This window comes from Leopardus geoffroyi, chromosome C3, assembly GCF_018350155.1.
Source record: "Leopardus geoffroyi isolate Oge1 chromosome C3, O.geoffroyi_Oge1_pat1.0, whole genome shotgun sequence".
Lineage (NCBI taxonomy): Eukaryota > Metazoa > Chordata > Mammalia > Carnivora > Felidae > Leopardus > Leopardus geoffroyi.
In genome coordinates, this window is record NC_059338.1 from 105,615,550 (window position 1) to 105,847,499 (window position 231,950).

Sequence of the window (231,950 nt, forward strand, 5' to 3'; positions counted from 1 at the left end):
CAGTCTCAGAGATTAAAAAATCTACTTTAACAATTACATAACTAAAAATGGTTATATAATCATATTGTGAATATTATGAGAGGGTGCGCACGTGTGTGTGTGTATGTGTGTGTGTGTGTAGGGATAGAGGTTGTCATATATTAAAATCCTCATTTATCATAACAGGAAGGCAGAAGAGTCTCAAACTGATAAATCAAGAAGTAACAGTATAAGCACATTACTTAGAAATATGGGGATAGATAGCGGAAGGAAGATCCAGGTGACTGAAATGTTTACCTTCGTGGAGTGAGACTGTGGGTTTAATGTGGGTGAAGAAAGGTACTGTTATTTTTCAGTATAAGTCTTGAAGTGCTATTTTTTAAAACAATACTATGGGCTTGATAATATATATTTAAATGACAAATTTTTTCAAAACCACAGGAAAAAATATGCATTCATTAAAAAGCATGAGGCAGGGGCCTCTGGGTGGCTCAGTCGGTTAAGCATCCGACTTCAGCCCAAGTCATGAACTCACAGTTTGTGAGTTTAAGCCCCATGTCTGGCTCTGTTCTGACGGCTCGGAGCCTGGAGCCTGCTTCGGATTCTGTGTCTCCCTCACTCTCTTCTCCTCCCCCACTTGCACTCTGTCTCTCTCTCTCTCTCTCTCTCTCAAAAATAAATAAACATTAAAAAAATTTTTTAAGCATGAGGCAGATCTATGTAATAATGGCAGCTAACCCTTCTATAGTATTTGATGACTATCAGATATAGTCTAAAATTCTGGGTATATGTTAACTCAGTTAATCCATGTGAGTTTGTTTGCTAGAGCCACTGTAACAAAGTACAACAAACTAGGTGGCTGGAACAATGGCAATTTATTTTCTCACAATCCTGCAGGTGGAAGTCAGAAAGCAAGGTGTCTGCAGGGCCCTGCTCCCTCTGAAGCCTGTAGGGAAGGGTCCTTCCTATTCTCTTCCAGCTTCTGGTGGCCCCAGACAGTCCTTGGCTTTGGGCACGTCACTATCATCTTCACGTGGCCTTCTCTCTGTGTGCCTATCTGTGTCCAAATTTCCTCTTTTATAAGATCATCAGTCCTTTTAGAGTAAGGCCCACCCTCATGACCTCATTTTAACTTAATTAACCTCTCAAAATACCCTATTTCCCAATCAGGTCACATTCTGAGGTACTAAGGATTAGAACTTCAACATATCTTTTCTGGGGAGGCACAATTCAACCCATATCACCCATGCAAAACAACCCATAACACCATGCAAATGCCCATTTTGCAGATGAGGAAATGGGAGCATCGGGTGGTTAGGTAATTTGGTCAAGGGTACATGGCTAATTGATGGTAGTGCTAGAATTTAAACCCAGGAAATCTGGCTCCGCCACAAGGCCACACCCTCTATATGAAAGGCACAAAGCAAGGCAAGAGCAGCGTATGGTTCGTGCTGTCATTTATGTGAGCAAAATTGGGGATGACTGTTACAGACATGCTTACACATGCACAGGACATCTTCGGAAGGGTGCCCAAGAAACTGACAACAAGGTCACCTCTGCAGAGGAGAATTTGGGGGCAGGGAAACGAACCTTTTCTTCAATATATATATATTCAACGTATTTACATATATGTATGTATGTATACATATATTGCTGGGTGTTTGTTAGATTACCATATATTACCATATATAGGAATTAATTTAAAATATTTAAATTAAAAATGAAAGCAAGAAGAACGTCCTTTCACTATTGCCATCCTCCCACACTACGGGCGACTCAGGGAAGATGTTATGAAAGTGTGTGAGGAATCTGGGGAGAAGTGATCTAAGCATTGGTTCCCAGACAATCTCTTTAAGAAAGACCATTGCTTTAAAGGACTATTTTGGGGGCTGTAGAACATGGGGTAGAACTTTGGATTATGGAATACGGTGCAGCCATTACACTTTACATTTATGTAGCATTTTTTTAAATGATAATGAGACATATGTTTAAAATATTAAGTGAACTCGTATAGATAGATATTTGTCTCTCTTTAAAAACAAAAGTAGGGGCGCCTGGGTGGCTCAGTCAGTGGAGCGCCCAACTCTTGATTTCAGCTTAGGTCATGACCCAGCTAAGCAGGGAGCCTGCTTGAGATTTTCTCTCTCTCTCTGCCTCTCCCCACCCCCCCCCCCAAAAAAAGATGAAGTAAAATAACATTCCAAAAAAATAAAAATAAAAACAATGCTGAGTAGAAAAAACTGGAAAGAAATAGACCTAAATGTTAGCCACGGTTCTTTTGGGGGAGGGTGAAAGAATCATGGACAATGTCTATTTTCTTCTTTGCACCCTTTTGTGTTTCGTTTAAGCCTGAAGATAGAATTTAAAACAGTTCTTAAAATGTGCCAGCAGTGTTTCTGGTGAGCTGGAGTCATTCATTCCTACATCGACCGGCACCGACTGCCCTGAAAAGATCATAATGACAAAATGGAGTATGTCTGCCTCAGAGGTTTCTCTCCTTCAAAAGTCAGCCTAGAAACCTGTTTCCCCATGTAGGCACTTCCACTGAAACTGCCACTTTCCTAACTTGATTCCTCAAGTTAGAGAGGGTGTGAGGGTGTCCTGCAGGGCATCAGCTTTTATGCTTGGAACTCCATTGGAATTATTCTCTTTCAGCTGGCCACAGGATATCAGTTAGTCCTATGGGCCCAACCCCAGCTGACCAGTGTGGGTCGTCACTTAAGGCAGCAGCGCCGCCATGATGCAAGGTTTTGTGCACATAGATTGATGAGGATAGTGTGTCCTCATGTGGTGCATGGGAACAGTCCCCATCACTGCAATCTGCATGGCTTTCTGGAGAGGTTCGGACTTCTCTCAGCCGGTCACGTGTCACCGTACGGCTGAAATAACGTAACCCAGGCTACTCAGTTCAGCTTCGCCACCAACAGTATGTGTCTGCATGCTGGGCTTCCACTGTGCCAGCCGGCCACGTGACTCAGATGTCACTAAACCAGCCTCGGCCCAGAACCCACCCTAATTCCCCAGACAGCTGGGGTCAGGCTCTCACGCCCGAGTCGCTGGCCAGCAGCACGTCTGGGCTTGCATTCTAGGAAGAGTTTTTGTGGCATGCTCAGGGATGGCTACATTAAACATCAGACTAAAATAAAATCTGTGGGGCGCCTGGGTGGCTCAGTCGATTGGCAGCCAGCTCTTGATTTCTGCTCAGGTCATGGCCTCATGGTTCATGAGATCCACGCTGTCAGTGCAGAGCCTGCTTGGGATTCTCTCTCCCACTCGTGTGCGCGCGCGTGCGCTCTCTCTCTCTCAAAATAAATAAGTTTAAAAATAGTAGAAACTAAAAATAAAATAAAATCTGCCATGAAGCAAGGCATGAGTCCTTCAGGGACTGGAAGCATTCTGGTCTGGAGTCCCCCCCCCTTCTGACCAGGCCAGGAGGCTCCCATCCACTCTAACTGTTCTAATAACCAGAGGGATGTACATAATGTTGTGATGCCTATAAAGGGCGGCTGACATCCAGGTGATGTGATAGAGTGGAAAAAGTAAAATACAAGACTGTGTGCTTGATCCCATTTATGCCGTGATGACTGTAAATCAATATGATCCTAAATATATAAATATATAAAGAGATGTTTGGAGAAAGTTCACTTATATATTATCAGTGGTTGTCTCTGGATGGTAGAATTTGGTGCAAATTTTTTTTTTTAACTTTTAAAAATTGTAATTGTCAGTCTTGTAAGAACTTTACTTAAAAAAAATTGTAATGCTTTGTTTATTTTTGAGACACAGAGAGAACACAAGCAAGGGAGGAACAGAGAGAGAGGGAGACACAGAATCCAAAGCAGGCTCCAGGCTACGAGCTGTCAGCACAGAGCCCCATGTGGGGCTCCAACCTACAAACTGTGAGATTATGACCTGATCTGAAGTCGGCTGCTTAACTGACTGAGCCACCGAGACACCCCAAGAACTTTAAAAAAAAACATAGCATGCATCTTTTTTATGGATGAAAAACAAAAACATTCTTTTTCTAAAGAGCAATTATACATATCTCTTGATATGTGTATAACCTTAGTCAAGTTAGCTAGCCTCCCTGTGCCTCAGTTTCCTCCATTATAAAATGGAGATCATAATCGTTCCCATTGGATGAGACGGTAAGGGTGAAATGTGCTAATATTTGTAAAGTACCTAGAACAGTGCTTAAAATGTTGAAATGCTCAATGCTCTTATTATCTGGGTGGTGACGGTGGTTGGTGTTAGTTTTATTATTATAATCTCACATTATGCACCGATGTCTGCAGGACAGGAATTACCTAGAACAGAAAAGCCAAATTATTTTTGCAAGGCCACAAGATAGATTAGTTATGGTTGAAAAGAAGGACATACATAAGTGTGTGGCTATATTTCCACTGACAGCCAAGCAGTCTAATATATTAGTATAACTGACAATTAGTATGCTAGTAAAGCTAAATGTCAGGGGGTGAAAAAGCTTCAGTCTGGCAACTTTCTGAGCATAACTTTCCAGGAAAAATATAGTGATTTTTGGACGGATGAACTTCAAAGAAAATGTATGAAGGTCACAGTGAGACAGAAACTTCTATGTGAATGCCTTTACAACACAAACCACCTGCACAGGTTTTAGTCTGTTTCATCAACACAGAACCCTTAAGAATCTGGGAGGGATGGTGGGGCAGTGTTTGGGTATATTAACCCCTAAGATATTTTATTTTATTTTATTTTATTTTATTTTATTTTATTTTATTTTATTTTATTTTATATTTTTATTATTGTATTATTATTTTTTCTTGTAAATAACCTCTATACCCAACTTGAAGCTAAACTCACAACCCTGAGGTCAAGAGTCACATGCTCTACCGACTGAGCCAGCCAGGAGCCTCACAACCCCTTGGGTTTATATTTGCAGTGGGGGGAGGGGGGGGTCTCTGCTGGGCATGCATATGTAGTTGAAAGGCCCAGAAAGTTAGGTTTCTAAATGTGCACAGTTTAGGGCACCAGGCTCTCCACATGGTTGAGACCCTGGAGTCTGACCCTGAAATACTTTGAAGCTCTCCCTAATTCAACGTTTATTTATTTTTGGGACAGAGAGAGACAGAGCATGAACGGGGCGGGGGGCAGAGAGAGAGGGAGACACAGAATCGGAAACAGGCTCCAGGCTCTGAGCCATCAGCCCAGAGCCCGACGCGTGGCTCGAACTCCCGAACCGCGAGATCGTGACCTGGCTGAAGTCGGACGCTTAACCGACTGCGCCACCCAGGCGCCCCAAAGCTCTCCCTAATTCAATTCCTGGCTCCGATGCCTCTGGCTCCTGCTTTCTGGTGGTGAGGGCACCTAGACTTGAATCCCTAGTCCAGGTTCTTTTATCTGATGACAAACTGATAAAGGATGTGGCAGTAAATGTGTGTCATCATTCAAGCTGATTTGAACCAGAGACCCAGGTGAAGAAACCAGTGTGTGTCTTTGTCATTGCCAACGATAAACTCCTGAACAAAGCTGACACCTGCACATTAAGGGCGTACAAGAACAAAGACCCATTCTCATTCCACTTAGAGGAATTCTGTGCTTAAAATTCCACGGTAAATGTAAGCACTTTTCACTAGCAATGTCATGGCTGAAAAGAGGAATTACTGTCCGTGGCATAAATAGATAATGTTTATGAACCCAGCCTCAAGAAGGGCTTCCTTGTGGCAGATGAATTGCTTTGTCACCCAATGTCACCCCATGACAGAAGTAAGATATCAGAACCACTGGTGGAAAACAACAAATGCAGACTCTTTGAAAGGAGAAATAAAAACTATTTTCATATATATATACATTAGTTCTTATAAAGACTAAATACAAATATTTTGAAGTAATATTTAGCTTACTGGCCTGCGTGTTGTAGGCTCAATGTTGCTTTCTTTTGTTTATTTACACCATACCGAGGGTAGAAGTGATTACTTGGCAAATGATTTGGAGCCTGGTCTAATATAGACCATGGGAAAAAGCCTCAAGCCTCCACCTCCATAGAGGTACAGAAATTATTTTGACCTTGAAGGGTTTTAGAGAAGTTATACCAATGACCACCTGGGTCAATAAAAGAAAAATCTTTATTGATTTGAGACACACAGCTTCTTGGGGTGGTTTCCAAGATAAACAAGTTGCAAAATATTTGTTTGCTGCTATTTGTTGGCTACTGAGCTGAATCCCAAGAGTTTGGAATAAGATGGTCCTCTGAGAGCTAAACTATAAAATCAAAACATAGTGGATTGACAAGGAAATCTTCACTGAAGACAATGCTACCCGGAGGGGCTTGGCATGGAGGGAAATACAAGCATTGCCTGGCCACAAGGTACTGTGTAGGGCACTAAGAAGTCTTAGTCAACAGCTTTTGAATCTTGACTCTTTTTTTGCCTGTAAAGGCCATTTCCCATGTGGGGGTAGAAGCAGGAGATTGTCACCAGGTGGCCACAAATGTTCAAATTCCTGGACAAGGACCTTCCTAATGTGAGCTGAATGTATCATGCTGTGTGTGTGCCTGATACCATTAAATATTCAATGAATCCCACTTCTCTTGTTCTCTTTCCATGTTTATGAGCGATCTCTTGATTACTCTGGCTTCCCGTGTCAGTGTCCCTACAGAGGACTTTTGTAAGGAGAATATGGGCATTATGTATTCCCATCACAACAATTATCTTTGATGTGGTAAATGAATTTAATTGTTACGCAGTTGATGATTTGGCTTCCCACACAACTTGACTACAGGGAGAAAATGGGCTGCTCATGCCCACTTAGGTATTCCAGGCTACGGTCTCCATTATGTTTTGATTTCGTAGGCCAAAGTCTCAGTGGACACCTTCTTTTCGTGGTTCTTAGAAAATATCCTCTTTGTAGCCTCAAAGATATTGAAGCATGTATGGAACATGCCTTTCAGTACATCAGTGCATTGGTGTTTGGGTTTTATATCTAATCTCATATGCCTGGTGAAGGTAAGCGTAACAAAACTAGGTTCCTGAGCCTATAAAACCAAGGATCACCCAGCAGAGCATGGAAAATTGCCAAAGGTAACAGGTGTCACCTGAGGCCTCCTGAGAATCAGTCTGATCACCTTCCCTGGAAAAGCACACTCTCTTGTTTCTAGGTGGGCAGATCATGTCCCTCTTCCTTTTCTGCATAAATCTCAGACCATAAATGAGCTTGCTGGTTTTATGGAATTATCTGAGACAAACTGGTAAAAAGTTGAGGAATAGCTACTCAAAACAGTGAATTTGGCTTTTGAATAATTGACCTGCAGCTCTTTTTGGCACTAATTAGCCATTAGGACCAAATGACTGTTAAGGCCACCCTTAGATCGTGATAAATCTACATGTGTAGTCTGCATACAAGAGAATGTTTGTCTTTCTGTTCTCTGTAACAGGAAGTTAGGCGCATAGCTGACCCAAAAGTAGTAAAAATATTATTGTGATGTAGATTAAGTCTGAGGCTAAAGGAAGCGAGGCCTAAACAAATCCAGTTTTATCCCATTAGAGATTATGAACTGTTTTATCAAGAGACCTTTCCTACTCTGACTCTCAAGATGGTTTATAATGTAAGTTCTTACGAGCGTCACTGGTCAGGGGTCACACAACTTAGCCCAGACCCATTTGAGGGCCATAAAGTCACAGCCCAGGGAAAAGCCTGTTAAGAACCATCTTTTATGTTGTTGGCAGATTTCTCTTCCAGGTAGCAAAGAATCTAACAGTGGCTTATAGTGGAACAGTTACACCTGAAACCTCTGGTTCCTCATGTTAGGTAATGGCCTGCAAACCCAGACTTATATTTTATAACATAAAAACTGGCCGCTCTTTGCCTGGAACATCTGATAAGTTACTAGATCTGTAATCAGGCACGGAGAAGAGTTTTCCACCTTTTAAGTGAAACTTTTTGTTTTGAGATGGCTGTAGGATTCATGTGCCATGGTAAGAAATAACGTAGAGATTTTGTGTCCCTTTACCCAGTTTCCCCCCAAAGGTAACATGCTATAAGACTGCAGTACAAGATCACAACCTGGGTTTTGACATTGATGTGGTCAGGATATGAAACATTTCCATCACCGCAAAAATTATCATGAAGCCTTTTCATAGCCACACCCACTTCCCTCCCCCTCCCTTCTCTCCTTGACCCTTGGCAATTCCTAATCTAGTCTCCATTTCTAGAATTATGTCATTTCAAGGGTGTTATGTAAATGGACTCATACGGTATGTAACCTTTGGGGATTGGTTTCTTTCATTCAACATAATCTTCTGGAGATTCAGCTAGGCTATTGCATCTATCAATAGTTGGTTCCTTTTTATTGCTGAGAAGTACTCCACGGTATGGGTATACCCCAGTTTGTTTGACTGTTCATTCATTGAAGGACAAATGGATTGTTCCATTTGGGGGCTGTTATGAATAAAGCCATTATAAATATTTGTGTACAGGGTATTTATCAGGGGTAAATGCCCAGGAGTGCAATTGCTGGGCCATGTAGTAGTTGCATGCTTTGTTTTGTTTTGTTTTGTTTTTAATAAACTGCCAAAGTGTTTTCGAGAGTAGCTGTACCATTTTGCATTCCCAGCAGCAATATGTGAGCGATTACAGTTTCTCCACATCCTTGCCAGCATTTGGTATGGTCACTATTTAAAAAAAATTTTTTTTGATGTTTATTTATCTTTGAGAGAGATAGAGAGACAGAGCACAAGCAGGGGAGGGGCAGAGAGAGAGGTAGACACAGAACTTGAAGCAGGCTCTAGGCTCTGAGCTGTCAGCACAGAGCCTGATGTGGGACTCAAACCCACAAACCATGATATCATGACCCGAGCCAAAGTCAGACACTTAACCAACTGAGCCATCCAGGCACCCCTGGTCACTATTTTTTATTAGACATTTTGATAGGCATTAGCAATAGCTTACTGTGGTTTTAATTTGCATTTCTCTAATGGATAATGATGTTGAACATCTTTTCAGGTATTTATTTGCCATTTGTATATCTTTTTTTTAACTTTTTAAAACTTACATCCAAATTAGCATATACATCCAAATTAGCATAGCATAGTGCAACAATGATTTCAGGAGTAGATTCCTTAGTGCCCCTTACCCATTTAGCCCCCCCCCCCACAACCCCTCTGGTAACCCTCAGTTTGTTCTCCATATTTACGAGTCTCTTCTGTTTTGTCCCCCTCCCCGTTTTTATATTATTTTTGTTTCCCTTCCCTTATTTTTTTTAACTTTTTAAAAAAAGTTTATTTATTTATTTTGAGAGAGAGAGAGAGAGAGACAGAGTAGGGGAGGGGCAGAAAGAGAATCCCAAGCAAGCTCTGTATTGTCAGCACAGAGCCTGACATGGGGCCCATCTCACAAACCACGAGATCATGACCTGAGCTGAAACTGAGTTAGAAGCTTAGCCGAATGAGCTACCCAGGTGCCCCGTCATTTGTATATTGTTTTTAGTGACATGTCTCTTCATACCTTTAGCTCAGTTTCTGAATGGATTGTTTGGTTTTCTTTACTGTTGCATTTTGAATTCTTTATATATTCTAGATACTACTCTTCTGTCAAATAGGTGGTTTGCAAATATTTTCTCCCAGTCTGCAGCTTGTCTTTCCATCTTCTTAAAAAGGATATTTCATAGAGCAAAATGTCTAATTTTGTCAGCTCCGACTTAGCCACGGGAGATCACAAGGTAAACAACTAACACACTTATAACCATTCTGTACCCATACAACCATTCTGTTTTTTCCTTTCAGTATTCAATAAATTACATGAGATATTTAACTGTTAGGTGATTTATCTTTGTGTTAGATGATTTTGCCCAACTGTGGTCTAATGAATTTTGAGCACATTTAAGGTAGACTAGGCTATGATGTTCGACAGGTTAGATGTATTAATTGCATTTTCCACTTACGGTATTTTCAGCTTACGATGGGTTTACTGGGTCTACAACCCCACCATAAGTTGAGGAAGATCTCTACTGTTATATAAATGAGTCAAAGATGGCCTCTGTGTATTGGGCCCTCGGTTGTTTATTCTTCACTGCAGATTGAGACCCATTAGCTCAAAAGCACACTGGCATCAAACTCAAATTTTTATACAACTAACATGCAATTATTTAAAAATAGTACCAACAAGCAAATGTTTAGCCATGTAGGGCTTGCCTGTCTCACATACCCCACAAAATCTAATCCAGCATCTCCTGGTTTTTGATAAGATAGAGCCTTGTGGTTATAAGGTGCTGCCTTTCCAAGTTCTCTGACCCAGAGACTCCCCACCATGCTGCCAAGAGCAATCACCCAGACTTACATGTCTAGGGACATGTTAATCCTCTGGGGGTTCCCTTGCCCTCCTTCCCTTCTGGATGGTGGCCTTCTTGCCATAAGCCTCTGGATGGTCTCATACTGTGAAGGACTTCCATTCACATGCAGCACTGCCCACACACAGCCCAATGAAGCTTGCATGTTACTTCCTTTGTGGCTTTTTTTTTCTTGATCATCCCTTAAATCCTTCAAATCCCCTGTAGATATCAGGGTAATACTTAGCTTCATAAAATGAATTGGGAAGTGTTTTGTTTTTTGGAAGGGATTACGTAGAATTGATGTTAATTTTTCCTTAAGTGTCTGGTGGAATTCTCCAGTGAAAGTCCATCTGGGCCTGGAGATTTCTCTTTAAGATCGTTTAATAAAAAATTCAACTTCTGGGGCGCCTGGGTGGCTCAGTTGGTGAAGCGCCTGACTTTGGCTCAGGTCATGATCTCACAGTTCGTGAGTTCGAGCCCCTTGTCGGGCTCTGTGCCGACAGCTTAGTGCCTGGAGCCTGCTTCAGATTCTGTCTGTCTGTCTGTCTCTCTCTCTCTGCCCCTCCCCTGCTCACACTCTGTCTCTCTCTCAAAAATAAATAAATATGAATTTAAAAAAAATAAAAAATTCCATTTCCTTAATAGTTACAAGGCTATTCAAATGATCTATTTCATTCTCGGTATAGTTAGGTTGTTTTTGTTTTTCAAGAAATCCAGTACACTTTCAGTGCTATCCTCTTCCTCTTCTCCTTCTAGGAGTCTGATGATGGACATGTTAGGTCAGTTATTATAGTCCCACAGGTCTGAGGCTCCGTTGTTGTTGTTGTTGTTGTTGTTCTTTTGTTGTTGTTGTTTTCCAGTCTATTTTCTCTCTGTTATTCAGATTGGATAATTTCTGTTGCTCTGTCTTCAGCTTCACTGGTTTGTTCCTCTGTCTCCTCTGTTCCGTGATTGAGCCCATCCACTGAGTTTTTAATTTCTGCCGTTGTAGTTTTCAGTTCTAAAGGTTCTACTTGGTTCTGCTTTCTCTTTTCTATTCCTGTGCTGAGACTTTTCTGTTTCTTTGCGGGGTCTGTTTTGTTTTGTTTCAAGCCTGTTCTTAAGTGCTCAGTGAAGTTGCTTTTTAAGGCGGCTGCTTTAAAATCTTTGTTAGATGATTCTGACATCTCTGTCGTCTTGATGTTGGCGTCTCTTGATTATCTTTGCCCGTTCAGTTTGGGCTCTTCATGGATTTGGGCATGATGAGTGAGCTTTTATTTAATCCTGGAATTTGGGGTATCATGAGAATTTGGATTTTAGGAAAACCTGTTTTAGCTGGCCTTCTCTGACATTGTTCTTTTGGGGGGGAAAAGGGTGCTGCCTCATTGCCGCCAAGTAGGGGTTGAAATCCAGATTTCCCACTCATGTTTGTTGATACTGATTGGGGGGTAGCGGGTGCTCTTCATTACTACTTGGACGGGATGGGAGTGCCAGCTTTCCAACTGGCCTACATTGTACTTCTCTGGCTGGGAAAGTTGGGGGTGCCTTGATACTTCTCTGCATGGGGCCTCAACCAACACCACAGGGTGGGGTGTGGCCTTGTTACAGCTGGGCAGCGGTACAAGTCCTGACCCTCCACTAAGCCTCTCCTGGTATCACTCCAGTGGGAAGGAAAGGGGTGCCGCCTCACTGTGGGTAGTGGTGTAAGTCCAGGCTCCCCGCCCCCCCCCCCCAGGATATTATAACGGTCCGTTGCTGATGAAATTCTTGGCCCTCTATTCTGCCCTCTCTCACACCACCCTGGCTGCGAGTTTTACATTTTGCATTCACACTTGATGTTATAGCCTCATGAGGGTAGACATCTAGTCTCTCCACTCAACCTCTGCTAGCACTGGTATGGGTGGGGACATAGTTTTTTCTCTGGTGTTTGGCCACAGCAGAGCAGTTTCCAACTGAAAGTTTTCTGTTCTTGCTGGGCTGCCCTTTTTCTGTTCCTTTGGCTGGAGAGAGCAGGCTTTTGTTGGGGCTTTGCTTTTTTTTTTTTTTTTTTTTTTCTTAGCTTGTTGGCATTTCTAGGTTGCTGGCTTTTTTAGCTCCAAATCCGAGATATGCAAGGCAAACAGAACTCAAAGGACTCACAACTGTGCTGTTCCTCAGGCTTCAGTGTTCTAGCTGCTCTGCCTTCTCTCCATCTCTGAGTCGTCTTACATTTATTTTATATATAATGTTCAGGGCTTTTTGTTGTACTTAGTGGGAAGAATAAGGAAAAGCTCATCTATATTCTGTCCTCCCAGCCACATAAGTCTCTACATGCCTATTTTGAAAAATGGACAAAACCCACACCCTGGGTTATACCAGAGAGCAGCATACCCATGGGATTCATGAAGGTGGGCAGATTAATAATTACCTGAGCCAACTATTCCAAGCGATCCTTCAAGTAACTTTGGGGGGGGATGGAAATTTCCTCCAAGCATTTATTCAGCTTGAAGTTTTTCATCACCTATTTATTTTTGATCAACTATTTAAACAAAAAAAATTTTTTTAATGTGTATTTATTTTTGAGAGAGAGAGCAAGAGAGCATGAGCAGGGGAGGGGCAGAGAGAGAGGGAGACCCAGAATCTGAAGCAGGCTCCAGGCTCGTCAGCGCAGAGCCCGACGTGGCGCTCCAACTCACAAACTGCAAGATCGTGACCTGAACCGGAGTCGGAAATTCAACCAACTGAGCCACCCAGGCACTCCTTGATCACTATTTACAATGAGGTACAGTTACCAGGTTTCAGTCAGGGAAAGATCTGAGCAGTTGACCTTGTTTTGTAAATCAGCGAGAGTCACCCGCATCGCAAGCAGGATCTTTGGCTCCACGACCTTAGTCGTCAAGTTTTTATCTTTGCTAACTGTCCCTAGAATCTGCACCCATCACTGTGTCTGACAACCAGACTCTCAACCTCCCACTGGGATTCATATTTTCTATTTTTTTAGGTGATGAGAAATGTACAATAAGCTTCAAATATGATGATATTTTAATAACTTGTATATCCCCAATTTTCGTCAGTGCAGGTATTTAGAGAGTATCTACCACATTTACCAAAACACTCCTGTAGGTAGAACTGATTTGGGGTTATCAGTGGTTCATTAGTAAATGGTAAAAGTAGAAATTTCGCCTCGAAGGCAGAGTTTTAAATAGGTCTCAGCCAGTAAGAGGTCACCAATTGCCCTGAAAGACTTTAGATTTAACCTCCCCATTCCATTCTCATGTGCAGGTAGACTTTGCCTTAGAAAGAAAAAGAGGGGCACGTGAGAGGCTCAGTGGCTTAAGCACGTGACTCGTGATTTATGCTCAGGTCCTGATCCCAGGGTCATGGTATCGAGCCCCACATCAGGCTCCGCACTGACAGTGCAGGGCCTGCTTGGGATTCTCTCTCTCCCTCTCTCTCTGCCCCTCCCTCTCTCTCTCTCTCTCAAAATAAATAAACTTTTTTTTTTTTCAACATTTATTTATTTTTGGGACAGAGAGAGACAGAGCATGAACGGGGGAGGGGCAGAGAGAGAGAGAGACACAGAATCGGAAACAGGCTCCAGGCTCCGAGCCATCAGCCCAGAGCCCGACGCGGGGCTCGAACTCCCGGACCGCGAGATCGTGACCTGGCTGAAGTCGGACGCTTAACCGACTGCACCACCCAGGCGCCCCAAAAATAAATAAACTTTTTTAAGGAAGGAAGGAAGGAAGGAAGGAAGGAAGGAAGGAAGGAAGGGACTTTTTGCCTGATCCAGAATATTCATTCTAACCATGGAGACGTTATCAGGATTAGACTCAGCTGCCAGTGACACAAGAAATCACAGACAGACAGTAGCTTCAACAAGATAGCAATTTACTTCTCTTTTACGTAAAAGTCCGAAAGGGCAGTTCGTAGCTGGTGTGATGTCACTGAACTGAAGGGACCCATGTGCGTTTCATCTTCTCGCTTTCACATCATGGTTCAGAGAGAAGTAGGACACACCCTTTCCTACAGTGAGATGTCCTCAAAATCATGACTGTGCCTTCCCACTGGCCTGGCCTGGGTTACTGTAGCAGGATTCTCACACAGAGTCCTGACAGCGAGGCTTTTCTCTCCCAGAAGCAGCTTTATTCATGCCGGCACCGCTCAGTTGGGTTCGTACCCAAAGAACTGAGCCCCGAATGCCATGTGATGTAGTTTTTTATATATTTTTTACTTCTTTGTCTCTCTTACCTGGTAACACACAAACATGCAGTCTGATTATAACTGGTCTCATGTTACAAGGTCGTGAGGGATGTTGTCATGTATGCGTATAGTCAGGCTACCTTGAGGTGTTTTTCTTTCCTTAGGGAGGGGACCCTACCCCATTACAGGGTTACAGTTAATGGCAAGGGAGGCTAGGTAGGGTCGTGCTTATTCTGAGTAGCTTAGGACCCACATAACCATCCATTCTATTACGAGAAAGAAAGAAAGGGAGGATGAATATTGGGGGCAAATAACAATTTCTGACACTGGGACTGACAATAATGAAAATCTATAACGCTAACTATGACTGACCACTCAACCCCGATTTACCTTCCTATGCTCTCACTCCTAAGTATCTGAGGGTTTTTCCATCCCCAACTACATCTGTCTTTACGAGTAGGGTCCATAAGGAAGCAGCCCTCTTCTCCAGCAGCTCCAGATGAGTATGCTGTAACCCACCAGCCAGTTTAATATTCAGGTTTCAAGAATGATTATTTCTGCCATGGAGTCTGTGGAATAATACAGAATAAATATTATGGCAAAGAGATCGGAAGTCCAAGCAAATAGCATGCCCTTGGCAGGGGAAATACAAATGTTAAAAAAAAACAAATCACATCCAGTTTGCCAGAGAGCCAGATCAAAACTATAGGAAGCTCCGGTCTCTCTGAAGCTAGCAGAGATTTTAGTGACCAGTTCAGCTTTCTCTTAATCCCGCCCTCAAATTTGTGGAGAGACAAATCGGCAAGCGTGAGGAGATTCGTTCTAACGTCTGGCTCACTTTTAAGCAGATGATGTGAAAACCCACCTGCAAAACCAGTGTTAAAAGGTTTATAATTTGGGGGTGCCTGGGTGACTCAGCGGAGCGCCCAATTCTTGGTTTTGGCTCAGGTCGTGATCTCACGCTTTGTGAGTTCAAGACCTGAGTTGGGCTGCACACTGACAGCACAGAGACTGCTTGCGATTCTCTCTCTCTCTCTCTCTCTCTCTCTCCCTCCCTGCCCCTCCTCCCTCACATGTGCTCTCTGCCTTTTTCAAAATAAATAACTAAACTTAAAAAGCTTTAAAATGTAGGGTACCAGCTTGCTGTGGCACCCAGTGACTCAGAACTAAGTAACTGGATCTGGGGCGCCTGGGTGGCTCAGTCGGTTAAGCGTCCGACTTTGACTCAGGTCACTATCTCGCGACCCGTGAGATCGAGCCTCATGTCAGGCTCTGGGCTGATGGCTTGGAGCCTGGAGCCTGCTTCAGATTCTGTGTCTCCCTCTCTCTCTGCCCCTCCCCCGTTCATGCTCTGTCTCTCTCTGTCTCAAAAATAAAAAAATAAAAAATAAATAAAAAGAACTAAGTGACTGGATCTGAAATTGACTGAAATCAAAAATTATCTGCTGCTACTTCCCTACTTTAAGATAAAAATGTTACCTATTTACAAACTCTCACTTCTCTAAAGCTCAGCAATCTGCAGCCTCTCAGGAACACAGCTGAGAAACACGTCAATGAAAAAATAAAATAGATGTTAAAAGAACTCATGTATTTTTTTCCCCTAAGGAAGTCAAGACTGTCCACTGGGTCCTGACTCACAGTCCATGTCGTCTTGTACTACACACAATTCTAATAAGCATGTTACCTGGCTTCCAACTCCCAAGCATATTGGGACTATAGAAGCAGGAAGAGGGCTGTGCAAGATGGCATATGAACGGCAATAGGAAGTGCTGGTTATCAGCCGGCCAGCAGGGGAAGAGACAGAAATCTACAAACGATAGAAAGGAACTCCAGTAGGGGCACCTGGGTGGCTCAGTCGGTTGAGCGTCCGACTTTGGCTCAAGTCATGATCTCCTGGTTTGTGAGTTCCGGCCCCGCGTCCGGCTCTGTGCTGACAGCTCAGAGCCTGGAGCCTGCTTCGATTCTGTGTCTCCCTCTCTCTCTCTGCTCCTCCCCTGCTCGTGCTCTGTCTCTCTCTCTCAAAGATGAAAACTAAATTTTAAAAAATTGTTTTTAAATTAAAAAAAAAGAAAGGCACTCCAATACATCTGGTTTTGACAGACATGTGATAGAAGGACAAAGAGCCATGCATCTTGGCAAGCACTGGTTAAAATACCATGCCTTCACTCCAAGCATTCATGGAATACTTACCCTGTTACCCTTGCATCAGGACATGGGAATGAATTCTGGCCAGTGCACGTAGACAAAAGCGCTGGGGGCTATATTCAGGTATGGTTTTAAGATTTCTTGTAAAATATTTCAAACTCTCTGTCTTTATGTCCCCAAATTCAGAGGATGCAGGGGGGGAGTCTGAAGCCCTGGACTGTATTAAGGCCCCAGATAAAAGAGCCTGATTCCTGAATGACGGCCTGATGCAAAGCACCTCTGCTGACCCACACAGGACTGAGATGCCAGCTAGAAATATGTAGTTGGGTCAAGCCACTGACTTATGGGGTTGGTTGTTTGTTACGGCAACCAGAATTTCTCATCCCAACTGATACAGAAATGAGTACTGGAAAGTGCTTTTAAAAACAGCAATCTCAAAACTCATGGTATTATTCAGCAGGCGGCAAGAAAACACATATTGCAGACTGATGGCTAGAAATCTATGTAACACAGTGGCAAAAATTTGGTAACGTGTAATGCCCGAGGTCGCGAAACCCCCCACAAGAGACCACCAGAGTCGTTAAGTCAAAGCCAAGCGGCAAGGGTCGTTTATTGCAGGTTCGAACCTGGACCTCCGCGCACTCGTTGCCGGTGACGCTAAGAGGCCCCGATCAGGATTGGTACAGCGTTTTTATAGACAGAGACAAATAGCATAGGGGAGGTTTCAGATTATGAGGGGCCTGATTAGTTGATTTTAAAGTAAAGACATTTGTTGTTCTCTGATTGGGCGTCCTTTGTCCTTTGGCAGGAAGGCTTTGTCTGATACTTGTGGCAGGAGAAAAAGGGGGAAGGGGGAAGGGGGAAGGGGAGGAATGTGTTAAGCAAGCAAGATTACAGAAGCGAGAAAATGCTGGTTAGTAAGTATTTTTATAATCTTAGGGTATAGCAAACTAAGTCTAGAAAAATTTAACGGTGCTCACATCGAACAATAGGCAAGACATACAAAATTTTATTTTATTTTTTTTTCTTTTTATTTTTTTTTTAATTTTTTTTTTCAACGTTTATTTATTTTTTGGGACAGAGAGAGACAGAGCATGAACAGGGGAGGGGCAGAGAGAGAGGGAGACACAGAATCGGAAACAGGCTCCAGGCTTCGAGCCATCAGCCCAGAGCCCAACGCGGGGCTCGAACTCCCGGACCGCGAGATCGTGACCTGGCTGAAGTCAGACGCTTAACCGACTGCGCCACCCAGGCGCCCCAAGACATACAAAATTTTAAATGCATTCTCTACAAACGTTGTCACCTGTGATATTTTGGGTGCACACCACCTACCTGTTGAACTTGTAGCTCTGTGGGAAGAAATTAGAAAACAACACATCAGTAGTATATACTGGTTGTTACTGGCTGCATTTGACAGGCTACGAAAAGAAAGAGATGAGCAGGAAAAAATTGGCCAATTTGCAAGCAAAAGTAAAAGGAAATAGAGAAAAGTCCAGAAAGTCAGGGTCTCACAGGGTTGGAAGATCAAACTTTTGTTAGCCTTCAAACTGGAAGCTATAAGAACACATAAGGCTTTGGGCAACAAAGTCCCAAGAAAACTTTCTCAGTTGAACAAATTGGCTGAGCCTTGCATCAAAGATCAGATTGAAGGTGTGGCCCTTTTGACAGTTTGAAGGTTGGGGCGCCTGGGTGGCGCAGTCGGTTAAGCGTCCGACTTCAGCCAGGTCACAATCTCGCGGTCCGTGAGTTTGAGTCCCGCGTCGGGCTCTGCGCTGATGGCTCAGAGCCTGGAGCCTGTTTCCGATTCTGTGTCTCCCTCTCTCTCTGCCCCTCCCCCGTTCATGTTCTGTCTCTCTCTGTCCCCCCCAAAAAAAATAAACGTTGAAAAAAAAAATGAAGGTAGCTATCATTAAGCTGAAGAGGCATGTGGGAAGAGGGTGGTTGGGAACAAAAAATAAGGCAGGCTCAAAAACTGTGTCTAGGATGGATTTGGGGCGAGGTTACTGGGAAATGGAACTGGTTGGAAGTAAAGGAATGAGAAGCTCATAAAGATTTTTAATGCAGGAACCCAGACTGAAAACCTTTTGGCTATTCAAGGTTGAAGCCCCCAATCTTACTTCCAAGGAGGGCCTCCTCCCAAACACGCACCTCAGTTGTAACCAGAGAAAACGAGGTACAGCAAAGACCATGCCTGAGGGTAGATCCAGGAGTCGCAGAAAACAATGGAAGGTTCCTCCCAAAGAGCAGAATTAGGACCTCATCAAGGGTAAGAATGCCTAGAGGCTTTCAAATTTTTATTGCCCTACAACCGCTGTGTGTTTTCCATTTTGTCTTCCAAATGTGAGTGATTATGCGGCATTTCTGCATACTACCATTTTATATTACTATGTGCAGAAAGCAGGGTCAGGACCAAGGTGAGGCAAGTGAGTTGCTTAGAGAGCAAATTTGAGCTAAGTACTCACTCCCAGAGGGTGCAAGGGCTGACTTTGCACACATGGAGCCATATATAGCCTGAACAGGACAGCACATCAACGCATCATCTGCAGATCCTGTTTTTGAGCTGAATGTAGTAACTGACTGCGACTGAATTATTCCTCTCTGCAGGATGAAGGGGTGCGGGGGGCAGTGTTCTATGTGTGGAAGAAAGAATGAAAGAGACATTTGGTTACCAGAAGCGTGGACATTGGCAGAGACTAACAAAGCATTCCCAGTACCTATGCTGTCCCTTTGTTGGCACATCGGTAGCCCACATTTTCTTGTCCCTATTATCTGGGTGGGGCTATGTGACTATTTTGTCCAATAGGATGTGTGCTGCCCAACAGAATAGTATGAAATTTCAGGCCTGCTCCCTGAAACCTCTGATGCAATTATCACCTGCCACCATATGCAGACAAAGCAGTGAAGAGCTCCCAGGCTCTAGAAGGCAGCAGAACCTCAAGATAGAAAGAGCCCTTAAAATCCACCTCGTCAGCAGAACACACATTTTTCTCAAGCTCACATGGAACATTCACCAAGATAGACCACACTGAGGGCCATAAAACACATCTTAACAAATAAAAGAATAGAGGTGCCTGAGTGGCTCGGTTAGTTGGGCATCCGACTTCAGCTCAGGTCATGATCTCGTGGTTCATGAGTTCGAGCCCCCGTATTGGGCTCTCTGCTGACAGCTCAGATCCTGGAGCCTGCTTTGGATTCTGTGTCTCCTGCTCTCTCTCTCTCTCTCTCTCTGCCCCTTCCCCCACTCATTCTCTCTCTCTCTCTCTCAAATAAATAAACATTAAAAAATTTTAAAAATATATAAAAGAATAGAAATCATACCATGTGCGCTTTTAGACCACAATGGAATGAAAGTAAAAATCAATGACAGGAAGACAATGGGAAAATCCTTCAGTACATGAAGATTAAACAACACACTTCTAAGTAACGCGTGAGTCAAAGAAGAAATCTTAAGAGAAATTAAAATATATTTTGAGCAAAATGAAAATGAAACCACATCTTATAAAAATTTGTGGGATGTTGGGGCGCCTGGGTGGCGCAGTCGGTTGAGCGTCCGACTTCAGCCAGGTCACGATCTCGCGGTCGGTGAGTTCGAGCCCCGCGTCAGGCTCTGGGCTGATGGCTCAGAGCCTGGAGCCTGTTTCCGATTCTGTGTCTCCCTCTCTCTCTGCCCCTCCCCCGTTCATGCTCTGTCTCTCTCTGTCCCAAAAATAAATAAACGTTGAAAAAAAAAAATTTTTAAAAATTTGTGGGATGCTATGAAAGCAGTGCTTAGAGAGAAATTCATAGCGTTGTGGAGAAGAGGAAAGATCTAAAATCAGTCACCTAAGTTTCCATCCTAGGAAACCAGAGAAAGAAGAGCACGTTAAATGCAAAGTAAACACAAGAAAAGAAATATTAAGATTTCGAGAAGAAGCTTGTATGATATTATAGTGGTAGATATATGTCACCATAACCTTGTCCAAACCCATAGACTGTACAACTCACAGAGTGAACCCAAAGGTACCCTAAAGACTCTGGTTGATTATGATGTATTGATGTAGGTTCATCCTTGGCAACAGATCTACCCTTTGGTGCGTGACGTTGATAATGTGGGAGGCTGTGCCTGTGTGTGGGAAGAGAGTATATGGGAAATTTCTCATTTTTTCATAATGTTCATTTATTTATTTTTGAGGGGGGAAAGAATGTGCATTGGTGGGGGAGGGGCAGAGAGAGCGGGAGGGAGAGAATTTCAAGTAGGTTCCGCACTGTCAGTGCAGAGCCTGACGTGGGGCTTGAACCCACAAACTGTGAGATCATGACGTGAGGTGAGATCAAGAGTCAGATGCTGAGCTGAGTGAGCCAACCAGGCACCCCAATATGGGAAATTTAAGTACCTCCCCTCGATGTTTTTTGAACCATAAACTGCTTGGAAAAAAAAATGAAATCTTAAAAAAAAACTTAATGATTGGAAGTGATACATTTGTGAAAGGCAGTATTATAAAACATGTCTTGGATGGGCTGCTGGAGAGAGAACTAAGAAAAATACAAATCTTGCCATTGTCACAAATAGTAGTTTCTAATTTATTCTCTCAGCTGGGCAGGCCTGTGGTGCTGTGGAAGAAATCTTCATGTGAGCCAGTTGGTTTTCCAGTCCCAAGCTGTGGACAAATCCTGTCCATGCAGATCATGGGCTGAAAACTGTTGGACCATTAGCACTAAATGGTCTCTCCTACTATTAAAATACCTACTATTAAAATACCTCAAAGCACGTAACTATTGATGGTATATGGGTAGCAGTGCCTTCACGTAGGAATGACTTTTACATAATAAAGTTTTTTTTCAATGAACTGAAGCAATTTTTTATTGAACCTCCTTCAACAGCATCCAAGTCAGAAGTTCTTGGTCTTTGTCCACATAAAAAAATAAACCTTAAAATACTTTTCGTAAGTACGTGGTTGAAGTGTCTCTGTTCTTCACTCCTCAACTAAAAGTGCTTTGGAAAATGAATAGAGCTGGACATTGTATATGTCTTTTGTTTTCATCTAAAAGTTATCCTTAATGCTACTCACCCCTCTAAAAAAAAAAAAAAAAAAAGATGAAAGAAACCTGAGATCATCTAAACAAAATTGGACTCAGTTCCCCAACCACTTGTAAATGCCAAAACCAAGTATATGAAAATCCAGTTGCTAGGAGGGGAAATTAAATGAGGTTTGAAGTTGGGGAAAGAAAGGATGAATAGGTTCATGTGTTTCCACTTAAAGAGTTAAAAAAAAAAAATCAACCTTAATTGTTACTTAGATTTCTTTTTTAAAAAAAATTTTTTTTAACATTTATTTATTTTTGAGACAGAGAGAGAGAGAGAGAGAGAGAGAACATGAATGGGGGAGGGGCAGAGAGAGAGGGAGACACAGAATCTGAAACAGGCTCCAGGCTCCGAGCGGTCAGCACAGAGCCCGACGCAGGGCTCGAATTCACGGACCTCGAGATCATGACCTGAGCCGAAGTCGGCCGCCCAACTGATTGAGCCATCCAGGTGCCCCTAGATTTCAACAACTGGGTTTTCTAGTTATATCTATGGTTTCAAACATTTTTGGAATCATGGGCCACTCTGGGAATCTAATGAGAGCTATGGACTTCTCTCCCAGAAAAGTGCAGATATACACATACATAAAACTTTGCATGTAATTAATTATATTACCTTGGAGTAATATAATTTCCCCTTCTCTTAGAGAATTACAAAAAAGTTATGCTTTCCTAATTTGATTTTCAAGCAAAAACTAATAACCACTTCTTGAAAAAAAAAAAAAATTACAGGGGCACCTGGGTGGCTCAGTCAGTTAAGCATCCAACTTTGGCTCAGGTCATGATCTCATGGTTTGTGAGTTCAGGCCCCGCATCTGGCTCTATGCTGACATCTGGGAGCCTGGAACCTGCTTCAGATTCTGTGTCTCCCTCTCTCTCTGCCCCTCCCCCCACTTTTGTGCTCACGCACGCTCTCTCTCTCTCTCAAAAATAAATAAACATTAAAAAAATATTTTTTAATTACAGTAAGTAAAAAAAGTGCATATAAAGCAAAAATAAGTTAATTCTGCTCAAAGGTAATTTTAATGAAAAAGATGCTGCTGTTCCTTTGGTTTGTCTGTTTTGTTCTTTTGGAGCAGGAGGAGGAACCGTTTCCTTCTTATTTCAGGGTTTCTGTTGGTCTATGCACAGTAAAGCACAGGGTTTCAGAAGTCTATGCACAGTAAAGCTAAGAACCCTGCAGTTGTCATCTGAAGCTTAGGGTATCCTTCAAGGCCTATTCAGATGGTTAGCAGAATTCCAACGATAGGACTGAGATCTCCAAATTCTTGCTAGCTGTTGACTGGGGAGCACTCTCAGCTTCTGGGCGCTGCCCTAAGTTCTTTGCCACATGGCATCCATAGGCAACTCCTGGCATGGATATTTGCTCGCTTCCAGGCCAGCAGGAGAATGTGTGTCTGCCTTCTGAAGGGCTCAGTCCCTTTGAATCACTCACCTGATTAGGTCTGGCCCAGACAGATCATCTCCCTTTGGATGAACTCAAAGACAGCTGATTAGAAACCTAATCTCAAGAGGGCTATCCTATCATATTCACAGATTCTCCCCACCCTCAAGGTGAGGAGATGGTACAAACTGTGTCTACCAGGGGGTAGGATCCTTGGAAGCCATCTTAGAATTCTGCTTACCACAGCTACTTTTCCACAACTGCCTCCAGGGAGGCTCCTTTGGTAATATGAAGTTGTGTGGTTTTTGAAAAGGTGAGACAAACATCATTGCTATACAACTGACTTTAACAACTTTTTCTTTGATGGAAATGGGGTTGGTACCCAGACTCACTAAGGTCCGCGGTAGCAGATGGAATCAATGGCCAGTTAAGCATAGACTTGGATCAAGAACCCCAGGATTCTCTACAATTCTTCAAGTTGAATTCATGTTACTTCATTTCTTTTGTTCTCAAGTCAATGAAGTCATCTTTGGCAAGGTCTGCCTCACCGCTGCTATCTATGTCAACAAGGGAAGGATTACAGATTCACTTTCCACTTGAAGATTGAGCAGGACCGCTCAGAGGTATTCTGAGGGCTTTCGGGTTGCTATAGTTTTCTGACCGCAGAGAAAGCAAGAAATCTTCATCGTCCCTCTCAATTCCAGCCTGTAGAAGCATTTGCTTCAGTGATAGAAAGTTTGAAGCTTCTTCCGACCAAGTTACTCTTCCAAGTGTATAGGCTTGGCCCAAAGAGCTTGTAGTTTTGTTTCATTTTTTTCAGCAGAACTGCACCGATGATTCCAGGACCTTGAACTGAGGGATTTACCTCATTCAGGGTGACCAAAGCTATGTGCCTAATAATCTAAGCTGGGAGCAAACCCTTCCCAGTAGCATTGCCTGGGGGGATCATCTTTCCTTTTCCTTTTGTCTTAAGCACCCACACAAACTTCTGCTTCAAGGTCAATAAGCAGTTCATGACCTGCCTTATTCTGTGCACTTGATAATCTTCTTCTACTATTATTTGACAAAGTCTCTTAAAAAGATGGTGATTCAGGGGCGCCTGGGTGGCTCAGTCGGTTAAGCGGCTGACTTCGGCTCGGGTCATGATCTCGTGGTCCGTGAGTTCGAGCCCCGCATCGGGCTCTGTGCTGATAGCTCGGAGCCTGGAGCCTGTTTCAGATTCTGTGTCTCTCTCTCTCTGACCCTCCTCCGTTCATGCTCTGTCTCTCTCTGTCTCAAAAATAAATAGAAGTTAAAAAAAAAGAAATTAAAAAAAAAAAAAAGATGGTGATTCAAAGTCCTGGCCTGGGGGAAGATGAAGATATCCACTGCATAGACAAGACTGTCCATGGGGTCTATGGCACCGATGCCTGCTGACCAACATGCAGAGAGCTGCTTTCTTCTAGAAGACAGTGTGAGCACGCAGGCAGCTGAGCTTTTAGGGGGTGCCTCCTAGAACCTGAGCTAGGTGTTTTCTGTCCATCACAGTTTGCTTGGCGAAGACTTTTTTTTTTTTTTTAATTACAAAAACGTTTTTAAAGTTTTTATTTATTTATTTTGAGAGAGAGTGAGCACGAGTGGGGGAGGGGCAGAGAGCGAGGGAAAGACAGAGAATCCCAAGCAGGATCCACACTGTCAGCGTAGAGCCCAACGTGGGGCTCAAACCCATGAACCGGGAGGTCATGACCTGAGTTGAGATCGAGTCGGACACTGAATCCACTGAGCCACCCAGGCGCCCCAGGACTTCACATAGTTTTAAAGAAGTTAGTAGTATGGGGACACCTGGGTGGCTCAGTGGGTTGAGTGTTCGACTCGATCTCAACTCAGGTCACGACCTCCCGGTTCGTGGGTTCGAGCCCCACGCTGGGCTCTACACTGACAGTGTGGATCCTGCTTGGGATTCTCTCTCTCTGCCTCTCTCTGCCCCTCCCCCACTCATGCTCACTCTCTCTTTCTCAAAATAAATAAATACACTTTAAAAAAAGTTAGTGGTACGTATTTTTTCAAAAATGAAAACATGTTTTTTTTTTCCTCTGATGGCATTGGTCAGTATGCAGATAATGAACAAAACCCAGAAAGTCATGAGGAATGCTTATAGTTTCTTTCTTTTCCATGACAAAAAGAAACATTATCACTTTCAATTATTCAAAGATCTGCTTCAAAATATGAGAAAGGAATATTACATATTTTGGAGTGTCGACCGAGATATTCCACCTCAGCTTCAAGCCCCTTCATTGTCCAAGTTCAGGGTGTGTGGCTTTGCCAAGGTCTCTCCAATCACATGGAGACAAGCATTCTTTGCTTGGCAATAGGATGAGTAATCTTGTCAGATGCTTCCAAATAAGGTTCTTGATTTGAGATGAATCTATGTGATAAGATTCTGGTATTTCCCAAACAGGATCCTTCTTATGAATCCACACTGCCTGAGACAGATTTCAGGATGTAGAAGTGTCAAGGGCTCCTTTAGCTTCGTCGGTCTCAGATTCCCATCGGCAGATTCCTGCCTCATCCAGGGTACCGAGCTGTGGTATCTGATTGCATTCAGCAATGAAAGTAGACCCAAAAGCACAAAAATTTGGTCATGCTATGCTTTCTTTCCTTCAACATTTCCAATTTAAGACAGACCTAATAAAAGCAAAGGCAGATATTTGTATTCAAAGTGACAGAGCATATTTTATTCAATTCTCATCCATGGGAAATGATTTTAGAAATACTCAAATGGCAACAGGGACAATTGTGTGTTACCCACCACACACGTACTGAGCATGTGATAAAGACGATTTAAGCAAGAAGAAAGTCAAGTTTGGATTTATACCAGCAAATTGCTCCATTCACTAACTGTGTAATTAAAGAGCCAATTGCAAAAGCTTTTTGAATCTTCCGAAAATCTCTGGAAGTTCCCTACTCTTATGTACAGTCCAGTTCTGTAGGTTTAGAAAGAGTCACATAGCTTCCAGTGTGTCATACTTTCAACTGCATGTATAAATGTTTCTAGAAGCGCCTGGGTGGCTCGGTCGGTTAAGCGGCCGACTTCGGCTCAGGTCATGATCTCATAGTCCGTGAGTTCGAGCCCCGCGTCAGGCTCTGTGCTGACAGCTCGGAGCCTGGAGCCTGCTTCACATTCTGTGTCTCCCTCTCCCTCTGCCCCTCCCCATTCAGGCTCTGTCTCTCTCTGTCTCAAAAATAAGTAAAAACATTAAAAAGTTTAAAAAAAATAAATGTTTTTATATTGCCAATATTTTCACAGATGAGTGAGTAGTAGAAAACAAAGACAGTATTGAGAGACCTGTGACGTTCTTTCATTTCCCTGTAGACCTCATATGACTAATGTAGAGGATGACCATGACGTGGGTACGTGGGGAAATAATCTTGGCTTTTCTTACACTTCACAGAAACTCTTGGCTAACTTGCCGTACATGTTAGCAGCACTAAGGTAGACATAACCTTATTTTATTCATATTTGACTCTGATTTACTGCTAATAATCTTATAACTATGGAGAGCTAGTCTTGGCCATGCCTTTATCATCTAACTTTCTTTAAGTATAGAATTTGATGTTTTCTGTATCATCTTGCATAAATCAATAGTTGTGTTTTTTCTTTGAGCGATCAGTTTTTTGTAACATGGTACTGAATAAGCTGAGGGAAAGGATCCGTTTATCACATCCTGCAACTATCCTGTCCTTATCATTCCAATGATTATGAACTTATACATTTATAGAAATCAACTTATGAATGCTAAACATTGCTTTCATATACAAATGAAATAAACATTTAAAAGTATATGCTACTTCCCAAGAAAAGTGAAATATTTTCACCTAAGAATTTCAGATATATTTTAGTCTTCCAACTTGTCTTGAATGAGTGAAGGTGTAATCTATTATCAATGGTTTTACCACAAAAATCAATATCCATTCTCGAGTTGCAGTGTGTTCAAATACAGAAGTTTTTCATGCTCTCTGAAAATTGTCAGTGTTTCCTAAAAAATTTTCAAAGTTATTTTTCTTCAGCGATTCTTAATGACTCATTTTTTTAAGCGGGGGAGACCAATAGATATAAGTAATAGAAAATTGCATTCTTGGGGCACCTGGGTGGCGCAGTCGGTTAAGCGTCCGACTTCAGCCAGGTCACGATCTCACGGTCCGTGAGTTCGAGCCCCGCGTCGGGCTCTGGGCTGATGGCTCAGGGCCTGGAGCCTGTTTCCGATTCTGTGTCTCCCTCTCTCTCTGCCCCTCCCCCGTTCATGCTCTGTCTCTCTCTGTCCCAAAAATAAATAAACGTTGGAAAAAAAAAAAAGAAAATTGCATTCTTTGTTTCATGGAATATTGCATTCCAACCACTGAAACCATTTTCTTAAAGTTTGCAATTTACCTGGGATGTTTTGTAATCTTCAGGTAGATGTGTATTGATACTTCCTATCATGTAATTTCTTTTTTTTAATTTAATTTTTTATTTTTAAAATTTTACATCCAAATTAGTTAGCATATAGTGCAACAATGATTTCAGGAGTAGATTCCTTAGTGCCCCTTACCCATTTAGCCCATCCCCTCTCCCACCACCCCTCCAGTAACCCTCAGTTTGTTCTCCATATTTATGAGTCTCTTCTGTTTTGTCCCCCTCCCTGTTTTTATATTGTCTTTTTTCTTCCCTTATGTTCATCTGTTTTGTCTCTTAAAGTCCTCATATGAGTGAAGTCATATGATTTTTGTCTTTCTCTGACTAATTTCACTTAGCATAATACCCTCCAGTTCCATCCACGTAGTTGCAAATGGCAAGATTTCATTCTTTTTGATTGCCGAGTAATACTCCATCGTATATATATCCCACATTTTCTTTATCCATTCATCCATCGATGGACATTTGAGCTCTTTCCATACTTTGGCTATTGTCGATAGTGCTGCTATAAACATGGGGGTGCATGTGTCCCTTCGAAACAGCACACCTGTATCCGTGGATAAATGCCTAGTAGTGCAATTGCTGGGTCGTAGGGTAGTTCTATTTTTAGTGTTTTGAGGAGCCTCCATACTGTTTTCCAGAGTGGCTAGAGCACCAGCTTGCATTGCCACCAACAATGCAAAAGAGACCCTCTTTCTCCGCATCCACAACTCCGCAACAACATCTGTTGTTGCCTGAGTTGTTAATGTTAGCTGTTCTGACAGGTGTGAGGTGGTATCTCATTGTGGTTTTGATTTGTATTTCCCTGATGATGAGTGATGCTGAGCATTTTTTCATGTGTCGGTTGGCCATCTGGATGTCTTCTCCTATCATGTAATTTCACGAACGTCAAACTATATGCAGAATCCCAAGCGGAAGCTGAGTCACAGTCTCACCTATAGATGAACTGCTATCAGTTGTGGGTGATGATAAAGCCCTTCATTGCCTGTTACCATCTTTGACATCATTTTTCAATTTACCATGGAGTGTCAGCACACTTTGTAAATAATAATAAGAGACTTTTTTTCGTAATGTTTTAAAATAACTACTGTTCCCAAACAAGATCACACAGGTATACACAACCGACAACAACTGAAATATCACACTTCTAAAGAAGTTCAGCAACAAAACGCACATACCAAGCCTTGCAAAACTGTGTAATTGTTAGCAGGAAAAAACAAGTCCACACGAGGAGACAGGCAGAACACCCACTGCACAACGATGCCAGGACTCGCTCTCATTTTAGGTGAGATGCCCCATACTGTCCTTAGTGCATTTAGGCTACTATAACAAAAATACCACAGACTGGATGGCTTCTATGCAACAGAAATTCTGAAGGCTGGAAAGTCCTTTAGGTGCTGTTAGATTCAGTGTCTGGTGAGAATACACTTCCGGCTGACTTCTTGTCTCTACATGGTGGAGAGCTGAGCACGGAAGGAGGCTGTCTCATGAGTTATGAGGGCACTAACCCCATTCCTGAGGTCCCCAACCACACGACCCCATCTAATCTTAACTACCTCCCAAAGCCCCACCTCCTAATACCACTCCATTGGGAGGCAGAGTTTCAACATGTTAATTTTGCATGCACACAAACATTCCATCCATAGCAGGTCCCTAGTTTTTCTTGTTTTTATTTTTTTGTCTACATGAAAAATTGAATAATTTTACATCTTCACAAGACAAATAGAACCATGACTTACATTTTATAATTCTCCTGGCTGGTTTGAGAGATCTAATCATTGTTCCCTCCGGCATTTTGGGTAGGCCCAGGCCCACCACATCCCCATCTCCAACCCTACCTCATCGTCACCCTACCTTGACATTATATTTATGCAGTTCTTCCAGAAACCAAAGAATACCCACTTAGGCATAAGCCTGTTTTTTTAGTATATGATACTTTTTATAAAAGCTAAAGTACTTTTTTATTCCGTACTTGAGAAAGGGAGCCTGTGGTGTTCTCCTCTGAGGTCATTAACCAGTAAGATTGTAAAGTATGCTTTCAAGTACGTTTGACAATGATTTCAAAGAAGAAACGACAGGATTATAAAAGGAGCTAGAAAGAAAGGAAGTAAAGCTTAGTAGCAAGATATCGAGGGTCCTTATTTGCCAGAGATCTGCAAATAAGTGGCAGGGGTGTCACAGGGGTCCAGAGAATGGTTTCACAAGCACGTGAAGTACTCCTTGCAGAGTAAAGAACTTTCAAAGAGGACCTTAAGACAGCCTGAACCATTTCACATGCACATCAAGGACTTAAGGCCAAGGAAACTGACAGAGCTTTACCCCTCCCAGAAAAACTGAGAAATGACAATGTGACCAGCTTAGTGGGCCACTGCTATCTGCGAGTGACAGCTTTGTAAGTGAGGCTTGGGAGCACAGCAACATCCCCTAGGGCTTTGGTTCCCAGTTTCTGAGGAAGAACTCCACACTAAGTGGTATTCCTTGCTTCAGAAAGTCTCGGGGACCCTTTGGGCCAGGGCGTCCGTTTCTTGAACAAAAGTTGAGCTAAGTTTAACCAATAACTCATGTACATGGTAACCAAAATGAAGAGCAGAGATCTCATATACCGACTGGGGATTCATGTTAGTAAATGAGGATAAGTAAAAGAAACTATTTAAAAAGATGCAAAATAGGGGTGCCTGGCTGGCTTGGTGAGTGGAGTATGAAACGCCTGGTCTCAGGGTTGTGGGTTCAAGCCCCACGTTGGGCTTAGAGATTACTTAAAAGTAAAATCTTAAAAAAAAAAAAAAAAAAAGACGTAAAATAGAAAAAGAAGCAAGGTATTCTGTGAAATATAGTTAAAATCAATAAAAACATAATTAAAATACAATTTTTTTAATTTTAATTTTATTTTTTTAATTTACATTCAAATTAGCATGTAGTGCAACAATGATTTCAGGAGTAGATTCCTTAATGCCCCTTACCATTTTAGCCCCTCCCCCCCTCCTAAAACCCATCCAGTAACCTTCTGTCCTCCATATTTAAGAGTTTCTTACATTTTGTCCCCCTCCCTTTTTTTTATATTATTTTTGCTTCCCTTCCCTTATGATCATCTGTTCTGTATCTTAAAGTCCTCTTATGAGTGAAGTCATATGATATTTGTCTTTCTCTGACTGATTGATTTCGCTTAACATAATACCCTCTAGTTCCATCCATGTAGTTGCAAATAGCAAGATTTCATTCTTTTCGATTGCCGAGTAATACTCCATTATATATATATATATATATATACACACACATATGGAGTAATACTCCATTATATATATATATATATATATATATATATATATATATATATACACACACATATATATATATATACCACATCCTCTTTATCCATTTATTAGTCGATGGACATTTGGGCTCTTTCCATCCTTTGACTATTGTTGATAGCGCTGCTATAAACATGGGGGTGCATGTGTCCCTTTGAAACAGCACACCTGTATCCCTTGGATAAATACCTAGTAGTGCAATTGCTGGGTCCTAGGGTAGTTCTATTTTTAATTTTTTGAGGAACCTCCATTCCCACCAGCAGTGCAAAAGAGATCCTCTTTCTCTGCATCCTCGCCAACATCTGTTGTTGCCTGAGTTGTTAATGTCAGCCATTCTGACAGGTGTGAGGTGGTATCTCAATGTGGTTTTGATTTGTATTTCCCTTATGAAGAGTGATGTTGAGCATTTTTTCATGTGTCGGTTGGCCATCTGGATGCCTTCTTTGGAGAAGTGTCTATGCATGTCTTTTGCCCATTTCTTCACTGGATTATTTGTTTTTTGGGCATTGAGTTTGATACGTTCTTTATAGATTTTGGATACTAACCCTTTATCTGATATGTCATTTGCAAATATCTTCTCCCATTCCATCAGTTGCCTTTTAGTTTTGCCGATTGTTTCTTTCGCTGTACAGCTTTTTTATTTTGATGAGGTCCCAAGAGTTCATTTTTGCTTTTGTTTCCCTTGCCTCTGGAGACATGTTGAGTAAGAAGTTGCTGCGGCCAAGGTCAAAGAGGTTTTTGCCTGCTTTCTCCTTGAGGATTTTGATGGCTTCCTATCTTACATTTAGGTCTTTCATCCATTTTGAGTTTATTATTGTGCATGGTGTAAGAAAATGGTCCAGGTTCATTCTCCTGCATGTCGCTGTCCAGTTTTCCCAGCACCACTTGCTAAAGAGACTATCTTTATTCCATTGGATATTCTTTCCTGCTTTGTCAAAGATTAGTTGGTCATGTATTTGTGGGTCTATTTATGGGTTCTCTATTCTGTTCCATTGATCTGAGTGTCTGTTTGTGTGCCAGTACCAGACTGTCTTGATGATTACAGCTTTGCAATACAGTTTGAAGCCCGGGATTGTGATGCCTCCTGCTTTGGTCTTCTTTTTCAAGATCGCTTTGGCTGTTTGGGGTCTTTTCTGGTTCCACACACATTTTAGGACTCTTTGTTCTAGTTCTGTGAAGAATGCTGATGTTACTTTGATAGAGATTAAAATACAATTTTAAATGAATTTTAAATGTCTGTGGATTGTTATGGTTGTTTTTTGTTTGTTGCTGTGGCGTTTAGAAAAACCCCAAACATTCAAAACAAAGAAATTCCAAACATTCAAGTCATAGCTGGAACATTCCCAAATAAAATTCTTTACTTCCAAAGTACTCTCTGTGAAATCAGAATAGTGACTGTCCTGAAGGGTGGCAGTGCCTGCAAAGGGCAGGAGGAGTCTTCTGGGCTACTGGTAAAAGTCGGTTGTACCTGCAGCTTGTTGTATGGGTATGTCCCAGTGCTATGCTGGAGACCCTGCAAACAAGCCATGAGAACCAGTTATTTTCGTTTTCAGGAATTTGTGAGCCAGTTGTTAAACACAGACGTCATTACAAATTAAACAACATAATCTTACAATTAGAGTACACTAAAAACCTGCCAAGGATTTCACTACCTTTTATTATTATGCATGCTCTTGAGGTTATTTATGTGTGTTGTATCTGTCTGAAGGAAATATATAAGATTTATAGGTATATGTGTTACTGCCCATCTTTCCCAGCTCTGCATTCGGTGGTATCATGTTGGTAGTTTGAAATGGGTGGTGGTGGCCGATTTCATTTGCAGCACAGACATCAAAAATTCTACACATCAGGGCTTGAGTTTTGTTGATCTTCCAAACTTAGGAAAGTAGTGAAGAAAATGTTAAGGATGAAGATTCAACTGACAAGTACATCACATCTGTAGCGATTACATTGTAAATAGCACAGGAAAGTGAGGAATTATTCTTCCAATATTTGAAAACTATTATCCAATTCAGTGAAGTTGCTCACGTCATTGACAAATGAGTGAAGTGTTCAGACATACCTCTTAGTTCACTTTTGTGAACTCTTAAGTGTAAGGAAAAATGTAACCAAGATTCATGTTGGAATTGCATTCATTAGTCGTTTGCAACCTTAGATTGCCTATAGGTACAAGAACTCAGCAAAAATCCATTTTTCCCCATGATTTCTTCTTTTCCACCCCTTTGTTTCTGTTCTCTTTCTCTGTGATTCTAATTAATGAGGTATAGACCTCATTGCCCTTGTATTTTCCACCTTTATCTTCCAAGCCGGTTAATTAAAAAAAAATTTTTTTTTAATTTTTATTTATTTTTGAGAGAGAGAGACAGAGCGTGAGCACAGGAGGAGCGGAGAGAAAGGGAGACACAGGACCCGAAACAGGGTCCAGGCTCTGAGCTGTCAGCACAGAGCCAGATGCGGGGCTCAGACTCAAAAGCCTTGGGATCATGACCTGAGCTGAAGTTGGACGCTTAACCGACTGAGTCACCCAGTCACCCCTTTCTATTAAATTTTTAAAATTTGGCAATCATTTTAAATTTCCAAGAGTTCTTTCTTGTTCTCTAATTCTATTTTTACAGCATCCTTGCCTTGTTTTGAAAGTGCAATTCTTATTTCTCAATTATTTTTGAATATACATAAAAGTTTTTTGTCTTGTTTGTTATCTACTATTCTCCAAATTTCATATATCTTCTTGGAGCAGTTTCTCTGTTTCATTTGGTCCTTCTTTTTTTTAATGTTTATGTATTTATTTTGAGAGAAAGAGAGAGGAAGAGAGAGAATCCCAAGCAGGCCCCATGCTCAGTGTGGAGCCCGATGCACAGTTCAATCTTACCACCATGAGATCATGACCTGAGCCCAAATCAAGGGTTGGAAGCTCAACTGACTGAACCACCCAGGCGCCGTGGTCCTTCTTTTTCTTGATGCAGTCTTTTCTCCAATGTCTAGTGATACTTGGTTGCTCATGTATATTTAAAAATGAAGCAAGAGAAAAGTTCATTCATTGGGAGATTGGCTTTGTGGATGGCCCTGTTGAATGGCAGGCTTTGTTTTCAGATGATCAGTTGTGGATCAACCAATTGCTTGGGAACTTCAAAATGCCAAAATGCAGAGGTGCTGCACTGTCATCTAGTTGTCCTTATGATCAGTTTCCTTAGATAAGTACCTTCCTGTTCATCCTAACCTTGGGGGCAGCCTGATATTCTGTGGAAGGGACAGGAAAGATAACTGTTCCATAGGCAGACTCCAGTGTTATGCCCTCTTTTGGATCTGCCATTTTTGAATCTTTGTGTCCTGAACCAGAGTTTCTATAGGCAAATCAGCTTCCTTCTTGGTGGCGGGCCACATCTAGGTAATCCAAGAAAGTTTCCTACAGTCTGCTCCATCAGTTAACATTCCATTTTCAGCTTGCTTTCTCCAGAAATGTGTGGAAATTCTCAGCAGTTGATAGACTCCCCCCATAAGTTCACCATCTTGAAACAGGAGGCTCAACTGCTCAACTCATTTCTAACCTTGTTTGAAATGTACACTTCATAAACTGTAGTGTTTCCTTTGGGGTAGGAGTGAGAAGAGTTATGATAGGGATATAGGAGTACTATTGACATTGTTTTTTAAGACCTGAGCTAATATTCCTGTAATTATCAGTCCATGCAAGACCTCTCTCTTGTTTTGTTTTGTTTTTTTAAGTTTATTTATTTATTTTGAGAGAGGTGGGGAGAGAGAGAGAGATAAAATGTGAGAGTGGGGGAGGGGGAGAGAGAGAGGGAGAATCCCAAGCAGGCTCTGAGCCACCAGTGTAGAGCCCCACACGGGTCTCCAACTCACGAGATCTCCAACTGGAGATCATGACCTGAGTCGAAATCAAGAATCTGAGGCTTAACCAATTGAGCCACCCAGGCGCCCCTCCCTCATTCTTGTAAACGTATTCATCCCCTTTCCTCACTCCTCTCTCTCCTTCCACTAGGCAACCATTTTACTGTGGGCGATAAATATCCTTCTACTTGTATGTATGCCAGTAAAATATGTGTCATTATTCTTTGTGAACCTATTTTTAATCTACACAAATGACATTGTGCTGAAGATCTCATTCTCCTTTTTACTTTCTTCAACCAGCTCAAGCCTATCGATTACATTTTTCAGAAATACCCTCATCCCTATTATTTTTTTTTATCTGCTTGATCTGTCAGTTAAAATCTCCAGCTATAATTTTTGATTTGTCTGTTTCTCTCAGTTGTTTATTATATATTTGAGACTGTTTTATTAAGTACTTAATTTGAGACTGTTTTATTAAGTACATGATGGTTATGTCATGTTGTTTTTATTACCAGACTTGCTAACTTTTATGCTATTTTTTACTCGGATTGTATTTTGTCAGATACTAAGATTGCTACCTCAGCTTTCTTTTAATTTCTCATTTTTGCCTGGTATTTTTATTTCAATGCTTCTATTTCTAACTTTTCCATGTCTTTCTATTTTCAATGTGTATTTTACATGTAACATCTTTCCTTTAATCCAATATCAGCATCTCTGTTTTTTAACCAGTAACTGTGATGATTAATTTTATGTGTCACCTTGACTAGGCCACACGGTACCCAGATATTTAGTCAAACATTCTTCTGAGGGGGCCTGGGTAGCGTAGTCAGTTGAGAGTTAGGCTCTTGATTTTGGCTCAGGTCATGATTTCACTTCATGAGTTTGAGCCCCACGTCCGGCCCCGTGCTGACAGCTCAGAGCCTGGAGCCTGCTGTGGATTCTGTGTCTCCCTCTTTCTCTGCCTTTCCCTTTTCTCACATTCTGTTTCTCAAAAATAAATAAATGTTAAAAAAATTTTTTTATTAAAAAAAAAGATTCTCTCTCTCTTTCCCTCTGTCCCTCTCCCCCACTTGTGCGTGCTCTCTCTCTCTCTCAAATTAAAAAAGGGCACCTGGATGGCTCAGTTGGTTAAACGTCTAACTCTTGACTTTTTGCCTCAAGTCATGATCTCACAGTTCCTGAGATCAAGCCCCACATCCGGCTCTGTTCTGATATCGTGGTGCTTGCTTGAGGTTCTCTCTCTCTCTCTCTCTCTCTCTCTGTCTCTGTGCCCCTCCCCCATTCATTCCCTGCCCCCAAATAAATAAACATTTTTTTAAATTAAACATTATTCTGGGTATGTCTGTAAGAGCACCTTTAGATGAGATTAATATTTCACTTTGTAGACCGAATAAAACAGACCGTGCCTCCCAATGTGAGCAGGCCTCACATATTTCAGATGAAAGCCTAACTGGAATAAAAAGGCTGATCATCCAGCAAGTGGGAGGGGATTTCTTCCTGTGGGACTGTCTTGAGCAGGGATATTGGTCTTTTCCTGCCATTGGGCCTGAACTGCAACATCAGCTCTTCCTGGGTCTCAAGCCTACTAGCATTTGGACTAAAAATACATCATTGACATTCCTGGATCTCCAGCTTGCTGACTGCTAATCTTTGGATGTGTCAGCCTCCATAAACACATGGGCCAATTTTATATATTTATATGTCATTATACATATAATTATTTTTTTAAATATTTTTTTCACCCGTTTCACCCATCCTCCTACCCCCCACCTCCCTTCTGGTACCCATCAGTTTGTTCTCTGTAGTTAAGAGTCTGTTTTGTTGTTTGTCTCATTTTTCCTTTGTTCATTTGTGTTATTTCTTAAACTTCGCGTACAAGTGAAATCGTATATTTGTCTTTCTCTGACTGACGTCTTTCACTTAGCATCCTTAGGATCCCATAGATCCATCCATGTTGTTGCAAGTGACAGGACCTCATTCGTTTTTATGGCTGAGTAATATTCCATTGTGTATATATACCACATCTTCTTTATCCATTTATCTATTGATGGACACGGGCTGCTTCCATAATTTGACAACTGTAAATAGTGCTGCAAAAAACATAAGGATGCATATATCTTTTTGAATTAGCGTTTTTGTATTCTTTGGGTAACTACCCAGTAGTGGGATTACTGGGTAATATGGTAATTCTACTTTTAATTTTGGGGGGAACTTTCCATACTGTTTTTCACAGTGGCTGCACCAGTTTCCATTCCTATCAACAGTCATACAGTTCCTTTTTCTCTACATCCTTGCTGACACTTGTTTCTTGTGTTTTTGATTTAGCCATTCTGACATGTGTGAGGTGATATCTCATTGTAGTTTTGATTTATATTTCCCTGTTGATGAGTGATGTTGACCATCTTCTCATGTGCCTGTTAGTCATCTCCATGTCTTTGGAGAAATGTCTGCCCATTTTTAAATCACATTTTTTAGTACATTAAGAACAATTATGTTTTATTAATTAAAATATATTAAGTTTACATGTAGGCTAAGTTATGCATTTCAAATCCACTATGATCCTTGTTCAAAATACAGAATGCAAGCATTCAAGAAGCATTCTTGTGATATAATGATCTGGGAATAATGATTTCCATAATGTTCAGGACTGAGGTAGTTATTAAGAAACGTGGATAGAAGGCTGCCTGGGTGGCTCAGTCAGTTAAGCGTCTGACTCAATTTCTGCTCAGGTTATGATCTCATGGTTCTTGAGTCCGAGCCCCGCATCAGGCTCCATGCTGACAGTATGGTGGCTGCTTGGGATTCTCTCTCTCTCCCCCTCTCTCTGCCCCTCCCACGTGCTTGCTCTGTCTCAAAATAATTAAAATAAACTTTTAAAGAAATTATGAAGAAAAAGAAATGTGGTATACAATTGTATGCCCTATCAAGGAAGAGTTAGCTATCTTCTGGTATCTCTGAAGATTTCTTCATTTCAACCACATCCACTATTATTCTCTACTTCAAACTATTGCTATTATGAAGACATGTCAGTATTTTACTGGACTACCATCTCTTTTTCTTAAAGACCAATTGGCAAAACCTTTTACTTAATAAATTCAGAACATTCCTTAGTCTTACTAACCCAGAATAATGATGTTTGATCACCTATTTCATGGTAACTTACATCAATATCGTAAATCAACCACAAACATCATCTCCATTTAGATTTTCTTCATATATTGTGTATTGTATTTTGTTTTTAATTAATTTAACTAAAACTTTGTGTTAAATATACACTTTAGAGAACACTTTAGAGAATATATATAAAGTATAAATATATACTTTAGGTGCATAAAGTAACTTTGAAGATATAGAAATATAGAAAAGTATTTAAGTGAAAATCAAATGTAAATAATTATCACAGAACTCACAGTAGAAAGCAATAAGTCAGTAACTCTTTTCATTATTCTAACTCATTATTTTAAATCAGAGTATTTATTAAAGGAATAATCCACAGTTAAACCCTTAGATAATGTATTTGCTAATATGCTTCAAAAGATTAAGGGAATGGATTTTTGGACAGGTATAATTAATTTCAGCATATGCTTTTTTATATTGACCTTATTTGAGATTTGTGACCAGCATATATTAATGTATTTCTACTCTCAAATAACTCCATGCAAAACTTTTATTCCTAGTAAGTGTGTGAAATCATGTGGTTGATTATTGCTGCATCAAAGATATGAGATGCCCTTTTTCATTAGGTGGGATTCATGCATATCTCATTTTTCGTGAAAGATTAAGGGCAACATTATATACAATATGTGAAGAATAAAAAATGTATATATCCATGCCATTGGTTCTGTTTCTCTGGAATGCCCTAATATAGTAACTTTACCATTTACATTTATTTTAATTAATATTATGTTGGGATTTATTTCTTATTTGACATTTCTACATTTATTTTCATTTGTCCTTCTTTCCTGCTTTCCTTTTCTTTTCATGAAGAAAGTATTTCCTATAGAATGCCTTTCTAGTCAATGTTCTGTCAATAAAATGATTCTTAATTTTAATATCCAAATTTTTTAGGACATAAGTATATCATGATATAAGATTTTTTTGGCTGATGTTTATATAGGAAAAAAATTTGTTTGCACTCCCCAAACTCAATACAATATTTTTAACAATACAATGTGAAGGAAATCTCAAGTTACATTCCCAACAAAAGTGGTAAAATGTCCAAATCACACGTGGACATTTTGAAAAGTGCACTGTGAGACAAGCAAGGGGACATGTGTTTCAGATATTGTAGAAACAGAGACAGAGGAAACAAAAAATTTAAAGTCGTAAAGCATATGGCCAAGTGGTAGGACTGAGCAGGGAGGAGAGAGCCGAAGCCTAGATAACTCAAGCAAGAAACTCAACATGAACCAGCAGAACTCAAGCAATTGGCAGCATTGGGTCATTCTGAACACAGGGAAAAAGTGCGATCTGAAAACAATGGCAGAAAACATTTTAAAGTCTACATTCTGTACCACTGGCCCCATTCCCAAGCTTGGCTCTCACAGTACTAGAGGTTGGGCTTCTTCCTATCACCAGCTCCACCCCAGACTGAGTTCTAGAGGATTACCCTCCAGAGAAAGTGATCAGCCAACAAAGAAGAAATCTCAGACACTTTCATCTGGGAGGGTTGCCAAAAAGAGGCTGGGACCCCATCCAATACCCTTTAGAGAATGCCATCAGAACAATCCCCAACCACTCAGAGTTCCCAATCAGCATTTTTCAAGATGATCACATGGCTGTTCTTTCATCTGTTTCACTAGAATTGTGTCAACCGACTTACATTCATCTGATCAATACTCACCATCTCTTGGGGAAATACACTGACAAATGTTTACGCTATATTGCATGCTCACAGCTGGTAGGCTACTCCCCAGGATAATTACAGACTTCTGTTCCTCCGAACTGAGTTGTTGAGCTGTTGTTTGTGCCCAAATTGCTTTTGCCGCTTGTAATTCTTATTTTAAATATTTCATTTAATCAAATATTTCATAACGTGTAAAATATAAGTATAAAGCAAAAGAGCTGTTGATTCTATTTAGCGTAGGCAGAATTCTGAAGATTTTCTGGAAGATTCCCATCCCCTGGTTATTCAAACACTACTCTAGGTACTGATCTAAAGGATGGAATTAAGGTTATTAATCAGTTGACCTTAAAGTAAGGAAATTATCTTGGATGTTCTGGAAAGGTTCAAAGTCATCACATAAATGCAGAAGAAGTCAGGAGAGAGGAGGTAGAAGGAAAGATCAGAAATACTAGAGGTGCGAGGATTTACCCCAGCAGTGCTGGTTTTGAAGATTCAGGAAAAACACCAAGAGCCAGGGAATGTGGGTAGCCTCCAGAACATGAGCATGACCCCTGGCCAACAGCCCACCAGGAAACAGGGACCTCGGTCCTCCAACCTCATAGAATTCAATTCTGCCAACAACCCAAATGATTGTGGAAGGGATTCTCCCCTGAGAGCCTCCACGAAGGAATGAAGTTCTATCAACACATCTATTTCAGCCTTGTGGGACCCTAAGCAGAGCCCACTGAACTTCTGACCTACAGGCCTATGAGACAGTAAGTGGGGATTGTTTTAAGCAGCTAAGGTTGTGGTAATTTGTTCCAACAGCAATAGGAAAGTAATACACTATTGAAAACTAAATTTATTACTTCAAAAAGATTTGATGAGTTGCCGAAAAAGCCACTTTTGAGTTTGATGTGAACACCACAATTGTAAAAGATTGGAAAGAAGATTGGAAAGATCTGGTAGAAAAATATGTTCTGTTTGTTTCCCAAATGCCCTTAAGATTTTGCTCTGCTGTATTAGGACCCAAACTGGAAATCGAGGGCAATTCATAAGCCTATGTAGGAAAGACATATGCAGGAAAGGCAACTCAAGAGTTCCCTTGATCCATACTACAAGAAAGTAACTAAGCTCTACATTTAAAGACTGGTGTTTATGCGTTTTAAGTTAAAATAAGATATATAAGGTATCTGTTGTCTTTTTTTTTTTTTTTTTTTTTTAAGATTCTGTGCTCTAAGCAAGTTGTGCAATGAACAGACTATCAGTCCTGATTGTCTCTGATAAGAAAGCTTCTCAACCGTTTTCCTAAAATTCTGCACTCCTGCTGTTACTGGCTATGCTAGGTTTGTGCATTGCTGTTTTTCACTATAAGCTCTCTGCAAAATGACGCCTGTTATCCTGAGAAGGCTTTTCCTTTCTGGGCTGAACTGTGGCCCCCTCCCTCTGCAGCTGTCTATGTTGTAAATGTGAGACGGTTTCCTTGGTTATCATGAATTTTCAGAAGAATTTTCAGTTCCAAGTTGGGTAGGACCTGAAGTAGCCTGCCTCCCTGCTCCACAGAAGTCCTTGAATTGCCGAGGTGATATATTCCTGGCTTCAGCGATTCGGGTTTTTACTGTCTCAGGGGCTGCAAACTGAAATGCTTTCAGGGTGAGGCAGGTAACCTGAATGAGAAAAGCGGGAGAAAGGAGTCATGAGAGCTGGCATAAGCAACAGGGAGCGGTAAGTCCAGCGACTAACCAGAATGCCTGCCAAAAAAAAGAACAGAGTGCCTGTTAGTGACCAAGGATGCTAATTTCATGCCCATTACCAGCTGCGTTTTAGATCTTTTTTTTTACTTTTCATTTTTTAATGGCCCCTTTACCTGACCAAAAAAAAAAAAAAAAAAATGCACGATGTTGTGAATAACTGAAAGGTATATTAATTATGAGTAGTTGCCTAAAGTTGTATTTTGTAATACAGCACATCATTTTCCCCCACACTTTAGCGAATAACTGATAACACTTTTTGTCATTGTATTGTATTGTCAAACCATAAAAAGGAATCAGAAGGTGTGGGAGGAACGGTATACTTTTTGTGGAGAGAAAGTTGAGAAAAGAAGAAGGAAGAAAAATGAAAAAAAAAAAAGAGCAAAATAAGAATTTTGAGAGGCACTAGGTAAAGGCCCTTGAAATTTTTGATCACTAACTTGGAAAATAGAGTTTTCTAGATCGCAGGCACACAGCCTGCTCAAAAGTAAGTTCAATTGTATACCTTGACTTTTTAGATACTGCTTTATACCCTGCAGAAGTTCATAAAATATTTCTGTGTGCTTTTGAGGGAATCCTGACAGATTCTTCTCTGATCACTGGTGAGAAATTAATTCTAAATGACTTCTGAATCCCCTCGAGAAGTTGTGTATATTGTTTCCCACAGCTTCACTGCACTAGAACATTAGCACAGAGATTTTTGGCAGAGCAAAAATCTGGAGTATTTGGACTATTTAAGTGTTAAAAGTTTTAGGGCGAGGTTTCGTTTTGTTCTACAAAGTCTGCCAAACTCTGGCTAAAACAAAGCAAACAGGCCAGCAGCATAAATTCAGGCACCAGTCACATGTCTTTCTTCATGAAATCTATTGTAAGTAGATAACTATGTGAGAAAATTACGGAGTGGTAGTAGTGATAAGAAATGAAAAACTTTCTGAAAAGCGTCGGTGCCAAAGGCTCAGAAAGCTCTGCTTCATGGTTCAAGCAAACGATAATCAAAAGGTATAAAAGTTCATTCCCTTATTCTATTATATTTTGGAGAGCTATTGAAGTTGCTGAAGATTAAGCGTATTGAAACAATTATAATTTCAGAGGCTGTCTCGTGATGTTGTATAGTTTGAAGCAGGACATGATTAGGAGGTAATTTTTCACTAATAGAAAATAGGCAGGAATGTCTAGAAAGAAAATTTAGGATAATTGCACATTGACCACTTGTATAATTCATGGGTTAATTATGAATATGGAGGGTAAAAATATTTGATAGTGACACCTTGGTAACTAGGTGAAAATGAAATGTTACCCATAGTAGGGGACTTCAGTTTTTGACATTTTATCTCTTATGTGCACTTGAATAAGACTTTTACCGTAAGTATTGAGTTTTTATCTGAAGCAGTAAGCTAGGATAGGAATAAACGATTAAAGTAATGTCAAAGTCAAATGCCTACAAGAACCAAGCAGAGGACATGAGGGTGGCCCAGTGTGAGGACGAACTGGGAGTATGCATTCCATCTGAAGGGGGCAATTGTTGAATTGTGGGAATCTGGGTGAGGGTTATCTTCAAAAATATTTAAATGATTTTGGATATCTAGATTTATTTGACATCTCTGTTTTTCTTTAAATTTTTTTTAATGTTTATTTACTTTTGAGAGGGAGAGAGAGGCAGCGTGCGAGTGAGAGAGGAGCAGAGAGAGAAGGAGACACAGAACCCAAAGCAGGCTCCAGGCTCTGAGCTGTCAGCACAGAGCCCAACGCGGGGCTCGAACTCAACAGACCGGGAGATTATGACCTGACCTGAGCTACCCAGGCGCCCCATAACATCTCTTTATATTTAATTCAGTGAACAATTCAATTAAAAACAAAACCCTAGAAGACAAATAAAACTCATATACTCTCTGGATTCAGCTTGCAGACCATCCCTAGATTACCAGAATATGGATGACATTAATATTAACTGAGCACCTGTTCAGTGCCAGTTAATAGACATAAAATGAGTTTATTTATATCTCAATAACTCAGTGCAGTAGATGCAGTCATCTCCATAACGCAATTAAGAAATCGAGGCTTATCGAGATTAGCATATTATTGATAACCACTTCCCTGGTTAGCAATATGTTTAATAAGGAAGGTGAATAAATCAAGTGATAAACAGACCACAGATGACCTAGCATAGAAGAGTTGTTTAACAATAATGGGGGAAATCAACGATGAAACCGACATATTTAGCAAAACACACTAATGGAAGACTGTATGAATAAGACTATTTTTATTTAACCTTCCTTGGGGTTTAAACGTGAAAGGGCTTCTTGACATTTGTGATTCGATTTCCATTTCAGAATACTCAGTTTTACTGAGATGGCTCCATGCTCTTTCTCTGAGTTCTGATCCTGTTTTTCTGCATTTCCACTCACAGTAGAAGAGAAAGGAGTGGAACCCCCAAAATACTTCAGAGTTACGAGAGGAATCTCTTCTCTCGGTGCGTTTAAATAAACATTCCAGAAGGAGAGGTTTTCGGGACTTATGGCTGAGTTGCTGTAAAACCTGAAATGGTAGACATGCTCTAACCATATAATTGCATTAAGGATTTGAATTCTTCCTTGTATTCCCTGAATTTTACTTTTTAAAAAATTTTGTTATGTTTTATTTATTTTTGAGAGAGAAACAGGGTGGGAGTTGGGGAGGGGCAGAGAGAGGGAGACACAGAATCCAAAGCAGGCTCCAGGCTCCGAGCCGTCAGCACGGAGCCGGATGCACAAGATCATGACCTGAGCCAAAATAGGACACTTAACTGACTGAGCCACCCAGGCGCCCCTAGTCTCTGAATTTTAAATGTATATTATCTTAAAATCAGAAAGAAATGCTATTTTATGAAGTTTAATCAATACAGGAAACAGCATATAGCACATATACTTCAAGCATCAAGTATGTAAACATCTTAAAGAAACAACTTTCCTGGACAACTTGGCCACTAAATATTCACTCATGCCACCTTTAACCCCTGGGCTCAAATATCTGTGTCTGGATTCAGGCCTTTCCACCTCCCTAGAATTCCATGACCTTGGTCTCTTTGAAGACCACTCTGGATGCGTTGTTTCCTCTCATCTTGGCCTGGATTTCTCCGTGAGCACTAGACAGTGTGGGTAGGGAATTCCTTCCAGATCTTCCCCAGTGCGATTGCCTTTCTCCTCTCCGAGAACACCACCCATTTTCTTCTCTTCTGATGTAGGAGTCATTCATTCAGTTTCTATTATTTTCCTAGTTACCCTTAAATCTCCAAGTAAGCATGTGTAATTTGGCGAAGTTTAAGTTAGCCCATGTTGCCCCATCTTTGTCCTCTCTCAAACCAGACTAGGACTGTACAGGGACATTCGCCTTCCTCTAAACACACTTTTTGGTAGTCCCTTCAGTAAGGTTCTGTTGGTGGGGAGCTCTCATGTATGCCTGAAAATGTCTATTTTTCAGTTTTTCTAGCCTCAACAGTAAACGAGGCTGGCAGCTATTTTCTCTCAGCACTTTGAAAATATTATTCCATTAGTTTTTAGTTTCTAGTGTTGCTCTTGCTGTCAGCCTAAGTGTAGCTCTTACGTGGGTAACCTGTTCTGTCTCTCTCTCACTCTGTTTGGTGTTGTGAAATTGCCTGCAACATGTCAAGGTGTGACTTTAATTGTTATTTATTCTGCTTGGGACTTAGTGTGAATATTGAATTTTCTATTGTAATCTCATCTTCAGCAAGCTTTTACCAGAACAGTCCCTGAGCAACCTGGGTTGAAGGTACGCTTTTCAGAGGTGTGTGCAAGAGTGAAGGTGCGTGTCTGTGTGTTTGCTTCTGCTGGAGGGGCAGGAGAATCCTTGGCCTAGAACCACATTCCTGTGTTAGTATGTTAGCTTGAAGATCTGCATATCATAGAAGTGGAATACACCTGGGGCTCAGAACTCCTGTGAGGGTAAGTCATGGCAGGAAATAACTAGCTTTGGCTCTTTTTTATCTCCACCCAGAGCCTGGACTGAAACAGACATACTTCCTTGTTATCTCTCCATGCTGGTGGGCGGATCGTTTCTACTTCTTCCCTTCCCCAAGGACATAACCCTTCAAGGGGTGTAGCTATAGGCCCGGTTCTCAGTTCCAACTCTCTGCCTCCTCTACTGTCCCCTTGTGGCCACAAAATCCCAAGTGTCCTTCCTGATTACCTGGATGGAGGCAAATACCCCCATCCAAACAGATGCAGTAGCAACCTTGGCCCTTCTCTCTCTAGTCTTTGGTTCCATCTTTCATTTGGACTTTTGGATCTTGCTTGCTTTCTTAGGAGCTCAGCTACACAGGGTTATTTGCTGTGTTTTATCTAGCATTGAAAGGAGTTTGTGGAGGGAAGGATTTTATGTTCTCTAACCCCCGAGAGTTCTGGAAATGGAAGTCCATGCGGTTCCTCTACATTCCCTTCTTCTTTCTCTTCTTCCATTGAATCTCTCAGACCAGACAAAGACTCCTGCATCTAGAACGTGGACAGGAGTTCCAAACTTGGTTTAGCATTCTTCTTACACAATAAATCCCACCACAGTCTCCTGGATTAAATATTTTATTGCAGCTATAGTTCTTTATAGAGCACAAGAAGCTGCCCAGAGAGTAGATTCCAGGGAAGGAGCCAGGCCTTCTCTTTTTATTCTACTTTTTGCAGATTCATTTAGAATGGACAAAAAAAAAAAAATTTTTTTAAATTCAAAGGATGCCTATTCAGGTTAGATCTCATCCACATTTTTGAGATTCCCAGGAGTTGGGGAGGCAGCCCCTTTTATTGGGTGTATCAAAATGAGTGGGAGGGCTTAGTTCACAAAGCTTCTCTTTGACACACTGTTTTTTTCACTTTACATATATTTGGAATGAAATTCACTGTAACAGCCTGATAGTCTTGTCTTCTAGAGAGGATTTTTGTTGTTGTTGTTGTTGTTCAGGTCAAGAAACATTGCCTTAGGGTATGTTACTTTCATATAGATTGATTGGAATGATGTAGATGAACACCAAAGGAACTGGCAAGGAAAAAGATTAGGAGCTTTGGATTTGTAAAGTGAGGAAAGAAGGAAGAAAATGCAGGAGGATTTCTGTGAAGGGGCTGGAAAGTAAACAGGTTGAAACCTCAGGAGGAGCAAGCTTTGGGATGGGATAGTGGTTAGGGGTCTGCCTGAAGTCAACGGCACTCTTAAAAGACGATATGTAATAAAATGTAATGAAGGGACTATGTCGAAAAAGCACCAAGTGTTGGCGAAGCCCCTGGGGGAGAGTAGCCCCCAGATGCTCAGCCCAGTCTGAAGAAAGGGAAGGGAACCATAACTGGAACCTGGAGGGAGCCATAGGTGTAGGAGACAGCTGTGCCCTTCAGTCAGCAATGCTACCCCTCTGAAACCTTGGCCTATAGGGAGGGAGCTGGGGGGATAAATACCCATCATTCTCTGTCCTCCAACGCTTTGAACTCTCTTAGTGCTACCATAGACCTAAGACAAGTAGAGGCCAGAGGGCAAGGGAGCCCCCACTGATGCAGAAGTCAATGCGGAAGTCAGCCTCCTAGGACAAGAGCACTGTGAGGGGTGTGGAGGATCTGGAAAGGCAGACAGACTGTCCAGCAGAGGGGCGGGGGGTCTGCACCCTCGATCAGAGGGCATGTAGGTTAGCGTGGGTACAGGACAAACACATAAAGCATTAGCGCCGTTAGAATGCCTTCCTTTCATTTTTATAGTGTTGCTTTTTCACTGTTCCTAATGACTTTTCATGTCAAAATAGCACCTAAATAATTGCGAAGTGGTACCACTTTTGGAGACTGTCTTCAGATGGTGGAAATACTTTTCCTGTTCCCCACTTGCCCCTCCTAGCTACACTTTTCAGGGAAAGGTGACAAGAATCAAGCCCATATCCTGGCTGGTTTCAGCATCTTGGTAGCAGTCAGAATGGCAATGAACAACAGGAGCAGTGCTGAGTTACCCTCCTATGGATCAAAATATCAGGGCAAATCTAGAGCTCTAACAACCTTGTCATTTCCCCAATGGGATCCAGTCTCCCCAGGCCACCGGGTATGGTACGCCCTCGCCAATTTAGTCTCTCGTGTCTCCATGTAATCACTTATCTTTCTTCTTTGGGTAGCTATAGAAAAAGAGTAAAAAGAAAAGAGGAAGAAGTGAAGAAAAGATAGCATGTGGCCTTGTCTTCCTCCTCTCTTAGTCATTGAAATCATATACCACTGATTTTCCTGTGCATGGGGCCATGGGCACTTGAACCCGGTCAGGGGAGGGCTCCAGAGCCAACCTTTAATCATTTGTTGATTCAATAACCATGGCCTGTAATATTATTCTCAGCATCTGATGATGACATTACTCATAATGATTGCTCTCTTTGTACATGAACAGGGCTTGTAGACCAAGGCTAGGCTAATGTTTCTTTTAAGGCTGCGCTATAAAATCTATTTTCTAGTCTGTAGAAACAGCCACTAATTGAAGCATCTGGTGCCGTTTGTGAGCCTGCCTTTTTTGCCCTATGGCAGGTCACTTCCCTTCTGTAAAACTAGTCACCCCATTTCTGTTTACAAAATACAAGGTTGGGGGGCGCCTGGGTGGCTCAGTGGTTGAGCATCCGACTTCAGCTCGGGTCATGATCTCACAATTCGTGGGTTCGAGCCCCGTGTCGGGCTCTGGGCTGACACCTCAGAGCCTGGAGCCTGCTTTACATTGTCTGTCTCCCTCTCGCTCTCTGCCCCTCCCCTGCTCACGCTCTCTCTCTCTCTCTCTCAAAAATAAATAAACATTAAAAAAATTAAAAAAACAAAAAACAAAAAAACAAAATACGAGGTTGGTCTTTCTGCCCCTCTCATTTCTCAGATAATCACAAATAATGATGTCCCAATTCTTGTAACAGTGTACCAGGAGAATCAGGAGTGCAGAAAACATAGGCTTTGCCCACAGTAACCAGGACAGAATCTTACACATAGGTGCTCAAAAACGTCTGTTGAATGAATAAATGAATGTTCTTGAGAGTTGCATTTATGACTCTAAGATGAAAGGGTGTAATAATGAGACAGCTGGGAATTTAAAAGCGATATTGAGATAATTAAGAACAGTGTCTACCTGTAAGGGTTGTTGAAGATTAAATGAACTAATACATGTGAAAATAAAACTTTAAAGCCCTATACACACATGTTAAATATTATCATTATGTATGGATATTGTCAATAACTAGTCTCTCTGGAAAGAACATAAGATTTAGACTCAGAAGATACTTGCCTCCTTCACAGTCCTCAATTGTGTTGACTGTGGAAAGTTGCACAGCGTTGCTCTCTGAGACTTATTCTTCACATCTGTAAAGTGGGGATATTGATATTGTCATTTTCTTTCCATGTGAGACTCAGAGGGTTGTTGTGAAATGCTGTGAAAGTTGTAAAGCCCGGCGTAAACACTGATTTTGGTTTGTTTGTTTGGGTGATTAGTACCCTGTGACCCAGTGGACAGAGGGTCAATAGGGTGCACATGTTACTACTCCAGAATGACAATGAACGTGAAAATGTATACTTCTCAGAAGGTGTGCCTGTCTGGGGCCAAGACTGCATGATTGTTGAAGCTGTGGGCCCCTCGAGGGTGGATGCCACCACCATGCTGCCCAAGTGGATGCTCCAGGCAGCTGGGCTGAGAGAATTAAATGTGCGGGTAATTCCTACTCGTGGTATCAGGAAACCACTCTCCCATCCAGCTCTTTTCACCACTTCTCATGGATAGCAAAGTGGGAAACTTGCATTCCCTGATGGGCTTAACAGTAATGACAATGGACAGAGAATCAGAAGCCGGGTTCAAGACCCAATTGTTGTACTTTCTGGCTGTGTGATCACAGACAAGTCATTTATCATTGCTTAGCTGGGAGAGGAGAATAATGAAATCTATTCCACAAGACTGTTAGGAGGCTAAAGGAAGTTTATATATGTAATGTCATTCTGTAGCCTGCAAAGCACTAAACAAATGTAAGTATTAGTATTCTGCCCAGACACGGAGGGAGATGCTACCGAGCAGTAAAATTTCCTCACACATAAATGGCAGAAGTGGAGAGGAAGAAAAGCAAACGGGCTAGATAATTCACAGACTGGAATAACCGGCTCCTGAATCATATAGACTTGACTAGGCTGGGTCCAATATAGAGCCCTGGTAGCAACTTCAGTGGCTGGAAAATGGCGCTTAGGAGGATAAGCCAAAGGGCTTATTTCCTCAAAAGACAAGGTAGATGGGAAGGAACCTAGTGATCCGAGTACACGCAAAGCAAGCAGCCGTGTGCCATTCCACAGAAAACAGGACTCGCAGGTGGTCAGGATGAGGATCTGTTGGGTCAGTAGATGGGAGTTTTCTGTACGATAGAAAGATGGGGCAGGCCAAAGCCGGTGCCAGAGCTTTTGTGACCTGAGTATGTACCCAGCCAGACTGCCTCTCCTGACTTGGGGGGAAGACGCCGTCCAGGAGTTTCGTCATGTTGACCAACAGGGGCTGACCCCTAAGACAGAAAGGTTAATCTTTGTGAGATGGAGCTTAAAGGGGCCCATGGGACAGGAACTTATTTGGGCAGGTAGCTTACCCCAGACCTACCATGTACGTTCATCCCTGCATTAGTTACCTGGGACAACTTACTAAATACCTTCATAACCTTAAATACAAAACAAAATTTGGAGATAGCCATTGTCATTCACTCACGCATTCATTTTTGCCTCTTGAGCCAGTACTGGTGACAGCTTCTCGCTGGCAGAAAAACCCAGGTGCCCATGACATAGACATTTCCATGAGCAAGTGCACTGCATACAGAAAAGAGTTAAGCCCTTTCGTAATTGCTACAGTAGATGGCGAAAGGAGAAGTGTGAAGGGTGAAACTTAGATGTCCAGAGGAGGGAGCAGTCCCACCTGACAGTGGAGGTGAGGGATCACAACACGGAGAAAATGGCATTTGAACCAGGGAGTGAGGATAAGCAGCTTTTGGCAGGATGTTTGTGGCAATGGGTATTGCATGAGTTTTTGTGCAGAAGTATTTGATTTTTTACTCGTGGTTTTTTTTTTTTTTTTTTTTTTTTTTTAATTTTTTTTTTAACGTTTATTTATGTTTGGGACAGAGAGAGACAGAGCATGAACGGGGGAGGGGCAGAGAGAGAGGGAGACACAGAATCAGAAACAGGCTCCAGGCTCTGAGCCATCAGCCCAGAGCCTGACGCGGGGCTCGAACTCGCGGACCACGAGATCCTGACCTGGCTGAAGTTGGACGCTTAACCGACTGCGCCACCCAGGCGCCCCTACTCGTGGTTTTTATTGACGGTGTCTTTTTTTTTTTTTTTCCAAGGTTATTTATTTATTTATTTTGAGAGAGATGGAGACAGAGAGAATCCCAAGCAGACTCTGTGCCAGCACAGAGCCCGATGCGGGGCTCAATCCATGAACCGAAACCTGAGCCGAAACCAGAGCGGAAACCAAGAATTGGACACTCAACTGACTGAGCCCCCCTGGAGCCCCTCCTATTGATTGATGTCTGTAATCAAAGTGTAAATAACTTTGTTAAGAGTAGTGATTGTGCATTACACTTCTTTGACGTCTGTGCTGCTTCTACACATATCCAGAATGAATGTCCATTCTTTCCACAATTTCTCCTCAGAGACTCTTCTAACAAAACCCTTCCTCTAGGCTTTTATCCGTCATTCTTGTGGTCAAATCATATCCATCTTGTAAGACCACCTTCCCCTTTTTTTTCCTGGTGAGAAAGGACTCTACTGCTCTCTAATGCCTATTTATAAAGCTGAACCACAAGCAATTATTTCTGTAGATCAAAAATGGTCAAATATTGACAATTTTATATGGTTCAACCTAATATATTCTCTTCTACTGAATGCACTCACTTGGTCTCACTTTGTACTGCTTCCCATTATCAGAGTTTAAATTACCTTGTTTCTTTCTTTCTTGGCTTTCCCCCTGCCTACCCCCGACTCCCAGCAGATGTAAGCCCCATGGGAGTAAGAAAGGTAGTGTCTTATCTTCACTGTAACCCTATCTCCTAGCAAATGTAGGCGTTCAATATTTGTTTAATGAACAAATAAATGCCCCAGGGTTTGGACATTAAACAAATTTTATCCAGCCTTGGGATTGGGTGAGTCTTTCCAGGCCTCACTGAGCTCCAAAAGCTAAGTTGTTGGGTACATTAGGTCAGTGGTTCCCAAAGCTGGCCGCTCATGAGAGTGGCCTTCAGAAAGTGTTAAAAATACAGATTCCAAGGTCCACTCCAGACCAATAGAATCATGATAGTGAGGAGGGGTTAAAAGAAAACAGGTATTTTTGCCTCTGAAGATGACTCTTAGATAGTCACTGAAACAGGTGTCAGCTGTCAGCCTGCACTTGGGAGCTGCCGGACCCCCTGAAGTCATCGGGAGAGGACCATATCTGTCTTGCTTGCAACCTGTCACTGCCAGGTTCCCGATACATGGCACAATGGTTAGCACATGGCAAACAGCAATGATCAATTGTTGGCTGCATATTGAAGGGCTTTTCCATTTCTGAGGGGCATCTTAAGCTGCCAAGCCCCATTCGGTTATCCGAAAGGGGTCTTACGTGGATTGACCTTGAGAGTTTTTTAGGGTCAGGGTACCTGGGCAGTTCAGTTGGTTGAACATCCTACTGGGGCTCAGGTCATGATCTCACGGTTTGTGAGTTTAAGCCCCATGTCAAGCTCTCTTCTGTCAGCACAGAGCCTGCTTTGGATCCTCTGTTCCCCTCTCTCTCTGGCCCTCCTGGGCTCACGCCCTCTCTCAAAAATGAATAAACATTTTAAAAAATTATTTTAAATTTTTTTAATTTAAAAAAAGAGAGTTTTTTTAGGGTCTCCTTGGGCTCCCAAACTTGAGATGCTTATATATTTATGACAGTGTGTAATAAGCCACATGTCACTGGGCACTTTAACCTCTCTGAGCCTTAGACTCCTCTGTGAAATAAGGGTATTGGGTTCAAAAAGACCACTAGTGTCCTCTTGGACTTTACCTTGCTTTCCTTAATGACTCCCCTAGTTACTAACTATGTGACTCTGGGCAAGAGATTTATCTCTTGCTGAAGTTTCTGTAACCCCATCCTCTCACCCTCCACTGTAGGATTGTAAGCGTCCCCCTTCCCCCCCAAGAGCAGAGACCTTGCCTCTCCATTGCATCTACCCACAATACTTAGTGCTTGGCATACACTAGTCACTCAGTAAATCAGTCTTTGAATGAATGATAGAGACTTTTTAAAAATGCAATGAGAAGGTAATTAAAAACTGTACATATCAACCCGAATTCACTGCACTGCTAGAGGAAGTATACAGTGACACAACCACTTTTCTTTCCTTTTTTTGAATAATAAATTTATTAAGGTATAATTAATATATCATAAAGTTAACCGTTTTAAAGTGTAAATTCAGTGGTTTTTACTATTTCACAGAATTGGGCAACCAGCACTAATCTAATCCCAGAACATTTTCACCATTCCCACCCCCACCCCCCACCCCCGCCCAGTAACCCGGGGTCCATTAGTTGTCACTTTCCATTTTCTCCTCCTCCCAGGCCCTGGCAACCACTCGTCTACTTTCTGTCTTTGTGGATTTGCCTCTTCTGGACACGTCAAGTGAATAGAAATGTGCAATATTTGGTCTTTTGTGTCTTCTGGCTTCTTTCACTTATCACAGTGTTTTCAGGGTTCATTCTAGCTGTGGCAGGTATCAGTGTTTCATTCCTTTTTATAGCAAATAATATTCTATTCTGTTGATATGCCACATTTAACTTATCCATTTATCAGTTGATAGACATTTGAGTGGTTTCCACTTTTTCTCTATTAGGAATAATGGTACTATGAACATTTGTGTACAAGATTTTATGAGGACATAAGTTTGGGGACATACCTAGGAGTAGTCTTATGGTAACTGACTTTTTGAGTAACTGTCAAAACTGTCGAACTGTTTTCCAAAGTGACTGCTTCATTTTACAATCCTATCAACAATGCATGAGGGTTTCCATTTCTTCATGTCCTCTCCAATGTTCACGGTTGTTTGTCTTTTTTGTTTTCACCATCCCAGTGGAAGAGAAGTGTTATTTCAGTGCAGGTTTGATTTGCATGTCTCTAATGACTAAAGATGTTGAGCATCTTTTCATGTGCTTATTGGCCATTTGTATATATTCTTTGGAAAAACATTACTCACATCCTTTGCCTATTTTTTTTTTCCTCAAGATTTAAACATTTTTTATTTGCCAGTATGGTGTATGGTTTATCTGCGTCTGGAAGCTTGACTTCATTTAAGACAACTCAGTGCTCTCTGATAGTCTTTTTTTTTTTTTTAATCTTTTAGAGAGAGCATGAAGAGGGGGAGGAAGAGGAGAAGAGTGGGGGGAGAGAGGGGAAGAGAGAGAGAGAGAGAATCCCAAGCAGGGATAGCTGATAGCTATCAGCTGATAGCAAGGAGCACAAAGCAGGGCTCAATCCATGACCTTGAGTCATGACCTGAGCCAAAATCAAGAGTCAGATGCTCAACCGACTGAGCCACCCAGGTGCCCCCTCTTTGATAGTCTTCACTCCTAATCTGAGCTTTAATTGTTCAACCTTCAAAATCTTTTTTTTTTTTTTTTAATGTTTATTTATTGTTGAGAGACAGAGAGAGTGCAAGCAGGGGAGGGGCAGGGAGAGGGACACAGAATTCAAAGGAGTCTCCAGGCTCTGAACTGCCAGCACACAGCCCAACTCAGGGCTCAAACTCACTAGCCGTGAGATCATGACCTGAGCCAAAGTTGGATGATTAACTGACTGAGCCACCCAGGTGCCCCCGCCTTCAAAATCTTTATTTTCCTGTAGTTTCCAGACTCAGCTCTGTGATGGAACAATCAGGAGTAAAACACTCTGCCTTTTTCTGCTATGTGTTACCATTTCTACATCTTCACAAACCTGGCTTTATCCTTTCTCATTCTTCTTTCATAAACTGTAGCTCATTACAGCCTTTTCTTTCCCTTTATCCATTTGTAAATTGGATTTTGTCTTTTTATTGTTGAGTTGAAAGATTTTTTATATATTCTGGATGCTAGTCTCATATCAGATAAATGACTTGCAAACACTATCTCCCATTCCGTGGATTGACTTTCTACTTTCTTCATGGTGTCCTTTGGAGTACAAAAGTGTTAAATTTTAATGAAGTCTAATTTATCTACTTTAAAAATTGTATGTGCTTTTGTTGCTAAAAAACAATTGTCTTATTTGAGGTTACAAAGATGTACTCATATCTTTTCTGCTAAGAATCTTAAGGCTTTAGCTCTTACATTTAGGTCTATGTTCTATTTTGAGTTAATATTTCTGTATGGTGTGAGGTAGAGCCATTTTTCTTTTCTTTTTTTGTAGTTTAATGGTTTTATTAACACAAATGTGACGTGCACATAAGCTGTCTGTCTATTCATTTTCTTGCTGTGCAGCCTGGCATTGGGTTGGGTGACTCTGACAGCCAGCTGGGATGCTCTTTCCGCAATGGCTTTGTGGTTCTTGGAGGAGACACTGTGAACAATCTCTGCACAGTAAGATCTGTTACACGTCAGCAGCACTTAAACTCCTTGATATTGTGGACTAGGAACTTCCAGAAGACACTGGGAAGCATGTGCCTTGTTTTCTTGTTGCTACCATAACCAATGTTGGGCATCAAGATCTGGCCCTTGAATCTTTCGCACACCCTATCGTCAATGCCTCTGGGTTTCAGCCAGTTGCGCTTAAGTTTGACATATAGGTCTGACGTGCCAGATGAACTTCTTGGTCCTCTTTTTAACAATGTTGGGTTTCACCAGAGTCAGCCATGATGCAAAGTAATGGATGGCTGCCACCTCCACAGGCTGAGCCATTTTCTTTTTAAAAAATCTTCCTATAATGATATAGAAAAGTACACAAAATAAAAATGTATAGCTAAATAGATCACCATAAAATGAACATCCTGTAACCAATATCCAGGTCAGGAAATAGAACATGGTTAGCATTCCAGAAGGTCCTCTGGTGCTGCTTCCCAATCAATATCCTCCCTTCCCCATGAAGTATCTGCTACCGTTTAAAGTAATCTCTTGTTTGCTTTTCTTAGTTTTACTACCTCAGCATGCATCCCCAACAATACAGCTTGACTTTGCTTATTTTTGAAGCTCATATCAATGGAACTATACCATCTCTGACTTTTACTTAACATTTTTTTTTGAGATTTATTCAGGTTTTGCAAGTAACTGTAGCTCATTCATATTTATTGTTGTATGATGTTACTTTGCATGAACATACCATAATATTTTATTTTTTTAAGTTTGTTTATTTATTTTTAAGAGAGCCAGTAGGGGAGAGGCAGGGAGAAAGGGAGAGAGAAAGAATCCCAAGCAGGCTCTGCACTGTCAGAGTAGAGCCTGATGCAGGGCTTGAACTCATGAACCGTGAGATCATGATCTGAGCTGAAATCAAGAGTCAGACGCTTAACCAACTGAGCCACGCAGCTGCCCCATAGTATTCTATTTTTGATGGTCATTGAAATTGTTTATAGTTTGGAGCTTTTATAAATAGTGATGCTATGAACATTATTTTTCTTGTCTCTTGGTACACTGTGCATGAACATATATTGAATATATAGCTTAGAGTGGAATTATTAGACATGTGTATGCTTCACCCTCACAGAGAATGACAGTTTTACAAGGTGATTGTTATCAGTCAGTTAAAGCTCTCACTAGCTGTAAATAGAGTCCTTATTCCACACTGTCCCCCGACCAACACTTTTTATTACTGTGAACAGTTTATTTATTCATTTATTTTTTATTTAAATCCAAGTTAGTTAACATATAGTGTAAAAATGATTTCAGGAATAGAATATAGTAATTCATCACTTATATATAAACATCCAGTGCTCATTCCACCAAGTGTTCTCCTTAATGCCCCTCTCCCATTTAGCTCATCCCCCCACCCAACACCCCACCATCACCAACACTTTTTATTGTCTATTTGATTACAGTCATCCTGGAGGGTGTTTAGTAGTATTTCATTGTGTTTTAATTTGCTTTTCCCTCATGACCAATGAGGTTGAGCACCTTTTCATATGTTTATTGCTCATTTGAATAAGTGAGCCTTATTTGTATTTCTTCAGAAGAGTGCCTATTCTGGTCTTTTGCTCATTAAAATATTTTTTGGTACTCTCTGTTTTACTTTACTATGTAATTTCTAGGAATTTAAAAATATATTCTGGTTGTGAGTCCTCTGTTAGTAATATGTATGCAAATATCTTCTTTCATTCTGTGGCTTATTTTTTCAATTCTTTTTTTTTAATTTATTTTTTATTTTATTTTATTTTATTTTTTTTCAACGTTTATTTATTTTTGGGACAGAGAGAGACAGAGCATGAACGGGGGAGGGGCAGAGAGAGAGGGAGACACAGAATCGGAAACAGGCTCCAGGCTCTGAGCCATCAGCCCAGAGCCCGATGCGGGGCTCGAACTCACGGATCGCGAGATCGTGACCTGGCTGAAGTCGGACGCTTAACCGACTGCGCCACCCAGGTGCCCCTATTTTTTCAATTCTTAATGTTGTCTTTTTGATGAACAGAAATTCTTAATTATAGTATAGTCTAACATAATGATCTTTTTTCTTTATGATTAGAGCTTATATGTCCAGTTTAGGAAATCTTCCTCTATCCTAAGGTCATATATATATCCTTTTATATTCTTAGAGATTTTATTATTTGCCTTTTACATGCAGATCTACAGTCTACCTGGATTTTTGTGTATGATGTGGGTAGGGGGTTAAGTTTAATTTTTTCATTTTTTTTTTTTTTTAATTTTTGAGACAGAGAGAGACAGAGCATGAGCAGGGGATGGGCAGAGAGAGAGGGAAACACAGAATCTGAAACAGGCTCCAGGCTCTGAGCTGTCAGCACAGAGCCCGACACGGGGCTTGAACTAGCAAATCGCGAGATCATAACCTGAGCCGAAGTTGGACACTCAACTGACTGAGCCACCCAGGCGCCCCTAAGTTTAATTTTTTTAAAAATAATGATTTCCAATCATCCCAGCACAACTTATTGCATACTTTTCTTTCCAAACTTCTCTAAAGTGCCTATGGTGTTAAAGTCATGTGTTTATTAACCTTTGGTCAATGTCTGTGCTATTTATTATTTCATTGATTTCTTTGTTTCTCCTTACATTTCCATATAAGTTTGAAAAACAATTTGTGAAGTTCCACTGGGGTGGAGAAAAAAGTGTCAGAATTTTGAGATGATGCTAAAACTACAGATGAGGGAAGATTTACAACTTCGCCATGTTAGTTGTACTAGCCCATGAGCATGGTATATTCCTCCATTTATTTAGACCATCTTTGATTTCTTTCAAAAATATTTTAAAGTTTCTATGTAGAGGTTTTTACACATATCTTTTTGAATTTGTTCTTAGATACTAGATATTTTATAGTTTTTATATTAAATGTATTTACAAATTTTCATTTTCCTAATTCTTTTTGGTTTTTTGACATATAAAAACAGCTCAAGTTTTGTTGGACATTAACCTTATTTCTGATTATTTTGCTAAACCTGCTTATTCTAATTTTTTATATATTAAAATATGTCCTGTGAAAATAATGATGCTTTTATATCTTACTTTCTAAAACCTATATATATCCTTTAAGAGATGAACAGGTTTTATTGGGCTCAGATCAGAAGTCTGTGAGTCTTGAGGACCTCTGTTTATTTGCTGGTTTTCTTCCCTATGTTGTCCTTGGCCTGTTTGAGCTACTCCTTCTGTAGTGAACCTTGGCCTCACTGTACTTCTTCTTCTCCAGAGTGGCTGTCAACATTTGGTACTTCTGGTCAACCTCGTAAGTCAGGTGCCTCAAGTAGACAAACTTATGTGTGGGCTTCAGACACACAGATTTAAGGAAAAATAATCACTTGCTTTTTCTTGTCAAACATCTTGAGGTGTTCTAAAGTGGCCTGGAAATGCTCTATCTTGTGGGGCCACATGCATTGCACAATCTACCTAAAGATGTGCTTGGATATCCAGAAGTAGTAGGGACCATAGGATGGGTTGGTGTCTATGTGCTTGTGGAAGAAGTCCAAAGCCTGGTACCTCCCCCTAATTCTGTAGAAGTTGTCAGAAATGTTAATATTCTTATAGTGCATGACCACCACTTTCCAGTCCAGCACTACCTGCCTAGTCATTCTAGCCTCCAGGAGATCCTGTAGATGGTGTCAACCATTGATCACCAGCACTATCCCTCTGTTAACTTTGGCAGCTGCCTTGGAAAATTAATCCCTATAAAATTTTTTTCTTATCTTATTGCACTAGCTGGAACCCTAGTGCAATGTTAAAAAGGAGTGGTGAGAACAGACATTCTTGTTTCCAATGTTAGGGGGAAAACTCTCAACATTTCACCACTGTAGAAGATGTTTTCTGTAGGGTTTTTAGAAACATCCTTTATCAAATTAAAGATGTTTCCTTCTATTCATAGATTACTAAGGCATTTTCTTCATCAATAGTTATAAAATTTCAGCATTCTCTTTCTTTCTCTATTGAAATGATTTAATGATTTTTCTCCTTTCTGTTAATATGGTGAATCACATTTGTTGATTTCCATGTTAAATTATCCAACTTATTTATCATCCACTGTCCTTGCTATATATCCTGTTGAATTTGTTTTGCTGATATTTGTTTAAGATTTTTTCATAGACTTTATTTCTTAGAGCAGTTTTAGGATCTCAGCACAATTGAGAGGAAGGTACAGAATCTCCCATGTACTCACATGTATAGCTTTGTCTGTTATCAACATCCCCATACCACAGTAGTCTATTTGTTAAAACTGATGAATCTACACTGACATATTATTATCACCCAGAGTTCATACAGTACATTAGGATTCACTCTAGGTGTTGTACATTCTATCGGTTTAGACTGAAATTCTATTGGTTTAAAATGAAATGTATCCACCCTTAAGAGTATTATACAGAATAGTTTTACTACCTTAAAAATCCTTTGTTGCTTTACCTGTCCATCCCTCTCTCTACTAACCTCTGGTAACCACGGATCTTTTTACTGTCTCCACAGTTCTGCTTTTTCCAGAATGTCATATAGTTGGAATCATGGAGTATGTCACCTTTCAGATTGGCTACTTTCTCACTTAGTAGTATGCATTTACTATTCCTCCATATCTTTTCATGCTTGAAGACTCTTTTCTCTTTAGTGCTGAATAATACCCGTTGTGCAGATATACAACAGTTTACTATGCATTCACCTACTAAAAGACATCTTGGTTGCTTACAAGCCTTGGCAGTTTTGAATAAAGCTTCTATAAACACCTGTGTACAGATTTTTGTTTGGACATGAAATTTCAAGTCCTGTGGGTAAATAGCAAGGAGTATGATTACTGGGTCATATGTTAAGAGTATGTTAGTTTTGTACAAAACCACCAGACTGTCTTCTAAAATGGCTGTGCTATTTTGCATTCTCATTCTTGTTGCTCTACATTTTTGCCAGCATTTGGTATCAATGTTTTGGATTTTTAAGCCCCATTGTTTAACTCAGTCAACATTCATATACCTACATATTTTCTTCTCTTTTCATACTTTTTCATACCTTTATGCCTATCTGAGCTTACACTGGGGAATCATTTTCCTTTTGCTTAAACAATACTCTTTAATATGGATTGACTGCCAAAAATTTCTCACATTTCTTTTTCTTTCTTCCTCTCTCCTTTTTTGGAAATGTCTTTATTTTTCTTTCATTCTTTGGCCTTAGGAGTATGCTTTGCCCATGAGTGTGGAAGGCGTAAAGTGTCAGGGATTTAGCCCAGGAACAATCCTCAACCACTGAGGTATGGAGTTGATGGATAAATACCTCTAGCTTCCTCCCTACTCAGTGAGATAATTCTGAGATGTGTTGCCCCACTGTCTCTCAGATTGTCCCCAGTGGGATTGCATTCCTGTTGCCCACAGTGGTAAAACATGCATCAGCCCATCTTTCATTGAGCTTTCCCCCTTTCCTGTCTCATATCTCTGTTCATTTGTTTTGAAAAGGAAAATTAGTCCAAATTATTAGAAAAGAACCCTCCTCCCCCTGGTCTTCTTTTCTGGGTTGTATTGCACTTTGATGCTTCAAAGAGATTCTGCTTGAACCCTGCTTCTTGCCATTCTCTATCTGTATTCCCTCCTCCCCTAGGTGATGGGCTTGCAAAACTCCATGCCTTTATTCTTGTTTTTCTGTCTGCAAAGTGGGACCCACTAACGTGTTGGAGCTCTGCAAGAGGAAAATTTTCCCTAACATGCCAGCCTGGGATAACAAAAAGATTGCAATGCCAAGATGGTCATCGAAGACCAAATGTGCAGTTTCAATAAGTGAGAAAATTGGCCTTCACCCGTGAAAGTAAGTCTCAGAACTAGGAGACTAGGGGTGAGTAAATCAAGGAAACAGAGTAGAAGAACAATGAAAAGACGAAAAAAGACAGATTTGGAAGAAATAAGCAATGTGTGGGTGTGGTGTGGAGTTTGTTCAGGGGCAAATATAAAATGAGTGAGCTTAAGCTAGATATTTTATTTGCCCCGAACATTTTTGAAAGCTCAGCTTTAATGACTTTTCTTAATTGTCTTGGCTTGAATCACTTCCTCCGTTAACTTCCATAGCACTCTTATTGCATTTATCATATCACATTTTTCCTATGGCTTTGAATAATCTGTTCCTTTTAAATTATTAACTGGATGGCAGCTGTGGTATAGTGGCAAGAGCAATGTAATCGGAGTTAGATGACCTGGGTTTAAGTCTCAGCTTCAACACTTAACTGCACATCAGTGTTCTCATCTATATAATGGGGATATATTATTTACCCCACAGTGCGTTGAATATTAAAAGACGTAAGTATATAAAGTCATACATAGTGAACACTGTTGACTAATAAAAGCTTCCATTTGCTGAGCCTACCAAGTGTTATGAACTGCTCTAGGTGCTTGACAAACACTATCTTATCTAGACCTCATCACAACCCTATGTAGATCTGTTACTATGGGATATTTTACTGATGAGAAAAAAGACATTATGAGAGGCTAAATAATTTAAGCAAGGTCACATAGTTAAGTACCACAAACAGGACACAAATCCAGTTCTGTCTAGCTCTAAAACTAGCAGTGTCCGTTGGTCTACCCTGCTTCCCTTCTGCTTATGAGGACTAAATACCAGCCTTGAAATCACTTTTTAGTCTAAACTAATCTGGGCCAATTTTGAAGCTGGTGACCTACAAAACTGTTCCATTATCTGTCTCAAGGGGGTACCTACTCTATCCTGATTTATAAATAAATTTTCATATATTTTGCTCAAAAGAAATTCCTAAGCAAAACTGTGCAAATGCAATGCATTAACAGAAAAATAGGGATATTTTACCTTAAGAACTTTTCCCAGGACCCCCGATTTAATGAACATCTACACAAATTGCAGACGGAGCTTAATGTTTTTACTCTGCTTTGAAAGGGGTACTTGATTTTTTGAAGGTGCTATGGAAGCCTTTGAGAAGAAAGCTATGAACTGGTTCCTTAGAAAAAAGGAGTTCCCTAGAAAAAAAGATCCATTCAAGAATTTGCCGTATGACCCAAATGATCATGAATTGAAGAACACCTTTGTAGAAGAGGTATTTTTCATTAAACTCATGAATCATTTAAATCAGTAAATTAGTGGAAATTTCCATTTTGTTTTTGTGCGAGTGATGGTGTTGCTGGGGACATTGGGGAGACTAGGGTGATTAAAGAAGTTGCTGCAAAGTCAGTTCTCTGATCCTACGATAGGACCTTCTGGAAAGGTCCTTACATAACTACCTTACTTCTCCAATAAAAAGCTGTGCATTTCTCGCCCCTTAACTGATTTTGCACTTCCACTTTAAATGTAATTGCAGATGAAGGACTGGAAACAACAAAAACCCCCTAAAGGTCCGCAGAATAATTAGGGCTGCCCGAGGGAAATCAGAGCGAGAAACGCAGGAGCCCCTCTTCCTCCCACCTCCCCGGGGACGCACACTTAGCCTCCCTCCCAGACTTCTTCCCCGCCCCAGCGGGCTCCCCTCCGCCTCCTCCTTCCCTAACACGTGCTCTCCGGAACACTCACTCGGGAGCTATCCCACCCCCCAGAGGGCTGGGCTCGGGGCCGAACGGACCAATCCGCACGCGCCTTACAGCGCCGTGGCCCGACAACGTTGAGCCGCCCAATCGAAAGGGCCTTACCGCCCGTTTCCCGGAGCCCCGCCCCCTCGCAGCCGTGCCCCCGCCCGCCGGTCTCCTCCCTCCACCTCCTCCTCCTCCCGTTCGCCCCTCCCCCGCCGCTCGGGAGCGGAGCCTGCGAGACGGAGAAACTGGGGCAGAAGTGAAGATGGCGGCGGCGGTGCTGGCGGCGGTGGTGGCGGCGGCTTCTCGCCAGTGACGCGCGGTGCGGGCTCATCTCCTTCCCCACCTCCCTAGTCCGGACCCCGTCCGCCGCCGGGACCACACCGTCCCCGCAGCCCGCAGCCCGTCCCTCTCCTCCCTCCCCAGTCGCCCCCTCTCCCGACGCCCGGTCGCCGGCGGCGGCGGCGCGCCCGGGTCCCGGCCGCCGGCCTCGCACTCCAGCGCGCTGTCGCCGCGGGAGCGGGTGGCGTGTTGATCCGCCCCGCCGGACCGCCGGGCGGCGGACACACGCCCGGCAGGGAGGCGGCGGCGGCCCCTGCGCATTTGCTTCCCTCCATTTGGGGACTGGGAGGCGGCGGCGGCAGTGGGTATTGGGGAGGGGAAGGGGGTTGGGGGGGTGGGCGAGAGCGGGAGGGGGCCGTCCTCGGGAGGAGGACTAGAAGGAAGCACCATGACGTCCATCCATTTCGTGGTTCACCCGCTGCCGGGCACCGAGGACCAGCTCAATGACAGGTAATAGGGCCGGCGGGCTGGCGGGCGGGCGGGGGGAGGGGCGCCTCCCCGCCCTCCCCTCCCCCACGGGGCCGCGCCGCGGCGGGCGCCGGTATTTACGCGCAGGCCGGCCGGCTGGCGGGGGGGGTCTTCACTGCTCCCATCTAGGCCCCTTACGGGGCAAACTTCTGGTCCCGGGGGCTCGGGGTCGCGGGGGGAGCTCGGTGTGGACGGTGCCCGCGGTGTAGACGGGAAAAGCGCGCTGCAACCTTTTCCCTCCCCCCCCACCCCACCCCCCCGTCTCCCAACGAGGAGCCGCGTTTAACTCGGCGGAGATTGGTGGGGGGGGAATCCGGCTCCCGGGGGGGGGGCGGGCTGTAATTACCGCCCGGCCCAGGCCCGAGGAATCCATATTAGTCAAAGTTGAATTGAGACAGACAATGCGGATGGGGGATGGTGGAGGTAAAAAGAGAGGGAAGAGGAGAAGCGGGGCGAGGGGCCCCGGGGTAGACTGGGTTCGCCCGGGTCCCCGGGAACTGTGTCCGGTGGGGAGATCTGGACCTGCCAAGCCTAGAGATCCCGGGGGAGGGGGAGGCTGATTCCTGGCAGATCGCGGGGGTGGGGGTTGGGGGGGGGTAAGCGCCATGATTATTGTTATTATTATTAAATTTGAGCTCCTGCAGTGAGGTTTGCCCGCCCCGGGAGGGGATGAATTCAGGCGGGGGTGGGGAAGTGGATTGGATTCCCTTTGCTCTCCTTCTTCCGAAACGGGTCTGGTAAGCTCCTTCTCCCAGCCCCTATGGTGCGAGCTTTTTTGTTTCCTTTTTTATTCTAATGATAGTGTTTTCCGGAGTTGTAAATTTGACAGCTGAAAACCGTGCGTAGAGTCTAAGGAAAACTCTTACGTTTGCAGTTCGCAATGCTGCTTTCTTAAGCTGTAAATTTCTGGGATGGGTTGCTTTGGGTGGAGGAGGAATTATGATTTTTTTTTTTTTTTTGTCTTTAATAAGAGGGCTGTTTTGGCTGTGTGGATTCCTCCCTTTGCCTCCTCCACCGTTCCCTGCCAGTTTAGGATATTGAATTGCAGGGCCACATGCTCTCAGGGAACTAAGATAAAGCAGGAAAAGTTCCTTCACTGTTGCAAAACAGAGACTCGGAGAAGGTTGAGGGAGGCCTCCATTAAAGTAAGTCTTAGAATTTAGGACTCTGATCTGATGATGGGCTGATAAATATGGGGCCAGAAAGTGGGGCATTTTAAGCTTCCCTCTCCCCCGATAATATAAGTTGCTTTCTACTTCTTTTGAGTATAAAAGGCCATTTGGACCCGAGTTTAGAAGTTAGGTATGATTTTTGCTAAGTGACTGGGTGACATAAGTTGCGTGACGCCCTGTTTGTCGAGCGCTTCCCGGAGGGAGGAAGAGGCCTAACTTGCTAAGATACTGGCCTTGGTCTCCGAGTATCTATCCGCCTCAGGTGCGGGGGACAGCTTCTCATCGGCAAGCTGGCCACTCAGTTTGTGGCACTGGGTTCAGATTTGTCTAATCTTTGCTGTAGCTATATTGTATTAACACATTTGTGCAACTTTTGAAATCCTTTCTGAAAATATTAGCCATTTGGAGTTGTCACATAGTTCCTTTAAACACCGAAATAAGTTTTGCCATTTATTTTGACGTTTTATGTGATCCTTACTCTGATTTTATTTCATTAGAGATAGAGATCTTTTTTAAGATTTTAACATAAGATTTTTTGGTAAATTTTGGAACCAGGCTGGTAGTGAGGATAGCTCTACTGTCATTCATAGAACAAAGTTGATGGTGCTTGTAGTGTAACTTGGCTTGTGACTTAGAAAATTGAACCAAGCAGGAGAGAAGTAGGCCATGTTTTCTATATTAGTCCTGCTTTATATATACCAAGAATCCTGACTAGCTTACTCAGTTGACTGTGCATGCCAAAACCTATTTTGCAGTTGTCTTGGGCACTTTGATTCATTTTTGAGCATTCCTTTTGCTTCAGCTTGTCTGAGAAATTTCCAAGTAATGTATCCTTTTTAAAGCTACCTTTTTTTTTTTTTTTTTTCTTCCCATTTTTGGGGTAAACAAGTAGTCTTGTTTTTGATTCCTGTAATGTCAGTATACAATATTAAGAATATTTAGGTCATCTTGAGTTTTCATTTCATGAAATAGAAGTGGATTTGATTTAGTTTATAAAATGTGTGCATCGAGGTGGCAGATAATTTGACAAATAGGAAACTGTCATCCGTAAAATTTGGGGGACATAGTTGTGTCTGGTAGCAGTAAAGAATGGTTTGTTGAGATTTGTGAGGACAGCATTTGAGACAGGCATGCACTCTTGATGGAGCTGACTTAGGATGGAGCTGTTCTGTGTCTCCCCTTCTAAAGGAAGGATCCTTTTTGCTGCCTAGTTGCGGAGTAACAGGACCAGAATATTGCTGCATTGCTTGAGAAACATCTGTTTACAAAACAAACTGGCCTTCTGGAGTCTTTTAACTGGAATCAGAAGCTCAGGATGTTTTCATCTTTAGATAAAATCTTTACCAAGATTAAGTTTTGGTAGTAGAAAAGAGTGTACTACTCTAGCTTGACTTTTATATGAGAAATGTTGTCTGTAACAGCAATGAAGTGATAAATGATAGTTTAGGATGAAAAATAAGTAGACTTTATTCTGTATATGAAAAGCAGTAAGATTGGACAGGGAGTGTGATACTGCAAATAAATTGCTGAGTTAAAACATATGGGGCCTCAAAACATCAATATTTCCTTCTCCAAATAAGTTTTCTTTAGAAAATAGCCACATCCTGTTAAAAATAAAATATTCTGTTCAGTGTAATGGTGTGATGTATCAAATATCTAAAAGGTACTTAGCATAAAAAAAAAGTGTGCTTTTTTTCTTTGCCTTTTCAAAGTGCTGATTCTTTAATAGTCTTTGTATATCGGGTTAAAATCTTTGATTATTGCCCTGGGACACCAAATAATGAATGTAGTTGGTGAATATGGGTGGGGGTGGCTAGGGCGGAGAAGAGGAATTCAGAGAGCCTGGGATGTTGGTTGTGGTTTCCCAGAGTGATTACAAGGTTCCTGGTGCTGAGTGGCTGGCCCTATGCAAATATTCACTGTTGAATTGAAACCATCCCTGCTCATATACTTTTGTGACATTCTGATTTTCTCTCTAGTGAATTTCTTGAGTTAGTGCTATGTTCCTGCTTAAGTCATTGTTTCAGAGAAACAGCAAAAGGATACCAAGAACATGGTTCTGCTGTGGAGACCGAGGGAAGGGCTGGAAATGCCTGCTCACTAAGATCTCCCTAAGTGCCAAAAAAGTCCCATAGACTGGTCTTTCACTAATGAGTTGAGAAAACAGGCCCAGAGATTCACAGAATTTATCCAGGGGCACACAGTGGGCTACTGACAGATGAGGTCCACATGACGGGTCTTTTTTTTTTTTTTTTTTTTAAAGTCCAGATCTCTTTCCACTTTTCCACATAGCCTATATTCTGGGATATTCCTGCCTTCTGAGGTATTGCAGCCTTAGAACAGGCATCTGTCTTAGAGTTTTGATTTCCCCTTCCTCTCAAGTCCTCCTTTCACTTATGCCTTTTGTCAGGTGGCTGACCCTCTTAACCCTTTCCTAGAACTAGCCTAAGAGAGGCCTTTTTAAGGTGATGTGGGTATGCCATGACTTGTCCCTGTCCTGAATTAATCCTCAGGATGTAGGTTCGTTACGATAGGAACCAGTTCTCATTGTTTGTCTCTGCGGAATTTTCCTGTGAGCTTTGCTTTTTTGGCATTGTAATGTGTTGTGCAATCAAACAGTCTTGGTTGAGATTGTCATATCAAAAGGGTTTTTCTTTAAGGAGCTTCCCCTTCAGGGGCTGTAAGGCTGCCAGGTAAGATAATACAGAGAGGAGTCTGAAATGTGGAATTCTTAAATCTGGGTTTGTTTCAGCCAGGCTACTTAACATGGGTGGGTGAGTCATTTAACCACTTAGAACCTTACTCCCTTGTGTCTCCCTCTGCCGCCAGCACCTCAGTCTCTAAATCAGGCATAGTACCCATCTCAGGGTTGGTGAGAAACAGCTGAGATAGTGGGTAGGAAAACAATTATAATGTAGGTTCTGTGGAAAATATGAAGAGATGGTTACTTTTAACTGCTTCTGTGTGTCGTCTGAATTTCACATAGAAAAGCAGGAAATCAAAGGGATTGCTCTAGAATGTCCTTAGCATTGATACAAAATCCAGACCCTTAGTCTTAGATCGCTGTTTCTCAACTGGATGCTGTTTTGCCTCCCCGGGGTATATCTGGCAGTGTTTGGCGATACTTTTGATTGTCACCGCTGGGGCATTGCTACTGGCCTCTAGTGGGTAGAGGCCAGAGATGCTGCTAAACGTCGCGCAGTGCACAGTACAGCTCCCGCACCAAAGACTTACCCTGGCCCAAATTCTAGTTGTGCTGAGGTTAAGAAATTCTGTCCTCGATTATCTTGAATTTATGTAGAGGTAAAAATAAATAGAAATGACTTTTGTGAAGAAAAATCCCAGCATTGCAGTTGTTAGTCTTATAATGTGACTATTTACAATTAAAATGAAAAAGTCAGTTCCTTGGTAACACTAGCCAGATTTCAAGTGCTCTGTAACCACATGTAGCTAGTGGCCACCCTATAGGACAGTGCAGATACATATCCGTGCCTTTATCACTGAAAGTTGGCTTGGACAACAGTGAAGTAGAAAGTGCTTTTTTGCACAGGCCATTGGCATTTAGTAAGTGGTCCTGATTTTCATTAGGAACTGTTGGGTTTTAAAGACTCAGGGTATTCTTGCCCTCTCAGTAGGAGCTTGAAAATGTGCCAGGGGTTACATGGAGGTGAATGAAGGTTGTGATGGGCAGATGTCATAATGGTCGAAAGCTGTCTGAAATTTCAGTACGCTACACCAAAAAACACAAGTATTAGTCTGTGTGGGATAGAGCATCACATCACCAGACCAGAGGGGAAGCTCACTGTTTATTTATTGATCAATTATTGAGATTGTTACCCAGACACAGTAATACTAGAGGACTGTGCTGGGGAAGTACAGGCAAGTTTAACTGAAATGATTAAATGAAGTTGATTAAGGAAAAGTAAGATAAAGACAGTGTATGAAATAGCCAAACAAAGTATTGAAAATCAAAACATACAGTGGCAAACCAATTTTATAAATCAAGAAATCAGTGACTAAATCGCAGGCTTAGGAGTAAACAGACACATTTGTGAAGGAAATTACACAGTACACGGAAGTGCAACTGGGAGTAATGGGGTGAATTTTAAGAGAGATCAGGCTTTTTCCCTAGCAATTAGGTTATTTAGGAAATAGTTTCTGAAGGAAAGTTGAATCACTGAAGGCTGTGTCAGATTGCACTTCAGTAGGGGCGCCTGGCTGGCTCAGTCTGTAGAGTACGAGACTCTTGATCTCAGGGTTGTAAATTTGAGCCCCACGTTGGATGTAGCGATTACTTAAAACAATAAAATCTTAAAAAAAAAAATTACGCTTCAGTAGATACTATGGGGTGTATTGAAGGAAGCAGTTTTATATTGCAGGAGGATTTACTTATGTCTTCTTTCCCCCATTTTTATCATATCTACTTCTAATAAAGAAACTCCAGTTGTGGTCTGTATTTCTGTCATTTTGCCACCTTGGCATCCTAAGTAAATGAAAACGGCCTCTCCTAGCTCTGTGTGATTGTGAATTGTTGATTGATTATTATACTTGATTTTTAACTTTTACTCTGAAAATTATTTTTAATCTTCGTATTATGGAGAATTTCAAGCATATACAGAAGTAGAGGCAATAGGATGATGAACACACGTGTATAACAGTTATCACATAATCTTAGCACTTACCAAATCCGTGGCCAGTTTGGTTTCAACACTCTCCCCGTCAGATAATTTAATCGATAATATCTTCAGTATGAATCTCAAAGATGAAGGCTTTAAAATTTTTTTTAATGTTCATTTATTTTTGAGAGAGAGAGAGAGAGAGAGAGAGATAGAGCACAAGCAGGGAAGGGCAACAGCATCTGAAAGCAGGCTCCAGGCTCTGAGCTGTCCACACAGAGCCCCATGTGGGGCTTGAACTCAGGAGCCGTGAGATCATGACCTGAGCTGAAGTCGGAACCTTAACCACTGAGCCAGCCAGGTGCCCCTCAAAGATGAAGACTTTAAAAACACCCACACACCGAAAACAATTCCTTAATATTAAAATTCAATTTGTTTAGATTTTTCTATTGGCACATAAATGCTTCTTTTTCTTTTTTTAAAAGTTTATTCGTTTAGAGAGAGAGCACAAGTTGGGGAGGGTCAGAGAAAAGGGGAGACAGAATCCCAAGCATGCTCTGCAGCATTGGTGCAGAGCCCGATGTGGGGCTTGAACTCCCGAGCTCTGAGATCATGATCTGAGATCAAGAGTCCGATGTTTAACTGGGACTGCGCCACCCAGGTGCCCAAATGCTTGTTTTTCATTGACAGTTTTACACGATAAAACTAAATGGGTTGTAACAAGTTACAATATTTGACATTTTTTGTAAAGATTTTCTTTTTATTTTATTTATTTATTTATTTATTTTTAATTTTTTTTTTTTCAACGTTTATTTATTTTTGGGACAGAGAGAGACAGAGCATGAACGGGGGAGGGGCAGAGAGAGAGGGAGACACAGAATCGGAAACAGGCTCCAGGCTCTGAGCCATCAGCCCAGAGCCCGACGCGGGGCTCGAACTCACGGACCGCGAGATCGTGACCTGGCTGAAGTCGGACGCTTAACCGACTGCGCCACCCAGGCGCCCCAAAGATTTTATTTTTAATAAAATTTACTTAAATTTTTATTTAAGTACTTAAACTCGAACTCACAACCCCAAGATCAAGAGTCACATGCCCTACCGACTAAGCTAGCCATGCACTCCAAACTGACATTTTTAAGAATAAGACAATATTTGTGTGGATTGTGGCCTTAGAAGGAGGGGTAGTATCACGCTGGGAATCTTAAGGTTCCTTGTAGCTTGATGCTGGCACTTCATAAACTCCCGTGGTAGCATTGTATTAGCAGTCACTCGTAATGGTTATATAATGAGATTCTTGAAATTAAACTTGAGCGATTTTCTGCAGGGCACACTGAGGAATAATATTAAGTCATGTGGAACTTTGCAACGTTCTTCTAAGTTAATGTATAGAAGTGAGACTTAATAAGTTGAACTTGGCTATAAGAAATTATTGTTTCATATTTCATATTATTTCATATTTCTTGATTGAATCAATGTTGTGGTTATAAACCTCTTGAAAATGAGAATTATGGTGAGTTCTTAGATAACTGTTTTGTGACAGTCTCGTTTTTTCAGGATATTAAATAAGGTGTTAAATTTTAATGTTATTTTAAGGGTAAAGAAGACACAATTTTTCTTGCCTGTGTGGCAAAAGTAATGTTATTTGTTTAGTTTCTGATGTATCATTTACCTTAATGAAGTGCTTTCAACTTTCTCTACTTTTAACTTGTAAATTGGCTTTATTGAAGTATAACTGACATATACAGTATAACTCACCCATTTGAAATGTGCAGTTTGATGAGTTTCGACAAAGGTTTACAGCTGTGTAACCACCATAATCAAGAAAATGGAACATTCCATCACCCCAAAAAGTTCCCTAGTGACCCTTTGCATTCTTAGTCCCCTGTCTTGTTCCCACCCATGAAAAATGCTGTTCTGTATTCTCTAACTGTAATTTTGCCTTCTTTAGAATTTTGTAGAAATGGAATAGTGTGTGGCGTCTTCTGTTTAGCTCATGTAGCCTGTAGTAGTTTTTTTCCTTTTGTATTAGTGGTAGTATTTCATTGTTTGGATGTGCCACAGTTTCACAAATCTGTTTTTTTGCTGATGTAAATTTGGGTTGCTTTCAGTTTCTGCCTCTTCCTTAGTTTTTATTTATTTATTTTAAAAAATTGTTGTAAAAAACATTGTTGCAGAAGATAGGGAAAATATAGAAAATCAGTGTAAAAAGTCTAATAGTGGGGAGCCTGGATGGCTCAGTTGGTTAAGCGTCTGACTCTTGATTTTGGCTCATGTGGGGTTGAGCCCCGAGTTGGGTTCCATGCTATCAGTAGATAGCTATCAGCTATCCTTGCTTGGGATACTCTCTCTCTTGTCTCTCTTTCTTTGCATTGGTAGATCAATGGTGCTACCAGTGTTAATGTTTTGGTGGCTTTCTAGTCTCTTTTTCTGTACATAGAGATTTTTGTTTGTTTTTATAAAGTTGTAATCATCCTGGGTAAAAATTTTATGTACTTGAAGTTTTTTTGACTTTAGTATCTTAAAATGTTTTTCATACAAGAAAGCTAGTTATTGTAAGAAACTTACATCTCTTTTCTTTCTTTCTTTCTTTCTTTCTTTCTCCATCTTTCTTTCTTTTTTTCCATCTTTCTTTCTTTCTTTCTTTTCTTTCTTTTCTTTCTTTCTCTTTCTTTTTTTAAGTAGGCTTCATGCCCAGCATGGAGCCCAATATGGAGCTTGAACTCATGACCCTGAGATCAAGACCTGAGCTGAGATCAAGAGTCAGATGTTTAACTGACTGAGTCATCCAGGCACCCTGAAATCTACATTGTTCTTACAGCAAGTTTGTGTGTTAATTAAAAAAATACTTGTGTATATAAAGCGATGATATTTTAGAATCCATTAGTATTGATGGTATTCTAGATTGCATATAGAGCTATGACAGTGGGAGATAAGTCCAGTGTAGGGAGCATTGTGGATTGAATGAATAGATAGATTTTTATTTCCTTCCCTATCAGTTCAGGCTCCATTTTTTTGTGATTCAGAAGAAAAAGTATTGAGATCTACCATTTTAAAAAACTGGATTTGCTCCAGCATGAGTCTGCTGTTTCACAATTCAGGTGACAAGGTGTTCCAGATCTTTATGTGAACTCAGATACTAGATCTTCCTCACAGATGATCGAAACTCCAGAGATGGCCTGTGTGTGAGCAGCTCGAGACCTTACTTGTGGGCGTGGTGGAGATTCATTTAAGATGTTTTGTGACAGTCTGCTAGCTTTGATGTGAGAAGTGGGGGATGACTGATGTTTTAAGCCTTAAGAAAAGGCCAAATTTAAGATTAGGAAGTTAATAGGAAGACCATTAAGAAAGCAGAGACAGTATGGTAGGGTTATTTTAATACCTAAATTAGGAAAACAGAGTTCTCTGTGGGGCTTTGTGGGGAGAGGTATTGGGCTTTTGCAGCTCAATGTCTGTTTTCTTATTTTGTAAGAATGGCTTGTTTCTTGTCCAGAAGTAATTTGAACTAGTCCATATATTGCTCTGTATCATCATCTGCACGTAGGAAATCTACTTTGTCTTTAAAGGAAGCATCAAGTGATTGGTCTTAAATTGTAAACTAAGCAGGTTTAAACATTTTCTTAGCATGCTTGTGTTTCACCTGAAGTCTTCATCTCCTGTCAGAAATCCCGTAAGTGATTGTGTTTTCCTTCTTATCAGGTGTTCTGATTATTATGTGTAGATGGGGAGTAAGGGAGGGGCAGTGATGCTGTGGACAGCGTGCTCTTTCCTTTCCGCGGTTCCTCTTCGGGGAGGAAGTATAGGAACTACTTTTTCTTTGCCTCCTGCAGTCACCAGCAAGGGATGAATCCAAATTACGGCCACATGTTCCTCCTGATTCCTTGTTAGGTTTCTGTCACTTCTGAAGGGACGCAAAACCAGGACCGGGTGTCTTCCCCTGGGCAGGTTGGCAACCCAAGGTCTATCGGTCAGAGATGACGTGTGGGCTGATTTTCTTGGCAACAGCTGCTCATCTTTCTGCCACTCCAGAGAGCTGGAGGCTACTGAAGAATGCACACAGCACCTGCATCCAGACACAGAAGTCGTATGTGCTTAGCAGTCACCCCATATCATTCCAGAATGTTTCTGGTTTCACAAAACTCTTTTGAGTGGAGGGGCTAGGGTATTTTTTTCTTTTTCTTTTTCTTTTTCTTTTTCTTTTTCTTTTTCTTTTTCTTTTTCTTTTTCTTTTTCTTTTTCTTTTTCTTTTTCTTTTTCTTTTTTCCTCTAGGACCTCTTGACTCCTTAGGAGTCTTCTCCTTCCAAGAGAAGACTCTTTGGAAATGTAAAAAGCTTTTTCAGTTTTCATGAAGATTTGATCATTTGATGAATTCTGGGACATTCTTGAGGGGTGATAGCATGTGTTTTTTGGGTGTGGTGTTTTTTTTAATGATTTTTTTTTTTTTGAGATGGAGATTTTCTGACAACATTGAATTTTTATAAGAGTAACATAACCAAATTGTAGTAAAAACATTTGTGGCTTTTCTGAGTAAGTAGTGTTTTTCATGGTGTCTAAGTGGACCACCATCATCAGGAGCACAAAAGCTTAAGGATTACTGTATGAAAGGCTCCTGCTCACATTCCTTTGTATTTAAATTAAAATAACTGATGACAGCCGACAGAGCTCTGCTTGCCTAGCCCTTACTGCCTGCAGCCTTCCTTTCCCCCTCCGACTACTGCTGCTATAGCTATTGCTTGAGAGTAAGGTATTATCCTGCTCAACATTAGAGTAAATTGGTTTTTTTTTCTACAAATGAAATTTTAAAAAAGTTTGAGTACAGTTATACACATATTAGGTCCTCCCTACAACTATAAGACACCTGAGAGGGTAGCTTTAGGAAAACAAAAACACATGTCAATACTCATAGGGTTACAGTTCAGTGCGGAGAGTGAACCTGGTCCGGACCACTAGCAGACTTGGAAAGACTGGTAGGAGAGGTAGTCGAAGTTTAGCCTGTGCAAATATTTGCCCTGTGCTGCCAGCACAGAGTTTGACCATGGTGTTAGATTGGTCTTCCTTGTTCCGTAAATGTTTATGTGCTTCTCACCTTCAAACATTGTGCTAACCAAGGAGTAGGTTTCCCTTGGTGCAACAACTGTGATTTATTTGTTGCACCGACCCTTTTTGGAACTTTTGGGATGAGAGGCAGTTGGAACATTTTCTGGCTTATTGGGCAAGTTTGGAGAATAGTGAGGTGATAGATGAGTGGGCCCAGGGAGTGGCATCAGGTGACTGCCATGTATTTTTTTTTTTAACTGTTTACTTTGAAATAATTATAGACTCACAAGTAGTTGCAAAAATAGTGCAGAGGGCCTGTGTCCCCATAACCTGGCTTACCCGAATGGTAACATCTTGATCATATCAAGTATTTTTGACATCCTTGCAAACTATTAGAGATTTAAAGGAGCATTTTCCTCAAATTTTTGAAAATTGCTTATTTCTCTGCTAAGATAGCATAGATTAGAAGACATAAATTTAGAGAAGATTTGGTATTCTTAGTTGATTTTGAATTGATGAGATATATTCTAGGTAGTGATTAAGTTTTTAGTCAGTCTTTGACATGATGGTGAGTGGAATATAAATTGGTAGTCAGTGGTCAGGGATTTGTTTTTGTTTTGTGTCTGACACTAATTGGCAGTGTGACCATGAATCAGTGATACAGCTTTTTTTTTTTTTTTGTAAAGTGAGTGGATTGGGCCAGATCATGTAGATTTTCTCCACTCAGTGTCTGTGCTCTTAGGATGTGGTAGGGAAAAGGGTTTTTGTATTGTAGAAAGGCTAAGAGGGAGAAGGAAGTGTGTCTATGGTTGTCTATGATTTCTTTCTCTTAAATTTCATTGATGAATGGAAAAATGAACAAAGAAAGTGGGAAAATAGGGTTTACACTTTTACTTAATTTGTCAACTAAATTATATACATTGGGATACAAAGATGATGGCCTCTACCCTCATGGGGCATTCATTTTATAGGAGAGGCAAACATGTAATGGAGAATTCAGTGCTACTGGATGGTATAAATGACAGGGAAGAAGGACCTGATGATTAAACCTGATGCTTACAAATGGCTTTGAAATTGCTTTGAAGGCAAAGTTGCAGGGTGTGGACCCTGGTTCATCCTCTTATTTCTGTTTTCTTGAGCCTAATGAATTTTCTTTTAGAGACATGGAAGATACTGTCAGTAGCCAGGGTTCATCATAGGTGCCTGTATTTGATATTGATCGAGTTTTAATAGTAGTTCAGAACTCTTTTGCTGTGTGAGAGTAGTTTACATATAGACAGTGGCTTTTTCCTTTGCTTTTGGTTTGTAAAAGATACTGTCCAGGGGTAAGATAAGAAGATGTGATTCAGGGGTGTGTGAAAACATGTTGCTTTGTTGGAGTTGACTAGGAGGGGAGGGGACATACTTGAACAGCTCACATGGAGGGTCTGTACTCCTTTGTGCTCATCCATGGTGCACAGGTTGAGATTGACCCTGTGACCACCTTGAAAACTGCCAGGAGAGCAGTGTCATAGCACAGAGACCCTTAAATGTGAGACTGAGTGTCCTCAGATTCCTTGATTGTTATTGTCTTCATTTAAAATACCCAATTTCAGGGGCGCCTGAGTGGTTTAGTCGGTTGAGTGTCCGACTTAGGCTCAGGTCATGATCTCGCTGGTCCCGAGTTCAAGCCCCAGGTTGGGCTCTGTGCTGACAGCTCAGAGCCTGGAGCCTGTTTCAGATTCTGTGTCTCCCTCTCTCTCTCTGCCCCTCCCCCACTCATGCTCTGTCCCTCTCTCAAAAATAAAAACATTTAAAAAATAAAATACCCAATTTCATATAGTGCTCTGCCAATGAATATGCCAGGATTATTTATGGTTATAGATATTCATGGGATAGAACTATTTTAATGGATATGGAATTTCATATCTGATTTAAGACCCCAAGATGAGACAAAATAGTCAAAAATACATATCTAGGAAAAAAAAAAACCAAAAATACATATCTAGGGGCTGGCTGGGTCAGTAGAGTATCCAACTCTTGATCTCGGGGTCATGAGTTCAAGCCCCATGTTGGGTATGGAGATTACTTAAATAGAATTGCATATCTGAATTTATTTTTAAATATTTATTTTTGAGAGAGACAGCGTGAGTGGGGGAGGGTCAGAGAGAAAGAGGGATGGAGGAAGGGAGACATAGAATCCTAAGCAGGTTCCAGGCTCTGAGCTGTCAGCATAGAGCCTGATGTGGGGCTTGAACTCATGAACTGTGAGATCATGACCTGAACTGGAGTCAGACACTTAATCCATTGAGCCACCCAGGTGCCCCTTACATATCTGAATTTAGATGTATGTGTTTAATTCTTTAAGTTTTGTACTAAGTTTTTATCTTCAGAAGGTTTGTTCTGTGATACTGACATTCATTATCATGTATTCAAATTCGTACAGAATTTGAGTGTTACTGTGTACCTGAAAGACTTTGTGTACCATAGATGGGTCCTGATGGGACAGTTGTGAGAACTAAAAAGCCACTAGACTCAGTGTTAGGAGGCTTGGTCCTTCTGCTAACCAGTTGTGTAATCTTGGGCAAGTCATTTCCCTGCAGTGAGGCTTAGTTTACTCATTCGTAAGATGGGGGGATGTGTTTGATGTCTGAAGGTTCATTTCACCTCTGAATCTGTGGGACTGTAGGCCTGTGGATACTGTTTTATGAGCCATAATTGATGTATATTGCTCAGCTTTGCCACTTTAAGATTTGATTTTTATTTCCTGCCGCAGACCTCATGTGCCCTTTTGTCCTCATTCTAATAAGTATGTAAAAGCAGTGGACATTCTAAACCCAGCCCAACTCTTCTGAGTCTTTTTAAAAAATTTTAAATTGCCAGGGTCAATGTATTTAACTTGATGTGAATGAATTTAGTGCAGTTATATTATCTTTTAATTATACTTCCCGTATAAACTTAATGGGGAAGTTTACATGTGTGGCAAAAACTTACTTGAAATGAGGTATGATAAAGCAAAAGTGCATTACAGTGTAACACCCCCTGGGGTTGGGAGTGTGTGCTCGCCTTTGATTTCCAGTGAAATGAGACTGTTCTCTTTGCAAGGCTATTTAGTAGGTTCTAGTACTGTCAGGTGCTTGTCGGGGATTCATGTTCTGTGTTTTAGGATGCCTATTGTCATTCTGTATATTAGGCTATAATAGTTGATCCTAGCTTTTTAGCTCTAGTAACCTTAAGTGTACTTGACATTGTTGAAATGTTCAAAATTTTATATCAAGGAGTATTTTAGAATTTTCGTATTTTATAGCTGAGGAAATTGAGGGCTGGAGTGCCCACGTGATGAGTTAAGTGGCAAAGACTAAACTCTGCATTAATTCAGTTTTATTTCTTTTTTCTTTTTGGGATGTGCGTGGGAAGTTACTTGCTTTTCTCATACGTATTTACTACTATATATAAGTGCAATTAAATATTAATATACACACTTTGTTTACACACACGTGCCATTAAGACAGCAAATTTGGGGGTCTTGTGCTACTTTTCAGTTCTAGTCTTGGTGCTACAGTGGTGGAGCTTAGTCTGTGGGAAAGGCCATTACAGGGCAGTGTGAGAAAGAGGTTTGGGCTTCTTTACCATAGGCACATAGCGTGATCTTGTGAAGAAGGAAAGCTTGCCAGAAGAAGTGGTTAAAGGGAAGATCAGGATTTTGAACAATAGGAGGTAGGCTGAGAGGCTGGTGCTGAGGGCATGATGCAGGGCCGGATGTTGAGGACTGGAAGAGCTTCGTAGGCAGAAAGAACTACATGTGTGAAGACCCAGCAGTGAGAGAGGGCAGTACATTGGAGGAACTGTAGGAAGCCCAGAATGCTTCGAGCAGTGAGTACATGGGGTTTCATATCATTTGAGTAGTTTTCTTGTAGAAAGGGATGCAGTGTTAACTGTCTTCAAAAATGAGGTTGGTATTATCATGAAAAACATATTTGATTGTGCTAGGTCATATGCTGGCTGTGACTTGTTAATTTAGCAGGTTAGGGTTAGCAACTGAACCAGTGAAATGAAGGGTGTGAATTTTCCATCCCAGTTTAGGCCAGTTACTTGATTTCATGACTACAAATAGCATCCTTCACCTGTGTCCAGCCTAGTTGTTGGTATTTGTTATTGTTAATGAGGAGAAGCCAGCTTAGATGATGGTTCAGTTCAAATGCTTCTTTGCTGTTGGGAAAACCCTGCAAATTCTACAGATGGGTTAGTAGTATCAGTTAGATGAGTAATAATGCATTTTTCTAAGAGAGGAAACAGTCTATGGTCTTAACCATGTTAAGAACAAAAGTTTCATAAGAAGTGCTGAAAGAAAATGACAGTGCACTTGTCTTTAGGTTATGGGTGATTACTTTTGATGTCTCAGTGTGATTTAGCATTTTATATGCTTCCATATGATATGTTTTTTAAAGACTAGAAACAGAATAAGTCCCTAGTGTAGTGTTTTCGTTTAGTTAACTGTTCATCTAAAATAAGAACATGGAAAGCATTGAATAAAGAATACTTATTTAATTTCATTTTTTTTCTCTAGAAACCTCTTATATGAAATACAATTCTTTGTGTAAAAGTAATTGAAGGATGATTCTGTACATAAATTTATTATTGTAAAAATTTTATTTTGAGCTTTTATATAGAACAAAAGCCCATTAGGATTAGATATTTGGGCATAATTTTTGATTTGTGCTTACAAAAATTTGTTCGCAGCCCTGCCCAAAGGAATGGTGTGTAATGAAAGTCTGTTGGATTTTGGACAAGAATTTATCATTTCCATTTTGCACACATAGTTCACCCAGGAAGAAGACAGCTTGTAAAAAAACATTGTGGTAAAATTTAAGCACTTATTTTTTCTAGTAAAGTGACAAAATTTTCATTATAACATAAATATAAATGAACACTCTGGAGAAAGCATTTAAAAGAATGTGGCCTAAAGTTTGTTTGTTTGTTTGTTTCATTCATTCATTCTTAGTCAACAAATATTTATTGAGGGCTTATTTTGGGCCAGACTCTTGGGCTACAGCAGTGAACAAAAGAGGCAAAAATTCCTGCCCTTGTGGAGTTTTCGTTGTAGTGACATGCTTTTTGTTATTGATTATGAAACACTTCTTTAGAGATGTGAGGTGTTTAATTTCCGTGTTCCATCTATGTGAAATGTATTTTTATTAAAAATTGCCATCACTTAGAAATGATGGGAAAGCCCACTGAATTAACTGTTCTTTGTAATATCTCTAAGTGGTTTATTAAACATTTTCATCACTGTGCGGGGCCACTCTTTACAACTTGCTCTTCCTTCAGTTTGAGGCTGTGAGCACCATCTGGGAATGCTGAGAGAAGGCCTCTTTGAAGACAGGCTTATTGTGTGTGGTCTTTGCATTCCAGTATCGCTTTTCCTAGACCTCATGAAATCTTGCATCTTTTGCAGTTTCACTTTGCACATATTTTGCATTGGATTACATTGTCTTGTCAGAAAACATCCTATGATCAGCAACAGCTTGACTCCAAAAGATGTGGAAATGATAGGCCGGGTTGTGCAGGGATGTTTGGAGACCCTTTTAAGAAGAGATAAGTGGTTGGTGAAGGTTTTAGCCTTGTCAGTTTTTGTTTCCTTATGCACTCTCCTGACTGCAGGGATGAGGAAATGATAACATTCTATCAGTATATATTTCCTGGTGTGATTGACAGGAGAGCTGTCCTGTCGGTATTCTGTTAGTTACTAGGGAATACGGAAGTGTAGGGTTTTGTTGATGTTACATAAACGTTGGTTTTTATTTTGAGATAAGATTTACTACTCAGTTAAATAGATTTGGAAATAATCTGCTGGAAAGAAGTGTTTAAAGGAGTTCACAGGTGTAGATAGTATAAACTACTGTTTTGTTTTTAAGTTTAGCCCATTGGAAAGGAAACTGGTAAGAAAGATATCAAAGATGAAGCATAAATGAAGCTTTATTTATATACCACTGGAACTAGGACCGAAGAAAATGGGGAAGTTTTCTTTGATCCTCATTCTGGTTTTTTATTGCTCTGTAATAAACCACTCCAAATTCAATGGTATAAAGCAACAATCATTTGTTATTATTTCTGAAGATTGATGGTACTCGGCTGGGTGGTTCTTACTCTAGGATTCTTATGCACTTGGAGTCAAATGGTAGCTGGAGTCATGGAGAAGACCCCCATCAGCTAGGGGCTGGAACAAGGGAGATTCCCCAGGCATCTCTAACCCCAATGGTCTCTCTGTGTGGTCTTTCCAGCACGGAGGCTTCAACGTTGTTAGACTTCTTAGGTGGCAGCTCAAAATTTCAAAAAAGTGTGTCCCTGTCCCAAGAGAGCACCAGCCTGGAATGCCTTTTTATGCCATAGCTTTAGAAGCCATGCAGAGTCACTTCTGCCTGATATCTTCCTCAAGAAGCAAGTCATAAGGCCTGCATTAAAGGGGAGGGTAATTAGACTCCACCTCTAGGTGGGAAGATTGTCAAAGGACTTCTAGGTTTTTTATGAAGTTTGTTTATTTTGAGAGAGAGAGAGAGCGAGCTTGCGCAAGCATGAGGGAGGGGTGAGCAGAGAGAGAGGGAGAGAGAATCCCAGGCAGTCTCTTTGCTATCAGCGCAGAGCCCGATGAGGGGCTCGAAACCATAAAGGGAGATCATGACCTAAGCTGAAATCAAGAGTCAGATGCTTAACCAACTGTGAGCCACCCATGCGCTGCTATAGATTTGTTTTAAACCTCCGTGACCATTAAAAAAGATGATAAACTAATGATTATCAGAAGGAGATTTGGATGCCATGAAAGTTTTAGAAAAGATTGATATCATGTATTTGAAAATAGAAGCAATGAAGATTTGACATTTGTGGCACTGGACATAATGCATTTTGTGATAGTAGGAACTATTAATGAACCTAGTATTTCCAGACAGAGGTACTGAACTTGACATTTGAACAGTTGAACATCGCAGAGGCCCCCACAAAGCATCTAGGTCCGAATCACAAGGGAAGTGTTCTTTTGACATCACTGGTATTACTCCTACAGTCAGGTGGTTGATTTGGTGCATTATTTAGGAAATAATGAAACATTTGATATGTTCTGAGACTTAAAGATTGCAGTGTGGGCAAGTAGTTCTTTACTATAACTGTGCTCAGGTGCAGGATGTATTTTCTATGAAACAATTTTCTTTGGATAAGAGCTTCTCGGCTTCATCATCCATTTGATTAGTCAACTCTGGGATTGAATATTTTCTATTTGCAGAGACCCATCTACCTTGAAATGACTAGATTTTGCTGCTGAGTCTATTTTAATGGTCCTTTGCATGCCTACTATGTGCCAGGCATTGTGGTAGCTACGGCTGTGTGGTGGCATTCCGGAGAAACCTTAACAGCTAGTTCTAAAAGGAGAGTTGCAAGCATTTTTGGGGCAGAGTCATTGTGGTTGAAATAAAGGCATAGCTTAACAGATGATTAATAGGAACACCATGTCTATTTGCATGTAAAGTTTGTTAGAAGTGGGCCTTAACATTTCATAGCTTTGCCTGAGGTGGTATTTTGATATTTGTGGTCAATTTTAAAGGGATGTCAGTCACGTGTCATTTTTCTCGGTGTTTTGCAGTTTTGTTAAATGGAATATGTGATGAAATTGCAGCATCTTTTGTGTCAGTGTGAAAAAGAAAGACCCTGTATTCATTTTGTATATTCAGTACCTTCTGCCATTTTGTCTGTTTCCAATCAGAAGAGGCCGTATTGTTGTCATTAGAAAATGAGAATGTGGGATCAGTCAGTTACTAAGGGCCTTCCCAGGTCTAACGCTCAAAGTGGGATGAGGGGCAAGAGACTGGGTAGAAGTTTTGGATGGTAAAGGTGGTAGGAGGTATCAGCTAAGTTAATTTAAGTTGATTTGTATTTTAGGCTTTCTGGAAGCTGAGACAAAAAAGCAATGGCTAAAAAATAACATTGCTTATTATGTTATATCAGAGTGAAACTTTTTTTTAATCGTGCTCTGAGATAAATTTTTAGTGAATCCTTTTTCCAGTTAGAGATCTTAAAAAGCCCAGTGGACAAGGCGTTTTATAATTGACACGCAGGTTTTCTTTATGTGGTACATCACGAGGTTTGCTCATTTTAAACATTATTTTTAGCGTTGTTATTTCTTACTATGTACAAAGCATTATGGCTTCCAAACATCCTCTCATTTAACACTCTGGCAGCACTGTGAAGAAACTGGACTTGCAGGAGGTTAAGCGTGTTCCCAGGCTGCACAGCAGGGAAGTGTTACGAGGGTCTCCAAGCCCAGGCCCTTAGTTATTAAGTGGCATCAACGGGCTCTGCTGCGGAGGCCCAAGGGTACTTTTTTGTGAAATGAAGGAAGTTTTAAACATTCTTAGATGAAAACAAAATAGCATAGCAAAGGCCTGTGTTGTAGTCTTTGAAAGCTGTACATTAACATTTATCTTGTGCCTCCATGAATTTTTTTTTTTTTTTTTTTTGCTTCCAAATTTTGATCTGTTTGCAGAGGACAGGATCATCATTGTGTCTTTTCTTCCCTCTTGCCTGGGGTTTGGTGGAGGAGAGGGGACCGCTGTATGAAGTGACCCTGTTCGGTTGAATGTTTGTCATTCATTTCCGAAGCCAGTATGCTAGTACCTATTTATTAAGCTCTCGCTGCACTCTATCCTGACATGCTAGTGTGTGAGATGGTGGGCTGGGGGACACATTAGACTCATTCAAATGGTGACACTGAATTGTTTCTGCCCTTTATGTGCTGTTTGGGTAAGGAAGGTTGTGAACGGTTGGTCTCTGGTTTTGTATAATATTCTAGTGTTTTTAATCTATGCGGTACCTACAATGTACTAAATATACAGATGTGCAAAAAGTTCAGTCATAGGTCATTTCCTGAAGTTTACCTGTATAGCTGGGAAAATAAAATAGAAATGTAAAAAGTAGAAGAGCAATATCAGAGAACAGTTCAAAGCAGTAAATAATTAATTTGTAGAATTGAGTAGAATTGATGAGAAGTTTTGGGAGGAAGTCAAAAGACAAAGTGCCTACTGGACCATAGTGTCTTAATTATACTTGTAGATATTTGATGTGTAACGTGGGTATTATAGAAGCAAATTTGGAGAAGTTGAGATAACCAGGATTTTAATAGATATCATAGTTTTCACCATTGTTGTAGTACATAGGAACTAAGTACAGTTTTCTCCATGAACTTCAGTTCTGTCTAGTTGGTATTGTTACAGGTCAGTGAGGAGATATATTTCAGATGTCTCTCAGTGCTTGATTTTTAAAAGGTTATGACTGTAGATATTTGGAATTGCTCTTTGCTGTGTTCATCCAAAGTAGTACTGCCCATAGATAATAGAGTTCTGTGTCCCCAAATTCCTTTTGTTACCAGCTCCCATTTAGCAGTTCTTTTCTTTCATTCGGTCAGAAGTGGTAATGACAGTAATAGCAGGAGCAGCTAACATTTTGTACCTGACTGTACTAAAGATGCCATGTGCTACAATACCCTGTTGGTTCAAGTGTGTGAGTAAAATTTGCCATGATAGAAGTAAATTTATGGTCCAAGTTATTTCTGGGATGTGTTGAGGAACTCAGAAACCGTTTGTGGATCAAAATTCTTGATTAAGTTTAAAGGTCAGGCTTTTTTAAGTCCTGATTGTTGTGGTTAGAGTTTTTCTGGCTTGGTTACTTCATGGACTCTGGTCAAGCCAATAACTCACTGGTAAGAGAGTTTGAAAATAAAGAGATAGGGGTCAAGGTGCTCTAGACTTGGTAATTTCAGGAAGTTTGAGAACTTTAGTTTTTTAAAGAGACCTTTGTCCCTAGGGTTTGTTTTGTTTGTTTGGCTCTGTTCCTAGCTCTTGTCCCTTACCCCAAGCTCTTGCTTTGCTGATACTCATTCATCTTGAGAGTATTTAAAGTAGTTGAAAGTTGGGGCGCCTGGGTGGCGCAGTCGGTTAAGCGTCCGACTTCAGCCAGGTCACGATCTCGCGGTCCGTGAGTTCGAGCCCCGCGTCGGGCTCTGGGCTGATGGCTCAGAGCCTGGAGCCTGTTTCTGATTCTGTGTCTCCCTCTCTCTCTGCCCCTCCCCCGTTCATGCTCTGTCTCTCTCTGTCCCCAAAATAAATAAACGTTGAAAAAAAAAAAAAAATTAAAAAAAAAAAAAAAAAGTAGTTGAAAGTTGTACATATACATTTAAACACAAATAGTACCTTTACTTTTCTATCACTTTTGTAGATGAGACCATAATCACTGCTGTGAAATTGAATAAGTGAATCTATATAATTTCCATGCCCAAAAAGGGAGGAGGGTGGATTTTTTTTTTTTTTTTTTTTTACTTAGTTAACTGTTTTGGTGACATTTTAAGGACTTTTGGATCTAGTTTTGAAAGTTTTAAAGAGTTCTTTTTTCCTTAAAGCTTGTACCTCTTTCATTAGTGTGCTGTTTTGTTCCTTTATTTAGATAAATGCACATTTAAGTTTTGTCTGTATACGGTTATTGGCTAAGATACAATTTCTGGTTGGGAATAATTTTTCCTCATAATTCTGAAGGCATTCCATCATTGTCACATAGCTTACAGTATTTCTTTTGAGGAGTTCAGTGCCCTTTGACTCCTGATCCTTTCTACTTGACCTGTACCCCCAAGGCTTTTAGGGTCTTCTCTCGATCTCTGTTGCTGAGAAGTTTCCTACTAATGTGCCTTGATGTAGGTCTTTTCCCCGTTTACTGTATTTTGGGCCCCAAACACTTGGTAGGTCTCTTTATTTGTATTTGGGCTTCAGTTCCTGGAAATTTTAGAATTTCTTTAATATTCTTTTCTCCCATCCATTTTCTCATTTTTCTTTTTTTTTTTTTTGGAGAACTCCTAGTAGTTGGATGTTTGACACCTCCACTGCTACTCTGATTTACTTCTTTTTACACCTCTTTTCCATTGCTTTGATTTTTTTGCTTTGTATTATGTTGAAGCTTTTTTTCTTCTGTTGGGTCAGTTTCCCCAGAGTGGAATCCTGGGAGGTAAGAGCCTGGCTGCGAATGTCTGGGATGGGAGCTGGCTTAGCCCTCTTTTCAATAAACAGCTTTTACTTCTTCCACTGTGCCGGTGCCTGCCTAGCTGGGTGTCCCCAGGTTGTTACTCTGGTTGAATTTCTGTAAGTAGGGACCAGTTCTGGCAGAGTCTCGAAGGGGCAATCTCCTGTTCCTAGGATGGGGATCTTAATTGCTCCTTATGCAAAAGAGTCTTCTGTTTGGGTACCCCCAGACTTCATAAGTACCTGGCACCTCCAATTAAAATTCTTAAGAGTTGTCTGTTCATTTTCAGCATCTCCCCTGCATACTGTAGGTTTCAGTTTTCTCTTGTCTGTTAGGTCATTTGCCACTTCTCTATGTGCTTTCCTGCTTCCAGCATTTTGTTGACATGCTGTTTGAATGCATTAGCCTTCTCTTTCTCTTTGTCCTTGTAACTTCTTTTAAAAAAAGGTTTTTTTAATTTATTTTGAGAGAGAGAGAGAGCATGAGTAGGGGAAGGACAGAGAGAGGGAGGGAGGGAGGGAGAGAGAGAGAGAGAGAGAGAGAGAGAGAATCCCAAGCAGGCTCTGTGCCATTAGCACAATTGAACTTGCAAACTGTGAGATCATGGGCTGAGCCAAAACCAGGAGTGGGTTGCTTAACCGACTGAGCCACCCATGTGCCCCTGTCCTTGTAACTTTAAAATTCATTTGTTGTCTTTTAAAATTCATTACTTGTCTTTTTAGAGGATTGCAGGAGGTAGTGAAGAGAAACACGTTTAATTACAAGTCCTATACGAGAAGAGAGAGACAGAGCACTAGCAGAGGAGAGGCAGAGAGAGGGAGATCCAGAATCTGAAGCAGGCTCCAGGCTCTGAGCTGTCAGCACAGAGCCCATTGCAGCGCTTGAACTCACGAACAGCGAGATCATGACCTGAGCCAAAGTCGGACACTTAACTAACTGAGCCACCCTGGTGCCTCTGTCGTAGATGACTGTCTTTGCATCCTATCTACTCCTCTCTGTGCAGAAAGCACAGAGTGAAGAAGCCAGCTGTCTCCCGTCTCTTCTTAAAAGGGCACTAATCCCATCAGGAGGGCCCACCCTCATGCCCTGATTACCACCCAGAGGCTCCATCTCCAAATGCCATTACATTGGGCATTAGAGTTTCAATATATGAATTTGAAGGAGGGGGGACAGAAACATTGACTCCATAGCACCCAGTGTGATTTTTATATGATTTCTTTCTGTAGCTTGTATATATTTTGTGTAATCTCTGCTTATGTATCTGAGGTTCTTGGCCACGGCACTGTGCTCTCAGGAGAGGCCTGAAGTGTACTATTGACTACTTCACCGTAACCCTGTGTTTTCCTCCTGAAAATGAGTATCCCAGGATGTGCAGACTTAATAATTTTTCAAAATGTACTCAAGCCTGACTCAACATTTAATGTGGGGAGGCCTCTGTTGGTCTTTTCAGACATGAAAAAAGTTCTTCAAAAGTTACTATAGTCAGGGCTTGTTTTTTTCTTTTACTACCTTTTTTGGAATGTTTCCTTATATTCTTCATCTGGTGAGGAACAGGAAGAAAGATTTTCTTTTACTGTATTTTCTTCTTTATTAAGGTTCTCTTCCAAGCACTTAGGTTGTTCTGTAGAGCCTTCATTTTGTATGATTTCATATCCACACCAGGTAGCCAAGTGCAAGGATTCTTGTGTCTGTGCCCCTCGTATCTGCTTTGTTAGTAATGTCCACGTCTGTGAGGTACATTCGTCTTTCTTTTTTGTGTTTCCGTCCTATCAGCTGCCTTTAAGTAATCTATTTTGATATTCATTCAACCTTAAAGGGAGATTTTGATTAAAAAAATAGTTATTTGATCACAGGAAGGTGATATATAGTTTGCCTCCGTTATTCATTCTCATAGTTGTACGTTGACTAGCAGATTGCTCTAGCACCGTCCACGGTTTAGATGACTTATAAGGAAAACTAATTCACATCTTAGAATTATCTTCTTGGCTTCCTGAAGTGTTTTTGGAGAACTTTAATTTTTTTAGTTGTGTAAGAGCCAAACATTTTTGTTTGTTTAATAGATAAGTCATTATAAATGTTGTTATTCGAATATGCCCCTTTTTGTGATGAATCCCAGCACCCTTCATGGCCTGTTCCAAAATCCTGACGCTCCTGAAAGCCCTGGCCATCCCTCACAAAATCTTTTTCTTCCTCTTTCTCCTCCTCCTCATCTTAACTAATCTCTGCATGCAACATGGGGCTCTAACTCAAAACCCTGATATCAAGAATTACATGCTCTACCAACTAAGCCAGCCAAGCGCCCCTCTCACGAAATCTTCTAACTCCAAATGAATCCTGTCTTCTCGGTGATTCATGCTTAGAACACTCCTCTCAGCACCTGGTGTACCGTTTTATTATTTGTCTGTCTGTGTGTATAGTTTGTTTTTACAAGTATATTGTAAACTCCTTAAGGTGTGTGGATTGAATCAGTGGGTTTTCTTTTTTTTTTTTCAACGTTTATTTATTTTTTTGGGGGGACAGAGAGAGACAGAGCATGAACGGGGGAGGGGCAGAGAGAGAGGGAGACACAGAATCGGAAGCAGGCTCCAGGCTCTGAGCCATCAACCCAGAGCGCGATGCGGGGCTCGAACTCACGGACCGCGAGATCGTGACCTGGCTGAAGTCAGACGCTTAACCGACTGCGCCACCCAGGCCCCCTGAATCAGTGGGTTTTCAATGTTCCTTTTTTTTCTCAAGGTTCCTAAGGGGTAGATCACACTGTCTTCTGTAGCTGTGGTTCATGGTTAGGGGCGGTGTCTCCAAGTATGTAGAAAACTCCCTCAGGTGGTTTGATACGGCTCCCTGACCTCCCTAGGGCATTTTATAGCGCCACTTACTTGTAATACTTAACATCAGGCCTTATACTCTGGGTGTTCAGGAAGTATTGTTGATTGAATGGGACCCTTGGCAGGTGTTGGTATGACAGCAAGAGTAGAGGCCTGGAGAGGTTTTGTCTCACACCCTCCCTCCCACCTTTTACTTGACAATTGCAGGTAAACCAGTCTCTATGTCTATAGTCTGCTGTTTTCTCAAATGGAAAATGAGGACACTGTTACATCAAGGACTTGATATTAAAAATCTGTATGTGTTTGTTTTCATAAAATCAAATTAAATACAATTCTGTGCTGGTGCAGTTTCTAAGAAAATGTTCACAGTTCAGGAAACTTTAACCAGTTCATGGTTAGTGAGAAAAGATTTTTGAGATTGTTTTTACTACTTTCCAAATTTTAAAGTAATCTTTTTATGAAGTATTGGTAATGGTGTCCCTCCCCCCCCCTCCCCACCCCATCTAATTTGGCAGTATGAAAGGTTGGCAACCTTATCTTTGTCTTTATAATTTGAAGGAACTTTTATTTATCTGTTAAATCCAGAAGTCAGAGATAACATGCTTTTTTATACCTTAAAATCTGTGACTCCCCTTTGGGGACAGGTTTCTATATATTTGTTAGCTCAAGCTTGTAAATATACCTTTTCAAAGTCTCTGTCTTTACTAATATGTATTTTGTCTGCTTAAATTATTAGTTTCTGATAGAAGTATGTTAAATCTTTCCTTGGAGTTGACCGTTTCTCAAATGGTCAGTTTTTACTTGGGTGTATTTTTGAGGTTGTGGTGTTGAGAGTATTCAAATTTATGAATGTTAATGTTCTTGGTGGATTATTCCTTTGATTGATATGTAATGTGTCTCTTTATTCCTCTTAATACTTTCTTTTCTTTACTCTGATAAATTTTGACTTTTAATTGTGGTATGACATTGATTTCTCCTATCTGGATTTCATATTTTCTTATCTTTTATCCTGCTGCTTTTTTTCCTTCTGTCAGAGTCCTAGTTTTCTGCATTCCCTTCCCTTTTTCTTCCTTCTTGGTTTGGAAGCCATAGATTGTATTTCTGTTCTTTTCGTGGTTACCATTAAAATTTTCAGCTACAGTGTTCTCAACGAAACCGGCAGCCCATTCCAACTTCCTTGTGAGGAACTCTGCTCTGGTACCTGGTCACTCACTGGGGAGCACTTTTAGCTTCATTTCCCTCCTGAGGAGATATTTATCTCATGTATGGTCTCACCTTTGTCTTTTTTCTCTTTTCTACAGTTGTCTTTCATGGCTGTATATTCAGAGGAGGGGAGGTTTTCCCAGAGTGAACTCACTGTACCAGCTCTGCTCTACCCATTTTTCCTCCCTTTGGTCCACATACCTGTGCATCGTAATCACTAACTACTTGCTAATACATTTTGTTCCTTCTGTTTGTTTTAGTGTTAGCCACTTTTTTCAGCTTCAGATGGAAGGAAGAGAAAGAACAGGAGCACCCAAACCTGTGGGAGGCCTTTTCACAGGCTGTCCGTATCAGGCTTGGTGAAATGCTCAGGGTTAAGAGGAGGAAAATACAAAGAACTTAGTGCTGGACAGAGCGACTGTAGGGCCTTATTGTGAAGTGGTCATCTTTCCCAGTTGTATTCCCATTGTAGACTGGCTCCATTTTGTTCGATTTGTTAGCTGTTTTGCTCAGTCAGCATTAAAGCATTATAAAGATGCCGCTTATTTTTGTGGGAAACGGGAGGGCTACGCTGCACGTTTCAGCTCTGATGATGGCGACTGAGTTTTGCAGGCCTTCCTGTTCTAGCCCAGCGCTTGCTAGGACAGGTCTGCGACGGAGGCGGTTCTGAAGAGTGCCAGGCTAGAGATGAGTTTAGTGTCCGGATGTGTTTCACAAATTACTCCACCACCTTCCCCTTTTGGGGGATTGACGTTTATTATGCAGAGAGGAGGTAGCTGATCAAACCAGTAAACCTGCTAGCTCCTGGTGCTGCAAGATTGAGAACTTAGTTCTCTGGCTAGTAAGCGATTTTCAGGCATTAAAAAAAGCATGGGGAAAGAATTTAGCAGTTTGGGAGGATAAATAGGGATTGGCAGGTAGGAGGCTGATGTCCTTCATAATCTTCCCCAGGGTTAGCCCTTTTAAAGCATCATTATCCACACGCTATGTAAAAGCACTGTGTGTGTGTGTGTGTGTGTGTGGGTGTGTGGGTGTGTGGGTGTGTGGGTGTGTGTGTGTGGGTGTTAAGTGGTTGTGAGATGAAGAGAGTGGGACTGAGCTGGGATGCAGAACTCTCTGTCAGTGATGTCAGTCTGGAAATCGGACACTGCCTGTTAAGTCAACTTCTATTGGGTTGAGTGTTTATTGTAAGATGAAGAATGGGAAGCATTTATTGGTGGATTTCTGAAGGCCAAACTTGGGAGCCAGGCCTTGGCTGTGGTAGCTGTGTTGCCAGAAAGAACTTTGTATTCATTTGTGCTCCCTGGTGATAAAACAAAAGGGATCTGGTAAAGCTCTTAAATTTGACCCTGGTGTTTTGTAGTTTTGACATTTGTTTGACTCTTCCGGTTTAGCTCTCTGAATTATACCTAAAGGAAGGCTTTCTGGATGAGAGACCCAATGTTAAGAACTCTTAGTAGGTGCAAATTTCAAAGAAGCTGTTTGATACACTGGTGAACATGTTCTTTTAGTAAGTGGGGTTGTCGGGCAGTTTGATTGTAAGGCTTACTTGATTAGTCTGGCTTCATGGAAATAAAGATGCCTAGCAAATGTCTGCTTATATTGTAGAAGGAAAATGATACTGAAATCTTGCCCTCTCCTACAAGTAGATAATTTCAAATCATAAAGATCTTTTATTTTTCCATTTTAAGGAATAAACATGCCTGTTGCCATATTATTTGGATTTAAAAATGATCTGTTGTAGATAGTTGTGTTTTCTAACCATAAAATTTTAGGCAGAGTAGGATTGTTAGGAGTATTTATGCTATTTCCTTTTTTTTTTTTTTTTTTTTTTAAATCCTTGAACAATAAGAAAATCGGGACATAGTTTTGGTTTAGGTAAAGGGAACAGTTTTGGTTTAGGAAAGACAGCCTGTCACTGTTGAGCTCTACATTTTGGAGAGGCTTTCTGTGTGCTAGGCACTATATAGGGTTCTGGGGTAAGGAGATGGTCTCTGCGTTAGGAAACTTGGATCTTTTTTTTTATTTAATTTTTTTTAAATTATTTATTTATTTTAGAGAGAGACACAGAATGCACGTGGGAAGGGGCAGAGAGAGAGAGAGAAGGAGACACAGAATCCGAAGCAGGCTCCAGGCTCCAAGCAGTCAGCACAGAGCCCGATGTGGGGCTTGAACTCACGAGCCACGAGATCATGACCTGAGCCAAAGTCGGAAGCTTAACCAACTGAGCCACTCAGGAACCCTGGGTACTTGGATCTTAAACCAGTGTCTTCTAGTTCCCCAAGATCTTACTAGAAAAAAATGACCTGAACAGTGTGTCCTGTTCAACTTCAGTTTGAGAAGCACAAGATTAAGCATAGTTAAATGGGTTTCTTTATTGCAGTGCTTATAAAAGTGTAAGAGAGGTATGTGAATTGTGAATTTCTGAGCGGGAGCTATCCTAAGCAACATTCCTAAAACTTGAAATAGTAGGATTTTAATGTCTCCCTTAATGGACTACTAATCCTATGACTATTTTAAGCAATCCTTACCTGTATTTGTTGTATTTAAGAGTAGTGATTTCCAGGGGCGCCTGGGTGGCTCAGTTTGTTAAGTGTCCCCACTCTTGATTTTGGTTCTGGTCATGGTCTCACAGTTCCATGGGATCAAGCCCTGCATGGGTGCTGAGCCTGCTTGGGATCTTCTCTCTCCTTCTCTCTCGTCCCATCCCTCCTCGCTCTCACAAAATAAATAAATAAACTTTATACATACATACATATATATGTATGTATGTATGTATGTATATATAAAAAAAGTAGTGATTTCCAAAGGTAGTTAATCATCAGAATCACTTTGGGTGTTTAGAAATGGAAAAAAAAAAAAAATCCAGCTTGTGAGTGGATAATATGTTTATGTGCTTTAAAATTCAAAAAGTGTACGTTGGCACACAGTGAAAAGTCTGCCTCCCTGCTCTGTTCCCTAACTGCCTACTTCCTTTTCTCATAGGTGACTAATGTTATTCCTTCCAGAGATACTTCATGTGTGTGCCATAACTTACTTAGCTAAAATATAAACCATAGGGCCTTGCATTTGGAGATTTCTGGTTTAGTAGGTTTGGGTGGAACCTGGGAATATGTCTTTTAAAATGTTCCGTAGAGATTGTGATGATGAGCTAGATTTAGGCACTATTATTTAAGATGGTACATGTTACTTTTACATGTGGTGTGTTACCCAGTTTGTAAGACAACTTTCTGAAACAGATATGGTAACAACCATTTTTGGCAGGGGTGGAAAATTGAGAGCAGATGTTAAATGACCTATTCAAGGTCATGTTCTTTTTTTTTTTTTTTTTTTGATGGTGGAGCTGAGACTCAAAACCCGGGGCTGTTTGCAGGTATCTAGGTAGGACAAGGCTGCCACTCAATGTGACTTTATGGCCACCTTTATGCCGGTGAATGGCTAAATAGCAACAACAACAAAACCAGACAAAAAATTAATACAGACATTTATATCCAGTTCTTCCTGTTTTGGTATTACCTTAGAGTGTTTGGTTTGATTACTTGCCAATAAATGTCCAGTGATTAGACTTTCTCTAGTTTGTATTTTAAGGCACTGAGCCCATTAGATTCGTGTTACCAACTTCAGGCGCTTAAATAGGAGGTTGCACACCGACTTTTATCTGTAATTTTGCTTCCTGGTGAGCTGTCTCTCTCCCTTCCCTTTGCTTCCAACTTCCTTTTGGCCCATTTAGCACTTTTCCCTAACACCAACCCAGATTAAACCATCAAGGAGGGAGGGAGGGGAAAAGAAGGAGACTGCTCTCTGGGTGAAGGGGACTGAGAGAGTATCCTAGGCTGAAAAGTACTGAGTGATTTTCCTCACTGTTTGGTCAACTCTTTCTGTAGATGATTCTCCAAGAGTTTCATAAATTCCTCATGGTCTTGCAGGGCCATTTGAATTAGGGCAGAGACTCCAGGGGGTTATTTTGTAGGACAACATTCCTTTGGTGTATTTTTAAAAACCTGGTCTTATAATATTGGTCACATAAGAGAATATATAAAAATCTTTAAAAATAGCTATGAATCCATCATTTTGAGGCAGTGTGCAACTCAGAGCCAAGACATATGAATGTCTATTCATTGGTTCAGCCACCCATCCATTGGCACACAGTTACTAGGGATTTGGTCTGTGCCAGGTCCTGGGGATTTAGAAGATAGTAAAACATGCTTCTTGCCTTCATACAGTTTGTCAGGCTGCAAAAGAGACAAATACTTCATCAAACAAGTAGTTACATATGAAGTGTTCTGGAGGAAGTGTGCCCCCCAGGTATAAAGTAGGATTCAGAGAAATGCCTAGGTTAGTGTGGAGTGAAAGGTAAGTTAAGGTTTCCCAGGTTGTTTCAGCCTAGCCTTGAGGGGCTCGTAGCTAGATGTATAGAAGGCAGTGGCATGTAGTTACTCTAAGCTGAGGAAATAGGTGTGTTTAAAAAAATAAGAGAGTAGTTTATGAGTATAATCTAGTTAAGGAATTGTGAGAGGATAGTGATGTTTGGAGTATAGAATGCTCTGGAAGAGCGAAGAGATGAAATTAGAGAGGTAGTAGGGGCAAGAAGAGGAATTTTTCATGCTTTTTGAAATAAAAACCCATGCACAAGAAACAAGGGAATTATTGTGCATATACAGATTTCTAACACAGAGAATTCCCGGACTTCGCTCTCATTCTCTGGATCCCATTCCCTGGATCCTCAGGTTCCTCCTACCCTTGATCTCAGGATTAGAGTTGGGCCCTATTTAGGTTGGCAACCAGTTAAGCCAGAACTTGGTTTGAGCTGCAAAGTATAGCAGGCTCTCTGAGGATATAGAATATAGTTCAGTGATGATAATGGTTGCCATTTATTGAGCATTTAAATGCTTAGTTCTTTCCAAGGTAAATCACAAAATTAACTTTAACCCTATAGCAGCACTACCAGACAAGTGGTTTTATCCCCATTTAACAGACCAAGAAACCTTCCAAGTTCTGGGAGGTTAAAGTAAGTTTGCCCGAAGTTACAGAGCCAGTTAATGGTAGGGATGGAATCAAACCCAGGTTGGTTTGTCTGACACCGCAGCTCATCCTCCCCTCCCCCCTTCTCACAAGACTGCAGCTGTGGTTCCTAGGGCAGATGGAATGGCAGCTCAGGAATGTAAGATGACCATTTCAAAAGCAGTGAAGCTATTTCATCTTTGATGTTAATGTTATCAAGATCCTTGGTTATGAATATAATCTCCTAATTGTCTTGTTTCTCTGGGAAAGTCAGATTTCATTACAGGTATTTTACTTCAGTTTACAGTGCTATCTCAGGGATCAAATAACTTGCCAAATGTCAGTAGTTGTCCTGTGATGTGTATCAGTTGTCTCATGACACATTCGATTTGTATGTAGAGTTAAAATTGGGGTTATAATGATTTGAATACATTAGCTGCATCTGGCAGATACTTTAATGAATGATGTTGCAGATATTCAGAATGTAGATATGGCCTAAGGGTAAAGAAAACCAAGAATTTTCTCTTGAATATTTGGCTGGCTGCTATGCTTTTTGGATGGGGGCTCAAAAGAAGTCTTCTCAACCTGTTTAGTATAGTTTGATTCTTGTAGGTGTGTATAGTCTTATTGTTTAACCAAGTTGGAATTAGAAGGACTTAAGCAATTGTCAAGAAGAATTAATGTATAAAGGCTGTATCTTGTATCTTTTTCTACCAAATTTCTTGTCCATTTGGCATGTGTATTTCCCTTTTCCTGTTTTGAATGGAGCTGAAAATAACATGGTATTTTGGCTTTAAAGGAAAATGACTCATTTTGTTGTGTTCGGCATTTAGTATTTCAGAGATGTGTTTGACTTTCAAATGGCACAGGAGTTTGGGATTTTGGTCTCCTTTTCATTTTATTAGGAAAAATGTTATTCATGACACTAGATAGGAATTTGTAAGCGGGATATTTTCCAGGTTAGGGGAAGAAATTATTTGTAAGTAGAAAGCCATTTTTTTTTTCCTGTGAGAGAACATTTCTGTAATATGAATTTTCTCATTTTAATTTTATAGCACTCTTTTCTTTTTTAAAGGTTATTTATTTATTTTGAGAGAGACAGAGGCAGCATGAGTTGGGGGAAGGCAGTGAGAGAGGGAGACACAGAATCCCAAGCAGGTTCCATGCTGTCAGCATAGAGCCCTACATGGGGCCTGAACTCACAAAACCATGAGATCATGACCTGAGCTGAAACCAAGAGTAGGACATTTAACCGACTGAGCCACCCAGGTGCCCCATTTTTTTAGAACTCTTTTAACGGTTTTAACTGAAAACCATTTTAGGGGAAATAGTGTAAAGAACTTCCCATTTAAAAAAATGTGTGACATTTAATGAATTTATAGTATTTATTTAGAAACTTATTTTCTTTTTGGTCTTGAATGCATCTTGAAGGTGAATGTCCTGTATCATTTATTTAGGGCAAAGTGAACATATTACATAAACTAGCATTTGTCATCTCCATAAGTGTGAAGTATGTATAGAAGTCCTACCTATAATTGTCATTCAGGAAGCTGACAGATGGGTTTTCCCTCTGTAAAAGCTGTCATTTGTGTGATTTGGGGTCTTTTAATAGTAAAGTCAGATGTTGTCTGCTTGGCTTAGTTCTCTTTGGGTAGGCAAAAAGTGAGAAAAGTCAGACCACTATTTTAGAAATTGTAAAGTCAAATTTAAAGAAATAAAATGTGCTTATGGCTGAGCAAAGATATATTAGGGATCACTGTACATGCTGAGATTTGAATTATAAAACTGTAATCAGATTCCTCTTTAGCAAGCAAATACTTTCTTCAGAGGTTGGGAGGAGTAATCCTTCCATATCAGTGGTCTCAAACCCAGATGCCTGCAGTCCTGGGTACCTCTCTAGTCACCATAAGGGGAATAAGCACAGTTTGTAGATCTCATTTTTCAAAAGAAGCTAAAAACCTGAAATTCTGTGTGAAATCCTCCAAGTTTAAATGTTGGCCAAGAATCTTTAAAAATCTTTAAAAAATTTAAAATGCTATGTGATTCAGCATCATGTGTACATCTGTAGGCTGGCAGTTTGTGAGGCTCCCTCTGCCCCCTTTTAGTAATTGACTATAGCTTTTGTATATAAATCTTAGGGAGGCTCTTCTGTATCTTTGTCCCCACTGCTGCCTCTTCTGTTGAAAACCATTGGCAAGTGAATTATAGTCACTTAATGTCTTTCATAGGAGTTTAATACTATCAGGGAGGCACTATTAAAAAGTTACATCTGTTTTATGCTACTTCATGTTACTTCACTCTGCCATTGTACATCTAAACGGAATCACGTATGGGCAAATGATTTATTCGAAGTGTAAGACAGGCCAGTGGGTTTTAGTATATAACAAATGGGTTTTATTTATTTATTTATTTTTTTTTTTAATTTTTTTTTTCTCAACGTTTATTTTTATTTTTGGGACAGAGAGAGACAGAGCATGAACGGGGGAGGGGCAGAGAGAGGGGGAGACACAGAATCGGAAACAGGCTCCAGGCTCTGAGCCATCAGCCCAGAGCCCGACGCGGGGCTCGAACTCACGGACCGCGAGATCGTGACCTGGCTGAAGTCGGACGCTTAACCGACTGCGCCACCCAGGCGCCCCAACAAATGGGTTTTAGGGTAATAATACGGAAAGTTCATTAATAGGGTTTCAGATTCCACATTGCAATCAACCTTTAAGAAACTATTACTTGTTGAGTTTTAGTGTAGTATCAAAGAATATGCATAATTTAAAAACTATTTTAAAAGTGCATAATTAGATTATTGTGGCTGTATTAGTAAGAAGAATGAACAATTACTTGTTTTCCAACATTGCTTTAGTATTAGCCACTTTAGTGGCACCATGCATTTTAGAATAGAGTACTGCAGTTCTCAGAACGTGGTCTATTGACTCTGTGAATCCCTACCTAAGACCCTCTCACGGCCTTGCAGGTCAAAACTACCTTCATAATAATACTGAGGTTTTGTCTTTTCCACTGTTTTGAAATTTGTGCTATTGTTCAAAAGCAGTGGTGGGTAAAATACTGGCTTCTTAGCACAAATCAAAGTAGTGGCACCAAACTGTATTGAAAATTACTGTATTCTTTACTTTTTTGTACTTACAGGATAAGAAAAGCCAGTTTCACTCAAGGGTGTTCTTGGTGAAGCAGTAAATCTTAACCTGTGGATGTATGCCCCTTTAATACATAGTGTGACAAAATGAAAAGAACGTTGGCTGCCTTGAGGAAAACCACCTTTGCAGTTGTTTTAGTTACAAGCCAAACTAGCTGCTTTCTTCAAGAATACTATTTTTACTTAAAAGACGATATTTGACAGACATTTTCTCAAAAATGACCATAGTGTGCCTGTCACTTCAAGGAAAACAGCTGAAGCTACTTGTTGTCAGTAATAAAATTGAGCTTTCAGTCACATATTAGAATTTTGGGAAATTTGTATTCATCATTGTGTGTTTGACCCTGTAGATCGTTAGTGACTTTAACAAACATGATTTTTGAAGATCTGTATAAGTCAGTCAACCATTATTTTCCAAATGACCAGTGCGTGCTGTTCTAGACTCACACATGGGCAAAAGATGTGGTAGGTTTCAGGTTTCACATTGCTGCCAACCTTTAAGAAATGATCCCTTGTCGAGTTTTGGTATAATATCAAAGAAGAAAATCTATTGTGACCTGTAAGGAGTATTAAAATATCACTCCCCTGGCCAGCTCTTCTTCACATACTTCAACCAAAACAATATGCTGTAACATACTGAATGCAGAAGCAATCTGAGATTCTAGCTATCTTATATTAAGACTGATAATAAAGAGGTCTGCAAAAATGTAGAACAGTAGAAATGTATTCCCATCACAAATATTTTTGGAAAAATAGTTATTTTTCATAAGGTAATTTTTGTCAGTATGTAATGAGTTTATTATTTTTGAAATAAATATTCAAGTATTTTCTCGGTGTTTAATTTTATAAATATCAGTGTTTCTGACTCTTATAAACAAAAGCAATTTGGTGTCCTCAATTGTTAAAAGAGTGTAAAGTGGTTCTAAGATAAAATTTTGAGAATCCTTAAAGTACATGAGGAATTGGGAAGGGAGACTCTTCCCTGTTGGGAAGACTCTTTAGGAATATGTGGGGAGGTGAAAAACATGTATCCAGGGATTCTGATGTACTTTCAGAGAAAACCCTTCATAGGAGGTAGAAAGAAATAAACTTAATGGTCTCTGTGTTCTTGAAGCCTGAAGTATTTTGGCAAATTTTTAGTTTCTCTTTGGTCTTTACCATAATCTTACTCTTTGGTTCCTTAGTGTTAAATTTTCTGAAGTTTTCTGTGGTCAGCTGTGACCTGAGGAAAATTAAGGACAAAAATAGGAGTTTTTAATAGAGCTAAATTTATTTAGTTTATATTTAATATAAGATTGTGGCCTCACATTTTTGCTGTGAAAATGAAGTATAGTAATTTTTTTTTTTTTTTTTTGAATGTGTGTGTTGTCCAACTAGCTACATTGCTTCTCTTATTACTCATCCATTCCCATTCCCGTTCGCCATTTTGGAAATCCTGAAGCTGGGGAACCCATGAGCAGTGTTAATTAAATTCAGTTAGAAGCAGTACAAAATGGATTTAAAAAAAAATGTATCCAGAAGTTGAATGTCTTGAAGTAAAATTTCAGACATACAATGAAAAAGTCTTTCATGATCACAGAGATAAGAGAATCATCCCTAATGTGTTGGTGCTTCTTGCTTGGGCCAAGGCAGCCCTAATCTTTGCAGGTTCTTCCCTGCCATCCTGTTGGTCAGGTATCTGTAGCTCCCAATATTTAAGTCATAACACAGGGTGGGTGGGTAGCAAGAAAGATTTTAGAAAAACAAATCCACAGTGTAGATGAGAAGACTCTGTTGACCCCTTCCATCTTACACCCAAGACCTCCTAAAGAAGCTTCCCTAGGAACATGCCTTAGGTGGTTTCCTGTTGCCTTGCTCTGGGACTGTGTGAAAAGGGGTTTTGGGGTTGGATGCCCTCTGGACTGGATTGAATAAGGCAGCACCAGGTTTTCAGTTATCTGGTGGGGGAGAGTGTGCTTACTAGATGCTGGCACAATTAAATGATGATGTAAAAATGCCCTTGGTGATTTTGCCCAAAACAAAGCCTTTTCTCCCTGTGACAGTGGCTGGCAGGTGGGATCACCATGTGATAGCTTTAATTTGATGTCAGTGATAATGTTGAGCAGCTGGCATGCAAAGAGACTGTTCAGAGGTGGCAGTGTATATAGTATGATGCCATAGTTGTGTAAAAGAACAATGTGAAAATTAAGGACTGAGTGCCTATACTTAGAAAAGTGCAGGGTGATATAGCAGAAAAGGCCTTAAGTTTGACTCCTATCTCTACCATCTGTCTAGCAACATAGTTGCTTAAAAAAAATTATCTGTAATTTCATTGCTTCTTGAGTTTTGGGCTTTAAGATTTAGGGAGTTTTCTTCTGGAGAAATGCCAGCAATATTCCTACAGTGTTTTCTTTTTCTACAAGAAGATAATCTGAGCACAGATTTTTATTGTACGATTTAGTGATGTAGGTAAACACTACTGTTGGCTGTTGTTTCTTTATATGGATTATTAAACCATTTATTCCAAAATAAAATGATAAGGGTATGCAAAGGTTTTATTCTGTAGATGGATAGGTAAAGGTTGGAGTGAGGTCACTTTAAAGGCAGTACGATAATAATGATTATTGGGTTAAGTGGTGAGTTATTAAACGTTTTCTGTATGTTAACTCGTCTGCTTATAAGAGGTATATGGGCAACTGTCCTAAAAGAAATCTGTATATTTGCACTTTTCTTGTCCATTTTTTTTTAGTTTATTTATTTTTGAGAGAGAGAGGGAGAGAGAGGGAGAGGGAGACATAGAATCCAAAGCAGGTTCCAGGCTCCGAGCTGTTGTCAGCACAGAGCCTGACATGGGACTCAAACCCATAAATCACAAGATCATGACCTGAGCCGAAGTCAGATGCTAAAACTGACTGAGCCACCCAGACGCCCCTCTTGCCTGTTTTAAACTTTAGTTTGAGGTGGAAGACCTAGGGAGTTAATTTTGTTGAGATTAGGATCCATTCTGAAATGGATTATATACAAGTATTATTATATATTTTCCACTGTTGGAACTGTATCTAAAGAAGCGGAAGAGTGGGGAAAGACTTGGTTTATCCTGTCTTTGCTTGGGAGAAGTTGTTGACTTCTGTAGGAAGAAAAGCAGGGCTGTCAGGAAAAGTTCATGGGGGAGGTGATATTTGAGCTGGTCCTGAAATAAGTAGGAGTGATGCTGGTAGAAATGTACTGGTGGCAGATTTTGTCAGTTTTCCACCATTAAGGTAATTACTGGTAAACATGAAACATGGGAAGGTGTAGCCTGTCTTACAGCTGCAGATCTATGAAGGCCATCATCTTGTAGTAGCTAGCTGGTGTGTCAGGAATATCTTTCCATCCTGGAGAATTGAAGCCTTTTTGTGATCTAAATATACCATTTTTTAGTTTTAGAAATTTAGCTAGAAATCCACCAGGTTTCATTCAGTGTAGGGGTACGTTAGGTCTGAACATGCAGGTGTGATATGTGACGCGTAGATAGAGAATTCTAAAATGGAGGAGCCTGCATTGATGCTATTACCAGTTGAGGCTCAGTGAGAAGATGAATTATCTTTGAAATTAGAATATTACATTTGGGGAAAAGGAGATTGAATTTATAGGGGATTTTCAGGGCAGCAATGAAATATGTTAGAGTCTAGTAGGTTATACTTTGATTTCTTGTCTGTTTTTTCAAAAGCTATTTATTGGGGTGCCTGAACAGCTCAGTCGGTTAAGTGTCTGACTTCAGCTCAGGTCATGATCTTGAGGTTTGCAAGTTTGAGTCCTACATCAGGCTCTTTGCTGTCAGCATGGAGCCTGTTTTGGATCCTCTGTCCCCCCCCCCCCCACCCCCCCTCTCTCTGCCTCTGCCCTGCTTGTGCTTACGCTCTCTCTCAAAAATAAATAAAACATTAAAAAAATAAATATTTATTTATTTATTTTGAGAGAGAGAGTGTGCCCTCATGCACGCACAAGTTGGGGGAGGGATGGGGTGGGGAGGAGCAGAGGAAGGGGGATGGAGAGAATCCCGAGCAGGCTCCATGCTCAGCACAGAGCCTGACAGTGGGGCTGTGCTGGGCTTGATCTCATGACTGGTGAAATCACAACTTAAGCCAGTATATCGAGATTTGGACACTTGACCAACCGAGCCACCCAGGTGCCCCTCTTGTCTCTTTTTAAACATCAGTTTGCTGTTACCTTACATTGGTGCTTTAAGAAAAAAAATCCAGCCTTTGGATCTGTAAAATGCCTATAAATTTAAAGGAATGAAATAGGTTATTGAATTGGAATATAGAATAAATCTTTGGTGTAGGAGTACTAAGGATTGTCGGGAGCTTATTGCTAGCCTATCCATTGTGTGTTACAGGCACTTCACAAAGGCTTTCCTGCCTGTCCCTGAATGAGATTAAATGTTGAGTTATGAGGTTATTTTGTAATATTGTGCTGTACTTTTAAAATTGTTTTCCATCACAACCACATGTAAAGATTTATTCTGAAATGGAATTTGGTGAGTTCTAGGGTAGTTTTCCTTTTATTTTAAAAACAAGGGAGATTTTTTTGTTCATGTTGCTACAAGAGAGAATATAGTTAATGAGTTTAAGCATTGTAAGCCTTTGGAGAAAGATCCTTTCAAGTAGATGAGTGCCTAATAATCATGTATAGACATTCAGTAACTTAGTACATGAATGTGATCCTTGGTCTGCAGTGATTCTGTGATTTGTGTGTGTGCTGAGGACTCTATGATGTAAAAGGGGGAACTAAATACTCTTTTATTTTATTGTATTTTATTTTATTTTTTAATGTTTATTTATTTTGTGAGAGAGAGTATGAGCAGGGGAGGAGCAGAGAGAGAGAGGGAGAGAGAATCCCAAGCAGGCTCTGGGTTGTCAGCGCAGAGCCCGAAGTGGGCAGGCTCTGGGTTGTCAGCGCAGAGCCCGAAGTGGGGGCTCAATCCCACGATCATGACCTGATCTGAAATCAGGAGTCGCGGACACTTAACCTACTGAGCCAGGCACCCCAATACTCCTTTTTTGTTTGTTTGCAGATCTCTTTGTCATGATTATCTGGGATTTATGCTTATGGGACCAATTTAGTACTAGTAACAGTCTTGATATTTGCAAGAATGATAAATTTTTTGTAAATTTTGGGGTTAAATTTAAGAAATTTAAAAAACTTGATACTTGGGGAAACAGTCTAAATGTCCATGTGAAATCAGTTTGTATATGAAAGTTTCAGATGGGTTAGATGCAATTGAATATGACAGTAGGTGCTATTCTCATGTAAACTGTATGTATGTATTCCCCACTGATATATGTATTTACTTTTCATTCTTAAGAATTCCAGGACTGAAAAGAACCACATTTTCCCTTACAGGGTGAGAACATGAAACCTGACAGACTCAAATGAGCCCTATCAATAGTAGATGAGCTGGGAGTAAGTCCCAGATTTTTTGCTATCCAGTAGGCATTGTTTCCAGTACAGATGGTGTACATTTCAGATGTGGTGAGGAGTCCACGATGATTTTTAAGATTAGAAAATTAGTAGTAACTAGCCCCTCAGTGGCCTGAAATTTGCTGTTGAGTTCTTGACTTAGTACTTTTAGCGTTTTTATGTTCTCAAAGCTTATTTAGTGTTATAAGTACTGTGTACATGGAATAATATTTGGAGCCGTGAAATATGCCGTGAAAGTGGCATTTAATTTTTAAAATCAGTTATTCCGCAGTTTGAAAAGACTTTGAAAAATTTTATCTGCCCCAACTCCTCTCTCTCCTCCACAACTGTGTACTTTGTGAAAGTTGTCTATTCAGTGTTGGTTGAAGAAAAAGGAATGGGGTTGAAATGGGTTTACTTGTATGCAGGAAAACACATACCTTCTCAAAGTGTCACTACTGTTCTCTTTAGGGAGTAAAACCTTTCTTAGCCTTTTCCCTCCAACTCTGCCCCTTTGCTCCAGGGGTTCTGAAAGAGGCTTCCAGTTTATTTTATCCCCATTTTCTAGTTGGTCTTCTCTCAGAGCTCATGAATCCCATAATGCTTTACTCTTAAGGTATTTTATCTTTTCTTGGAACATAGAAGAAGCATGCCTTGTAAATGAGCAAACTGGGATTTGGTGAAAAGGCTTGACTTGACTGGACAAGGAAAACACTTTTTTTTTTTTTAATTTTTTTTTTCAACGTTTATTTATTTTTGCGACAGAGAGAGACAGAGCATGAACGGGGGAGGGGCAGAGAGAGAGGGAGACACAGAATCGGAAACAGGCTCCAGGCTCTGAGCCATCAGCCCAGAGCCTGACGCGGGGCTTGAACTCACGGACCGCGAGATCGTGACCTGGCTGAAGTCGGACGCTTAACCGACTGCGCCACCCAGGCGCCCCAAGGAAAACACATTTTGTTAATGAAAGTAAATGCAACGGTAGGCAACAAAAATGAAAATGTATTTTCTTTGGGGCCAATTCACACATGGTCAAGTGCTGTTCTTTGGGAGTGAGAATAAAGTCACCAGTGAGTGGGAGAGAAGTTAAGTATGGCATCGTCTGAAACTAATTCTTGCTTAGGAGTAAGATTCAGAATTTGAAAGTAACTGTATATATGTTAGTGTTTGAAAGATGTTCCTCAGCATTAAACAGAGAATAGAATTTATAGGATAAAGTAAAGTGGAGAGACAGCTGGGTCCTACTAGAATCTCTTACCGACATATTATTTGCCCATATAATATGGTTTGTGGCAGCTTTTTAATCCTGAACTGGCTTTAAGCTATGATGTATTTTTGGAGTATGTATACCACTCTCACCTGTCAATACAAATTATTGAAATTTGAAGTTGTGTATTTTTGTCACTTGTTAGAATGCAAAATTCATGGAGTTTCTTAATGTTTTAATTTTTTTCTATTGCTTTCTATAATTGTTTTTAAGAGAATTATTTATGAAAAAGTTTCAAAGACCAAGCAGTTGTTTTGGTTATAGAAGTTGACAAAAGTGCCTAGTTTAAATTAGTATTATAATATTTTATATTCAAGACTGTTCCCTTGAGAGAAACTGCAGAATCATAATAGATAACATGAGTTAATGTCTTCTAGTTATTTAGCCCTTTGAGATTTTTCGAAGCATACTTGACACTCTTGGAAATGATGGAGGTGTATGTGCACCCCAGTGTTTATGACATTATCAGCATTAACCAAATTATGGGAAAAACCCAAATGTCCATCGATGAATGGCTAAAGAAGTGGTATATATGTGCAGTGGAGTAATATGCAACCATCAAGAAGAATGAAATCTCGCCATTTGAATGACATGGATGGAGCTGCTCAGAGTGTATTATGCTAAGTGAAATGAATCAGTCAGGGAAAGACCAGTACCATATGATTTCACTCATATGTGGAATATAAGTAACAAAACAGATGAACATGGGGGAAGGGAAACAAAAGGCGGTGGGGAGACAAACCATAAGAGACTCTTAACTATAGAGAACAAACTGAGGGTTGATGGAGGGAGGAGATAGGCGAAATGGGTGATGAGTATTAAGGAGGGCACTTGCTGTAATGAGCATTGAGTTTTCGGTGTAAGTGATGAATCACTAAATTCTACTCCTGAAACCAGTATTATACTATATATTAACTAAAATGTAAATAATAACTTGAAATATTAAAAAGTGAAAGAAATGGGAGGAGGTGTTATTCGTGTTTTATAGATGACGTGGAGGTTTTTTAATTTGTGCAGTTTTGCATCAGAAGGTCCTTCAGGAACTTGAGACTGTGTCTTAAGTCAGTTAGGCTTTCATGCTTTTTCTGTCCCATTATGTTAAATTCTTAATAGATCTAGGCTCCTCCATATTTTCATTCCATGGTATACATGTACAAAGAGATATGCAAGAATCTCTTTTGACATATGTAGCACACAGTGTTTAAAAACTGGCTTTCCACTGGTGTTGCTTCAAGAACCAGCTTTATTGCCACTTTCTGTATTATAAATGCTAGGAGCCTCAGTTTCCTCGTCTGTAAAAAGGGATTAATGTTATTGAAGTTGCTAATGGGGCAGTGAGGGAAAGTAGGAATTGTAGGGAAATGAGGGAATTGTAGGGAAATGAGGGAATTGTAGAGTTGACTTGTGACTCTTTTCTTGGGACAAAAGTCAAAGACAATATAAAAACATTCTTGCCATAGCAAATTTCTTTGTGTGCTCCTATTAGAAATCACCAAATAATGATAGGAGTACCTATCAGAACTATTTTTGTTTAAAAATAATTGGTACATGTAGTTTATTCTCCTTTTGTTTTGTTTTTAAAGGTTACGGGAAGTTTCAGAGAAACTGAACAAATACAACTTAAACAGGTAATAGTTTTAAGGTATTTTAAATTTTCTGAAAACGATTTTTCTTAACTAGGAAAAGAACTCATTTAGGTAGAAGCTGCTAAGAATATTGTAAGCTATCAACTTTTATTAATTCGTTTCATTTGAATTACAGGTTCTATTCATACTGATTTTTTAAAAATCTGGCATACCAAGGACATACAGTAACTATGAGGATATCACAATTATTATTTTTCAATGTTGCTTTAAGATATGTAAATAATAATTTTTAGAAACAAGTTTTGCCAGCTATCTTTTCCTTTGGTTAATTGGATAAAAACCAAACAACCAACCAACCCTAGAATGTGTTTGCCATTTAAAAAATTATTTTTGTCTTTCTTTTTTATTCCCTAGCCATCCCCCTTTGAATGTATTGGAACAGGCTACTATCAAACAGTGTGTGGTAGGACCAAATCATGCTGCCTTTCTTCTTGAGGTAAATCGTTTACTGTAAGATACAGAAATGAAAAGGAATAGTTAAAATAACAATTGTGCATTATCATGTGTCTTCCTTTTAATCCAGAAAATTTTGTTTTTAAAATAGAAGGTTCTTGCAAGAGTTATTTCAGAGATCACCCAGTTCTATTTCCTTATTGTGTACATTCTCTGGCTCAGAGAAAGCTTAAATGATTTACTACAGCTTGAAACTAGTTAGTAACAGAATGGAGAAGTTCCTGATATCCAGTCATTTACTTACTCTGAATTCTGTTAGATTGGGATACTTTACCTTATTTTTGCTGCTATCCTGATCATGTATGTAACACATACTTGCGCACGTCAGGTGTGAGTACCTTCTGGAAAGGAGCTTATATGTTGTCTTATGAATTGACAGTGATGGGGACATAATCTGTTTATTGAATAAATTCATATTTTAATACACATTTTTACTTGGGCCATTTCTTCTATTTTTTTTTTTTTTTTGCTTTCAGGATGGTAGAGTTTGCAGGATCGGTTTTTCAGTACAGCCAGACAGATTGGAATTAGGCAAACCTGATAATAACGATGGGTAAGACATTATGCCCTTTGCATTTAGTAAGTATTTAGCTCTTAAAAGATATTATATTAAACCTGTGTTTTGATTCTGATAGCCCTCAAGTTTAAGAAAAAAGCATTGTAGAAAATGAGGGACTTAAAATAGTGAACTGGTTATTTTGTAGTTTGATTTTAATTTTTCTGCAAGTGGTGATTTATAGCTAAAATATTAGCATTAAAAATAGCAGAAGAGTGGGTCACTTAACAGAAATTTGTTACCAGAAGAATGATTTATGTATGTGGTAGGTCCCAAGTCAGATCTGCTCTTTGATTGAAATGACTTTTTAGATCTTTTTTTTTTTTTTTTTTTTTAAGATTTTTAAGTAATCTCTACACCTAATGTGGGGTTTGAACTCATGACCCCAAGACTGAGTCGCACGCTCTACCAATTGAGCGCTAGCACTCAGTGTTTTTTCCTTTTTAATATTTCCAAATCCAGTAACTCAATTTGAGATTGACAATGGTGTTTAAAATTGTAGTCTTTATAAATGATGATATATTAAAAGAGTTACTGGATAATGTATGATGAATTTCAGTTGACTGCCTCTAAGGAAAGCATGATTCCTTTAAAAAATCTAAAGAACAATCCATTTGCAGTTAAACCATGAAAACACTTTCAACCAGGAGTGAGTGCTGGATTGCCAGGAGCCTGTGATTTGTTAGGCTTGCTCTTTGATGTGAAGTATACATTCCAGGAGGAGCAGTGGGAGAATTTGTGGGGTTGGTATTTGAGCACAGTCACTGCCAGGGTAGTGAGGCTGGGAGACCCAGGCTTGTGCCTAGGCAGTTTGGAACTGTTCTGTAGCTGTTCTACCTCCCATTTTTGTTTTTGTTTTTTCCCCTCCCCAGGTCGAAGTTGAACAGCAACTCGGGAGCAGGGAGGACATCCAGGCCTGGGAGGACAAGTGATTCCCCATGGTTTCTCTCAGGTTCTGAGACTCTGGGCAGGCTGGCAGGCAACACGTTGGGGTAAGTTGTGACCACTTGATGGCCTCCACTGGTCTGGGCCTGCGCTCCGTGAATGCTGTCACTCTGATTGATTGTCTTCAATATTATCCGGCTCTGTAGTGAGGAAACTCCTGAACTCTGGGCAGGCATTCCCATGGCGAAGCAGTGTGATAAAAATAACCCATGCAGGCTAATTACAATTAACCCAGGCCCTTGACCTTTTAAAAATGTCCAATGTTGAGATGGGTTTATTATATCACTTACCATGTCATTTGTGTTATTTCAGTTTTTCAGTCATGCCGCCTTTGGTCTTACTTGTGCTAACTCTTGGGTAAAAAAATCTAACGTTTATTTCTTTCTAGTTTCCAAATTTGGTAGTTCTTTCTGAATTAATTTAGTGAGGTTTGAAAATCATGTGACTAAACCTGACAGCCTTTAATAAAGGTATTTTCATGTTTTTTATTGATATATTTGACATATAACATTATATTAGTTTCAGATGTGTAACATAATGATTTGATGTTTATGTATTGTGAAACGATCACCACAGTAAGTCTACTTAATATCCATTGCCATACATAGTTACAGATTTTTTTTTCTTGTGATGAGGACTTCTAAGATCTTTGAAATAGGCAATAATACAGTATATTAGCTATAGTCATCATGTTGTACATTACATCTCCATGACTTATGTATTTTATAACTGGAAATTTGTACCTTATTTTTACTTTTTAGATTATTTATAAAATGTATACCTCTTAAGCTAGATAATCAACTCTTCCATTTTATCTAAAGTTGATAAACTGTCAAATTAAAGAAATCATATACAGATCCCAAGCTAGATGATTTTACTCATTTTATGCCTTGATTCTTGAATAGCTAGATTTTCTGAAATTACCTGATGAATGATTAGATAATGCCAAATCAGTTAGAAAATATGTTCAAAGACTGATCTGTGAAATATAACTAGAAGCAATTTAAATTGTTTTAAAGTATAGTAAGGGGAGGAGGAAGGTTTTAAGCATTTTAAAAATATTTTGACACTGAAATTCTAGGTAAAGTTAGATTTGAAAATTGAGGGCTCCAAATGCTTTTTGTATATATATATATATATATATATATATATATATATTATATATATATATATATATATACACACATACACACACATACATACATACATATATATATATTTTTTTTTTGATTTTTTGTTTTTATGCTGAACTAAGTTTATTTTGAGGTGAGAGGAAGGTTATTTATTTGAGTACATCCTTTATTTAGCTCATTCTGTGCCAGAACTATTAATAGGAAATGTAGCTCTGATCTTTACTAAAATATTAAGTATCTCCTTTTAATGGTCCTATGCACATAACCAACAGAACAACAGTATATGAGAAAGAATTTTGAAAATGATATGTAATAGAAGAGATTTTTATTTCATTTGATAAATCTGGAAGAAGTTTGATTACATTTATTTAAGAAAGAATAACTATTATGTATGATACTATGTCAAACTATACTGTATTCTTTAAAAAATTGCTGTGTTTCGGGGCGCCTGGGTGGCGCAGTCGGTTAAGCGTCCGACTTCAGCCAAGTCACGATCTCGCGGTCCGTGAGTTCGAGCCCCGCGTCGGGCTCTGGGCTGATGGCTCAGAGCCTGGAGCCTGTTTCCGATTCTGTGTCTCCCTCTCTCTCTGCCCCTCCCCCGTTCATGCTCTGTCTCTCTCTGTCCCAAAAATAAATAAACGTTGAAAAAAAAAATTAAAAAAATAAAAAATTGCTGTGTTTCATTGCAGAGTCAGCAAACTATAGCCTACAGGCTAAATCCATTCCTTCTTGTTTTTATTGAAACACAGGTGTGATTGGTACTTTTACTGTCTGTGGCTGCTTTGTGCTAAGATGGCAGAGATGAGTAGTTTTGATAAAGACTTAGGCCCACAAAGCCTAAATGAACTATTTAGTGTTCTGCTCTTTACAGAAAAAGTTGGCTGATCTCTGGTTTAGTTTATGCATTTATATAGTGGCATTTGTTAGCTAATCTGTACTCTGTATTTATTTTTATTTTTATTTATTTTTAATTTTTTTTTTTAACATTTATTTATTTTTGAGACAGAGAGAGACAGAGCATGAACGGGGGAGGGTCAGAGAGAGGGAGACACAGAATCTGAAACAGGCTCCAGGCTCTGAGCTGTCAGCACAGAGCCTGACGCGGGGCTCGAACCCAGGGACCGTGAGATCATGACCTGAGCCGAAGTCGGCCGCTTAACCGACTGAGCCACCCAGGCGCCCCTGTATTTATTTTTAAATTAAAGTTTTTATTTTGGAATAATTTGGCTTTCTTTCTGTTGTTCTTGAAGTGCATCACTGAAATAATTTGACTTTTAAAAAGTTGTAAAAACTTTAACCTTGTCTCCTCAAATGCTATTAACATTTTAAATAACTGTGGTACAGTGTTCAAAACTAAGAAACTAACAGTGATTAGTGTGCTTAATCTACAGAGTTTATTTACATTCCACTAATTGTCCCACTAACACCCTTTCTCTGGTCCACCCGTTCAATTCAGGATCCCATATTGCATTTAGTTGTCATGCTTCTGTAATTTCTTCCAGTCTGGGACAGTTTCTCAATCTCCTTATCTTTCTTGACCCTGATTAGTTTGAAAAATGGTTGGTCCTGTTTTAGAATGTTTGAATTTGTCTGTTAACTCATGATTAAATCCAGGTGATGCCCCCCCCCCCCCCCAAGCGTAACTTTTTTTTAGAGTGGTTTTCAGGTTTGCAGCAAAAATGAGAGAAAGATAGAGATTTCCCATATATTCCCAGTCTCCACACATGTACAGTCTCTTATTATCAGCATTTTCCACCTGAGCAATCCATTTGTTAAAATTGATGAACCCACATGGATACATCATTATAACCCAGAGTCCATAGTTCACATTAGATGTTGTACAGTCTGTGGGTTTGGACAAATTTATGACATGTATGTATCCTCCATTATAGTATCAAACAGAGTAATTTCATTTCCTTAAAAATCTTCTGTGCTCTGCTTCCCTCTCTCCCCTGACCCCTAGCAATCACTGATCTTTTTATTGTCTCCATTGTTTTGTCTTTCCCAGAATGTCATCTGGTTGGAATCATATGGAATGTAGCCTTTCCAGATTGGCTTCTTTCACTTAGTAATAGGCATTCAAGTTTCCTCCATGTCTTCATATAGCCTGATAGCTTGTTTGTTTTTAGTGCTGAATAATATTCCATTGTCTGGATGGTACCACAGATTATTTGTGCATTCACACACTGAAGGACATCTTGGTTGCTGCCAAGTTTTGGCAATCATGAATAAAACTGTTAATGTTGTGTGCAGGGTTTTGTGTGTGTGTGTGTGGGGGGGGTGGTGTTTGGTGGGTATACGTTTTCAACTCCTAAATACCAAGGAGCACAATTGCTGGAATATATCTTTTTTTTTTTTTTTTTTTTTTTTTTAATTTTTTTTTTTTTAACGTTTATTTTATTTTGAGACAGAGAGAGACAGAGCATGAACAGGGGAGGGGCAGAGAGAGAGGGAGACACAGAATCGGAAGCAGGCGCCAGGCTCTGAGCCATCAGCCCAGAGTCCGACGCGGGGCTCGAACTCACGGACCGTGAGATCGTGACCTGAGCTGAAGTCGGACACTTAACCGACTGAGCCACCCAGGCGCCCCTGGAATATATCTTAAGAGTATGTTTAGTTTTTTCTTTTTTTATTTTGGGGAGAGAGCACATGAAGGTGCGTGCACGAGTAGGGGAGAGGGACAGAGGAGGAGAGACAGACAGACAGACACAGGGAGAGCGAGAACCTCAAGTAGGCTCCACGCTCAGCACAGAACTCAACTCAGGGCTGGATCCCATGACCCTAGGATCCCGACCTGAGCTGAAAACAAGTCGGATGCTCAGCCAACTGAGCCACTGAGTATGTTTCGTTTTGTAAAAAACTGACTACTGTTTCCAAAGTGGCTATCCCATTTTGTTTTCCCACCATCAGTGAGTGAGAGTTCTTGTTGCTCCATATCCTCCTCAACAATTGGTATTATGTTGTCAGTGTGCTAGATTTTGGCCATTCTCATAGGTGTATAGTGATATCTCGTTGTAGGTTGCATTTCCTTAGTGATGTACCGTGTGGGACATCTTTGTATATGCTCACTTGCTATTTTTTCTGGTGAGGTGTCTCTTGAGGTCTTTGGCCCATTTTCTAATTGGATTGGTTGTTTTTATATTTTTGAGTTTTAAGAATTCTTTGTATAATTTAGATAACAGGCCTTTATAATATGTGTCTTGCAAATATTTTGTCCCAGTCTATAGCTTGTCTTCTCATTCTTTTGACAGTGTCTTTTACAGAGCATTTTCATTGTGCCTTTGGTGTCCTATCTAAAGTCATTGCCATACCTGAGGTCATCTAGATTTTCTTTGGTGTTTAGCTTGTAAGAGTTTTATAGTTCTGCAGTTTATATTTAAGTCTGTGATCTATCTTGAGTTAATTTTTGTGAAGAGTATGAGGTCTTGTGTCTAGATTCAGGGTTTTTTTGTTTTTGTTTTTGCATATGGATGTCCATTTGTTCTGACACCATTTGTTGAAGAGACTGTCCTTGCTCCACTGTGTTGCCTTTGCTCCCTTGACCCAAAGATCAGTTGACTGTGTTTATGTGGGGGGTTGGGAGGGGGTCTATTTCTAGGCTCTGTATTCTGTTCTTTTGACCTGTTTGTCTTTTTTTTTTTTTTTTTTTTCCAATAGCACACTATTTGGATTACCCTAGCTTTATGAATCTTGAGGTTAGATATAGTGTCTGTCCTTTAACTTTGTAGTTCTTCAGGGTTGTGTTGGCTATGCTAGGTCTTTTTCCTCTCCACATAAACTTTAGAATTAGTCTGTTGGTATCCACAAAATAATTTGCTGAGGTTTTGATAGGGATTGCAGGTGATGCATTTTTGGCAAGAATGCACAGAAGTAATGATGGGCCTTTCTCGGTGCATCATGTCAGGAGGTGCATGATGTTGATATGTCTCATCTGATGATAAGGTTACCCCTCATTAGTTAAGGTGGTGTTTGCCAGGTTTCTTAATTATATTTAGTTACTATTTTCCTCTGTGTAATTAATGGGTACTTTGTGGGGAGATCTTGATGACTATGTAACTTATTTTATGCTTGATTTTAGCACAATGATTTTTTGCCTTAATTATTTCTGTGGTGTTGGCCAAATATTTTTTTTTAATTTCCAAATTTTTTTTTTAAATTTTCATTTGTTTTATATTTACTAATTGGAATTTGACTGTAAAGAATTTTCCTTCCTTGTCCATTTATTTCTTGTTTATTTCCATTTAGTTCTTTATATCATTATGGTCTCATTAACATTTGTTTTATTCTATAGTTTATAATTCATTACTATTGTGTTGCTCAGTTTGTCTTGGATTTAAGTTCTCTTTATAAATAAAACTTGGATATGACCAATTATAGTGGAGTGACTGAAATATAGCAGTGGAATTTTAGGACTTTCCTGATAAAATGTGTGACAAATATAATAATAATAAAGTATAGGATATTTGATCTTGAATGAAATCTCTGTAGATCTACTTCAGAAGAAGATTAGGGCTAATCTTAAGACTTTAAAATGCAGAGAGAAGCAATTTTTGAGTCCTCCATACTTATCCTTGCCCACACTGCTTTGTACACCCGCTCTTTTCTGTCCCTCACTCTCTCATCCAAACACATGCACAGAATAAACTCTGTGTGAGCTTTCTTTGGCGTTTCATGGGTTGAAGTATTGAGAAATGTCACAGGTATCACATTATCCACTAAGTCATTGTCAGTCATTTGTTTACCTTTATTTGGTCCTGCAGATGTCCACAAAGCATAAGCACTTAAGGGCTAATTGTTTGACCTCTGAAAATCAGTCTCAGTTTGTTGATGGTGAAATTGTGATCAAGTTATTTTGTAAATTAAATTTTATAGAGTCAAAAATATTTTTCTTCATAATGTATTTTTTCTGTGAGTTGTATAATGGGTGTTTTTTCCTCTTTCTGTGTTGATTACAGTGAACTTTAAAGAAGTTTGCAATTTATAACATGTCATAGAGAATCAAGGAAGGCAGAGCTTAAGTCTCCCAGAGGGGATTTTTATCCACAAGTTTACCAAATGCAGTCAAATATGAAAGGGACCATCCCCGTAGACTGTGGCCACCCCTACCCCCTGCCCTTCCTTCAGAGTCCAGTTTTGCTCCCTCTGGGTTGTGAATCAGGGAGTGAATGGACTGTATCTGAGAGCTACATTTGGAAGAGTTGGGGATAGTTGGCTTTTCTTTTTCCATTAACATAGATAATTGAGAATTGATCATTTATTTTGACCGATCATTCTTAGGAATGCATAGTACACAGAATTTATGGGATTTTTAGTATTTTTCCCTTTGGCCTTTTCACTGTTGGCAGGTGTTTTGTGTTAAAGATTTCTCATTCCTCCTGTTTTCTCCCTTTCGTAACTAGCAAGATTTATCCTGGGAAATATTTCAAAAATCTCCTATGTAATTTTGTTCAACTCTTTTCAGACCAGGATAAGGGTAAGAACACCAAATTTACTTGGGAAAGAGAGTTAATTGTGCTCAGTAGTAAATTTTAAATGGAGATATTTGTATCTAAAGTCTTTTTATTCTGTTTGATGTCACTGGATATAATAGGTGATAGGTGTAAGCTGCTTTTCATTCATTTGAGCTACTATATTTCCTTTGGAGTCTCATCTGAGTTAGTAATTAGCACTGGATTTGGAATGTAAAAGACAAGTAGGTCACTGTAATTGTAAATAATAATTGAAGCTGGCTAGGTGGGTAAGATAGTAGGTAAGTAGTAAGACTGAGACAGACTAAGCGAATGCCCCATTTTTAGAGGAGGCAGCTGATCAGCTGATTATTCCCATAGGAGAATACAGAGTCATTGTTGCCAAATGCAAACTTCTGTGTTCCCTCCAACCTGGTTTTGTTTTGTTTTTTTAAAGTAAGCTCTATACCCAGTGTGGGGCTTGAACTCATGACCCTGAGGTTGAGAGTTGCATGCTCCACCGACTGAACCAGCCATGTGCCCCTTACCCCCACCCCTTTTTTTGTCCCAAGGAAAGCTGCAATTCTCCATCCTTATGTGAACATCTTGGCTTAAATATTAGAACTAATTAATATTTTTATGTAAATAAATACATACACAGGGACACACATAACCAATCATATGTATATAGCGTATGTGTGGTGTTTATGTGTGTATAAGCTCTTTTTTAAAGTTTATTTATTTAAAAATTTTGTTCTTTAATGTTTATTTTTGAGATAGAGAACAGTGGAGGGGCAGAGAGAGGTGGGGGGGGGTGGTGGGACAGAGGATCTGAAGCAGGCTCTGCACTGTCAGCACAGAGCCTGATGCAGGGCTTGAACTCATAAACCAGGAGATCATGACCTGAGCTGAAGTCAGATGCTTAATCGACTGAGCCACAGAGGTGTCCCGGAAGTTTATTTATTTATTTTTGGGGGGAGGGGAGGAGCAGAGAGAGGGTGGAGACAAAGGATCCAAAGTGGGCTCCATGCTGACAGCAGAGAGCTGGATGCGAGGCTTGACTCCACAAACCGTGGGTTTTATGTATATATTTTTAACTAACCAACCAGCTGTATGGACAAAGCTTGGCCCATGACTTTGAGTTTGCAAGCTGTGGACTAATTCCTATGGCGTGATTTCCTTAGTTGATTTTGAGTCATTCTGTTACCTTGAGTACTATGTAATGGGATCAGAATTGTAGGATTAATTTTGATGAGCAAAGTATAGGTAGTAGAAACTGGTTTTCCCAGGAGTTTGGAGGTTTTTTTGGTTTGTTTTTGTTTTTGTTTTGTTTTGTTTTTAATGTTTATTTTTGGAAGAGAGGGAGTAAGAGTGTGAGCGGGGAGAGGCAGAGATAGAGGGAGACATGATCAGAAGTGGGCTCTGCACTGACAGCAGAGAGCCCTATGGGGGGCTTGAATTCACAAACCGTAGGATCATGACCTGAACCAAAGTCAGGTTCAACCAAAGGCTTAACCACCTGAGCCACCCAGGTGCCCCAGGGCTTTTGCGTTTAGTATTAAACAATATATAGCTTACTAGCTTACTAAAATTATAGATAACAAGAATCGCTCATTCCAGTACTTTTTTGACCACTGATAAATTTATATTACTGTATGTTTAGTTCAATATATTATTCTCTCTAGATAGCAAATTGATTACAGAAAGGAATGTAAAAGAGCAATTTGAAGTAGGGAGACTCTGGAAGGTTGTTTGGATTCTGATAGAAGAAACCCTGCACAGCAGGTATGAGTGGGAAAACATGGTATCCTCCATGGTAACAGGTTAATGGACAAACCAGAGATACTTTGACAAATGTCTTTCAACACCTCAGTTCAGGGTTTGTGTAGCAGAGATTACAAAATGGCAGCCGTTGGTGTTTTGATGGATGAATCCAGCAGTGAACTTGGGTGTTTTAGGTAGGCTGATACTTTCCACTCTTCCCTGTTATCTTGACTTCATTTATTAATGTAATCTGTCTACCCCTCATGGAGATTTGAGTTTGTAAGGTCTGCTCAGGAGTAGATGTATACTTCAATAGGGTTATTTTAACCCTTTATACCAGTTACATGATTTACAAATATTTTCTCCCATTTTATATGTTGCCTTTTCACTGTGTTGATTATGTCCTTTGAAGCACAAAGGTTTTAGGTTTGATATAGTTATTTTGCCTGTTTTTGTTTTCCATGCTTGTGATTTTGGTATCATATCTAAGAGATCATTGCCACGTCCAGAATCATGAAGCTTTCCCCTATATCTTCTCAGAATTTTATAGTTTTAGATCTTATATTTAGGTCTTTAATCATTTTAAATTGATTGTTCCAGGGACGCCTGGATGGCTCATTTGGTTAGGTGTCTGACTTCGGCTCAGGTCATGATCTCGCAGTTTGTGGGTTCGAGCCGTGCGTTGGGCTCTGTGCTGACAGCTCAGAGCCTGGCGCCTGCTTTGGATTCTGTATCTCCTTCTCTCTCTCTTCCTCCCCTGCTCGCTCGCTCGCTCTCTCTCTCTCTCTCTCTCTTTTCCTCCCCTGCTCGCTCTTTCCCTCTCTCTCTATCTCAAAAATAAGTAAAGATTAAAAAAAAGTTTTTTAAATAAAAAATAAGTAAATTAATTAATTAATTGTTCCATGTGGTATAACATAAGGGTCCAGTTTCATTCTTTAACTTGTGGATATGTAATTTTCCCTGTGTCATTTGTTGAAGACACTGTCCTTTCTCCATTGAGTGTTTTTGGCACCCTTATCAAAGATCATTTGACCATATGAGGGTTTATTTCTGGGCTCTCTATTCTGTTCCATTGGTCTGTTTGTCTTTATGCCAGTACCATACTGTTTTAATTATGGTAGTTCTGGAATAATGTTTCAAAATCACAAAGTATGAGTTCTCTAGAATTATGTTTTTCTTCTTTTTCAAATTTGTGTTGGCTCTTGAGGATCTCTCAAGCCTCTACATGAATTTTAGGATGAATTTTTCTATTTTTGTAAAAAATGCCCTTAGCATTTTGATAGGGATTATAATGAATCTGTAGGTTGCGTTGAGTAATGTGGACATCTTAACAATATTAAGTCTTTCAGTCCAGGAGCATGAGGTTTGTTTTTATTTATTTGTGCCCTCTTTAAATTCTCTTAGCTGTGATTGGTAGATTTCAATATACAAGTCTGACCTACTTGGTTAGGTTTATCCCTAAGTACTGTTTTTTTTGTTTTTTTTTTTTTTGATGCTATTGTAAGTGGAATTGTTTTTTTAAATTTCCTTTTTGTTAATGCAATGTACTCTTAATGCACCTTAGTTTTTCTTTTGGTCTATGAATGGTTCTTTACTGTTATATTTATGACATCTATTGCATAACTGAGATTAAATGATGGCTCATAGTATAGTCCTGAGAATGCACAATATTGTTTTTCTCTAAAATTATCTTGGGCAGTTCTCAGGCTATAGATACAAATACCACATAAACAATTGATACAGTGCATCAACAAGTGTAGAAAACCATCAAAAAGGATGACACCAGGTTTTCTGGAGATTTGTTCTTTTTCCATTTTACTGAGGAAACTTTTTAAAAGTTTTTTTTTATTTGTTTAGACATAGATTGTGCTTTCCAATTAAGAAGAGAGATCCAGTAGTTTGTTGTATATTAGAATTGTTATGGTTAATATAGTCAGACATTTGTAAGGGAACAAAAGACTTGGAAAATCAAATTTACACTAAATCTGCATGGGCAAGCTGAAGGTTTCATCCTTAGATGAGTACCATGCACAATAGTTGAGAATAAAGTACCTTTATCTAGATTGAATGACCTCTAAATATTAGATTCATCCTAAAGAGGCATAAACTATACTAAAAAATTTTTTTTAAAATAAATAGACTGGCACTGTCATAATTTCTTAAGGCTAATGTGATTTGTGAGAACATTTTCTTTGAATACAGAAAAGCAGTTGTTTATGGTTATCTAGCTTTGTTGATTTGAAAATGCTTAATGCTCATGTTCGGGGCAATAAGTAAAGATGGAAATGTCATGCCTTTTCTAAGTTTTCTCATACTCAATCAATGACTTTTAAACAATAACTTTTCCTTGGTTAAGGTGGTTAATAGTGCTAAATATCAATGGACTAATACCTTTGCCAAATAAATGTTTTATTCCATGCAAAGCAGTTTGAGCCCTAAACTCTGAATTACACTTTTTGTGTAACATGTTGTTGGTAGTTATTGTCTGATGAGTCTTCCAGGTAGAGGCAAGGTATGTCCTATAACATTTTAGAATTGTGACTAGAAATATTTGGTATGTGGAGCTTTAAAACATTACATCAAAAGATGCATAAATGTGATACTTCTCTTTCTGAAGAGTGATTTTACATGTAAGTTAAGCATTAAAACACAAACAGTTTTAGTTTGAGGCTCAGTTCTATTGTTCTATTAAAATACTATAAACTGTTACGTCAGTTAGACAAATAGCTTTGTTTTCACTTAGGGGAATGAACGTGAGACCCAAAGTGATCTATTCAGAATGACTGTTAAAAATATTAATTGTCTTAAATTCTCTCCTTTTTTAGAAGTCGATGGAGTTCTGGAGTAGGTGGAAGTGGAGGAGGGTCTTCTGGAAGGTCCTCAGCTGGAGCTCGAGATTCCCGCCGACAGACCCGAGTTATTCGGACTGGGCGGGATCGAGGGTCTGGGCTTTTGGGCAGTCAGCCCCAGCCAGTTATTCCTGCTTCTGTCATTCCAGAGGAGCTGATTTCACAGGTATGGATCTTGTGGAACACTTCACACAGGCAGCAGAACAATATTCAGTTAAGTACTTAAGTGAATATACTGGGCTTTAGTCATGACTTGCAGCATGAATTGTGAAATACTGCTTCTAGAAAGCTGATTTTGATAAAAGTATAGTCACAAGAAAATTAGCATAGCACTCTTCTTTATTTTTTATTTCAGGCCCAGGTCGTTTTACAAGGCAAATCCAGAAGTGTCATTATTCGGGAACTTCAGCGAACAAATCTTGATGTAAACCTCGCTGTAAATAATTTACTTAGCCGGGATGATGAAGATGGAGATGATGGGGATGATACAGCCAGTGAATCTTACTTGCCTGGAGGTTGGTGGATCACCATCATGGTTTTCTTAGCTTTAGAGGGAGAAACTTTTTTTTGAGTGGGTAATGGCATTATAAAGTACAATGGGTTTTCTGACGGTTCTTTCCAAGGTGGTAGGTATTTCTCACTGTAGTGTTTAATTTCTAAAATACCTTTTAGGGGAAATGGGGAAATGTTTTTGCTTAGTGGACTTGCGTTCTATCCCAGTAAAGACATAGATGTATATGCATGGCTTTATCACTGTCTGACAGATAACTCTGGAAAGTTGTTTTCTGATGCCCTTATTACCAAATATGTAATAATTGCATTTAGATTTTGGCTACATTATATCTATGATGTTACAAATATCTTAATAGAGATCTTTGTTTTTTCTTGTGATTATTTAGGTAGCCCAAGTGACAATCATACATTTGATGTTCCCTAAAATCTTTGTTAGTAACATTAACTTTATTTCCAAGTAGTTAGGACTTTTTCCTCAGGGTATGTCAGTAGTCTGCATCTCATTCTAATCTGATTTAATTTTCAGAGACCTTTCAGTGGTCTACAGATATTTTCTGTATCTGCTTTATTTATGTTTCTTTCTGTTTATAGAGGATCTTATGTCTCTTCTTGATGCTGACATTCATTCTGCCCACCCAAGTGTTATTATTGATGCAGATGCCATGTTTTCTGAAGACATTAGCTATTTTGGTTATCCTTCTTTTCGTCGTTCATCGCTTTCCAGGCTAGGCTCATCTCGAGGTAATTTTGCATTTATTTCTTTGTGATCATTGGCTGGCTATATGGAGAGATAGTGATGGAGTTCACTATGTTTTAACTTTTAATACTGTAGTAATTATACGTTAATACTTATTACTCTTTTTGAATGCTTTGGTATTAAACTAGTTATTTTTGATTTGGAAGAGCCACAAATAGTACTTCACTTTAGAGATGATCTTATCTACATTGTGGAATACCTGTCAAGGGATTTGACTTACCTAACTGTGTTTTTAATTAGGAAAATGGATTCTGAACTAAAAGCAGAATTCTACTTTACAGTGACATGCAGCATTCAGAAAACAAGTCTCTTTAGTTTATTTGATTAAAATAAAGTGATTATTCTGTTCATTTTAAATCCTGGCTAGATGGAAGTGAGAAGTATGAAAAAATTTAATAGAAATGGGATTGGCTAATAATTAATATGTGGAAGTATAGCTTATTAAATGTTACTTTCAAAAGTTTGAAATTCTTGAAAGGTATAGTACATAGTAGAGGTTAGAAGATTTTGAAATCCTGTGAATGTAAGACTTTTCTCTGTATATGTTGGTATAGATTTAACTTGTATTTTAACTTTATTAAGTCAATTTTTTTAGTTTCCAGAATATAAAACTGCTTGATTCAAATAACAGACAAGAATCAGTTATATTATCTACTGATCATTAGTAAGCTGGAAAAATTGCTATGTTTTATTAAGACCTTGCTACAAATATCGAGTACTTAAAAGCAGAGTTTAAAAATAATAAACCTATGATGATCTTACAATATACTGAACCTGTTATGTAATAGCTTTAAAAAATTTAAATAAATCCATACTTTACTGCCTTTATCAAACATTTCATTTTCAGATGTTTAATATCAAGCACAAATAACTCCTTCTAAATTTCTCCCCCTTTTTTGGTCATTCTGTGTAGGCATTGCTTTTCACTTGAACCATATGAAATTGCTGCTGCTTCCATTTTGACCTGCATGGATGGCAGTTTCATATGGTTCAAGTTAATGTTGTTTCTGATCCTTCTTATCCAAGTCTTGGGAAATATATTTTGATTACTTACTTAAATAATGAGCAAACAACCCCCCCCCCCCAACAAACTGTCTGTAGAGAGTTTGAAGGCCAATTGCAGGGGAAGCATTTTTGTAAGGAAATCCTTATCTTTCTATAAAGATAGTTAAAAAAAGAAGCTTGTCTGTTTCTCAAAAATTTTTAAATGAAACTGACCATGAACATCCAGTCTATAAGAACACTCTGAACAAGGGCTTGAATTATCAACATTTTTATAGTTAATGTTAATGGATTTATATTTTATCCTTTTCAGGTTTTTTCCTTGTTTGTATAAGGTTTTGTTTTTGTAAGGCATTCTACTAAATACTCGTGATTTACATATGTATCTGATATGTTGAAATTCTTATTTATGCACATTATGTAGTAGATAAAGTTATGGTAACCATTTTTAATGAAAGCCAAAAAATTTTAATTCCATTAAAAATCCATTTTAAAATAAAGTAATTCTGTTCTAAAATTAGTAGTTGGAATTCAAAAAAGTCTGCCTCTACATAGTTCTCAAAAGTGCTAGTTTATAATTTTCATAGATTCACTTGAAAGAGTTAATGTTTTGAATGTTGCATGTCAGGCTTACTAGATATACATTTACATTAAATTTTTGTGAGTAGATAAACTGCTGTTAGTTGCATCCTGAAGGGTCTTTACTAGAGAGTGGCTTACTTTTATCCCACTGGTGTGACCCAATTGCATACCAGTTCTCCTTCTTCCCTTAGAGAGAGACTCTGAGCTGTTGCGTGAACGTGAATCCGTTTTACGTTTACGTGAACGAAGGTGGCTTGATGGAGCCTCATTTGATAATGAAAGGGGCTCTACCAGCAAGGAAGGAGAGCCAAACTTGGATAAGAAGAATACACCTGTTCAAAGTCCAGTATCTCTAGGAGAAGATTTGCAGTGGTGGCCTGATAAGGTATTTGGAAAGATTCCCACCCTTTCCATTTAAATGGATTCCTGGCAAACCCAACTGCCTCCCTCCCCCACCAAGGTTTCTATTTTATTTCAGAGTTTTGTACTACCATTATTTAAAAAAACAAAAAAAATTTTTTTTAATGTTTATTTTTGAGAGAGAGAGAGACTGTGTGAGCAGGGGAAGGGCAGAGAGAGGGAGACACGGAATCTGAAGCAGGCTCCAGGCTCTGAGCTGTCAGCACAGAGCCCAATGCCGGGCTCAAACTCAGGAACTGTGAGATCATGACTTGAGCCGAAGTCAGATGCTCAACTGACCAAGCCACCCAGGCGCCCCTGTACTATCATTATTTTATTTTAAATATTTGTTTATTTTTGAGAGAGCACGCGCGAGCGAGCATGAGTTGGGGAAGGGCAGAGGGTGAGGGGTTCAGAGGATCCGAGGTGAGCTCTGTACTGACAGCAGAGAGCCTGATGAGGGGCTCAAACTCACAAATCGAGAGATCATGACCTAAGCCGAAGTCAGACGCTTAACCAGCTGAACCATCAAGCTGAACCATCAAGTACAACCCTTGTACTACCATTTTTTAAAACACACACACACACACACACACACACTCATACACACACACACACACAGACATAAGTGATATTTTTGTTTTGTTTTAAAGTATACATAGAACATCTTTATTTGGCACTACAGGAGTCATCTTAGATGTAGATTCAGTGGTGCTATTATTGTTGTTTTTCTACTTGATGAAGTAAATTGGAGAAATCGGAATGGTAGTTCCAGATAACACATCAGCATTCTGTTTCAGAACTTCTTTTCTGGTGATAATTTTGCCAGTAACTGATAACCCTTGGTAGAAATTTGTTTTATAATGTCAGGTGGACCCCAGCTACTTCAGAGCAAGTTTGTGGTCATTGATAGAAGCCCACAAGTCAGGGCAAGATAGGGATCTGTGTTTCTTTTGACTAATAAGTTGCCCTGTTTCATGGCACTGAATTCTGACAGACCCTTTGCTCTAAATGCTGTGGGAGACAAAGCAGGCTGAACAGGAATGGACTGGGAGATCGGCTCTGCATCCTGAAAAGTACAGTGACTGGCTTCTAGAAGGCATCCAGGATTTGTTTAGTTGATTTGAATCTTTAAAAATCCATCACTGCTGCAGAGGAAACATAGTGTCTGATCCTGTTGATGCTGTGTAGGTTTCGTTGTCCTGAGTGCTTGGTAATGGCTCCTACAGGAAGCCATGTTTTTCATCTCTCTTTTGATGTGCCCTTTTCTTCTTATTTCCAGAGCCAGTGGACAGGAAATTTTCTTAAGTAGGAGTAAAAGAACATAAAAATTTTGAGGTTAATCTCTAACAGATAAGGAGATTCTGATAGAGATTTTTTTTTCTTTTTTTGAAGTTGAATTTGCATTTGGGATATTAAAGGAAAATACTGTTTAACTTTTAAATTTATTTTTCATAGTTATTGCGAATCTTGATGTAGTTCATTTATTTTCTTCTGTATTCAGCTCATGTGGAAAGCTTGAATACAAGAAGGAACATGAATTTTAATCAGTCTCTTTGTAAGCAAAGGTTATTCTGTTTTCTTTGGCAGCTGACAAACTTTCCCTGTATTGGCATTCTCTTACTTCTTTCCATAAAACTAGACATGTCCTAAGTTCTGCTTTTATTCCATGTGGTAGAAGGTGATTTAAACCTAGGGCTTTTTTCCCCCCTCTCTTCCGTACATTGTTCTGTGTTTCCTATTTCTCTTGCCTGGATCATATTAGCCTGTGTCTACTTCCATGTTGGCAGGAAGTAATAGAGGATTCATGAATCTTGTTTTAATAGTACCATCACATATATATTAGTCTGGGCTTCTTTATCATGTACTATTTTCGATGAATGAGTGTTTTTTTTTGTTTTTTTTTTTTCAACGTTTATTTATTTTTGGGACAGAGAGAGACAGAGCATGAACGGGGGAGGGGCAGAGAGAGAGGGAGACACAGAATCGGAAACAGGCTCCAGGCTCTGAGCCATCAGCCCAGAGCCCGACGCGGGGCTCGAACTCACGGACCGCGAGATCGTGACCTGGCTGAAGTCGGACGCTTAACCGACTGCGCCACCCAGGCGCCCCATGAGTGTTTTAAACAGTACAAATCTAGCAAGCTTTTTCCCTGGCCAGCATATGCTCTGTTAGGCTTAGACCGTCTTTGTTGCTCTTTACTAATAGGCATGTTTTTAGTACAGCTTGTTTTCAGAAACAGTTAATAAGTACATCGTGATATCTTGAGACTGTGCAGACTTTTTTTTTTTTAAATTTTTTTTTTTTCAACGTTTATTTATTTTTGGGACAGAGAGAGACAGAGCATGAACGGGGGAGGGGCAGAGAGAGAGGGAGACACAGAATCGGAAACAGGCTCCAGGCTCCGAGCCATCAGCCCAGAGCCTGATGCGGGGCTCGAACTCCCGGACCGCGAGATCGTGACCTGGCTGAAGTCGGACGCTCAACCGACTGCGCCACCCAGGCGCCCCGAGACTGTGCAGACTTAATAACACTTAATGTGTTATTTCCTTGATGTTTAGACATCAAGGAGGAATAGGAGTGTGTGAAACAAAATATATCCTTCCTGTACCTTTTTTTTCCTATTAAACCCCTAATTTAAAATATTTGCACTGGAAAAGATCTTCTTTTTATTAGCTTATGATTGAAATTTAGATATAAAAAATGCAGTTTAGGGAAAAAATAGCTTAAGCCTAATCAAACTCTTAAGCATTATCATAGTTATCAACAAATACCAGTAGTTGACCATATTGCGCCCCCCCCCCCCCCCCCCCCCCCCCGCAAAATTGGGGGTAGTGATCCCTGGGAAGTACAAGGGTTTTGGTGGAGGGGAGCTTGATGTGTGATCAAGTGTCAGGTGGAGGGTACAGGGAGATAAAGGGTGTTGTCAGCATTCACTACTTAGAAGTAATGTCTCTTTCTTTCTTTTTTGGGTGAGGAGGGTTAAAGAATGCCTGCCAGCTTAACTTCAGAAATGATTTAATCCAGTATTTTTAAATTGGAAGTTTGCGTAGTAACCATAGTATCTTCACTCTTCATTGTGTTGGGGTACATGAGAAATTCCATTGGTTAATTATCTTCTGGATTAGTACTGACTTTTCCCTACTCTCTATTTAGAGAAACAGCAATTTCTTCAAAGTTTCACCATTTTGTAGGCTAATAAAGTTTCTTTCATAGTAGAATGAGTGTTCTCTTTAAGCCTTTTATAGTTAATATTGAACTGAAAATATTTCAGGTAACCTTAAACTTTAAATATTTCTATGAGTTATTCCTTGAGTTAAATGTCAAAGCTAGTATAAGAGCATACTTGGGAACTCTTGTGCACTGTTGGTGGGAATGTAAATTGGTACAGCCACTTTGAAAAATAGTATGGAAGTTCCTCAAAAAATTAAAAACAATTAACATATGATCCAGCAATTCTGCTTCTGGGTGTCTATCCAAAGAAAATGAAAACACTAACCCAAAAAGATACATGCGCTCTCGTGTTCACTGAAGCATGTACAATAGCCAAGATATGGAAATAACCTTAAGTATTCATCAGTGGATGATGAAGAAGATATAATACATACATATACTCATATATACAATTGAATTTTGTTCCACTATAAAAAAAGGGAAATCTTGCCATTTGTGACAACATGGATTGTACCTCAGTGGCATTATGGCGGGTGAAATAAGTCAGAGAAAGACAAATGCTATGTGACCACTCTTATATAAGAATGTGGAATCACAAAAACAAAACAAAACACCAAGCTCATACATACAGAGAACAGATTGGTGAGTACTAGAGGCAGGGGGTTGAAAGGTAAAAAGAAAAAGTTTTAAAAATTGTTAAGTAGGCATAAAAATTTTTCCTTTATTAATTTTTCAGTACCTTAAAAATATAAAAATTAGAAATTATTATAAGGATGTCTTCATGAAGACAGGTGAAGGTCAGTCGTTATTAATTTAGTAGCCTTGATTAAATGCATACTTCCTTTTTTTTTTTGAAGCTTATTTATCTATTTTGAGAAAGAGGGTGAGTGGCGGAGGGACAGAGAGGGCAAGAGAGAGAATCCCAAGCAGACTCTGTGCTGCCAGCACAGAGCCCAACGCGGGGCTTGAACTCCTCAAACCGTGAAATCGTGACCTGAGCTGAAACCAAGAGTCAGATGTTTATCTGAGCCACCCAGGTGCCCCACTGCAATCTTTGTGTTAGGCCTTTTGCTTAGGTGTTAGGGTAAGAGTTTTGTAGAAGGCAGAACAAGATATTAATGCTTTGGAGTAAGTACCATTATAGAATTAGGTACAGGAGGCTTTGGGGAATCCTAGGAGGCCAGAGTGATTGCTGAGTGTGGATTGCTGAGTGCTGGAGTCAGATTGCTGGAGTTCATATCCTGGCCCTGCCACTTACGAGCTGTGTGGCCTTGGTTAAGACCTTTAACCTCTCTGGGCCTTTGTTTCTCATGTATAAGATGAGGATAATACTGGGTTTTGCCTTGTGAGATTGTCATGAGAATTAGATGACCCATTATATGTAAAGTGTAAAGAACAAGGAGAACAAAGGGTCTTTGTTCTACAAAGAGAACAGACAGTTTCTGTAAGTCATGGATGGGTGAGACCCCAGCGGCAGCGTTTGGGTATTCCAAGTGGGTCCACGTAGCAGTAAGTATTTTGAGCGCTGGATTCTCTGCTGGTACAGAGTTGAGCACAAGCTGAAAGAGATACGACCATGTCCATTGTCTGCCTTGGTTAAAAATGCAAGAAATGAAAACATTTTATTGCTATAATAATGTAGCATAATAAAAAATTAATGGGTTGTCTGTATCTACCTAAGGGAGAGATGGAGGGAGGGCCTCTTAAGTCCAAGTTCCTCATGTTCACAGTTGAACCAGCCAAATCTATACTGGTTTCTGCATAGTTTTACCCCAGAATGTCAACTTTTTTATTATGCTGCCCTGCCTCTTCATCCATCATTCCTCCCTCCCTCCCCAGCATACCACTGTCCCTCATTCCTGTCCTTCCTCCTGTTTGCTTTTTGTACTTTATATTTCTGGAAGTAGCTGTGATAATTCAGTTACTTTGGTAAGAGGATGCAATCTTCCCATTAGGTGATTATCTCACATAGCTTCATTTCATGAGACTTCTCAGTTCTGAAATTTAATTTTCTCAGACTAGAAATTTAGTTCTATGTGCTGAATGTCTACATGTAAAATGTAGCTATATATATATATTTATGCCAGCCTACTTCCAACAAGAATCTAAGGTGACTTATAAGGGAAAAAAGATGCAGCTATAGTCACGAAACACTGTTACCAAGAGAATGCACAGATAAGAGGGAATAACAGACGTGGGAGGGAGAAGGAGGAGTAATTACACAGAAATCCATGCTGAGTAAATCTGCTGAAACTGAACATAAAAACTTTGCTTTGTGCCCCATAATGCTTTCAGTTTAAAGCACGCACATATCCTTTATTTTTAAGCAAGTTGTTGGAGAAGAGTGTGGTGAGAGTTGTGTCGTGGGTGATGAAGAAACAAACTGATGGAACAAGTCAGTGATGTTAATTTGCAGTCCTGTCCCTTACTGTTGTGGACCTGTTTTCATATGGCCTAAGAAAAAAAGAATATATTTTCACATTGGTCTTTTGAACTGCAGAGTTGCATGTGATTCTCCGTTTGTTTGAATGGTGTTGAGAGCAAATAGGCCATGACATTTGGTTCCTTACTTAAGCTATTTGGAGCAGCCTCACTGTTGGAACCAGTTGACCAAACTTGTTGATCATATTGCTTCACCTTCACGGTTCTAGAAGGGCAAGTTGAGTGGGGAGAGGTCTTTGTTGTTGTTGTGTTATTGACACTTGGATGTTGCAGGTAGTAAGTACCTGTTACGAATTAGCTAAATGTGCCACAAACATAATTTAAAAGGAGAAATTGTCATAGCAAGGAAACGAAGGCAGGCATAAGGAGACTAGGGAAAGTGGATAGGCAAGGAGAAATGAAGTGTGAATAACTAAAGTTGATCAAATTGCACGTTGTAACCCTTGGTTATATTCCATCCACTTCAGGCATAATATGTGATAATGTTGCTGTTGGTGCTGGTACATCCTGGGAGAGGTAGTGTTGGCTGATGGAACATTTTTTTGAAAAGATGAAAACCAAGTTTTATGGGAGAAATATAGGCATAGAAAGGCCAATGTTTTCAAAATAGAAGTCACTAAATATAGTTGTAGTCAGCAGGAATTTACACTGCTGCTGGACTACATGCCTTTTTTTTTTTCTTTTCAGTTTTGGCCCCTACATAATTTCTATCATTTTTGACAGATTTCCATCTCCTTTTGGGGAGACATTTCTAGTTCGATTGATGGCCTCAGTTTAGTTATTTATTGTTATTCAGACAGTTGCAAATTTATTGAGTAGCTTCAACTTCTAGTGACTTGATTTTTGTTTAAAAAAAAAAAATAGGGCTACAAAGTACTGATCTTTCAGGAAACATGCACATCTACTTTTTCCAGTTGGGTTGAAGTAGGCCTTAACTTGCTCAGAGGCAGCCATTGTTATTTCATAAATACAATGAAAACAGTGTTTTCTATGACGTTATAAAATGAGTGAGCTAAAATACCGTTCTTTTCTGTTGTGTTTGATTGTTTTGTATTTCTTCACATAACAAATCTAAATTGGGCAAGAAGCGATAGGTGATTATTCCATCATCTTCCTTTGGTTGGACACACACATTTTCCACATTTGTCCGTATGGATTTTCAGTGCCTTTGGCATTCAGTTAGTTCATTCAGGACTTACCTTGGGGAACGTTGGTCTGTCTTGGAGGATATAGGTAAAGTCGCTTCTGAGAGGCTTTGTGCGCCATGTTCTTGCTATAGGGATGATTTGTTCAGGATTGTATTGCTCTGGCAAGGCATTTTACTTGGAGAAGTTGGGGTTAAAATTCATTTATTCATTCAGTTATAAGAGTGTTCTTACTGTGTACCATGTGCCAAGCTGGCCTTTGGGAATGTAGAGGTGAGTATGATATGGCCCCTCTCAGTGGGGAAGACATACATTCACATACAGTATAATGTGTTCACAGTGTGTGATCAGTGGTAGACTTGAAGGTGTGAATACAGTGCTTAGAGTTTCACAGTGGAGAATGACTAATGCCACCTGAGAGATTTGGTAGAGACTTCACACAGGAGATGATATCTGAGCAGCATTTTTAAGGTTAAGTAGGCAGTGACTAAGATGCAGAGGCATTCCAAGCATATCAAGCATGGGCCTAGAGTCAGGAAAGGGCACGGTGTGGTTATGGAACAATGAGAAATCCAGTGTGGGTAGGGAGTAGAAAAGAGCAAGACGGAGCAAGACTGTGAGTGCCCCCCGGCAACTTGCCACGGGGTTAAGATGGTCTGCAGTCACTAGGAAGCAGAGTTCTTACAGAAGTGACATGATGGGATCCATGGGGTTCTGTTTGTTTCTTTATGAGGTGAAGACTCTTGGCATTGTAGGAGAAAGATAGGAATAGGAAAAATCTGGAGTCTGTTCAGAGACTGATAGAATTGTCATGGAAGGGAGTTATGAGCATCTCAACTAAAGTAATGGCAGTGGAGATAGAGGAAAGGAAGAATCTAAGGAATTTGAGGCAAAGGCAGTACTGGTTGACTAGTCACTACATTGTTAAGAGAGAAGAAGAGGAGGTGATGAGAGGGCCCAGGTTTTCATGTCTCTCCTCTGTTACAGGGTGGGTGGTGGATGTCATTCATGGAGAGAGCAACTGCAAAGGATATGCAGCTTTGGAGGAGATGATGAATTTATTTTGTAGATGTTAGGGTGCTTTACGACATCCAGTAGACAACTCTTGCAACAGGTTAGTTTGGAGGTAGGAGATGTATATGTTTAATAAGCATGATGCCCCAATGGCTGCTGTCAGTTAGGCTGAGGGTGGAGCATATTTGAGTAAAGGAACAGGGTGGAATCTGGGGCAGGGAGTGGATGGTGGTATGAGGGAGATGAAGAAAATAGCCATGAAAAAAGAAGGAAGACCAATATGGAATAGTGACCTATGAATAGGGACAGGAGAAATTCCAGAACAGATGAACAGGGTCAAATGGTTTGAAGAGTTTATAAAGAGAAGATGGGCTAATTAAATGCATGGGGCATTGATATGACTGTTGGAGGTGTAGTTGTACCTCTGAGTGAAAGCTGATAAGGTGAAACATGCCAAGCAATTCACTTTACCATGAGTAGGATTGAAGGAAGGATTAGTTTGGTTGACTGTTGGGGTTATGAGAGAGTGTTACATCCTGTGTGTGGGGGTTACCCTTAAATAAGAGAGAAGGACACTTCTTTCTCTGAGATGAAGGCGGGGAGGAGAGGAGAATGGTGTTTTTTTTGTTAAATCTAGAAGTAGGAATATTCAGCAAGCTTGTGCTTTTCTGGGTAAGTAGAAGGTGAAGTTGGGGGCAGAGTAATCATAGTTGAATTTGAGCACTAATTTGTGCTGGGCTGTGTGCTGTCTACTTTATATATGTTACTGTCTTTTGGCTTTTATTCTCCCCCCATATATATTATTAAACCCACGTTAGAGGTAAAGAAAGGGGGTTCAGAGAAGTTATAAAACTTACCCAGAGTCACATACTTGATAGGTGTTGGATCCAGGGTTTGGGCTCACTTGGCTTGATTCCATCATCCTTTAACTGAAGGGAGGAGAAGGAAGTGTGAGGTAGAGATGTTAGGATTTGATGCTGCCACCTTGGAGAGAGTAGACACAGGTTTTCAGATACGCTTGGCGAAGGATAAGAGAGGAATTGGTAACTTGCAGAGTTTCAAATTTGGTCTCTCCTGTCCCTCTGTGGAAGTGACTTGACAATAGGGCTGATTGGTATTGGTAAAATAGAAGGTTAAAATTTGGGTTCTTTCGGTACACCTCTGCAGCATAACCTGTTGTTACATTATAAATCGTGGCAGACTTTACAGGCTTTAGCTGACCAGTGTAACCCATCTGACCAAATAAGATTGGAATTTGACAGAAAAGCAAAATGACACCATTAGTTTAGCATACTCCAGAGCCAGAATTCCAAAGAGAAGCAGTGCTTAGACCAGTAGCAAAAGTACAACCAAAAATCTCTTAATGGCAAGTTTTGCCATATGATTTCTGGGTAGCTTCATGACTCTGATCATATTAACATTATGTTAAAAATAATACTGATACTGGGGCACCTGAGTGGCTTAGTCTGTTGATGGTCTGACTCTTCGTTTCAGCTCCGGTCATGATCTCATGGTTCGTGGGTTTGAGCCTGTGTCAGGCTCTGCTCTAAGAGTGTGGAGCCTGCTTGAGATTCTCTCATTCACTCACTCGCTCACTCTCTCTTTTTCTCTCTCTGTCCCTCCCCTGCTCTTGCTCTCTCGCTCTCAAACAAACATAAATTATTGATACTGTTCATTTACATTTATTGTCAAAGATTTTTGGAATTTAATTGCATTTAACACCTGGCATGTGCATTAAAACTAAACGAACTCTCACCTTAAAAAAAACAACGTAGACGTTTGTTTCAGCAGCTTGGAAGAGTCTAGAGAGAAGGAGTCTTCTGTCTTGACACTTGATTTTTCCAGCTTCAGCTTATTGTTTTCTTCATTTATTTGGCACATTTATGTCACCTACCATGTGCACTGTTCTAAAAAATGGGGATACAGTGGTGAACAAGACAAAGCTTATATCCAAGTGAATAGACCGTAAATGAGTAATACAATATTGTGAATATACTATTACTATCATAATGTAGTATAGTGGTGAAATGCTATCATCTACAAAGAAAGCACAGTAAGGAGGTGGAATATCAGAGTGGTGGTTTTGTAGGTAGTGTGGTCAGAGGTTTCATTTGAGCAGACTTGATTAAGGATAGGGATTGAGTCACTGAGAAACAAGGCAAGAGAATACCAAGGACATGACAGGATCCTGCGGACCGGTCTAGGAGCTGGAAGAAGGCCTGTGTGACTGAAGGACAGTGATTTCACAGAGGAAGCCAGGGCTGCATTACGAAGGGCCTTACAGGCTGTGCTGAAGACTTTGCACAGCTGTGGTTTATATGTTTACTGAATTAATCCCGATTTGATGAAGTGATTAAAGTGATTAGGTTTGGCCAGTTGTACTTACACTATTGTATTATTTTTTACTTTATAGGATGGAACAAAGTTCATCTGTATTGGGGCTCTATATTCTGAGCTTCTGGCTGTCAGCAGTAAAGGAGAACTTTATCAGTGGAAGTGGAGTGAATCTGAGCCTTACAGAAATGCACAGGTATTTTATATTAAGCTTTCATCAAATGGTTCTATATATCAACATACAAAATAGTGATCATTTTTCTTGTGCTTTCTAAGAATCCTTCACTGCATCATCCACGAGCAACATTTCTGGGGCTAACCAATGAAAAGATAGTCCTGCTGTCTGCAAATAGCATAAGAGCAACTGTAGCTACAGAAAATAACAAGGTAGGAAATACTTTGCATTCGTTGAGAAACTGAAATTTCATGCTTCAGTTCTTGGTTTTCTTCCTCTCCCTCTGCCCCTTTTCCATCTTTTAATTTTCTCTCTTTCTAAATCCACAACTTCAAGGCATCTCAAGCCTAAAGAGAGTAATCCAGTATATAATCTTTTTGTTGCTGGTTTATCCCTATATTATAATCCAACTTTAGAGGTGGCTTTTTCCCTTAAGGAAAGGACAAAATATTTGAGATAAGTGCTAACAAAAGCTGTCAGAGATGGATTGGGGAAGTATGTGGGTATTTTGCCTTAGATTCTCTTTGGCTTTAGAGTCACTATTTTTTTTTTTTTTTTTATTTTAGTTTATGTATTTATTTTGAGAGAGACAGAGAGAGAGAGAGCGCGAGCGAGCGAGCGTGGGGGAGGGGCAGAGAGAGAGGGAGAACTCAAGCAGGCCCTGTGCTGTCAGTGCATGAAACTGTGAGATCATGAAACTCATGAAACTGAGATCATGACCTGAGCCCAAATCAAGAGTTGAACGCTTAATTTATTGAGCCACCCAGATGCCCCTAGAGTCACTAAATACTTTTTAAAATTGTTGTAGCAAATGTTTACTTTTGATTAATTTCTTTGAGATGGCTTTAGACGATCATTTCAATAACTGCTACTTCAATTTATTTATGTAAGGAAAGTATTTTAGATTCTTAATTAAGAACCTTTTCTGAATTACTTATTTTTCTGGCATTTAGCTCAAAACATTTTAGAATTGTAGTCCGTAGAGTATGTATGTTGTTTCCTAGTTTTGACCACAGTCCTTTCTTATTTATTTAAGCCTCTAATATTTTACTCTTTAGGTTGCTACATGGGTAGATGAAACTTTAAGTTCTGTGGCTTCTAAATTAGAGCACACTGCACAGACTTACTCAGAACTTCAAGGTGAACGGATTGTTTCTTTACATTGCTGTGCCCTTTACACCTGTGCCCAGCTAGAGAACAATTTATATTGGTGGTGAGTAACACAGGGAGGGGGAATTCCTTATCAGTGAATGCTTTTATGTGCATAGATAGGTGCTTTGAGAAGTGGAATACCAACATGAGAAGGTTGGTCAAAAGATAATGCTTTGTAGAGAGGGAAATTTCACTTTGGAACAAAGTAACATTAAAAAAACTTATAAAATTAACACATACTTTAGTGACTGTAATTATGGAATTTTACAGAAGTATAAAGTGGAAACAAAAATTACCTATCATCCTGCAACCTGAAGGTAACTACTGTTAGCATTTGGAAGTATTTTAAATCTTTCTTTCCTATACATAAATATGTACTTTGCTTTTACATAATTGGAAACCTAGGCTATCGGGTATTTTTTATGCTTTTTCATTTAACAGTATTACTTAAAATATAATTAAATATAAAATATAATTACAGTATTTTCATTGGATGTATATTTTGTGTCTTCCTTTATTCCTTTACTATTAGGGACTTTAAAATGTATTTTTTCTGTTGTGTTTTAAGGAGTTTAGTAAATCTGCATTTATTTACAGAAATAATATGTAGGGGAATCTACTAATGAAATAAAATTATTTGGAAGAAAATTTCAGGTGATCAATTTTCTATAAAATTTTAATCCCTAAAGGTTTAATAAAAACAGGACCAGTTATGTATTAAAGCTATGCTCAAGTTATGATTAAGAATAAGTTGTAAATACAACAAGCAAAAATATTACATGTAATTTCAGATTAGTAGGCTTCTTTGCTGCTTGCTTGACCAATTTATACTTTTTCTTTTCAGGGGTGTAGTCCCTTTTAGTCAAAGGAAAAAAATGTTAGAGAAGGCTAGAGCCAAAAATAAAAAGCCCAAATCTAGTGCTGGTATTTCTTCAATGCCGAACATCACTGTGGGTACCCAGGTAAGTGATTAGGGGACGTTGTTACTCTTCAAAATCACTTTCTTCCTCTTTAATTAATTCCCTTCTAAGCAGTTTTATAAATGAATGTTATTTGAAGGACCAGGTTCCAATAGCATGTATATGCTTTTTTATTCAATAGTTGAGTGACATGGAGATTCTGCCCCAGTGTCACAGTAGGTTTCCTTATGGGGCAGGGTTCCCAGATTTGCCTAATTTTAAGAATCATTTGGTACTTGAATGCAAGAGTGTGGAGCTCCTGGGACGTTCCTTCAGTTTGTCTGGTGGTAAGGCCTGGGGTTGATTATGTTAACAAGCATCCCAGGTGATAAACAGCCAGGCAGTTTTGAAAGACACTGCTCTTGGGGATGTTGTCAGCATAGGGCAGGAGGCTTCCTCAGATCTCTGTTTCCACCAGAGATGGATTCCACTCTGAGATGGTTTTAGGCTTCTATGTTATAGAAGGTGATTTTTCTAATACCTCAGTGGATCAAATTGCGGTTGGTTCAAGGACTTCTGGCTCCTCCATTCTTTCAGGGAGTCTGCAGAGCCCTTTCTTTTCTTTCCATTTACATATCTGTGAAGCTGAATTGTCTGCATACACTTTAAGTAACTATCACAACAGATTGAATGCAGAAGCAGACGTGGGAATCGAACTGTCTTCCATTAAATCAAACATTAAGAGATTTGCAAAAATGTAAACAGTGCCACTTTTCTTGCTATTTTTTTTTGAAAATCAGTTTTTTATAAAATTGTTTATGTTAACATGACATTTATTACTGTGAAGTGTTTAAAAATTTCTGAATTTTAATTAATACATTAAATACCAGCTAGATAGGACCCAAATAAACAAAATATTTTTGGGTCCTCAGTAATATTTAACAGGGAAAAAGGGCTCTGATACCAGAATAGTTTGAGAACTGTTGTTCTTTTCATTCATTATCTTGAGGATAGTTTATCTTGAGTATAAAAATTGGTGTATATTCTAGCAAGCACTACAATGACTATTTTGTAAGATCTAGGAAATACAAAATATAAGTTATCCCACCTTGTAGTGATAAGGAAAAGAAAAATTCAAAGTGCAAGATGACACATCGTGTAATAAAAACTACCATTTGTCTAAGTGCGAGGGATTATAAAGTGCTTAAAGAGTTACTACTTCAGTTGTTACTTTTCAACAAAACCCAGCTTATACGTATCCGTTTTGTATTTGTGCCTCTATGTTGTTGTTGTTGTTGTTGTTGTTGTTGTTCTTGTCGTCGTCGTTGTTTGGTCCTAGTCATGGTTGTCTTATTCTGACTTATTTCTTGCTTGGCCTCCCAATTGGGGAGTGTTTAGTGATTACCCATTATTTTGAATATTCTTCTTCAGCCTTCATTATTTATTTCAGTTGTTTTGGACAGGAGCTTCAAAGAGCTCCCCTTTTCCTGGTTAGTCCAATTACTGATTTCTGTTGTTCTTAAAGTTTCTTGTTCACTGGACTCACTTAATAGCAAGATATCCTCGCATTTGCCTTATTAGCATGGAGGATGATGTTGCTACAGAGAGAGAGAGCAGAAAAAAACACTTTAAAGGTGCACTGAAGAAAATTTTTAAACTAAATAGCTTGGAACTAAATTGCTAAGAGATAGGTGTATTAAAATATTTTGGTATAGAACTAAGATTTTATTTTAAAGCTGTGGAAAACTAGAGATTTAAGATAGTCATAGCCACAGAATAAGGAAAGCCTTCGTGTGTTAACTGTTGATTACTTAGAATTATCAGCTACACCTACACTCTGAGATCATAATGTTGAGAATGATGTATTTAGCAGTTATCCATTGACACGTCTCGTTATATGCTGGACCCCAAATACACACCACCTTGTCTTTAAGGTGATTTATTTTTAATAAGAAGGCACTAATAAATAACCTCCTTATCTTCTAATCTTACCACATTTCTCTTTAAAATACAGCCTTCTTTCTTATTGATCCTCTTTCAGACTGTAAGCTTTCACCAGTCTTCCCTGAAAATTTGTGGGTGAAACTTCCCTTTAAGTCACAGCTAAGCAGGACATACCTTTTTCCAGAAGTCAGCTCTTCATGAACTGTACATTCTAAGCCACAGATCTATATTTAGTGACGCATAACTATCTGATGGAACTGCAGCTCTGCTCCAGGATTTCCAGTTGTGATACTACTCAAATGTATCAGCGTCTTCTGTGTCACTTACAGTTAATTATAAACCATCACATGATCTTCGTATGTGCCACTGTCAAGGACAACATAATACTTCATTACTGGGTGACTGAACAGAATGTCCATGAGATTGAGCTGTTGGAGAACTCAAAAGAGATGTCCAGAAATAATCTTTCTCTCTCATTTGGAGCTATTCTTGGTGTGTTTGACGGTGCCACCTTGCAGGTTATTGCTTTCAGAGTATATGACCTGAGGGAGCTCCTCGGCAGTGAGAAGTTGCAGGTTATTTACTCCTGCACTCAATTAACTTCTAACATTGACGTCAACACACTCTTTTTTAACGTAAGAGAAAATTTATGTTATCCAGTGAAGCTTTTGGTTTGTAGAAAACAAGTCTTCTGGGGGAAAGAAACCCCCATAGAGATGAAGTTTATAGAGCCTGTATAATACATAGCATAATGAATTAGGAAAGTCATTTCAGATGTTAAGAAACTGACAGAATGTGTAATTATTTTGTTATTTTTTTAATGACAATCTTTAAAAAAAGTTCTTTGCTATTTCTATTCTGTTTCTTTATAGCAGAATGGTCAGGATATTTGTTGCATGAAATTTGTTAGGTTGTATGAATTTTTTTTTTTTTAATGTTTATTTTGAGAGAGAGCATGTGCATGTGAGCCAGGGAGGGGCAGAGAGAGAGAGAGAGGGAGGGAGAGAGAGAGGGAGAGAGAGAATCCCAAGCAGGGATTCGATTCTGCAGGCTCTGCACTGTTAGCACAGAACTCACATCGATCTCACGAGCTGTGAGATCATGATCTGAGTTGAAGTCAGGAGTTAGTGACTTAACTGACTAAGCCACCTAGGCAGCCCTTTTGCATGAAATTTTAAAGTTTTTTTTTTTTTTTTTTTTTTTTTTTTTTAACAAATGTGCTAAAATAATTACTGCTCCTTAATTTTGGGAACAAATTCTTGATAGAGATAATGCTTTTAAGACAATGCTTTAAGAGCCTTATTTGATTGTGTAAGATTGTTTTTGGAAAACCTAGGAAATAATACTTTTATGTGTTGTATTTTTATGCATTTGGAACAACTCTTCTAGTTTTGAAAATGTCATCTTGATGATTTTTCTTTTGTTTGCTAGGTGTGCTTAAGGAATAATCCTCTTTATCATGCTGGAGCAGTTGCATTTTCAATTAGTGCTGGGATTCCTAAAGTTGGTGTCTTAATGGAATCAGTTTGGAATATGAATGATAGCTGTAGATTTCAACTAAGATCTCCAGAGAGCTTGAAAAGCATGGACAAAGCTAGCAAAACTACTGAAGCTAAGTAAGTACTGTACTGTAATGAATCGTGATTTTACACCAGTTTCTAGTTCGCTATGTATACGAGAGGGGTAGTCAAGGCAGACTTAGAGGTGTGCAGTGACCTAGAAAATTGCTACCGTGGTGAGGTCTTGTGAAGACGCCCAGAAGTTTTGCAAGGAATTAGTAAAATTTACTGTTTGCCACTTGGTTAATATTTGTATATTATAGTTGTTCTTGATGTTCAGCAGCTAGAATGACCATATATAGAGTTCTCTTTTGATATCTTTGTTTTGTCATTAGAGTGTGTCCTTTGCCATTACTGTGTGGAAGAAGAATATGTTTAGCCTTATCTCTATCAGGCCATCTTTGCCCTCCTCTCTCCCTGTGTAATGATCTTAATTTCTACCTAATGTCTTAACTGCATCTTGATCCTTGAAAGGATTTTATAAGTTAACATTCTGGAGAGGGAAGTTCTGTAAAGGATTTGCAGACTTTCGGGGCGGAGGGGTATGTGAACAGAGTTACCACTGAATTGTGTGGAGCCCGCATACAGAGGCTGGCTTATTGTTTGGGAGTCAAGTATATAGTTACTTAACACCTGTACTTTTAGAAGCATCTATAAGTATTTGTGTGTGGTATAATTTGGTTGTTTGGTCCATGAACTTCAAACCTTTAATAAAGTTTATAAGTAACTTTTTTTTCTTAATCTTATAAAAATATGTAACCATTATAGAAACATAGATGAGTAATAGCATCACATTCCAGAAACAACATTTTAATATTTTGGTGTCTTTTTTTTTTTTTTTTTTTTAATTTAACAGGCATTAAAAAGAAATGGGGATTGTACTATACATCTAGGTTTTTAAAATGCTGAAATTTGTTTGCTCAAATGAGTGTAATGATTGTAAATTTACTACCTTTTTTGCTATTTCTCTTATTGTTAGAAATGCAAGTTGTAATTAAGAAAACACAGGGATTACTGTCAGAGAAAGACCAATATCGTATGATTTCACTCATATGTGGAATTTAAGAAACCCAACAGGTGAACATAGGGAAAGGGAAGGAAAAATAAGATAAAAACATAGGGAGGCAAACCATAAGAGACTTGTAAAGACAGAGAACAAACAGGGTTGCTGGAGGGGAGGTGGGTGGGGGAATGGGCTAAACGGGTGATGGGCATTAAGGAGGGTACCTGTTGGGATGAGCACTGGGTGTTACACTAATGAATGAATGAATCACTGGGTTCTGTTCCTGAAACCAAGACTATACTGTGTGTTAACTAACTTGAATTTAAATAAGTTAATTAAAATTAAAAAAAATGGATGACTACTAAATAAGTTAAAGAAATATTCTTTAATAAAGCAACGCAACTGTAATTTATGCCAAATTAAGGCTTTTTTGCTTTGTTGTCGTGATCTCTCTCTCACTGTCCCTGTCTTGTTATACATAATGGATTTATAGACTTCCTCTGTAATTACATTGATTTTTATCCTAAAAATAAAAGTGACAAAACACATTTTCATTTTTTATGAAATTTTGTAAAGAGTGATTGAAATGTTTTTGATGTGCACAAATATAAATGAGTTTATATTTAACACACAGAATATGCTACTGGAATCGTGTAATTTATAAAGTTTTTCAGTATCTTCCTTGAAATTTGCCATCTATATGAATAAACTTAGTAAAAGAGCTTATTGAAATTTAGGTTAAGAACATAGTCATTTTCATGTGAAAGACTCTTCTTTGCTAAGTGTTGAGATGCGTTCACTTTAATGGCATGCTAGTGATTAGTCAGTATCAGCCTGTTTCCACCATCACAAGATTTGCAGAGCAGCCATGAGTGTTCATGTGTACTTGTACTAAGCACTTCGCCAAGATGCTGGTGAAAATGATACTGGTTTACTGTGGACTGTTTCTAAACTCAGGTGAAATTCCTGGTGGGGATAATAGACGAGGGGGTTAAGATGATGGCCTTGATAACAATATTTATAACAGATTTCTTAGTAATAGGTGACTTTTCTGACTAAAAATTGACTTCTGCCTTTTAAGGACTAAGGTGTGTGTGTGTGTGTGTGTGTGTGTGTGTGTGTGTGTGTGTGTTGAATCATCTGTAGAATATTGTATAGTTGCTGACTGTAGTTATCTTCCTAGGTATAATGAAAGAATTCAGTGACAAAGGATAGTTTATTCTGTAATTTCTCAGGTTGTAACAGGTGATGGTTCTTCATCAGATGGTTCAAGAATAAATTTTTGTAAACCATGCGAGTTGAGTTCCTTTTTTGAACTCTTAAGAAATTAATGATAGATCTAGTTGGTATTTTATTTTCCTTTACCATTTCTGAATTAAATTGCTATGTCCAAGTCAGGGTTTACTGAAGTGTGAAACTTGTTTGCTCAAGAGCTTGTAATAATTGAGTGTAGTTTTTGTTGTTATTCATAGATAAAGCTTATCTGAATCATTGTTCAAAGTTGTTGATAGCTTTATATGGTGTAGTTTTCTTTCCTTTCTTTTAAAAATATTACTAAGAATTTGAAGTATGCACCGTGTACCTTTTTCAGTACCTGGAGTCCTAGAAATAGACCATTTTGTACAAGTTTTAATATTTCATTCCCTTATAAGAATAAACTTGATTCTAAAAAATAAACCATCTGACAAGTTCTAATATTTCATTTTCCTAGTAATGAGAATCTAATTTCTAATCTCAGGCCTGAAAGTAAGCAGGAACCAGTGAAAACGGAAATGGGTCCCCCGCCATCTCCGGCCTCCACATGCAGTGACGCGTCCTCAATCGCCAGCAGCGCATCAATGCCATATAGTAAGTTTTATGTGTAGTGTACGTTGGTCAAAGTAAGGTCCCAGGCAGAGAGCTGGGTGCAGTCTGTTTATGATTTGAGGCAACTTCTACCATTTTCAGTATTTTTTTGTATAAATTTTGTTTCTAGTAGTTAGATTTTATGTGTATGAGCAGTTTTATTTAAATGAAAAAATAGTATTTACAGTGTTGCCTATTCCTGTTGTTTTTTAGAGTTCTATTGAGTTTATAATTTGTAAAATGCATTGCAGTGATAGTGGGAAATAACTGCCACTAATTAGAATATTTTCCCACCTTTGTGGAGACTGTTTTTATTATAAATTGGTCATGGCTTGGTCTCAACTTGTGCTCAGAATTTGCAGAATTTATAAACCTAGACTCACTACTGCACATTGGATTTAAGGAGTTTTTTGAACGGTCCTCAAAATAAATTTATTTTATAGTGTACTTGCTTTGCCCTTGAGGAAGTTGAAACTTAATAATTACATGATAGTTTTAAAAACAGACCAACAGGTCTTTTTTTTTTTTTTTTTAACCTTCATCAGATAACTCTAATTTTAAGGGTTCAAAATAAGTTTTTTATTTCTTCTTTGTGTGTTTGCAGCAGTGTTAATATCATTAGGCATTAACAGACGTGATTTTTGCTACTAAGTCATTTGAAGTGGAAATTGGTCATAAAATGTCAATTCATAAAGTGGTAGTTCACAGAATTGTTATTTAGATATCTCAGTTATGTATCCCTTTACAAATGATCTTTTTTCATATATTTAGATGAAATCTATAAAGTCTCTTTCACATTTTCTTTTTGGTACTTACCATTTTGTTGTTGTCTAAGAACGACGACGGTCCACCCCTGCCCCGAAAGAGGAAGAAAAGGTGAACGAAGAGCAGTGGTCTCTTCGGGAAGTCGTTTTTGTGGAAGATGTTAAGAATGTTCCTGTTGGCAAGGTTTGTTCAAAACGTCTAAGAGTTAGTTTCTACCAGAACTAGAACAGTATTGGTTATCCAAGAATTTATGGTTGGTGAGTGTTCATCAGCCCTTTCCTCAGAGCTGCTCCATTCCTCACCTTTAGTGAGCCCTTAGCCTGTTGCAGATAGCTTCTGTTCCCTAAAGATGAATAGATGATTATGAGGCCTCTTCTTGAGTATTTATGGTGATATATTGCCTATTTTTTTTTAAGTGTTATTTTGGAAGAATTTTAGGTTTGCAGAAAAATTGCAGAGATTATATTACTTTTTGATGCAGTCCATTTTTTTGGAGCTATCAGAGAGTTCTGAAGGAGAGATCCTCTTCCATAACACTTAACAACTTCCCTTGACATTTAAAAATCTTACTGTCTTCAAGTCACTTCCAGTTTCTTTTCCCTTCTTTCTGGAGAGGGTTTCTTGCTTTCTAAGAAACCCAAGTGGGTAGAGTCCATCAGCTAAAACGCAATTTCACCTTTCTCTCCACACATACTGAAAAACAAAATGGAACTATATCTGCAAAGTAAAGGTTTTTCTGATGGCTCATTTGTTTCTGAATTGATGGTCTTTCATTTGTACTTTAGGGAAGAGTAGATATGCCACGCCCTGCAATTTACAAAGGCCTTTCTCACACATGATTCCATTTGATTCTCAAAATAGAACTGTAGCTTATGGGCTGGGCAGGTGTTTCTTCTGAGAAGATCACACTGGCTCAAAATCAGAAGCAGTTAGAAGCATAGGTAGGACTCAGGTATTCTGGTTTCAAGTCCTGTGCTCATCTTTCTGTACATTGCTGACTCTCTACCCGTGCTGTTCAAAATGGTAGCCATTAGCTATATTTGTGGCTAATTTATTAAAATTGAATAACATAAAAAGTTAGCTCCTCAGTCACATCAGCTCCATTTCAGGTGCTTCATAGCCACTTACGCTAATAATGGTTACCATATTGGGCAGTGCAGATACGGGACATTATCATCGTCACAAAAGTTCTTTCACACAGCGGGGCTCTAAACTAGTAAAAAGCATAATAAGCTTTTTTGGGGGAGCATTTCATGGGTTATACTTAATTTTTATAGCTGATTGCTAAACATCCCAAAGACTGTAAGCGCTGGCTATGTGGGTCAGTTTTTCTTTAGAAAATAAGTCTCAGATACAAACATCAACAATAAAGCTTTGGTGAGTCTGTTTAGGTACCCCCCCCCCCCCATTCAGGTTAATTTTATAACTTGGTGATCATTAAAGAAATAGAAGAAATTAAATGCCTTCAGTATTAAATTAGTTCAGTGAACATAATTTGCATATTAATTTCATATAAGTCGGTGGTAATATTCAGCATATTTACCTGTACTTCCAGGTGCTAAAAGTGGATGGTGCCTATGTTGCTGTAAAATTTCCAGGAACATCCAATAACACAAACTGTCAGAGCAGCTCTGGATCAGATGCTGACCCTTCTTCTCTCCTGCAGGATTGTAGGTTACTTAGAATTGATGAACTGCAGGTAGGTGTAGAGGGATCACTCAGCAGGTAAATGTTGGCACTGACTACTTGAGTGCGTTATGGTTTCTGAGAGCAAGGTTCCTTTTGTGTCATGCAGGTTGTCAAAACTGGCGGGACACCAAAAGTTCCTGACTGTTTCCAAAGGACTCCTAAAAAGCTTTGTATACCTGAAAAAACAGAAATATTGGCCGTGAATGTGGATTCCAAAGGTAAAGCTTTTGTAACATTTTCACCTGGCATACTTTATATCCTGTTAATATTTGTGTAGTAAATGGGTGTAGGCTAGGAGCTGCCTGGGTGGCTCAGTTGGTTAAGCGTCTGACTTTTGATTTCAGTGCAGTTCCTGATCTCAGAGCTCATGAGATAGAGCCCTGCATCGTGCTCTATGCTGACCATGTGGAGCCTGCTTGGGATTCTCTCTCCCTCCCTCCCTCTCTCTCTCCCCTTCCCCCCCACCTCCAAAATAAATGAATATACTTAAAAAAAAAAAAAAAAAAGGGCGTAAAATAAGTGATTTGGGGTGTTTGGAAGTTTTGTTCCTTGTGTATAATGTTATGGAATGAGATAAATCTACATTTCACATGTGACCAGAGATGTTAAAATTTGGCAGGTACTTACTGGAGGTTATTAAAGATGCATAAATTTTTTTTTACATTTATGTGTTTCTGAAGGTGTGCATGCTGTTTTGAAGACTGGGAATTGGGTACGGTACTGTATCTTTGATCTTGCGACAGGAAAAGCAGAACAGGAAAATAATTTCCCTACAAGCAGCATTGCTTTCCTTGGCCAGAATGAGAGGAATGTAGCCATTTTCACTGCTGGACAGGTACTGAGGCTTACTTTTGCTTGTGAAAACTGATGGGACAACATTGGCATTTTTGTAAAGCCTAAAGTTGGGCTCTAGTTTGCTTGTTATCAAACTACTGAAGAATTTAGAATACCAAGTACAATTAATACTGGGTTTCTTATTTGGTTAGCATAATCTGATATGAAAATAAATATACCTGTTGTAAAAATCAAAGATGCATTTTTGATTGGGAGCCAGATTTTATTATTTTCCCTCTATTATAGGAGTCTCCTATTATTCTTCGAGATGGAAATGGTACTATCTACCCCATGGCCAAAGATTGCATGGGAGGAATAAGGGATCCTGATTGGCTTGATCTTCCACCTATTAGTAGTCTTGGAATGGGCGTGCATTCTTTAATAAATCTTCCTGCCAATTCAACAATCAAAAAGAAAGCTGCTATTATCATCATGGCTGTGGAGGTAACTTGACTTTTGAAACTACTTGACATTTTAATTCACATGATACTGCTAGAAACTAGGGAAACCAATCAAATAGATTATTTGTTGACCCTTCTCTATAGGTGGTAGTAGTTTATTAAGACAAGAGAGATGAGTGAACCGTAGATGGCAGTGTAAGTGTTTGAGTTAAGGCGTGCACAGTGCTGTAGGAGCACAAAAGGGAGGGATATCAATCAGACTGTGACTATAGAGAAGGCTTCTCATAGGAGGCGATGCCTGAACACAGCTTTGAATAGTCGGGTCTCCTAGACACAAGGTGAGGGCGGGAAATGTTATCCTTGGTGCCAAGTCTTTGTGAATCTTAATGTTTTGGAAGACCACGTACATTGTTGATATAAACAGAAGGTAGGGCTTATATGGGTCAAGTGAGTGGCAAGTGCAGAGACTGGAGAAAGGCACTGGGGTACCTGTGTGCTAACCTAAGGGGTGTGAGCTTCCCCCTGAAAGCTAGGAGAAGGATTTTAAACTGGCTTTTTAAAAAAGGATTAGCAGTGGGTGGAGAACAGAAGTGTAGAGACCAGATGAAGAAACAAAGTAAGCTTGAAATCTTGGAAATGAAGAAGAGGGAATGGATTTCAGAGTTCTTAAGAAAGTAGATTCTCTAAAGCTTGGTGCCAATCTTCAGCAATAAATGAGAGGAAGGAGTTATAAAGCTTCTTACTTGGGTGTGGTTGGTGGGGAGAGGAAAAATAAGAGGAACAAAATGAATGCTGGAAGAGGATGAGTTTAGTTTTGAACATGTTGTAGCTGAGGTGTTTATCAGATGTGGCGGTGGTACCACTGGAACTTATTGGAGCAATTTGAGCAGAGATTGACCTGATTTGACTTAACATTTTCACAGGATTGCTGCTGACCTGCTGAGAATAGTAGGGGACAGTGTGGAAGTAGGGAGGCTTGTGAGGGGGGCTATTGAAACAGTCTGGGTGGGAGGGGAAGGTGGCTTGGCCCAAGAAGTAGAGCTGTGAGGGAGAAGGGATTCATTCAATTCTAGGTATATTAGATAGGCTGACGGTAGAGCCAACAGGATTTGCCAATGGCTCAGTATAGGGTGTCAAACAGAGGAAGCAATAAGGCCAAAGATTCTGAAGGAATGAAGTTGGCATTTATAGAGATGGAGACTAGGGATGAAGCAGATTCAGGAGGGAGGAGGGGCAGACAACAGGAATTTGGTTTTAGACATGCAGAGTTTAAAGTGCTTGTCAGATAGGTATCCAAGAGAAGGTGGTAAATAGTTAGATGTGTAATTCTGAAGACCCGGAGCAAGATGGAGAATTAGACAAAGGAGCCTACAGTACATCTGTGGTATTTAGAGGAATTACATGGAATGAGGTTACCAAGGTTGTGGAGAAGAGGTCTAAGGACTGAGCTGTCAGAATAGCATCAGCATGTAAATACAGGGAGATAAAGAGGGACCTGCATAAGAGACTGAGAAGGAGCAGCATCCACGGGGTTGGAGGAAAACTAGAATGAGTGTTGTCTTGGAAGCCAGGTGACAAGCATGTGTCAAGTAGGATGCAGTGATCAACCATGTCTGGTGATGCTGTGGGCCAGGCGAGGCAAATGCTGAAGAGTGACTGGCGATTTGGCTCCATCTGGGTCATTCTGGACAGTAGGGATGAAAGCCTGATTAGAGTGAGCCATGGAGAAAATGGAAAAAGAACTAGAGATCAATATGGACAGCTCTTGTGAGGAGATTTTCTATAAAGGATGGAAAGTAGAGCTTAGTATGAGGGCTTATTTACCCTTTATTAGGTTGGAGGTGAAAGGAACTTGTTAGAGTTGCACCTAAAGTAGTCTGAATCCAGGTACTCCTGAGAGCTTCCTGTGAGCTTTGTGTATAGAGACACACAGTGCTTGTATTCTTAGTTTAGTTTTGATTGCAACCTACTAGACTAGAGGTTATAGACTGGTAGGGGTATGATTAAGGAGGTGGCCATGGCCTGAAGTTGGCCTCTAGAAATAACCTTCATATCATTTTAAAATTCGTAATTGGTTGCCAACATTTAAAAACCACAGGATTTATTTTTAAAATCCAGATTTTTAATTCTTAAAAAATGAGAATATCTGGTAACATTGGGCCACCATAAAGCCATTAGCGTGTCCCCTTTAGAGGCTGTATGTGGTCTCTCCAATTTATTGCAGTTCCTGATACTTAATTGCTTGGAGTCTAAATGTTGCCATTTATTTATGATGCAGTTTATGTTATCTTTTTACCCCCAGCCTCCTCCGCTCATTTGTATTACTTCAGATGCATCTGTAGGCATTTGGTTCTGTGACCCCTGCACTCTGTCAGCATCTCAAGGGTAAAGATAAAATGTGTCATCATCCCATGGGTAGGGGTAAAGTGTGCCATCATTTATCTTTGTACCTCAGCGAGCAGGGCTTGGTGCACAGTAGACCTGCAAGAAATGTTTTACTGAACTCTCTCTGCCTTTTGCTGTAAGAATAAGTGACAAATACAATATATAGTGATGCAGAGTAAACTCTTTTGCTTCTAACACAGTCATTGTGGTATTGATAACTCTCAGGGTGAGAGCCCATATAAAGCAGGTTGGAGATAAGGGTTCCCTGTAGCTACTTCCAACCGAATGACTGATTGGCTGCTTGAAAACATTTTATGTCACAGAGTATACAGCAGAATATCTTGACTTTATTTACTTTCAAAAGTAGTGTGCTTTTTATTCTTGGGAGAGACTTTGACATATTCTCTTAGCATATTGCGTATATGTCACTGGACTTGGGCAAGTTTAATCTTGGGTGTCCCACCTCATACTTTTGAATTGGAGCTTACCACGTATGGGGTCACCTCAGAGTCTTAGTGCGCAATCAAAATAGCCTATCTCAGGTACTAAAACGTGGCAAATACTGGAAATAGTTTAACTGTATTTTTTGTCTTGCCTCTACCCCTTACCCACCCCTCCATACACTTTGGGGGAGGGATGGGATATTTAAGTACTTTGGGAGAGAAGTGGCAAGTTGTTCAAATGCACCTTTCTTCTTCCCTTTGTATTCCCGAACACTCTTTTCCCAGTTCTTAATTCTAGTTGAAATTTACAAGTTCATCTGTAGTCCAAAACTAATGCTTTATATTTAGTTCAATAAGTGTCCCTTAACTATAGCGTTACAATCTGAAAGAAGTACATTTGAACTCCTTGATATGTTCATGCTGTGTCTTAGTCTGTTCAGGTTGCTATAGACTGACTGGCTTATAAACAACAGAAATTTCTCACAGTTCTGGAGGCTCGAAGTCCAAGATCAAGGCGTGGGCAGATTTGGTATCCGGTGAGGGCCCACTTATTGTTTCATAGACAGCCATGTATTCTCATATGGTGGGAGGGGAAAACACTGGTTTTTTCAGCCCCCATCAAGGGTATTAATCCCATTCATGAAGACCCCACCCTTGTGACTTAATCATTTTGGAAAGGTCCCACCTCCACACACCCATCACATTGGGGAATAGGTTTCAACATACGAATTTTGGGGGCCGTAAATATTCAGTCTATAGCATGCTGTTTCTCATGTAATTAATGACATGTTCTATAAATTATTAATGCTGCCATGTCTTTGACAATGAAGTTACATTAGTTGTAACCTCTGAGGGATTGCACCTGTCATGGTTTCTGGGGGAGTTGAAGGTATTGGTTTTCATGTACTGCAGTGTGATACAATGTTTATGAGTATAAGGGGGTATGTGTAAGCCTGTATAAAATACACAGAATGTATACCCTTTGCTTAATTGGTTAATAGTACTAATAGGGTTCTAATTTGATAATTACATAAGAAATAATATAGACCAGGTGTTGGCAAAATGACCTGCTGGCCAGATCCAGCCACTCCCATTCATTTGTGTATTGTGTATAGTGGCTTTCCCACCATAGCCGCAGAGTTGAGTTAGTTGCAAAAGCTGAAAATATTTACTGGTCCTTTACAGAAAATTTATACACCCTTCTCTATTCCTGTGAATTGTACATTCTTCTTAAAGGGCACCCTTAATTTTAACTCCTTTGGCAGGCTACCTGAAATTGTCTCTCCTTACTTGCAGAGCTGATTATATTATTATGTTTTTTTACATGTGTGATGTGCTATTCAAATTCATTGAAGTTTTTTTCATAATTTGTCTGAGCACAGAAACAAACCTTAATGCAGCACATCCTACGCTGTGACTATGAGGCCTGTCGACAATATCTCATGAATCTTGAGCAAGCGGTTGTTTTAGAGCAGAATCTACAGATGCTACAGACGTTCATCAGCCACAGATGTGATGGAAACCGAAATATTTTGCATGCTTGTGTATCAGTTTGTTTTCCAACGAGCAATAAGGAAACTAAAGAAGAAGAGGGTGAGAATAAGAACTATAACAAGGTCTTTAAAAGGAATCTTAGGCAGTTTTGGGGTGCCTGGGTGACTTGGTTAAGTATCCAACTTCGGCTCAGGTCATGATCTCACAGTTGGTGAAGTCAGGCCCCACATCTGGCTCTGTGCTGACAGCTCAGAGCCTGGAGCCTGTTTCGGATTCTGTGACTGCCTCTCTCTCTGCCCCTCTCCTGCTCACACTGTCTCTCTCCTTCAAAAATAGATAAACATTAAAAAACTTTTAAAAACAATAATAGGAATTTTAGGCAGTTTCGAAAATATAACACTGAAAAGGAAATTACTATGAAGAATTTGTGTGTACTTTCTCTGTTTTGTAAAATCTAGGAGTTTTGACATTTCTTAGAAGGTGAAGATGCCCGTCTTCTTATTAGGATGAGTATGTAACATAAGCAAATAAATTTTTATCCGTGTGTTTTGTTGTCTTGAGTTCTATTCTTTGATATATACAGACATTATATGCAATGCTTAAAATGAGATTTAATGATTTTATAATAGCAGATGACTTTTATTACCATGAAAATTAGGTAACAAATTAAGGCAAGTTATATTGAAGCCATCTTTATCCCAGTTTTCATAATGTAGAGGGAAAAATAACCTAGTGAGTTATGAGATGTTTTTGGAAAAATAAGGTTTTTTGCCATTAAGGTTTTAGTTGGCTACATGAAGGGGAAATCTGAAAGTCTAAAAGTGCAACTGGGTGATTCATAATGTTTTTCTTGATTTTGAATTCTGCCAGTGACATTCTGTGGCTGCATTTTTGAGTGGTGGTTTACTTCCTTATCATTAACGGGGGATGAGTAGTATATAAACCGAGACTGAGGTACCGAGTTATGGGTCTTTTTCTCCCTTGGTAGTGAAAGCTAGATTTCAGTCTACTTATGAATAATCTTATGTTTGACCTTTGGGGGTTGAAAGTTAAGGCAGAATAAGGAAATAACTCACATATTAAAAATCATAGTTAAATCTGTCTTCAGTGTCTGTTGCTCTAAGGAGGAAAAAATTAAGCTATTCATTATCTCTAATGTGAATTAGAGCACTAAAGTACAGAGTAGTTAGCATTTAATGGCCTATACATACTTAATCTCTTAATTATTTTTGAAGTTTAAATTAATCCTAGTTTTTTCTCTTGTATTTCAGAAGCAGAGCGCTCTGAAAGAAATACATTTGCAGAAAGGCTTTCTGCTGTTGAGGCCATTGCAAATGCAATATCCGTTGTTTCAAGTAATGGCCCAGGTAATCGGGCTGGATCATCAAGTAGTCGAAGGTAATGTGATTTTTACCAGGAAAGTTTAATTGGCGGAAACAGAACCCAAGTTCAGAAAAATACATCTTTCACCTATGATTTGCATGAATTGACAGGTCCTTTTGCTTTGTTTTTGTTCCTCCAAATATCACCCTGGGAAAAAGATCTGATAATATCTAATTAGATTTTAAGTGTAGAACAGTAGGACCTAGGATGCTTCAGAAACTTGAGATAATTTAGGCATGTAGTTCAACCTTGATTCTTTGGATGTGTTTTAAGTTTATCACCCTTGTTTCCTAGGAAATTACTTTCTTTAGTTGGAGAACAAGTAATAACAATAATGGAAAGAATTTCAATCTTTTATTTTCAGATTACTTATTTAGATCAATTTCTCAGATGTCTTAATGATCTGGGAAGAAACGAAAGGCTGGTGTGTATTATGAATGTTTGGTATTTAAAATTTTCAGCTCTCTGGGCTGTGGGATGGACAAACCTTAATAACATTAAAAATCACTAGGTGTTTGAATAGATGAAGAATATAAAGAATTCAGGATATAGTTTTTTTTTTTTTCCTTTCCTTTTCTTTTTTTTTTTTTTTTCTGAAGGAAAAAGCACATGTATATTAGACGCGAGAGCCAGAGTTCTTGGACACTTGACAGATCACTGACGGAAGCACTGCTCTCTGTGCTAATGTGATAGGTTGTAAAGTCTACTTAAAGTGAAGAGTCTCTGCCTATTTTCTGTTCCATATCCAACTTTCCCTTTAAAAATGATTCTTCTAAAATTGGTACCAAGTTGATAGCTTCCCGGGTTCAAAAATATCCTGAAATGAAATTTATCAAAAACTATTTATGGGTGACCAAATTGTAATTTAAAACAGTACAAAGACCTTATATAGATGATACAAAATGGAAATTATCACCAGCTTATTTGTTTAGGACTACACTAGGCAGACAAAGTGTTTGGTCTAAAATGGAAAGCAACTTAAATTCTTCTTGAAGAAATTAGTGTCTGAATTATTTCAGGTATTTCATTTCCTCAGGGAAAATACAGGTGCAGATCAAGTTGGACTCTGATATGGTTGGTCCAATGCCAGTGCTGCCATCTTTTTTTCATGTAAGGATTATTTTGAAGGCAAAGACTAAAAGGAGCTTCAAGAGTGGGTGATGTGTTGCTCACAGAAATAATTTGCAGAGTAAGCTCCTTTGAGGCATTTGCCGAAGATTTCACTGCAGTGCTCTTAACCAGTTCAAACTCAGGGCTGCCGGTTGAACAGATGAAAGCACAGGAGTCTTATTATCCACGCCGGGCAGTAGGAAGTCCACAGACTCTGCTTCATTGAAGTGAAACCCTCCTCTAGCCTACAATGGATTTTCTAGGCGATGCCCCTTGATGAGTATGCAGGCTGGGATTCATGAGCTGTAAGCTCAAAACTGATGCAATTTCAATATTGAATGGAGTACTGTTAAATGTCTTCAGATGATGATTTGACTCAGAAGTTTTGTTATGTGACTCATAGTTCCTGAGTACAAAGGGCAGATTTAGTGGAAAGCTTGATTGATGCATCTGATTGCAGGTGTATGTACTCTAGAGATTGTTAATCTGGAAGACACATGACCTTCGCTTTTTTGTCACAGTGGTATGTTTGAACATGACTGGATTCTAAGGCTTCTGTAGCATGGATATAACGTGCTTACAAAGAGGAAATTACATCATCCTTGAATTCTTCCATATTGTCAGAAAATACGATGACTCCAGGCAAGCCTATCGAAGAAATGTCAAAACTCTGAATCTTAGCAGCCAAGGTGGTATCTCCTCAGTATTGTCCTCAGCCACTGAGGATACAGGTGAATCTTCATGAATTGTGTACAACATCTTGAAGAATAATTTTCTTTTTTTTGTTTTTTGTTTTTTGTTTTTAAAGAATCTATATGAGGAGCTGGGCATTGTACTTAAAAATGTTCCCAAGACCTAATGAAGAAAAGAGGTTAAGGACAATTTTTTAAAATGACAAAGGAATGACCCCCTCATTTAATATTGAATTGACTACATCACAACAACAGAGTTGGGAGTTTGCAAGTTCAAGATGAGACTATGGTCTCCACTTATCTTCATTTTATTCTTAATCTGCTCTAAGCTAGAGGTTGGAGAATAGCCCACATATGTTTTTTGGCCTGTGTACGGTTAAATTTTTTTTTTTTTTCTTTAAAATTTGAATGCCTTCACATGAGCATGTATGCTTCTAGTTTGCCATTACTCCCCATTTCTTACACCTGACTGCCCTTTCCTCAATTGATACTGCCTTCCAGGCCCAGGAGGCATTGAGTTTGTGACCCTGATGTAAGCATTCTTCTTAATAGACCCCAAACATGTATTTATTTTCAGGTTATATGCAGTGCCTCCCAGCTACTACTGATTTTTTTCTCTGTTTTGAGTAAGACACATTAGGATACCAAGTATATATATTGAGCTTAAAATTGTATAGGAACATCACAATGTGAACAGTCACCCTGGTGTGTGCTGTTAACTGGTAAGGAGACTGCCTTTCTCTGTGGGTGATGTCTTCGGACAGGGAAGTGACCTCGACTGACATAATCCCTATGTCCTGTTCCCCTCCATATTATAAAAACTCAGATATCTAAATTGGGAGAGAGAAGATCTCGATACCATAAAAGAATTACTTGTAGGTATTTTTTGATAGTGAATACTATAATAACTAATACATTATTTAAGACATTAAAATTTACTTTGCAGAATCTTCCAAAGAATGTTTCTGTTCCCAGAGGTATATCGTCATACATAAGCTTTATAAAATAGATGTGTTCTTGAAATTAGCCTCTAAAGGAAATTTTTGTAAAAGTTTTAGAAAATTTGTCCTTTTGAAATTGAAAGTGTATCAATATGGAAAAACACATTTACCCTCGGATTACATAACAATTATAATTAGAAGATTCAAACATTAATAAAAATCTTTCTAAATTACTTATTTGTAGACATATATATAATGCTCACCTGGTAAGGTGGTAGGTCTTTCACATCAGAGAAATGTTGTGTCTGGGATTAAATCTGCACGGGAGAATGAAGTCCCTTATGTGTTGCCTGGCCCTTATAATTGAATTTTTAGTCTTTATTCATTTAGAAGCTCTAAAATTGTGGCTGACGGAAAGGATTTGCCTCATACGCTCTCTCTTTAATTGCTGTTAGTTCGTAATGTGTTAATTTTGTAGGCTTTGTAAGCTTTTATTCAGAGGTACAGATTTTTATACAGGTAGTTACCAGTTCCCCTAACAAGGTCTGTGTTTGTGATTATTTCCTTTTCTTTTTAGTGATGTGCACACCTGTGCAGTATTTTTTTTTCTTGTATAGCAGGAGGAAAAAAAAATCACGCCCAGACATTAATCTAACACATTTTACAAGCTCCAGTTGCATTAAATTCCTTGGGATACAAATTGTACTGTTAAAAAAAACTCCCTTTTTTTTTTTTTTTTTTTTTTTTGGGGGGGGTATAAAAAATAAATCTAAATTGGTCTTTGTTTTAAAACTACTCACTGTGTGGACATTAGTTTAATTGTTTTTGAGATCACAGCAAAGGGATTTTATTTAGTGGGCTAACAATATCGGTGTTGTGCTACTCAGTATGTTTGCTGATGTCTATTATTAAACTTAATTCTCACTGATTATAAACAGGGGACAGAAATTTTTTTGTCTTAATGTTCAGCTGTTCATTTACCTTAATGTATGAAAGATTATTTTCTAATCTTCACCGTAAGTTTTGTTCCCTGTGCTTAAGTTTGTGTGGGAGCTTAATATAGTGGTTTTAGTGCTGAACTGGGTACTAGGTGCCCCCAGTTTCATTTCTATCCCTCACTGACTTTGTGATTCCAGAATTGGCATTTGTACTTCACTTCCCTTGCCTGGAGTATTTGCTTATAGAACAAACTTTGATCTCAGATGAGTTCTGTACACCTTTTCATTACATTTAGCCATGGTAGTGAGCTCTGATTTTGTCCATGTTCTTCTAGTTTGAGGTTACGGGAAATGATGAGACGTTCGTTGAGAGCAGCTGGTTTGGGTAGACATGAAGCTGGAGCTTCATCCAGTGACCACCAGGATCCAGTTTCACCCCCCATAGCTCCCCCTAGTTGGGTTCCTGACCCTCCTGCGATGGATCCTGGTAAGATCTGTTATTTTATTTAGTGTTTAGAAAAAAAACAAGGTCCTGAGAGAAAGGAAATTGAACACTTGAATGGGATATTTAGAAATCTGAAGTATTTAAAAGTAGCATAATGAGCAAATTGTAACCAGTTTAGTTGCAAAGATTTGGTTTAAGGGGTTTATAACTTAAAAATTAAAATTCTAGAAGCTGTTTTATTGAGAATATATTTCCACACTGGCAAGAAACTAACTAGTAATACATCATAACAAGTCAATAATTCAGAGGATTCCTTCTCTCATAATTTGGAAAACAAGTTTCCACTTAAACCTCTGTCCGATTTGACCTCTGGCTTGCAGAGAAAAGCCTTAAGGCCAGTTAAGAGAAAATGTTAGGGATATGTTGCCTATAATGATGTACATCCTGCTGTTCTGTTTACTGAAAGATGGTGACATTGATTTTATCCTGGCCCCTGCTGTGGGATCTCTTACCACAGCAGCGACTGGCACCGGTCAAGGACCAAGCACCTCCACCATTCCAGGTGAGAATCTGTACTATTTTATCTGCCTAGGCATTTGGGTTTCTACAAAGCCACACTTTATCTCAACGAGACTTACCTTGGCTTGAAAAACATCTAATTCTCTGAATTAGATCTTCGTATGTCAGTGAGGTTGTAGTGTTGTAAAATCAGTTGGGAGTTATAAAATGTGTTGTGTTTAAATACTGTATAATGAAATTAGTTTATTGCTAATACTAGAATATTTTTCTGTTGGCTTATTTAATGGTTCCTTGTTAATGTTATTTCAGAATATTCTTTTCACTCTTGTTTACTCTTGTTACCAAATGGATTTGCTTAATTACAGGTCCTTCCACAGAGCCATCTGTAGTAGAATCCAAGGATCGGAAGGCCAATGCTCATTTTATATTAAAATTGTTATGCGACAGTGTTGTTCTGCAGCCCTATTTACGAGAACTCCTCTCTGCCAAGTAAGAAGTTTAATATACTTTTTTTAATGAATTTTTTTCTTCGATCTTTATTTATTTTTGAGACAGAGAGCGTGAGAGTGGGGAAAGGACAGAGAGAGAAGGAGACACAGAATCTGAAGCAGGTTCCAGGCTCTGAGCTGTGAGCGCAGAGCCAGATGTGGGATTTGAATGTACAAACTGTGAGATCGTGACCTGAGCCAGAGTCCGCCGCTTAACCGACTGAGCCACCCAGGCGCCCCTAATATGCTTTTGATATGAAGATCTAGCTTAGCTCCTTTTACTGTTTAAGTTGATGTTGCAATGTATGGGCAACAGTTATCTTATGTGAATTTAAACTAATTGATCAGAATCTAGCATTTATTCCCTCTGTAATTAACTAAGCTCCCTTCAATGAAAGACTCCAGTATAATACAGTGTACACTAAATGAATACAAACCAATTTTACGTAAGTTTGATCAGGAGGTGTGTGTGCGTGTGTTAAAAAATCACAGCATAGCTATTCTCAAATGTGAATTCATAAATTCCATCACTGTCACCTGGAGAACTTAAAAAATTATACAGATTCTTCCCCCAAACTTTGCAGCAAAAGTATGACTCAGTAGGTCTGGGATGGGGCCTGGAATCTGTATGCTAAAACTCTGTGGATGATTCTGATGGTTTCTTTGGAAATCTTTTTGGACTTGCAAAATCATGATGAGATTATGCAGTTTTTGATAAGTATTATGTGATAAGTGCTCACTAACCATTGACAGAGTATGGCTCTGCTTTCAGCATGATTGTTTATGTTCCTTTACAAATTCATAACAATAAGCATTTTTATAAAAATTAGCTCTTATCTGTGCCAAAGGATTAACTCTTCCAATTCTAGCAATAGCTGTCTGGAGTAGGTAATACTATTCCCATTTTATATTTGAAGAAATGGTCTTAGAGATTAATTAACCCACTCAGGGTCACAAAACTAGTGAGTGGCTGGAATTCCATCCGTGGTCCATGTCTTAATTCCAGAACTGAGACTCCCAGGCATCACCCTTAAGCAACCTCTCCATATTTAAGTACAAGAAGGTGTTTTGAGTTTTTTATTATTAAGGGCAAGGAGATTTTTGTTTAAGCCTTATTGACCTTAGGCCATAATGAACATAATTTGTGAACTTACTACTTTAATGAAGGCTGCCCCCGCTAGTAAAATAAGTCACTGACTTGGAAATAAGTTATTATTACAGAAGAAGCTTACTAATTTATTAGTGGTTTGAGGCATAGGTAAAAATGGTATATATGCCAATATATTCTTTCTGTTTCAGAAAGGTATATCTTTCTATTTTTATTTCCTCACTTGAATTTTTGGTGTTCTTTAAGGGTATTATCTTTGTACAATTTGTTCAATCATTTGGTGTTGTCTCAAAATTCATTGAATGTTCTTACTTCCTTTCTATTTTTAGTCCATTTTGCATTTCTGCAGTGTGTTTCTGGTTCACCAGTTATTTTAGTGCCCTTTCAATAGTAGTTGCTTTCCCCCAACCCCTTTTCTGAGAAAATACATGAACTATTTGGAAAACACTGAATACATCGTTCTATTAATAAGCTGGTACTGTTGATGACAGCTTTGAAACAAATTAGAGGAAAGGCAAAGCTCTTTTGCCCTTTAGTTAATAAGCATAGGAATTCTCAAATTGGTCATTTGTTTCCTTTTTTATATTACACATATAGGAGAATTTCCTGGAGTTGCTAATAAAATTTTCCAAGTGGTATAACTGGAAATTGGTTACCATACAGATGACCCAGTTAAGAAAGGTTCTTGGCTTTAATTGTATTTGGCATTATATAAAGTATTAGGAGAATACTTCAGAGCATTGAATCTTAATTTGAGAGCATGCCTGTGATGGTGATGTGTGTGTGTGTGTGTGTGTGTGTGTGTGTGTGTGTGTGTGAGAGAGATGAGGATGAAGGATTGTTAAAAAATACATTATTTCCAATTTAAGCATTCTGTACCCCCCTTCCTCCCAAGTCCCTCCAATCCTAGGTGTGGGTGGTTGGAGTTTGCTTTAATAATATAAGCTAAAGAAAGTAAATTTTGGTAAAATCCTCCTGGCTAGTAAAGATGTAGAGGATTTTATTCTCAGCTGGCTCATTCTTATCTGAGCAGGGAGGTAGTATGAAGCTGGGGGAATAGGTAGGGAGAAGAGTGAGCAACAACATAAAAATGGAGAAGTATAAATACTTAAGGAAACAGTGATGCATCTGATTAGAAGAGGAGAACAATAGCCACTGAATCTGAAGAAGTAGGTTAAAGCCACCACTTTGGTCTCTATTCTTTGGGCTTGAATCCTCAGATGGCTTTGGTTAGACTATAATAGTATCAAAGTGGGTTTATAAGAATAATAATGTGATGGTGGCATAAAAAAAAGGAGTAAAATAGGTAAGAGTAGAGACTGGTGTTGAGGCTTTGTTTTTTTATGTCTACCTGTTGCCTTTAGTATATGTGTTACAATAAACTGAACTGGAAAATGGAAAAAAGGGATTAGATGCAAGAGCAAAAAATTGAGTTAGAAGGGGGACTTCATGAAGAATCCAAATTTTTTGTCTTAGTTCTCAGGAACAGTGATGCTGTTGGCCGACATAGGTAGAGAGTGGGTTTGGGGAGAAAGGTGATTTTAGTTGTTAGACATTTTGAAAGTGCAGTATCACTGGGAAATCCTAAGTAGACTTACCAAGTAAGCAAGTGTAGATGTTTGAACTGTCTTATCATCATAGAAGTGGTAGTTGCTTTGGTGGATCAGAGAGAGAGAGGCACAGGTGGTTGAGGACTAAATTTGGGGAATTGCAAAGGATCCAGGAGGGAATAGAAATTCAGTGAAGAATATTGAAGGTACATTTTTAAGAGAAAATACATAAAAATAGCCAACATTTATTGAGTACATGTTATTTGCTAAGCAAATGAAAAGCTTTTAAGTAACAATTGGCTTAATCCTCATCACAATTGTATGAGATAGAGCCTGTTATCACCACATCTAGAAAATATTAGTCTGACTCTAGAGCCCCTGCTGATTTATTCTTTAATGTCACTAAGACCAAGAAAGGAGAGCATGGTTGAGAGAGACAAGGATTCTTAGAGAGGGGCTTCCTTTTTTTTTTTTTTTTTTTTTTTTTTTTTTTTTTTTTTTAAATTTTTTTTTTCAACGTTTATTTATTTTTGGGACAGAGAGAGACAGAGCATGAACGGGGGAGGGGCAGAGAGAGAGGGAGACACAGAATTGGAAACAGGCTCCAGGCTCTGAGCCATCAGCCCAGCGCCTGACGCGGGGCTCGAACTCACGGACCGCGAGATCGTGACCTGGCTGAAGTCGGACGCTTAACCGACTGCGCCACCCAGGCGCCCCAAGAGGGGCTTCCTTTTTTACATGTGGTAATAGGAGACTAGAAAATACCACCAGGGATTTCCTTTGAGTGGTAGGACGTTATTTAATACAACAAAACGACTTTTTTGCTTCATCTTGAACATTTCTTTTATAATGAAGAAAGGAAATATTTAAAAATTAATATTTTTATGCATAATTTTTCTCATTTTAGGGACGCAAGAGGGATGACCCCATTCATGTCAGCTGTAAGTGGCCGAGCTTATCCAGCTGCAATTACCATCTTAGAAACAGCCCAGAAAATTGCAAAAGGTGATTTATTACAAGTCCTAAAAGAGTTGTTTATTTTTTAATTTGAAAAGATTCTTTTCTACATTTATCATACAATTAATCAAACCTAATTTTTGCATGATGAAATAATTGAGTAGAAGCTATCAAGATAATTCTTTTGTGTATTTGTGTGTGTAAAATTCATGTTTGTACCTTTTTCAAGTATATTGTATTTTCGAACTTTCCACCAAAAAACAGCTGGTATAAGTTTTTAAATTAAAAAAAAATTGCATGATGGGTAACGTAATGACTTTCTTTTTAATGTTTATTTATTTTGAGAGAGAGAATGGGGAGTAGAGGAGGGGCAGACAGAAGGAAAGAGAATCCCAAGTGGGCTCTGTGCTGTTAGTATAGAGCCCAGTACAGGGCTTGCTCTCCTGAACCGTGAGATCATGACCTGAGCCAAAATCAAGAGTCAGGTGCTTAAACCAGCTGAGCGACCCAGGTGTCCCATGACTGATCTTTTGAAAATAAAGACGGGTTACTGATAGAACCTGCCAGTGGTTAACTGTTGATCATGATACAAATTTATGGAAATAATAGGCCAGATTTCTTATTGTTCTTCCTTCTGACTTGGAATTCTTGCTTAATAGAAAGCAGTAAGGAATATCCGTTCCTACACCCAGCCTTTAGAAGACTCTAAAATTTATGTGATTGTCTATAATTTATTAAATAGAGCTAGAACTTGAATCTTAACTGCATAACATAGAGCTGTGTATTCAGCTGAGGTGTGGTGTATTGTTGTCATGTGGTTATGATATAATTACAGTTTGCTTTATTTTGCACCAGAACTGATCAGATGCCCAACCACCTGAGCCACTCAGGCACCCTGTATTTCAGTTTTTAAAATTAATATATAGTAGTTTTGATTTATACTGTGTAAATGTTAGAGCTTTTGCATTTGAGTAAAGCAGTAGCTGATTGTGATTAAGGCCTATCTTGGTATGTGAGCTACTGTGTTCTTAATCTTTTTAGCTGAAGTATCCTCGAGTGAAAAAGAGGAAGATGTATTTATGGGAATGGTTTGCCCATCAGGTACCAACCCTGATGACTCACCCTTATATGTGTTATGTTGTAATGATACCTGCAGTTTTACATGGACAGGAGCAGAGCACATTAACCAGGTAGGCCGTTTTAGACTTCTTTGTATTTATGCTGTCTTCAGGTATTCTTTTCTTTTTTCCCCTTTCACCATTACTAGAATTACAGTTCTATAGTTCTTAGCTCTGGAATTGTGAGTCTGATATTTCTTTTTATTCTGAGTTATAAAATTCTCCAAAGAAAAATAATTTTTATTCCCAAATAAGTGAGGCAAAGGAGATGATCATTAAATTAGTTATTAGATATCACGAAAATTAGAAATCTTCACTCAGCATAATTTGATTCACAGCTCTTGACACAGATTTTATAACTGTAGCACCTTTTTGGGGGTGGTGGTATGAATTATTTTTGCCCTACTGATAAATATTTGATTTCCATTTGTTGTACCTCCAGTGCTGTACCCGTTTATGATTCTGTTTCCATAGCACATTAGCTTTGCTCTGCTTTCATTGTGATGGACTTTAGAAAATACTAGAAATAATTAAGCTAATGAAATGTACATTATATTCTTCTAAGAAATAAACCCTTCTAATTGTAGGATATTTTTGAGTGTCGAACTTGTGGCTTGCTGGAGTCACTCTGTTGTTGTACAGAATGTGCAAGAGTTTGTCATAAAGGTCATGATTGCAAGTGAGTACAGTTCTAGTTTTCTTTAATTATATAAACTGCTTAGATTCATATTACTGTATTAAAATAATCTATACCAAGATAATGTTTTATTTCATTTTTCAGGAAGCATAAGGTTTTCTCAAGTTGTTCTCTTTAAGCCAGTTTATTTATTAAAATGTGGTTCTTGATTTAAAGTGTACTTTGAAATGTTGTTCATTTGCTTTTGTCTATATTCTCTCTCCAGAGTCTCAGTCTATAGTAGGGTCTCCTAGCAGGAGATCATAACAGGTATTAAGTGAAAAATGGTGAATGTTTGGCCTGTGCTTTATTTACTTCTTAAAGTGAATGTAATAACCTTTCATCCAGCAATAGAGTTACCATGGCTAGTGTGTTAATTTTCACAGACTTAAGAACCAATAAAATACTCCAGCATGAACATTTGCAGTGCCTTAGAGTCTCAGCAGAGATATCAGCTATAATTGTGCCACAGATATGTAGATGTTATGGTTAACAGAGAATTGGTTTGTAAAAACCATCTATTGTGCTTTAAAATAAATGATTATACAGGACAAGTAGAAAATGTTTATAGATATTGCATTGGTGCTTATTTATTACTTTTATTAAAAGAACTTTGGCTAATATGTTTTTCTTCCTTAATTTAAACATCTAAAAGTGAATCTATTCATTGATTGCTTAGTAAGTGCTGTTACACACTAGATATTTGGGTGGTGGTGGACAAGGGAGTCTCTGTCCTCGCACGGCTTACAGTCCTATCAGGGGACACAAGCAAGAAACATTTGCTCATAAGGGTTTTAGGGCTCATTAGATGCACATAGGAGGACCACTTACACTGAATGGGGGCTATAGGGAATTAAGGAAGATGTTCTGGAAGACGTGACTATATTCAAGTCATTACAAGATCCCTCAGGAGAGTTGCTCTGTAGACTTCATGCCACTAAGTAATACTTGTAGTTAAGTATGCTTTAAGAATTGTTACACTTTGCATTTAAATATTAACAAGGGTTCTATCTTGGGTCAGTAAGTTATATCTCCATGATTTCAATAGAGATCTTTGTGGGTTTTTTTTTTTTTAATTTTGTTTTTTGTACTTGTGTATGAATTCTTTCTAGACTCAAACGGACATCACCAACAGCGTATTGTGATTGTTGGGAGAAATGTAAGTGTAAAACTCTAATTGCTGGACAGAAATCTGCTCGTCTTGATCTACTTTATCGCCTACTCACTGCCACTAATCTGGTCACTCTGCCAAACAGCAGGCAAGTGGGGTTTTTTAGGACATAAATTGGAAAAACAGCACATCTGAGTAGCCCTCCCCCTCTCCCTGCTCACAATGATGTTCCATTTTGCAGGGGAGAGCACCTCTTACTGTTTTTAGTGCAGACAGTTGCAAGGCAGACAGTAGAGCACTGCCAGTACAGACCTCCTCGGATCAGGGAGGATCGTAATAGAAAAACAGCCAATCCTGAAGGTGGGTGAGTCTGACAATTGTGACACATATAAAAAGGATTTTATTTATTTCTGTCTTACCCACTGTTTCTTTTTCTGCTTAGATTCAGATATGCCTGATCATGATTTAGAGCCCCCAAGGTTTGCCCAGCTTGCATTGGAGCGTGTTCTACAGGATTGGAATGCTTTGAAATCTATGATTATGTTTGGCTCACAGGAGAATAAAGACCCGTATGTATTCATTAAAAACGTTTTAGATTTATGTATTTCCCCTGTTAATGGAGGTGATTACAGTGCATTGTCTTTCCTTCCCCCTCAAGTCTCAGTGCCAGCAGTAGGATAGGCCATCTTTTGCCAGAAGAGCAAGTTTACCTCAATCAGCAAAGTGGCACCATTCGGCTGGACTGTTTCACTCATTGCCTTATAGTCAAGTGTACAGCAGATATTTTGGTAAGTTCTTTGGATGTTTGTTTACAAGTACATTAAAACAATGTTTTCTGACTTAGTTTCCCATAATTTTATTGATCCAACCTTCTAAGTACTGATAAGGTCTAATTACACAGTACATTCAGGGGAATGGAATTTGGGGGTGATTTAAATATCTCAACACAGAAACTCATTCTAAACAAAAATCCTAAAATGTGCTAAAAATATAACAGTATATAGAAATGTATGGAGCAGTGTTCAAAATTGACTCAGTGCAAATGGTTTTTTTTTTTAAGTACTCCTTTTTGCTCTGAAATTAGAAAAGAATATAAATCATAAAACCTAGTGCTGGTGAGGTTATGGGAAAAAGAACACATTCAGACACTGATCGGGTGGCATTGCATTGGTATTCTTTTAGAAAACAACTTGGCAATAATATCACAAGCCATAGGAATGTCAGTGCCCTGTGGGGCGCCTGGGTAGCACAGTCGGTTAAGTGTCCAACTTCAGCTCAGGTCATGATCTCACGGTTCATAGTTTTGAGCCACATCGGGCTCTTGACTGTCAGCATGGAGTCCGCTTTGGATCTTCTGTCCTCCCCTCTCTCTGCCCCTCCCTCGTGTTCTCTTTCTCTCTTTCAAAAATAAACAAACAATTAAAAGAAGAAAGAAAATCCATGCCCTTCGACTTATCATAAAGAAATAATTTGTGACATGAGAAAAAAGATCATGTTACAGAATAATAAAAAATATAGAAAAGAAATACTTGATGGAGCCAATAACAGATTATTGAATCAAATTATAGCCCAGCCACTTGCTGAAATGTAATGCGGCAATTTAGAAATAAAGGTTATTTTAAGTAACATTTAAAAACCCCAAAATAACATGAAAATTGGATGTTCTCTATAATTAATATGTATATGATAGATGATGCATAGAAATGAGACCGAGAAAGTAACAATAAAAATGGTTAAGTGAGAGGGATGGGATTATGAACTTACTAATATAAATATTTGAAACTACTTTGCTGTTTCAATATGTACCCTATAGTGAGTGAAATTATTCTTTCTCTGATTTGATATATTTGTTATTTTTCTATGTATGATACACATAGAACTAGAAGACTAAAAACGGAAGACATTCGAGGCCTACTGTAGGTCAAAGACATGGTAGGCATGGGCATAAATTAATCAGTGATATTAGAAGTGTTTTGGTAAAATTCATTTTGAGATTTTTATTATGAAATGGTAATATTGAAAAGGTGTTTGAACTTTTTGCTTTATAAATGTCCAAACATCTTAAGAGATGTCTCAGCATTAATAGAGTTATTACAATTTTTAAAGCTTTTAGATACTCTACTGGGTACACTCGTGAAAGAACTCCAAAACAAATACACACCTGGACGTAGAGAAGAAGCTATTGCTGTGACAATGAGGTTTTTGCGTTCAGTGGCAAGAGTTTTTGTCATTCTTAGTGTGGAAATGGCTTCATCCAAAAAGAAAAAGTAAGACATCCTTTTTGATCTGAGCTTTTCTATCACTTTACACACATTTTTTGTGATAATGATAACATTGTGTGTATGAAGAGATTTCATAAAAGATTCCTATTTTTTCCTTTTGCTTCAGTAACTTTATTCCGCAGCCAATTGGAAAATGCAAGCGTGTATTCCAAGCACTGCTACCTTATGCTGTAGAAGAACTGTGCAATGTAGCAGAGTCGCTGATTGTTCCTGTCAGAATGGGGATCGCTCGCCCGACTGCACCTTTCACTCTGGCTAGTACTAGCATAGATGCCATGCAAGGCAGTGAAGAACTGTTCTCCGTGGAACCACTGCCACCACGACCATCATCTGATCAGTCTAGCAGGTAAATTTCTATCTGGTAACAGATTCTAATTAATTCTTTCTTTGGAAATGTCACATTTGGCTTACTAAACCTTTCTATTAGCACTCTGGAGGTGTCCATGATCGTTTATGTAACAAATGGTAAAGATTTTATTTTGTTTGAAACCTGTGAGAGCACTTGAAAAATTATACATTGTGCCTACACATCTAAGGTAATAGGCTTACAGTTGTAGGTTTTATTTTTGGTTGGAAAAGCACTGTTTTTATTATGCCAATAAAGTAATCTGGTAAGAAAGTTCAGACTTCTGTAGACATACTTCCTGTCTAGGGGGCGGGCAGGTTGTTATTCTCAACAACCATATTGTCTAGGAGAGAGCTAAAACAATTCATCAACTTAATATTTCTAGTTTAAGATTATTTATTTTTTAAATTTTACTTATCTTTCCCATTGGTAATTAGACTGTAAGCTTGTTGAGTCAGAATGTTTAGAAACTGAAACGTTTTGATGTCTTTTAGCACAGTGCTTGATTAAATATGCATGCAAATTACTTGGGGATTTTATTAAAATGCAGAGGCAGATTTTGGAGGTCTGGGTGGGGCCTGAGGTTCTGTATTTGTTATAAACTCTCAGGTAGTGCCAATGTGCTCACGGTTTAGGGGTCATACTTTTGAGTTGGAGGGCTATAGTGATCTTTAGCAAATACTTGTTTATTTGGTTTTCTCACGTCTGATTCTGTTACTGTGTGTAATCATAATGATGTTTAATGAAGATCTTTGGGACTTAAAGATCCTCTTCTTCTTTCCTGGAAAACATCTCTGTGATACTAAGGCACGCCTTCCTTATTAAATTTAGCACAATTTCCCTAGACTTCATTCCTGGGTTTCATCTGAGTTGATGTGTTCAGTATCTGCTCTCTCACTGTTCTCATTATTCCCTGTGCCAGTATGTATCCCAGCTTTTCCTTTATTGTCAGGTCTCCTAGGATACCCTGAAATGTAAGTCCAGGTTTATCTGTCAAAGCTTTCTCATGGTAGCTTTGTCACTGATAGGCTTTCAGGATTTGCTGGAAATGGTTACGAATCAAGCTGTATATTTTCAGACTTGCTAAACATACCCCATTATCCAGTGATTCTGTTAGCAAAATCTGCTTGGGCGCCATATGATGTCTGCTGAGCCTGATAGCCCTGTGAGGAGCTCCCTGGTTACTTAAGTGGTATTACTTTGTGTTTATGTTCCGGAACATAAACACTTTTTATCTGTTGAAAAGATTTTTGGGGTGATCTTAACTTTAAAAAGTGCCCATCAGCCTGTTCTTACTAAGTATCAAGATTTTTGTGTCCCTTTGCCCTACTTCTTAGGCTCTTTATTTAAGTATTGTGCATTCTTCAGCTCTCCACTTTATCCCCCTTGATTGATTGAGTCAGTCTGTCATGTCTTCCCAGAAGGAGATCTCATTGGATCATCAAGAAAGATAATAGTGTCATGTTTTCTTCAACTGTTGATATAAAGTAAAAGTCCTTCATTATTATACGGTACAATCACTCCCTCTTGTAAGGATGTATTTTGATCAGTGTTTCAGGCATGTCTTAAGTAAAAAGTACACATTTGACTAGTCTTTGCGATTTCCCTTGTGTGGGGTGGTAGGTGGTATATTATCATTCCACTGAACGTAAAGTTTTGAGTTTAGTATTTTTCCTTCTTCTGTCCCTTCCCTTCACCTCTTTAAAACTCTTAATGTCCTTATTAATCAACCTGTTTCTCTGTCTCCATGCCTCATACAAAAACTGTTAACTGAAATTTTAATATGAACTAGGAACTTTTAAGCGTTGTAAATGCATCACCTGTTTTAATCTTCCCAATAACTCATAGATAACCACTATCATCCTAATTTTAAAAGTGAAGAATATGGGGCGCCTGGGTGGCGCAGTCGGTTAAGCGTCCGACTTCAGCCAGGTCACGATCTCGCGGTCCGTGAGTTCGAGCCCCGCGTCGGGCTCTGGGCTGACGGCTCAGAGCCTGGAGCCTGTTTCCGATTCTGTGTCTCCCTCTCTCTCTGCCCCTCCCCCGTTCATGCTCTGTCTCTCTCTGTCCCAAAAATAAATAAACGTTGAAAAAAAAAATTTAAAAAAAAAAAAAAGTGAAGAATATGAGACTCAGGTTACTTGTCCAAGGTCGTACAGTGATTAAAGTTTAAACATATTTAGAGATAATTCTAGACGGATATTTACCTTTTTCCTATATTCCTGAATATTAGATGGCACTGTAAGGAGAGATAATTGCTGTTTGGTCCTTATTGATAGTGTTGAGACTTTGGATTAATCATCACAAACCCACCGTACCTTACAGTACAAATTGCAGTCCTCAACTTTCATGAGCACAGGTTTGTAATTAGAAGTTCCCTGAAGAGGGGCACCTGGGTGGCTCATTGGTTAAGTGTCTGACTTTGGATTAGGTCTGTGATCTCACAAGTCGTTAGTTTGAGCCCCGCATTGGACTCTCTGTTGTAAGCATGGAGCCTGCTTCAGAACCTCTGTCTCCCTTTCTCTCTCTCTGCGCCTCCCCACCGTGCTCTCACCCTCTTTCAAAAATAAAACCACCACCACCACCACAAAAAGTTCTCTGAAGAGATATTTTTCCTGCCCCATCCAGCCATGGCTGATATAGATAGGTAAGTCTCTTGAAGTAGGTTACCCTTTCTCGATTTATGTTTGGCTTTATTTATGTGGGGGGGACAGAACAGATTTCTATGCTGTAGAAGCTTTATACTCCAGACTGTCTCCTGTGAAATCTGTGGCTCCTTGGAACCCTTCTTGCCTAAGAGACATCAGCAGATGCCTTTGGTGTTAATGGTGGCACCATTGCTCTCAAGCTTATTCAGTACAATTGTTTCCCTTTATCACCAGGATAGTTGTGCTTTGTTTTTAAATATTTAATGTATTTAGGTGTTCTACACCAAGAGGGATTTCTCTTCAGTTGGCAAATTGCTGAAACTAGAAGTTCCCAAAATTTGGAAGTATTTTAACAACTCCTGTTAGACAGGGCTTCAGGACTATAGTTGTGCCAGGAAGTCTAGTGGGAAAAAAGTTGAATCGTGGTATGAAGAAAACTGAATGGGGGGTATCATATATTTTGGGTGTTATTAGTATTATACATACTAAGTGCATAACTCCTTAATGTTCTTTGAGGGGACGATAGATCTTGTGGATGTTTGTTCCAGGATTTTTTTTTTTCTTTTTAAGGAATACTAATTAATTGTGGCTTTACACAATGTTGACTTTTATTTTTTAATACTGGAAATATTGAAATCTTAGTTTGGAAATACCCTTTTTATCTCTTCAGATTTTCTTTGAGCTTCCTCATATGTTTTGTAATTCACTGGCTCTGTGAAGAACCAGTTACTTAAATTTCTAGTATTAAACACTATATTGAGACTACTTGTGTATTTGAAGGTGGAGAGTTTGAGTGGATTCTTCATGTGTAACTGGTTTGATTCTTATTTCTAAGAGCAGCTGAGGTGAGGAAAGAACAGGATCAGTGTAAACACGTTTAAAGGTCTTTAACATTTCTTAATTTGTAAATAAAGGATAATAGTAGGTCATAGGATTATTTAACAACCATCTTCTGATCTCTGACCTGCATTTTAAGCTGCATTCTGTCATTCTCCCCTTCCTTTTATAATGGAGGCATCTGTCTTTTCTTGGCTGTTTGTTTCCAAGGCAGATTTTTAAGGAAGTAGAACTTTTTGGCCACCCACCTTTTGTTATGATTCTGTTTTCAAATTCATACTTTTCAACTAATGTTTTCCCTCTACATACGTAAAGTCAGTGGTTAATAAGCTGATGCAAAGTAGGTCATGTCAGATCTCTTAGAAGAGTAGATCACTTGTAATAAGCATACTTATCACCACCATTCACACTTTGTTAATGGATGAATGCTGCTGTCGGAGCCTTTGGAAGTTGAGGACTGTTGTTACTGAAAGCAGTGGAGAAGGAAAAATATTTCCTGGAGATTATTTCAGTGGGAAGGACTCATGTGCTTCAGTTATGTGCATTAGCAAATACGAAATGACTTACAGAAAAGTAGAAATAATTCTGAGGTTTCTAAGTTAATCTCTATGGTAAAATTAATTTCTCTGGGGTCCATATTTTCTGATCTATGGATTATTAGTTTCCAAGAATTTTTAGGTCAGATTTAAAATAACATCCTAGTAAGTGGGTCACACTGAATGACACTGAGAAGCATAAAAAGTGTGCCGTGTGGCAGCAGTGGCCTCATAAGCTCCTGATTCTCCACAGCTCCAGTCAGTCTCAGTCTTCTTACATCATCCGGAACCCACAGCAGAGGCGCATCAGCCAGTCGCAGCCTGTTCGGGGCAGAGATGAAGAACAGGATGACATTGTTTCAGCAGACGTGGAAGAGGTGGTTGTAATTGTTTTAATTGTGGTAGATGAGAGGCTCTTACTCGGGAGGGAAGAAGTTTCACTAATAGTAGTTTACTACCATTACATGTGTTTGCTTCTAACGTTTAGAGTTTTGTTATGTGTTCTCATTTGTGGTTGTATGTGTTAAAAATACTTTAATTTAAATCCTTGATTTAGTGGATAATACAAAACTGGAAACAGAAGCTTGCTTTTTACTTAGGGTTAATAGAAAGGATATCCTCAATGTTAAAAAAAGTTTTAGTAGTTTTGTGCAATGTATTTGAAGGCAGAATGGATACTGCATATTCATTAGGTAAATTTTATTACTGTGGAAGTTAAAAAAAAAAAACATACACTTTCCACCCAGTTATTAAACTATTAATTTTAAGGTTCTGCACAGGGACGACAATTACAAATTTTAGGATATCTGACATAATTTTTGATTGCAAGTTGTCACTAGCCAACGATTTTCAAACTCTTGATTGCTAATATTCTCTGTAGTTAGCGATCTTTGTATTTAAGTTTACGCTGCTGTGGAGGAACACTGGTAGAGATGTGGGTTTATTATGTACTTTGATTGTCTACAAATGAGATTCTGGATTTAGGTTGAGGTGGTGGAGGGTGTGGCTGGAGAAGAGGATCATCATGATGAACAGGAAGAACATGGGGAAGAAAATGCTGAGGCAGAGGGACAACATGATGAGCATGATGAAGACGGTATGCAGGTTATTTGAGAAATTATTCAGTATGAGTACATCAGGTATCTTTAAGGATATTAACACAGAGAAAAGCCCCATTTGACTGTAATGTTCAACATATTTTCAGCTTAGGGATTCTGTAGCATCTGTTTCAAAATTTTAGGAAGCAGCTATATATATATATATATATATATATATATATATATATATATATACACACACACACACACACACACACACCTATAAATATATATGTATATGCTCATATATATTTATATGTATAAAATAATGTATCCTCTTTCTTTACCCTTTTTTTCCTTTAAAAAATTTTTTGGTATCGTTTGTTTATTTTTGAGAGAGCATGAGGGGGGGAGGGGCAGAGAGAGACAGAGACACAGAATCCAAAGCAGGCTCCAGGCTCTGGCTGGCAGCACAGAGCCAGACATGGGGCTCAAACTCACGAGCCGTGAGATCATGACCTGAGCCGAAGTTGGACGCTTAACCAACTGAGCCACCCAGGCACCCCTGACTTTCTCTTTTCTTTTTCTTTTCTTTTAAATGCTTGTTTATTTTTGAAGGAGACAGAGACAGAGTGTTAGCAGGGGAGGCACAGAGAGAGAGAGGGAGACACAGAATCCGAAGCAGGCTTCAGGCTCTGAGCTTTCAGCACAGAGCCCAACACAGGGCTCAAACCCATGAGCTGTGAGATCATGACCTGAGCCAAAGTTGGACACTTAACCGACTGAGCCACCCAGGCACCCCTAACTTTCTCTTTTCTTATAAGGAAGTTAAAATAGTCATAATCATATTAGGAAATATTTGCAAATTAGAGAAAAGGAAAACAAATGACAATAATCCCACCTGGACCTAACAGTTTGTATTTTTACTTTCAGCCTTCCCCTTTGCTGCCCCATTCCCATGCATGTCTTTTAGATACTGTATGTGTAATTTTTGTGCCTTTTTTTTTTTTTTCCCACTGACTAATTCTTTTGGCCTTTTTGCTACCACCATAACCATTCTTACTAGTAGCCATTGGATAGACTTTTTGGGATCATCTTTGTTGAGGTGTAATTGACATACAATAAACTGCACAAGTTTATAATTTTATGTTTTGATGTGTATATACCATGAAATTCTAGATAGACGTTTTTAGCTTTCGTCCTTCCTCTTTTGGAATCCCAATATGTAAAACAGATGAAAATGGAGCAGTGGTCCCAGCCCAGAGTTCTACCCATTGGTGGAAGTTCTCCTGCCCAACCCTTTTTACCTAAGGCTGTGCAGAACAGATTTTGAATTGCTGTGTAATAGTCTACTGAGGACCATAATTTGCCTAGTCATTTTTCTCCTTCTAAGCAGGCAGTTATGCTTACTGTAATAATAATCACTCCCCCCGCCCCCCCCTCCCTGCTAACTTAGGATATTCTGGCTTATTAGACCCTATCTGTTCCAGAGTGCACTTATATTTTTTCCCTCCTTCTTATTTAAATATATTTCCTAGGGAGTGACATGGAGCTGGACTTGTTAGCAGCAGCTGAAACAGAAAGTGACAGTGAAAGTAACCATAGCAACCAAGATAATGCTAGTGGGCGTAGAAGTGTTGTCACAGCAGCAACCGCTGGCTCGGAAGCAGGTATGTTACCTTTTCCTTATCCAGCTTTCTTGCTTATACTAAGGCCATATTTATATTCAGCATGAAATGGTTAAACTATACTCCTTATGATTTGTACAAGGGGTGGCTAAGCTTTTTTATAACTTTATCCTTTTTCCCTTATTTTAGAGAGCACATGAGCAGGGGAAAGGAGCAGAGGGAAGGAGAGAGGGAGGGAGGGGGAAGTAGAGTCGGGGGGAGAGGGAGAGGGAGAGGGAGAAATTAAGCAGGCTCCACGCCACACCCAGTGTGGAGCCCAACACAGGGCTCGATCCCATGATCCCAGGATCATGACCTGAGCTGAAATCAAAAGTTGGATGCTCAACTGACTGAGCCATCCAGGCACCCCAGTAATTAAACTATTTTATGATGAGTTTTGTGGACTATTGAGTATAGCCTGGCATTCTGTTTAATATATGTAATATTTTCCTGAATGACGGAGTACACTGTAGTTTTAAATATCAACAGACTGACATTGATTTTGGTTTTAAAAATGAAAAATTTAGGTGCAAGCAGTGTTCCTGCCTTCTTTTCTGAAGATGATTCGCAGTCAAATGACTCAAGTGACTCTGATAGCAGCAGTAGTCAAAGTGATGACATAGAACAGGAGACCTTTATGCTTGATGAGCCATTAGAGAGAACCACAAATAGCTCCCATGCCAACGGTGCTGCCCAAGCTCCCCGGTCCATGCAGTGGGCTGTCCGCAACACCCAACATCAGCGGGCAGCCAGCACGGCCCCTTCTAGCACATCCACACCAGCAGGCAAGTCTGAAAACTTGGTATTCTTGAAAGTGCTTAAGTAGGTTTTAAAAATTATGTATGTTCATCTATACAAATCAAGTAGTTTCATAATAGTTCTTCATTGTTTTACTGAGTTCAAATACAGAGTATTTACATATGATTATATCAAGGTTTCTCAGTCTCTGTACCATTGTTACTTTGGGCTGAATAATCCTTTGTGATTGTGCATTATAGGATGTTTAGAAGTATCCTTGACTTCTATGCATCAGATGCCAGTAGCAGTCTCTCCTCCAACCCCACCCATTGTGACAACCAAAACTGTCTATAGACATTGCCAAATGTCCCTCTATGGGTAGGGGCAGTAGCAAAATTGCATTTGGTTGAGAACACTATAGTAATTCTCGTCTCTCTCATCATTGCCCTCCCTTAAATTAGTGTGGTTTAAGACCACGTTTTTCACTCGGTGACCATATTTGCCATCACAGTTGATCTTTTAAATATATACAGTGCTAGAGAAACACAATTAACATCTGACAGCTTGTTGTGGTTGTCCTTTTTCCTTTGTAGCAAGTTCAGCGGGTTTGATTTATATTGATCCTTCAAATTTACGCCGGAGTGGTACCATCAGCACGAGTGCTGCTGCTGCAGCAGCTGCTTTGGAAGCTAGCAATGCCAGCAGCTACTTAACATCTGCGAGCAGTTTAGCCAGGGCTTACAGCATTGTTATCAGACAAATCTCGGACTTGATGGGCCTTATTCCTAAGTATAATCACCTAGTGTACTCTCAGATTCCAGCAGCTGTGAAATTGACTTACCAAGATGCAGTAAACTTACAGGTATGAAAACATTGAAAAGTTACTCCAAATAAATTTTGGGATGTCAATTATGAAAATTCCAATGTAATGGGAATTAACATTACAGATATTTAAATGTTTATAGATTACTACTATATATCAAATTTAACTTTATTTGGATAGTTTTAACTATTTTAGTTTGGTCTTCATAGAATTATGTAGAAGAAAAGCTTATTCCCACTTGGAACTGGATGGTCAGTATTATGGATTCTACTGAAGCTCAATTACGTTATGGTTCTGCATTAGCATCTGCTGGTGATCCAGGACATCCAAATCATCCTCTTCATGCTTCTCAGAATTCAGCTCGAAGAGAGAGGATGACTGCACGAGAAGAGGCTAGTTTACGAACCCTTGAAGGCAGACGGTATGAAATTCTTCATATATGCTTATATGTTAGAGCCCTTATATCCCAGGAAGTTAGAGCTTTTTGATTGCTGTTACATTAGACCTCACTTTGTTTTGAAGGGGGGACGTGTATTACTTCTTTTTAAATTGTTGTGTGGTTGAAGCAGAATAAGTTAGTTTATAATCCAAGCTGTTTTTTTTCAAAATTCATTCATATGTTAGGAATCTGATACTAAATACTTCTCATTTTTGAAGTAGTTGATCTACATCCTTGTTTCATTGTCCTCCAAGCTTCCCCTCCTCCCTCCCCCGTCCCTTGAAAGACATGTATTTATAGGAAGATTTTGACCATGATTGAGTATGAATGCATTTTGTATTCGGGAAGAGGAAAGTATGTGGGGTTACCAAAGCTGTTCTTTGATCTCCTCGAATCCAATTTCTTTTTCTACAGCCCCCAGTCTTTTGAATTGTATTTAAAGTATATTTCTTTATGTATTTGTTGTCTTCTTTCTTTCAGTTATAAAATGACCTTTTTCAGGAGTAGGAATTAGCCCAAACATTGAACACTAGAGCACTGGGGCTGTGCCATATAGTGCAAGGGCCCGGTACCTGAGGTCAGAGTCCTAGGATTTGGTTCTAGCTTTGGCTCAGGGGAGATAACTTTGCTACTTTGGGAGGATCATAACAGGGGAAAGACAAGGGCCTAGGAGACTGCTTAGGAACTTTAACAAGATTATGGCTGGAATTGGCCATTGAAAGGTAATAGATTTATTTAAGTGGGGCTGGTGAAGGCCAGGAAGGAGGAGAGAGAACAGCATTGAAATCATATAACAATTGAGGGCCTTGTTGAGGGGTAGAGCAGGAGGAGGCAGAATTTACAGCTAGACTTTGATTCTGAATAACTAACAGGAAAATTAAGAGAAAAATCTAGAGCAGTAGAACGGACATACTTGGCTTTTGAAAATACTGAGGAGCTGGGAGAGGTTTTGGTGGAAATGTCTAGAAGGCAAAATTGAATGCTTGGCAGAGAGATCTGGACCACTTGGGAGGCCTCTGCTTTCCTGTCCTAGGAAGCCTGCTCCACCAACAGGCACAAGCCTTGTCTTTGTAAGGCTCGCCACTCCCCGAATAACAGAGTTCTGATAATAGATCTAGATTGGTGACTTGTTCTTCTCCCTTTACTTCACTGTGGCTCTCACCCTAATCCAATAACCTTATTGAGATATAATTCATGTACATTTCACCCATTTAAAGTGTACAGTTCCATACTTTTGAATACATTCAGAGGTGCACAACCATCATCACAGTTAATTATGGAATATTTTTATCATCTCCACAAAAATACCTACTAGTGGTCACCTCCCATTTTCCCCTACTTTCCCACCCTAAGCAACCACTGATCTACTCTTGGTCTCTATAAATTTGCTTGTTTTGGACATTTCATATAGACGGAATCATACAATATGTTGTGTTCTATGCCTAGCTTTTCTTACCTAGCATAATGGTTTTAAGGTTCATCAGGTTTAGCATTATCAGTCAATATGTTACTTTCTAGTAATATTTTATTGTATGGATGTGCCACATTTTTATCCATTCATAAGTTGGGTTTTTCATCTTTCTGACTCTTGTGAATAATGTGGCTGTCAGCATTAGTGTACAGGTTTTTATATAGATATGTTTTCAGTTATGTTGGATAATATACCTAGTTGTGGAATTGCTAGGTCATATGTAACTGTTAAACTTTCGGGCAACTGCCAGACTTTTCCAAAGTGGCTGCATCATTTTACATTCGCAGTAGCAACATGTGAGGCCTCTAATTTCTCTAAATCCTTGCTAGCACTTGTTACTAGTGGTTTTTTTTTGCTTTTTGTTTTTTTTAATTGTAGCCATCCTAGTGGGTGTGAAGTGGTAACTCATTTTGATTTTGATTTGCATTTCCCTAATGGCTAAATGTTGTGCATCATTTCATGGGCTTATTGGTCATTTGTATATGTTCGGAGGAATGTCTATTTAGATCCTTTGCCCATTTTTTAATTGGCTTGTCTTTTTGTTATCGAGTTGTATGAGTTACTTACATTTTCTGGACTTAAGTTCCTTATCAGACTTGCAGAAATTTTGTCCCCTTTTGTATGTTTTCATTTTCTTGATGGTATCCTTTGAAGTACCTATGTTTTTAATTTTGATAAAGTCTAGTGCTGTGTTTTCTTGTTGCTTGTGTTTTGGTATCATGTTAGACAGTGGTTCTCAAAGTGTGATCCCCAGAACAGCAGCATCAACATCACCTAGGAGCTTGTTAGAAATATAGATTTGGGGACCCTACCCCAGACCTACTGGGGTCTTCTGTAGGGAAGGAGTTCCTTGTCCATTTCCAAAGGACACTAGAATTCCTTTCCTGTATAAAGTACATGACAGTAAATCATGCACAATGTTTTTATCTCTAAAGCAGAGTCACAGGGTTAATGAGTTTTTATTTACGGATATTCTCAGTTCCTAATTTTGCATATTTATGATAATGGTAAGTTTCACATTTGCTTTCTTTCTTTAAAACATTTTCATTTCTTTTTACTCCTACAGACGTGCCACATTGCTTAGCGCCCGTCAAGGAATGATGTCTGCCCGAGGGGACTTCCTAAATTATGCACTGTCTTTAATGCGGTCTCATAATGATGAGCATTCTGATGTTCTTCCAGTTTTGGATGTTTGCTCATTGAAGCATGTGGCATATGTTTTTCAAGCCCTTATATATTGGATTAAAGCAATGAATCAGCAGACAACATTGGATACACCTCAACTGGAACGCAAAAGGTATCCATACTTGCCGTGGGATTGGTTTAGGAAATACTTGTTTGCTCAGTGTGGTCTCTTAGTATATTGTCTGATTTTTGGAGTGAAGAGAACAGTGAACTAAAGAGAAAATAGTATAGGAATGTTTCATTTGGGAAAGTGGGTTTGAGTCTGTTCACCCTTTCTCCATTGCTGCTCCTTGCTTAAAACAGGAAACCTAAGAATTTAGTTAAGCTTTATGCCTGAGATAGTTTGTCATGTTTTCTATTAGAGTCTGTGTAAGTCCTCACTATTTCTTAATGTGGTTATCCTTTTGCTTTTCTTGAGCCTCTTTTGTAATTGTAGTATAATTTGGCTGGTCAGTCTAACATTCCCCAAGTCTAAAACTTGATCACAGTGTTTGAAATTGGCTAGATACTTAACTGACTTTTTCAGTGCTTTTTTTGCTTGTAGTTCCCATCACCTTTGCTCCATACTTCATATAAAATGACTCACTTGTCTTTTTAAAGGACGCGAGAACTCTTGGAACTGGGTATTGATAATGAAGATTCAGAACATGAAAATGATGATGACACCAATCAAAGTTAGTGTACAGAAAATCTGCTAATCTACTTCAAGAAATGGCTGCCTCAGTATTTCCCCTTCAAGCTTTTTAACTTCATTATTTTCTGTCTGGGTGGGAATTTCTCTTTTCTTCTCTATGTCCCATTTCTTGCATTTTCTGTCCATTTTTCCTTATATATCTTTGCATTATTTGCTTCATAAATAAGGATGAATTAAAGAAATGTAGTGAACTTGTTAACAGTCAGTATTTTTTGTTTTTGTACCTTTTGTATTTTAGTTTTATGTTTACCTTTATTCTTAAGTGTGTAAGTACTACATTTTTAAAGTCTTAGCAGAACCTTTATTGATATTGGTGCAAGATATATTTAGTCAAGAAAATGAGAAATGTCAGTTATAACTCCCAAATATGAAAAATCTTAACAGTTATTAAATGCAATAAAAAGAAAATATTCCAAACTCAAGAAATTTTGGGGTCTTCTGCAATCTCTTTGTAATTTTTAGCTGTTCTTTGAAGTAGAATTTAAAAAATTTGTCCTCTTGCCTATTTTCTTATTATCAACTAGTGCTTTTATTCAGCCCAGGGAAAGACAACTGACGTAACTGCTGTTGTTTGAAACCCAGCCATAGCTCACTGTTTTTACAGCATGTACTGTAAGCTTACTGTCGACAGTTGTATTACATTAAGGGGAGATGGTGTTCTTGTGCTGACTTAGTGTTGAGATGAAGGAGATGCCCAGACATTTTTGTTTTGTAGAGAAAGCAGAACTTGGAAGTAAACAAATGCTCATATCTCTGCTCCTGACCATCTCCTCCTTTTAGAATCCTCAGTGAGCCGCATCCTGAATGTGCTTAGGAATCTAGCTATATTCAGGTCTGAATCTTCTAGAAAGACAGAGGATATGGGAAATGTCTGTCCAGTACAAAGTGAAACAATATTTGTTATTCCTAATACTTTGTAAAAAGTCTTATTGTTGTGTTAAAATATACCTAATAGAATTTACCATTGTAACCGTTTTAAACTGCTAGTATTTTCAATTATCACCTAAAAATACCATCAAAATTTTGGACTATTGTTTTTGAGTGGCATTAAAATTTTGTAAAGAGGGAACAGGAATTTCAGATTCAGCAGATTAAGATTCTTTTATTGTTCCCCAATAACTAATTTTTTCTAAAAAACAAATACTTTATCTCTTTATGTTTAGGTGCTACTTTGAATGATAAGGATGATGACTCTCTTCCTGCAGAAACTGGTCAAAACCATCCATTTTTCCGACGCTCAGACTCCATGACATTCCTTGGATGTATACCCCCAAATCCATTTGAAGTGCCTCTGGCTGAAGCCATCCCTTTGGCTGATCAGCCACATCTGTTGCAGGTGATTTAAATAAACTAGTCTTAGAAGGTTTCTTTTTAAGTGACTTTTTTTTTTTTTTTTTTAAGTGTTCAATGTAACTAGAATATTTCTGTTAAAATTCCAGCCAAACGCTAGAAAGGAGGATCTTTTTGGCCGTCCAAGTCAGGGTCTTTATTCTTCATCTGCCAGTAGTGGGAAATGCTTAATGGAGGTTACAGTGGATAGAAACTGCCTTGAGGTAAGATAGTAAAGATCTTCACAATATAATGTTTGTGAGGACTTATCCCAGTATCTAGAGTTTTGGAAATGCATTAATCCAGAATATTGTGTTGCCTCAAATAATGTAAGTATCAGAAATTCCTGCCTTATGTCATAATTCCATATAATTTCAGAATTCCATCAGTATCACTAGCCTGCCTTGATACTAACTTGTTTTATCAGGTGACTTCATCTGTAAAATGGCAGTTTCATTTTGTGTTTTGCCTGTTTCACAGAGTTGAATGTTGTAATGCTGCTGAAAATTAAAATCTTTAAATGTATATGTAATGTGAATGTATCTTTTTATATATGAGCATACACAGTATTGACTTGAAACTTTTCTTTTTGACTGTAGGATGTGAATAAATAAGGTAATGTTAATAATGACTTGTTGAATAATTCTGTCTCAATCTTTATAACCATGTTGGGTAGAAAACATTTTTATCTTGATTTTATGGGTAAAAAAAATTGAGGCTTGCAGAGTTTACATACATTTCTTGTGGGAATGTCTGTTATTACACAACTAATTAAGTGGCGTATCTAGTTTTTAGATAAAAGGTTGATTTGAGAGCCTAAAATTATACCATCCATACTATTTCTCTAGTGAAAATGTAATGAAACGTTTAAGAGCAGGCACTGAATGTAGTTGAATAGAATTTTTTTCTTTATTATCTAAGTGATAAAGGAGAGTGCAGTCCTGCAAATATTGAAAATATGTAAGACATTTGAGTAACCACAGGTAAAGAGGTTCCTTTAAAAGTTCTCTGAGGTTGGGGCGCCTGGGTGGCGCAGTCGGTTAAGCGTCCGACTTCAGCCAGGTCACGATCTCGCGGTCCGTGAGTTCGAGCCCCACGTCAGGCTCTAGGCTGATGGCTCAGAGCCTGGAGCCTGTTTCCGATTCTGTGGCTCCCTCTCTCTCTGCCCCTCCCCTGTTCATGCTCTGTCTCTCTCTGTCCCAAAAATAAATAAACGTTGAAAAAAAAAAAAAAAAAAAAAAGTTCTCTGAGGCTACTGTGGTGAATGCACTGAAACTGCATTGGGTGGTTTCCTGGTGGTCAGCCCAGGGAATCAGAGAAAAGAAACAGGCTGCATCTTTTTAGCTGAAACACCAGAAAGGAATTACGTAACTTCCGTGTGATTTCTGTGGAATATTAGTAAGTTGAAAAGGAAATCTAGTTAGTTTTTTTTTTTTTTTTTTAATGTGTAACTTCTAAATGTAAAAATTCACAGGTCCTTCCAACTAAAATGTCTTATGCTGCCAATTTGAAAAATGTAATGAACATGCAAAATCGACAAAAAAAAGAAGGGGAAGAACAGAATATGGTGCCAGAAGAAGCTGAAAGTTCAAAACCAGGGCCATCTGCTCATGATCTTGCTGCACAATTGAAAAGCAGTTTACTAGCAGAAATAGGACTGACTGAAAGTGAAGGGCCACCTCTTACGTCTTTCAGGTATTTGCTAAGTAGAGATAGTTCTTCTGTTGCATTACTTTATGGATACTATAATTCTTATAAGAATTTTTATTTAGGTATTTTAAAATTTCGTTTGTATGTAAATAATAGAATTAACCGTAATCTTATTTCTGTGTTTTCCTCGTTTATAATCAGATGTTTAAATATTAAATTTGAATTTTCTGGATTTTTTTGGTGACTTTAGTCATTGCTTGACATTCTGATTTTCTTTTACTGAGGATATTCTGACTGTGTTTTTTAATGTTCAGTACTGAGTTAAAGTATATGTCCATGTCAGATTGCCAATTATAGACTTGTTACCAGCAGCTCAGCAAAGGGGACCATGTGAATGACTAGAAAGAACTTTCTAGATTTGTGACTCTCTCAGTTGCTTGGGCTTCTTTGCCAGGTTCACAGTCAGTAATTACTTTGCAAGAGGTAGGTTCTTTGCTTTCCCAATAAAAATTCACTAGCATATACATACTGTGGCTCAGTATGGTTAATCACCTAATGATTTGTTGAGTTTCTGCTTTATGCTGTTTTTTGGTTATACTGTCAGATAATTAATTTTGCTTAGGAGGAGTTAAGTGAGTTTAGGAAGCTATATGCATTTTATATACACAGTTTAACAACCATAAAAAGCAAGGAAGAATTGTGGGCTGGGGTGGCCCAAGTTTTTCAGAGGCAATATGGCTTGTGCTAAGATGTGTAGAATGCGTAGAAGCAAATAGATTGAAGGAGAGAAGAATTAGAGGTAGGGAGACAAGTTAGAAAGAACACTGTTACTAGGTTCTGGCTAGTGGTAAAAGGGGGCTAAGTGTAGAATATTGCCTTTGGGGATGAGTTAGGAAATTATGGAAAGGAAGAGAAACTCATGAAGTACTTATTCACTCTGGAGGAACAGGGGAAAGAAAAAATTTGTTTCAAGTTTGTGCAGTAGGGAAATAGATGGTACTACTGAGAGAAATCAAGAGGCAGTGGCATTGAAGTGAGGAAGCCATGTTCAATTTTCCCGTGTTGAGTTGGAGTTACATGTCACGGACATGGGTATATTCAACCCATGGGCTGTTGTGGAAATTCTGGTCTGTTGTGGAAGTTTGAACTAGAGAGGGATCTGGGAATCCTCCAAATGTAGATGGACACTGGACTTTAGGGGAAGAGGTAAAATTGAAGATAAAAGGCAGCTGGGAGATGTATCCTTATGTAAAGGACAGAAGGAATAATGGAGTAAAAATGAGAAGTTCTGTGAAGAATGAGTAGTTATAAAAAGATTCTCTGTTAGAGAGGATGTGGACTGAAGTGCTATTAAGAGTTCAGAATATGAAAAAACCAACTAAATTACTGTCATTGACCAAAAACCAGGGGCTTCTTATAGTTGGCCAAATTACTTCTCCCCTCTTCTCTTAAACCTCTTGCAGGCCACAGTGTAGCTTCATGGGAATGGTTATTTCCCACGATATGCTGTTAGGACGCTGGCGCCTCTCTTTGGAACTATTCGGCAGGGTGTTCATGGAAGATGTTGGAGCAGAACCTGGATCAGTATGTGTTGTGAGCACTTTTAATTCTGTTCTGCCTGATAAGAACATACGTCAGAGAATAATTCTGTCATACATTTGTTTTTTTTTAAAGATCCTAACCGAATTGGGTGGTTTTGAGGTAAAAGAATCAAAATTCCGTAGAGAAATGGAAAAACTGAGAAACCAGCAGTCAAGAGATTTATCACTAGAGGTAAAGGTATTTAGATTTTCTAATACTATATATATAGTATGTCACTTATGAAGTTTGAAAACTGTTATAACAACCATGTTTCATGTTTAGGGATATATATGTTGTATAATTAAAAATTTAAATAAATGGTAATCACCAAATTTAGAGTAGTACAGTTGGTTTCCTAACATCTCATGATGATCAATGAATTTTTCAGCCTTTTTTTGTTGTTGTTGTTGTTTTTTAACATTTTTGATGTCCTTCATTCCATTAAGGTGATTATTTTCCACTGATGCTCCAGTGGTCTCTGGGTAGTGGGAGTCCTGAGTCTTTTTTGGCTCCTCAGTCCTTTTCACAGGACTCCAGTAATCTTTGATAACTTGCTTACTTTTTGGTATGTCTCATCTTGTGTATATCCTGTCACAGACCTTAGATCAGCCATTTCTTCAAGAAGCCCTGGTTCCTTTTGGTAGGAAAAAGGTACTTTGAGTTTATACTCTGGGCTGTAGGGTTGCTCACTACCTACTAGGTTGGTCGTTGTTTCTAGGTCTTTTCATTGCACAGAGCTAGGAAATTCTCCTTTTAAAAAAAATTATATCATAAGTACATACTGATATTTCCAGTTCAAATTCACGATTTAGGATCACGAGGTTGTTTTATTTCCACCTCTTAGTCTTTATCTCCTTTCTTCCAAACTGAATATTCAACTTCCCAACAACACTAATAAAAGTACTCATTTGCTTTTGTCCTACAGCATGTACATAGCAGTCTTGGAATCACAACATCAACACTACCACCCCAAAATAATTATCAAAAAGAGCTTAAGATTTGCAGGGTTTTGTTAGCATATCCAAGTAGAGATGTAGTCCAATTGCTTTGTTTTAAAGTCATTTGAAATAATTTTTCTTAGTGTGGTTTTGCTACTAATTTCCATACAACCAGGGTCTTTGTTTCATTTTGCTTTCAGTTTTTAGGGATTGCTTTCTCTTTTTTTTTGGTTTTGTTATTAATGTAAAATATCTACATAGTGCATGATCAGCTCTACTGAAGAAGATATATTTAGGGAAATCTAGTTTCCATTTCTGTCTCTTTCACCGTGTCCCTCCTCTGCCTTTCATGTTTTTGTTCTTTTGTTGTTGTTTTATTTTCCTCCCGCCTTAAAAAAAAAAAAAAAATACAATCGTGTATGTGTGTGTATATAATTCATCGCCCATCTCTGTCCTGTACTCCTGACTCTGAGTGTGCTACACATTTTACTGTATCTTGCATTTCCCAGTTAACAGTACATCCCAGAGGTAAAGCCATTGCTGTATAGAGCATTGTTCTGTCTTCCTTTTACAGCTGCTCATCTTTTGCTGTTACATATAGTAGTGTGATGAATAGCTTTAGGTGTGTTTTTCTTTTGGCAAGTGTGTCTTTGAAATTCTTAGGGGCACCTGGATGGCTCAAGTTGGTTAAGCGTCCGACTTCGGCTCAGGTCATGATCTCATGGTTCATGGGTTCAAATCCCGCATTGGGCTCTGTGCTGACAGCTCAGAGGCTGGAGTCTGCTTTAGATTCTGTGTCTTTCTTCTCTCTGCTCGTCCCCTGCTCTCGCTCGCTCGCTCTCTTTCTCTCTCTCAATAATAAGTAAAACAAAACAAAATTTAAACAGAAAAGAGATTCTTAGACATAGAACCTAGACGTGGGTTAAAGGGCATATGCATATATAATTTTGGCAAATACTGGAAAATACTTCTGCCTGATGGTTACATATTTTTGCACTTGCAACGTTAATACAAGAATGTGTGATTCTCTATAGTTCTGCCAGCAGTTTGTCAGAGTTTTAGATTTTTGCCCATCCAATATGTGCATCTTAGAGTAGTTTTAATTTGCTTTTTCTTATGAGCAAGTTAAACATTGTTTCATATATCTAAGAATATTACTTTTTCTGTGAACTGTTTGGTACATTTTGCCCATTTTCTATTAAGTTTTTCTCAATTTTTTTAGAAACACATCTTAGCAGTAATATGTATACTATTCATGAATACCTGTCTGTAATAGAAGGCACCAGTTGCTTTTCCCAGCTTGTCATTTTTCTTATACTTTGTGCTTTTTTGTCACCAAAGGAATATCCCATGTTTTCTAGTATTTGCTGTTTTTTTGTTGTTGTTGTTTTGTTTTTTTCAACGTTTATTTATTTTTGGGACAGAGAGAGACAGAGCATGAACGGGGGAGGGGCAGAGAGAGAGGGAGACACAGAATGGGAAACAGGCTCCAGGCTCTGAGCCATCAGCCGAGAGTCTGACGCAGGGCTCGAACTCACGGACCGCGAGATCGTGACCTGGCTGAAGTCGGACGCTTAACCGACTGCGCCACCCAGGCGCCCCTAGTATTTGCTGTTTTTTTACACGACGCATACTTTTGATTCACTTGGAATTGATCCTAGTATATTCCAAAATTGAACAGATTGCTGTTTTCCAATGAACTTACCTAGAAAATGTTAGAATTTAGGGGGGGCCTGGGTGGCTCAGTCGGTTAAGTGTCTGACTCTTGTTTTTAGCTCAGGTCATGATCTCACGGTTTCATGGGATCGAGCCCCAGGTTGGACTCTGTGCTGGCAAAGTGGAGCCTGCTTGGGATTCTCTCTCTTTTTCCTCTCTCTGTGCCCCCTCCTGCTTGTGCTCTCTCTCAAAATAAATAAATAAAACTTTGAAAAACAACAACAATGACAACAAAGAAAATGTTAGAATTGAGTTTAATTCCATTATCCTGATTTAATGCAGGACATTCCTGTATGCTTTAGAATGTTTCTTATGTGGAATGTATAAGCTTCTAAGAATCCACATTACTTTGTAGTTAAACTGTCAACAGGAAGCTAAAATTACATTTTCAGATTTTACATAGGAAAATTTCAAGGTGGTTTCTAACATTGAACTTTACTACTCTCTGGTGTTTTCATAGGTTGATCGTGATCGAGATCTTCTTATTCAGCAGACCATGAGGCAGCTTAACAATCACTTTGGTCGAAGATGTGCTACTACACCAATGGCTGTACACAGAGTAAAAGTCACATTTAAGGATGAACCAGGAGAGGGCAGTGGTGTAGCACGAAGTTTTTATACAGCCATTGCACAAGCTTTTTTGTCAAATGAAAAACTGCCAAATTTAGATTGTATCCAAAATGCCAACAAAGGCACTCATACGAGTAAGTACAGATAATAAACATCATAAAAATTATTTGGATAGACGGACTTGGTGAAGGGGATTAAGAGGAAAAAACATTCTTATTTGAGCAAAAACAATTACAGTCACAGTTAAATGTATTTATAGTGGGAGAACTTTACTGCACATTTCCATTTTTATACAATTATATTATAGATTAGTGATTTATTCTTATTTAAACTGTTCTAGTCAACAGCTTAGGACTTTGTTCTTTTACTGCCATATTTTCATAAATGTTTGTGATGGTACTTTTCTCCTCTCAATTGTTACATATTTTGAGGAGTGGGAAGTTGTAAGCTCTATGGTAACAGAAAAATTCAGTGAGCACATTACATTATTTCCATCACCCCTGTATATTTAATTAGTACAGATACTGAAAATCCTTTTCTCTAGAGCAGTGCTATTCAAAGGACAATGTGCAGAGTTGATACTGGTCCCCAACGAGACACAGAGCTTGCAACCAAATGTAGATTGGTTGACTGTGTTACCAACCTCACTGTATAATTTAACAAGACATTGTTTTTTTGGTAATAAGATTTTCTTTATTAATATCCTACTGTAAGCTCTACCTCTTTGAGGACCAGCACTTTGGGATTAGGATTCCTACCTAATTTTCAAATTAAAAAGATCTGTGAAAATGACAGATGCCTTAAGTAGGTATAATTGGGGATTCATATAAATAAGGGGCAGAAGATTGTCATTTCATAGGTGGATAATTCAGCGAGAGGGCATTACTAATAAGAAAATCCTGTATTTCACCTAGGCGTAGTGCTGTTGTATTGAGTTCTGAAAAATGCCACCATAGACTAGGCTCAATGAGCTCTAGGAAGGATTGAGGATGAAAAGATGGGGAGAGCCCTGCAGCCTTTCATCATTAGTTTTACCGTTTGACTTTCTATAGTCTTACAATAATGATATGTAAGATGGCAGCTAGGGGAAATTGTGAATGGCAGATGTGAATGAGGGAGCCTTGGGAAGTCATAACATTTCAGAAATCACTGTCTCCTGCACATTCTTTAGGAAACCATACTCTGGCTTATGGTTAAGGTTTTGAAAATAATAGTAGCTGATGTTTTGGGTGGCCTATATTTTGCTTAATGCCCAAAACTAAATAAATCTGACTCTAATCATATACGAAACTTCAGCATTATTTATGGTAAAGCTAACAGCCCCAGTTGCTATATATCATTTCACAACTGTGACATAATTCATTAAATACATACTGATCGAACATCTATTACGAGCCAAGTACATTCTATATAATTACCCCTAGCCTTCAAAACCATAGGGAGAATGAGTGGAAGGTACTAACAGATGTTAAGGGAGGTAATTTTCACCTGTCATGTTCTTAAGTTGGTCTCATGTCCTCACATTAACTTTGACAGTTAAAATAGTTTCATTTACATTTATCTAAACAAAGTATGTTTTATATTTTCTTTCAGGTTTAATGCAGAGATTAAGAAACAGAGGAGAGAGGGATCGGGAAAGGGAGAGAGAAAGGGAAATGAGGAGGAGTAGTGGCTTGCGAGCAGGTTCTCGGAGAGATCGAGATAGGTGAGATAATTTTGTTTCTTTTATTGAATACCACCTTAGGGAATGAAATTGGAGGTAGGCCTGGAATGAGAGGATCTCAGTTATGGACTATTTTTTAGAAAAAGTTTTAGTATTTGGGTATATGTATAGTAACTGTACTGTTATTAAAATATTCTGCTTTAAAAACCCAGGGGCAGTTGAAATTACATAATTATCATTCTTTCCTAAATTTGTCTTAAAATTTTAATTGTGGCAATTGTATTATATTTAAACCTTAATTTTTGTATTAGGGTGGGTGGCATTTAATTTGGACTAAAACTTCTAGGAATGAGTGGATTCTTGATAATCTGGTATTTTATGGTCCTACTCCCTTAGAATCAAATTGAACTATGTATTACAAATTTATAGATTTTTGAGTATTAATGTCTAGAAAACCTTTATTTCCCAACCATCATCTATTAAGCATTCTGCCATCTTGATAATTAGAGCTGCCTATATGCTTTGGTTTTCCATCTCTATTACTGGTTGTGCTGATATTATTTTGCAGACAAGGGAGATGAATTATAATAGCTTTGTTCTTCTTTCAGAGACTTTAGAAGACAGCTTTCCATTGACACTAGACCCTTCAGACCAGCTTCTGAAGGGAATCCTAGTGATGATCCTGATCCTCTGCCAGCACATCGTCAAGCACTTGGAGAGAGACTTTATCCCCGAGTGCAAGCAATGCAACCAGTATGTATGGTACATTTAGTCCCTCTTAACTGGCTGTGCCATTTTTGTTTTTGAAAGAGAGAGAGACAGTGTGAGCAGGGGAGGGGCAGCGAAAGGGAAGGAGACACAGAATCCAAAGCAGGCTCCAGGCTCTGAACTGTCAGCGCAGAGCCCGACATGGGGCTCAAACCCACAGACTGTGAGATCATGACCTGAGCCGAAGTCGGACACTTAACCGACTGAGCCACCTAGGCGCCCTCATTTTTGTTTTTGGATTAAAGTTGGTATTTTAAAAAGTTGTTAGCTACTGGCCATTCAAGTGGTTGAGGACTGTAGTAACAAAATGGAAGCTTAAGAGGGAAAGCTGCAAAATGTGCTGGAGGGTAGCTTGAGGTTTGTTTTTTCTACCTATGTTAAGTTGGCTTCTACCTGATAAGTTCCTTGTGTGCTAAAGAATTATCTGTGCATTCAATTTGTACCTTTATTTGTACAAATTGTTACCTTTTGAAGCAGACTTTTTAATCTGTTAACAAGTTGTAGCTAAAACATTGCAAATACTGTACTTTATTGCTGTTACCTGTTGCTAGGAGATTTTTATATTGAATGTCCTGTCAGGTTTCTTTCATATAATATGAAACATAAACTAGTGGCTTTTGTTTGTCTTTATACATAACATATTTCTTTCAGTAAATCCTTAGCCTTAAACATAGGCATCTTTCATCTCCCTCCTTTACTTCTTCCCTCCCTTTCTTTTCTTCTGCCCTACATGTAAGAAATGTTTCTGCCTCTCTGTAGTGAGAAAAAATGGAAATCAAGTATTTGTGTGTTTACTCATGGATATCAAAAATAAAGGCTTGTCATACAAATTTTAAACTAGCTTTAACAAGACTACCAAAGTTCTTTATAATTAAGCTCTCATTTAATAAAATACCTTACTGGTTTAGAAATGTTTTGTTTCCAGGTTTCTTAATTTTCTTTCTCCTTTTTTTTTTTGGGGGGGGGGGGGATAAAAGATTGTTGATTTAGACAAGAGGTTTCAGAGAGTAGGGGCAAGTAACATTTGCTCATTGTTTGCAGGCGTTTGCAAGTAAAATCACCGGCATGCTGTTGGAATTATCCCCAGCTCAGCTGCTTCTCCTTCTAGCAAGTGAAGATTCTCTGAGAGCAAGAGTGGATGAAGCCATGGAACTCATTATAGCACATGGACGGTAAAGTATATAATTGGGAAGGTATTTCAGTTTAAACATCAACTACTTTAAGATATGGTGGCACTACATCCTAAAAATAAAATTTATACTATAAATACATGACATTAAATGTTTTTTGAAGAGATGGCTTAAAATTCACGAGTGACAGTTAAGTTTCACATGTATTAGAAAGATAGAATTTTAGCGTGACTTATGCTCTAAAAATCTTTTATATACCTGAAATTTAGAAATTACTTGAAAGAAGTACATCCCAAATTCTCTACCAGAATACCCCTGATGGCAGAGGCCAGATACTTCAAGGAATTGGTGTGTAGTCCCTGAGTTCTTGCCATAAGCATGAAATTTCTTTTAGGACTTCTGATTTGTTTAAAAAATTCCTGTAAGTTTTTACTTTCTGTTGTGTAATATATTTCTTTTACTGTAAAACCTAAAATTATCTAACAGCTAAATAATTCTTTTCCCAGGGTGACATCAGGAAGATATGCCAAACTTATTCGGTGCCTTCTGTTCTGGGGCCACTCTGATATTCAGTTTGGCTTTGAAATGTTAATTATTATTTTTTTAATGTTTATTTTTATTTATTTATTTTTTCAATATATGAAAGTTATTGTCAAATTGGTTTCCATACAACACCCAGTGCTTATCCCAAAAGGTGCCCTCCTCAATACTCATCATTTTAATGTTTATTTTTGAGAGAGAGAGACAGATCGCAAGTGGGGGTGGGGGGTGGGCAAAGAGAAGGGGAGACACAGAATCTGAAGCAGGCTCCAGGCTGAGCTCTCAGCACAGAGCCCAATGCAGGGCTAAAACTCACAAACTATGAGATCATGACCTGAGCTGAAGTCAGACACTTAATAACCAACTGACCCACCCAGGCACCCCAAAGTGTTATTTTAGATGCAAATTTCTGTCTTTTCTTCCTAGTCATGATTTTACATGAGGAACTTGGATTGGATATAGTCCTAAGAAATGGATAAGTGGGTAGGCTAAGCACTGAAACTTAATAGCCACTTATCTGTTTCATAGCCTTTGAATGGTCGAAGCAAAAAGACCATTGCTAGAAGTTTATTTTCTTTACTGTTAATTATTTTTTTTCTTCTCTGGGCTTTTATGTGCTGTTTCTTCATTCCTTTTCCCAGTCTCTGGACGTAATCAACACCATGATAGAGCTCAGCCCATTATAGGAAAGGTTTTGAGGAATGTGCATTTTGATAAAAAGATGGTTATAAACGGGGGCTCCTGGGTGTGGCTGAGTTGGTTAGGCATCGGACTCGACTTTGGCGGAGCCTGCTTGGGATTCTCTCTCCCTCACTTTCTGTCCCTCCCTGGGTCATGTGTGTAGTCTGTAAATCAATAAATAAATTTTATAAAAATCTTTCTTAAACATACGTAAGGTTTGCATTATTAGTAGTATTTTCTACTGAATGCAAGTAAGAGACTTGCATTCAGTAGAAGACTTGAAGACTGCTTTTAGCTGGCTTTATAAAGTAAATAGTGAATTTATTAGTATTCTGGAATAATTAAATACACTAAGGAATTCAGTTCCCATTGTGATTGCTTTCTGAACATTTTCTGTTCTCTTACAATGCTCCCTGTGAGCCTAATCTTCAGTCCCCCTGTGAAGACTGCATTTATTTTGTCTTAAACCAGGTAGCCTTTATCTCATTATCTTGAATCACACATGTAAAATCTGTTTTTTTGTGTGTATATAATACTGACTTCTCTGCTCTTAAATATGCACTAAGACTAGTAAGTGCCCTAGGTATTTATTTCAAAACTTTAAATGTATTTATAAATTCTTATAAATTCAAATGCATGTTTCTCTACACTAAATTTTAGAAGTTTCAGTTATCTGGAATGTGAAAGGTTATTTTGTTTGTTTTTAGGGAAAATGGAGCTGATAGTATCCTGGATCTTGGATTATTAGACTCCTCAGAAAAGGTACAGGTAAGAGATATTTTGTACATGTGCTAATAATAAGCACTTGGAACTCTAATTTAGCACAGCCTGAATTAAGCTTGAATTTAGAGATGTCATGAATTTCTTAGGGCTTATTCCTTAAGGAAGAATTGAGTGCCAAAGATGCAGAGAAAATGAGACATGTGGAGGAGAGCAGTAAAGAGGCTTTTTTAGCACATGATGTATTTCATTCTTGAGCTACCTGAGAACTTCACTGCCACTCAAGGTGGAGCAAACCCAGTATAATCTTATCTCTTCCATTGACTACAACTAAAAACTGAACAAAATGCGAAAAGGAACTGCCTGAAGATTCTAAAAAGTAGACAGTAGCATACAGATTACAGAGGAAAGTCAAAACTTGAAAAACAGCTGGTATGGTATTGTTTCAGGCACGAGAGTAAGCTGATCCCCTTTTACTCCCACCATAGTTGGAAGATAGAAAAGGCTCTGAGAACTAAACTGTGGTATGAAACCCCTGTCCAAGTCCCAGACTATTACAGATGGTGCTGGGCAGACCCAAACAGTATGATAAAAGGCTGTGAAAATTTGTTACTGGAATCATTGCACATAGATGTGACATTTCAGTCTGAATCTAACCAGGTTGATTGCCTCCTAAAACCGCAAAATATCACCATTCTCCCTATCATTTTAACAAGACTCAGAGTTTCACAACATAATATTTAAAAGGCCCGGGGGGCGTTCCAAAATACAAAGAGCCAGGAAAGACCAACCAGTTTTCCTGGGAAAAGACCCAGTAGATACCAACTTCAAGATGAACTACTTGTGTTGGAATTACCACAGATTTTATCTCATACTCTATGAGATAAACACTAATGAACTGAAAGAGGTTCAAGCAGAGAAATAGAAACTTTAAAAGAGAACCAAAGGAAAAGTTTAGAATTAAAAGTATCTGAAAGAAAAAAATTCGCCAGATAGGTCATTAGCAGAATGAAGATGATAGGAAATTGTCAACTTGTAGATAGAAATTATCTACTCTGAAGAACAGAGAGAAGATTCTGAACAAAAGAACAATTTTTTGGATCTGTGGGACCATATCAAAAGATCAAACATCCAAGTCATTAGAGTATCCAGAAGAAGAGATATTCCTGTAGCAACAGGAAAATATGTGAAGAAATAGTAACTGAAAACTTACCAAATGTGGTACATGACATAGATTTATAGATTCAAGGTACTCAGTGAACCGTAAATAGGATAAAGTGAAAGAAAACTATATATTATCATCGAACTACTGTAAAACTAAGCAAAGAACAGTGCCTTATGTATAGAGAAACTGATTTGAAAGACCATGGATTTCTCATCAGAACTGGTATAGGCCAGAAGACAGTGGTTCATCATCCTCAGAGTGCTTTAAGAATTGTCGATCCAGGGGCACCTGGGTAGCTCAGTCGGTTAAACATCTGACTTCAGCTCAGGTCACGATCTCACAGTTGTGGGTTCAAGCCCCATGTCAGGGTCTGTGCTGACAGCTTAGAGCTTGGAACCTGCTTCAGATTCTGTGTCTCCCTCTCCCTCTGCCCCTCCCTTGCTCTCTCTCTCAAAAATAAACAAACAAAGCGTTGTCAATCCAGGGGCACCTGGGTGGCTCAGTCAGTTAAGCATCGAACTCTTGGTTTTGGCTCAGGTCATGATCTCATGGTTCATGAGATCAAGCCCCACATTAGGCTCTGTGTTGACAGTGCAGAGCCTGCTTGGGATTCCTTCTCTCTCCCTCCTCCTCCCCTGCTTACAGTCTGTCTCTCAAGAAGTTAATCCAGAATTCTATATCCAGCACAAATATCTTTGAGGAATTAAGGGGAAAGAAGCTACCATTTTCATTAGTGATTTTTTTAAATGGACAGAGAAGGATTTAACAGGCCTGAGCTTCCTGTACCACAGTTCTGAAAGGATGAATTTAAAAGTTTATTTACAGGGGTGCCTGGGTGGGTCAGTAGGGCATCCAACTGGATTTCAATTCGGGTCATGATCTCAGAGTTCAGTTTGTGAGATCGAGCCCCTCGTGGGCTATGCACTGATAGCATGGAGCCTGCTTGGGATTCTCTCTCCCTCTCTCTGGGCCCCTCCCCCATGTGCACGCACTCTCTCTCAAAATAAACTTTAAAAAAAAGTTTATTTACATTTAAATGTTGCTTTACCTGCCTGACTTCACTTTCAATGACTTTAGAAATGACTTTAGTCATTTCAATGACTAGTTTATATGTTTTGTTTTAAAAATCAGTTTGGGGACTTAATCTCTGATATTCTATTCTTAGGAAAACCGAAAGCGTCATGGTTCTAGTCGAAGTGTTGTAGATATGGATTTAGACGATACAGATGATGGTGACGATAATGCCCCTTTGTTTTACCAACCTGGAAAAAGAGGATTTTATACTCCACGGCCTGGCAAAAACACAGAAGCAAGGTTGAATTGTTTCAGAAACATTGGCAGGTAAAATAATCCTAATCTTACATTTGAATTTTAAAAAATTTCAGTTCAAGACTTTTCTAAAACCGTTTTTAAAATGTGTATATGCTCTATTTCATACTGATTAGAAATGAGGCTGTAGAAAATTTCTCAAAATACTGTATATATATTATGTATGTATGTGTGGGGTTATATATGTTCTAGAATTATTTTCAAATTTAAATATATTTCCCTGTTTTTATTTTTAGGATTCTTGGACTATGTCTGTTACAGAATGAACTATGTCCTATTACATTGAATAGACATGTAATTAAAGTGTTGCTTGGTAGGAAAGTAAGTGATTTTAATGAACCTAACTGCTTTTACAATTGCAAAATTTTCCTTTTATAGCCATTATAAGTCATTTTCAAACCTTTAATGACATGGGAAAAAAAATCTTAATACATGGAGGAGATAGCATAGCAGAGTGGGTGACACAGGTGGGTTTGACAGTGTCTGACAGACCTGGATCTTGTTGCAGACAAATCCCCTGACACCTATCGCAGATTTTCCCATTTAGAAAATGGTAAAACTATATAGTGCCTGGTAAGTGCTCAATAGATTTTAACGATTATTATTTGTTCAAACAGGTGGTAGTGGAAGTAGTAGTAGTATTTTATTGAAAAGAGCATTGTTGGCTTCAAAAATCTATGTAAGATGTACAGGAGGGAGGGGGACAAAAGAATGTTAAGAAAATCCAGCATAGCATGCTTGATCTTTATCTCTGGGTGATAGAATTAGCTTAATTTCCTTATATGCTTTGATAGTTTGCCTGCCTGCACATTCTTTTTATACTGGGAGAAGGGGAAAAAACCACATCCTTTAAAATTAATGTATAATACCAACTATGCAGCTTTTGGTTTAAAATGTAACTGCCAGTGTTTTAAAGGTATTATAAAGAAATTACTCGACACAAAACAATGAAATATTTTAGTCTTTTCCAGCAATGTATATCGCACATCTGATACAAGTTAACACTGTTAAAGCTATAGTCAATTTTTTTTTAATCGCATTCACTGATGAATAGTTTTCTATTAATACAGCATATCATATGTATGTGGGTGTATATATATGTATATATATACATATATATATACATATATATATATACATATATATATATATATGTGTATATATATATATATATATATATATTAACTCTGACCCTGTTGAATTCTTAAAATATTCCAGCTAAATGTTCTTGTCCAAAGAAGAACTAGGTTTAAAGCTCAGCAACAGCTCAGAAATGTTGATATGTGGATTCTTTAACGAGGTTTATGGAAAAGATCATGGAATCAAATAGACTCCAGTATAACCCAATGATATGACTGTCAACAAGTTATTGAATTCCTTTGAGCATCAGATTCATCATCTAGAATTAATAATCTATTTTATTATAATCAAGACTAAATAGGATATATATTAAGGACCAGCTGCTTAGTATAATCATTGTTTAATAATTAATGCAGGATTTTTGCAAATTATTTTGTAACTTAAACTCCTCCATTACTGGCTTTTTTTTTTTTTTTTTTTTTTTTTTCAAAATATATGTTACATTTTTTATACCTTGAAAATTAAATATGTTATCAGAGCCAAAGATTAAAATTTTATCTTTTTAAATCAGTTTTAATATACTTAGTGGAATATTATTCTTTATACCTTCAAATTAGATAAAATTGTAGTGAAGATGTTTTATAATTGAGTTCCATATGATTACTTCCTTAGGTCAATTGGCATGATTTTGCTTTTTTTGACCCTGTGATGTATGAGAGTTTACGGCAACTTATCCTCGCTTCTCAGAGTTCAGATGCTGATGCTGTTTTCTCTGCAATGGATTTGGCATTTGCAATTGACTTGTGTAAAGAAGAGGGTGGAGGACAGGTAAAGCAAATATGTAACTTTCTGATTCTGGCAAGAGAATTTGGTTAGTCTGTTGTGCTTATTTTATACAGAAACAGTTTGGATGGGGACATAGAGCGAGACACACACACACAAACATGCAGAGAAAAGACACACTAGACTGACAGGCATAGAGAGAAGGATGGAGGGTTAATGAGACAGACTGAAAGGTCGTTTTTAGTGCTTATTTAGGCCTAAATTCTTGCATCCCTTAGATATTGGTCAGCAATTTGTGTTTAGATTTTAGAATTTTAGGGAATTATTTTATGAACTGTAGACTTACTACTGCTTTGACCAAATTGCTTTTAAATGGCAGTGCTAAATTATTACAGGTTGAACTTATTCCTAATGGTGTAAATATACCAGTCACTCCTCAGAATGTGTATGAATATGTGCGGAAATATGCAGAACACAGAATGTTGGTAGTTGCAGAACAGCCATTACATGTGAGTATTTTCTCAAAAGTGTTATTTGATCTGATGAGGCTATTTGTGTCTTCATGTGGTAAACTATTTCAGAGTGTATTCAGCTTGCCTATAAAAGGTTAAAATTTTTAAACCAAATTAATTTATGTACAGTGTAAGTTACACCTGAATCCAGACCAAGCATTCACCTTCTGTTGGGTAAAACTACTTGGATAAACTATATGATCATCAAAGTCAATTTGGTGAGTAAAAGTTCAGAAAGGATTCTTGTGGAACTGAAATGACTACTGTTTTGGGGTCCTACCACCACCCATACTTGAAGGCGACTGACTAGAAGGACTCCAGGGCAGTAGTACTGATAGTTATGGTTTATTGTAGCAAAAGGACTCCCGGCAAGGGAAAAAGTACATCAAACCAAATCTGGAGGAATCTAGGTGCAGGCTTCCAAAGTTCTCTCTCTGGGGCCGTGGGTTGTCAAAAAGAATATACTTCTTTCCTCCAACAGTGAATTAGAAACACATGGACAGTGTTTGTGTTTAGAGAAGCCTGCTTAAGAGTCACAGCTCAGGTTTTATATTAGAGGCCAGTCCTGTAAGCATTTTCTGCCTATGCAGCTAGCCCTGATTACTGAAATTTAGACTGTTAGAGGCATGTGTTCATCATAAGTCACATTGTCTGCACAAATAGTTTAGGTAAGCTGGCACAGCAGGGTTCATTGCTCCAGGCATTCAGAGCAGCCTTATCAGTAATGTAGGGGGAACATTCCAAAAACCAAGTTTTCACATGCCAGCCAAGGACCATCCCCCTCCAGGAGAGCCTTCTAAAGAGCAACATCAGGCCTGCTGTATTTGTCAAGTGTTCTGATCTCTGTGCTGGGAATAATTGTGCAGGCTCTGAAGTCCTACTGTCAGGATTCAAATCATGGCTGCAACACTCTTTAGCTGTTATATGACACTAGCAAACTACTTAAGTATTTTGTGCCTTGGTTCCCTCTTCTGCAAAATGAGGATAGAATTAAATGGATTAATAATACATGTGAGGTGCTTAAGAACAGTTCATGGCACATTGTAATTTCTCAGCCTCTAGATTTTGAGTTTGTGTTCTTTTGTCGTACTTTGCATAGCATGTGACAGGATAGTATGTTTGACAAATTGAAGCTATTCTTACTTCATGAGTAGCCTATTTTATTAATGTGTAAATTATTTCAGTTAAATCCTGGTGTGTAACAATATGGTTTCACTTTTGAACCTATTGCCTGCCTATTCATGATGCCTTTTTTCCCCCCTCTGCCTCTCTTTTGAATCTGTCAATTTAAAAATACTTAATTTTATTTCTTTCTCTCTGGTTTAAATGAGAACTAGTATTCTTAGGCTGCTAAAGTTAGATATTGGACTTTAACAACAAAAAATGCTACATGGAAAGTAAAGTACTCAGAATAATAAAAAGGTAATTTTTAAAATATTCTGTAGGCAATGAGGAAAGGTCTACTGGATGTGCTTCCCAAAAATTCATTAGAAGATTTAACAGCAGAAGATTTTAGACTTTTGGTAAATGGCTGTGGTGAAGTTAATGTGCAGATGTTGATCAGTTTCACCTCTTTCAATGATGAATCAGGTAGGAAATTTTGTGAATGTTTATTTAAGGAATACACTTGATAAATTTACAGGGTTTAGAAATGCTTTATAACTCAGGTGTTCAAGGCTTTTTGTGTACATTTTTAAGATATTATTGAACTATGATGGCTTAGCATTAGGTTATTCTTAAATCTTTGGTTAACATTTCTAGGTTTTTAAAGAGTATATGGTTTAGATTGAATACAAGTAAAACTTCATTGTGGTGAGCAGCTATGTAAATGGATTTTGTATACTAAGAAAATATAATCCATGTGACAGTTCTATTGGCCTTTCCCAATTCTTCCTAATCTCTTAGACTCTCTAATTAAAGAATTTGACTGCATGGTGTTTGCTCTGTAGAACTGGACCCAGAGCTCACTTACAAAGACATAATAACATACAAACACATGGAAAATCCAGAAAGAATAACAAGAGGTAGTGATATTCCTCCTAGAATAACATTTACCTTCAGCGCCTGATTTTCTGTAACACTTCGTTTTCAAGTGGCCTAGGAATAGAATTTGAGCTGTGACTCTACCATAAAGACACTGGAAGCCATGAAATTCCTTATGGAAGGATTACACCTATAGTCCAAAATTATTGCCTACGTGAAGGCACTGATTTTTTCCCCCATTTTCATATTTTGCAAACAGCTTCAGCTAAATTATAGCAAGTTAAATTTTGTTTTTTCTTCATGTTTGACAATGTATAGATTCATTGTAAAATAGTTTCTGTGCTACTTTTTAGTATAGTTTTCAATACTGGTGAGATGAGAATTTGTCTCATTTACAAAGCAAAAACCTAAGAGGGAAAAATAAATACCTAAGGACCCTCCATATATGATCCTCAGATTAGCAGCATCAGTGTCATCTAGAAGTGTTTTAGAAATGCAGAATTTCAGTTCTTTTCCTCCCTTCTCCCAGACCTAGTAGATGCGAATCTGTATTTTAAAAAGATCCCCAAGTAATTTGTAAACTCATTAAAATTTGTGAAGCACTGGTGTAAGTTCAACAGATAGGATTAAAGTATTGATTATCAATTTTGAGGCTGATGATCCATTTTTCTTGGTCATCTTAAGTCAGGATTGAGTAATCAACTATAGGAGTTTTACATTATGCAAATGGTCCTAATTTCCTATATTAGGAATTAAACCCCTGATCCTAAATAACAGTTCTGTATCTATTTTTTATAAGAAGCAGTGTTTTAAAGTAATAATTGGTACAGTATATTGGATTTATATTTTTCATAGGAGAAAATGCTGAGAAGCTCTTGCAGTTCAAGCGTTGGTTCTGGTCAATAGTAGAGAAAATGAGCATGACAGAACGACAAGATCTTGTAAGTTAAAATTTTTACAAAATTTGCAAAACAAAATATGAAATGTTAAAATACTGTGTATGATAACCTTTTAAGTTTGTAATGGTTGGTCATTTTAATTTTGGTTAAGGAAAATTATAGAAGGTCAGAAATATAAGGCAGTTTTGGTTTTTCTACTCCAGAACTGAAAACCTGTAAAGCTGTAAGCAGAATGAAATACGTTTAGCTATTGATACGCTGTCCTTAGTCCCAGAAGAAAATACCAGTTGATTGTTGAGACAAATGTTTCTTTTTCCCTATAGTGCTTACATATGCTGGCTGCCCCTTTTATATATCCTTAATCCTTTTGACCAGTGGCAAGCCTTTGCAAAATTTCTAAATAGTATCTTGATTGCTATCTGTATAGTGTACTAAGAATAGAGTAGCTTATGATATGTATTAAGTCTGTGATTTTAATGTTACTACTTATTTTTAGAATCATAAATTAGATACTATAAACTTTGATCATAGTGAAAGCCTACCAAGTCAGTGGAATCTATGTCTATCCTTGAGTATATCCATAACCAAATCAACCTGTCCATCAGTCTTGAAAGGGAGTCTTCACTAGACTTTGAGAAATTTGTGGGGTGTTCCTTACCCAGAAAATTCCAGAGATCCTTTCTGCCATATTCCTCATGGTTCTTTGCAACGTCTTCCCTATCAAACCAGCCTTAGTTCTTAGTAATTAACAACCATACTTCTTGTGGAATATATTTTTAAAAATCCAGTTTCTAGATATATTCTCCAATTTTATCTGAGAGAGGGGAAATGGTTAGTGTGTGGGAAAGCACAAAACTTGACAGTTTCCCATTTATCTCCAGCTCAGTAGTAACTTATTTTTTGGAGTGGGGGACTCTGCATTTAGCATCCTTGATTTTTTTTTCATTAAATTTTTTTAAACATTCATTTTTGAGACACAGCATGAGCGGGGGAGGGGCAGAGAGAGAAGGAAACACAGAATATGAAGCAGGCTCCAGGCTCTGAGCTGTCAGCACAAAGCTTGACGTGGGGCTTGAACCCACGAAGCATGAGATCGTGCCCTGAGCCAAAGTCTGATGCTAATTAACTTAACAACTAAGCCTCCCAGGTGCCCAGCACTACTTAATTTTTAAATGGACCCAGGAGTCTTCCAATACTTCTGCACTATAGTGAAACAAGTTGTTCAGTAGTCCTTTTAGCTAGTTCTGTTCTTGGTTTAGCCACTCTGGTAATTTCTACTTCGGTTGTTCCCTAGGTGGATTCCATATAATTCAACTTTCCCAATCTTGTGGACTCTAAAGTCTCTACCAGTGTGCATGATTTCAGGACCACCTGTACTCAGTTTTTTGATTCAGTTACCTTGTTTCTTTAAGAGCCCATTATCGGTTCAGTAAGACCTATCAAAAACAGAGATAAAAATGATTGGCTATCTGGTATAAATTCTAAGGTTCTAATGGACTTTTTTTTTTTTTTAAACTATTCCCTAGTACTAACTTTGTTTTTAAACCTAATGTATCCTTAGTCCAGTCAGTCAAGTTAAATTTCACTGTAGTTTCTGCCTTCCACTGGAAGAAAATTTGCTAACTATTCAGTCTTTAAAATGAAAGATCTCCCTTTGTAAAGGGCCTCAGGATTTCCTAATAACAGCTTTAATTTGAGGGTCACTCCTATTTACAGGGCTTAAGCATTATTTCAAGGGGTTTCCCCCCTCCTCTTTTGAGAAGGATGCTTCACAATTGTTGGTTTTATCCTGATGTGCTGAGGAGAAAAACTAAAGGACGTAAGAATATAACAGACCATTCAGAGCAAACTCTTCTTCCTTGGGTTACTAGTCTTGCAAATTATAGGGTTTTTGGGTTAATGGGTAAGACCACATAGTTTATCCTCCTCTTAGAGAGTCACAGTTCACTAGTAAAAGTTCTGAAAAGTCCTGTAGTATTTCTTTTCTTCCAGCTTCTTGACTCTCCAGCAATGGTAGTTATCTACCCTACCTAGCCATATACAACCTTGGAGAAACATTTTACATTAACTTTGTTTTTTTTACCTGTAAAATGAGTAGATTAGACCAGCTTTATCTCTAGAGCATCTTCCAGTCCTTAAAGTTCTTTGCGGGGGTATCTAGATGACTCAGTTAAGCATCCAACTTCAGCTCAGGTCATGATCTCATGGCTCATGAATTCGAGCCCACATTGGGCTCTGTACTGACAGCTCAGAGCCTAGAGCCTTCTTTGGACTCTTGTGTCTCCTCTCTTTCTTCCCCTTCCCTGCTCGTGTGCGCGCTCTCTCTCAAAAATAAACACATACATATACATATATATGTAAAGTTCTTTGAAGATTTTGTAGACCTGACACTTAGAGTTTCTTTTTCTGCCCCTTCTAGAGAATTAGATAAGATTTCTCATAAAACCATTCTTCAGGAACGCAAATCATTATGGGGGTTAAGGGCACCAATCTACTGCACAGTTGAAAATCTGAGTATAACTTCAGACTCCCCCCAAAATTTTACTAAAGTTTTTATATTAGTAAACAGTGCATTATACATATTTTGTACATTATTGTATTTTTTTTAAGTTTTTATTTATTTTTGAGAGAGAGAGGGAGAACAAGTGGGAGAGGGGCAGAGAGGAAGAGACAATCCCAAGCAGGCTCCGCACTCTCACAGAGCCCAGTGCAGGGCTTGATCTCACAAACTGTGAGATCATGACCTAAGACAAAATCAAGAGTTGGACACTTACTGAGCCACCCAGGTGCCCCATATAATTGTATTATTAAGAAAATTATAAGGAAAATATATAGTATCATACTATATTTATAAAAAAGTTTGCCTGTGGGCTCCTGGCTGATTCAGGTTGCTGGAACATGTCATTCTTGTGAGTTCGAGCCCTATGTTGTATGTAGAGATTACTTAAAAAAACCTTTTCTATGTGGAATTTAAGAAACTTAACAGAGGATCATAGAGGAAGGTTAGGAAAAATAGAGAGGCAAACTATAAGAGACTTTTTTTTTTTTTCCAACAATTTTTGAGAAAGAGCACAAGCAGGGGAAGGGCAGAGAGAGGGAGACATAGAATCTGAAGCAGGCTCCAGGCTCTGAGCTGTTAATGCAGAGCCTGATGTGGGGCTCGAACCCATAAACTGAGTCTTTGAACTTCTCTTCAGAGATTTTGTGCCCTATTTCCACTAAACGATACTTTGTGGAATTTAACCACTAGAAAGGCCCACAGAGAAACTGAGGCCCTGAAATGTAGTCACTTTTCTACATACCTGACACTTTTTTCTCTTTTGACCCTGAACCTTTCTTGAGAGGGGCAGAGAGAGAGGGAGACACAGACTCCGAAGCAGGCTTCAGGCTCTGAGTGGTCAGCACAGAGCCCTATGCAGGGCTTGAACACACAAGCTCTGACATCATGACCTGAGCTGAAGTCAGACACTTAACCGACTGAGCCACCCAGGCGCCCCAGTGCAAGAAATAAATTTAAAACCCCATTCAAAATCCTATCCCTCTGTAGGTTTTACCTTAAGAATGGGGTTCTGTGTAGATGTTGGCAGAGTTAATGTTATTACATTAAAAGCCAAAATTGTAATTATTATACTCCTGTTTAGGTTTACTTTTGGACATCAAGCCCATCATTACCAGCCAGTGAAGAAGGATTTCAGCCTATGCCCTCAATCACAATAAGACCACCAGATGACCAACATCTTCCTACCGCAAACACTTGTATTTCTCGACTTTACGTCCCACTCTATTCCTCTAAACAGATTCTCAAACAGAAGTTGCTACTCGCCATTAAGACCAAGAATTTTGGTTTTGTGTAGAGTATAAAAAGTGTGTATTGCTGTGTAATATTACTAGCTAATTTTGTAGATTTTTTTCCATTTGTCTATAAAAGTTTATGGAAGTTAATGCTGTCACACCCTGGTGGTACCTTAAAGAGATTAAATGCAAACATTCCTTGCTGAGTTTGTAGCTTAAAGGCCTGAGGAGCACTAGCAACATTTGACTATAATGGTTTGCTAGTCAACAACTTCTGGGTCTAACCCCAGCCAAAGATGACAGCAGAACAACATAATTTACACTGTGATTTATCTTTTTGCTGAGGGGAAAAATGTAAAATGTTCTGAAAATTCACTGCTGCCTTTGTGGAAAGTGTTTCAGCAAAGGTTCTTGTATAGAGGGAATAGGGAATTTCAAAATAAAAAATTAAGTATGTTCTGTGTTTTCATTTTAACTTTTTTTATGGTGTTTAATTTGTGGTTGGCTGCAATTGTGTTGTATCATGTATATGGAACTTGTAAAAAGTTCTGGACATTCAGATCTTAGAGATGAAATCACTTTTACCTATGAAAACCACTTTTATTGCGGTTTATTTTAGCTGCATTGAGCTCTAGGATATTAAATGATATCACTAATATTTTGCATGTAATTTGTTCATTTGAGTAAGGGCACTTTTTTTGTACATATGATGGGGCCAATGCACAATACTTTATCACAATCAACTTTTTTTTCTTTGTATCCCTATTTCAATGAGCAGTCAGTCAGGAGGTTACTGCACTTCAGTTCTAACTAGACATTTGTACTAAGGTATTTCAGTTATGTAAACTCAGCCTGGGCACTTTCTGATAACTGTAAAATGTTTTATAAGATCATGATTATTGAAGATACATTTTGGAAAATTTTAAATGTTCGTGAGCAGCTTAACTACTTTTGTATCTAGCCTTTTTTAAGTATCTTGTTACATTTACTTTTTTAAATAAAGAAATTACAGAAGAAATGTCAAGTAATATTGAAGAAACAATAGTTTTTATTTATGTAGTTGTACATTTTTAAACTAAGGGTAATACACCATCATGGTTGTGTGCATAAAAATTTTTGATTTAAAGAACTGAAAGTTTATATACACATGGACTATAAGAAAGAGAAGTAAATTAGTCCACATTTTACAGTTAGCAGAGAATCCTGAATGGCACTGGCCAGGCCACCTTTTCTTTTTACAAATGAGGGACGTGAAGTGTGACCCTTACTTGGCATAGGAAGTTAACTCACTCACTTATACTTAGTAACTAAGTGACAGGTTCTTTTTTTGATGACCCATTAATTATGTAGCCTAGTACCAGTCTCTAAATTCTTATGGTTTTAGTAGCTTTACTCAATGGCATAAAGAACACTGTTTTCTTCACTAAGTCTTCAAAAGGTGACTTAAAACTAGTCACTTTACATATTGAAAATGAGAGAAATTCTCTGAAATCTCTACCTTTCAATTCCTTTAGAGGACTCCTAGCCTTTGGGATGTTTTTCATGTTCAAAGGCACTATGCTTTTATTATATAACTTCCTGCAGAAGACTGAACCATGTGATATTCTCAGCCCTGCTGACACAAATATTAAAAACTAAAATGATAGTAGTGAAACTCATTGTATTACTTAAAAGTTACACAACATGCTGTATTAGATTTGTGTAAATTAACCAAAGGTTATTTTACAAAGTGAGACATTGGTTTTTATGTCTAAATGCTATTTCTGAATAAATGAAATAGTAATTAGATTAAGAGCTAATTATCATCAGTGTGTCTGAAAGAGATAAAATTTATTTATCATCTTAACTTCTGTATGCACATGATGGGATAAAATATTAAATGAAAACAAACTAGATATGATTAGGACATTTGAAACCCTAATTGTGAACTTATTTTTAATAGTTATTGAAAGAATGAAAATATTTAAAATAATGCACAATGTCTTAAGTCTTCCTAAATCAAGATTTTGGTTAAATGCTTTTAGGATTATTAAAAGCAGAGTGAGTTTTTTTTTTTTTTTTTTTTTTTTTTGGTTTTGTTTTTTAAGTAAAGCATAAAATGGTTCTAAATGGAAAATAAAGTCATGTAAAATAAAGTTCTCTTTTGGTCTTGTTTAGTGATTAAATCTAATAGAATTGAAAACAAATTTAGGAAGAGAAGACCAAGAATGAACTTTACCAAGGGGTTTTCAATGTTTTCCTATTTTTGCCTTTTTTTCCATTAAATCATCTGAATATCTTGACTATCCAGTATAATAGTAGCTTACTGAGACAGACTTAAGTTTTTAAATAGTATGGTATCAGTCACTAGTACTTAAGATGATTATTTTTGTCTGTTTAAAGGTAGCCAGTGATTTCTAGGTCTGAACTCCAACAGATCTTCCCGTGAAGTAGTTCTCATGATACTTTATGCCTAAGATTCCCTGGTAGAGCTTGTTAGTGCAGATTTCCTAATCTTTGCCCATCCTTTCAATCACATTCTGATTCAGTAAGCCTTAAGTGGAGTACAGAAATCTTTATTCTTAAAACAGAATCCCAAGTGATATTTTCAGTGTTTACATTAACCTAAGTGGGTAGGCATGGACAGAGATGAATTCTCCTCTAAACATCATTTAAAGTAGAGATGTATTAAAAATGTGACTTGTCTATTCATCTCAAGGCAAATTGTTACCTCTTAGAATTAAAAAAAAAAATTAACTGCATTGCTAGGACTGTGCAACATGAAATTTCTCCTTTTATTATTTCCTGTGTGCCAGGCACTTTGTCAAGTGCTTTACATATAATATCTCATTTTATCCTTTGAGATAGGGGCTATTGCCATCCTCACAGACAGGAAACTAGACACAGGTTAAACAACTTGCTCCAGTTTACACAGCTAATAAGTGCTGGTGTAAAAGATTCTAGGCATTCTGGAGCTTGCATTCCTAAACACTGGGCTATACAATTTTGAGGAAGGTATGGTTATAAGCGAGTTGGTCATTAAGGGTTCTGATACCCAATTCATGTGTGTGTGTATGCACATATGTGTATGTAGGGGATTTCTTCCATACCACCAAGCATTGGGCTGTAATATTTTGTGGATGGTATGCTTATAAGCAAGTTGGTCATTAAGGGTTCTGATACCCAATACCAGTGTGTGTGTGTGTGTGTGTGTGTGTGTGTGTGTGTGTAGGGGACTTCCTCCATCCACCAAGCGATGCACCAACACTAGCACAATTTATCTCATTCTGACACTGTCTACCTGGAAGTAGCATCAGATTCCACAGGTCAAGGGCTCAGTCCCACAAGACTGCTCTGCCTTTCATTTCAGATATCAATTGCAAGCCCAGGTTGTTACCTGTACTTGTGACTGGCGAGCTGTAAATCAGAGGTTCCTATGAACCTCTCATTGGGTATTAATGATTCTCTAGAGTGGCTCACCAAATTCAGAGATCACTGGTTTATTATAAAAGGCTATAACTCAGGAACAACCAGATGGAAGTGAGCATAGGACAAAACATAAAGGGTATGGAGCTTCCATGCCCTCTCAGAGCATGTGACTCTTCCTGCATCTCCACATGTTCACCAACCTGGAAGCTCCTTGAACCCTTTGGGTTTTTATGGAGGCTTCATTACATAGACTAAGTCATTGTCCATTGATGACTGATTGAACCTTCCAGCACCTTTCTCCTCTCCAGAAGTGTGTGTGTGCATGGCAAGGTGGGACTGAAAGTTCCAACCCTGTAATCACATGGGATCAACTAGCAACTAGCTCCCAGGCTTAGATGTGGTCCAGAAGGTAGCTCATTAATATAACAAAAGACACCTTTACTACTCTCCTTACTTAAATTCCAAGGGTTTTAGAAGGTCAAAAGATACTGGCTTATTACTAGAATTCCATTCAGTCCATATCTAGTCCATCAATCATATCATGAAAAATATTTCCCAGGGCAAGACCACTCAGGTCTGTAAGCTTCCATTGTATCTTGTCAGGTTCCAAAAGCAGGAGTAGTGTCAGAAATAAATGCCTTCACCCTTTCAGGCAGCTGATCATCAGCACCACCATATGGTGGTTCCTGTGTGGTCACTTGCTCTGAGTCTCTTTCTAGGTGTTAAAGTAATACTGGATTTCCCTCATTACATAAACCATTTATTCATCCTTTTACCCATAGCTGCTATTTTTCCTTCTCTCCATTTATACCCAAACTTTAACTTTGAAAGGGATATTAGGTTTGGCCACTGTGCTTGTCTAGATTGCATGCACCAACAGTGTTCTGGCGTCCCTCCCCTCAAGTCCAGTTCTGTTCAAATAAGGTTACACAAGTGTAAAACTAATGGACTATTTTTATTCTCAGGCAATACAGCTGAATTCAGTTAGCCCCAATTTGTTAGACGGGGTGAAGGTACATCCTGCCTCATCAGGCCCTTAGGAATTGTGACATAAAGGTTAAAAGCACAGTTACAATCTCTTGCTTAAGAATCATCCCTGCTTCCAGCCCTTGTAGTTGAAATAGGCCTGAGCTATGACCAACGCATCAAGTCGGAGGAAAAAAAGTGGAAGTGATGTCAGAGAGAATATCAGCACCTTCCCCCAGCCTCTTTTCCCTGGATCCAACAGAAAAACAAACACAAACACAAATCTATCTAGCAGGGACACTCCCTTAGCCCCACTCATGTTAATGTTGAGTGTCCGTGCATAACTCATAAAGGCATGTAAGCCTTCATCCATTTACTTCCCCGTTTTAGACAACCAATGTTTTAATTGACCATTCCAATCCTCTAGCAAACTATTTTTCTGAGGGGGAATATCTCTGCCCATTGTTGGATATTATGGGCTGTAAAGTATGTTTGCTCCCTGGTCTGAAGACGTGACAACTAGTTATCCAAATTGGTGCAATATTTGTCCTGGTTCTTTCATAATACTCTGAGTATCTGCATCTACCACTGGGTATGCAAAGCCCACTCCACAGTGAGGATCTATTCTTGTCAGGACCCATCCGTAGCCCCCCCACAGGTACCAGCATCATTCTGACTTGCCAGCTATGTTCAGGGCCATCCAACCAGAGAACCTGCTACTACATTGCCACCCATAGTCTCTGCCTCTTGTTCGCAGACAGAATAGCTCTTACTGGCATTTTGTGCCTCAGAAGGTACAAGAGGGAAACATTTAGATTCATCCCATCTGTTCATTGCTGCAGTGTCCTCATATCCATTCATTTCATGGATCCAGGTAGCTATCTCAAGTGAGCACACAGGAATATATGCTGGTCGATTTCACTCCCTTTCCAAACCTGGAAGGGAATTCTGATGGGCATCAACATGTCCTACTTTAATTCATTCCTCCAATTTCCACAGGACTATGTCCCATGTGGGCATATCTTTAATGGGCCAGGTTTCCCCAATGGCTATTGGCCACTGCCCAGAAGTCAGTAAAAACCAAAATTTAGGGACTTTTACTGCCATTCAATTCTTCCATCACTGCCAGGAAAACAGCATGCAATTCAGCACAACAAGACTGATCTGTTTTTAACTTCTTTAATCAGAGTGGCGGCTTTCCAAACAGAATGCTGTCTATTTACCTTGGAACTGCCATCCACAGACCAAGTGGCTCTTTGTTGGTCAGTCAAGAGCTGTCTATAGGGCACTATCCAAGTGACATTAAAATCCACACAGTTCCAGAGTCAGTCCTATGGAATAAGAGCCTCCTTCCTTGTAAGTATCTCCTCTTTGCATTCCCCAGGTAGCACAATACTGCATAACCCATTTCCATTTTATTATGGAAACTTTCTGTGCACTATCGTCTCCAGTAGAGAATTTCCTAGACATCACCTAAGACATGTGGCTATTTCAGACTTCAAGATCATGTTATGTCTTTCAGTCATGGGAATAGCTTCAATAAATAATGTCAGATAGCAAGGTAGTAAATGCCCCTCAAATGAAAGAAGATTCTCTTGTCCCAAATCCTAGTGGTCATCCTTAGGAGGCACTTGCAGGTTCTTGCCATAAGCCCCAGTCTATGCTCCACATAGGGCTATTGCACAGAGAATTTGACCCTACCAGTACTCCAGCTTCTATTCCACACTGTGTGGGCTCAGGCAATCTTATTGGTTCCCACCTAGCACGTCCAATTAACATTGCTTGAAGGGTGGATTTACATGCCTTCTGTTTTATAGTACGAGGTAGGGAAAACGTTCTCAGTGCGATACAACATCTATCCCCAAATACAATCAAGTAAAAGAGACACAACCACTTCTCATAAAGCCTATTCAAACATACCAATTCTTCTACAAACTTTTACTGTAATTCCATCAACTCCTATATTCCTAGTTTCCATTAGGATTTCATTGACAAATTTTGGTTTTACAACACTAGATGGAAGAAGTGGTTTGCAGTCGAACATGATATCCATTCCCATAAAACATCCAGGTAACAGAGACACAACTTTACAAGTAGTCCCCAACTTACGGCAGTTTATCTTATGATTTTTCAACCTCATAATCGTGCAAAAATGATTCGCATTATAAGTAGAAACTGTACTTCGAATTTTGATTTTGGGTCTTCTGCGGGGACTAGTGGTATATGGAAATGATACTCCCCTGTGATCCTGGGCAGTGGCAGGGAGCACAGCAGCTACCAGTCACCCACATGATCACAAGGGTAAATCACCAATACACTTACAACCATTCTGTACCCATACAATCATGCTGTTTTTCATTTTCAGTACAGCACTCATTAAATTGTGTGAGATATTCAACACTATTATAAAATAATAAATGATTTTGCCCAACTATAAGCTAATGTAAACTGTTCTAAGTACATTTAGGGTAGGCTAGGCTGAGTTACGATATTTGGTAGGTTAGATCTATTAAATGCATTTTTACTTACAACATTTTCAACTTAGGATGGGTTTATCAGAACATAACCCCATTGTAAGTCAAGGAAGATTTGTATATCATACCTGCTGAAACATTCCAACTTTCATAATCCTATCACCCAGGAGTCAGGGCTTCACCAGTGGGTTTTAGTATCACAGTTCAAGAGACCCAGAAGTCCTGAAAACTTTTCACCTCCTGATCATTTTACTCACTCTTACACAAAAGACTGGATCTCCAGTGAGATGTGGAGCCAAGAAACCCTGGCCCTTTTGTTAATCTTTAACTTTATTAACCTCCCTAACCCCTGCCTGAAGTGAGTCCTGATCAAGTTTCTCATAGTAATCTCTACCTTCCTGCTTTTTAAATTTCTCCAAACAGGGATAAATACAGTTGACTTCTTTGGGGCCTTTAAATTAGGGGGATCAATCAGGACTCCATTTGGCCCAGCCAACCTCCGGTAGTGCTGTATTAAAAGCTCTGTTTTAACCCCCATCAATGTCCATTTTATTCATCCCAGTTTTTGATAAACATCTGAAGATTTCTACCCTGCTGGGAAAAATCCCCTCTCCCTTGCACTCCTCTTTGTTTTGCTCCTGTCAATATTTGTTTTATTCACTTTATTTCTTAATAATCATTTAAGAATGTCCACCTAGTTGGGAAGAGTCTTTTGACGCTCTCTTGGACCTTTTGCCATTCCCTTGTTAATTAACCTAATGTTTATTAACATCTGGAGGACCCATGACGGGAAGCTGGGACAGTAAATTTAATGAGGCTTCCTTAACTATTTTTTGGTTTTGCAGCAATAGGGTTATATGGGGTGCCCATGTGAAAGGAACCCTTTGAACCTGGGTAATAGGCATATTTAGTGGGTGAATATCCCAGGCATCATAAACCAGTCACACATGGCTTGCATGTGATGCATATCAGCCGTTTCATCTGGGGTGCTCCACTTGGCAGTCCTAAGGGGAGGACAGTCCCCCTTCTCAGGATAAAGGGAACTTACAGTGGCTTTTATATAGTTCACCAGGCTGGCTGTTCCTTCAGGAATAGCCCCCTGTGTGTACGGCCATCGGTGATTGTTCCATAGTGAGCTGTGGGTCCTGTATCAACCCAAACGTGGTCTTCCATCCTGCAGCATTCAAAAGCAAAGACACAGCCATATTTGCTAGTCTCACAATCCATTTCAGTAAAGATCCCTCAGGAAGCCAATGATACCGATTCATGAAGTGAAACAACTCTTTCACAGTATATACTCCCTGGTTTTAAGATTTCTTGATTTTATCCTCCGAAAACCTACACATTAACAAATGCTTGACCTTTCTACCTTAAAGAAACTTTGGCTAACTTGATCGATTTATGAACCTGTTTTTGCAGAAGTTGACTAATGAGACTAGCTAAGACTGGAGCAAACCAGAAATAATTCTTGCAGTTGCACAGAAGGGACCAAGAGTGAATGAAAGGAACCTCTGTGATGACACATCCCAAGATCTCTACCCCTCTGTTAGTCACACTTATGCCGCCATAATTTGGACATATGTCCCAGGAAGAGACAGGATTCCTGAATGCACATGCTCAGAAACGAGAACACCATCCTTGTCCCCTATATTTAATCAGCATATTCCACATCCTGACCTTATCCTTAAATACTTCAAACCCCAACCCTTTGGTGGGTTGTGGATTTGAGGCTTGCCCTCCCATCACCTCATTTGTCTGTCTCCCAAATAAACTCTTCCCTTGCTGTGTACTCAATGTCTCAGTGATTGGCTTTGCTGAACGTCAGACAAATGGGTTTGGTTACACTCTCCATGCACTGACTACCTTCCTGGTGACCACAGGTCCTAGAGGTACTTTCTATTGCTCCTGAATAATTTTTTTCTTCTCTCAGTGGCTTTTAGGCAAGTGGCCAAGGCACAGAGCCAAATATGAGCTTGGTTTACCATCAATGCTCTACCCAGCACTTGCTGTTAATTTCATTTTTGCTATTATAGATAACAATAGCCAAAAGATTGTATATGTTAAAAATAATAATAAACATAAGAGGTCCAAAAGCAAGTCATTTGTGCTAAGCCCACATCACCAAACCAAGGCTTAAAACCTAACCTAGTTGCAGTTTCAAAGCCTTCTCCAGAAATGTAACACTCAGTGTAAAATTTTCTGGTCAGTACCAGTGAGGTAATCTGCCACATAAACCCTTTCCATCCCTCAAAAGAAAAGAAGGTAATCTGCTCTCTCCTTATCCCTTCCCACGCATAAAAGCCTTCCACCTAGTTAGAAGGAGTACCCAGCTCCTTGGAGCTCCTTTCTATTTGCTAGATGGGATGCTGCCCAATTAACAAATCATTGAATAAAGCCAATTAGATCTTCAAATTTGCTCAGGAGGACTTTTGTTATTTAACAGATATGGTGGCAGTAACAGTATCCAAAGCAAACTGCTAATAACATTATTCAGAAAAATGAGAAACATAAAGTAGTCCCTGTGAACCCCTTTTAGAGTTCTTGGTGTTTCTGAGGGCCAAGGGTAAGTTCTTCTAGGCTCTGAGATCCTCTCTTGGCATTGACCTTCAGATCTAATTGGCTTTCCATCACTGGGCAAGTCAACTTAAAATGGCAGATGGTTTTGCCCAGAGGTAAGCCCCTAGGCTTTCAGACCACAATCCCCAGGTTTTTGAGTGGAAAATCTCTAGCTCTTAATTCTGTCCTGAGATCCACATGGGAACTGTTAGTGACAGCATGCAGCTCTCCATCCATGTAGAGCCCCCAGTTCAAAGTTCCCAATTGTTGAGGTCTGCTGGTTCAATTCTTTCCCTAATCCCCAGATTCCACACTGAAAACTTGGTGGTTACTGGCTAGAATTGGACTGGGTCCAACTTAAAAACCAGACTGAAATCAGAATTGGGCTGGGTCTGATTTAAGCTGGACTGGATCCAGGGTGAGGGATCAGGAGCATAAGATTTTGTTTTACATAAAGGCTACTGTTAATGGGAATGTCACAAGTAAACAAAACAAAACTCACAAAATTGGTGGGCACAGGGCAAAGCATTTAAAAACTGTGAAGTGCTGGCCACCAAACTCAAAGACTTCCATGTTCAGATCAGTTGATCATGGAATGGATTAGACTGACACTAGTTCACACACCAACTTCAAGAAAATTTCTGTGCAATGAAGTACACTGTAAAATCACACAATTCCCAACCCAGCAGCATATCCCTTTCAGATACTAGTTTGGATCCAACTGACCCAAAGGTTAGCTAAACAAATTATTTAAAAAATGGTATTCTTGGGGACACCTGGGTGGCTCATTCGGTTAAGTGTCTGACTTCACCTCAGGTCATGATCTCACAGTTCATGATCGAGTTCTGCATCAGCCTCTCTGCTATCAGCACAGAGCCGGCTTCAGATCTTCTGTCCTCTAACCTTATTCGTGCCTTAATGTAAATTCGTGCCTTGTAAAGGTCAATGATCTCTTTGAGTCTTCCAGCACAATAGATAACATCTAAAGAGTGACCAGGCAAGGTCATCATGAACTTCTAAGACCACTGACTCCAGATACCTTGGCACCAAGACCCCTGGCTCCAGGGCATAAATGACTTACTGAGGACACCTGAGCACCTATCTTTGTTCAACCAGTTCCTGGATGCATGAGAGGACACATACACTAGATGACCAACCTTAATAAAAATCCCAGACCCGAGGCAAATACGGGATTCATTCTCCTTTTCTTTTCCGAGCCTCTCAGACCTTCCATCTGTATCAGCTCTCTCTAGCTCTTCAATAAACTTCTCTCATTTCCTGCTGGCTCATGTTTGATTTCCACCCTGTGCAAAGCCAACAACCCTCTTTGCTGGTCCTAGAGGACCGTCTTTGGGTCCTCAACCTGGCCTGCCTGCATCAAAACCACCTAATTAATGGTCCATGTCTACCTTCCAAGGTAGGCCCCCATATGGGCCCTACCCAAAGTTGATGAGACTCAAGGGGAATAATGTAGCAGTTTACCAGAAAATCCCTCAAACAGCCAAAGTAAAACTGAAATTAAAAAGTAATAAGAACTAAGGTGCCTGGGTGGCTCAGTCCATTAAGTATCCGACTCTTGATTTTGGCTCAGGTCATGATCTTAAGTTAGTGAGTTCAAGTCCCACATGGGGCTCTGTTTTGACAGTGTGGAGCCTGCCTGGGATTCTCTCTCTCTTTCTCTATGTCCCTCCCCCACTTATGCTCTCTCTCTCAAAATAAATTAAAAATAATTAATAAAAACCTTGCCAAATTCTGATAAATACTGGAGCTATACTCTCCACTTTAAATACTGCTCAGAACCTATAGATGGGATCCTGGAAAAACTAGCAAAAACTGCCTACAGTACAAGGCAGAAAAAGGAAAAGAAAATATCTTTTGCATCCTCTCTGGGGACACCTCATAAGTCTAAGAGGTTGTCAATACTGCCAGTAATATTTATTGTTTGTCCTGGCTGGAAACTGACAATATATTTAAATTAAAAGAAATTTTAAAATAGCTCTCTAGTCAAAAAATGGGTAAATTAGAAGCTGATATTCAGGGCCTGATATGAACTTTTTTTTTTAGGACTTCTCCCCTAAGCAAATTGAAGATAAAGGACTTAGATGGGTGGGTCAACTTACGAGATCTTTTAAGTGTCAACCCAATCCTTTGAGGAATTAGAAGCAACTATCTTTATCTTATAATCCTTGCAAAACTAGAAGTGTACCTTTCTAAAGGCAGTTCAAATTCACCCATTTCTTTTTCACCAAACCCCAAACCTCCCCTATTTATCTTAAAGGGTTGTAACCTGCATTCTTCCCTGTGCCATTGAGATGTAAATGTTCAAATATGAATGTCAGGGAGGTTATTATTACTGTTATTATTACTGTTATTATTTTAGGGAAGTAATTCTTATCATAAGAAAAACAAAAGAGGGAAAGGTCATTTGGAACTTGGGCTAATAGGAAATCTTAAGTGTACAGAAGCAATAAGATCCCTATGTTTGTATCTATATCTATCTATCTATCTATCTATCTATCTATCTATCTATCTATATGTTGTAGATGCAGTATTTTCTAACTCTGGATGATACTAAAATTAATTTGTAAAAGAGCTATATTTAATTGGCTCAGGGAAAATCAAGTGCGTATACGAATTAAGTATACACAAAAATTTCAAAAAAAAAGGAAATTAACCCAACAATTTTTCAAGTTCACATGATCTGGGATAATCTTTGGCAAATAAAAGCTGGTTTAAGTTTGGTTTACTGAAAATAGACGTCTTCAGAGTTATCAGCATTAAATATAATGCAGACACACAATGTCCATTCTAACTGGGTTTACTAGTCAAATACATTCATGTTATTCCTCACGAAATCTGTCAGCAAGAAAAATAGCTTGGGATGAATACCTGACTTTATGTAATGTCTCATCAAGCTTTTGTAGGTAACCTAAATATAATTATTAAGAATAAGTAAATTAAATAGATGTAAGTAGGACAAAAATCTTTGAGGTGAACTTTTTACGTAGTTTTCCCAAATCTTTTGGTAATCTTAAATCTTAAAATTTTGCTAAGTTAAATGGTGAGTTAAGTTCAACTCATTAAATATCCATACAGATCATTCCAAGTAAGATAAAATACTGAAAAGTATGTTTCTAAAAATTATAAAGAGTATTTAAATGTTTGCCAAGCCAGGGGCACCTGAATGGCTCAGTTAGTTAAGCGTCTGGCTTCAGTTCAGGTCATGATCTCCCGGCTCGTGGGCTTGAGCCCTGCGTAGAGTTCTGTGCTGACAGCTCGGGGCTGGAGTCTGCAGCCTGCTTTGGATTCTGTGTCTCCCTCTCTCTCTGCCCCTTCCCTGCTCACACTCTGTCTCTCAAAAAATTAATTAACGTTAAACAAATTTTTTTTAATATTTGTCAAGTCATAGAATGCTAAAAGTTCATGATTGTTTACTTCTTAATTTTCACTAAATTAAGGATTTTTAGGGTGAATATTCTAATATATGTAATTAAAATTAATAGAAATGATAAGGAAAAGAAATTTTTAGTGGTCAGGACTGGCTAGTATTAAAATTTCAGTATCAAAAGTAAGCTGGTGCAAAATTTGTTTTTTCTCTCTGTTAAAAAGTTTTCATGGACTACTGGGTTGCTCTTGATAAGAGGCTATAAAGAATTTTATTTACCTTTATTTAAATTTTTTTAAATGTTTATTTTTGAGACAGAGAGGCAGAGCACAAGTGGGGGAGGGGCAGAGAGAGATGGAGACACAGAATCCAAAGCAGACTCCAGGCTCTGAGCTGTCAGCACAGAGCCCCAAAGCAGGGCTTGAACTCCCTGAACCGCGACATTGTGACCTGAAGCCAAAGTGGAACGCTTAACCGACTGAGCCACCCAGGTGCTCCTATTTCCCTTTTTAAGTAATCTTTGTAGAAAGCAAAGACTTTGTGTTTTATCAAAATCATTTCCCTTGCTTCATTTTATCTTCATTATCAGGTCTTTGATTATTTAACAAAGATGAATCTGTTATATTAAAAAAGCTAAGGTTTTGTGGGTTTTTTTTTAAACAACTATTTAACTTTCTGTATTTGCCTGTAAAGGCTTCAATTGTCACTATCTTTTTTAATTGTCACTATTGTTAAATGGATAACTACGTATTGTTTCACAACGACCTATGCTACTATCTGACCAAGTATCCTAAAATCTTTTAATATTTTTGACAAACTTTCCCCACATCAAATTTTAAATAAAGTCTTTTTGACCTCAAACTAACTTTGGAATTTCCAGAGGGTTCTGGAACTTCTCAAAAGATTTGTTCACTCTCCTTACAAAAAGAGAGATACTGAATTAATTAGGCTTGTTTGATATGTTAAGTTACATGGGAAGCACTGTCAAATAAGTGACACCAAACCTTCTTAGATTATATTTGTGTAGATATATATTATTACTATGTGTTACAAAATTAGGTGAAATTCCTAGAAATTTGAAATGTCTTAGTATAATGATAATTAGACATAATTCTTTTTAAAATGTTGTATGTTATAGAAATCACTAAATTTCCTTGTCAATTCCATTATAATGAACTCTCAACATATCTTTGACAATGGGAATTTTTAAGTCTTTTTGTCATTTACAGTTACTGTTTTACTCTGATGTTTTGCAAAAGTGTTCTTGCAAAAGTACTTTATCTTCAAGAAGATTCAAGGAAAGGATTTTTGACAAGCACATGTTTCTGATAACTTTAAGATCATAAACTTGGGGTAAGAATTTCCAGAACAACTGAAAAAACTGGATTCAAGAATAATAAGAATTAATTACATGGGACTGAAAGAACTGAAGAGGACAATTATCATTTTTATAACTTTTTGTCTGAAAAAGTGCTGGTTCTTTAATGTGCTGTCTTTCCAGATTTAAGAAAACTTTTTATGTTAAGCTATCAATGACACACAATTTGGTAAAAGCATACCTTTGTAAACAAAGATGAAATATTTACTTTTACTTCCTCCCTGATCCTTCTGGAATTTGGAAATCTTGAGTGTTCTTTTCCTGACAAAACAGTTAGTTATGTAAGTTCAGTAAGAATCTGTTCTTGTAACAGGACACAATTGGAAACACAAGGTTATGGTACCAAGGCCTTAACTGGAATGTCATATTTGAGACAGATGGGTATAGACTCAAATATGATGACAGTTTTAGGGAAACTAAGGTTGTCTTTGTGGAGCCACTAAAGCTTGTTAGAAAATCAACCTGTGTACCTTGCTTAGAGATTCCAGCAAAGCTGTGTTAGAAAGAGCTTGTATGGCCAATCACTATTCCTGCTGTACTTCTACAATCAGGCCAAGTTTAATGCAAAAACAAATTAGTTTTATGATGATTATCTTTGGTAAAAAATGGGGGCAACAGCTGAGACAAAATTTTATTTGCACCTTTGTCTATATTAGATTATGATCCTGTTACTTGTCTTGGACATTCTGTTATATACCTGTTAACTAGACTGGATCCTGAATTTTTTGTGGTTTCCTCAAATATCTGATTACCAAGGTTCACCAAACTAATGTTTCCAATTTTCCTCTCACCCTCTTGATTTGTAATTGCTAAGAACAAAGATTGTCCTTGAATCTCCTTAGAAGGTCCTTCTCACTACCAAGATGACAATAAAATTTCAGGCACCTGAAACTTAGATACACATCTCAAAACTAAAGAAGGCTCCACTTGATATCTGGTCCAGATAGTTGGGAGTTGGGGACCAGACTCCAACTAGGAAGAGAAGTAGCCTACAGGGAGGTAGACTACTTCCTCCAGAGACACAAGATCAAGACTTCATATTTTAATTAAACATACTTTCCTTTCTTTGGCATTGATCTGAAAAGACAACACCATCATCTGTATCATCCAGGTCATTGCCAAGGGGGACAACCTCTGGAATTTAGAACAACTTTTCATTTCAAGTTAAGAGAAAACCCAACTGATCCCTGGCTTGAATGGGCAAATACAACAATCCTTGTGAATGAATCCATTAACAGTGCCACCTTAATGGAAGTGGTTTGCCCAATCCTTCCAACAGGGTTTATCTTTGTGGTCGTTATCACTCTCCTTGGGCCTATGAATGCTTAGATGGCTGTTGCATAACAGGGCAATGCCTCTTAGGTTATCCAATTATACTCCTAACTGTTACACCTCATTGGTCAATCTCCCTGAATTAACACTGTCAAGTTAGAAACGAATTATCAGATTGCCTGGGAAAATGGCAGAGTAAGAGGACCCTAAGCTCACCTCCTCCAACAGACACAAGTGGATAATACCCATATTAGCGTAAATAACCCAGGAAACAACCCGAAAATTGGCAGAACAAACTCCACAACTAAAAGGCAGGGAAGAGATAACAAAGAAGATAGGAAGGGTGAAGATGCAGTCTGGGAGCAAAGTGGACTGTGGCCATCTGCAGTAGGGAGGGAGCTGGTGGTGTGATGGAAGGCGGAAAACAGACTTTTGCTCCAGGGAGCTCACAAATGGGGAGGACGAATCTCTGTAATACTTGCCTTTGAACGTGAGAGGGGCTGAATTCCATGAGTTTTCTAAACCAGTGGGACTTAAAGCCTGGAATTTTAAAAATCAGTGGGCTCAGCTCTAGGAGAGCTTGGAAGTGTTAGGAAACCGAGTCCCTGCAAATAGCCCATGCAGACAGAGTGTAGAAGTAGCAGTTGGAAAAACACTGGGGGCAGACAGGAAGGAGAATGATGTGTTAATCTCAGAACGTGGCCTGAGAGACAGGGATCATGGAGAGAACCCTCCAGAAACAAAGGAGCTGGCAGGTGCCATTTTCCTCCCCTGTTGCCCAGTATAAACATCCACCTGTGGGAACAAGCACAGCCCCAACATTGGTTACCCTAACTTGCTTGCACCAAGCCCTGCCTCCCTGTGCTTCCTTGGATCCACCCTTCCCAGCACTGTGGGCCCCTCCTCCAGAAGACCAGCACAAATCCTGCCCACACCACACCTCCTGACTTAGGATATTTGTGGAACCTCAATTCTGGCAATGGCAGGGATAGGTCTAGTTTTGCAAGCAGACCCACACACACTTTGCTATCCACGATAGGCAAAGAGACCCTCTGCAGGCAACTGGACTGAAGAAAAAAAGAGGCCAAGACTCAACAGCAAAGCACACACAACACACTGGACACACCCACTGAAGTGCCAGGCCCTGGGTAACAGGGAAAACTGCACTGCAGGGCACTACAGGACCTCTTCTTCATAAAGCTATTATCATTAAGAGCAAGAGAAGTAGCTGACTTTCCTAACACAGAGAAACAAACACAGAAAGCCTGGCAAAATGAGGAGACAGAGAAACATCTCCCAAGTGGAAGAACAGGGCCAAACCACAACAAGAGACCAAAATGAAACAGATGTAATATGCCTGATAGAGAATTTAAAGTAATGACCTTTGCTGGACTGAAAAAAAGAGTGGAGGACATCGGTGAGACACTTAACAGAGAGAGAAAAAAGAACCCATCAGAGATCAAGAACACAATAAAGGAAATTAAGAATACACTTGATGGAATAAATAGGCTAGATGAAGAACAACAACAAATTAATGACCCAGAAGACAGAGTAATGGAAAGTAACCAAGCAGAACAAAGGAGAGGGGAAAAATATGGAAATTGAGAAGTCTTCGGGAACTCAGTGACTCCATAAAGTATAGTAACATCTGCATTATCGGGATCTCAGTAGAAGAAGAGAGGGATAAAGGAACAGAAAATTTATTTGAAGAAATAGCTGAAAACTTCCCTAATCTGGGGGAGGAAACATATATCCACATCCAGGAGGCTCAGAGATCCTCCCCAAATTCAACCGAAGAGAAAAAAATTCAACCCAAGCAGCTCAACACCAAGACAAAGAGTAACTAAAATGGCAAAAAGTAGCGATAAAAAAATTTTAAAGCACCAAGAGAAGATAGTTACATACAAGGGAAACCCCATATGGACATCAGTAAATTTTTCAGCAACAACTGTAGGCTAGAAGGGAGTGGCATGATATATTTAAAGTGTTGAAAGGGAAAAAGCCAAGAATACTCTTTCTTTAATTCAGAATAGAAAAATAGATAAGAGTTTCTCAGACAAACAAAAACTAAAGGAGTTCATGACCACTAAAACAGCCTGCAAGAAATATTAAAGGGAACTCTTTGAGTGGAATGGAAAGACCATAAGTGTAACTATAAAAAGTGAAAAATATAAAAGCAGTAAAAATAATTATTTCTGTAAAAATTAGCAAAAAAAACCCTTATAAAATAAAAGGATGTAAAATATGACGACATATGCCTAAAATGTGGGAGGGAGAAGAGTAAAGAATGGGTTCAAACTTAAGCGACCATCAAGTTAACATAGACTGCTATATGCTGAAGATGTTATATACAAACTTAATGGTAACCACACATCAAAAACCAGTAATATATATGCAAAGAATAGAGAAAAATGGATCCAAGGATATCACTAAAGAAAGCCAATGAACCAAGAAGGCAAACAAGAAAGGCTCAGAAAAAAATCTATAAAAACAACCACAGAACAAGTCAAAATAGTAATAAACACATATCAATCACTAATTACTGTGAATGCTCCAAGACGTAGGATAACAGAATGGAGAAAAAACCAAGACCCATCTATACGCTGCCTACAAAGGATTCATTTTAGACCAAAAGACACCTGCAGATAGAAAGTGAGGAGATGAAGAAACATTCATCATGCAAATGGATGCCAAAAGAAAGCCAGGGTAACAATTCTTATATTGGACAAAACAGACTTTAAAACAGACTGTAATGAGAGATAAAGGAAGGCACTATATAATAATAAAGGGGACAGAAAGGGAAAATGGCAGCAGAGAATAAGGACCCTAAGCTCACCTCATCCCATGAATACAACTAGATAACTATCAAGTCATCCTAAATATCCCAGAAACCAATCTGAAGACTGGCAGAACAAACTCCACAACTAAAGGTAGAGAAGAGCCCACATCGAAGAAGGTAGGAAGTGTGGAGATGTGATTTAGGAGAGAAACAGATTGTGGCTGCTTCTCTAGGGAGGGAACAACAGTCACAGAGATGTGCAAGACACAGACTAACACATGGGAGCACACAGGGAAAATGAATCTCCATAGCAATTGTCTTGGAAAGTGAGAGGGCCAGAATTTTGTGAGTTCTTGCAACCAGCAGGGCTTAAAGCCTAGAGTTTTAAAGGTCAGCATCCTTGGTTTTGGGAGAGCTTGGAGGACACTGGGGCTACTCTTGGACAGTAGGCAGGGCAAAGAACCTACAGATGTACAGCATGGAAACAGCGATCTGAAGACAGCCTAAGGCACACAGTGGGGAGGTTATTTGTTCATCTTGGAGCATGTCCCAAAGAAGCAGTGTTCATGGAGAGACCCCTCCTGGAACAAAGGAACTGGCAGGCACCATTTCCCTCCCCCACACTTCAGCAGAAGCACAGTGTAGACACTTGTTATGTAACTTGCTTGCACCAAGCCTCCCTCTGCCCCCCCACCCCACTTTGCTATGGTGGAACTACCCTTCCTCGTCATGCTTATCTCAGTCCCTGCTTGGCAGGCCCCCTCCCCCAGAAGACCAGCCCAAACCCCTGCCAAGACTGCATCTCCCAACTTGAGAGTTTTGCCAAGCCTTCGTTCTCGTGACACATCTCAATTCACAAGCTGACTAGAGCACACCTACTTAAAACACACCACATTCAGGCCAGAAATCAAATGCCCACAACAGGCAAAGAGAGAGCCTCTACAGATGACTGGCCTGAAGGATAAAGTGGCCAAGACACAACAAAGAGAGCATGCAGCGCACACTGGCGACACTCTAGGAAGTGCCAAGCTCTGGGGACACTACCCTGAAGGGCACTACAGGACCTTTTCTTCATAAAGCCATTGCCCTCAAGAGCAGGAGATGTAGCTGACTTTCCTAACACAAAGAAACAGGTACAGAAACTTAGACAAAATGAGAAGACAGAGGAATTTGTACCAACTGAAAGAAAAAGACAAGGCCATAGCCAGAGATCTAAGTGAAACAGATATAAATAACATGCCTGATGGAGAATTTAAAGCAATGGTTATAAGGATACTCACTGAACTTGAGAAAAGAGTTGAGGATACCAGTGAGACTGTTACATGAAAAGAAGGAATAACATAGCAGAGATAAAGAGCTCAATAAACAAAATGAGAAACACGCTTGATGAAATGAAAAGCAGGCTAGAAGAAGCAGAAAAATGAATTAATGACCTAGAAAAAAGTCAAACTGAATAAAGGAGAGAAAAAAAATAATTATGCAAAACAAGAACAGACTTAGGGACCTCAGTGACTCTATCAAACACAGTAACATTTGTAGTATAGGAGTCCCAGAAGAAGAGAGAGAAAAGGAAGCAGAGAATTTATTTGAAGAAATAATAGCTGAAAACTTCCCTAATCTGGAGAAGGAAACAGATATCCAGATCCAGGAGGTATAGAGAACCCCAACAAAATCAACAAAAGCATAAAAGACATATTGTAATTAAAATGGCAAAACACAGTGATAAAAATATTAAAAACAGCAAAACAAACTCTGAACTATAGAGAACAAACTGAGGGTTGCTGGAGGGGAGATGGTCAGGGGATGAGTTAAATGGGTGATGGGTGTTAAGGAGGACACCAGTGATGAGCACTGGGTGTTATATGTAAGTGATGAATCACTAAATTCTAGTCCTGAAACTAATATTACACTATGTATCAACTAACTAGAATTTAAATAAAAACTTGAAACAAACAAAAAGCAGCAAAAGAAGACAATTACATACAAAGGAAACACATAAGCCTATCGGCAGATTTTTAAGCAGAAACTTTCCAAGCCAGAAAGGAGTGGCATGATATATTCAAAATAGTGAAAGGGGAAAACCTGCAGCCAAGAATATTTTATCCAACAAGGTTTTCATTCAGAATAGAAAAAGAGACAGAGTTTCTCAGACAGACTAAAACTAAAGGAGTTCATGAGAATTAAACCAGCCCTGCCAGAAATATTAAAGAGGAAGACCAAAAGGGAGAGTATGAAGGTAGGAGAAACAACAGCAGTAAAAATGAATATTTCTATTAAAAAAAGGCAGTCAAGGAACTCACAAAATAAAAGGATGTAAAGTATGACACCATATACATAAAATGTGGGGAGGAGAGAAGTAAAGATTGGGTTCAAACTTAACCATCAACTTAATATAGATTGCTATATGCAAAAAAGGTCATATATAAACCTAATGTAACCACAAATCAAAAACTACCAATAAATACACAACGAATAAAGAGAAAGAAATCTAAATAGATTACTAAAGAAAATGAGCAAATCATGAAAAAGACAACAAAGGATCAGAGAAAATCTTCAGAAACAACCACAAAACAAGCAATAAAATAGCGATAAATACATATCGGTCAATAATTACTTTGAATGTAAATGGACTAAACATTCCAATCAAAAGACACAGGGTGACAGAATGGATTAAAAAACAAGATCCATTTATATGCTGCCTATAAGTAACTTATTTTAGACTCAAAGACACCTGCAGATTGAAAGTGAGGGGATGAAGAAACATTATGCAAATGGATGTCAAAAGAAAGCCAGAGTAGCAATACTTATATCAGACAAAAGACTTTAAAACAATGACTGTAACAAGAGACAAAGAAGGACATTATGTAATAATAAAGGGGATAATTCAACAAGAAGATATAACAATTGTAAATATTTATGCTTCCAGCTTGAAAGCACCCAAATACATAAAACAGTTAATAACAAACATAAACGAACTAATCAGTAATACAATAATAGTAGGGGGCTTAACACCACACATCAATTGACAGATCATCTAATCAGAAAATCAACAAGGAAACAATGGCTTTGAATAAGACACTGAAACAGATGGATTTAACAGATATATTCAAAAAATTCCATCCTAAAGCAGCAGAATACACATTCTTTTCAAATGCACATGGAACATTCTCCAGAATAGATCACATATAAGTCCATAAAAAAAGCCACAACAAATTCAAAAAGATCTAAGCCATACCATGGCATTTCTGACCATAACATATAAAACTAGAAGTCAAGCACAAGAAAAAATCTGGAAAGACCACAAATACATGGAGGCTAAGTAACATGCAACTAAACAATGAATGGGTCAATCAGCAAATAAAAGAAATAAAAAAGTACATGGAAACAAATGAAAATGAAAATGAAAACATAATGGTTCAAAACCTTTGGGACACAGCAAAAAGTAGTTCTGAGAGAGAACGGTATAGCAACAGAGACCTATCTCAAGAAGCAAGAAAAGTCTTAAATAAACAATCTAACTATACACCTAAAGGAGCTAGAACAAGAACAACATATAAAACTCAAACCCAGCAAAGGAAAGAAATAAAAAAGAGAGCAAAAATCTAAAAACATTAGAACACTAATCAAATAAAACCAGGAGACTGTTCTTTGAAAAGGTCAACAAAATTCATAAACCTCTAGAAAGACTCACTAAGAAAAAAAGGGGGCCCAAATAAAAAAAAATTACTAATATAAGAGGAGAAATAACAAACACCACAGAAATACAATTATAGGAGAATATTACGGAAGCTTATATGCCAACAAATTGGGCAACTTAGAAAAAATGGATAAATTCCTAGAAACTTATAAGCTACCAAAACTAAAGTAGTAGGAAATAGAAAATTTAAACAGACCAATCACCAGCAATGAAATTGAATCGGCAATCAAAAAATTCTCCAAAAACAAAAGTCCAAGACCAGATGGCTTCACAGGCAAATTCTACCAAACATTTAGAGTTAATACCCATACATCTCAAACTACTCCAAAAAATACAAGAGGAAGGAAACTTTCAAATTTATTGCATGAAACCAATATTACCCTGATACCAAAACCAGATAAAAACACCACAAAGGAAGGAAGGAAGGAAGGAAGGAAGGAAGGAAGGAGAGAAGAGAAGAGAAGAGAAGAGAAGAGAAGAGAAGAGAAGAGAAGAGAAGAGAAGAGAAAAGAAAAGAAAAGAACTACAGGCCAATATCTCTCATGAGTATACCTGCAAAAATCCTCAACAAAATATTAGCCAACTGAATTCAAAAAATATATTTTAAAAATATACACCACTGTCAAGTAGGATTTATTCCTGGGATGCAAGGGTGGTTCAATATTCACAAAACAATCAATATGATATATCACATCAATAAGAGAAAGGATAAAAAAATCACATAATCACTTCAATAAATGCAGAGAAATCATGTGACAAAGAACAACATCCAATTTCACCTAATCAGAAAATCACCAAAAATAACAAAATATATAGGAAAAACTTAACCAAAGAGGTGAAAGACCTGTACTCTGAAAACATTGATGAAAGAAACTGAAGATGACAAAGAAATAGAAAGATATCCCACGCTCATGAATTGGAAGAATATTGTTAAAATGTCTATACTACTCCAAGCAACCTATGCATTTAATGCAATCCCTATCAAAATATCAAGACTATTTTTCACAGAACTAGAATAAACAATCCTAAAATTTGTATGAAACCACACACACACACACACACAAACCCAAAAAGCTAAAGCAATCTTCAAAAAGAAAAACTGGAGGCATTGCAATTCCAGATTTCAAGTTATATTACAATGCAGTAATAATTCAAATAGTATGTTACTGGCATAAAAAGACACATAGATCCATGGAATACAACAGAAAACCCAGAAATAAACCCATAATTATATGGTCAATTAATCTTTGAAAAAGCAGGAAACAATATCCAATGGAAAAAGTCAGTCTCTTTAACAAATGGTGTTGAGAAAACTGGATTGCCACATGCAAAAGAATGTAACTGGACGACTTTGGCCATACACAAAAATAAATTCAAAATGGATTAAAGACCTGTATGTGAGACCTGAAACCATAAAAATTCTTGAAGAAAGCACAGGCAATAATCTCTCTGACACTGGCCATAGAAACACTTTTCTAGATATGCCCCTTGAGGCAAGGGAAATAAAAGCAATAAAAGTTGCTGGGACCACAGCAAACTTAAAAGCTTCTGCACAGCAAAGGAAACAATCAATAAAACTAAAAGACAACCCATGGAATGGGAGAAGATATTTGCAAATGACATATCCGATAAAGGGTTAGAATTCAAAATCTATAAAGAACTCCTGCAACTCAACATCCAAAAAACAGACAACTAAAAAACAGGCAGAAGACATGAACAGACATTTCTCCAAAGACAGATGGCCAACAGACACAGGAAAAGATGCTCAACATCACACATCATCAGAGAAATGCAAATCAAAACTACAATGAGATATCATCTTACACCTGTCAGAATGGCTAAAATCAAAAACATAAGAAACAGCAAGTGTTGGCAAGGATGCAGAGAAAAAGTAACCCTCTTGCACAGTTGGTGGGAATGCAAATTCGTGCAGCCATTGTGGAAAACATTGTGGAGGTTCCTAAAAATGTTAAATATAGAACTACCCTATGATCCAGTAATCACACTATGGGTATTTACCCACCCAAATACAAAAACACTAATTCAAAGGGATACATGTACCCCTATGTTTACTGCAGCATTATTTACAATAGCCAAAGCATGGAAGCAGCCCAAATGTCCACTGGTAGATGAATGGATAAAGAAGATATGGTGTGTGTATACACACACACACACACACACACACACACACACACACACACAATGGAATATTATTTAGCAATAAAAAAGAAAGAAATCTTTCTGTTTGCAACAACATGGATAGAGCTAGAGAGTATAATGCTAATGAAATAAGCCGGGGGGGGGGGGGATACCATATGATGTTATCATGTGTGGAATTTAAGAAACAAAACAAACAAGCAAAGGAAAAAAGAGACAAACCAAGAAACGACTCTTAACTATAGAGAACAAACTGATGGTTACCAGAGGGAGGTGGTGGGGGAACAGAGGAGATAGGGCATGAGGATTAAAGAGTACACTTCTCGTGATGAAACAAAACAAGACAAAACAAAATAAAATGATAAAAAAATTAAAAACAAACAAACAAAAAAAAAAAAAAAAAAAGAAGAAAAGAAAGGAACTACCATGAGGCTTTCATGATTTAGAATTCTCTTCCTTTGGCAGGGCCCTACTTCCATGGTTGGAGTAAATGTAAATGAGCCTATGATTAGAAATCTCTCTTTAACTCTTTAAGATATTGCATAATCCACTGACAAGACAATAGCTGCCCAAGAAAAATCTTTACACTTTCTGGCCAAAGTTGCTCTTGGAGATAGGATATTCTTAACATCTTTTAGTTGAACAAATAAGTATCTGCTCTGTGGCCAACACCACCTGCTACATCTGCATTAACACTTCTGGGGAAGTTAAAACTCAGTTACATAAGATCTGAGCAAGGCACTAGGCTTAAAGGGTGACTCCTTCATCAGGGTCTGTCTTTGATTTATTTGAGTTTGATTGGTTCGGATCTTGGGTATCATATTCCAAAGTGCACTCCAAACACTGGTAATTATCCTGATTATAATCAAAATAACTCCCTCATATAATGTACTCTCTCAAAAGCTTTACATGCATGTTTGCAGCTGCTAACCACCAAGAAAATGATCTCCCTAATACTGGGACATCATAAAAGGAATGAAAAGAATCTAAAGCCATGACCTATGTATATCACAGGGAATAAGCAAAAAATGCAATGACTTATGGATACCACACAAAGAACCAAGAAAAGCTGCAAGTAATAGCAAAGAGTAGTGCTAATGCCTTAAATTTTTATTGTATCTCTCTAAACTATTATCAAAAGAGGGAAAATATTAAAAAGAAACAAGAGGCCCGAAAAGAAGTCACTTGTACTAAGCCCATGTCACAAAACCAAGGCTTAAGGCCTAACCTAATTGCAGTTTCAGCTTTCTCCAGGAATGTAGTCTTAACTGTCAGTCTGTAATTTTCTGGTTAGCACCAATGAGGTAATCAATCTGCCACATAGACCTTTTTCACTTCCCAAAGAAAGATGAGGTAATCTGATCCTTCCTATCCCATCTTCCTTCTACTTACAAAAGCCTTCCATCTAGTGTAGGTCCTTGGAGCTCCTTTGTATTTGTTAGAAATGGAATGCTGCCTGATTCATGAGTCACGGAATAAAGCCAAGTAGATCTTCAAATTTACTCACTTGGATTTTTGTTATTTAACAGATATTTCTCCCTTTTCTTATTAGCTTGCATTGCCTTATGCATCCAGTGAATCAACTCTGCAGGAGCTGGATCCACCTCTAGATTTCATTGATAACTTTACCCTTAGTAACTTAGTACAGCACAGCTGCTACCCCATACCATGATTTCACACGTGGCTATCCAAAAAACCAAGATTATTCATGCTCTGCTCTTTCATTTTTTTCTCTTCCCAAACAACATTTTTATGACCAGGACCAAGCTACAAATCCCACTTCTGACACCAATGAAAGGTTCTGATTGCCCAATTCAAGTGTGTGGGTGTGGGTGTGGGCATTCCCCCACATTACCAGGCATTCCACTGAGACTGAGTGTCCTACAATTCAACTCAACTCTGACACTACCTATCTGGAGATAGCATCATATTCCACAGGTAAAGGGCTCAGTCCCACAAGGCTGCCCTTCACTTCAGAGGTCAATTGTAAGTCTGGCTTGTTACCTATAGTTCTGACTGGCCAGCTGTACATCAGAGGTTCCTATGAACCCCTTATTGGGTTTTAATGATTTGCTAGAGTGATTCACTAAAGTCAGGGGAATATTTTGTTTACTAGATCACTGGTTTATTATAAAAGGATATAAGAGCCAGGTAGAAGATCAGCCTAGGACACAGCATGGGGAAAGGGTGCAGAGCTTTCAAGCTCTCTTGAAACATGTGACTCTGCATCTCCACATGTTCACCAACCTGGAAGCACTCAGAACGCTGTCCTTTTGAATTTTTATGGTAGACTCATTGCATAGGCATGGTTGATTAAATCACTGGACACTGGTGATTGATTCAACTTCCCAGCCCCTCTCCCCTTCCAAGGGGTGGGTGGGGGTTGGGGAGTGGGACTGGAATTTCCAACACTCTAATCAGATGGTGTCTCTAGGCAACTACTTACCATCCTTAGATGCAGATCAAAAGTTACCACATTAACATACAAAAGACACCTTTATCACTTTTTTAAAAAATTTAATTTACTGTCAAGTCAGCTAACATACAGTGTATACAGCATGCTCTTGGCTTCGGGAGTAGGTTTCCATGATTCATCATTTACATACAACACCCAGTGCTCATCCCAACAAGTACTCTCCCCCAGCCCCCTATCAACCCTCAGTTTGTTCTCTGTATTTAAGAGTCTCTTATGGTTTGCCTCCCTCTCTGTTTGAAACTATTTTCCCCCTTTTTTTCCCCCATGGTGTTCTGTTAAGTTTCTCACATTCTACATATGAGTGAAAACATATGATATGTCTTTCTCTGATTTATTTCACTTGGCATAATATCCTCCAGTTCCATCCACGTTGTTGCAAATGGCAAGGTTTCATTCTTTCTCATTGCTAAGTAGTATTCCATTGTATATATAAACCACATCTTCTTTATCCATTTGTCAGCTGATGGACATTTGGGCTCTTTCCATAATTTGGCTATTGTTGAAAATGCTGCTATAAACATTGGGGTACATGTGCCCCTGTGAATCAGCATGCCTGTGTCCTTTGGATAAATTCCTAGTAGTACTACTGTTGGGTCATAGGGTAATTCCATTTTTAACACTGTTTTCCAGAGTGGCTGCACCAGTTTGCATTCCCACCAACAGTGCAAGAGGGTTCCAATTTCTCCACATCCTTGCCAACATCTGATGTGTCCTGAGTTGTTAATTTTAGCCACTCTGACTGGTGTGAGGTGGTATCTCATTGTGGTTTTGATTTGTATTTCCCTTATGATGAGTGATGTTGAGCAGCTTTTCATGTGTCTGTTGGTCATCTGGATGTCTTTTTTGGAAAAGTGTCTATCCATGTCTTCTACCCATTTCTTCACTGGATTATTTGTTTTTTGGGTATTGAGTTTGATACAGTCTTTATAGATTTTAGATACTAACTCTTTATCTAATATGTCATTTGCAAATATCTTCTCCCATTCTGTCTCAGTTGCCTTTTAGTTTTGTTGATTGTTTCCTTTACAGTGCAGCTTTTTATCTTGATGAAGTCCCAATAGTTCATTTTTTATTTTATTTCCCTTGCCTTTGGAGACATGTCGAATAAGAAGTTGCTGAAGTTAAGATCAAAGAGGTTGTTGCCTGTTTTCTCTTCTGGGGTTTTGATGGTTTCCTGTCTCACATTTAGGTCTTTCATCCATTTTGAGTTTATTTTTGTATATGGTGTAAGAAAGTGGTCTAGTTTCATTCTTCTGCATGTTGCTGTCCAGTTCTCCCAGCACCATTTGCTAAAGAGACTGTCTTTTTTCCACTGGATATTCTTTCCTGTTCTGTCAAAGATTAGTTGGCCATACATCTGTGGGTCCAATTCTGGGTTTTCTATTCTATTCCATTGGTCTATGTGTCAATATAGTATTGGCACAAAAACAGTTTTGGTGATTACAGCTTTGTGACACCTTTATCAGTTTGATCAATTAGGGAATTCCAACAGGTTTCAGGAACTCTGTGCCAGAAATGGGACAAAGATCAAATATATATTTCTTATTATAAATCACAGCATCATAGTCACAGAATAATGTAATGTTCTAATATGAATCTGGCTGCACTATTATGAAAAAATAGTGATTCATGTTTTTGCTAAAGATTTCTAAAAAACATATTTGTCATTCAGTAACTTTCTCTAAGAATAATAATTAGAATTCTGGAGATGTGGGAATTTTCTAAAATCAACCATGGCACCTACTTTTAAGTCTAAAGGTCTTAAAATGAAAAGTACTATACACCATGAAAAGTTTTTTATGTTTTCTCATCAATTATAAAGTGAGTTGCTTGCTTTTAAAGACGAATGTCTTTCATTAGCAAAATAACTCAATTTCCTCAATATTTTTTCAGAACACATCTTTGATTTCTAGTTGTGGAACTAGATTGAGTCTTTGAATCAATACTTTGCATTTTTACATAGCAACTTTGATGCATGTAAAAACTCTTCAGGAAAAAGATACCAGACCATATATTTCTATTTACAATGCTTTCTTCAAGGGGAAGATAAAATTTGGCTATTTATGAAGATTAAATGCACTACCATTCTATTGCAAACTTATAGAATGGTTCTGGTTATGTGTGTTTTGAGTAGTAGCAGTTAGCTCTAAGAAAGTAATTTGGTAAACAATAATGCCTCAAACTCTCAGACAGCCAACTACATTTAACTATTTTGTGTAATGAAATCATAGGTACAGTTATGACCTATAGAAATGCAAGGCTTATGTGATTATCACTTTTGAGGCATTCATTTAGTACTTTAAGTAATAAACACGAAATTTTGTGTTGTTTCCTTAAGAATTCTGCCCACATAAAAAGATAATAAACCTCTCAATTACTAAGAAATAGATTGGGGTTGGAGAGAGTGAAACTAAAGCAGATATAACAGCGTCTCAAAAAACAGGAATCAAATCCAACTACAATAATGAAACCAGAGGCTTTGATTCTAGAGTGATCAGATTCCTGCTTCACTACAGATTAGAAGTGGCAAATTAAAATCAAAGAAGATATCAAACACTCAAAAAGCATAGCAGAATGGAACCATTTAATGTAGAAACATTTGGTAGTGTTGGTGAAGGTCATTGAGAAGACATGACCATCAGTTGACCCATGAGCGGGACCTGGGCAAGAGAGGCTCCTCCCTCCCTCCCCTGTCTTTGGAATGTGGGTTCCATTTGCCTTTCCCACTCCCAGAGGATGTTCCAAGGACATAGCCTTGAGAAAGTCCTGTGACATTGAGGACACCTGCAGGTATACATGACTGAACACAGTTAAAGCCTCTATATATGCTTTTTAAAAAAATCACTTTAAAAAAATATTTATTTTTGAGAGATTGAGAGAGAGCACAAGTGGGGCAGAGAGAGAGAGGGAGACACAGAATCCAAAGAAGGCTCCAGGCTCTGAGCTGACAGCAGCAAGCCCACCTGATATGGGTCTTAAACTCACAAACTGTGAAATCAGGACCTGAGCTGAAGTTGGATGCTCAATAAACTGAGCCACCCATGCTCCCCTCTATATAAACTTTTAAGATTTGATGGGTGGGTGAAGGAATCCACTCTTCTTGCTGCTGCCCAAGACACCCCTTGTATGTAAGTTCCCTTTATTAAAACTGCCACCTACCAACCTGGAGTGGCCTGCCTCTTTCTGTCCTCTGAGAACAGCAGCCATTTTCAGATTTCACCTAGGAAACTAACAAGGTGGTTGCAAACCAAGAGGTAATGCCAAATCTACAAGTTTGAATACCGCAAACATGTCTGCTACGTAAGTTGACATGCCAGCAGTCCTTCAAATTCAAAATCAGCACCCAAGGCTAACTAATAATTACTTCAACTCAGGATAATTTTTCATTCACTAAAAACTATTCCATATATGTTGGACGAAGGCACAGAACCATGCATTTTATTTAAAAATGTATATCCAAAGTTGATAAGGTTTAGGATATTTCTAAAAAATTATGTAAGCTGAAATAAGGGCCTTGAACAAAGCACCCACATATGTGTTGAGTGAAAGAAAAAATTTATTCCTTAAAGGTGTTTAATAGGTAAGGACCTACTATATTATTTACAATAAGTAGTAAAGCACAATAGAGAAAAAGCTGTGATCCTTGGGTTGGGTATGTAACTTTTCTTGATTATATGAACTTTTTGGAAGCACCCTAAAGATTGTAAAACATGTTTATTCACTTAATTTTTATTTTATATTTTAATTTTTTAAATTTAGTTTGAGAGAGAGAGAGAACAAGGGTGAGTGCACACTTGGGAAGGAGGGGCAGAGAGAGAGGGAGAGAGAGAATCCCAAGTAGGCTCTGCGCTGTTAGCACAGAACCTGACGTGGGGCTCGATCCTATTGAACCATGAGATCATGACTTGAGCCGAAATCAAGAGCCAGACGTTTAACTGACTGAGCCACCCAGGTGCCCCATATTTCCTTAATTTTTAAATAAAATTTTATCTTGGAACATTAAATGAGGGCAGAAAAAACTTGCCAACATTATTTTTTAGGTAGAGCAGCTGAAAGTTTAAGTGATTTGAGGAAGTAAAAGAGGAAAACCAAGGTTTTCATGCTATTTTTTATCATTCTGCCCTTTTCCCCTACCACTATGCCTTAGACATCTGGAAGCTGATAAGAGTAACTAAGGACTGGCAGTCTCTGCCCCACAGCTATGACTTTACCCTTAAAGTTTCAAAGGCATAGGCACAATTCATACCACCCTTGGTCC

At 38.9% G+C, this 231,950-nt stretch overlaps 1 protein-coding gene and 1 long non-coding RNA gene across 13 annotated transcripts; both read left to right on the plus strand.

The window, feature by feature from the left end:
• Window positions 1-50,620: 50,620 nt before the first annotated feature.
• LOC123586965 lies at window positions 50,621-62,012 on the plus strand. The gene is made up of 3 exons (XR_006707042.1): window positions 50,621-50,710; window positions 60,386-60,616; window positions 61,705-62,012. It is a non-coding gene; the product is annotated as an uncharacterized LOC123586965 (long non-coding RNA).
• A 438-nt stretch (window positions 62,013-62,450) lies between these two features.
• Window positions 62,451-201,600, plus strand: UBR5 (ubiquitin protein ligase E3 component n-recognin 5). Of its 12 annotated transcripts, none has more exons than XM_045454019.1 (59): window positions 62,516-63,099; window positions 105,417-105,461; window positions 105,834-105,915; window positions 106,409-106,485; window positions 107,361-107,480; window positions 118,603-118,792; window positions 118,982-119,141; window positions 119,731-119,880; window positions 121,654-121,865; window positions 132,068-132,184; window positions 132,265-132,375; window positions 133,222-133,376; window positions 134,160-134,277; window positions 137,590-137,774; window positions 140,459-140,568; window positions 141,401-141,513; window positions 142,886-143,029; window positions 143,126-143,237; window positions 143,700-143,854; window positions 144,100-144,297; window positions 148,465-148,675; window positions 149,848-149,974; window positions 153,976-154,127; window positions 154,552-154,647; window positions 154,970-155,093; window positions 158,658-158,755; window positions 159,749-159,897; window positions 160,413-160,504; window positions 161,614-161,760; window positions 161,854-161,972; window positions 162,055-162,181; window positions 162,271-162,400; window positions 163,719-163,879; window positions 164,001-164,240; window positions 168,515-168,638; window positions 169,246-169,357; window positions 170,837-170,968; window positions 171,493-171,750; window positions 172,297-172,565; window positions 172,736-172,947; window positions 175,503-175,733; window positions 176,222-176,295; window positions 177,479-177,651; window positions 177,755-177,868; window positions 179,119-179,339; window positions 180,758-180,878; window positions 180,969-181,073; window positions 183,990-184,233; window positions 185,693-185,804; window positions 186,371-186,515; window positions 187,572-187,702; window positions 189,589-189,649; window positions 191,932-192,107; window positions 192,332-192,416; window positions 193,848-194,003; window positions 194,354-194,467; window positions 195,916-196,060; window positions 197,309-197,394; window positions 200,994-201,600. In XM_045454019.1, exons 1-59 carry the CDS (start codon window positions 63,038-63,040, stop codon window positions 201,204-201,206), a joined length of 8,403 nt encoding a protein of 2,800 aa, XP_045309975.1. In that variant the 5' UTR covers window positions 62,516-63,037; the 3' UTR covers window positions 201,207-201,600. The 12 variants fall into 12 exon arrangements, with proteins under 12 accessions (XP_045309969.1, XP_045309981.1, XP_045309970.1 ...); XM_045454020.1 differs by having other exon boundaries at window positions 180,969-181,067; XM_045454021.1 differs by having other exon boundaries at window positions 180,969-181,067; window positions 189,589-189,643.
• Window positions 201,601-231,950: the final 30,350 nt, after the last annotated feature.

Bases quoted from the DNA above. Each gene is read 5' to 3' on its own strand.
- UBR5 (XM_045454013.1), top strand. From the start codon at position 63,038: ATGACGTCCATCCATTTCGTGGTTCACCCGCTGCCGGGCACCGAGGAC. The intron at 154,128-154,551 runs GTAAGATCTGTT...GTTTACTGAAAG, and splicing joins CCCTCCTGCGATGGATCCTG to ATGGTGACATTGATTTTATC. The intron at 187,703-189,588 runs GTAAAGTATATA...GTTTGTTTTTAG, and splicing joins CTCATTATAGCACATGGACG to GGAAAATGGAGCTGATAGTA.